This window comes from Telmatherina bonti (genome assembly GCF_933228915.1).
Source record: "Telmatherina bonti genome assembly, chromosome: 12".
NCBI lineage: Eukaryota > Metazoa > Chordata > Actinopteri > Atheriniformes > Telmatherinidae > Telmatherina > Telmatherina bonti.
The window spans coordinates 21145745-21434102 of record NC_136610.1 but is presented as its reverse complement, the minus strand read 5'-3'; the positions used below and the strand labels follow the sequence as shown (position 1 = coordinate 21434102).

Sequence of the window (288358 nt, the reverse complement as noted above, 5' to 3'; positions counted from 1 at the left end):
GGTAAAAGCAAAGAGAAAAGCATTGGAGAGCGTATGTGTCCTGCTTCTTAGCCTGTCGTTATCATAAATCATACATTAACAGCAAAGTGCAATGACTAATTTGATCTAGTTCTTTTCCTTCATTAAAGTATGCACAAGCATGCGACTTCCCACTTTACCGTGTTGCAAAAATATGTATCAAGATGTGCTTAAAGCAGGCTGTTAGCAGAGAAAGTAGGAGTTCCCCACCTGTGCATGATGTAGGCCAATCTGTCCACGCTGGTGGGGTCGGTGGCAAACAGGGCTGGGTAAAACACTCCTGGTGGAGGCATCACCATAAGGGGAAGGGCAAACTTCACGAATGTGTCACACACCTGAGTGTAGGAGGATTATAAAGTCACCTGCTGGTAGTGAACATTGAAAAACGTAACACTCCAACGATATATGACGTGTAATTGCATCCCGATCTCTTAAGACTGTTATGCTTGGTCAAATAAAGCTGAGGAATATCGTTTATGCTCCCAAAGTCGTCTTTTTGTTCTCATAGTGAGCACTAGGCGAGGGAAAAGGAGCCTACCCACTTATTCAAGCTTGTCTTCGCAAAATGTTACGAGACGTTGCCAAGCAACCAGCATAAACTAAAAAAAAGTCACTTGTTTAACAATATTTCATCATTTTATCACATTTAGAAAACCTCAAAAAGGTTTAAAGTCTTTTTGATATGATTTATTCGTCTATGAAACGCACACACATCATGCTGCACAGGGAGGCTGAAACATCCTGATCAATCAAAACTAATGAAAAAGCACTTTTGTCGGAAGAAAATCTTCAGTTTCTCTCTTGACTTACAAAATCACAGACTATGATCGCAGCTGCAGCTCACTTACAGTCTCATAGAACTCCAGGATGAAGCTGAGGAGGAGAGAGTGGCAGCCTTCAAGCTGTAGTCCCACCGAGGCCAAACGACCCGCAAAGTGAACCAGCTCCATCACTGAATCCTTGAACCCCGACAGAGTTATGTTTCTGGGACAGAGAGAGCAGAGTCACACACACACACACACACATACACAACACTTGCACATAGAAATTGATGCCAAGTTATACACCAGCTTACAGTGTTCGAACTATGATAGTTTGAAGGATCGGAGAGTTATCCTTTTAATACTAGCTGACTGATTTCATTTGAGGCATTATTCTAGTTTCAGGTAAGTTGAAGGAAAACTCCCACATCAGCCACAGTTAATATTCATTACAGCATAAAAGGACAAATACAGCCTGGACACAAACAATCTATAATTAGTGATTTTTTTCAGAGCTGGAAAAAAATAAAGGAATTTCATTAAACAAGAATGAATAAGAATAGATCTATGTCCTTTCTGAAGCTATTTCTGTGGATTTGTGATGAAGCCTTGATATTCAACATGACCGACACCAACTTCACCCTTTAAGTTGGGAGCTTTAAAATCCTTCAACAGACTGCAAGGCCTCATTTCATCTTCAATAAAGTTTGAGTTAGAGTGTTTAATAAACCAAAAACACAGAAAAGAAAGTTTATTGGGATGCTGGTCAAAATAAGATCACTCGAATCAGTTGGAACCACAATGCGGAGATGCCACTCCATCCCTCCTCTCCGCTAACTGAAAGCGTTTCAGATCTGCATCCACCCTTTCAACATAAACAAGAGACTTACATAGAGGTGTGGCTGTTGAGACTGATGTCCAGGTCATCCTCCAGCGCGTAAACCGAGTGCCAGGTCAGCCACTTCAACAGCATACTGTTTAAACACTCCATCAGGCCACACTGCAGACACACAGTAGAAAAGCACTGAGCACACAGTGGTTCAGATGCAGCATTTGTACAGGACTTACAGTATAATGAGCGCTTTATGAACATAAAACAAACACTACCACAGATTTTATATCAAACTTAAAAGCCAGAGGAGCCATAGCAGCTCTGCTTGCACCTCAGAAAGAAAAATCCTACCTTGAAAAATAGTGAGGATGTGAAGAAAAGCTGTGTGAGGGGTTCAAACAAAAGCCTTCCGATTTCTGAACACAGAAGACAAAAAGGTCACAGTTGTATCGGCTTTATGATTTCCGAACATCCGGCTCATTATGAAAGGCCTCATCAGTGTGTTTGACATATAAGGAAGGAAAAATATTTGTGAGGAGAAGGTCATCAACATGGTGATCTGCGGAGGCAAAACTCACGTGAACTTGGGATGACAGGGATGTTGCTCAGAAGGCCGAGGATCTGCGGACGGAGAAGAGAGCCGTCCCAGACGTTGAGGAACTTGTAGAGGAATGCATCAGAACTGGAAAAACCCTCCTGGTTGGGAAAATATGACAAATTGATAAAATGAAATCAGTCCTCGAGTGTGTTTTTACTAGTTACTGCAAAGCATGGAGGAGGCAACGAACAAATGAGCAGTGCAGAAAATACATCTGGTGATAGAGATAATAAAACTCACCTGGAGGAAGTGCTGCGCAGACAACAACTTGTTCAAAAACTGCATCGCTTCCTCTGAATTCTGCGCGTCGCCTCCATCGCTGCAGAACAGCAACTCTAAAGAAAAACATGAGAAAAACTGATTAAGTAAAAAAAAGTTGAAGAAATGCAAAGATATCAGAAGATTTTAGTAGCACACAGCAAGGTCTCTTTAGTCTCTTGTCTAGAAGCGTCTCTTTAATTTGCCAGTTTAAGTAACACATGGTTCATCTCAAGGTCAGCTTTGCTTGTGAACTCTGTTGTATGAATAGCAGATAATACAGCCGTTTTGTACCACATCCTCCCCCCTTCTCCTCACCTTCATGGAGAGTGCAGCCTAGCCAGAAATTGAGGCGTAGGATGGCCGACTCATCCTGCACACAATCCAGGTACTGCAGAGCCAGACTGGAACCCAACAGAGAGCCCATCTGAGCAGGCAGCTGGTGGAGGTAAAGTGTTGAAAAAGTTGACTTTAAGACTTGAATAATAACATATTAGTTGGTAAAAACAAGAACAGAGATCCAATAAAAGTAAAAAACATGCTGAGTAACTACATGAGTCAACTTTACAATACAAAGAAAAGTCGTAGTAACCCTCATAATAACAGCACTGGGACATTTCTTCCACCACATGGATAATTTATATTGTCTCCTACTGTTCACAAGCAGCTGCCTCTCAATATGGAAACTTTGTCAGTAATATAAATAAATTAGAATAAAAAGAAGACAGACTGTGAAAAGACACAACTCAGCTCTTCAATAATTATAGAGCAACTGTCTCATTAAACTGAGAAAGCACCATTCTGCTTCTGACAGCGAGCGCAGGCAGTTAGGGGAGTATCAATAATCTTTTGTCAATGACTCAAACGAATAGTTTTATGACAGTGACAGATTGCTCCCATCCATTTTTTTCTCCGACACGTGGCAGACTACAGCTTACTGCCTTTAAACACATTTGGTGCCACTGGCCTCCAAAGCCTCCTTGTTCCCGTTGGCTTTGTGAGCAGTGAAAGAGGTGAATTTATGTTGCATGACACATAAAACTGTAAAAGCTATTTAAAATTATGTATATTAGTTTATCAGGTCACTGAATCTGCAGAGCAAATAGGCATTTATAGAAAATCCCCTTTAAATGACTATTTGCTTTACAACTTTGTTCGCTGCTTTATTGAGATAGATCACATCTTTGGTCTTTTGATTTCATTCCTCACACAGGACACATAAAAAGCCTGATGAAATCTGTAAAAGAGTAATAATGAAACAAATGACAAGCAGTCTGTGCATGAATTAGATTCATGCTCTTATCTAATTAAACCATTACAACTATAGCCCAGCTCTGCTGTGGTTTCTCTGGAAGTTAAGTGCAGATGTCCAGACAGAATTAGAACAGTCACACAGCGCCACTCAGTGGCCGTAAAATGGTATATTTTTCAAAGTTGAGAGCAAAGTTACTTTTTTTCCAATTTAAGCACATTAATAAGTTCTTCTAGGCCATTTGTTTTACTCCTATTTATGCATTTTGACAATTAGTTTTTATCAGAGGAAAAGATTTATCTTAAACTGGTCAACAGCTGTGATTATTGTGCCGAATCAGCAGATGTGTTATTTTCAGGTTGTCCTGGTCAGTCTGAGTCTTTTATCAAATGCAAGTAAGCAAGAATGATTCTTAACACACTAGAAAGCGACAACTTAGGTTTTTATTCATTTTAATGCAGCCAATAATGCCATTTCAGGGTCTTCGGTAGATTAATTTGATAGACGTGGTTTTTCAAGACTGCATGAAATGTCAAACTGATGATTAGAATAATGATAAAACCAACGAGAAGAAGATAATAGGGAGGAGGTGGAAGAGGAGAGGGTCTGAAGTAAAAAGTTCTAATAGTCTCTTTCTTTACTTAACCAGCGGGACTCTGCACCGGGCTGCTTTTTTGTGTTTTTAATATAAAATCTTGTACAATCTCTCAGATGTTTCATATTTCCATACTACTGCGCATGACGGACCTGACAGTGAGGAGTTCATTAAATTGATTAGAATCATGTACATTAAAGACAAGCTTTTAAAGACGACTTCCAAATTTGTAAAATCAGTTTTAACAGCAGTACAACTTTCTTTGCAAGTTCTGGCATGTTTAGGCCAGCAAGTGATGGATGTAAAAGCAAGTACGCATCTATAAAGTGACTGGCAGAATTTTTCAGCAGCATTATGAAACTTTTAAAGCATCTCACCCCCCTACATTAAGAGCTTTTTTTTTATTTAATTCTTTTTAAAATATCAACATACAAAAAGCAGCAATTAAGTCATCATCAAGTCCGAGAAACTTATTTATTCCTGCCCCCCTTTGTAATCATAGCATTATTTTCCCTGCAGTTCTCACATTCTTGACTTAATTGTCATTCAGTTTGCCAAAAAGTTTAGAGAAACCCGGAAATGTATAATAGTAATGGTATAGTATAATAGTATACACAATTGCTGTAAGTTCATGGTCAATAATAATAATGATGATAATAATAATAATAATAATAATCACAACCTTATTGATAAATTGCTTTCTGCAACAACATAATCTAAAGTGAACCCCCTTTTTGACTGTACAAACAAAAACAAAAAGCATTTCATGCTACAAGCATGACAGATACTGAACTCACCTCAATACGATGCATATTTTCCAACAATTGGGCAAAGGAGTGTATATGCACTAGGGGGACCACCTTCCTTCCAAAGGTCTGCTCAGTCTGAGGCTCTTTGTTGGTGATCATACTCAGTGTCGGCAGTTCCAGACAGCAGCGTTTCTATGAAAGCAAATAAAAAAATCTATTAATTCAGACAATTTAAAGTTTTAAACATTTGAAATGTATTACTTCATCATTGTCTATTTTTTGGCACCAAAACTGAAATTGAATCTAATTTAAAAGGAAGATAAAAGAAAAACGAATAACTAAACATGCAGATAAAACAGTGATGTAAATACTGAAGACATCTGGGAGTGTACTTGGGTTAACAGTCCTACCACGTCGCTTTGTGCACTGATGCTGAAGTGTTTTACTCAACAGAGCAGAAGTGAATAGCTGTGGAGAAAACCTACAGTACCTCCAGCCTGAAGGTGAACTCTATATGGATAAAGCATGTTGATCAAATGCTGCAATGACAATGGCAGCAATTATAGGATTTCTATGGAAACCCAGTTAGACCATTGTCAGACAACGTACCCTTTTCCTATCGCTGGTTTTATCTTTGATTATGAAGGCCAGACTTATGCTTGATGCTGCCGGCACGCCGTTCCTCTTCTGGACACCAATCAGCGCTGATTTCCAGGGAGAAATGTGGTTCTTAAACCCACTCTGTAAGAAAATTCATAATATCTCATTTCAGTTTTATTTTATACACTTTGATCATATGATGTTACAGCTGCATTAACTTGCATGTACAAACCCTCATCCGGGATGGAATGGAGAGCGTCACCAGTTCAGGGCAAAACACTTTATAAAGTGACAGTAGGTGCAGGAGGAAAGGCTGTCTTCCCTGAGGAAAGAATGGGACAGATATTTGCATTTCTGGCCTCAGCTTTTGTAAACTTGACAATAAGTCTGAGATCGTTTTATGTGTTTTACACATTAAAACTGTGTAAACTGTTATGAATTGCAGTCTTATATTTGATGCCAATTCTGTTTACCAAAGTAATCATGATTTTCCGTTCGATCTACAAAACTAAAAAGGAAGAATGGAATTTTATTTATTCTTTTGTGGACTACTGTAATCCCCCTTACACAGGTATCAGGGATCTTTTGTCTGCTGCTGACACTTGATTCATTACCAGGACAAAGAGGTATGATCGCATCGCCTCAGTGTCCTCCATTTTGCACTGGCTCCTCTGTTAAATTTCATATTGATTTTAAATCAAACAGCTCGCTTTCAAAGCCATAAATGGCTTTGCTCTCAAATAAATCTTAGACCTATTGACCTGGTGTGTGCCCTCATGGCCACTGAGAACTGTGGATAAAGGTCTGGTGATTACACTCAAGTTGCTGCTGATGAGAAAGATGGATTAGGCTTTTTGATGTTCAGGAACTCTCTACCCTCTGGACATGCAAGTCTCTTCTTTTTTGTAAATGATTTCATTCATTCTTCATAGTTCACTTTTTAGCACGCCATTTGGCCACATCATCTTTTAGACTCTTTGTTACACTGTGAAGGAAAGTGCTATTTATAAATAAAGTTTAATATTATTTTCTTACAGGATGACTATGGGATTTCCCATGCAGTGGTAAACGATGGGATATCCCATGTTAAATCATTTTGCTGATGACTGTAATACAGTCTAAGTGTCTGACATAGATTATTCCTTTTTATTGTGATTTTGTGATTGAGGGTTTAAACATATTGACAAGCTGGTCTGAAAACTGATAAACATGGATAAGGTACAAATAAACAAGACCAACAAATAAAATCCCACTCCACAAGTTGCGAGATGTCTTTTCCAATAAAAAAAAAAAAAGGGGTTCAAATGCATTCAAATCAGTTGATGTTTACCAGTTTAGATTGCAGCTCCAGTAGCTTCCTGACTCTGAAGACACGAACTGCAATAAACACAAAAGGCTGCAGTTAAATCCTCAGAAGTGATGACAAAAGTAAAAAAAAAAAAAAAAGGGGAATAATAAAGTGGAAAATACAGCAAGTAGAACAAGGAATACACTTAAAGAAAAAAAAAATAAGAGGAACAGCATGTACAGCACATAGTGTACGGCTCATATTCAAGGCATAAAAATAAAAAAAAATGACTTACCACTTTCTTTTCTGGTCAAAAGGTACAAGAGATGGCAAATGAAAGGACACTGAAAATATGGCAAAATATGATTTGATTAACTTGCATGCCATTTATGCCAGTAGCATCCAACATACAAAAAAAAAAAAAAAAAAAGGTATATCAATACAAAGCTTTCATTTATCCTTACACTCTTCATTTCATGCATTCTGTCTGCATCAATTTAGCATTTTCTGTTTTTATTTGTTATGTCTTTTTCAAGTTTGTTTTAATGTATTTTTAATGCTTTATTAAGTCACTAAAATGACAAATTTGCCTTTCCTAATTATGTGGTAGGCTTCAATGATAGTTAGCATAAAACACGTAAATCCTAATTTCATATAGGACTGATATGACTGTACAGTAGACTTGTTTCTTGCAAAGCCCCCAGCTATGAGGCATTTTGTTCTTAACTAGATTCAAAATATGCATTTATTTAACTTTTGAGTCTGATCTAATCTGAACATCCGCATTTGAGGGTTTTATTTTCTCTCCTTACAATGTGTTCAACTTAAGCATAGAACTATAACGTTAGGTGAGTGGCTAACCAAAACCAACGCAGTTTGGGTGGAAACCCCTCAACCATAGTGTTCATATACATGCCTGACTCTTACATCAGGGTCATAAGACCCAGGTCAGTATGTGTGAGAACTGTACTGATAAGTATGTGCTTATCTTAAGAACTACCGAAGTAGTTGTAGTATTCTATGTGCAACAGATGTGTCTGTGTGTGTGAGAGAGAGAAGATTCTCCCAGTTAGTATTTACAGACAGCAATATGAAAGACTCATTGATCAGACTGATAAAACACAGAAAGACAACTTGTTTGGTTTTAGGCTAGTCTATCACACCTTGTTCTCTTTTTTGCAATGAGGTTTTATCATTTCATCAATACAAATTCTTTCTTTTTTTTTTAAATCAACTATTATCAAGTATTAAATTCTCAGTTTTTTACTTTCCTTTCCAGTGGCTGAAAAAAACTGTGGACAGTCTGTAGTCCAGAATGCCTGAGGTTTTACAAAGCTTCTTAAAACAACATATAATGTCTGAATCTGAGTGTACCCAATGAACCAAACATGTTGGAATGAATAATATACAAGTTGTTACATCATAGCAATGCAAGGACTACCAGTCACGTACCAGATTTTCCTCTGTGATGAGGCTGAAGATGAAGCCATAAATAGCTCGAAGTTGATCTTTTCCATCAATCATGTCAAATACAGTCAACGTCCACTTTATGAAAAGAACCTGAAAATTATGTATCAAGTAAAGACAAAATATACACAAAGCGAGTCATTTATGTAAACTTTCACTCAGAACATTGTAAAAAAAAAAAAAATAAATAAATAAAATGTAAAGGGATGTTAATCCAACCAAACTATATTTTTCATGTAATCAAAGTATCAAATTTTCATTCTAAATGTTTGATATTCTCAAGTGTACATTTCCACCTACCTGAGTGCTAATGGGTAAATTTCCAACAGTTAGCCAAACCACTGCTCGAACAACAGCCTCCTCTGGCACCACAGAGGCAGGAATTAGACACTTCAACACCCGCACACATATACTAGTGCCTGCACAGATAATACCAAAAGTTTAGGAAAAAAGTGAGCAAATGTAAAGACTGGATGTAGGAACCTATGCTTTGGTACACACAGACAGAATTGCAACATTGGACAAAGTTGAATAAAATGTGGAATTTGTTCTTGTGTGGATGTAATTTGTTTTCTGCAGAAGTTTAAAAGCATTTCGCAATGTCAAAGCCAAATGAAGAAGAAAATCTATATGAGTTTATTGTATTTTGACCACTGCAGGGTTCCATAGGTGTGACATCATCTGCACTGAATGACTCAGTCCTCTCCATGAAGTGCAGCAGTGGCTTAGAGGCTGGAGAAACCCCTTAGTTCTCAAAATCATTTTTAAAAAAAAAATCAAACATGTAGTTCCAAAAAACATTAAAAAGCTGCATCCATCAATATCTGGCAGCAGGATTATAGCATATATATATATATATATATATATATATATATATATACACACATACATGTGTATTCTTAAAAGTATCAAGACTTTTCCGCTGAGGTTTAAAATTATTGATGAGACATGTGATAATATCATCCGTAACTAGTCTGGTGACTATTAGCTGTGATAAATGGGTAGTCTGTCTAAAGAGCACCACAACATAGCTGTGATGTAGATATCTATCCCAAACATTACATCCTATTACATCTTAAGATCATAATTGTTTTCTCTACATTTACAAGCAGTTTATTTATTTATTTCTTTTTAGAAAAACTGTTTAACATAAAATCCACATTCTGTACTAAGTGACAGTCTTACCCATACGGAGGCTCATAGCAAATTCCAGCATGACAGAAATGGCCTCTGGGGAAAGGCCATTGCTGAAGGCCACTTTCTCCACAAACACCAGGTTCCTGTCCACCTCATCATTCCCAATTACAGGAGTACCAGCTTCAACTAGATGGAAAAATGAGATCACATCACTTTGATGCACACACAACTCTGAGACTGGGTACCATTGCATAACTTAAAAGTAAAAAGTGCAAAATGTCCTGTTTTTCCATGTAAAAATATCATTCAGACTATGCTAAACACATACGTGGAAATTATTACACACACACCCCCTTTACCATGTTTATTAGCCAGCATCGATAGGTAAACACCCACACACACAATGACCATAAAATCACCATCTCAAAATTGCTGAGGATTGGTGTGATCCTCGAGCTTATGAGTTGATATAGTTGAGCACTTCCAGTTTCATCCAAACACATGTGATCATCTTAGTGTCAGCCGTAATGTTCTTCCTGTGTTTTTTGTTTTTGTTTCGTATGTTTATGTGGAATACGGGAAGCCAGGCAGTAACTACGGAAGCCCAAGGAAAGCGCTGGGGACTGATATGTAAAAAATAAAATAAATAAAACGTAAAACAAAACTGAAGGTGTTAGTAATCCCAATTTTCATCAGCAACAATAAACTAACACCAATTTTAACTATTTATATAGATTTATCCCTCAGCCCTGGTTGTTAAAATTAAGGACTGCCAACTACTACATACCCGACTATCTTACCTTCAGAAAAGTACTTCAGGGCCAGAACAAACGGGTCCTCTGCCTCGTTTTTCCTCTTCTCCTTTTCAGCGAGTCTCAGACTTCTGTTAATGCTCCGACTGGACAAAGATGAATCGCTTTGAGACGACTGATCTGATTCTGACAATATCAGCGCTGTTGCCATCTCTACATTGTTGGCTTACAACGTTCTCCCCTCTACGTCGTCCATTCGAACAAAACTCAAATCATCCGCGCGACCGTTTGCTCTGCGCTTGCGCACTGTTGATTTCCGCTCAGTTGATTTGTGTGAATTGTAGTCTTTTAGTGAGTACGTTATCCGGTTGTTCTCCGCTCTTTCTTTCTTTCTTTCTTTCTTTTTTCTTTTTCTTTCTTTCTTTCTTTATTTCTTTTTTCTTTCTTTCTTTCTTTCTTTCTTTCTTTCTTCTCATTGTCAAGCATCATACATGAGTTGGACAGTGGAACAATTTTGAACGGAATATGGTCCAAATTATCACAGGTGCCAGGGTTTTTTTTTTTTTTTTGCCAAAACTCATTCACAAATCCATCAGCCAAAACCATAGACTGTATAAGTCCAAAACCCATATCTGTTTTTTTGGGGGGTTTTTTTGTCTGTTTATTTTTGATCAATTGTTTTTCTTGATTTGCTTTTCACCCAGTGAGCCACATCGGCCTCTCACAAGAACTTGCTGGAACTCGTGCCTAATAGACCTCTGAACTATATCTGCAGTACATGACTTTGAGGCAGTCTGATCCAAGCTGATCCACAAGTAGCCGAGATTAAGCCCAAATTAATCTAATTATTAGAATCTGTCAACCCTATCAAAAAAAAAAAAACATCCAGGAACTTGTGAGGAATGATTGATATATTCCCTAAGCATGGATATAAAAAATCTATTGTTTAAAGAAAATTAAAAACATTACACTGTGAAGTCCTACTACACAATTTGGTGAGAAAAATAATAAAAATGCAGAGTTTTTTTTCTTATTTATTTTTTAACAATGCCATGTTTGTAAAGCTGTAACCTTTTTTGAAATGTTCAAAATGCAATTTTATTACGCTTACTGCTGCCTTCCTAACGTTGAAACTGCAACTGATACCCTGTCCAGTTTAATTTGGAAGGGGTGCACAAAATACCTCAGCTTCTATTGAGGGCAAAACACTGAACAGACCCTTGTGCATAAATTATATTTAAATCTTTGACCAGGGGACCAGTTATTTTTTTTTCGTTAGGGATGGATAATGCACTTTTTCTGGGAAAAAAAAAGCCTCTTGTGGAGTACCTCAACAAGAATTCTTGCGTAAATTAAGCGTTAGTTAACCGAAAAATTTTGCTAATAAATCACAATTAATAGTCCATCTCACTTTAAAGTCTTTATTTTAGGTATCGGTACATCGTTTACAGAAATATTGACAGCTTTTGACCTGCAGTAGGAATTGTTTCAATATTCTTAGAGAAAAAAATAAGTCCAAAATTATGAGTAGAATTTATGCTTAAGACTTCAGTTGTGAAAAATTGTAAAATTTTATTTCCATCAGGCAAGAATTTATTCTTGTGACATTATGTTGTTCAAGCAAACAGCTGACTTATGAAACAGCAGCTGCTGTCTTCACCTTAACTTCACTGTGATCACAGAGCCGAAAGGAGAAAGAGGATATTCTGCTTATTTCAGGAAGGATGTAACGTGAATGTTCACAAAATTTTACTTAAATGTTAAATGAATGAGGATCTATATGTATTGTTTTCCTTTGAAGTAACCATTTTATTAACACTGCACCAAAATAACAACTAGATATGTAATACTAGCCGATGTATAATTGGTACAGTTATTTCTACAGTGTTTTTTTGGTTTATGTATTGTAATTAACCAAATTAAACATGCTTAAAATTCCTTAACATTTCTCTTACAGTATAAAAACAAATTACAAAGACTCATGAAAACAGCATTCTCAAATAAACTCAGAACCAATGAAATTCATATGTGTAAAAAACATTTAACACAGTGTCAAACTGAAATAAATGGGACACTGGATCAACTAGTGTGACAATGAGCTGGGTTTATCAGTTTCCACAGATATGATTGTCCACAGTTATGTAGAGGACCTATGGGTCAGGAGTTCATAGTTTCACAGTTAAAGAGTGCAGAGGAGTAGGTGAGCTTTATCAGTCATCCAGCCGGACAGGACAATGTGTGTGAGGGAAATTATTACTAGGAGTGTGTTTCCTTCAAATTTTGAATTACTACAATCCAAAGGAGCTCACTAGGTTCCCTTCAGTGTTGCATGGATCAAGGTGATATAGGATCTTAAGATTGCTTGACTTTGTTCTTTTCCTGATCATTGATGTGCTGCTCTTCTCTGCTGTCCTCACGTTCCGGCCGGTCATCACTCTGGCGGGCAATAAGCAGTCGACATGTGAGCAGAATACCAAAAACTAGAGCGTGGGCGTACCGTTTCAGGGGATCTCCTACTAGCTGATGGAAAAACAGAACAGCCAGCATGACCAGCAAGAGCAAGAAGTTGGCCACATCCTTCGGCCGGCCTGGAACTAGGGTTAGCACCACTCCACAGCCCACTTCCAGGGAGCCGATGATCTTACGAAGCAGCACTGAGCTGATCCCAATCTTCTTCAAGCCTGGCAATGCCTTGGCATAGCTCTTATATGCCCTTTTCTGAAACAACAAAAAAGAATGAAAAAATACAAATCCATTAGTGAGGTCCAAGTGTTCAACTTCCGCAAGACTTTGTCAGGATGGGTAATTTGTTAGGCATACAGCAGCATCCATAGTTAATTATCATTGTTCACAAGGAGTATTTAGCTCATTAGTCTTTATTGTGTAGACAAATGAATTAATATAAATAACCATTGAGCTCATGAGCATACGTTTAGGGATACAGGCATCCCATCATGCTCCACACAGGAAGTTTCAACATCAGCACCCGCAGGTTCATCTCACAGAAATTGCTCGAATGCGCCGCCATTGCTCTTTCTTCAGCTGCCAAGTTATTAGTATGAAACAAAAATCTTAGCAGCTCCAACACATTTAACAGCAACGAATAAACAGCATGCACTTCCACTCCCGCAGAATATCCTGCACGTTTCTGTGCATCTTTTTACACAAGTGGACAAGCCGCATCCACCCCTCTGCTTTAGCGTTAACTGGCTAACAGACCCGTTTCTTAAGGTTTATGCATTCACAACGATATATGGATGCACCTTTGTTATTACTGATTCATTATTCACTTTAATTTACAGTATATCGGCCGCGCTTATGTGTTAACATGGTGACTGCAGCAGGTCTAATATATCATATAGTCTTTCAGCACCGGAAAACAGATGCTTCAATGTTGATTTGCAGAAGTAGTGACAATCGAGACATGGTATGTTTTACTATTTAGGTCAACGCTCCACACTTTGTTCGTGTCTGTGGCGCCTACAGCCAGCCCAGAACAATGGCCTTTACCCCGCCAGCTGCGACCCCATCACAGTCAACATCCCATGCTACTTACCATTTCACTGTACGCATCCTTGCTTAGTCTGGGGGTGAGCTTAATGGTCCCCATGAACACGAAAAATAAACCCAGAGCAAAAGAGAGGGCCACAATGGTTATTGTCCTTGGTGAGGCCATCTTTCACCACCGAGAACACAGCCTGCCGCTTCCCGACTGAAGTGAATGAAAATCGGACTGTTTCCCGGTGAGGATGCACCAGGGGGATGGACTACTGGATCAACCACAAAAATGGCGTCACGGTATCAGTTTGAACCGCCGCATCCTGGAGGAGGGACAGAGCCGTGTTGAAGTCTGCTGCTACTGCTGCCACCCTGTAAATTCAACAAATTGGCAAATTATCTCATTAGCGTTTACTATAGATAAGACATAATCATAAAACAAGGGACTTGTTTTTGGCTAATTCAGAATTTAAACAAATTTCAAGTAATTTTCACTCGTTCCGCTGGCAGAGTTATATTCTCATTGCAAAAAATTCGCACAGGAATAAGAGTTTTCATATTTTTAAAGTATAATAACACATCAAACATTACTTTTTTTATTTATTTATTGCAGTTTAGTCAAGTTAATCTCCATGATCTGTGGAGCACAGCGTCTCGCCCCCATTACTGTGCTTTCTGTCTCCCTGGCATCTGCTGGAACAGCTGATGTACCTGGTAAGTAACCAGCCTCACAGCTTTTGTGATTTTTATGTGTAATATGACATTTAACCTGGATGGCTTTGTTGTTTTTGTTTGGGTCTTTCATCCCCATGTGACTGCTGATGTACATGTTAAGTTAAAAACAAAAAGATACTTCAATAAAAAGAAATAGAAATACACTTGCTGATCAAAGGATAACATATACAACACATATGGTCAGTAGAGTGAATTGCTGACTTTACCAAATATAAATCTCACATCTGTTGGGTTTTTTTTTTCTTAGTTTGTGTCCTGTCTTTTTGGTTTTCATTTTCCTGTCTGGTGTCCTGATTTATTTTGTAGGTTTAGCCCTTCTGTGTTCTGTTCACTTCCCGCTTATCATCACAACTGGTTTTGTTTTCTAATTTGCTTCACCTGCTCCTTGTTAGTTCATTTCAGCGTATCCATATTCACTTGTTTCACCTATTCACCTATTCACTATCAGGTCGTTAGTTTTTTTGCCAGAGACATGTTTGTATTGTTTATATTAGTCAGTTGTCATGCGTTGGGTTTGGGTTGGATCAAGTCTATATACTCATACTCTAATATGAGTCTTGGAGGTCTGTCTCTCTCAGTCTTGGACAGATATGACATGCACAGAGCAAATGAGGGCTATGGATCCAATCACTGACAACCAGCAGTTATCACAATACATGTACAAAATGATCCCACAACTTTTCATTTAAAAAGAAACATTACATTTATCAATATAAAGCACAATGAATACCATATAAACCTTTTTGTGGATAAGTTTGGGTACTTGCAAATACATGTTCAAATGCACAGATAAATTACACACACACACACACACACACACACACACACATTTACACAAGCACAAATTCCAAAAATGCACAAACATTGATATGTAAAAACAAATCTTTTACCTTCATCCTATAAATCTCACAACTCTAACAGTTCCATGTTCAAAAAGGCCTTTTGCAAACCATACAGGTAGACTATCACACACACATACACATACAGAATAATATTGAGTCAGTTTTCTTTCCATATCTACCACACTATAAACCAATATAGGCAGGGGTGGCCCAGGTGGTTGATGGTTGACCATTGATCGAAGGTTGACTGTTCGAATTCTACTCCTGCCAGCAATCTGTTGTTGTATCCTTTGGCTGCTACCAAATTTAACCTTCTGTCCCTCAAGTGTCTTTGCTTTGCTGGTGGATCACTGTGTGGTGGTGGTTGGAGAGGGTGTGGCATGGATTGGCTGCCATGTTTCCGTTGGTCTACCCCAGGGTAACTATGGCAACACATGTAGCTTACCATCACCAAGTATTAATCAAGAGTGAATGAATAATGGACACAATATAAAGTGATATATAAATCTAATCCATCATTATTATATTCAAACGCTACTAACTATACAGTAGAGATGAACAATCACCTGTGTTAGTGTGTTGTGTGCCGTTAGCACTGTGATTGGTCAGTCGAGTAAAGGAATGGCTGCAAATTCACAGATCACATCATTAAATGCAGCACTGCAGCCAAATGTGATATACATGTCTATGCACTGCAGTGCAGGACAAGAATGGCACAATGCTGATGTAATAAACAGTGGCACCTTAAAAGGACAGTACTAATTAGAGTTTTCGCAAACTACTGAACATATTCTGAACATAAAGTGAAGATTTTCTACTTTAATAAGGTTTGGTGGAATTTCAAACATAAAATCAAGGCCATATATCAATATGCTACATCTGGAAGAACTTTGGCTTCAAAGGACGAGCATCCTTTGGCAACCAAACACAGCTGACCTTGCAATTTGAAGTAATTTCTATGCAAATTATATAACTGCCATCCTTGGCATCCGTTTAACTCCACTTCAAAATACTTAACAGATCTTTTTGTTTTTGTCTTCATTGTTCCATTTCTGCCACCAGGCAAATTACCTGCTTCTATCTGCTGAAATCACATAATCTAGATGGATGTTTCCCTGACAAGAGAGCTGGATAAACACACACACACACACACACACACACACACACACACACACACACACACACACACACACACACACACACACCCATTCACCTGGTGCCTTTTAACCAGGAAATGTATATACTATATTTACTCCAGAAGTAATTAATCATGAATAGGACAACTGTTTATAGAGACAAAATGTTTATTATTTACACACAAATCTGACAATCATCTCAGCAATGTTTCATACTTTTCATAGATCTCTATTCACTGCAGGAAAAGGATCATAAAAAAGGATCAAGTTCAGAAATAATGTTTCCCTTACATTTACCGTGGCATTTTTTTCCACAAACAAAATCCCCTTTTAACTTCTTTGGCCAAGTACACCTGTCCATGTTCAACTCAGATGTTGTTATTTCTGTTACGTTTATTACTACAGGATTTATTAAGACTGTCCCTTCACTGCACATTGGAATCTGCAGCTTCTCTCCAAAGGCTCAGGGATCAGATAGACAGTCTACACCGTAAATAATAAAACAGGAATAGCATAGTTTTTCCTTAGATGATGCCGTGTGTTGTGTTCTACTGCTGTGGATCACATCCTCACACAGGTGGCAGGACACAAGCAAGGTTCACTCTCCCTGTCTCTGATCCTGACGTTCCTTCAGAGCCAGTATGGCTTTTCGGTAAAGATCTATTAGGAGACAGGGTGATCTTTTTAAATTAAAACTGAGATTTCATAATTTCAGAGTCCAAACTGTTATTGTATTGGACTGGTGGATGGAAGAAGTGGATTAGGCTCACCAAAGGTTGCTGAAAGATCCACAGGTTGTGAGTAAGCTTCTGGCATTCCTTCTGTGTTGATCTTGTTTTTTCTCTTTACTTTCACAATCTTCTTCTTCTTCCTCTTTTCTCCTTTAGCTAGACAGAACAATAAAACATGGGTTAGATTTTTTTTTAATCTACAAACACTAAAAGTTGCAGCCTGTAATTAAGTGATGACAACCTTTCAGCGGTGTCTCATCATTTTCAAGGGATCCTGGCATTCCCAGCGTCTCTTCCTTCACCTTTCTCTTGGGTTTGAGTTTGCCTTTCTTTGGAGGAATCAGGGCACTGTTGGCTTTGTCTCTGTGACCAGAGTTGTCTTGCTCTCCTTCATTACCTTCCTCTTCCTCTTCCTGTTCAGGGACTTCTTCTTCACCTTCTTCTTCACCTCCCTTGACCTTAACTTGCTTCTTCTTCTGTTTTGTCCTAAGCTTCTTTTTGAGTGTGGCCTCCTACAAACAGATTTGTAAGCAATTATTGATATACCAGTGGTTTGTATTTGTAATCAGTTAGTTATTATTAACTCGGATAACTGATTAATTGCTCTGTAGTTTGTTTTTTTTAAGAACATAGGGCTGGAGTTATCTACTGCCCGCCTCTCAAATGCTATATGTGGCCTGTTTTATGGCTCTTCTGTGTTTGAAAGCTGTATTTATTTTTAGCTTTACACAATATTTTTTAACACAAAAAAAGACATTTGAAGTTATGAATCGTGCAATAAAGTAGGCTCTTCTTGACTGGATATGTTTCCCATTTAAGCAGACAGTTGATGGAAGGAAGAAGGATATGTATTACAAAATTTAAGCTGAAACATGAACACATAGAAATTTGATATCAGACAGCATAAAATATCAACACATCATAGCAGTTTTATACATTTATACAATTTGTAACAAATTTGACATAAATCAAGAAAATGTGTTTGTATTTTTGTTTTTGCGCTGTCAGATGGTGCATCTGACATACATGTGACATATATGTGAGGTTTTTGGCTTCTGGTGACTGGTTCCAGTTTAGATCCTTTGCCAGCTACAACCTCAACAATAACACAGTAATAAACTGTAATATCTGTTCAAGAGAAAATCTGTATAGGTGTAAAACCCAAGTAAATTTTGTTTTTATTTGCAGTGGTCAATTTGTTTTTCCAATTAAAAAAACGGTGGTTTCCCTGACCTTTTGCAGAATGTTCCGAATGGGTTGCAGCTTTCCTTCACTCCTGGCCTTCTTCTCCTTCTCTCGAGGCCGATGAACCTGGCGAAGATCCGATTTGCTGGATCTTATTCTGAGGTGAGAGGATATGTGACACAGTCATTCGGTGCCAAGTTAAAATGAGGTCATCTGGGTTTTTTTTGCAGTTGATGCTGTCTTGTGCATCTGAAGAATGTGAAAGTCTTTCTCACCGTTCCACTTTGGTTTTTCTGCGTCCTTTCTCGGTTTTGCCATTCCTCTCCCTTTCTCTCGGCTCCAAGGGCCTCCTGCTGTCCTGGGCAACACGAGCACAAAGCTCTGGATAATCCAAACAAACAGCACGCAGCAACCATCGAACGCCTCGCAGTGTCTTTCTGTCTGACCAGCGTCGCAGGTCCATTAAGGCTGAACAAGGCTCCTGATCAAAAAAAGAAAACACAGTGTATTTACATTTTTGGTTCTTGTTTTTAACCGTTGTGGAATATTTTGTTGCAGCATCTACGTGCACCTGATCAGGCGTCAGTGAGGAATTTGAACCAGTACTCACAATATGGCACAGAGAGCGGCTCTGGTTGACCAGCTTCTCCAGAGACAGAATCTCAATCAACTCATTTCCCACCAAAGCGTTCATTTTATCCTGTTTGTTTGCCAATCTGAAAGCAAATCCCAGTTTTGATATTAGAAATATTTTTGCTTATTGACCACTAGGGAGCAGTATTTCTCATAATGTTAAACATAATGAAAGATTCATGTTTAAAAAAAAAAAAAAGATGGACGTCATTACACTAATATGGGTTTTCCTGCCACCCTCGGTTGTTTCAGCAGGTCTGCAAGAACCTCCCTGACTTCCTTCATCCTCGGCCGGTCACTGGAGTCCACCACAAAGATGATGCCGTGGGCCTCCCTGCAGAGCTCCCTCCAGGATCCCCGAGACTCTGCTGATCCTCCAACATCCATCAACGTGACCAAGTAGTTTTCAATTCTCAGCTCATGTCTAATGCAGCCGTAGGTGGGACCTGCATCGACACAGTGAGGGGCTGGAGCGGGAAATCACAGGTGGATTACTTGTTGGATTTCTGATCAGACTTTTCAACTCATTGATGTGATTAATGTTTTACCTCTTAACATCCCTCTGATGGAGGAGGTTTTTCCTGCTTTGTCAAGACCAACTACAAGAATGGTCACTTTCCTGCAGACAAACACATATTTCATTATGTTTGAAGAAGGGATACAAAGCATTGTTTGAACTTTCTGTTGTAGTTTTTATCAATAAGTGCAGAATTTGTGTCACCCAAAACAACTTGTTCTGTTCTTTTGTGCACACTGGAGCATTTTGATTTCAGGGAATAAGTTTGTCAGCAGCGTCATCAGTATTTAGACAAATGTTTTGCATTTAAGACACGGTTGTTTTGCAGTCATGAGAAGTGTGGCTTAATATTTAATTTGTGTTACATGGCAACTGTGTGCGTGAATGTGTAAATGAGAAGCACTGATTTAAATAAAAGTGCTCTGAAAGTGAGGAACATTTAACAAATATTGGGAATTTGTCAGACACAAGTTAACTCAGCCTTTAGCACACCCTCCTTTGATGTTTATTTAGCCATAAATGGGGTCAATAAATTAAATGCTTTTTAATCTTGTAAAGTCATTAGGAAAACAGTCAAAACATTTAGAAAAAAGTCTTTTTCACAGAGACTGCGATCTGCCTTTTTGTGCAACCAGAGCTGTCACCAGAGAGCTGTTGCATAATAGAGAAGTAACATCCGACCTTTCTTGGCAGGTAATGGTTTTTTAATGGTGGTTGCAGACGACAGAGTTGGAAGGTGGTTTTACATCACTGACATTTTGACATTTGGGTTCAATGTAACACAAAAATGTACAAAAAAAAAACAAAAGTAAACAAAAAACTTGAATGCTCAACTTCATGAATTTTTTTTTCTTATTTATATTTACAAAAAGGTAGCACAACTTAATGCACTGTAGCATTGGTCAGCTCATTTCTTCCTTGTGCAGGTATGTTTATGCTTTTTGGTGTTGTTCATTGTTTTGATATTGCAGTTTTAATAAAATACTGAATTTATTTTGTGGGGATATATGAACATCTCGTTGATCAAGTTTTCAGTCACATTACAGCATGTGTGGTCAGAATCTAACACATTTAGCCTATTTCTTTTGATAAACATCAAATTTGGAATTTTACAAAAAAAAAAAAAATTGTGTATTAATCCTGTTAAGGCAGGGGTGTCAGAACCCAGTCCTTGAGGGCCAGAATCCGGCAGGTTTTTGTTGTTTCCCTACACTAACACGGCTGATTCAAATCAATGGATCCAGCAGCTTCTTGTCAACCTTTTTGAGTGTCGGTCAGGCGTGTGTTGGAGCATGGAGACAAAAAAAACCTTCAGGATATCAGCCCTCCAGGACTGCAGTTTGACACCCCTGTGTTAAGGTTTTTGTTGTGGTCGCTGTAGAAAGAGACTGATCATGAAGTTCACTCTGATTAAAGCAAAACATCATAATTTGTACCTTATTGGCTCCTGTATTTTGGAGACCCAGGTGCAGCAGTTGCTCATTAGGTTGAACATGTTGACTTGTGGTGAATAAGGTGTGCACAGTGGCCACCATCTTCTCTGGAACTGATACCTGCAGACAGATGGTAATGACTCAAACACACTGATACAGCTGGCTGGTTGAGTAACTGGGGAGGTCATAGTTGGGTTCAATGTAAAGATGCTTTGTGTCTGTCTCATGTCCGGCTTTCCACCATGTCATAGGAACTGTGTGTACTGTACCTGAGCCATTGAATACACAAGGAGCAGAAGGTGTGTCTGAGTAAGTCGGGTCTGCAGTGTACTAAAAACACCCTGGCAGATCTAACAGTCTATTGAGCGGTGCATCTGTTCAGGCGGCATAATCTGCTAAAGCCAGTTTAGAACGGCCCACTTCTAGAGTTGTTAACAAGCTGACCCATATTTGTTTTGCTTGTAGTAATTTTTAATGAACTATTTGAATATAAACTAATTACATAATGTCTGCAGTACCTTATGTAAAGTTTATTTGACACCATGAATATTGTGCGCGAGTATTCATAATGTCAGTGTGGAAAAACTTATAGTCCAATGTTGTGAAGCCATTTTTAAAAATCCTATATATTTTGGGTTTTCTTTTTCTATATATAATATGCTTCAAAGTATATTGAAAGATCAAGAATCAACATGGAAATACATATTTGCTGATATAAAAAAGAGCAAAAGTATGAATACAAAAGTAAACATTACAATCAAGCCCAATGTTGACAGGTAAAATAGTAAAACTATTTTCTTTTTTTTCCCACGTCCTTCTCATTTATCATTTATAGAATGATCAATAAAAGCTTTAAAACATCCTTACCTAAACTGTAAACCCACATTACACCAGCAGACAACTAATTTATGGTTATCAAGAAAGGAAATCAATCATTTTGTAACTATCTTTGTTATAAATACCGTGGATGTACAACATGACAGAGCAAAGTCACACTGACAACAAGTAAGGGATAAATATGTGAAATACAGTGAATCTGTGGATCAAAACAAAATGTTTTCATTGTTGTTTTGATTTACTAAACAACAACGACCAGTTGCAACCACTGCAAATTACAAAACTGTAAAACATGTTAAAAGTGCAAAATGCAAATATTCAGCAATATTTTCAGAAAATACTCACAGAAGCAGGTCTATATCCATGCATTTGTTTGGGTGCTCGCCTCTTCTAACATCTTGCGCCCACCTGCTGCAAAGCTAATCAGGATCAAACTAAGTCTTTAGTCACCCCATGTGGGAGGTGCAACCTGGGAAATGTTGTATTACCATGCCCACCAATCCTAGAGCTCTCAGAACCAGCTGCTAATGTCATTGGACAGCACAAGCCCTTCTTTTAACGGGACCGAATTAAGGTGCATAAATCCGTCTTGGAGAACTAAATGTGTCATTCGGTGTGGTGTGATGTGTGACGTGGTGTGATCTCCTTTTCTCTGTGAAGTCAGAAAGTATGAGTTTATCTGCAGATTTATGCTGGGAAGCTTTGGTCTTTACTGGATTGGGAGATGATTCTGGGCATGTTAAACTAATATACTTAGCAAGTCTACAGAATACATTTGTAATTTATCTGTATTTTCTTGTTGTTAACAAAGTGTGATCAGATAAATCAGAATGATGAAAACAGAGCTGGGTGTGTAATTACTAATTACTGCTATGCATGATAGTTATAGCATATGTCTATGATGGGTCCATCCAGGGTCTACCCTGCCTCTCACCTGCTAATTGCTGGGATAACTGAATTGGACTAAGTGGTATGCAAAATGAATGATTTAATAGAGATGTTTTTTTTCATCATTATGGAGCTTTTTTCATTTCTGATCCAGCAAAATAGATAATAACTCCCTTTTTGGTTCAGTTCTTTTGTATAAATATAGCAAAATTGCTGTTTCTATTTGCTTGGTTTTGATCTTGATTATCACTAAGTAATTAACCATCTTTTTTGCTCAAAGAAGTTCATTCTTACTTTAGATAAGATCAGTTCTGACGAAAAGTTTTCAAACATTCAACCTGACAAAAAATGGGCTTTCAGGGTTTTTTTTAACTGGTATTCTGTTGAAGCAAAATATTTTACATCATACACCATTCGTTTTCAAAACAAAATAGAAACAGAGTTTGATGCACAGGTTTGATATCATCTTTGGTTATCTGTAATGTCAGTGAGCAGTCTCAAAGATGTCCACATCACCAACTCAGACTATTAATTCAGTGTTGCTGAAAGTTCCAAAATATCCTTCTAACTTGCCAAAGCCTATTAGTGATCGCAACTCGCTGCAGCCGGCAGCTTCTCTCTGCAAGGAAACAGTTTAACCAGCACTCATCAGACTGACCAAAGCACAGTGAAATGAAGAGAGTAAAAAGGCTCAGCGCAAATTTGAAAATATGAATCAATGATTTGCACAAGTTTGGAGTCATTTTTAGATTTTTAGCAGATTTAATTGCTTTGAACATGTATGAATAAAGACCCAAACTTTCACTCTGAACAGAGAGGAAACTGGTTCAGATAGTCATAATATATAGGCGGGTGCAAATAAGGAGTCATCAAGGCAAAAACATCTACAAAGAAATGGAAATTGTTGCAACACAAATGTGACTGTCTATTACGAAGTGAATTTTCCCTCATACATGAAGTATTGATTGCAACGACCCACATGGACAAAGAAAAAGGCTTCTGAAGCAATGTTTTATGGTCAGATGAGTTTTTTTTTAAAAGAAAAAAAAGGACAATGGAAACCAGACAAAAATGGGACACTGAGTTCTAAAAGCACTGCTAGCTGTTAAACGTTATCATGCTCTGAGGAGGTTTTGTTCTCAGCAGAACTAGTAAATTGATCAAAGTGGGTGGAATAATGAAGGACATAGGTGTTTCAGCAGGACAGGAAACCAAAACACCCCTCAAAGTTGGACTGGATGATGCTTTTAGCCACGATCCATGGTTCATACCAAGAAAAGCAACAAATCAAACAAAAAAAAAGAAATCAAATATCAAACCAAAAATGAACCAAAAACTTGCCTGTGGAATGAGTCGGTCAACCAAATATTACATGTGTTGTATTTATTTTTTTTACACCCTTTGCAGAAAGAGTCAGAAATTAAGATGTTCACGTTTGTGTAGAATGGGAAGAGGGTGCTCTGTGCCTGTGTGAGGATGACTGCTCTGAGAAAAACAATCATGAGTGTATGTTTTATAGCTATTATTTTACTCTAATATGTATGAATTGTTTTTATCACATAAATAACTTTGGGTTGTCTGTGGCAGGAAAAGCGCTTTACAAATAAAGTTTTGTTTGATTTGATCATTTTGATAGTGCATTAATTTCAAGAAGAAAACTCACTAATAATTTAAAAATCGTTCTGGTTTTTCCCTCATTTTGCTGTTAATCATTCTTCCCTAAAAGTAACTGGTTCAAATAAACCCTTTAAAGCCTTACACTGTATTCCTCCATCTGAGCTGTCATTCATGTCAGCATTTACAAAGGATGAACTGTGTTACATAACACTATTAATACAATAACTAAGACTGTCCAGGGCATTTTGTTTTTGACATCAGCCACCAGATGGCCTCATATTCACAGCGTGTACTTCATCTGTCGGCGTCTGTTGTGCATCTTGTGGTCTCTGGCAAAAAAAGCTGTGTGTTATGTTTTTGCTTATAATGTGTAAATATCATATCTGTGTTGTATTCATATTCAAATTTCACAATAATGGATAAAAATTACACATAATTCCATTTCCAAACACGAAGCTTTGCTTAATAAACCTTCCACTGAAGAAGCAGAGCTTCCGCAGCCTTAATGCAGTTTGGCAAATCAATGACTAGCGAAATCTTTCAGGGATTTGGAGCAGTGGTCTCAGTGCAGCCTTTATCTCATTATGTCATTAAACCCGCATCCAATCAGGCACTGCCTTCCTCTTCTGAGTAAACTCATCCCAGACACTGACCACAACCCATTGTCAGCTGAGAGTGACACACACACACACACACATAGGAAAAAACAGCAGCAGTTGAGGAACTGATTACCACCCCTCAACAACGTCTGCTCACCACATTGCCAACACATTTCACAACATCCAACTGCTGATATTGCAGTCTCTGTTACGGTTAAAGGCGTATGACTTGACACCACCTGAATTATTATCATACACAATATACTTGGAAAATATGAATTCTATTTTCTAGGGAGATGAGAAAATAAAAACAGTTTGTGTCTGCATGATAAGATCAAGAGCTTTGCCATGCAGACGGTTAACTTAGCCTGAACACTCAAAATCTCATGTCACACTTTATGTTAAGTTCAACAAACCAACTGAATCTTGCACTCCATATGTCTTACACCATCTTTGCAAGAAGTCACATAAACAAAGGGAGACGGTATGGTTTATTTCAGTTCCCTGTAAAGAAACAGACCAGCAGTGTACTGTTTCACTGGCCTGATTGGCTGGTAACACAGTGAGTAGCACAGGGCATAGCTGGGGCTGTGTAATGAGGTTTCTGTCTTGAACTTCCCCCTGGTTCCACAAACACACAGCCTACAGTCTGCAATCACTGACCCACACCACTCTTTCCCCCAGCACATGCATTAGTAATAACCAGCGTTCATACAACCTGCTGAAACCCTGCACGAAGCCAGTGACTGACTTTAGAGGAGATCTGATAAGGCAGGATGATGCCTCCATGTTTATAGTAAGCTTTCTTGAAACTGCTAATAGTAAAATGTACACAAAACAACTCCCTTTGTTGTATTATGATTCAAGAGGAAGTTCAACCAAGTTTAAACTACCATTGTAGAAGAGGTCAGTTTTAATTCATGTGAGCTTAATAATGTTGAGGAAGTGTTTGCTGAGGAAACTTATTAATATTTTGTCCACATTTGGAAACAACTCACTTATATTTGCATAAGAAGTTGAGTTGACGTGATCTGTTCATTTTCACAAAAGTTCTAATTAACGGATACTATTTACAAGTGAAGAGGAGGACAGAGTGGAGTTTTAATAAACTGTCGTCTGTTTGCTGTCTGCACCTGTTCACGCGCAACTCAGCCGTAGGGGTCACTATAACAAGCCAGGCCCACTCTGCTGGTTGAAACTAAAAATGGAAGTGCAGAGAAACTGATCTCTTTGTGCTTGCTCTCCACAGTGCTTTCTTTAGAAAGGACAGATATGGTGTGTAATAAAGCTGTGTGGTGTAGTATTTTCTAAAATTAGAAGCATTTAGTTTGAGTCCAGAAAGTATGAAATTTTTTTATGTTATTGTTGATGAACTCAGAAGATCATTTGATTTTGCAGCTGTGACCTTCACTTCCACTCATAGCAACTGTAGTATTATTTCTAGTAGCCTTAGTTACAGTGACTTATGCAGCATGACGCATGTAGAAGTGTTGAAAAGCCTCACAGTATTAATATACTAGATTAAGATTCCTCAGTTCACTTTTTATTCTCATATGTACGTTCAATTTTAATTTTCTTCCTCTAGAGTTGTACAATATTGTGCAATAATCTTGAGCCAAAGACAATTCATCCCTCTATAGGATGAATGTTTGATTCAGTCTAGTTTGTGTGTTACTTGTAATAACAGCCTTTTCCATTCTGTTTATTTTTCTTATGAAGGCCTGATGCTGATAACCTTGTGAAGATAAGCTAATAGTTCCTTGGTAATAACCTTACTGGTTCAAAAGTACTACTTCACACCAGTATAACTGTGTTATCTTTAGTAACTGTCATAGAAACAACAGTAGAAATTGCAGCAAATTCAGTGAGTCAATGTTTAGTTTGATCAAATTTTCTTTTCTTTGAAAACTCTGTCAGTAGGTTAAAGTTTGACATGTGTTTTCATCAGGTTTGCATACATAACTTTCAGCCATAAGTCAATAAATAAATAACATTAAAAAGCATGGTTTACCTTTTTCATACTGAACTTCACTTAAATATGGAAGATGATCTTTAGACCAGGGTTTTATAGGCTACATGAAAGCAGTACTACATAACTAATACAGATTTCCTCAGCGAGGCGCCCTCATAATGATGGTTAATTTAGCTTCCATCTTGCATCCTACCACTACCCTAAGATCCCTTCAACCAGTAATATTTAGTCCAGTTCTTAACTCTTGTCTTATCTCCTGCCCATAATTTAACTTTTGGCTAGAAATGAATGCTGTGCCATTGCATAAGCTCATCAAAATAACAATTGTTATTGTAGCTGATTGATATCAAGATGATCCAAAAAAAAAATCAGCATTTGAATTTTTATGTATTTAGACAAACAGTGTCATTTTATAAATAAAAGGGTTGTGTGCACTTATTTGGCACCTAGATAGATAAGACTTTACTTTTACAAACATCCCTTTCTTTGTGCACTGTGCTAGATCACCTGAGACATTGAGCCTGACTGAAGCCAATGCAGTTATGTAAAGCTGAAGTCATTTCATTTTTCACAAATTTCGTTAAATATCTAAGAATCAATAACTGAATATGATTAGGTTATGATGAGGCAATCCAAGGGGGAGGACAGGAGGCAAGGAGCTGGACAGGTGCTGTCAGGGTGAGACGGACGTCACTGTTGAGTAATTTGGTGTGGCAAGTTGCAGCACTGTTATAAAGCTATAATTACAAATAGACCACTTGTTATATAGATTTTGCAAACACATTAAGCTTTTGTACAACAGCATTGGAATCATCTATACCACCCTGAATTTTACCTGGTCTGGATTGAAAGGGATATTAGTGGCATCAATAGTAGGCAGAATGCTGCAACTTGCACTTTCCCTTTTTGTGCATAAGATTATGGCAGACAAAAGAAGAAATCATTCCTACCAAATGAGTATCAATAAGACAAGACCGTGATAGTAGTCTTGTAGTCACTAGTTACAATCCATTGTGTTCCTGTCAATGATAAACCACATAAATTACTAAAGTAGAAGTATTATAAAATATTAATCAATTCTAGATGATAAAATGCTAAATTGCAAATAGTAGTATTTCAGTATTGATCCTACAAGATATCATATTAATCCAATGCCAAATACGAGACCAGTATTGTTGATGCTGATAGTTGTTAATTAGGTGGGATACATCCACAAATTGTTCAATTTGAATCATTTTAATGGCTTTTAGTGATTAACTATAAAGGATTATTAATTAGCTACAACTCAGGATAGAATATTAGCAAAGTTTCTAAGTAAATAGAAACAACAGAACAACAAAACCAAATGTATTTAATATATTTGCTTAATAATATAATATAATATAATATAATATAATATAATATAATATAATATAATATAATATAATATAATATAAAAATGAACTATAATATCATAAAATTAACTATTAATTTATTATATTAATTTAATAAATTTATTTAATTTTATTTAATTTATCACCATTAAATTATCACTATTACTACCATCAAAACTATCACTGGGGGGGAATCACCAAAGAAAATACGCACAAACACACACAAAAAAAACTTTGCATCAGCTGTAACTGATCAAGTTTCTATGGTAACATTTTTCTTTTTCACGTTCACCCATCGGACTTCCGAGTCAAATTGAACGCACCACGTCTGCTGGTATTATGGCATCTGCTTACCTCTTTTGTTTACCTTCTTTGTTATTATTGTGTGTAAGCTTTGTTTCTAATCTCTAAGTAGATAGCATCTAAAACAACATTGCTCGTGCTATTAAGTGAGTGTATTTGAACACGCGCGTTCATGTGCACATGCGTACACACTGAGGCTAAACTGCTTACTATTTAAAATAGTTCATTTGTATCAAGCCTGTTATATTTAATTGTGTCATTTTGAAAACGAGTCGTCATTTCCGGTGCAGCCCTGCTTTTCTTTTCTACTTGACGCGGCTGTTGAATCAACAAGACGACCCAGCTGACAGCAGAGCAAGTATGCTGACTGTGGAGGTCCCAGACACCGGCGGCCCACTGCTTTGCTTCTAGTCCAGAACAAGGAGCTTATTGATACCGCTGGTCACCTCCAAGTGTGGACGATGGCCGCCTGCGTGGAGTATATGTGTTGATTGTGTTACAAGGCTGAACTTTCCTGATCCTGACCAACACGCTGACAGCGCAGAGATCAGAGCCAGCACTTCTGCAGGGAATTGGCCTCGCAGGACGGTAACGCCACGTTTAACCACATTAAATCAACTCTCTTCTATTGTGTGTGTACGGAGGAGCAGTGGCTCACACGAGGCGTGGGGTTGACTACAATGGGCAACTAGTTGAAAGTTGGGAAAGACGGCACAATGAGGGAAAATGCGTTAAAAAAAAAAGTTGGGGTTTTTTTTAGATGAGAATTGTCTTCCATAGCACTGCGCTTTCTAGTCGCGTGGCTTCAACACATACATTAGCAATAACACTATATGCGAAATGGCTGTGGAGGAAGAACAGGACAGGGAAATCACAGACATGGAGCAGCCCTCCACGCTGGCGGAGCGCGAGGTCATGCTGGTGGTGAACCGTCGCCGAGTCCATCCTCCCCTCAGTGTTGTGATGGCCACCCTGCTGTACTGCGCAGAGTTTGTCACCGCCGCCGTGCTCAGCAGCATGTACCGCAAGACCGACGATGTGATCTGGATGGGCTTCACCATCGTCTTCATGCTGCTGCCTGCTGTGCTCATTCAGTTAACTCTGACGTTCATCCATAGAGATGTGGGTCGGGACCGGCCTCTGGTTCTACTTCTGCACCTGCTGCTTCTCGGTCCCGTCATCCGGTAAGTGAATGTCCAATGGTTAAACAATTTTTTTTAATATATAAATTTTTACATTTTTCATTACTGCTGGTAATTTAATAGATTGACGTATTTGTGGAAATGGTTACTATGCAGCCCTGGATGGGGTCCAGAAAGTCATTGGCTAAGCCACTAAATGTCTGAACACACCTACTAACTGACAGAGAAAGATCAAGCACCATAGGCTTTGTGACACAAGATAACTAATCAGCATTAGAGAAATGGAAAAACTGTGAGAGTTTATCATAAAATATGATGTGCAATAAGCAGATGTAGTAAAAAACTAAGAATTTGTGCTCTAAAACAACGACATGGAACCATAAAACTTTGAAATTGGTGTCTGCAATTAGAAAAATATTGAAGACATAAAGATATGACACAAAGTACGCAGCAAGAAGTACAAATTGATTCCAACAACATGCAATATTACCATGATGAGGAAAATTATAAATAACAACAAATGTAAAATTATACAAATGAGAATAAAAGTAACCAAAATGTGAAACTGAATAAATATTTAGTGATATAAAAAGACCCTAAGTGATTCAAAACATCTGCATGATGTAAAGATGGAGACAGACACCACAAATTGCATCTGTATGGATTGCGGTTGCTTGGTTTGCCCATCTTTCAGTTCTGATGGCTTCATAATGGATTGAACAAGTATTTGGTGTACTTGTACCTGCAGAGGCCCTCTTTGTTTTTATTAGCTATTTTTACTACTAATTTAACACATTTCAGAGAATTAATCAATTAAAAATTTTAAATCATCCCTGTAAATGTTCACTGTTTGTATTATTGGTCAATTTGAACTGCTCTGTTAATCTTAATTGTTCGAAGTTTCCATTTTGCATTCAGCAGCACAGTTCTTTGGACACAAACTGGCAGCCATTTGTTGTCATAAAAATGCTGTGATGACACTGCAGCCATTTGTTAATGATATGAATGAAGCTTCCAACATGAATAATTTATCTTCTCAGCAGAAAAGTTTTAAACATAAATAAATCCTCCTTTCTAATAAAAAATAATTATAGATTAAACTTGAGGTGCCAAATGTTTCCATCCCATTCTAATGTTGGATGTCGAAGACGCAATTAACTCCATTTGAACGTTCAGCTTCCATTTTCCATTAACAGCTGGTCTGTGGACAGAAGACAAACGTCTGCAGAGTGCATTAAAGCCCTGCAGTGATCTTTTAGAGCCAACAGGATGATGTAGTTTAATGATGATTGATTCATCATTATCAATTTTTTTGTTTTGACCAGTTCTTGTCTTCTGGATCACAGTCCAGATGGTCGGCTTACCAGTATGACGAGCAGGATGCATGACTAAGAATAACAAACTCCCACATTATCAAACATGCTCAGCAATGGTGGAACTGAGATCAAAAAGCCTTTCTTGTCTTTGTTTGATTTAAAGTCTCCTTGACAAGGTGGACGCGAACCACTGCTGTCTAGATTCTGAAGCCACTCTGCAGTGCTGGTAATTGACCCAGTAACATATCCATCATGCTTATGACTTATACGGCCTTATTTCGGGACAACAGCACCCAGAGGCCTCTGTACTGCAAAGCAGCCAGACAGTTAACTGGATCAGTGGGAGGGATTGTGGATCTTCCCATTAAGGATTTTTGGAAATGGAAAGGCAACTTAACAGTATATCAAGAAAGATCAACAACCTTTTACAAACCCGGAAGCAGAGGGATGAAATGTTACAAGTTGATCGCAGCTGAAATACTTGTTTTGAAGACGGTGACTCATGTTGGAAGACAGGTGGAGACTTGTGCTTCTTTAAAAATTGTCCCATTTTGCCTCCTGAACTTTGATTCATAAACAGTGAATTTATAGCGCTGTAAGACTTATTTGGAGGGTGTGTTTTTCTTTTCTTTCACAAGGCAAATACCTCCCTGGTCTTGTCTTCAGGTGCAGGTTTGCTGCCATAAAGTTTGGGTTTAGCTTTCAGAGTTTGCACCTAAATGTTATCTTAAAGACGCTGATGTATGATATCTGCTGATTCTAATATAAATAGCTACAGATCAAACAAAATCAATGCTTTGTAATGTCATATAAAAGAGAGGAAATTACCATGTTTTCTGCATGAACAAGCTTGATATAAGCCTGTTAGTTCTGCAACGCAGATCATGAAAAGATGACAAGAGAAAAATAAGCTTTACTCATTGTACTGACTGTTTATTAGAACCATGTAAATCAGGTCAAAAGGTAATGCATGTAGTATTTACTTGCTACTATTAGCGCTCCCAGTGTAACTGGACCAAGGTTGTTTTAGAATTATTCATTAACTCATTAGAGATAAAACTGCATGAAGCCTGCTAACATACTGGCAGCTCCCCCCAAAACAAGTTGACACCAAGAAGAAGGTCACATGCTAATATTTTGTTGGACTTGTTAAGCTTTGGTAATGGCAGCATTCGCTGTGGCGTTGCTGTAACAACCTTCAACAGTGTCATATTTGTGTTATCTAGTGTTTTCACAAAGATCTTGTATTGATGATGCGAGATTCCAACCACTTTGCAAAGCCTCCTCCAGCAGGTCTCCAAAGATTCATGTCCTGGACTCTGGGGGTCAATCTATGTGTAAAAAAAAAAATAGATCTGATGCTTCCTGAATAACTGTTTCAAAATTTGTGTCTAATGAATCCTGGCATTGTCATCTTGGAATTATGCCTGTGCCATCAGACATGATGGAATAACCTGGTCTTTCAGTATGTTCGGATAGTCTGCAAACCTCATTCTTCTGTACACATGTTGTTGCTGAGCATAGACCTGAACAACAGCAGCAATGCCGGATTATCACACCGCTCCTGCAGGCTTCTATAGTCAGTACCGGACATAATAGCTCCATTACTTCATCTGCCTAATTCATACCCTGATGCAGCCATCACTCTGGAACAGGGTAAATCTGGACTTATCAAACCACATGGCCTTGTTTCATTACTCCAGAGTCCAATCTATATGCTCCCTAGCTAACAGAAGCCTTTTTCTCTTGTTAGCTTCACTGAGAATTGGTTTTCTAATGGCTACACAGCTGTTCAGCCCAATCCCTTGAGCTCCACTTACATTGTGCGTGTGGAGATGACCTTACTTTCACTATTAGACATGGCTTAAGTTCTACCAATGGTTTTTCTTCGATTCGATTTAAACAACTGTTTAAGCGATTGCCGATTACAATCATTCAAGTTTTTTTTTTTTTTCTGGCCACATTTCCTCCCAGACTGTTCCCAACTGTCTTTCCTGTTTTTGATGATGCATTGGACAGTTCAGGACTCAATTTTAGCAGTTCTGCAATCTCCTTAGATGCTTTGTCTGCTTGATGCCAATGATTTGACCCTTTTTAAACAGGCTAACATCTTTTCAACAACCAAAAGACTGTCTTCGTCATGGTTGTTTAAGAAATAGGAATCAACTTATTGTTTCCCGTGTAGTAATTATTCCACAGGAGGCTTCACCTATTTGTTTAATTAAATCCAGGTGATGGCTTAATTTATTTATTTGGCGAGGCGTAAATGGGGAAGTATTGATGGTTGTGACATACCTGAAACTTGCAGGGTGGAAGCCTTATTCATGACAGTCTGCTGTGTGAAAAGGAGGCGGAAGTTGCAGTGACTGGAGGTCAGGTCTTTAGAAATGGCCTGAAATGTCTTTAGTGCTGATGGGAACAAAAATTATGTGAATTGATGTGAAAGGTGGACTCTGCCCTTTTATGGTCAACAGATCTCCACCCAGCTGAGCTTATTTCGGAGTTATATATTACACAGCACTTTCAACTCACCTTCATCAAAACATGAAATGTTTTGACAGATTTTCTACAGGGTTTTAGAATTAGCCCTAATGAGCATTGGTGTTGCTCTGGAGGAAAACAGGAACGCAGGTTGGGTTAGTAGGTTTTTCCTGTTGTGTGTCTCCAAACATGAAAAGTGAATTTAAAGCAATTGCAAATTAGATAAGTGCTTGCTTTTTTGTGCTAATCCAAATAAATCTTGCCAGTTTCAGGGCAAAATCACTGGGAAGGACACAAGCAGGTTTATATAGAAAAGATTTTAACACAGCTGAAGCAGCTTGAGCACTTTAAAAAGAAGCATATATATGTAAAATGGTCCTGCAAATTAAAGTGAGTACCTTAAACCAAAAGTAGGTACATCTCTCAACTGTACGCCTATTTTCACTGCATGCATTTTTATTTTTTATGCCACCGTTTTAAAACAACATTAACTGTGTGATATCTTTTGGTCTGTGCAACAATGAGTGGCTGCATTAGTAATATGAACTCTGTTTAAATACAGAATTACACCACATTTTGAAGGTTTCAGATTTATCGTTGTAACAAGCGGTGGGAGGGTTGTTGTTGCAGTATAGCACACTCGGCCTGTAATGTTCTCATTCTCTGCTGATCTGCTTTAAACAAATCACCTCTGCTGCTTCTTGGCTCAAATGGGAGGCTTCCTGTGTGACTGGGGGATGGCGTAACTGCTGATCTTGTGGTTATACAGACAAACACACCATATCTGCTATCAAATAAGGAATTTCAGCTCATGATGTTGACAGATTACATAAAGGGTTTCTATGTAGCGCCCTGCTTGAATCTATCAAGACAATGCATCTGCATCCTCACACATAAAATTTTTTTTAAATACGAGTTAGATGGTGGAATGTAGCCTGACTCATCTCTTTGGGTATAAGGCTGTCTTCCAAAGTATGGACATAAGCTGTTTAATTACCCTGCCAGCTTAAACCAGTCTCAGCATGCAGAACCTTTCCTTCTTGTCTGCTGTAAACCTCACAGTGTGATGAGTCCGTGACTGTGATCTCCAGACTGAGCTCGAGAGACTAGCACAGGATGATCTTGGTAAAGAGCTGCTGAAAGAATTTCCTGAATGCTCTGCTGCACTACAGTCAGAGAAAATTTGTATTTTTTGTGTATCTTCTTTTTGTGGAATCTATTACATTATGCAGCAGTATTCATTCACACAGGGAGCCAAACATGTTTCCGTCTGCAGGCTTGTACAATCCTGCCCTGAGAGTCAGTATATATATATATATATATTTTTTTTTTTTTTTTTACTAATGCATTCATCTGTTGTGCTGTTATTTTGATTCCCCAAGTGAAATCCTGTCTGCGTCTCAGTTATTCTATAGACCTATAAGTGTATGTTGGCTGGAGTTCAGTACCATCGTGCTGCATACTAAGCCTATTGTCCTGCAAGACTTCCAGGCAAAGGATGACAGTAAATCAGGTTTTTGTGCCTTCTTTGTGATTCTGCTGTGAACATTGTGCAGTAACACTAAAAAGTCTGCCCGTGGCTATTAGGGTAAAGAACACAAGTATGTGTGTGATAAAGCCCTGCTAGCTAATAACAAAAAGAACTGTCCTGCCAGCTTGTTAAGATGGGGTCAAACCCAGTTCAGGACCCAGCATAGAAGCCTTCCTGCTACAAGCAGCCGTAGCAACAGTGTCCTAACTTTGCATTCCTGCACAGTGATGTGAGATTTAGTGCTGTGTTGTGAATCCCCCAGGAGCTGTGGTTGTCTTCCGGCATGCATGTATGTGCAGTGCATTGAGTTTCAGGTATTTGCTTGATTATAAGTGTGAGGTGCCATCTTGCTGATGATAGGTGGAAACTTGCTCTTTCAGTTAAAGTAAGTTTACTGTCACAGACTGAGCATTTGACATTGAAATGGTGTTAATAAGGTTTGCAGTATTTTTCCCCTTTCAGTATTTGTTTTACTTCATTTAAAGTAAACAATTTGTCTTTCTGGCACAGAAACCCGTTTAATAGAAAAACCTGTTTGTTTCCTTTTGAGTTGTGTTTTTATGTCCTGAGATAATACAGAGGGAGCATTTACCTTGCAAACCTTAAAGGAACCACACCCAGAGAGTTTCAGCTAATCCGTCAGGCCTCCATGTTCCGAGTTCCCTCTTTCCTGACTGCCCTCTGCTGGAGTCTGGTTGCTGAGCTGGTGTATGTTTGGCTGTGATTTACAATGAAGGAACTAAACTGGATCATTAGACTGCATTTCAGAGATTAATGTTTTAAGCTCAAAGAGGGAGGCAGAGGACTACTGACTGTCAGGGCCACTATCCAAGATGAAACATCCAAGCTCCATGAATACATTAGGAAGATGACCCCAAGGGCTGAAGCACTTTGTGAATGTCTCAGACAGTGGAACCTAGAGGAGAACAACATGGAGGAACCATCATGGGGCGACAAGCCCTTGCATGGGGTGTATCACTGACAAATAGCTGAAGTGCCAGATATGGACAAGTCCTACCACTGATTAGAGAGGGCTGGAGTGAAGGTCCACACAGAGGCACTACCAGAGTGCTGGGAGCAACAGAGTCTGGATCATTAGACTGCATTTCAGAGATTAATGTTTTGTCAGTGGTCAATGCATAAATGCCACAATCAACATCCCTAAACTAGCAATGTTTTCTCAAATAACTTCTAATGTTTGTAATTCTACTCTTTTATTTCTGTTGCTCTTCTGTTATCAGAATGGCATTAATGTCTCCCACAGTGGTCTGTAACTTGAACACAACACGGCACTGCCCTCTGTTGGTGATTGAAATCTGATGTCATGCTCACTTCCTCTATTTCCATTTTTCCTCTCAGGTGTTTTGAGGCTCTGGTGGTCTACTTCAAGGCAGGGGAGAAGGAGGAGCCATATGTCACCATCTCTAGAAAAATCTGTTTAAAGAAGGGGATCTCCATGGAGCTGGAGATTGGCCAGACGGAGCGCACGTTGGCCACACACAGGAACGCCTTCAAGCGCACAGCAGTCATTCAAGCTTTCTTGGGGTCCACTCCTCAGCTGACCCTCCAGCTCTACGCCACCATTCAGGAGAAATACATTATACCTATAAGACGTAAGAAACACTCGGGGTGGGGTTCCAGATTATGCTTCAAAAATACGGCTATTTTATTAAAGAAATTATTTCATTTTTTATCCAATTTGGTGTTCTTCGTGCGGTTGAAATGTTTCTGTAGATGATCACATTCTTTAAAGTCAGCAGCATTAATGTGCAAACTGTTAAAACCATACATGATAGACTTCCAAGAACAATTTCAGCTTTTGTTCTGACACATTTGGACATGTAAATATCAGATCCTCTATGAAACAATGATGAAAATAAATGCAACCACAAATTGGCATTTACAGTTTTTTCACCACAGTGCATCTGCAAATGATATTTATTTGTGGAAAAAGTTAGTCGCAAATCCTGACTTGTAATTTTTTACTTCTTTTGAAACTTAAATCCTTTGCAAACCTTCGGCCAATTTGCTGCAAGTTCAAATCTGTGCAAATAGTTTTACAATTTAAGTATTTAGTTCAGATTCTTCTTCTTTTTTTTAAATCAGCAACTAGGTTTGTGGTCATTAAAATTTGAAGAGCTTTTTGCCCGATGACATCAACATCCCGGCTTACTTTTTCCAAGTGATTAACGGTTTTCACTTCATTTGTATTTTACTTAAATTATATTTTACCAAAAACAATTCAAATACATTTTAAAAAGGGCGACCACTGCTCCAGTCTACTAATCCAGGGGAACCACCTACGATGTTCATGCAACTTTGCAGAGGCATATCAACGAGGATAGCCCCTCGACATCCACAACCATTAGCCAGCAACCTTTAGCAGTGTCTGCTTCTTCAGTGGAAAACATGGCAGTCAGTGTATATTTTGGTCAATGATTTTTGTGTTCAGGGGTGATTATTTAAAACAAGTGTTTATTTCATTTTAATCTTTGTTTTCAACATTTTTTTATCATCTACAATTTATTTTCCATGGTAAAAAAAAAACAAAAAAACAAAAAACAATCCTGGTTGTCTGCATGGTTTGCATTTCTACCACACCACAGAGTCCTTGTACATTTCAGCTGAATGCTGACTTTGACTCTCAAAAAGCCCAGAACTGATCATTCTCATATCTCCATTTTTCAACAACCAAAACACCAAGTTATGTTTGTAGAAGCAAGATGAGGCTGTTTGTAGCCACACATTGGCAAATGTGTGTTCCACCAATCAGACTTCTTAGGCTCACAGTACCGCCCATCTAGTTTGTGGTGGAGGGGCATTTTTTTAAAACTTGTAATGCCAGTTGAAATGTGCAAAGGTTTTTCGAAATCCTGAGTAGAAGGAAAAAAAACTTTCAGTGGAAAAGACTCCTTAGAGAATTGGTTTGGGTCCGCTGGAGTGCCGAATGTTAACTAATCTGTTTATGATCATTTTACATAGCAGAATGTCGCCCCAGTCTTACTCAGAAGTGAATTTTGACATTGCCAAGCAGAACTACTCATCTGCAGAAACTTTAACATGGCTAGCATACGAAAGTGATAAGAGGTAAAATCATCTAGTAATATACAATAAAAACAGATTGTTTCTTTACGTTTGTATTTTAGAGATTTTCAAGAAAGTTAAAATTTTTTTAATTTCACTTCAACAGTTAATAAGAATAAATGCCCATTTTCCTTTCCATGTTTTTGTTTTTCAATATTTGCATCTGAATGGAAAATTCAAGGACCAAAACATTCACTGACCCATGTTGGTAGGTTATATGAGGTCTTTGAAGTTTTCTTCTAACCAGCCCACAGTGTCAAGGTCAGCAGCACCTTCATCCTGAGCCGCTGGATGGTAGACCAGAACCTGCTCAAAGTTGTCCAAATGTCATTCTCGGTGGCATCACCAACACTCTCCCATGCCTAATAATTTTTTACTTTGTTTGTTGAGTTTTTTGTTCTGAGCAACCATAAAAGCATCATTCTGCTTAGCTGCCTCAGTAGCCCTGCAGGAAAAAAAACGTCATTTTAGATTCTTTTTTTCAGCCATCCCTCACTGCCGATGTCCACAAACAGGATTCAGAGAATAATGGCATGGCCACCTTGCAGCCACAGCACCTGTCCACTGCCTCAACACTTAAGGCATGGAACAAAACATTCAGGTTTAATTGCCAAAGCCAACCTCAACATTGAAGTCCCCCAGCACAAGGAGAAAGTGCCCCCATTTAAGAAAATGACCCCTCACATTTGTCCTGAAACACTTATCAGTGTGTGATTGCAGAGGAAACAACACTGCACACGAAATATAGAACTGTATGATTATCTGTGTGTGAATAACAAATACATTGTAAGTCTTCGTGTTCAGTCTGAACAGGCCTAAATCTGACTGTATGTTGTTTTGCTGTGTGTTTAATCTGTGCTTCTCACAAGCCTCTGGCATCACCCCACCCCACAGTGACTGTATCTTTATTTTATTGTTTTAACACTAAAGGTTTTACCAAATGCAACCAAGCAAAGATATGTGTGAAATTTACAGTACAGGTTTCAAAGTAGAATTACAACAGAACATATGTGAATACATATATAACTGCTGACAAATAAGTTAGAAAGCGTGTTATCTCTAGAGTCAAACCTTTGATTTCCAGTTAGCCAACATGTGAACCTCAGAGAGGGGGCATTTAAAAAAAAAAAAACAAAAAAAAAAAACTACAGACATAATGTGTCTTTGACATAAAAATTTCACTTACCGGTAATACAGGAAGATTGGTGAGTAAATTAAAAAAGACAGTTTAGTATTAATTATGAGAGCATGATCCATTTCATTTCATTTATTAAAATGCCCTTTCACAACTAAAACATCAGTTGCTGTTCTTCCTGGGGTCTCCTCTACATTACATTACAAGTTTTATTATTTATATAATCTTTTACCCCATTCATGCCCCCCCCCCCCCCCCCCACACACACACACACACACACACACAAAAACAGGACATATAATACAACAGCCCAAAGCAATTACAACAAAAGAAGCAAACAAAACATGACTATTAACTTAGAAAGATTCACAAAACAATAGCCGTCTTGTACAAATCAGGGTATTGTTTAATATGATCTCTACTCTTATCATATCTTTTGTGTAAACAGAAAAAGTTAGTCATTGCCAAAGTTGCTCTACAGCCAGCTCAGAGACTTGCACAAACTCACTCTGACCAGACATGTCAGAGGCAGATAGTTTATTTATTAAAGCCAAGTCTGTGACAGCACAAATTGTCTGGAGGACACAGTATTATTTTAGCCTTTCATAAGGGGTGACCACAAAAAGCTGCCTCTTTCTCTTTGGTACAAAACTGCAGATGAAAGCTTATTAAAGCACATGGAAAAAGCTAGATTAATGTAGGAAGTGGAGACTATGATCATTAAGGTGGAAGCCAGGATATATGTTTTGAATATGATTGATAGAATAAATAAAAAGTCCCAAACAGTGAAGCATGGATGTGGGAATGTAATGATAGTCATCTACAGGCTTTCACTCCTGGTCTCCAAAACCTTGATATGATTTAAACCCTGTTGTCAAAATTTCAGAAGAATTTATGAAAGAGGAGAGTTGAAACTAAAACTTCATCAAGTAAACTGACTGAATCAGGCAGATGTGAAGTGTTTGAGAGGCAAAAGTAGGGTGGGACAGTCCAAAGGTTACTCACTTCTATTGCCCATTTTATTAAGCCTCTGTAAAAGGTCAACTTCTGACATTGATTGAGTTCAGTTGTTTCACGTGTCACAAAGGGTTTTAGTGAGTAATGTTCTGGGAAATTTCAGACACACACCCATATTTATAACAGATGGTTGCATTGTTATTTAGCTAAACGTGCTGCAACTCAAATTAACCAGGGAATCATATGAATGTTACCTGGTGGAAAGATGAGACTCAAGGAAATGTGAACTATTCTAGAAGAGAAAAGATTCTGAAAAGGGAGAAAATCTCAAGGTTTTTCACATTACATGAGAAAATGATCTGGACCTTTCCACATCCTCTGAACAGTGGACAGATTACGTTGTGTCACTAAGAAACTAAGGTTTTTTATGACTTTGTAAAACTTTTTAATATTTTGGCTGTAGTTGTCTAATAGAGATAACTTCTGTCTGTCTTTACAGTGGCCCTGATGATTATCACCCTCATCTCCATCACATATGGGGCTCTCGTGTGCACCGTCCTGTCCATCCAGATTAAATACGATGACTACAAGGTGCGACTGCGGCCTACGGCTTACCTGTGCATGATTATCTGGAGAGGTTTAGAGATTGCAACCCGGGTCACCGCTCTGGTCCTCTTCAGCACGGCTCTGACTCACTGGGTGATCCTGGTTGGCATGGTCAACCTTCTGTTCTTCTTCTTCCTCCCCTGGGTTGAATTCTGGGCCAAAAAAGGCTCACTGGCTGAAGGTGTGGAAAAAAACTTCTCCAAACTGGGTACCACTATCGTGCTATGCATGTTTACGTTGCTGTACGCCTGCATCAATATCTTCTGCTGGTCAGCGGTACAACTTGACCTCACCCATAAAGAGCTTATCGAGAGGAGGCAGGTCTGGGGCCGCCTGGCTATGTACTACTCTGGACGCTTCGTTGAAAACTTCCTCCTCATCACGCTCTGGTATTTCTTCAAGTCAGACTTCTATGAGTACGTGTGCGCGCCCCTGCTGGTCGTCCAACTGTTGATCTGTTACAGCTTGGCCGTGCTCTTCATGCTGCTGTTCTACCAGTTCTGCCATCCTTGCAGGCAGCTCTTCAAATACAACGTCCACGACTGCCTGCGCTGCGTTTGTTGCTATAAAGCCAGGCGTGGACAGAGGGGAAGGAAGGCAAAAATGCCACCTTCATACTCCACAGCTGCCACCATGGTGCTGATGCCAGAGGAGCCCCTTGAGTTGCTGGACTCCCAAAACTCGCATCCCCCTGACGTCACCAGTCAGTTGGGAGAGCAAGAGACAGCTATTCTTGATGACATGATGGCGGCAGCTTGACAAAGATCCCTTAACAGTCAAACTAAAACTAGAATTATTTAGTGTTTTTATGAGAGAGAGAGGATGTGTTGGAGATCAATCGTTATGCCTTATTCTCTCAAGTGCACAAAAACAAACTACTCATTAATAATCAAGAGAGGAATGGAGGTTAACTCCTGTTAATAAGGAGGGTTATTACATGCGAGGGCACCAGAAAAACCATGTTGAGATATGCAGCAATGCACAAAGGCTGCTGTTGAGAGAGCAGCACTGAGCCAGGTGTAAGGGAGCTGTGCCAAGTGTGTCTGAAGTTGTCCTGGAACACTGACCATGACACTCCCAGTTTACTTCCTCTCAGGGTTTCCATGTTGTCCATGAAAGCCCGTTTACACGCATCTGCACTGATCAGAAAGTAGCGCAGAAAGAAGGCAGACATGGTCAAAAGATGGATTTCTCCGTCATATGCAACTGCTGTTCAGTATATATTTGCCTGGAGTAAAGAAAACAGGATTGTAGTGTTGCAAAAGAAGAAAAGGAAACATGAAAACATGATCGCTGTTGTTGAGAATCTTCTGTTTTATATTAAAAAAAGCTCTTTATAACTGTTTTCTGTTGCAAAGAGGGTGTATAAAATTAATCAAAATATTTTTGCATTAACAAGACTGACACTGAATGAGCTTCTACTTTACTGAAGTGCTTTGTCTTTTTTTTTTTATGTTTTCTCCTTTTTGTTATACAGTGCCTTGACTACCATTGTACCACTTGAACCTTAAATAAAATTGTGAAACTCTGCCCAAGTCTGTCATTTAAACATTATTGCCACATGTGCAATAAAAACTTTATTCTTTTTCTCTGAGATATTATTTACATCACTGACCAGGAGGTAAAAAAAAAAAAACTAAAAAAAAAAAACTTCCTGGATGTTGAAATAGTTACTTCCTCATTCCTGACCATGAAGTTTGTCCAGCCTTTTTTATTTTCCAGCTGGAAAGAATGTGGTCATGCAGCTCTCATCTGAACTTCCTGAACAGAGCAATTTCACCAGCTTCAGATTTTTTGTGTCCTTATGTCTCCCCACGTATGCACCTGTGGAGGAGGAGGAGCAGGAGGAGGAGGGAGGAGTCTGGACAGGGATGTATAAAACCAAAGGTATGGGCAAGGCTGAGGATGCAAGGAGGCTGTGGCACAAAGTGTTCATCATGGGGAACTGGATTATCAACAATGGATTTACAGCTGTTATGCTGGTTAGTTTGTCTTAACACTTTAGGATGAGAGTTTTTCCATTTCTGGAGTGTTTGTATGTGCATAAAAGATTGGAAAACTGCACAAATTTTGTGCATAACTGGCATATAAACAATGATCATGTGGTATGGAAAAGTAAAGCTGACTGTGTTTTCTAGGTGGTTTGGATGGGCATCAACATCTTTCTTTTTGTCTGGTTTTACCTCTTCTATGACCAAGGACCTCAGTTTTACTACACACGTCATCTGTTAGGGGTGAGTAAAGAGACCTGGAACACCTGGACAGAAAGGAGATGTCAGCTGTCATGCTTCATTTATTACTTTTGTTGAGTGGTTATAGACACGTCAGGAAACGTTGTGTTGTGACTTCAGTGAAGACTTCACCACAGCTACAAGTCCTTGTTTCAATTGAGTAGAAATTGATGTTAAGAAGAAAATTTTTTTTTTTTTTTTTTTTAATACTATATTTGTATTGGAGTTATATATTTTACAAAAGAAAAAATACAGAAAGAACAGAAATAAACAAACTGGAATTTAAGAAAGGTACATAAATCAAATAAAAAGCACAGACAAAAACAGAAAATCATTGTTGTAGTTTTAATTAAAAGTCTTTGTCAAATAGTTAAGGTCGACGTAGGAGGCCAGTAGTGCAATAATGATGTTAGAGCTAGATTTGATTAACTAAGAGCTAGTCAATATTCAACAAATGAATTGATAAACTCACGCAGCAAAGAGAAAATAAGTATACGTGAATTAATACAGCTACAAAAACATGTTGTATTTATCTGCATAATTTTTTCTCGTTTTTAGTTATATTTTGATAGACAAAACCTAGAATTTCCCTAATGTATTGCATTTATAGCATATTTGATATGCCTTAACATGAATAGTAAAAAAAAAAACAAAAAACAAACAGAAATGTATCATAGCAGTGTAGATGCTGATCATTTTCATTTTCAATCATAAGAATAGCTAAACCATAAAAGAGTCATTGCCATTAATATTTTAAAATGTGGTATTCTGGTTAAAAAAAAAAAAAAAAAAAAGTTTAGTTCCTGCTTTCCAGTAAAGGGATTGATCTCATTTCCTTATGTGAATCTGTGTTTATTGCATCCTTCAGTCTGCCCTGGCGTGGGCCAGAGCTCCTGCAGCCGTCCTGAATTTCAACTGTCTGCTGATCCTCCTCCCGGTCTGCAGAAACTTGCTTTCTCTGATTCGAGGCTCCTTTGTGGTAAGTTGATGTTTACATGTGTTGCACACTTGAACACAAAGGACTCCCAAGCGTGCATGAGTGAAGAAACGTGACATCCACTTTATTTCTGTAACACAAAAACATGCATTTCAACCGGTGGCTGTACGTAATGAACGTAGCTTACAGAGCACTTCATTGTTTCAATCGCAAGGACCCCCCTAAGCCACCTGAGATGCCTGTGTAAATTGCTCATATTAACCGTGACCTCCCAGAACATCTGTAGTAATTATAAGTGTATCTTCTGTATATCTGAAACTACTGAACACAGAGTTAAACACATATTAGAAAGAAAAATAACAATTAAGCATACTTTCTGCAAAAAAAGGAATGGGGGGGTGGAGGGGTTTAATGTTCTTAGTCTGTCCAGTATCCCTGTGGGTCTCCACACCCTCCCCTACAAAAATAAATGTCGTCCCGACATAGATGACATCCAGAGCAAGGCATGTCTTCAACTGGTTTTGTGGCAGGTTATCTGGGGGTCAGTCACTCAAGACACTCCGTGCGTATTCACGGTCACTGACAGGGCATTCATCCCCCTTTTTATGCCACTTGTCACTGTTAGACATTACTGGCCAGGTAACATCTGAAAGGTAACTCTGCGATAATGCAGGTTGTGTCTCAGCCTGAAAGGTTTTTCACCTTATTCCTACTACCTTATCTATTACTCAGACCCACGTGTTATGGTATGCATTACATACTAGTATAACTTCATGTGGATGTTTTAGCTCTAGTTAGTCATTTTTAATAGAAATCTATTTTCTGCAGTGCCTAATTGTTCCTTATCCAATTCTTGAATTAACACTTAATGAACGGTCACTTCTATAACCAACAATCACTATGAACTCATGCAATCTACCTCTAACTGTGAACATTATTTGTGTCTACACCTGATTGATGGTTGGCCTAATGTGTCATAGGTAAGTGTCTTAGGCGGGTTTCTCATTCTAAAAGGATACTGTCTTCTGAAAGATGATGGTGGTTCTGGGTCTGCTCCGTCTGCTTCATCAGATGACATCTCCCGCTCCTCTGCTGCCTCCTCCTCAGTTTGCACCTCAGGCTCCATCTCTCCATCCTGCACTGGTTGTCCCCCAGCTGCTTGTGATCCGACCTCATCCTCCCCTATTCTCAGCTGATCTCCGTCGTCGTCAGCTGCATTTCCTGGTTGTGTGCGGATGGCTCTCCAGCTCTGCTCATCTTCTGAGCTACTGTCGTTGCTTCTCCTCAGGTGTTCAGTCCTTTTCTTCCTTTTGTCCGCTGTCTGTTTCCTCTTTTCCACTGTTACCTCTTCTTCTACTTCCTCCACAGGTAGGAAGTCACACGGCAGAAGCAGATTTCTGTGCAAAACTCGGGTTTTACCCGGACCCCGTTCAGGACGTACTGTGTACACAGGACTCTCCTTGTGTCTTCTCTCTGTCACCACATACACATCCTCCTCCCAGTATGACCTGAGCTTCCCAGGTCCCCCTCGGTCTTTGAAGTTCCGCACTAACACTCTGCTTCCTGGCTCTAATTCTACTCCATAAGCTCTCTGATCATATCTTGCCTTTGCTCTGTTTTGTTCCTTCCGAACTGTCTCTGATGCCAACTTGTAAGCTTCTTGCATCCGTTTTCTCCACTTGCTGGCATAGTCACTTTGGGAAGCTGTCTGTTCACTAGGAGTCACTCCAAACATGATGTCCACAGGTAAGCGGGGACTTCTGCCATAAAGAAGGTAATATGGCGCATACCCTGTTGCTTCACTCATGTACAATTGTACGCGTGTACTACTTTGGCTAGGGAACTTTTCCAATCTGATTTGGCATCCTCTGTCAGGTTTCTGAGCATAGAGAGCAGTGTCCGATTAAATCTCTCGACCTGACCGTTTCCAGCAGGGTGATAGGGTGTGGTGTGTGAACCCTTGATGCCACAATACTTTTCCAGTTTCAAGAACAGCTTATTTTCAAATTCCTTGCCCTGATCATGATGTAATTTGGCCGGAAATCCAAACTTTAGGGCAAAATCTCCAAAGATCTTTTCAGCTGCAGTTTTTGCTGACTTGTTTGTGCATACATACGCCTGGGCAAAGCGTGTGAAGTGATCTATGATTACTAAAATGTACTCATATCCTCCTTTACAGCTTTCCAGATGTAGATAATCAACTGAGACTAGCTCAAATGGATATGTGGTGACTATGTTGACCAGCGGTGCTCTGGTTTGCGTATTTGGCCGCTTGCGTTTCAGACAGCTGCAAACTTTGGTCACATAATGGTCCACGTCCCTCCTCATATGTGGCCAGTAAAACCGGTCACGAACCAAGCTTAGTGTTCTCTCCACTCCAAGGTGTCCCATTTCCTCATGCAACTCTCTGAAGACTAGCTGATGGAATGTTGTGGGTAACACTAGCTGAGTTCTGGTAGCCGATTTCCTATACAAGATGCCATCTTCATTGACATACAGCTTCTTTCTTTCTCTAGCCAGAACAGAAGTGCCATCCCGCCAGCTCATTCCACTCCAGTGTGGCCACTGTTTTTCCATCACAAACTTCCGCACTTTTCCTATTATTGGATCATTTTCTTGGGCTTTTCTGAGCTTTTCCCTCGGAATTTCTGCTATGGGGGAAGTTATCTGCTTAGCATCACCCTCAGTGCAGATTGCATTTATAGTGGCAGGACACATCCAGGGCTCTGCTTCATGGACCGTTAGTTGAATTGCCTGTGTGACAGATGTGATGACCTCCGGTTCCATCTCCTGTGAGCATGTGTGCATGTACTGCTCCATATCAAGCGGCATCCGTGACAGGCCATCCGCATCTCCATTGGCTTTCCCTGGTCGGTACTTGATTGAGAAGTTGAAGTCTGCTAACTCCGCAATCCACCGGTGTCGTGGCATTCAGCTTAGCTGTGGTCAGAACGTAGGTTAAGGGGTTATTGTCGGTGTAAACCATGAAGGAGGGTGCATAGAACAGGTACTCCCTGAACCTCTCACAGATAGCCCACTTCATTGCCAAAAATTCTAACTTTCCAGAGTGCAGATGGTAATTTTTCTCTGGGGCAGTTAGCGTTCTTGACCCATAACCAATGACCACCAGCTTACCCTGTTGCCTCTGGTATAGGACTGCTCCCAGCCCCTCTTGGGAGGCATCACAATGTAACACAAATGGCTTCTCAAAGTCCGGGTAGCCTAACAGGGGGGGGGCATAACAGGTAGTCTATCAGTTGGCAGAGTACATCCTGGTGTTGCTGTGTCCAAGTGATTTGCCGACTTGAAGAGAGATGCTCTGATTTCTTCTTTTTCCCCTTGGTACAACTGGAACCTGATTTTTGTGTACTGTTATCTGGCGCTTTGTCTGTAGAAAAAAGACTGTATAGTGGTTTAGCGATCCTGGAGAAATTTGGAATGAACGGACGGTAGTAGGATAGAAATCCCAACATTTTTCTCAGGTCTCCCACAGTTTTTGGTGTACGATCTTTAAGAGCTTGCACTGGTGCTATCTCAGCCGGGTCCATACTATAGCCATCTTTGGATACAATCTTTCCCAAAAACTTCACCTTATCTTTGAAGACTTCACATTTCTTTGGTGTCAATTTTACACCATGGGCTTGATAGCGCTGCAGCACCACCCTTAGATCATGCAGATGTTCCTCAAAAGATCGACTGTGGACCAGATTGTCGTCCAAATATGGCTGGCATGTTTCATCTCTTAATCCTGCAAGGCACTCCTCCATACTGCGTTGGAACTCTGCTGGAGCTGAAGACGGTCCAAAGGGGATCCTAACCCACTCATACAAGCCCCAAGGTGTTATGAAGGCGGTAAGTTGTCTGGTACTCTCTTCGAGGAACCCTTGATGGTACGCTTTGCCCTGGTCCAGCACAGAAATTCAGGCGCTCCCACTCAAGCTATTCAGCATGTCTTGTACTCGGGGGATGGGGTGGCGGTCCGGTATAGATTTACGATTTAGCTCCCTGTAATCCACACACAGACGTAGGCTTCCATCCTTCTTACGTACACAGACTATTGGTGATGAATATGGGGACCGTGATTTCTGGACCCATCCCCTATTCAGCAGGTCCTCCAAATATTCCTTCACCTCCTTCAGAAGTGGTTTTGGCACAGATATGTAGGTGCGCCTTACAGGAGTAGTGTCACTCAGCCTGATTTTCAACTGCAAGGAGGGAATGCTCCCCACATCGTCCTCATCCTTAGAGAATGCATTACACTCCTCTCGAAGGATTAACTTCACCTTTTCTTGCTGGTCTGGAGTGAGATGTTCCACTGACACTGGGGGGTCCCACAATCCTGTACTGTCTGTGTGGGGTTGTCTATGTTCCCCTTGTTGTTTCTCAGGGACATTACCCACGTCGTTTCCCTCGCCACTATCACCTTCACCCTTTTTAATTTTCCCACTTCCACTGACTGGTCGCACATCTACTGGATAGATAGCCTTGAATTGCTGCAGCTGACCCAGGACTGTGCGAGGTGTAAGGCTAATATCATGGTGACTGTCATTAGTGACTGGAATGGTCACTGTAGACCTGGTTCCCTTCTGCAGGCAGACCACAGTTTCATGGATTATCAGTCCTTCTATCTGTTTTGGAAACTCCTCTGGCTCAAAGATGACTTCCTGTTTTGATGCAAGGGGACCTGTTCTCACACTACATTTAATTTCTCTGGTCTGACCTGCTGGAACAACAGTCTTTAAACGGGCCACTTTCACTAGACCGTCTTGGCTACTGAGATTACCATTATTTACAATGTGGATCAGCACATCAGCTTTCTTACAATCAATAGAGAAGGCATCTTTTACCACTGTTTGTGTGATCTCTGGGTAATGTTCCATCCCATTCTTCACTAAGTGCTCAATGACATTGTAGCCAATAATTGGAGGTTCTGCTACTCCAGGTTCATTGGTAACAAGCACTGGCACAAGCAGTTCAGTGTGTGGACCCTGGTTTGATCCAAGTCTAAATTTTAGCTCAACCCAGCCTACAAAAGGTATTGGGGTCTGGTTTGCAGCCTTACCCACCAAGGACTCACCCTCACCCAGGAGTTCACTTGTGCATCTTAGTTTGATATGTGGAAGCCAGGACTTCCTCCAGTTGTCATTGATAATTGTCACTTGGGACCCTGTGTCCCACAATGCTTGAGTTGCTACTCCTTCAAAGCTACAGTCAACCAGGCACTTTTTCCCAACAAGAGCCTTCAGTTTAGCATGATGACGCAATGAGAGATGGCTGGCATATGTTGCCCCCACTGTTTCCGTAGTTCTCTGTTTTTGCTCTAACTGTGCTTCGAGCTGTCTAATACGGTCACAGAGCCGCTTGTGCGTTTCATCATCCCTTTCCGTTTGGCTTGGGGTGAGAGATCGTGAGGGTGTGACAGTCTGAATTGCTGCTTTCCTTCCGTCAGAGCTACCTTCCAGTCCCCAGTTTCCTCTGCAGCCCCTGGATAAGTGTCCTGCCAGCCCGCACTTAAAGCAATGTTCACACCGATCACCCATACCCTGTTCATGGCATGCTTTGCATCCTCTCCTTGCAGTTCTCCTTATGTGGTGACTGGACTGAGGGCTAGACATGCTTTTCCTGATTTCAGCAATTTCCTCCCTGAGTAATTTCACAGTCTCATAGAGTTCACTCTCTCTCGAACTGACAACTGGAGGTGTTTTGCGGCTTTTGGGTTTTACCACTTCTGCGGTTTGCTCCAGCACCCTCACTCTTGCTTCAGCTCCACCCTGGCTTGGCTGACATGGCTGCATTTCTGTATGTAGCTCGCCAACTTTAGGGGTTCTTGTTGTGTTCTTTCTCTGCTTGGTTTGTCTTTCTGGCTCAACACTAGCAGCTTCATTCATCCTATCTATAAGTATCTCATCTGTTACAGCTAGATCATCAAGATAAGGCTTAAGTTGGAACTTGATATGGTCACTCAATAACCCAGTACTAACTGACCTCAGGAATTTCCTCTGGATGAACTCAGAACTGTACCGCTCATCGGACCCCACTTCTCGAGATGAAAGTAAAAGTCTCTCTTTGAGCTCGATTGCTCTGAATAAAAAGTTTTGAGGAGACTCGACTGTCTTGTGTGATGTTGACAAGCTTGTGATAAATGTCTTCAGAACTATCTTCTTTGAAATGCCCCTTTAAAATGGTTTTCAACTGGGAAAGTATTTCAAGCATATCACGGATACTTAGACCAGGACTGATTGCTTTAATCACTGCTTCCACCACTTCAGTTTCACTGTGTCCCTTATTTAAGCCTCGCTCAATCTGATGCATCAAATTGGTGTAGGACAGCCTGTCCTTCTGTCCCTTTTCCCCTATCTGGCCACAGATCTTAAAATTTCTCCTGATTGTAACTTCTGGAAGCCTGTTCACTGATGTAGGTATGTAGTTTTGGGACACTGGTTCTGGTGTCACTGATGTAGTGATTACTCTCTCACTTGACCTAACATCTTCCTGCAGAGCATGGCCGGTAAAATGGGGTTGTGTGTTCTCTGCATTTTCCACAGTTTCTGTGACTTGTTCCACTGATTTAATCATAGTTCGAAGATATGACTTTGCTACATCTTCCTCTTCATCATTAATTACAATGTCCATCGATTCTGTTATTTGTTTGATTAACGCTCGCCTTGTTGTGACATTTCCACTTGGGATTTTGGCTTGTTCACACACTTCTCTGAGCTGAGCAAGCTGTAGACGCCACAGTTTTTGGGAGAGCGTCTCTGCAAGTTCCTCCAGATCCATGGCGTTCGATGCAGGCGCGCTCCCGTAGCTGCGCGCCCCCGATGCCGCGCACTCCCCGTGCCGTGAATCAGAGTGAAATCCCAGCCGCGACGTTAATCATCCCAGCGGTGCCTCCAATATTTGTTGCACACTTGAACACAAAGGACTCCCAAGCGTGCATGAGTGAAGAAACGTGACATCCACTTTATTTCTGTAACACAAAAACACGCATTTCAACCGGTGGCTGTACGTAATGAACGTAGCTTACAGAGCACTTCCTTGTTTCAATCGCAAGGACCCCCCTAAGCCACCTGAGATGCCTGTGTAAATTGCTCATATTAACCGTGACCTCCCAGAACATCTGTAGTAATTATAAGTGTATCTTCTGTATATCTGAAACTACTGAACACAGAGTTAAACACATATTAGAAAGAAAAATAACAATTAAGCATGCTTTCTGCAAAAAAAGGAATGGGGGGGTGGAGGGGTTTAATGTTCTTAGTCTGTCCAGTATCCCTGTGGGTCTCCACACATGTCGCAGCAAGGCGAGGCTCTCTGAAGCATTGTTCAACATGTTAGACTTATTTACAGATGTCTTCAGACCAATCCCCTTATACTTTATGGTGGCATTCATGAAATTCCTTTTAATATGTTTATATTGCACATTAGAATATTAGTTTTGATGCAGTAAATATTTAATTGGTGGTTGTTTGTCTCTGCTATCGTTTTCTGAAGCTGTACAATGAATTTACTGTTTTTAGACTTATCGAAAATTTTCTTAAATTGATGAATTGGACACATCCTGATTTTTAGCCCACCACTTCCTAATCTGCTGGCCTGCTGCTAAAACACAGAACACGTATGTTTCTGTTTTGGGAATGTGTTTCTGATTTACTCCCTACTGTCCTCCTTTCTGAATCTTCTCAGTGTTGCATCAGAACAATGAGGAAACAGCTGGACAAAAATCTGAGCTTCCATAAGCTGGTGGCATACATGATCGCTCTGATGACAGGTGAATTGGTGCATGAATTTCTCATTCTCAGGCTCACTTTTCATTCAAGTGCTTCACACTAAAATGTTCAGCTTTACATGTGCTGAACATTCATCAGTACAAACAGCATTAGTTTTATCTGTTAGAAACATTACGATGCCTTTTTACTGAGCTGAGGAGACATAAAGTTGGGCTGTATGTCACCAATAGTGTTTGTGAGCTTAATGTGAAAGATTGGGAAGTAATTTGTTCAATATTTGGCACAAATACCTGCTTTGATGAATGTGATTTGGTGAAGCAGCATTTTGTTGAGCTGCAGATTTGAAGACGAGTGAAGCATTCAGATTTCAGGTTTTGCCACTTTTTTTTCCAGTGACATTCATGTTGGAGTTTTCATCTGTTAACATATTTGTACATTTAATATCTAATATCAAATTAAGCAGTTAAGTTTTTAATGTTAGCTGAAACTTCAGTTGTCGGTGAAGGAAAACCATGGGGCAGCTATTCTTTATTCACAAGCGCCTAAACAATTCACATGAACACAATGTGTTCTTTCTGCACAGCGCAGTCTACACTGTGCAAACATGTCCAACTTGAATCTTATCAGTGTTACGATAAACTGCAAGTTACCAGGCAATTTCCCGAAGGGTGACATAAACCTATTTCACTCATGATTGTGTGCTGAGACTGAAATACATCAAATAAAATACTGTCTACAAGAAGATGAAAGAAATAGCAATAAAATTCTACATTTCTTCCAGATTGTCCATATTTTTGCTGCCTAACAGAGTTTAGGGCAGATTTTAAAAAAAAAAATTCAACCAGCATCATGAAGTATCTGTGTGTTCTGACAGCTGTTCACGTGATCGCCCATTTGCTGAATGTGGAGTGGTACAACAACAGCAGACAAGGTGTTTATGATGAACTCAGCACAGCTCTATCCAGCCTGGAGGACGCAGAGAACACCACTTATTTGAACCCCATCCGCAAGACCGATATCGTAAGTCATCAAATGCATCCATCACAATGTAAAAAGCACATTTTCAATTCTTTTAGATAGAGTTTAAAGTGGTGTGAGGTCCATCCTAACTCTATATTAAAAGGCAATATATGTATAAGTAAATGGGAGTCACCCAGTCTCCAAAAGTGGTTGAAGTGATGTGAGTATTGTGTGGCTGGTTAGGGGTATATTTGTTAATGGATTGACAAATTGAAAGTGATAGATACATAACAAAATTCAAAATTGCCTACATTATATTAATGGTTGCATACTTAGCCTTTACAGCAGTAAGAAGTTGAGGCCCAAATATTCTCTTAGCAGCAATCTGCCGCTTTACTACCGTCACTAAATTCACCAGCGCTGAGCTATTTTTACGATGTCAGCTCGATATTCATAATCCTAACTCAGAGTTTTAGCATTTATACAAAGTAAATTTGAAACATTTAGACTTGTTACAGGCTTGTAAAATTGTCAGGAGAGTAATATAAATTTAACCATCAAATGTGGCACAGACAATGCAGATACTCTGTCTCTGCTGCAAGACTGACTGTGGCTACCAGCTGGCGTTGCTGTAACAACCTTCAACAGTGTCATATTTGTGTTATCTAGTGTTTTCACAAAGATCTTGTATTGATGATGCGAGATTCCAACCACTTTGCAAAGCCTCCTCCAGCAGGTCTCCAAAGATTCATGTCCTGGACTCTGGGGGTCAATCTATGTGTAAAAAAAAAAAAAAGATCTGATGCTTCCTGAATAACTGTTTCAAAATTTGTGTCTAATGAATCCTGGCATTGTCATCTTGGAATTATGCCTGTGCCATCAGACATGATGGAATAACCTGGTCTTTCAGTATGTTCGGATAGTCTGCAAACCTCATTCTTCTGTACACATGTTGTTGCTGAGCATAGACCTGAACAACAGCAGCAATGCCGGATTATCACACCGCTCCTGCAGGCTTCTATAGTCAGTACCGGACATAATAGCTCCATTACTTCATCTGCCTAATTCATACCCTGATGCAGCCATCACTCTGGAACAGGGTAAATCTGGACTTATCAAACCACATGGCCTTGTTTCATTACTCCAGAGTCCAATCTATATGCTCCCTAGCTAACAGAAGCCTTTTTCTCTTGTTAGCTTCACTGAGAATTGGTTTTCTAATGGCTACACAGCTGTTCAGCCCAATCCCTTGAGCTCCACTTACATTGTGCGTGTGGAGATGACCTTACTTTCACTATTAGACATGGCTTAAGTTCTACCAATGGTTTTTCTTCGATTCGATTTAAACAACTGTTTAAGCGATTGCCGATTACAATCATTCAAGTTTTTTTTTTTTTTTCTGGCCACATTTCCTCCCAGACTGTTCCCAACTGTCTTTCCTGATTTTGATGATGCATTGGACAGTTCAGAACTCAATTTTAGCAGTTCTGCTAAAGCAGTTCTCCTTAGATGCTTTGTCTGCTTGATGCCAATGATTTGACCCTTTTTAAACAGGCTAACATCTTTTCAACAACCAAAAGACGTGTCTTCGTCATGGTTGTTTAAGAAATAGGAATCAACTTATTGTTTCCCGTGTAGTAATTATTCCACAGGAGGCTTCACCTATTTGTTTAATTAAATCCAGGTGATGGCTTAATTTATTTATTTGGCGAGGCGTAAATGGGGAAGTATTGATGGTTGTGACATACCTGAAACTTGCAGGGTGGAAGCCTTATTCATGACAGTCTGCTGTGTGAAAAGGAGGCGGAAGTTGCAGTGACTGGAGGTCAGGTCTTTAGAAATGGCCTGAAATGTCTTTAGTGCTGATGGGAACAAAAATTATGTGAATTGATGTGAAAGGTGGACTCTGCCCTTTTATGGTCAACAGATCTCCACCCAGCTGAGCTTATTTCGGAGTTATATATTACACAGCACTTTCAACTCACCTTCATCAAAACATGAAATGTTTTGACAGATTTTCTACAGGGTTTTAGAATTAGCCCTAATGAGCATTGGTGTTGCTCTGGAGGAAAACAGGAACGCAGGTTGGGTTAGTAGGTTTTTCCTGTTGTGTGTCTCCAAACATGAAAAGTGAATTTAAAGCAATTGCAAATTAGATAAGTGCTTGCTTTTTTGTGCTAATCCAAATAAATCTTGCCAGTTTCAGGGCAAAATCACTGGGAAGGACACAAGCAGGTTTATATAGAAAAGATTTTAACACAGCTGAAGCAGCTTGAGCACTTTAAAAAGAAGCATATATATGTAAAATGGTCCTGCAAATTAAAGTGAGTACCTTAAACCAAAAGTAGGTACATCTCTCAACTGTACGCCTATTTTCACTGCATGCATTTTTATTTTTTATGCCACCGTTTTAAAACAACATTAACTGTGTGATATCTTTTGGTCTGTGCAACAATGAGTGGCTGCATTAGTAATATGAACTCTGTTTAAATACAGAATTACACCACATTTTGAAGGTTTCAGATTTATCGTTGTAACAAGCGGTGGGAGGGTTGTTGTTGCAGTATAGCACACTCAGCCTGTAATGTTCTCATTCTCTGCTGATCTGCTTTAAACAAATCACCTCTGCTGCTTCTTGGCTCAAATGGGAGGCTTCCTGTGTGACTGGGGGATGGCGTAACTGCTGATCTTGTGGTTATACAGACAAACACACCATATCTGCTATCAAATAAGGAATTTCAGCTCATGATGTTGACAGATTACATAAAGGGTTTCTATGTAGCGCCCTGCTTGAATCTATCAAGACAATGCATCTGCATCCTCACACATAAAATTTTTTTTAAATACGAGTTAGATGGTGGAATGTAGCCTGACTCATCTCTTTGGGTATAAGGCTGTCTTCCAAAGTATGGACATAAGCTGTTTAATTACCCTGCCAGCTTGAACCAGTCTCAGCATGCAGAACCTTTCCTTCTTGTCTGCTGTAAACCTCACAGTGTGATGAGTCCGTGACTGTGATCTCCAGACTGAGCTCGAGAGACTAGCACAGGATGATCTTGGTAAAGAGCTGCTGAAAGAATTTCCTGAATGCTCTGCTGCACTACAGTCAGAGAAAATTTGTATTTTTTGTGTATCTTCTTTTTGTGGAATCTATTACATTATGCAGCAGTATTCATTCACACAGGGAGCCAAACATGTTTCCGTCTGCAGGCTTGTACAATCCTGCCCTGAGAGTCAGTATATATATATATATATTTTTTTTTTTTTTTTTTACTAATGCATTCATCTGTTGTGCTGTTATTTTGATTCCCCAAGTGAAATCCTGTCTGCGTCTCAGTTATTCTATAGACCTATAAGTGTATGTTGGCTGGAGTTCAGTACCATCGTGCTGCATACTAAGCCTATTGTCCTGCAAGACTTCCAGGCAAAGGATGACAGTAAATCAGGTTTTTGTGCCTTCTTTGTGATTCTGCTGTGAACATTGTGCAGTAACACTAAAAAGTCTGCCCGTGGCTATTAGGGTAAAGAACACAAGTATGTGTGTGATAAAGCCCTGCTAGCTAATAACAAAAAGAACTGTCCTGCCAGCTTGTTAAGATGGGGTCAAACCCAGTTCAGGACCCAGCATAGAAGCCTTCCTGCTACAAGCAGCCGTAGCAACAGTGTCCTAACTTTGCATTCCTGCACAGTGATGTGAGATTTAGTGCTGTGTTGTGAATCCCCCAGGAGCTGTGGTTGTCTTCCGGCATGCATGTATGTGCAGTGCATTGAGTTTCAGGTATTTGCTTGATTATAAGTGTGAGGTGCCATCTTGCTGATGATAGGTGGAAACTTGCTCTTTCAGTTAAAGTAAGTTTACTGTCACAGACTGAGCATTTGACATTGAAATGGTGTTAATAAGGTTTGCAGTATTTTTCCCCTTTCAGTATTTGTTTTACTTAATTTAAAGTAAACAATTTGTCTTTCTGGCACAGAAACCCGTTTAATAGAAAAACCTGTTTGTTTCCTTTTGAGTTGTGTTTTTATGTCCTGAGATAATACAGAGGGAGCATTTACCTTGCAAACCTTAAAGGAACCACACCCAGAGAGTTTCAGCTAATCCGTCAGGCCTCCATGTTCCGAGTTCCCTCTTTCCTGACTGCCCTCTGCTGGAGTCTGGTTGCTGAGCTGGTGTATGTTTGGCTGTGATTTACAATGAAGGAACTAAACTGGATCATTAGACTGCATTTCAGAGATTAATGTTTTAAGCTCAAAGAGGGAGGCAGAGGACTACTGACTGTCAGGGCCACTATCCAAGATGAAACATCCAAGCTCCATGAATACATTAGGAAGATGACCCCAAGGGCTGAAGCACTTTGTGAATGTCTCAGACAGTGGAACCTAGAGGAGAACAACATGGAGGAACCATCATGGGGCGACAAGCCCTTGCATGGGGTGTATCACTGACAAATAGCTGAAGTGCCAGATATGGACAAGTCCTACCACTGATTAGAGAGGGCTGGAGTGAAGGTCCACACAGAGGCACTACCAGAGTGCTGGGAGCAACAGAGTCCTACACAAATAGACAATCAACAATGGTGCTTGTTTTGGTCTTTTGTGAATATCAGAGTATGCCCAGTCCAAAAGAGAAAAGAGATGCAGCGTAGCCAACTCAACATGGCATCATCTACTTTTCTTCTGCTCTGCCTCAGGATCCTCAGCAGATTCCCACCTACTTCGTCTTCACCACCATTGCTGGCCTCACAGGTGTCATCATCACTCTGGCACTCATCCTCATCATCACCTCCTCCATGGAGGTCATCAGACGGAGCTACTTTGAAGTGTTCTGGTACACGCATCACCTCTTCATCATCTTCTTCGCCGGTCTTGTCTTTCACGGAGCCGGGTAGGACAGCTCTCTGCTTTCTTTTTTCTTCTATCAGAACACTTTTGTTGTTTTTGCAAACAGGTTTTACTTGTGTCTCGTCTGCAGGCGCATTGTGAGGAGTCAAAACATAACAGCAGTTCCCTCACACAACACCAGCTTTTGTAAAGACCGTGTCGATGACTGGGGAAAGATTCCTGAATGCCCCAACCCCCAGTTTTATGGAGGATTTCCAGCGGTTTGTCTTGTTTTCATTTCGTTTTTATTCATTTTTACATATGGCTCCATCTTACATAATGAGATCTTCACCAGTAAAATATGAATATATGAATCTGTTTTCCATTGCCTTTTTCAGACCTGGTATTGGGTCATCGGCCCAATGATTATTTACCTCTGTGAGCGTCTGCTGCGTTTCATCCGATACATGCAGCATGTCCGATACAGGAAGGTTTGTGTCATTTGTATTCCTCCTGCTACCTGCTATATGTTTTTGTAGTTCATCTCACTCTGATCTCTCTGTTTTTTTTAGATTGTGATGCGACCATCCAAAGTGCTTGAGCTGCAGCTGGCGAAGAATGGCTTCAAAATGGAAGTGGGTCAGTATGTCTTTCTCAACTGCCCGTCCATCTCACAACTGGAGTGGCACCCGTTCACCATGACCTCTGCCCCCGAGGAGGACTTCTTCAGCGTCCACATCCGCTCGGCAGGAGATTGGACAGACAAACTCATTGATATAATGCAGAAGCTACCCGAAGGAGCACAAGGACCCAAGTGAGTACTTTTAAATGAAATAAAAATCACACTTTTCCGGGCCACAGTGATTGTGTAAAGGTCCATTTTACAAGCAAGGAAGGTGTTGAAGAAAGATTGGACCTTCTGATTCTGATCATGTTTAGTAGTCACCATATCAAAATAATTGTTTGAAGGGACATTTGCCTAAATAAAATATGCTCACCAGGGATTTAATTATTTGATCATGAAGGGCTTGAAATGTTATACAATGACCCATTCATTTCAGTCCATGCAGGAATAAGTAGAAAAAGAGTGCAAATCTTTCTGCAAGATGTCACCAACTAGAATATAAACCAGTCTTACAACTACTGACCATTGTGGGATTAATTCCCTTTACAGCTAAATGTGCTTAAAGCTTCAGCCTTTTTGTTTTTCATTTGTGTGTTGATCACTTACTTGCAGAAATAGTCCCAAAATTGTAGTTCTGGTTATCAAAGGACTGATACGGTATGTTGCACTGCTCCATGGTACATATTTTTCTGTACAAAAATAAACTGAATGGTTTTGTTTTTTTGCTTTTTTTTGTTTTTTTTAGAATGGAGTTAACCTTTGAACATGCACCCAGGAGATATTAACGGTGTTTTTAAAAAAAATTAGTCAGCAGACTTTATTTGAACAGCTCTTTTCATAGAGGTAGAATGTGGTATTGACGTGCTTCACACAGCGCGCGTCACATATCCTGTACTAAATACAGCACTTCATATTAGAGATTGAAGAACTAAAGAAAATCTGTCACAAGTAAATTAATCGCTGTGTGTCAGAAAATGTGTAAAAGCAGTAAAAACAGGTTAGATATGAACAGGAACAGATGTGCTTGTAATCCAACCGTGCTTTGTGTCTGTGAAGTGCTCAGTTAAATGGGTGTGGATTCTCTGTTGCTTCATGTTTGTCTGCTGTCAGAAATATGTCACATCTGAGTCCCTCATATGAGTCAAGTTCACAAACCCATGATGTATTAAAAGCCCTTGTAAGAGCAGGTAGAGTTTGTTTTATCTCCTGTTTTCCGTCACAAATTTGATAACAGAATTAAAAGCCAAAATTCAACACACAAATGGATGCCAAGAGTTGACAATATCAGTATAGAAATTTTGGATGAACTGCTGATTTAATTTTTTTTTTCTTTTCTGTCCATTTTGCTGGTTCCCTACATCCCTACATGGTTTGGGTTTTAGTTCAGCCCATTCATTGGGTTTTAGAAAGTTGCTACCACTTTCAAAATAAACAACCCTCTTGTTTGGCATCATTATTAGTTATAACAAGTGATACTTTAACAAAAACCTGCCAGCCTCAGGTTTCTTGGCAAGTTTATATTTTGTTACTCAGTTTATTTATTTTTATTTATTTTAATTTCCTGTGTGTCCTCAGAATGGGTGTTGATGGACCTTTTGGCACAGCCAGCGAGGACGTGTTCAACTACGAGGTCAGCATGCTGGTTGGAGCTGGCATTGGTGTCACTCCCTTCGCTTCCATCCTCAAGTCCATCTGGTACAAGTTCAAAGACTCAAACCCCACACTTCGCACCAGAAAGGTAAAAGCTCTCACATATGGAATTTGACATTTAAACCTGAATGTCTGGTTCATATTTTTGGATTTATGTAAGAAAACATGAAGTTTCATAAAGACTATTGTGTGTTTCACTAGTAGGATCATGTAAGAGGGTGAATCATTCGCCACTTAGCAGGCCTTTGGTGAGAGGATGATTGTTTATGCCCATTACATCTGCTTCCTGCTTTCAGATCTATTTCTATTGGCTCTGCAGAGAAACACATGCCTTTGAGTGGTTTGCCGACCTCCTACAGGTGCTGGAGAAAGAGATGGAGGAGAGAGGGATGGGGGATTTCCTCACCTACAAACTCTTTCTGACTGGATGGGATCAAAGCCATGTAAGAGTGTGAATCAGCCGTCCAAAGGTTGGGAAAACAATGAGGTCACTTCTGATTGAACGCACCCATGTTATTTCTGTGTTCCCACAGGCTGATCACGTGGTGGTTCACTTTGATAAAGATACAGATGTGATCACAGGACTCAAACAGAAAACTCATTATGGTCGACCCAACTGGGACAAGGAGTTTGAGCAAGTTCGCAAAGAGAACCCCACGTAAGAGTTTTTTTTCCCCCTCTGTTTTTGAAAAAGAAAATCTTTAAAATTCCTTTTGAAAATAATAGCTACAATCAGCTTTGTCACAAGTTTCAAAATCCAGGTTAATGTGCATATGGGGTCTGGATGTACAGCTTTTTTTGTTGTTATATATTAAAGTAAATTTTTGAATTTTGAACATGTAAGTCAGCAACCAAATCCTTTTTTTTTTTTCTCCTCTGTACCAGGGCTGTGGTTGGAACTTTCTTATGTGGCCCTGTAGCTCTGGCAAAAGTTTTGGAGAAGAAGTGTGTGAAGTTTTCAGATGTGGATCCTCGCAAGACCAAATTCTACTTCAACAAGGAGAATTTCTGAGAAAAAAAAACCACTTTCAGGAAAGCAGAGAGGTTTTCAAGGTGAACAATAGTGGGAAGTTTTACACTGAAGATTATCTGAAGATAATGGATTGCAGTAATGCTGTAAGACCAACTGTGTAAATATTCAAGTGTGTTTTACACTTTAGTCTACAGTGCACCCACTCTGATAAAGTATATATATATATATATATATATATATATATATACACATATATAAATATATATAAATCATGTGTATTTTCTTATATCAGCATGTCTCGGGGTTTGGATTTTCTGTTCCTAAAAATTGTTGTAGAAATAGTTAAGGTAATCAGCCATCGTGATTGTAATTTTTTTATGTATATTTTTTTAAACGTGAGGTGTTGGCACATGTGGAAGAGGACATTTGTGTACATGTACATTTTAAACATTGTGTATTTTTAAGAAAAAGGGAAAAATAAAGGACAAATCACTTACAGAAGTACTAGCTCTTCAGTATCATTCTTTTATGTTTACTTACATTTTTCACTAAAGCCAGGAATCTGTAGCATAAATAAATAATAGGACTGTATTACAGGAAACAACAGGGTCAATAAAGTCTAAGGTTTACATATTAAGGAAACTAGTTTCTTGGAATCATAAAATGAAATAACTTTTTCCTGTACTTCCTCATGACTTGTCATTTTCTCTCGTATTTCCTTATAAAGAAAGAAACATGAGAAGCTACATTAACCAGGAGACAGGGTGTCAATTAAGCTTAGAGGCTACATTCTTGTTCACAAGTCTAAATGAAAGCAGTCAGTGTGTTCATTTTTTATTGACAAAAGTTTCCAGCGCTAGAACATGAAAAAGATTAAACAACATGTTTTTGTTGGAGCATTTGTCTATCCGACATTCACTGGTACCTTCTTAAAAGTTCACTCAGTTTACTCACTTGGATTAACAACAAATTTTAATACAAAACAAGACAAAAATAAATCCAAAAACCTACAACAAATCGAGTAAAGATGAGACACATTTGGGTCCATTCAAGCGCCTGGAAGGCAGGTCAGGGAGGGGCAGACTGCAGGTCCTGACATAATGGAAAGGCAAACAGCGAAAGCACAAGAATGTCAAAACTTCCCCGATGACTAGAAAACAATGCTATGAACAAGAAACTCCACCTCTGCCTCTTTCAGTTTTTCATCATGGTGCACCGCTGGCTGTCTTCTGAATCTGCTCTTTGAGTATGAGGATGCTCTGTCGCTGCTCCGGCGGCAACATGGCGATCTGTTCAGGGGTCAGCTGCAGGACTTGCATGATTAATGCAGCCTAAAACAAGGGACAGAAAGATTATTATTCAAGAGGTAAATGTGACTCTTTACCCACAGAAAACGGAAAAAATTGGTGCATTAAACTGGTTGTAGCCAGGAGAATCAGAATATGTGGTAAGAAGAAAGAAAGCTGTTTAAACTTCACCTGCTACCTACTGCAGCTCAGCTGATTAAACAACCACATGATCAGTTAGCAGCTTAAAACCCACCTTTTCCTGGTCCTGTGTGGAGACCTGGCTCTGTCCTGGACTGAAACCTCCTCCAGATGGGGCAACACCAGAAATACCAGGACCCTGCACAAGAAAACCCACTGAACTCATACTGAAAATAATGTAGACTGTGTAACAGTATATACATTCACCAAATCAAGCCAAGCTAACACATCTTTATTTTTGTGTGAAAAGTTGAAAACCTTGAGATGTTATAGGAAAAAAATGACAACAATAAAAACCAAAACAACACGAGAAGTAAGGGTTACCGGTCTTGCAGGTGGAGGAGCATTTGGACCCATGCTATGAGGAACAGGACCTTGCATCCCTGTTGCCATGGGTACCCTTTGACCTGTCACTGGTCCGCGAGCATCCATTGCCCTCGGGTCGCGGCCTGTGGAAAGAGAGAGGAGGAAAAAAAAAATCATGGCTCGCCAAAGAGTAAGTGAATGATTGTAGCATTCAGGGAATAACGATAAAAACATACAGATAGAAAAAAAAATTACATGTGGTCCACAAGATTTATTTTACGCAACAAGAGAATGACGAGGTTCTCATTAGATGAGATGGGGAGGCGAGGTGGTGTGCGCGTGTAGCTCAGACAGAAGTGTTTCTGCACTACACTGCCGTCAGAGTTGTCAGGGAAATCAGAGGGTGGTGGAATATGCTTCTACAAACACTCAGGTTGGTGTATTGATGTCACAGCAGTACACAAACATTGCAACTAGAACCTACAGTCCCATGTTCTGAACTGTAATTAGAAGTAATTAAAACTGTACATCCCACCCTAGGCTTCTGTGTGTGAAACTGTCCAGCCGCTGGCTAAAGAGATCACACAGAGTCCGCGGTTATAATTTTAGGGGACTTTAACAGAGCAACAGTCAGCCATAAAATGCCTTGCAGACACGGTGCATGTAGGATGCATGTGTGCCAATCAAGTTATTTTGCATCTACAGTAACAATAAATCTTGGTTCACTCCAAAACTTAAACCATCAAGCCAAGAAGGCTCTGTCCCTACTCCTGTAGGCCTGTACAGGCAGGCCATGAACACACTATGAAGGGGGACCACAGCGGCCAAGAGGTTCTACTGGGAAAAGCTGAGAAACCAGTTTTTAAGCCAATGACCAAACAACACTGTGGTGAGACCTGCAGGAGATCATCAGCTACAGTAGGCACCCTACCCCCACTGCTGAAGTCAAGAAACCCCTGGCTAATGATCTCCACAGCTCCTACTGCATATTTGAGAAGGAGCACTTCACACAGATTCCTCTCCTCACTGCAGCTCCCCCTTCTGCTCCCCCTCCATCCACATACATTGACACCCCGAGGGATGTGTCCTTTGTCCCCAGCTCTACTCTATCTCCAATAACTGAGACGGCAGTTATTAGATATAAAGTCATCCTCTCCTAAGAGGAGGACATTTACTCCTCCAGGATACAAAGGAGGACTCGCAAACAGCACACATGTGCACTACTTTAACAGATCAGAACTTCAAACACAGGGCAAACAAGGCTAGGATAATGAATGAAAAGTGTGTGTTTTATTTATTACCTCCTGCTTATTTAGTTCCTTTACTGATCCTAATATTCCCACTAGACAACATCTGCCGAAAAAACATTCCTTGGTTGTGTTCCTACTTTACAAACTAGCCTGATTCTGATAAGAACCTCAGGACAGAAACAATTTATTGTTCGTGTTTGTCAACAGAGGCTGAAAGTGAGTCTGTTACAGATCTGAATCCACATGGTAGCTTCTGCTGCTGGGCCAAATGCAGGCAGACAGCTAGGTGCCATGAGCAATAGTGTCTCCACAGTCATGTTGGAGGTTGATCTGGACCCTGACACCAGATTCAGGTTCAGCCAATGAGACGTTTGCCACCAACTTATTCAGCTGGGAAAGCAGAGGGATGATTCGACTGGAAGTCAGAGCATGGAGCAACAAATCTTGACCACGATTAGCAGTTGCCGATTTCCTCTGATAGGATACCCTTGATGGATCTCTGTGAGGGTAACCTCCATGCAGATCTATTTTGAGCTAATGTCCTGACAAGTTCATTAGGATTTGTGTCCTGTATTTGTATCCAGCAGCTTTTCCTCAGACTCATGTAGTGGTGGACTGACTGCAGGACATGTTTACATCTACCTGAAAGGATTTGCTCTTAACAGCTTTAAAGACGTGTTCATTTTTATTTGGGCAGACTGAGTACTCTGTGATTGATACTCTAAGTACTTTGACAACAGCTGATTGACACATTTGTTGCCTTTTAAGGGCATCATGTATTCACATCACTGAGATCTGCTGTGGACGAGTCACATCTACCAAATTACAAATAAGCATAGAAAAACAATCCATCTGTAAATTTCAGATTTCCAAAGAAATTTCGATGACTGTAAATGCAGATACTGCCTGTACAAGAGAGTGGGGTATTTGTTTTATAAAGACGGAGCACCAGTAGTGACAGCAAAGTTCCTAAAGAATGTGAAGGAAGAGTTGTATACAGTCTATGATACAGACATTACTATTTAGATCCACTTATGTGTGTACATGACAATGTGTGTCTATATGTAGAAACTAAATGACAGCACTGAATCACTGACATTCATTAAAACTTCTTCTAAGACCCTTTTCGAACTTAAGAAGGTTGTTTTGTTTGTTGTAATGACTATTTATTCTGTTTTAAAGTTTGTTTCTTTAGCTCTTATTCTAAAAAACAAAAAAAAAGAAAAAAGAAAAACTGGATTGTTCCTTAAATGCATCCCATTCCTCTGAACTAATATATTGCTATATTTGGGAAGATGTGTGTGTGATTCCAGTCTTACACACACAACTGTCCCTGACACACTCGTTAGCATTGCAAAGACGACAGGGCATTTTGTGACTGCTGAGTCAGTCTGAAACAGACTCGCACTGCTTCCTAACCCCTCGTTCACTACATACTATTCATACATTCACTGCACTATATGACACGCTGTACGGTGCACTCATTCTGTCGGCGATTAGGACACAAAGTGGGCTACTTTCCATTTGTTGCAGATCACATGACTACCAGTTGTCATCATGGCAACCACACACGTGTAACGATGTTTTTCCAGATACTTATATTGTGATTTATTCTCTCTTTGTAGCATATCTTTTAAAAGATTAAGAAAAATTGAATTTAAAAAAAAAAAAAAAACCTGCTTTGATGTTTGTCACAAAATTTTGAGCTCCTGTCTGCAATGCATTGTGGTCTATATTGATCCATCTAGTGACTATCGATGCTCACTACTTTTCAAGATGCATTGTGGATCATTTTGAGTGCACAACTTTTTTCTCCCTGGCCAGACAGGGAATAGTGTAGATATTCGGACACAGCCAGAGTACAGCCTTGAGATGAGTAAGGTCTGAGAGAGCCTCTCAACAACCAATAGCTGTTCACAAACAAAAAGCTGTTGATCCAAGTTTCTGCTGGATGGAGGCTAATGGGAGGAAGAGGTCAAAGAAGTAACTCTAAATCTGCCCCAGCTCTTTTGCAACCGTGGTTCATTTCAAGCAACTTGATTTCCTCCGTTTTGATACATAATTGGCATATGTAGAGGAAAATGTCTGGGCAAGTGAGACACTATTGTTTGGGAAGAATTTTTGGGTCTGACTAAAGTTAAAGCTGGAGTAGAGGATTTTAGACCTGTGGTTGCGTCAAAACTGTAAAATATATAAAATATCTTTTTAGGCAGTCTAAATATATCTTTTCTGACCAAACAAAACAGAATGATGTTTCTGGATGAAAATAGGCCTGAGCTGTAAATTCAGTAGTAGGCTGCTGGGTTTTTGACTCATGTCTGCCAAACCCTGTTCATTCCTATCGGGGGGAAAAGTTTCACTTTCTTTTGCATTAGGTAAAAACTGTGAGACTATGTTAAAGCAAAACTCATGTTTGAAATAGTACTTTGAGTAAGATAATGTTCTAGGTTGCCATCTTGACCAGGACACAAACATCTTGTATCTTAACTACACTTTGTTGGCTCAATCATGAAAAAGTAAAATAAATGAAAATTTAGGGTAATAAATCACAACCAGCAGCTCCACAACTAAAATACATGACAGGTTTTTGGCTCGATCCCCTTCTTTTAAGACAAGTCGAGCTTGCAGGGGCCCTTATGGTGTAACAGTGGCATATCTGAGATTAATTTAACCTTTAAACAATTCTTGGTCTTAAATTATTAATCTTCACCGGAGAAGCTACCTCTGGTTTCCATCGGTGGTCCCCGTGGTTCCATCATTGGGGGCCCTCGTGGATCAACCATCATGGTTCGTGGTTCAGTCATAGGTGGGCCTCTCATGTCCAATGGAGGCCCTCTCATATCTGGGGGTGGACCACCTCCCATCTGTGGGATGTGTACAGGTGGGGCTTGGTGAGGTGGTGGAGCTCCCATATAGGCCCGGCTTAACGCAAACACAGAACATTTGTGAGATTAATTTGGCAAATGCTGACTTGCAGATTTTTTGTTACAAAGTGGTTGAAGAAACTAAAATCTTAAGGTTAATCCAATAAATACTTTTATTTAAGCAGCTATAATTGCTCATGGATTCATTGGTTCAGGACTTGTGTTACAACAGAGATGGCCTTTCTCACAGGTAAACTTTAAAAATGTGCAACTGGTCAAACAGGGTGCCTTTCATGTAAATGTTATCGATTCATAAAAAAAAATACATTACAGTCTGAAAAGAAACACAGCTCATAAATTCTTATTTTGAAGGAAGAAATGGAGCAGAAAGAAGCAGCTTTAGTCAGTTTGGTTTTTTTCACCGTGTCCAGCTACTGGAAAAAAAAAAAAAAATTCTTGTGCAGTCGTAACTATACTCCATTTTGCTTTTTATAAAGCAAAAATGCTGAAGTATCGGCCATCCCTGACAAAGGGCTATGCTTGTTTGATTATCAAACTTTGCATAGATTGAAGTGTGCAGATTTTTCCATTTTCATTCACTGACCTGCACCTCCATAACCGGATGAGCGCTGTTCTTTTTCAACTTTGCATTAGAAATATAAACATTAGGTGCTCCAACCCTGGAATCAGGCTGCTGTATTGTTAAACCACACCAAGTATCACCATGTTAATTTTCACCACATCATCCAGACTGAAGTCTTGCGGATTACAGGGATAATGGCATATAGTGACAATTCTAAAATCTGCACCTGTTAATAGTGATGATACAGGAGAATGTCTTACTTCGGGTCTATGACCTCCCCAGTAACAGACAGCAGAGTTCCTCCTCTTGGGTCATTGGGACCATCTCCCAGCAGCCCTCTCGGGGGAATACCACCTGCTCCTGCAAGGAGGAAATCACATGTTCAGCTGCGCAATCAGAGCAAACATTCACACACAACATGTAACTTATCTGTCGAATGCAAGTGGCAACTCTGAAAGGGCTGAAATTCCCAAACAACACACATTTTAAAAGGCAAGGGTTTGCTCAAGCTTAATATCTCAGCAAACAGAGTTATTTTGGGGATTGGCGAAACACATCACAACAGACAGACGTCAACACACAGAGCAACATGCATGTAAAACACAAATCTGCTTCAGCAAACACAGAAACAAGACCTATAAGATGTTATTTAGCCATGAGAGCGTCACACACAAGAGCAGGAGTTTGATATTGTTACAAATCAAATCTCATATTTAGTACATCTGTCAAGTCAGCTTTTCTTTAATAGGAAAACAGGAGATATGTGCAGCCGTTTCTGAAACACTACATAAGATTTGTTGCCACAGTCAACTTAAGGTGTTATTTGGCAAACCTCCATATTTGTTCCTGTTCTCTCTCTTGAAGCAGCATTACTGAACTTGGGCAGATTTTCTCTCTTTTGTGCATCCAAATGGAGGCTAATTCAGCATCCAATCTCTTGTCTTATATCATGCTCTGTCATTTTCTCTCCTTCTTTTCTTCTTGCGTTTCTTTGCTAAATCAGTCATGGTGCTTGTCAAATGGCCAGTTTATTGATATCCAGTAGTCGGTGTGTGGCGTGACATTGTAAAAGAAAATGCAGCCACCATGCATATTCTCCAGTCTGAAACAAAAAGTTGCTCAGTGCAGCTTCTCAGTTATTGAAACAAGAAAGTTATTAAAACAAATCAGAAAAAACAATATTTTAAGGTCAGAAACTTGTGGTGTTGCTTTATGAATGATTGTTGATAGCCAGCCTTTTGTAAAGACCACTTCTGGTGAAGTTTCAGTGAACATTAGATGGATAAACTGAGGAGCAGGACGCATTTCTCTGTTCTACATCTCGATTTTTTTCCCCTGTAGATAACAGAATTTCCAGATACTGCTTTATCTATTGATCTATTTAGGTTTCAGCTAAGAAATCTTTGGAAAATCACCCAAATTAAGTGTATGCAACAGGCTGTCAGTAGCAGTGTCTAAAGATTATATTTAAAGCAGATTCTAAGTTTTTATTAGTCCAAAAAATTTAAAAGATTCTTCCTTTAAATCTGTTTTTTTTTTTTTTTTTTTTTAAACATTTAAATTATTTAACAAACAAACATACATATAAAGCAATATATAGTCAAGCATCAATTTACACCAGGGAACTTCTGCAGCCATATGTCTCCAGCAGGTCCCCAAAGTCATGTGATCGAGGTCTGCCTGGTCATGCAGCAGAAACAGATCACATGACCAGCAATAATCAAATATAATATCAGTATGATATCTCGTCTTATCTACATGCTAAGCAGGAGATCTTGTTTGATTATGGGAGTAGAAACTAAAGTTTAGAAGCACACATATTTACAGAGAACAACCGCCACTCCCTCAGACTTGCTGACCCAAATTTTCCACAGTGCCATGGCAACAACACCATGGCTAAAAACAGAACATCTGGCCTCAACATCCAAGATGCCAGTGAGTGTTAAGCAGATTTCCTATGGTCAACTTCCAGTCTGGAGAGTCTCCATCTTATCCAAACTTTGCAAAGAGCACAAGGCTCACTCTGCAAACTAATTTAGAGTATTGACCCTTCGACTCCTGTTATATATGAAGATAATTCCATACACAGATGAACTACACACGCCGCCAGAAACGAGAATTTCTTTCTTGTTATCAAAGCCCCAAGAAGAAAGTTACATCATTTTGTTCTTGCGGATGCAGTTGAAGATCGTTCTCGACATATCAGACAGGTAAAACTTTCTTCTCATGGGCTCCAAGAAGTACTGTGTAACTGGTCGGGCATTTGAGGTGGGCTTGGCATGAAGCTGCCCATTGCTGCTTCCACATTTTTGCTGATGGCGGTTAAGCAGACTGTTTTTCATAAAACAGCTGATCAAGGTGAGAAAACACAAAAATTTTTCAGCATGTGGCATTTAGACAAGGACCCAGCAGCATACACAACCCACCCTGCTGCGGACCAAGTTTTTTGTTAAATATGAGATAACTCTGTTCATTGTACATAAAAGCACAGACATCGACTCCCTCAGTGATCTCTGTATGCGGCAGACGAAGCTTGAACTGATCAGACAAAAAAGACATTTTTTTCTTGTTCTTGCAGCCTCAAGAGAAAGAACAAAGTTCTCGCATCTTGTGGAGTATGTCACAAGCTTGAGAAGAACAACTGGCATCCTTTAATAAAGTCTTAGCCCTGAATTCATATTTTAAAGTAGGGACGTCCAGCTCCAGTCCTTAAAGGACATTTTCCTGCAGGTTTTTGACGTTATCCCTGCACCAACACACCCGATTTAAATTAATGAGTCATTGTGGAGAACCCCGTAGGCTGCTGGATCCACATGATTTAAGTCAGGTGTGTTAGAGCAGGGATACACTGAAAACCTGCAGGACTGTACCATTAAGAACCGACTTTGGACACCCCAGTTTTAAAAAGAACAATCTTCAACAAAAAAAAACAGCAATGGTTACACTCTTCTTAAGTTTCATGACTTTCAGCTGGGTAGTGTTGCCTTGTAGACCAGCTTTAGCTTTACTCTAATAACCAGACTCTGATAGGCTGTTTCAAAACATTGTCTCAGATACACCTGTACGTGTAAAGCAGCTCACAAACAAGCTTGTCTTCATGTGATGACTTCGGGTCCATGAGTGACAAATCCTTCCCAAAATGCAAAATGATTTTGGGTTTTTTTTTTTTTGCATAAATTTTAGCATATTTAACACCATGCATTTTTCATTTGAAAGCTATTTTAACTATTATCCATTATTTATTGCCATTTGTTCAGATTCAGACTGGAGCTAACACACTATTTATGAGAAGAATCTTCTGGTCTATGACCTTTAGCTTTAGGTCTGCAGCATATAAACAGGCTGAATAAACACTAAGAACTGAACAAGTGAAGGTAAACAGTGCAGATATTCAGTCTAAACGCCTTGATAGATTTGACACAATCCAAGGTGTGTTGTAAATTTGGACAGTACCCAGTCTTCAACACTGCAATGGGCTGATTGGTGGACATAGGGAGTACAGGGAATGCAGTGATACCTTGAGGCCGCTCGATAGCAGCTTGACCAGACGATCCTGTTGGAGAAAGCTGAAGGTTCCCTGAGCCAGCATTAAAGTGAAAGAACAGGAGACAAGACTCAAGAAAGCAAAGCAGCATTGTGGTGCTAATTAAGTCACTGCATGCATAAACAAGGACACACAGGGCTTTTGGGGTTAGATAAAGTACTAAAATCCTAAAAACATGCTGTTAAACATTTTGGAACAATATAAAGACTTAAAATGTCACTCTGCAATAAGATCTTCAACAGCCAAGATGACATTCTTTATGCATGGTCTCTGCTAAAAAAAACAATTCTGGTGACATCTAGTGATCCCTGTGAGCCATGACACACAAAAAGGGTTCAAAAAGTTTTCAGGCAACTTCATTTTTCTAACACTTTACTGTTTTCGGGGTGTGATTTTATGCTATTCAGTACATTTAAACAACTGTCAGAATAAAGGAAGGTCTGAAGTTCAATAAAACACAAAATGACTGATTTTCACTTCAATGTTCTTGTTTAGACTTAAATGTCCACACTTCCAGACAGACTTTTTGCTCTGTTTGGTTGCCTGGAAAATAATGCTTCTTCATTCATCTTATAGACTTGGAAAACTATCTAATTCAGTTTTCACTAGTTGGGACAGACAACATATTGTGTTAAGCCTACCTGGAGGTCCGACGGGTCCTTGCCCCGGTCCTGGTACAGGTACTGGACCAGGCACAACACCCATGTTGGGCGGCTGCATCAGCTGAGGTGCTCCATTGACATGCATGCCAGGCTGATAAGATGACACGGTGATTTACATTATTACCACATAACACAAACTAATAAACTTAACGTAACACTTTCTATCCTTCATCAGGAACATTTAAAACATTTATAATTCTCTATTCTATGTCTTGACTTTTGGGTGTACAAAATATTAAGACATTCACATAACATGATGTCAGCTGTATCCTTTTGAAGAGGAATCAGTGCAAAGTTGTTCTGTTTTTATTTCTACTGGGATTAAAAGTTGAGCTGGTGTGCGCCAGGTTGCACTACTACGAGAAAAATTAAAATGATATCAGTCCTATATCCTGACCTCAGCGGTCACAAAGATGTTCAAGGTTCTTAAGGAGGCTGGGATGCGTGCTGACACAGGGTGGTGGCTGGTTGTTTGGCATGGTTACAGCCTCCATCAATTTTTCAGAACATTCCCAATGCTACAATATCTTTTTATCTATGTGTTAGGTAGGTTTGCAGAATAAATGCTAAGGAGAAGCTCTTCTGGCAGCACATTATTGCCCAACACCTTAGTAAAAACTCCTTTCAAATGTGAACACAGGAGAATTTTTTTGGAGAATGGAGAGCTGATTTGATCAACATTTGTTGGTTTGCATGCACTGTGCAGTACGAAATTCTCTGTGTGAGAAGATCGTTTTTCAAACAGGAAACACTCCCGGGACCTCATTTATCAGCGGGCTGGCAGGCGAGGGGACGGTCGATGCTGGAGGCTCTAAATTTCATGCTATGAATAAAATTTGGGATTTGCACAAGTATGAACAACATGAGTTCTTCATAGACCCCACGTGTTCTCAAGTACACGCTCATGCACAGGTTCATGGTCATTTGTAATCAAGAACGTCCTTATTTAACAATTTATAGGAGCAAAACACCTTTTTAGATATAAAGACTAATTACAGCTGAGTTTGAAGCTGACCAAACATGGCTGTTTTGTTCACCCTGTTCATACATTCAAGCTTATGTAACAGCTGGAGCTAATATTAATTAACAATCCTCAAAAACAGAAAATTGATTTAAAAAAATCTGAACACAAAATATATACTAAAAACAAAACTTCTATTTTTCAATCTTAATTTTTCATTTTATAAAGTTATTTGGATAACCGTGGCTTGTTTTTTGAAAGTTTTGGGTGCAAATAAAAGCGGCTTGGTTTGATCTGTCCTGTGTTTCATCTTTATGTTAAATTGTTTAGGAGAAAATCAATGTATTTTTAACTCAGAGAGGGAAAAACACATTCATGTTAGCCCAGCGATGGTTAAGAAATGCTTGACCCGAAACTCACTTGTCAATTTAACTCTGCAACACAGCAGATTCTAGCAGGATTTGAGAAGAGACATTTAACTGAAATTATAGTTGTTTTAAAACCAATCAAGCTACATATCTGCTTTAACTAATCATTATTAATAATTTTTTTAAAAAAAATCATTAAACTCACATAGAATTCTGCCACCTCTAACATTCTCTGTGGACTATGACCCCACATCAAATTCAAGCTGCATTTAAAGCACACATGTCTTTAAGTTACTTAAAGCTGGGGTAGGTAATGTTGGGAGGCTAGCAAGATTTGAAAGTTGCCCCTTGCGTAATCCAAGGCTTTTTGATTCACACCAACGATTTTCTCTTTCTCTGCCATTTAGCGGGAGGAGGCAAATAAACCGAGCTAGGTTGGGGAAATCCTTCCTGCATTTTCTCAGCCATATTTGCCTTCTGACTTTTTTTATTCACTACTTTGTATTTTCATCCTAACACGCTATTTATATGCAGGGTGTGCAATGCAGGAGGGGGAGGAGGGGAGCCAGGAGAAGAAGCTTACAAAATGTAAGACATGAGCAACTCCATTTTAGTCCAAACGTTTGGATTGATCAGAGTTTTTACAGATTTACAGTAAACTGAGAGGTCTTACTATATTTCTTATTGTTCATGATTATAAAATGTATAGAATATATCAGGATGACGAGCCACTTCAACCAGCGTAAAAAAAAAATGTCTGAGCAAGATTACCAACCCCAACTTTAAACAGTATTCGAGTGATAACAAAAATCAGAACTAAATTGGAGCAGAGTGACAGTCTGGGAATGTTTTACATGACTGCAACTTAACACACAGTCTCGGTCAGGCGCTTTTCAGTAACAATTCCTAACCCTAATTTGACTGTCTGACAAAAGCAGGAGAATAATAATATGGAAAGGAAGCTTTATTGCTAATTTGGATGGATGTCTAAACCCACTGGAGTCTAGTTCAGAAAGACTTTTTCAGTCCAAGCTACACAATTATCACATTATCAGGTGTGTGTTAGTGCAGCTTTGGGAGCCTATATTTTGTATATTTTAGTCATTATAACACTTTCAATTGTATTCTAAAATTCTGGTTGTGGCGGAATTAACTAAATAATTAATTTATAATCAACTGCCATTTAAACATGCTCTCCATTTAAAAATACTAAAGAGCTCTTCTTACCACAGGCTGAGGCTGAGATACCGGCACGCTGGGTTGTACAGGAGGAGGATTGCCTGGCGGAGCTCCTCCACTCTGCCCACTTGGAATCAAAGGCTGGACAGTAGTTTGACGGTGAAGCATTTTCTGTACACAATATTAAAACAAGAAATCAGCTAATAAAAATTCAATTTTGCAGCACAGGATCTATTTATGTCCACTGACCAAAGTTTTGGTCAAAACAATCTTATTCTTTGCCGTGTGCATCAGATAAGTTTGGAGATTTCACTAATCTCTTCCTTCTTACCAAAGCTATCTCAGGGTCAACAATCCGCATGACAACCTGGGCCTGCAGCAGAGCGTAAGCCAGCTGAGGGTTCTGCAGCAGCATGTTTCTTGCCTCCTGAGGACTGTTTTGTACGCACAACTGGAGAAAAACACCAAATGTCCACAAATCTGAATCTTGATTAGGAAATGGGAAATATTTCATCTCTGACAGACTAACAGTGTTTCACATTCAATAAACAGGAAATACCAACAGCTTTTTACTAGTTAAATATTAATTGGAAACAAGCTCATAACCAGCCACACCTGCAACATCCACATCAAACTGTACATAAATATATGTACAATAATACCTGCACAACACCTGCAAATGTAAGATAATGAAAATCTGTGCCCAGTTTTTAGACCAAGAGGAATATTTGTCCCCCTTTTTCCCAAAACACTAAGGTCTACTTAAAACATTTCCAGACATTATCTCTAAGCCAATATAAATAAGAAGCAAAGAGCTGGTTTGCTTAGGAGTGATGGACTTATGATACAACACACAGCGACCAACAAGGCGCAATTAGTGTCCAACTCAGCCTTTTAGTGTTCTTGTTGCCAGAAGTCTAACGTTTTCCACACGAGAAAGCAACAAAATAATAATAATAATCTGTTGTCTGAAGAAAACATAATCTCAAAATCTGCAATAGCTTTTCTTACATTTAAAGACCTGCATTTAAAGAAAAGGTAACACTGAGACAATCTATATACAAACAAAAATTTGGTTGTATTTAAATTGGGCTGAATTTACAGCAGCAGTGAAAGCAAACTCACACAATGCCATGAATTTATCTGATCTAAATATTGATTTGCAATACAGAAGATTCAGCAGCACAACCCATTTAGCTTTAATTTGAATGGCTCTTTGATTCTAGATGCGACTATAAGATAAATCATATCTAAATATGAGCTAATCAATAAAAACTGTCTGCCAGAAATATATAAGAACCTGTTTTTACATATGCAATAAAGCAGCCCACCTTCATCTGTTTCATTAATTCAAACATCTGCTCAGGTGGCAGACTGGCCACAGCTCTGCTGATGGACTCTGGAGCCTCTTCGGGCTGAACGCTGTCTCCATAAGGAGACTCAATAATAGGCGCTCCTGTTCCCAAACCTGGTTGGATACACAGATATGTTGCTCTGCATTAAGACCTTCCAATCAAATAAATACATCAAATAAAAAACACAAACAAACAACAAAGAAAGCATAAACATTAATTGAGATTATTCTTAGAATGCAGACTTACTTTTGAGCTCTTCTTTGTTTTTCTCACTAGCTGCGTTGTCAACTCTGAGAGCCCGACCACTGAACTCCCTCCCATTCAGGTTCCGCATGGCACTAAGGGCTGTCTCCTGGTCTTGATATTCACAGAATCCATATCCCTTTGGCTTCCCAGTCTCCCTATCATACACTAACCTGAAAAGGAGTGCACATGGGACCGTGATAATAACATCATGAAAAATGTGTAGAGAAAACACAAACAGCAGCCAAAGGGAAAAAAAAAAAAACATCCTTGACTTACCTGAAGCTAACAACAAGACCGACCTCAGAGAATATGTCTTTTAGCTGTTCCTCTGTGGCTTCATACGGGATGTTTCCCACTGTAAAAAATATTACGCATGAATAATTAACATTATAAGGTAGAAATAAAAACGCACATGTTCATTAAGAGCTGTTTAGCTCGTTTCCCAAGTTAACTTAGTTGTTAGGTTTTGTTGCCTCGTTCCCTAGCTAACACCAACACCAACACTAGCCGGGCATGCTCCCGAGCTTTCGCTGATAGTTTTGTATCTGTACGTATAATATGCTTAGCGATTTAAACAACCATCCCCTGGCAAGTAAAGAAAACAGTCTTACCAAACACTGATCGTAATGACCGATCAACAGCTGGGTCTCTGTTAGCGGCAGCTGCAGCAGCAGCAGCCGCGGCAGCAGCAGCTACATTCGCCATATTGGGGACAGAAATAAATGTGACACCAGGATATTAGCGGACAGAACATCCGTTCTAGAAAGAAACATTGTCAAATAGCAATAAGGCGACTCCCTCCTAACGTCTTAAAAAATTACATTGTACGCATTTGATTTGTAATTTAATAAACAAGCAAAGAACGGCACTTTTGGAAAAGCGAAGAATGTTGCAAAGAAACGGTCATCACAGTGTGATAGAGAACAGGTGGCGCTGTTGCTACAGTAACGTCGTGCGGTGTTTCCCCACTGTCCTTTCAGACCAAATTGACTACAAAGTCTTTTGTCCGCAGATAAATGTAAGTCAAGTGAATAGACTCCCAGAGATCGCGTTTTCTCCAGCGAAAGATTTGGTGAGTAAAGATAAAAGCATGTTCAAATTAAAATAAATTATTAGCTTAATGTTCATGAAAATGCTGTTCAAGAGACTGTTGTCAGTTTCCCGTTAACACTTGTAGATTGCGATTTATTCAAACCAGAAACACATAAAACAGGTTTATTTATTCATTACAGGAAAATATTTAACCCACTCGTGCTGCAAACTTGTAGTACATGCAAACATGAGTCAATGCACCTGGATGATCAGTCACCTGCTCCCATTAGTAATTGTAATATGCAGATAATTGTAATATGATTAGATTTCTACAATGCAAAGAAAAAAGTGAAAAGGGTCTTTAATTTCTTTTATAAAACTGTTTCCACAAATCTCTACTCGTAAAGGGATGAGCGACCCACAGGCACTATATATAACGTTGACCAAGACGTTCCTCTTTATCTTCGTCATGTTGGCATTTAAAGCAGGTAAATAACTGGTTGCAATGTTTTGTAAAATCACTCAGGTAGGGCAGTCATCTTTTTTAACAAGGAAAGAGAGACAAAAAACAATGCATACCGGGCAAGTCAGTAATGCCTGCCACAGTAGGTTAGAAACATGTAGGTAAGAGTTACTTAAAAATGCAGGTAGAGAAAAAGCACTACAGAATAGTTTAAGTTTTGAAATGCAAAAAGGGCTTAACAATGCACAAAGTGAGAGAGTTGAGAAGAAGGGAGTCATGGGAAATACCGTAGCAACCTGGGTCTACAGTAGCACAACTCGGGATGGCACAGGTCATCTAAGCCATCCCTGTCTTTATCAAAATATAAAGTTTCCAAACTAATCTTAATAGTAGAGGGTGTGCACTCTAAATACAGCTTGGAATTAGACAATTACACAGAGGCAACTGAACTATGCCCACACAAATATCTAATAATAGTGTGTTTTGTTATGAGTTATGCAGCTGATTTCAGGTTTTTAGTTTATTTCTGAGTTTGTTTAGATATTAAAAAACTTATTGGTTTAGTTTGTTAGCAGCATTTTACTCATTGCTGGCTGCGCATGACTATAGATACTTATTTAGTATAATATAATACTAATAATATTTAGTATAATCAGATATCAGGTAGATGTGGAAACTGAGTTTTTATCAACATGTATAATCAAGACTTTGGTCATTATTTGTTTCAGTCTGAAAATTAATATTTACTTTGAATGTGTGAATGTGAAACCCTTCAGTGGGGATAAAACACAGGCAGTGGGTACTTGAATACTTGGGCTATTTTGGCTGATTTAATATATTTTACTCGTTTATATGATTTATTTGTTAATGTGTTGTATATGTTTTGTTGTCATCGTACAATCATTTCATCTTTAGGTTTGTCTTTATAAAAGAAATCTGCTAAGTTATCATAAACACACAATATGTAAGGTTCACATCCAGTGTTAATTCAAACCAAAGAAACAGCTGGTAAATGTGGAGAGCACAGCAGTGAAAACCTGTGCAATGTAATTAGGCAAATGAGTGGGGTTGCTATAAACCAGTTTTGATTATCTGCAGATTTCTTCTGAGATAATTAAGGAACATTATGATCTGTAGCATTTAATAAATGTTTGTTTTAATTTACTAACAGCCAAAGAAGTTGCATCCACATGAATTCCTTTATTTGACCAGCTGTCAGCATCCCAGACAATAACAACACAAATACAGAGACATTCAATTATTTTGAGAAGCCAGAATGATTAAATCTGTTATACTTTTCTTTTTTTGAAAAACAAAGAAAAGTGCATGTTTAACTTGTTCGAGTCTTATTCCTTGACTTATTCATTATGGTGATCATTCTGACATACCCTTAATTAATTTTTCCTTTGTTAAACTATTCATGTGTTGTATTCAATAATCAAATGCTATCATAATCTTTCTATAATTCACCATTTCCTTGCTTGTTTACAAAAACAGCAGCAAAAACATGACCAATATAGCTAAATATTTCACTTTTAAAATTAATTTTATCAATATACTTGGTATTGGATTTGCTTCTTTATTATGGCAAAGAATTAGAAACTAAAGGACTGTATTTATATTGTCCAATTTAACTAAAATCAATAACTTGTAATATAAGTACTGATCAGTGGGGAAGTTGTCCCCCAAGAAGTGTGTATAATCTTAGTATTTCACACTTTTGATAAAAACAGAAAAAAAGTAGCCCAGAAAACACTCTTTCAGAAAAAGTGACATGTAAGACTACTCCATTTAGTTTACCCCAAAATCCATCAGTATATTTGGTCTTCATCACATAATTTCTGATCTTCATTTTCAGAGAGGAAGAGTTATAAAATGACAACCAATACTGGCACACAGACCAGTGAGAGACAGGCTCATAGACATATATAAATACATATATCTATGTCTATGTTCAGGCTAAAGTTAATGCAGCTGATGGCTAGCTGCACCAGTGTAGCATAGCTTCTGGGCGACGTGGGTACATGTGTAGGGACGTTTAAAATTGTACAGGTAGAATCACAGGAGGTTTAGAAGTGGGTATAGTCAATGCTGGCTGGAAGAGAGGAGTATGTACTTCGTACACCTGTGTATACCCTGGACTACACCACTGGCACAGCTAGGTAAATTAAAGCTGCGAGTACTTTTTTGAATGGGTTGCGACCATTGACCGTGACGAATCAATCATCATTTAAAGTAGTAAGCAGGCAGAAAATAACCAACTTGGTTCCACTGGGGCTCGAACCCAGGACCTTCTGCGTGTAAAGCAGACGTGATAACCGCTACACTATGGAACCTGCCATCCGTCCGGTTGAAGAAAGTGTTGATAAACCTCTCCACAGAAACTGGTTTGACGTATAGTTTCTTGCTTTGTTTTTTTTTTTTTCTTTCTATTTTGCGCGGTTATTCCTGTAATACGAAGATACAAGGGCAGCGCTAATGCTCCACAAACATTAGCTGTTCTGCTCTGGAACTTCGTCCTCTGCTTCCTGTAAGCATTGCGGCGCTGCAGTCCGACGCCGCGTTCGACAATAACCCAGCGCTGAGATTTAAGCTGCTAATGTTTGTATTCAGCAGAGTGGGGCAATTTTTGGGACGTGTTTCTTTTGTGACTTATAGGACGTTATTGTATATGTCACAGGAAAACCTAGCTGACAGACACATTAAAAACTGTTTAGTAAATCTCTACTTTTCTCTTTCTCGGCAACTTGGAACTAACGACATAGCAAGGCAGGGTTAGTTTGCGCAGCAGAAAGGTGATTTTGGGAGACCGGCTAGCATTAATTAAGTGTGCATTTGTTCAAACTTGTGTTTTAAAATAAAAAACGGTCTCTGTGGGGTGTATTTTACCAGCTTATTGTACTGTCAAAAATGACTGTTATGAGCAAGATCAAAGCTGTCAGACAGTGACAATTCAGATATGTAACATAAAAGTTTATAATGACTGTCTTTCTCGGAGAAAAATACTATTTATGGACATGTCTACCTGTGATTCATAACAAATAGGGAGTGTGCATACTGGTATAGTTATTCAACCAAACCATGCCATGTTTATTTACAATATCTCGCAACAGACAGCACACTTAACATGTTTTTTTTCCATTACACAAAACGTAAGACCCAAGATAACATTGCCTGATTGTGTGACTAAATCATTCAGTCTCTTAAATGTGTTAATAAAGCTTCAATGATACTGCATCATCCTTGTCACACCTCTTTAAATGCCAGGTCATCAGACATGCTCAGCATAAATGCTTTGACACAGAACATTAACACAGCTGCTTTATGATAGCTCTTTGTCTTAAACACTGCTTACTTGTGACTGCATGTTGTGTTTGTGGATGTAAGTGCATACACTCATTGATCTAAAAAGAAGTAATTTTTTTTCTTTTGTATTTTGCAGTGCCCTGACTGACAAGTTATATCTGTAAAAACTGATTTTCTAAGCAGTCAGAGTCTTGCTACACTCGGTGCACTTAACGCAAATGTGCAGACATTTTAGGATTTGAGAGGGTCTGTAACTGATTGATGCTCACATTAAGTAAGTCAGTCAAGTAACTGTCCAGATTCAATCAGAATATCTGTCAAGATAGCTGTCCCTGAAATCAGTGATTACCCTTCGAGCCTTTGAATTGACTTAGTCTTTTGGAAATGGAATCACACACCTTTACAAAGCATTTATCACACTCTTCTTTCTGAAATGCCATTTATATGATTTTAGCCATTTTGATGTCATATCTTGCAGGTACCGGTGAGGCCTGTAGGTAATGTATTGTTAAAAATGTAGGGATGAAAGCTGCATGAGTCATTTAGGCTACAGTAGATACCTTGAAAGTCAGTAAAGCTTGTCTTTTCGCCAATCCAAGTTTCAACATACGGGCCATCATTAATAGATAAATCCATGTGAGGGCAAGATAAAATTCAGATATAAAACACGTATGAAACTAGAAGCAAACCCGCTATCACATGTATAATGTAAGCATGTAAACTTTGAAATGATGTTCACATGTAAATGTTTATGGTTATAATTTCTCTTACCACAAATGGCAAAATGAGTAAAAGATTATCTCAAAAAATGAAAAAATAATCCATACAGAGCTTACAGATGGAATTTGACAAACTTTTACTTCTTTCTTTATGTATCAGCCCAGTTTTCTTGTGCATTTGCAAAGACCTGATGCAAAATTTAGGGATGATTGTCGCGGTGTCAGTCCATCATAGTTTAAGTTTGTACACTTGTGGCTGCACACTAGAGCCATGCACTAACTCTGTATGAGTCTGGTTTATCTTTTCAATACTTTTTTGCAGTCATATAGAATATTGATAAGTTTCTCTCTTTTTCCTTCCTTTGAAAGAAGTGGGCAGAAAAACAGAATAAGTATTCTTTGTCATCCAGATTTCAGCTGAACCTTTTCTATTACAAACTGAGAAAAGAGCTGTCTGAAAACTCTGCTGTTTTTCTCACACTTTTCTTCTGTATTTATTGAAAGCTATAGCTTGTAATCTTGCTCAGACATTTTTTTTTTACTCTGGGTGAAGTGGTTCCTCATCCTGATTGTCTGTACATTTTGTAATCATAAACTATAAGAAATATAGTTATACCCCTCAGTTTACTGTAAATCTATAAAAACTCTGACCAATCAAAATGTTCGGGCCGAATTGAAGTTGTTAATTTCTTATATGTTGTAAGCTTCTTCTCCCGGTTCTCCTCCTCCCACTAGCGCAGCACATACCTGATTCCACACCCTGCATATAAATATGGTGTTTAGGATGAAAACAGAGTAGTGAAGAAGAAACTCAGAAGGCAAACATGGCTGAGAAAATGCAGGAAGGATTTCCCCGACCCAGCTCAGTTTATTTGCCTCTTCCCACCAAACAGCCGAAGAAGAGAAAATTGTTGGTGGAAAAAGCTGCGAATTAGAAAAGCACTCAGAGAGCGCAAACCTCCGCCACGGCCTTTAAAAAGTTCCTAGATCCAAACGGTGACTCGGATCATCACCAAAATCAAATCACTTCTTCCTTTTTACATTTCCAGCAAATCTTAAAAATTAAATTAAAATCTGTCCATAACTTGTTGAGTTATCCTGAACACAAATAGATAAACGGCAGTAAAAACACAACATCCATGGCGGAGGTAAGAAAAAAGCTTCGGATGACACAAGGAGCAGAACCAAAGGAGAAGGAGCCAATACAGGGTGCCACTCAAATCTTGCTAGCTCCCCAGCATTACCTACCCCAGCTTTATATGTTGAGTGCTAAACTAGACTATGAAACATCTTGCTTTCTACCAACTGTGCAATGTCTTTGCTGTTTAATAGCACCTGCCTTTAGCTTGTAGACAGCTGTAGCTTGTAGCCATTTTGACATCCATTTTCATGGTCACATTGGTGACTGTAGACCAAACAAAGAGCCTATTGGTGACTCTCTTACTCAAAATGGATAGTCCCTTTAATGTCCTTTAGTGGAATGTGAGCATCAAGTGAGCATCTTACTCAGACTCTACAGCCTCATTTGACATCATCTACCTGTTTCAGACTGTTTTATAAGTGATATAATAATGTTATCAAAATCAAAATTTTACAGGAACATTTTATTCTTCAGTTCAAGGTGTCTGAATACCGTACACACATAATTTCAGGTCTATATGCAGCGTTTTCAGTTTACCCTTTTGAAATCCCTTTCTAATTAAAAATTGATGCATGCAGTTTTATTTGTGCTGATAAATGTTTTTAGGAAAATGCATTTTAAACATTCTGCTACAGGTTCCCAGTCACTCAGGAGTCACTGTCATCGGTTTCCATTTGGGTCTGTTTTGTCAGTACAAAGTACAATATTTCAGTTGCTCACAGCAAGGTCAGTGGATGATACAGAGTAACCAGAGTATTTTTTTTTCGAGAAAGTTGTGTTGCTTTGACATTTATAAAGATAAATTTGCATTAACTGAATGTACCCTGCAAATACCATTAGAAAAATCAGAGGCACGTCTCTTAAAGCTTCGCATTTTGACATTATACAATGGCATCAATTAATTGTGCCACTTCAGGTACATGTTTTCTGCGTTGTTTTAGCTTTTCTTTCGTATTTTTTTCTATTACATGCCACATAGAATGGTCTGAGTTACGACAAGTTGTTTTTCATTCATTTCATCATACCTGTGTGGTATGAAATGACAGACAAAAAAAGCAAAGTCACTTGTATAATAGTAATAACATTCAATATGACTTGCAAGGTTCAAGATGGGAACTATAAATAGCATTTAATTACAGAGAAATGGAGTGTTGAAAACATTCCCCAAAGATTCTGGTTCATAGTGATGTAATATTGTCATGCATTTGTCAGTATCACACGCACAATGAGTCTCCCGCTCCACTGTATCTCCAAAGTGCCCCGCTGGATTGAGAACTGGTGACTAGTGGTCATTGGAGTACAGTGAACTCATTGTCATGTTCATGAAACCAATTAAAAATAATTTGAGCTTTGAAAAATGGTACATTATCCTGCCGAGCAAAGTCTTTAGAAGATACACTGTGGCCATACAGGAACGGACATGTTCAGCGGTAATTCTCAGGTAGACTGTGGCCTTTAATATGCTCATCTGGTACTAAGGCGCCCAAAGTCAAAATTGCCGAAATCCCCTTTCTTCCCTATTCTAACACTTGGTTCAAACTTTAAGAAGTTGTCTTGGCCATGTATGCATTCAGATTGGCTGATTTTTTATTTTTAATTGGCAGTTTATAAGGTGTGCCAAATAAAATGGGTAAGTAAGTGTATATATTTGTAGAATTTGGGATACTTAAGCGTAAATATTTAGTTTCTGTGATTGAGCTAAAATAAAAAATAGCTCAAATGACATTTTAATGGGGAAAATAGAGTAGAGTTCATTTTAATAAAATTGCTGTGGTGTAAAATTCCAAAAACACACACTACAGATGCTACATAATTGGATCAACTTCAAATTGTGGACTTCGCTACCAGTATTGCTTGGTGAACATTGCTAAATGACAAACATATGTTCTCATTCTAGGTATGTCCTGCAAGTATTTAGTTGATGTAGTTGAGTGAGCTAACCAGAGGGCGAGTCTCAATTTTATTGGTGTATCCATTAATCCTAGCTGTCTCCAGTAAAAGATTATAAACGTACCAGGTGAATAATGAAATGGGTGTTTGCAGTAATTCTGAACTCTCAATGCAGCTTTGTACAAAACTAAACCCCACAGCATTTGCTGTCCATATACTCCTGAAATTTCCCTTCTCAGAGCTGGTGTGCTGCCTTCATTACGCTGTGATGCACCGCTGGCCATTCTGGTGTGTTTCCAGATCTACAGTGGTGCTGTATTTCAGCTTAACTTTTAATTCAATTTTTTTTCAGTTTTCCATAAATGTCCATTTTTCTCTGTAATTCAAGTAGACACTTTAAGTTTTGTCATTAGCTTGGCATATAAAGCAGACTATAAAGATCACTTAAATGTACTTGTCTTAAAAATACAAGCATTAAAATTTACAGATATGATTCGGTATAAAACAGGACAAAACATTAGGAGCAAGAAAAAGATTATTTCCAAATAAAATAGTTTGTTTTCAAAAAGAGACAGTATGATTTTGTGCAATTTCATTGTAACTTGTGTACAATGACAATAAAGTGAAGGAAAAAGAGGTACATTTTCGATTGTTAAGTAGAAGATTTGATTTGTGTAGTAGAGATGGAGTGTATCGTACTTTTTTTTTTTTTTTACAAATGGGGTATGACTATGCAAATTTGAACATGTAAAAATTGTAAATGACACATGATTGAAATAATCTATCTATCTATCTATCTATCTATCTATCTATCTATCTATCTTTCAGTGTTAGGGGTGCAGGTGATTTGTCCTGTCTTTTATAAATCCCTGTATCGTGTGTCTTTGTGATTTTAGACCTATCAAAAAAATCTGAGTATGACAATGAAAAAACTGGTCAACTATCTAAATTCACAATTAAAAAACGGATTTTTGGTGCCATTTCATTTTTTTTACTGATCACTGACTAACATAACTTGGTGCATGCAAATCTCTGAACTTCCATTAGATTTTAATTCCATAATAAAAAAAACTTGATGTCTTTTTTCAAGTGTTTGAGCATACATTTATGTAAACCTTTATTTTAATTTGATAGTCACTGAGGTTTCCCTCATGTAAAGGGGCGATGACTTTAGCACTCCAAAGAGTCATGCAGATTTTGTCATTGAATCAAACCTTTTTTACAGTGTTTATAGGTCATGTCTAACACTCTTTATGGGTTTCAGCCATGTTGGGTGGTTATATACAAGGATGGATTAAAAGATGTCTGAGACAAAGGCATCCATGCTGCTTTTATCAGTTTGTTGTTTTACCAGTTGACAATGTAGAGAAGTGCAGGAAGCAGGCCAAGAGACAGCTTGGAATCAAATCACTATGTTTATTTGGTTTGCCACTAGATGCCTGAACGTACTGTAGATTGAATATACAGTAGTAGACAAAGTCTGTAGTTTGAAAATGGCCCCTCTGCTTCCATATTTCTTTCTCGTAATACAGTGGCTGTCAGGCTCATATCCACAGCCTCCTTAACAGTAAATCTACAAAAGCGTCATTATTGATACAAAACACCGACAGAGCATACATACCCATTTTTCTAATGACAGAGTTTTAAAGCTGTTTAAGGACACATGACATTTTCTGTGTACCTGCTTTACCCTGTTTTGGTTTGCACGGTATTGGAGTCCATCTAAGCTACTTTGGCAGGTATGTGCAACTCCGGTCCTTCAAGGCAATGTTTTAGGTGTTTCCCTGCTCCAGCCTCTGCAACCTTGATTCAAATCAAAGGGCCAACACAGGGAGAAAAACAACCAATGTTGTTCAGACTCACTCTTAGGGAGAATTTAGAGTGGCCAATAAACTCAGATTTTCTCAATTCCAGTCCTCAGGCCCCCCTGCCCTGCATGTTTTATAGGTAACCCTACCTTAACACACCTGAATGAAAGAAAGGGCTTGTTAACAGGCTGCAAAGAACTTGATGAGGAAGTTCAATAATCTGACTCAGGTGATTTGGAGGAGGATCATGTCTAAAACAGGCAGGGCAGGGGGGCCTGAGGACTGGAATTGAGAAACACTGAATTAACCTAACATGCATGTCTTTGGACTGTGTGAGAAAGCCAGAGTACCAGTGAGAACCCACACATACATGGGGAGAACATGCAAACTCCACATAAATCTCAGCCTTTTTTATTTTAGCATTATTTCGCCTGGATGTCCAGAGCTGTCATTCCTAATGTCTTCTGAATCTTCCTAGCTCTCAGAACAAAATTAATGACAAAATTAATTTGTTCCAATTATACATAAAAAAAATATAATCAAAATAATGATACTACCAAGGTAGTGCATGTTTGCTCTAAATGGAAACAAGCTATATTTCAATTTCTCAGTTTTCAGAAAAGCTGCATCTGCTTCACACTAACAGCCAAATAGATTATCGTTGGCTGGCGTATGCATTTTCAATGTACTCAAAGAGAGAGCAAGCACAGCGTGATTGTTACCATTGAGAGGTAGCTCGGTTATCAATAATAGAAGTGTATTATATACAAAGGTGGCGCTGAAGATGAGGTTGGAAGAGCCAGAAAAGTCGTGTAGGACAAGTTGCTCGTTCTTTAAGATGAATTTAGTGAAGTGGACTTACTCAAAGTATTTTCAATGCACAGCTTTGAGACAGACTTAATCTGAAATTGACATTCTGATGTTAAAGCAGATTATTTAAAAAAAACAAAACAAAAACAGCTAATTAATAATAAAGAACTAAAAATGGGTTTGAAATTTCACAAATTAAAAGATAAGAATGAACTAGTTCAAGATATAAAGAACACTGAGCTAGAGAAAAAAAGCTACAAAATCTGTTGTCTTCAAATATTTGGTTTATCTGAACAAAAAATTAGTAAATGTAATATATTTTTCAAGATATCACCGTTTAATCAGGTCATAAATTTATGAACTTCTATTTAATTTAGGTTATCTTTGGACTGAAAAAAGTAAATGACAGGAGAACATATGAGATAAATTCTGCAACCTATGTCATAAGAGCTGGACAACTGAACGTCAGGAGAGTACAAGACAGATGACAGGATTCCAGTCTAACTTTTACTACTCAGAGTACCGTAGTTCCTAACTCACCTTTTAAGAAACAGCAGTGCAAAACTGAATCAACTTTGTTGTAATATTCCTATTTTCAAATGCATTTCTGAAGAAATCTTGGTTACAAACAGATAACCCAAAAAATACCAGACTGCCCCTTTTCTATATATGGAAAATCTCACAGGAGCACTTTATTTATTCATAAATAAAGTAATAAAAAAGAATGTATTATTAAATGTTAGCTCTTGCTTTAACACAGAAGTAAACTTTAATTCCTCTGCAAAATGATAAACCAATTGGTCTGGCGATGGACTGGCGACCTGTCCAGGATGCACCCTGCCTCTCACCTAATGATTGCTGGGACGGGCTCCAGCATCCCTGCGACCCTGAATCGGACTAAGCGGTTCGGAAAATGAATGAATGAATTAATGGATTAATGAATGAATGAATGCAAATTGTTAGTCATACAGTTGATATGAAATGCATGTGCATGTGTTGCATTACTGTTGATTCAGGCTGATTGATGCACATCAGTGCCTCAAAGAGTGATTTTCTGTAAACTTGACCCAAATGTGACCCATGAAGTAGGAGAATGGGAGATCCTCCTTTACAATAAACTATCATATATTGACTTTTATTGCCATTTCAATGCTTTCTGCAAACCTTGATTGGAACATTCTTCTTTTGCAAATGCTGCAGAGGGACAGTGCATTCACTGCATCTGTCTCGGGATAGTTTATGTCATTCAAAAGTGTTTGTGTTTAAATGTTGTGGTTGATTTTACAAACTGCCTTTCTTGGTTACACAGATAGTGAAGCATACAATAAGCGACATTACTAACTTTCTGATATATTTATCTGATGAACTTTTGAATTTTTTATGTTTGAAGGATATGTGGGTTTTTGCCTTTTTCAGCACATCTTTTTCTGACTGCATCAAATTTGGGGCTGCAGCAGGAACTGCTGTTACTTTAGTTTGGAAAATGCACTGATAATGGCAAGAGTTAGGCGAAAGTGACGTTTAGATACAAGTGATACACATGCCATCCTGCACTGAACCTATAAATATGTTCTCCATGACTTCAAGAGACATATAAAACATAAATTAAACTTACTTTGTCTTACCGGTACTGTTTTTGTGGACATGTGATACTAACTTTTTTTTTAAATAGGAGACAAATTTCCAAATAGCACTGGTACACCTGGTCTGAACTTTTTTCACAAAATGTTTGCAAATTGCAACAAAATTGTCCTGAATAATCCTGGATGAGACAGTGTTCAAAAGCAATGATCTACAGTTTATATAGAAAGACAATCTGCATATATGAACAGAAATGCTCATGGAAAAAGCTGCAAGTACAGATGAGTGCGGCAAATACAGAAATGTAATGCAAAAAAGTTTCACAAATACAGAGTGCTGCATGAATAAAAATAGCAAGAAAACTGCATCTTCACTCGCACAGTGGAAGTGTTCTGACGTTATCAAAATTTCTACTACTCTTATACATTAATAATTTATATCAGTTGATCTTTTGATAAATTTGTGCAAGATTAAGGCCAAATGAAAAAAAAAAAAAAAAAAAAAAAAAAAAGAGTACCTTGATGTAGATTCCCTCCCTACACATTGCACACACTTCCAACCAGTGATACTACTTCTCACCATTGACTCTTGGCTGAAAACTCACAGCTGCCCGAAGCACTTCGTTGTGTGAGCAACTACAATATACAGCCTTTTCTTCTTGTAGTTGTTTTCGTTTATGCAGCACTCCTCTGTATTTGCAGCACTTCTCTGTTTTTGCAGCTCATTTCTGTATTCGCTGCACTCCTCTGTACCTGAAGCTTTCCACACTAGCATTTCTATTCCTATATGCACTGTGTTTTTGTATGTGAAGCGTGTTTGCACCTGCTGGCCACTGTAACAATCCTCACATAAGTAAAGAAATGAACACATTGTGATTTTAAAAAATCTAGCTGTCAAAAAGCCCTGCAATGGACTGGCAACCTGTCCAGGGTGTACCCTGCCTCTCGCCCACAGATTGCTAGGACAGGGTCTAGCTCCCCCATGACCCTTAATCGGACTAAGCGGCTTGGATCATGAATGAATGAATGAATGAATGAATAGGTGTCAACAAAATACAATTAAGAATTAAGTTGTAGATCGCAGCTTATTTATGAGTAAAACATTATCATTTTATATTTAAATAACTGAAAAATAATGCAACTATTACGTGAAACTTAAAACATTTCTCTAGAAGGCTAAGCCTCCCGTGTAACAAGGTCCTAATAGCGTCACTGAGTCATTGTGTTGTGACAGTAATGCTTGGTCAGTGTATTTACACTTGGAAACAGTCTTATTGCAAAATAAATCTCTAACATGCTTTCAGTGTGGGTAGTAGTAAAACAGCTTGACAGCTGCGATAAAGAGGCGATTGCTGTTTGTGTTTTTTCCCCCCAGCCATTTAAGAGTGAAGCCCACCGAGCCCTCTATCTGTTTGTTATTCACCTGTAGGGCTTTACCCGGCGCTAGGACCCAGGGTGCGCGATTTTCATCTCCAGCTGCTGCAGACCGAAAACTGGCAATAAGGGAAGATCGCGAGGACAAGCCAAAATTGCTTACCATATTCATTCTGCTTCGAAATCACACCCGTGCTCCCTCACTGAAGCCTCCGTGCAGACAACAATAGCTTGTTGCGCTGCTTGCAGGCTTTGAGGCTGTCGACAGCTCGGAGCGCAAGGTAAGACGGTGCAGTTCCATGCGATTACTAATAACAAAGGCGTTACGGGCGAGCAGGGGGCATTAAAGGGGGCATTGCACAACGCTATTGAGGGCGAGTGAAACTCTGCCAAACTTTGACCTGGATATTTGCATTTTTTACTGTAGTTTTGTGTCTTGCTGGAGCAGTTGCGGCGATGTTCCTCCTGGTATCCTGGCATATATGTAGGATCGTGTCACATGTATGGACAGCCAAGTTGTGTGTCGAGATGACATCCATTTAACTGCTGTCCGTGCATGGCGTTTCTCTGTGACATCAGCTATCTAATCCCTGAGACGATTCCACGTATTAATTACAGAATTAGATGTTTCAGAGAGATATTACACGCCTTTTTAACACCGGGCCATCCATTAACCTGGAGAACAAGAACATCACTCTGGACTGTTCCCGTGATCGGCTGCCATCCTCCCTTCGTTTACTGGGGAATAATTCATTACTTATACCAAGATGGGAGAATGTTGCGTTTGATTCGTAGCAGACTTCGACCCCGCCGTCCTCCCAACCTCGACATTATTGACCAGGTGAAGCTCGAACTTAGACGGGACATCCGCGTCGCTGGAAAGCATGGCGGCCTAAATAGGGTCGATAATCTCCGATATGACTCACAGTTTGATGACCATGTGTGCCCACTTTTGAAGACGACACACTTAGGGGGGGAGGCCTTCCAAACAACGTGTCTTCATCTGTGCTATCGCAGTTGTCATAGTGCATGTGCGGAATACCACATCCCTGCTCGACAGATTTTTCATAGCACGCATAACAAGTTTTTTTTTTCCTTTTTTTTGTTCTTTTACACCCCATATCCCCAGACATCCATTGTGGAGCTGTAGTAGGTGAAGCCCCGAGCAGCCGGTCACTCCTGGGATGGCTCCTGCGCGGTCGTTGAGGTCCCCGGGTTGCCCCGGCTCAGACACAATGCGATGTGTCAGCTGCCGACTTTCTGATACTGTTTGTGCCGACACGGTCCTCTACAGCGTTCCCCTTTTTTTTCTTCACTGGTCGACTGTTTTTTTCTATCTTTTTTTTTCTAAACGAGTTTCCCAATTTCACATTCAGCCAACGATTTGGCCGTTTGCACGCGCAGCCATTACTGAGCGAATGGCGAAGGGCTTGTTGGAGGCTCTCGCGCAGCGACCCACTCCGCGACAGCAAAGCCTCCAAGTTGTTTCTGCCGGATGGACAAACAGGATGGCTTGCTTACACAGAACGGCACCGATCACGCATGGCAGTGTTTAAACTATGTCAGTCACACAACGAGGTGAGCCTCGCTGTATGCTTGGTTATTTCCTCACCAAGCAAGTGTTGAGAAAAGTAGGAAATTTGTTGACCTTAAGCAACGGATACCCATGTAAACAGCAGGCCTGCTCTGCTTTTAGGATTCAGGTAAGACAAGTGGCCTAATTACAGCACAGCAACCTGCACTGCTTAACTAGTGTGCCAAAATGTGATTATGGAGTAAGAGAGCTAAATGTCCCGTGGCTGTTTATCTTTGTGGAGAATCAGGCAAGACTAAGAGCAAATACTCTCTTCTATCGACTGATTTCAACCCCCTGTGCATCTGTGTGTTAATTGTAGCTTCAGATGTGTTGTCATTCACATCTTAAAATACAGGCTGCTGTTCCTTTTTTTAAATCAACTCTGCTGTGTTATCTGGCTGCATCTCAGTTGCAGTGTGAACTTTTTTAAAAGTAAAAGATGTTTTTTAAAAAAAGATATGTTCTTATTGCAAATGATTTCCTTTTACCAATAGGGCAGATATCCTACTCTCACAAGACGATAATTAGAACTGCTCAATCACAATGGCTGTAAATGTCTTGAATTTTAGTTACCCGTCTCCTGAGTTTCACTGTGGAGTCGCTGTATTAGATATGTCTGGATTGCTGTCAGTAGGTGGATGTCTCTTGTCCTTATTTTGAACTGGCACAGCTGTCTTGATTTGTGTAAAGAATACATGAAAGGAAAATGACAGCTAAATTAATATATCTTAAATCCAACTCCCAAACAGAAGTGTTTTGCATTAATCTGGTTAATACTGACCTGATAGTAAAAGGAAATAGGATTTTGACACACAGCACTACAATGTATGGATGGCAATATTCTAAAGACACACTGCAGAAAGAATGGCACTGCCTTTGTTCATATATTCATGATAAATTATTACTAGCCTCTGTTTTTGTTTTAGGCTGCTATTGCCACATATTTCCCATATCCACTGAGTTCTGATTTGCAAGGTTCCAAACTTTTTTGATGCAGTTTGGGATGTTTGAGTTGTTGGAACAAACAGAGAAGAACCCAATATTTCTGTTGCCATGTGAGCATTTCAGATAAGACATAGTTTAAATGTATAATAGCTTTTACATATATTGATATTGGATCATAACACTGAGTATTTATTTGAATCAGAAAATCATTTTATTACCCAAATCCAATATTGACAATGAGATTCATACACTACGAGACTGGCCTGGTGCAAAACTTTAGGAAAATGTGAACAGCCTTTTTCAGTTCAGATCTTGTCAGGTTATTTCATTTTTAGACTAAATAATGAGTGGAACTTTCACAGAATGATGAAAGAATGCAAAGCATTAGCTTTCTATTTTTAATGATGATGTTTTAGTGTTTTGCAGTGTGAAAGGATCAAAATGATAGGCCAGTTCTAGCTCTGCAGTTTCATAATCTCACCTTGCTGAAAGGGTTGAGACTCATTTTCTAGCCACCTGTGAGCACAGGAGACTGGATTTTTTGTGAAGAGCCTTTTGTCACCTCTTAAACAAAGGTTGTTTCCAAAATATGTTTTATACAGTTAAGCTGAAGGAGGTTGACCCTGTATGTGAAGTTTAATCTCACTGGACTAGTCTAGTTAGATCCATGGCATCATATAAAAGACCAACGTTTCTTTGAAGATAATATGCTTCAAAATCGGTAGAAAATCCCCCCATCTTCTCTAAGATAGTTCCTCAGTCTGCAGCCTGCAGCTGGAGAGCCTCCAGCACCCACAGCCTTGTTTCCCTTGTGTTCATTTTCAAGCAACAGACCCAAACCTCTCCCACTTTCTCTTTTAGTTTAATTTTTCAAGCCCCTGCAGCAGCTTATTACCCATAGCTGGCTATTAATTGACCTGGCTGACACTGCCTCTCTTTCAAGTCTTCTATACTTCCACTTCTTTTTTTTTTTTTTTTTTTCAAATGCAGTTTATTACTTCTTTGCCCCGATAAGCCCTTTCAGTTAAGCGCACCGTTACACTCTTTGGTCGCGATCCCCCATTCCCCTTGAGCGGCTGGAACTCGCGTTGCATGCTGGTACCTGCAGTCCCCATCCCTCCCAGCTTCCCCGGCGTTCAATGCTGGGCGTGGGTAGCCGAGCACTACATCTCCCATGCTGTCCCCGTGCACCCTTCTGCCCCTCTCCCTCCGCTCTCTCTCTAACCAGACTGGAGGCTGGAGATACGGAACGGACTGTCTTAACGACCCACCACCCCCCCATCTACCCCCACCCTTCTCCTCCCTTCCTCCCGCCCCCCCGGACTTTTAGAACCGAAAACCGTCGAGATTAGTGAGCAGCCAGGGACGGCAGAGGCGAAAGGCTGGACACGGCCGTACCACAGTCGTGCTTGTACGTCGTTACCTTGCCATCTGGACGAGCGGGTTCGTAACTGTTTGTGTCATTAGACATCTTTCACCTCGCCTGCTGGTTAGCATGGGAATGATTCAATATTTCACACATAGTGTGGAGGGGGCCGGGGAGGAGAGGCTTGGTGGGTCGGGGGCTCGCTGAATGCCTTTCAACGCCGAAGTGGCTCAGTCAGTCCGCTGAAGGGCCGATAAGAGAGACGAGAGCACTTCACTTTAAGGCGGCCGGAGATAAATAACAGTAGCCTGCCTCAACATGTAAACCACCGGCAGTAGTGTGAGACTCCGCTGCGCAGGAGCTGGACCCGTGCTGGAGGAGGTGGTGTTGGTCAGCGGAGTTAATATTGTTTGCTCCCTTTTCTTCCCATGGTCACTCCAGCGACACGAGCCCGTGTAATAAGTTGTATCACCCACCCCTCTGGTCCTTCTTCAGACGGATACTTTTCCCATATAAGTGCCAGTAAAGCCCATGCCTTCACTTTGTGACATTATTGGGTTGAAGGGATTATTTGTTTGCGAAACCGTCCGGCGACAGTCACTCTGTTGTGTTTTGTTGGGAGACGAAACAGCCTGATGGTGGTCAGGAGTTTAGTGTGGTTCTCCTTTCGGTCTTTGTGTGGCTTTATCCTGATGTTGACTTACCCTATCAGGAGATGTGACACATTACCACATTGTGTCCCTACGTCGCAGCCCAGGCATCCACTCAGTGGGGGAAATCGCTCCTGTCACTTGCTGTTTTCCACCCAAACATCTGTCTTTCATCTCGAAGCATCCCAGCTTCTGTGATATTTAGACAAGGTTTAGTAGTGAAGGCAGCCTGTCTGCTCAGTTAGAGTCTGTGTTTGTCTGCAGATGGACCGATCACCTGGGAGCCAGTTGCCGTTCTGTCGTTGTGCTCACCATCTCCAGTCACAGGCGCTGCGACCCGGAGCTCTCCGGAGTTTTTTCACGCTTATATTTATAACTGAGGCACACGCGATGTTTTAGGACGAGTATTTTGTTTTTTTTTGGACTTTCAGATGCGACACTGGATCGTGTGTCTTTAATGCCGTGGGCAGGACAGCGATCTGACCGGGTGGAAGTGGGCTACAGCAGGATAATGTGGTGTCTCGCATGCTGTTGTTCCTCAAAGGTATTTCCAGGCTCGACTTTGTTTCGTCTGGGCTGAGCTGCCCACAGCGTGTGCGCGCGGACCACTGCGTGAATTTGCTGGCCTACATCAGAACGGCTGAAATGAAATGTTGCGGAGCAGACCGCGATCGGAGCACAAAGACAAACTAGCTGTGAGCAACTGTTGTACGGTAATGTATGCAGACCCTCCTTTCACGGAGCGCTATCTGCATCGCTGGATTCCCCCTCAGCGCTCGCAGATTACAGCACAGATCAGTGTGTCTGTCATTGTGTGCACAATTTTCCTAATGTTTCAATGACTCTGGGTGAAACATTTCCAGTCCATCAAAGCTTTAATAGAGATTTTCTTTCTTACGTACTCCCTTTTGTAGTCGTCTCATTTACTTGCAGATGCGCTCGTCTGTGCTCGTCTCCCACATACGAGGATCTGTATAGCGTGGGTCCCGGTGTACACGGAAGTATTTCACATGTTGGTCTTCAGATGAAAGTGCTTTATGATTGACCCTGTGTGTTTTAATCATAATTGTATATATGTGTTTTATGTATATTTTTATTTGTATTCTGCTGTTCAAAAGCAAATCAAACACCTAGACCTTCATAAATCACAGTTTAATTTCCATTTGCTTGTAATCCTTAAATCTATAAACATGTGAAAACTTTGACTGATTTCAAGTCACTCACTGGTGTGTATGACTTAATCAACATAACACGTTCTTATAATAGATCATATGAGCAGTCTCAGTTGATTGCCTTATGAAGGATCACTGAATGAGCATACAGGGAGGACCCTGGGGTCTGAGAGAGGGCAGGGGCCACCTTAGCACAAGCTTCTGTTTGTTTCAAGTGACTGATAAGTCACAGAGAACTCGTAGAGCACCTGTGGCTTACATATATATATATATATATATATATATATATATATATATATATATATATATATATATATATATATATATATATATACAATTAACCATTCAAATTAGTAACATAATTTAAATTCTCTCTCCTATAAAATGTGCTTTTCCCTTGACTTGAGTGTTTGACCTTTGATAATGCATGATTACAAGGGACCATTTTCACATTTATCTGCAGAACAAAAAAAAGTTTCCATGTTTCTCTGTTTTGTATATTTTACTTACGCTCGAAGCTCTGAGCAGGTTTCATAAGTTATATATATTAGTAATGTTTCCAAAACGGCAGGCAAGTAAGATGCAAAAGACACAATTCTATAATCTGCAAATCATTTACAGATCATATTTAATTGAATGTAGTTAAAAATCTCTGTAAAATGATAAATTGGATGATTTCTTAAATGAAGTGTTCAAGTAAAATTTAACACCTAAAATATAGATAGAAGAGTTGGTATAGAGGCCTGTTTATCACAGCGTTTCATTGCCTTTTAACAACATGTTTTGTAATGAAACTTAACTGAGTTCTGTTGTTTTAAAAGTGAAATTTTAGCTCAGATTCACTTACAGTTTTTCCCTTCTCACAACAGAATTAACATGTGCACAAAAGTTAGTGCATTTCTAAAAACAATTAATACTAAGTGCAGAACCTTGTGGATGACCAGCAAAAGCATGTCACTGGCTAAAAATAGTTAATTCATTCCTCAAAAGCATGTATTTATGTTAATGAAACTGTCAAAGCCAGCAAAATGAAAAGTACTGTCACCACTGAGTATTAACAAGGTACTCAAGTGGCTTAGCCGTGTTTTTATTGTGACCGTCTGAACTGTAAATCCTTTTGAATACAAAACAGTCAGATCTCGGAGACAGGACCTGGAAATGCCCTAGACATCACTACACCTGATTTACAGCCATTTGAAAACTTCAGTAAAATTACATGTTACTGGTATTGGTAAAGTAACAAAATAAATGACACAGAAATATGATTTACATTTTACTTAATACACTCTTTGCCGTCTTGCTGACTCCTGTGCATCAAGACATTCTTGTGTGTCTGGTCACATACATCTACATCACATCTGATATCATCCCTTGTGACACGGTGAGAAAATTATCTCCATGAGTGATGAATCCCACCTCTGCAAGATATTTTGATAACTAGTTTAACTCTTTTGTCTATAATGACTCAAGCAGTGCAATGAAGACCATTAGTTTTATGGGGATTGACTATTTTGCAGTTTTAAGGATAGTTCATTTTGACTAATTTGACCAAAACAAATGACATGATATGAAAACACAGAGAACTGTATCAAATCAAACGCTACTTGCCCAAAAGCATTTGTAATTGGATCACTGCAATGAGAAATGCTACTCTGATGTGCTGAAAGGACTAATTGTTGTAGAGTTTGAACTAATAGTTATCAGAATGTTAATTCTGTTGTGAGAAATGCACCAAAGTGACTGAGAAATGCTGTAATATGATTTTTCTAGTAATGTATGCAGAATTTGGTTAGGCATTGTGTTGCTGAAGCAGACAAGCCTTCAGAGGGCTGTACTGCAAAGCAAGTTTAACACATTTCAACTTTCTTTATGCTCAACAAAATCAGAAGATTCCCTCAGAAATAACAGGCAGTCCAATAATTATGAGCTTTCTTTGTCAACTTGGGCTTTTCTTATCACATTGTCTGCATGCTGTCATAAAAAAGTTTTTTTTAATTTTTATTTGATATGACATTTAATTTATAATAAAGCAGGTTTCATAAATGGCCATATGTGAATAATATTAAAATTATTATGGCAAAAGTAAAAATTTTGCCACAATTTAAGACAACAGGGATCAGATCAGAAAACCAATAGTGTGTAAAGTAATTACTAAATACATTACTCACTTGCTGTGTATGTGCAGCTGCACAATAGTTTATAAACCTTCAACTTTATATTCACATGGGGGACTAGTTTTGACACTGTTGTAGACCACATGGAAAGCCCCTCAATTTCAGACCAAACACAAGTTAAATAACTTTGAGTGAATATTCTTAATAAACAGACTAATTAATTGACCTCTGTAGCCACTTTTAGATCCAATACCTGTTAGATCTATTATTGTCTTTAAAAATCAGCAAATAAGGAAACATATGTAGCCCACTCTGACTTTGCAGCTGACTGCATGGTTCCCATGGTAACATGACACAGGGTCTACGGTTTTCTTTTCCTGAATCTGCAAGCTTTTTTGGTGGGTTAACTTAAAGTTCAACAGGTTTCATATGTGACCGGTACTCTTAGCTGAGAATCACCATAAGTTTTTAGTGTTATTATTAAATTAAGATTCTAAGATTGACTGACTGTTAAATTGATTGTTAAATAATTGATTTCTCTCGGTCATTTGACTGTTTAACTTTAGTTTTTAACATCGGTCAAGCACTTTAACTTTGTTTATAATGTCAGGCATCAGCATAGATTCAGAATTTCTGTGTGAGGACATTTCAACCTCTCATTGGGAACTTGCTGTCTGGGGCATCATCAGTCAAAGAATCAGCAAAAATATAACACATTTTAGAGACAATTTATGTGAAACTGAACAGTAACTGGAGTAGGATATGAGTCCAGTCTAAGCTCCCTTTGTTATGTACCTGGTCTGAAGAGGGTCACCTTCATGGCACTGAAAGCTCCTCAATATTGAGTCCAACATACCTTCCTAAGTCATTTATTCATAGTACACCCCTCTGATGACATATTACTCCAAAACCTTAATATATACATCATCAACTGTGGTGCCTTCACAGGTGTGCAAGTTGCTCATGTCATGTGCATTAATGCCCCAGGAGCGTCATGGATGTGCACACAGATAATCTGCATATTTAGTTCCATTTGTTGATTCAGTCAGGAACCATTATTCAGTGAAGTAATCCTGAGTCTAAACGTCCAAATGCATTTAAAAGTCGTATCTGTATTTTCTATTTTATGGCATAATGTTAAGAAGATCATAGCTTTTCAATATTATGTTTTTTTTAGGTCCTTTTTGTATGGGCGCTTCTCCAGAACCTCTAGCGTTTCTTTTATTTTGAAGTTCAAGTATTTTGTGTGTCATTTAAAAGGGAATCCATGTGGATCTGCTGCAAATTGCCCATGGTTTATTTAAATTTTGCTTTCCATTTTCAACACAAACAGTGCCCTTTCAGCAGGACTTTAGAGTTAACTTGCAAGGTTACAGAAAAAATAAAGTGTGTTATGGTTGGTTAAGTTATTAAAAGATTCTGAAACTATGCATGAGGTGTGAATATATAGAAATAATCCAGTTTCTGTTCTGAACAGCTCTATCAGTTTATATAAGACAGTTCTAGTTCTGGATTAATGAGCACTCACATAAAGACAAAATGAACAACACACAATTAGTTTACAACACATCTCTTTGCTGCCCTGAAACGCTTTAGGAAATTGTTAAACATCAATTTCTTTTGTAAGCATCTCTGATAAAAACAAAGTTTTTAATTACCCATTAAACTAATTGTTTTATAAAATATTCTTTCACTAAAAATTTAAAAATAGTATTGTCCTTCAAATAAGAAAAGTACACACCTCATATTTTTTTCTTTTCTTATGTATTCCACAGCAAATCAGTGCATTTCAAAGAAAACTGCCCTGACTGGCTCGGCTGCCATCTGAGGCATGTTGTGCTAAAGAAACACCTATGCAGGTATATGTTTTTTTCTGTTGATGTTTGCTTACCTGATTAGCAAATTCTGACATTTTAGGAAATTAACACTGGCCTAATGAGCTTTTATTATTACTCAGGTGGAATCTACACTAATGAATGTAGGGGATGGAGGCACGGTGAGCAGAGAGATCAGTGCTCTAAATAAAACGTCCTCTAGTATGGTGGGAAATCCCCCCCAAACACTACCCCCCGAGTTTAGAGGAGATGTAAACTTCAGTCAACAAAACAAGACCACTCCAACAAGAGACTGTAAGACAGTAAAAGCGTGTTTGGACACTAGCAATTGCAATCACAGCCCTGAACCTCCTCCGCCTCAACAGCCTAATAATGCACCAATGTCCAGCTCAGTCCTCACCACCTCAGACAAGAGAACAGACAAAAGGACAGAAGCCCCTAAAGTCAGAGCCGATAGTGCTGGGGTCTTCCCCACCCCTCAGTGGCCAAGCAGTGTAAAAGCCAGCCAAGACTCTCTCAACCCTTGTCACAGCAATGTGATATCCAGTAAGAAATCACATTCACAAACGCAAGCCTTGCAAAGTGTTCCTCCAGGGTTTCAGTGCTCTGCCATGTTTAAACCAGCCCAGCCCGTTGCCTTTCTTCCTACTAATTTTTCTTCTCCACTTTGTAAAATCACTCTTCCACCAGCATTAGGTCAGATTGCAGCTTTGAGAGAAGGCACAGCTAGTCAGTTTCCAAAAGAAATCCACCCTCAAAGCTCAGGTGTTGGAGGGACCCCTCTCGTGCGGACCTATCCCTGCTCACTGTCTGTGGGCCGGAATCCAGACAAAAAGGCAGGCGGATCAATGTTAAAGCTCAAATCTAACCACTCATCAAGTAAGAATTCAAAATCTCTCGAACATAAATCGTTAGCCTCCGTGGTAGCCTCACCAGCTATTGCGCTACCGTTGCAACACCCGTCATTAACTTCCGCTGCACCCACCCACTACACCTTGTCTCCCACTGCTGCTATTTGCTGTGGCTCTGCACTGGCCAGCATCACCTCTCAGAGCAGACTGCTAAACCATGTGGAGAAAGGCAACAGCATGGATAAGACAACTACGGGTTGTCTTAACACAGCACCCCCTACTCCTATAGGGGACCACACAGCTAGCTCAATTGAACAAAGAGATGTACCTCTTGATTTGTCTGCAAAATCAAAACGTCCAAAATGCATAACGGATGCGCCAGTTTCTGTTATGGAGACTCTTATTAATGAGCCTAATCAGAGAGATTTTATGAATGCAAAAATTACTCATTCTACATCTTATAGCTCTGCTGTGCATTACCCGATCTTACCAAATACCCACAGGAACGGATCTCATCAGAAGCAAATAATTAGGACTCAGAATCACCAGGTCCCAGAAGCTAAACCAACATGGGGTAATGGATCTTCACAGGACTCAATAAAAACCATCCCTGGTACATATGTAGGCGTTGCTAGCCCCATATTGGCGTCTACCCTGAGAGGTAAAGATGGAAAAGGGACATTTGCTGATGAATTTCAGAGTTTTGCAAAGCAAGAGTTTATATCTATAATTGACCAAGGAGAGCATCTCGCCTCAGGGGAAAAGAAGCCATCTTGTCTGATGAAGGGTAACCAACATGCTCACAGTGTCAAGCATGTTAAAAACACCAGCACAGCCATAACTAAGACCTGTGCCCCTAAAGGAGCCCTCACAACTGCACTGTCAAGTCCTGCCAACACTCAGAGTCATCAGAAATCTGGATCTGGGAAGACACTGGTGCCATATTCTACTGCTGCTGTCAATCCTGTTTGGCAGCAGCCGTCTCTTCTTCCACACCAACCCTCACCTGTTCAGAGAAAAAATTCACAAGGATCTCTAAAGACAAAGGGCACTACAGTTACAGAGGGATGTAAAATTCAGACCACCCATCACAGCCCGTCCAAACCAGAGGATGATAAGTGGGAGAGAATGAAGTCTCCTTTGTCCAACCTTGCTTCTATAGTAAAGCAACAGACTCTTGAAACGACAGCACTGGCAGGTGAGGGTAATACCCAAGTCTCACCTTGTGCTACAAGAAAAGTTGATGTTCTGAATTCACTCGCTGGGTGCCAAGATGGCCAGCCCAAACAACCTTCTGGATTTGAATACCCACCTTACTGGTCTGTGGACAAATGGCCTGGTGTACAAGGGGAACTGACTCAAGCCATGAAAAGACCTGAGAAGGTGAACACTGCTGAGCCCCTGGAGAATGATACTGTTATGCACACCAGTCAGGAAGAGTACATGGGACAGCAAGCAAAGCAAGGCTCTACCAAGCATCCCGGCCAGTCTCAGCTCTTTGGAAGCAATGCATCAACAAATGGGAACATGACTGAAAGCAAGCTTGCGCAGGTGTTAGAGGGGGAGATATCAAAGAAAGAAAGCGAAAGAACCAACAGTCCCCAGAGTGAAAAATTGGAGGGTATGATTGCGTCCATTCTTACAGGCACTGGTGGAGGGGACAAGTTTGAGAAGAAGGCTAACAGAACCAAAGAGGAATTGGCAACCAAAGCAAAAAATGTTGCCACGAAACAGAAGAAGACCACCCCGAAGAAGCCAGAGAAGGTGAAGTCACCAGCAGACCTATTAAAAAAGGCAGGAAGGCAGAAAAAGCAGGACACAGAAAATACCCCTGTCAAAGTATCTCCAAACAAAAAGGTAAATCTAGAAAATAACATTTTCTATTTGCTGTTATATGTTGAATTATGTCAAAACAATTTTAAAATGGCAAATTTAACCATTTCTACTATCGAGTTTGACATTGAGTTTACTGTCACTGTTTTAATTTACGACTGATGATATAATATTGAAGGTCTCCTTGTGAGGTCCTTTCACAGTTACCCTGTAAGGTTTGTGATCAGTGACATCCAATACCATGTGCTCAGTTCTGTTCCTTCTGTATTTCAGCATAAGAATCAATGTGTAAATGTGCTGGAGCAGAATCTGTTAGCAGGGAAACCTTCCCCACAGTGTAAAAGAGCGATTCCAAAGGACAAAATCAGCCCCAATGAGGCAGAGCAACCAACCCGCAACAAAGCAGGTACAGGCTTTCTTTCTCATAATCCTGTGACATTTACTGTTTTTAATAGTTCTCCCAGCATATATGATCACAAGTGTTTTGTCGCTTTTATCTGTGTTAAACATGTATGCACAGTTGGATTAATCTTGGTATTCATTTTAGTGTGAGGGATAAATATCCTGCAGTAACTTGGAGTGGCATGTGTGCAGAACATGTCTCAAATTTCCTGTTATTGTTTTATTTTTTGTTTTTTGTCTGTTACAATTTCACAATTTATTTTTATTAATTTCGAACAAAAACAAAAGGACTTTGAAAAGAACAAATATTGGTTACAACAAATAAAATAAGTTTCTTAAGTTTGAAAAAGGGTTTCGGAAGAAGTTGGGCACTTGCAATCTAGCCCAAAACCCCCTTGTCAATGACACTATAAAATTTTTACAGCATGAAAAATACAGTATTACATTGTATACTGTTACATTTACACCAGCTTCTGTGTCTAGAATATAACTACCAAATGTGATTAATTCTGCTACAGATAAGAGGAGCCGTCCCCAGAGTGAAGAGACTTCAGTTTCTCTCAGTAAATCTGCCGTAACCAGGAAAGAGGTAGATGCAAGAGAGCCCTCCATCCCAAGACTGAGGAGAGGACGACGGCGAGCTGACGATGCTCGACTTGACCTCTGGGGCTTTGCAACACCTTCTCCTCCACCCCCACCAATGCCTCCTCCTGCTGCTTCTCCCCCAGTGTTATCCTCTCTAACTCCCACCCAGCCCGTCCGCCGACCAAGGGGGAGGCCTCGATCGAACACCCTGCCAGAACGCATGTTTCAGGGCAAGGCCAAGACTGCTGGTACAGAGGGGGATGCCCCTCCTCATAAGAAACGGCGGCGATATTCCAGTAAGAAGTATGAGACTGGTGACTATATCACAGAGAGAGACAAGCTGGAAGATGGAGAGCACCATGAAGACTCCATGAGAAAGGATACTGGAATTCCATCAGGTACACAACTCTGTTTTTATCTCACTGTTTTCAGACAGTTACAGTCATGACAACAATTACTCTAGTTATTAAAGAATAGATCTTTCAGAGTTGAATACACCTGCAGTGCTCTAAAATTTCCATTTACTTCTAGCAAGAAATGAAAAGTTGATTGACAGTAAGTTAGATCTGAGACTCAGTTATTGGTGATTAAAGAATTGGTTTATTGACAAGCAATGCATTAACTATATTTATTATTTCTAGGTTAATTAAAATAATTTCTTTGCATGAATTTTTAATTGAAATAATTAGTTACTTGAATCATTGTAGCTATAATTCAAAGTTATTTTTATTAATTATTTCAGTTCATTTAAACAGTGAAACATCAGTTGATAAAAGCCAGATTAGTAAGGCTGAATCATTCTTTTTTTAAGAACTTATCATACTTCATTCCATTTTTGGAAGCTGGACTTAGCAGTGACAAAAATTTGGGCACGTTTGCTTTTGATGGTATTTATCATCATTTGACATTTTACAGATTGAGTGATTATTCATTCTCTTTGGGGGAAAAAATGATCAATGAATCAGTGCTGACAACATCTGAAGCAAGTAATTGTAGAAGAAAATAGTACAATAACTTTGCATTATTCTCCACAGTTTTTTATCATAAATAAATGTAGAGCAACTACAGTAATGTGATATTTGCATTTACATACTTTCACTGAACACTTTATTAGGTACACTTTGCTAGGGTCCCTGTTCCCCTTCAGAACTGCCTTAATTCTTCATAGCAAACTGTAGGCTCAGTAAGGTGTGACAACATTCCTGAGATTTTAGTCTATCTTTACATGATGACATCACATAGTTGCTGCATCATGAGACTTTCCCATTACACCATATCCTAAAAGTGCTCCATTGGATTGATGTTTGGTGACTGTGGAAGCCATTGGAATACAGTAAACTCATCATGTTCATTATCTTGTTGGAAGTAGCTATCAGAGATGGTACACTGGTCATAAAGGATTGGACATGGTCAGCAGCAATACTCTGATTGGCTTTGGTCTTTAACCATGGCCATTTGGTACTAAAAGGCCAAAAGCAGTCCTCAAGGGCCACAATCCCGCAGGTTTTCCATGTATCCCTTCAGAACACATCTTACCTAAATTAATGAGTCATTGTGTAGAACTTCATTGGCTGTCGGATCTATTTAGTTTGAGTCAGGTGTGTTGGAACAGGGACACATGGGAAAACCTGCCGGACAGCAGCCTTTAAGGATTGACTTTGGACATCTCAGGCCTAAAGTATGCCAAGAAAATAAACCCTACACCATTACACCAGTACCACAAGGCTGAAATAATAACATAAGGCAGGATGGATTCATGCTTTCATGTTGTTGTTTTTTTCCAAATTCTGACTTTCACTGAAATTGAGATACATCAGACCAGGCAACACTGTCAATCTTCTGTTGTCCAATCATGGCGAGTCTGTGTGAATTTAAACCCCAGTTTCTCTTTTTTTGAGCTGACAAGAGTGTCACAAAGTGTGGTCTTCAACTGCTGTATCTCATCACCTTCAAAGTTTGGTGGGTCATGCTTTCAAAGATGTTATTTTGCATACTTTGTTGTACCAGCGGTTATTTCAGTTCTTGTTGCTATTTTATCATCTCCAACCAGTCTGCCCACTCTGCTCTGACATCAGTCATTTTGTTCCAGACAACTACTGCTCACTGGATAGAGATAGTTCTGCTCAAACATACCTGTAATTCAACTGTTGTATACTCAGACCAGTCTGTCTGGCACCAACAGCCATGTCACATTCAAAGTCATGTAAATCCTCTTTCTTCCCCATCCTGACTCTTGGTTTGAAGTCGTCTTGATCTTATTTACATGTCCAAATGTATAGAGCTGCTTTTATGTGGTTGGCTGATTAGTTATATCTGTTAACAAGTAGTTAAATTTCACTCATTTTCTGAACTACTTTGTCCGATTAAGGGTTTCAGGGAAGCTGGAGTCATTGGGTAAGAGGTGGGGTAAACCCTGGACAGGTTGCCAGTCCATCACAGGGCCTCACAGAGAGACACACAACCATTCATGCTCACACTCACTCCTAGGGACAATTTAGAGTAACTAGTTAACCTGACATGCATGTCTTTGTATGATGGGAGAAAGCCGGAGTACCAGGAGAAAACCCACACACATACACGGCGAGAACACGCTAACTCCACATGAAAGGCCACCATCACATGTAAACAAAGATCTCATTTCTATTAGGGGTGGGGAAATCAAAATTTTTTTTAAAAAAGAATCGAATATCTAGATTTTTGGCTTCACAAATTTAAAATAGATTTTAAAAAAAAAATAATTTTTTTCAAATGAATAAAAATAATTCATTATAAATTTTTTTTCATTTTTATTGTTTTTATTGGTCTTTTTCCTTGTCTTCTTGGGCATTATAGCAGCAGAATGATGATCTGGCTACTTTTTCCTAATTGAATCAAGAAAGATGACGAGCAAAAACAAGTTTGGTACTTTTTTTTCTTTTTCTTTGCTTTTAATCTACAAAAATCAGCAATATCGAAGAATTGTGAGAATCGCAATTTAAATTGAATCTGCACCCAAAAAATTGGAATCGAATCAAATCAGGACAAATGCATATTGTCACAGCCCTAATTTCTATCTTTATTTCCTGTTTCATTTTCTCTTCTTTAATGAGAAGCTGAGTAGCTTGTCAAGCCAGAAATGTAAATTTGTACTGAAATTGGTGTCAGGATAATTCTCATAATCACAGAGCTGCGATTCTTGAACAATATGTATTATTTCCTCCATCAAGGCAGAGGTCACGTATTGGGTGGCGTTGGTTGGTCTGTCTGGCTGTTGGCAACATAGCTCAAAGTTCTGGACAGATTTTCCTCAGGCCTGACTAATCTGTTGCTGAGACTACTTGGGTCCAGAGAGAGGCAGGGCAACTTCCTCCAAGTTTTTCTAAGCACACATCTGCTCAGAGATCAATAAGTGTTGTGACTTCTTTTGAGAAACTGGTGAAATCTCCTTGATCATTTATTTTCAGTTCACCTACATCAGAATGTAGTAGCTCCAATTGTTCATAAAATGTGTGTTTACTGTCAAAGCAATGCTTGAACTAATCACTAGTGCCCCCACACTGGCCAAGGCCAGGCTGGATTATAATCTGTATTTTGCCTTCTGCCGACATTTCCTTTTTAGAGCCAATAATGTCAATATTCTTTGATTCAGTTATGATATTGTTTTCTTCGACTTGGGTGCCTTTTCCTGTCCTTTGGCTGGCTTATGTATTTGCAGAGGCAGAGCAGACACTTTGCAGACTGGTTAATGAGGAGTCCTACTTCTAACTAAAGTTATATTCACACCCTTACATCTGGCATGAATGTGGGAAAAGCATCCACAGGTTGAAATTTAAATCCTTCATAACTATTTAGCTAGTGTGGTCTTGGTCCAGACAAGACTGTATTTGATCAGAAGGTTGTCCACCTGTTGGTGACTGTTTTTGCTTGGTATGAATTCTGTTATGACTGTTCATTCCTGCTTCTATATCCACTCGTTTATTATGTTAAATCTCATGCTTGATGGAAGGAAAGGTTAGCAAATTTTCCAATCTGGTTAACAGGGAAAAAGACTTGTGTGGAAGTGTAACTGCTATGAATCAGTTAGAATCTAAGATCTAATTTCTTTCATTTATAACTTTATACTGCAACTGGAGTCATGCAGCTCGTGGTGTGACACTTAAATACATGACACCTTAACACATCTGGGAAATTCAGGCAGGATGGAGTGTTGCATTTACATGCTAATTGAGAAAAATCAGGTCTTTGGATACCTTGTAAAACTGCTAAAGTCTTTAAATATATATCACTGGAGATCTACTAAGTTAAATGTTCCGTGATGAAATAGCATATGTGTCTGAGCGGAGTCTGACTGAAACTCACAGTTTTAGCTAACATTCCTGAAATATGTCAGATCTCCCTCTGGAGGTTTGTGTGATGTACCTGTAACAGCAGACTCAGGGTTTCCAGTAGAAAAGCAGAGTAGTTCATAGAGGAAAGTTGTCCTGTTCCAACAGAAAATAGCAAACCAGAGAAACACTGCCTGCTTAATGTACAGCATGTAAAGTATTCCATTCTACATGTCAGGCATGATGATATTAATGATAAATTGATTTAATTAACAATCAAATGAGAGGGTTTGGCAATTTAAACCAAGATTAACATTTCTAGTTTGTCTGTTTGGTACCAGTGAATATATTTAATGTTATTTGTCAATGCAGATGCACAGGCAGATCAGTGTCCAAGTCAAGCTGCCTCCAGTCCAGAGTCTCCCCCAAGGAGACCTTCATTCACTCGCTCAGGATCGGTCCGCTACCAGGAAAGTGAGGAGTCTTTGGGGTGCAATGACAAACCTTCAGGAAAAAGGAAGTTCAAAAGCAAACATTTATGTGATGGTGAAGAGCAGAAAGTAAGAATCGGATGATGCCTGTTACATTACGCTACAGTTTAAGTCATGCAACAATAAATTAGATTCCAGTGCCCCCTTGTGGCCTGATAAAATGCTGTTTGTTTGTGCTTTTTTAGAGTAAGACCAAACCTCGAAGCTTGGGGAGGCGTGGTGCCTCCCTCCCCCTTGGCCATGATGGTACAGGATTGAAAAGAGCAGTTACCCCACCACCCATTCCAAAAAAATTGTCATCTTCTCCATCCCCTAAGAAAAGTTTGTCGGGAAAAACCAGTGATCCAGAATCACCACCAAAAAGGCCCGTCCCCCCAGAGGTCCGTCGGCTGATTGTCAATAAAAATGCAGGCGAGACTCTGCTGCAACGGGCCGCTCGTCTCGGCTATCAGGTAAACTCCCACCTGTTGGCTTCTGTCATCCCTAACAATATGACTCTGTAAAGCACGGCAGTCTGACTCTTTCTCCTTCCTCTGCTCTGCTTGGCAGGACGTGGTCCAGTATTGTCTTGAAAAGGACATCAGGGAGGTCAATCGGCGTGATAATGCAGGTTACACTGCCCTTCATGAGGCGTCCTCACGAGGATGGACTCAGATTGTCCAGATGCTTCTGAAACATGGTGCAGATGTCAACTGCAGTGCTCAGGATGGAACTCGGTGAGTTCATGGTGGATGATGGCATTTGTAGTTAAGGATACCTTAGTGTTGCCATGCATGTACAATAATCTAAGAAATTTAAGCATGAATATTATCTCTTGCCCTTTTAAAAATGTTTTTTTAAAGCAATATAATGTTATATAAATGTATATAACATTATATTGCGTTTTTTAAAAGCAATATAATATTATATAAATGTAGGGTAAGCACTTTCTAGATTTTTGCTACCACCTGTCCAGCATCTCACATTCCTCAATGAACAATACAAACATGCTCTGATATTTTTTGTGTGTGTGTACTGTTTGTTTGCCATATTGCTGCATTATTTTTTTCTCAACTTTCACTGCCCCTAAATCATTTCTCCCCCCCCCCCCCCCCCCTCAGACCCCTTCATGATGCAGTAGCAAGTGATAACCTTCCGATAGTTTGGCTGCTCCTGAACCACGGTGCAGATCCGACTCTGGCAACCTATTCTGGACACACACCGGTCAAACTGGCACATAGTCAGAGCATGAAGACCTTCCTCACAGGTATTAAGACTTTTTAATACTTGTGAGTTTTTGAAAAACTAACTTTGACTAAATGATCAAAGAGCTGAAATATTTTACGAGAGCTGAGAATATTTTTACATCATCAACGTTTCAGATGCAATACCCATCACAGCATAAAGACTTTCATCAAGAAAACTGAAAGCAGAGAGAGAAATAGATATATACAAACTTATCTTTAACTTAAATACAACTGCTTGATTATTAAACTCTTTCTACATCTATTTAGCACAGTGAGTTAAATTTAAGTGGTCTGCTTAAAGAACAAGGGAGAAGTTTGGAGCTAAATCTTAATCTGGTTTCTCAGTTTGACAGCAGCTGTTCTCAGACATTACACCATCAAGCTCTAATTTATGATACACAAGTAAATGAAATGAACATGAGTTTGCCAGGTACAGATGTTATTGATAAAAGAATGATTGATTAAATGGTCCTTAACAATGTAATCAATCAAACCAATATAAACTGACAAGATTGAGTTGACTTAATTCTTTGTGTTCCTCTCTGGGATGACTTTCCATTCCAGTAAGATTTGGAGGTTATTTACTGCAGATTAACTTTATGTCATACATAGTTCATCTTAGTGCTTTTCTTTCGGGGGTGGGGTCCAGGGAGTGTTCTTATAAACATTAGGCCTGTGACAATATGCTTTTGTCCCAATTCGATTCGATTCTGATTTTTTGGCTGCCGATTCGATTTAAATTGCGATTCTTGCAATTCTTTGACATTGCTGATTTTTGTAAATTAACAAAAAAAAAACAAAAAAACTTTTTTTGCTTGTCATTTTTCTTGATTTCAATTAGGAAAAAACAACAGAGTAGCCAGATCATCATTCTGCTGCTATAATGCCCAAGAAGACAAGTAAAAAGATAAATAAAAACAATAACAATGAAAACATTTATAACGAATTATTTCTATTTGTTTAAAAAAAAAAGATTTTTTGACAAAAAAAAAAATCTATTTTGAAATTGTGAAGCAAAAAATCTCAATTTTCTATTTTCGGTTAGATTTTCCCACCCCTAATAAACATATTTCAGTTAGTTGGCTGAACACAAGACTTACTGTGGAATAAAAATGAGAAAGATTCAAGCCTTCTCAGGAGATAGTTGCTTTGCAAAGATAGGCAATAGTTTTCATCATAAAATGCATCTTAAGCTTTAACAGTTTGTTGTAACTTTGGAGTTGATGATTATGTGCATTACTACAATTCACAGTTTATTTCTCGTGGTTAATGAATCAGCTGATCTGATTACTTCCACCTCTGCCTTCCTGTGAAATCTGTGACATGCATGATCCACTCTTGTCATACCAGAGCAACAAAAAAAAATCCCAATCCCATCTCATTGCTGCCATGGCCTATTTGCTTTGACGGTTCAAGTTTATTGTGATTATGTTGATTATTTGAAGCTATTGCCAGGTATTTACCTTTAATGATCTCATCACTTGTACACTGACCAAAGAAAAAGTTTTACTTTTAACCATTCAGTCCTATGTCAAATGACTCCAAAGTAATCATGGTTGGATATTGGCTTCACATACAATTACCATTGATGAGAATTTATAATCTGCATGTATATGCTTATTTTTACTTGGGCTTGGGGCCTCTCTAGTGGGCACAGACCAGTTCTTCCTCACAGAAAGACACATTTGTTGCCTTTCAAAGCCTCTGACATTGAGGCTGTAAAATGAACAGCAACAACCTAGCCAAAAATAGGTGAGAGTGATCAATTTCTATCTCACCAAGACAGCTGGTTGCTTACTTTGAGTCCTGCTGTTTGGGTCTGAAGGCTGCAGTCCAGTCCAAATGATAAACCACACTAATCATTACAGAAAATTATTGTAAAACCAAGTGACAACACAGCCTGTAGGATACAGTGTAATACCGTCACTTCATGTTGTCATAGTTACATTCTTGTCCTCTGGGAGTTCGCGGTAGCCTAGATTCTGGACTGGTTCTGAATAGATTAGGGCTTTCAGGTGTACCCAGACTAAATAAACACATACAAGCTAGTTTTGGTGTAGAAATAACATATATTTCTAATACAAGCCTGCTGTTCTCAGCTGTTATCCATTTATCATCTGTAAATTGACCATATCACAAAAACCAGTTACTTGAACTGTGAAGAAGCTCTCATTTCTCCCAATCCCATCATTTACTTATTCCTGACAAGATAATTATTATCAGACCACATTCTTATGTTTAATACAAATAGTTGTTACTATTTGTTACTAAAATAATCTAACCCTTTTATCTCTTTCAGAATATTTTACAGATCTGGAAGGTCGCAATGAGCAGGATCACAGTTTACCATGGGACTTCTACAGCAGCTCCCTGTTTGGTAAGAAACCTACAGTTAATGAAACGTCAGGAAATTTTTCATCTAAACATTTTGCTATCATTTCTAAGAAAAACAAAAGGAGTTGAAATCACATTCCTCTGCTGTTCTTGAGCCAAACATATTGATGCTTGTGAGACTAATGAGCAGGTTGATACACGTTAAGAGGTCCAAATAATGCTCAACCACAGACGGTCAATTATCCATCAGACAGAGACCAGGGTTATGGTTGCAAGGAAGAATGCTGGAATGCCTCAGAGAATGTGGACCCAGTCCCAGTCCTCACTCTATTGGCTATATCTCTTAGTTTTTATTTTGGGGATCATAGTGTAGTGATCATTTTGCAATCCAAATGGACCCAAAGCCTTGATTGCAAACCTCAATAACTACTAAACTTTGATCTCTAAGAGAAAAGGGGCACCTACCCTCCAGCAAGAATGAAAACTGAGGGAGCAAAGGCTGTGAGGAAGAATTGGTATTGGCCTTCAAGCTGCAGCCTAAATAATGCAGTTAAATATAGAATTACTTTTAGTTAATGGTGAAAGTATTTTTAAACAAGTATAAAAACTAAGTTATTGTGGTGAATTAAGTAGTCTCGCTGCCTGAGGAAAAAAAAGCACTTTTCCATCAATTAGTGAAGTTCAACAGGTTGTTCACCTGTTTACCTGCTTATCTGTACCACTAAAACAGATCAATTGCTGATGTCATCAATGATCAGTCTGCTGATCTGCAGGTTTCAATGCAGCTGTTTATCTTAGCGTTGTCATTAGTTTGTGCAGTTTGAACTGTGTGTTTTCACAGTAAACTTAACAAGGCAGTTTTGTCAGGTGGATCATGCTCACTGCCAGTAATACCTCAGGCTGCCCATGCTGCTGGTGATAGAATAGTCACTCTTCTGAGATACCTGTGAACAGTGACTTGAGATACTGATGATATTTTAATTGGCTGTGGAAGACATTAGTGCTCAGAATAGAAAAAAGTCAAGAAAACTAAGAAAATGTTGAAACTTTTATTGTGTTAATCAGAGGCTATATTAGGATTGAAATGGCAAGTTTACAAAAGAGCCGTGTATTGTTTGGTTTGAAGAGACCGGCCACTAGAGGGCATTCAGAGATTGTGTACTGCAGCAGCGAGTCATCTGCTCTTCTTGCACTAACATCAGCAAACTTCACTCTGCAGAGACTGAACAGGAGCCGTGCTGGGACTTCCTGTTATCGGAGCAAAACCAGGAGGAGGAGGATGAGAACAGACCTGAGAAGACTGAGCGGGATTTGGACAAAGATTGTCTTCTGTTCGAATTCTCCTCTGAACCTCTCCTACCCTGCTATCATGTTCAGGTGTCATTAACACAGGGGTGAGTGCACAAAGATGAGAAATCAACATGTGGACATCTGTACGCATAATGAGGGCTCATGTTAGCTTAATCACAAAACTGTTTGAATTAGTCATATGTTTGACTGCTTCGAAGGAAGTTAGCTCCACTTATAGCTGTCACAGTCCTCTACTGCCACACAGGGATGGATGTCAAGTTTAACTTTTTTTTTAAAATAAATTATTGCAGTCTAGAGAAGATTGTTTAAGATTGGAGCATAAAACCATCCTGCAGCTCTGACTCATGACTATATGGCAGCTGTCTTGACTTAAAATCTTAGTTTTCTCTATTTAATAGATATGTATCTTTTCTATCTTCATTTTTACTGTTTGTCTGTAATAACTTTGTAATAACAGGAACTAATAAAACAGTCATTCCTTTTCTATATTGCTTAGTCCAAATAAGGATCACAGGGAAGCCTATCTTGGCAATCGTCAGCTGAGAGGCAGGGTACACCCTGGACAGATCGCCAGTTAATAACCAGAGCTAAATAAATGTTATTTCAATTCAAAATAGTACCACTAGGGTCACATTTACCACTGCATTGCATCAGTTGCATATTTAGCAACACTTACCTGTGGTTTTAAAAGGGAAATGCACCCATACTTGTTTGATACTGTTGGACTGCCAGTAGGTCATTTTGACACTCTGACCTTTGGTAAATGGCCTGTATTAACATAACGCTTTTCCAGTCATGTTGCTAACAGACAGACAAACCAACATCACCACAATAAGCACAAATGTCACCTTAAAAAAAAAAAAAGAAAAGCTTATTAGCAAATTATTTATTTTACTTAATATTTTAGACATAATCTAAATGTTTCTGTGAACATCGTTGTTTTAGGTAGAATCCTAAGATAGACTGAAGTGATGGTTTTAAGGGAAACACCACATTTTTCAGGCAACAAAGCACACTAAGGCGCAGCTTCAATTACAGAGTTTATTTCTGTGCTTAAGTCATATATAAAGCGCCCCACGTTATTGGGCACATGCTAAAACAAATGTAAAAAAGTGAGTTTGGTTGATCTTCTTTCGAGTACGGTACATATTTGAAAATACACACATTTTATGATCAATCTGTTGTCACAAATCCATCAGAGTCCTCATCTTCTCTATCTGAATTGAACAGCTGGGCAATTTCACCATCAAGCGTAGCAGGTTCTCTCTCATCTTTATTGGAGTCAGTCTCTTTGCTGGCTGGCTGCTCAGCAATGACACCAGCTTTTGCAAAAGCTCAGACAACAGTTGAAGGAGATACCTTAGCCCAGACATCCACAATCTATTCACATATGGTGGCGTAACTCGCCCAGCGCTGCCTCCCCGTCTTTGTAAAGGTGTGTCCGCTGTCTCTCATCCATCGCTCCCACGACGCTCACTTCACTTTAAACGGTCTGTTCACACAACGTCCAGAGGTTGGAGTTCTTTTGTTAATCTTCCCAGAATGAAGCCAAGGTCTGAATTCGTTTGCTTCACTTGATTTTTCACAGTAGATTTTGGAACTCGGTACACACACAAGGCTCACCAGGTTTAAAGGCGCACCGTCAATTTTTGAGAAACTGAAAGGCTTTTAAGTGTTCCTTATGGGGATGAAAATACGGTACATGAACAAATTCTATTCCTTTAGGATGATATCTATAAGGAAAGAAGATATTAATATGATAAGACTTAATAACAGCCTGATGATGGATGTTTTCTCACCAGCTGAAAATATTTGGCGCTAAATGTGCTAATTCATATCTAAACAGTGATGCACATGCACGGGTATGAATTACACATTGATAAGCACATTTATAAAATAGTACACTTTATTCTCTGCTTACTGGAGACAAGCTCAATTACTCAAAGCTGTTGTGTTAGTTCTGAAAAGATGTAAATTATTAAACTAATACTGTGTCCTAAATGACAATCACACACTCACACTGTGACTTTACAACACAGTTGAAAAACAGCTGATTCTGCTCCTGTCAGAGATTTTTTCTGCACTTTCAAAGAAAGTACAGAAAGTTGTTTTATTGCTTTGTGCCTAAAAAACTGCTAAACATTTATCTCTTTTGCTGAATAAATGTAACATTATCTGTCAGATTCCCAGCTGCTTTTTCATGTCTTAAAGGTTGCAGTTCGCAGTGAGTTCAGGTGAATATGTCATGTCTGACAGCAGAAGCCTAAAATGGCATATGTAAAGTTTTACATCTTCTAATGTCAGAATTTTCTCCTCTCACAGCTTTTGTAACTGGTTCCTCCTGGCAGACGTGCTGAAGCGTCTGAAGATGTCAGCGCGGATCTTCCGGGCCCGGTACCCACAATTTGAGGTAGTGAGTTTGTCGCAAGCTGAATTCTGGAGGCAGGTTTCTGTCAGCCAGGTGAGCTCTGCTTTAGCTTCTCACCACAAGGGCAAATATAAGCAGGAAGACAAGGAAGAAGAGGAAGAGGGACTTGTAGATCTGGTGTGTTGTGTACCAGAGCTCCAGAGACTACTAGGTTCCTCCATTCACATCCTGCCAGAGGATGAAGAGGAAGAAGAGATCCTGAAAAACGCAGCGAAGCCTCGAAGCTGATAGCCTCTTCTCCACCATCCTCCTCCACCATGCAGACAGACTGCTTTCGTCTGGTCAGACCAGGTCCTTCCATGCAAGCAGCAGCTCATACGAAGCTTCTCCGTCCGATGTAATGAGGGTCATAGGTTTAACTTAACTCCAGTAAAGACTTGACACTCCACCTTTGACCTCATGCACAGGAGTGGTCAGTGCTGGAAAGCAGCTTTCAGGTTCCTATCTATAGGTATATTTGAATACACAAGAAACTTTTTTTTATTGATTATGTATGTATATGGTAGTGTATATGTATATCTTGCCATCAGGGTTACCATGTTTGGTTATATAAATGACTTCTTGTGGCAAGGGACGGATCAATTTTGGACTTCTTGATTGAGTTTGTTCCTGAGGGAAAGCGATATTTTTCAGCAGGAGGTAATCCAAGGCTTTTTAACTTGGTGAACTCTTGTGTAAAGCTAAGACGCTTAAGTCAGGGAGGCCACTGGCCCAGATGGTTTCTCTGTAAACCCCAGAGATCTGGAGACCTGCAAAGAAAGGTGACCATGGCACATAATCACCCTCCCAGCTCAGAGCTACATTTCTACACGCTCCTCTGTTTCACTTCATCATCCTCAAGAGATCATGACTGGACACATCTGCGAGCTTATCTTCCCTCAGCAGTTCCCAAAGTAAACCTAGGCAACACTAAGCAGCTCCTGTCCCTTCCTGCAGTGTGATATAATGTCATTTTGGAGCTTGACATTGATAGTTTGTTTACAGAGTGGGACAGACGGTAGTTTTCCAATCCTCATAAAGTGAAACAGAATCCTGTGGATATTTCTCAGAGGAAGAACTGTACCATCTCTGGAGTCCAGAGGAACTGAAATGCCCTCTTAACTGCAGCCACGATTGTCCCCTACGTCCCGATATAGTGTTTTCAGATCCCAGAGTGCTTTTGTGTTGCAGTGTTTCATTTACACTGTTTGTTGTGCTTAATTTAATAGTTATTAATATATTTGACCTCTTGTGTATTTGACAACTTTATCTATGAAAAATGCGTTCTATGGTTGGTGCTTCATTCTAAAATGTACTTACTAGGATCCCTTTATTATGAGATTTTCTTCCCGTATTCAAAAACAGTATTTCAAAAAGCAAAAGTACAGTTTTATTGTACTGGTGCTAAGATAGATTTTGTGTTGACAATCAATGAAGTTTTGGTTTGAAGTCACAAACTAAAAAAAAAAATTAAAAAAAAGTTATTTAAGAGACTTAAGGTGTAAATTATAGTTTAGCTGATGTAAAATGGGATACAACAAGACTGGACGACTAAGAAGTGTGTGAGATCCTGAAAAAGTCTTTTATTTGATTCTTTTATAAGAAATCAAGCAAAATAAAGCATGATTGTTAATCAGTTTGTTTTGTCTAATTATTACATTAAATTACACAGTATGTTTAGGGTGTGGTTCTTCCTCAGGCTTTATTTAAAAGGCCTTTTGTGCTTTTTGGCACAAAGTCATGTTTGCAGCAGCTTTTTTCACTCGCTTCATAAAAATGAGCCTGACCTGAAATGAAAGCGGGATTGTTGTTGTTGGTACTGATGCTTTTTCTCTCAGTCACTTCTCAGTTGGCCTTGAGCTTTTTTATCCTTGACTTTTTTTTTTTTTTAAATGTATTTCTACCAAATGTATTTACACGAGGGAAAGTTGAATTCATAAACTTAGTAATGTTCAGCTTACAACCTTTTTTTTTTCTGAAATGACCCAGTCATCTGTCCATCGCAGAAAAACAATTATTCACACTCATTCCTAGAGAGAATTTAGGAACTCCGGTCTCCAGTAGCCTTTACTTAGACTGTGGGGGAAGCCAGAAAACCAGTGCATGCAGGTGAAAATACAGAAAAGCCCAGAAGTTTGAACCAGGAACCTTGCAGTGAGACAGCGGTTCAATCCCTACACCACCGTGCAGCCAACAAGTTGCAATACCGATTTGTGACTTTTTATTTGGCTTTAGCTTTTTAGCCTTGAGTTTAGCTTTATCTCTGCAACACTTCAGCAAAAACGTCGAATTCCATTATCAGTGAAGTATAAGTGTTAACGCAGCAGTGATGCCATGCAGGATCATCCTGTAAGTTAACAGCCATAGATACAACTAAAAACAGCATTTCTTACAATAAATTACCACTGTAAACCTTAAATTGTCTGATTTACAGGTGCCACAATGTTGTTGGAAAATTCAAATAGCCTCTTCCTGTCAGCAGATTGTGAAGTTTGACATTATTTGATCCACTAGAGGGAACCAATGACAGAAACTCTGTTCATATCACAGTTGGCAGGAACAATCCTCTGCCTGCTGCTTTCTCGGTCTCATCTCAGCCGTCACAAATTTGGAGATTAGTTCTGACTTCAGTAACGTTACAGCTTCATATGTCTTTTGTAATAAACCTGAGGTATCACAGTAATCAGATAAGATATCACAAAGCTACTCTGCCACCTTAGTTCTGCTGTCTCCTTCAAGGAACATCTGAGAACAAGCTGAATATGAATTTTAGATATGACAGCTAATCACTGACCTGACCATGCTGTTCAAGCACACAGCGCAGCCTCATTCTGTTAGACCAGCAGACGGCTGATAACTCGTAGGAGTCTTCGTTCAGGGACACAAAACATACAGAAATGTGATATCCAAGTTGAATCGAGGACAGTTTAACAAAACTCTTACCATGATGGAGCTGCAGCTTTGATTACCATTCAGGTTCAGCATTTTTCTGCTAGTACACAGGCCCTGTTTGAAGCCCCAGTGTGAAGTTGAAGTGGGGACACGTTTCATTGTGCTGAGATTTGACATACCAGTCGCAGCCCCTGGCAGGGCCTCCTGGTACAGATGGTTCTGAGTGCAGTGTAACCTGTGCAGTCCCCATAGGGTTACTACAGTACACTGAGTGCTGCCAACAGCCCCTATCTGCCAGCGCTTCCACAGTTCCCTGTGGGCTCAGGGAACTGTGGTTTTAACATGGTATTATCTACAACTGAGGAGCAGATTATATATACATAGTAAAGAGTAAAAACTTTATGGCTTGCTGTTTTTATCATGGTTTTTCTAATTAGAAAAAAAAAAAAAAGCTCTTGTCTGTTAACATAATTTGGTTGACTCACTCTGTTCTAAGGGAAGTCATCATGTTTCATAAGGGTGTTGGGAGTGTCGGGGAAATTTAGACTCCTGTAAATCATGCACCATCCCACATGGACCTGGGCCCCTCAGGTCCGCCCTATTCACCAAGCCCCCGCTTTGCCTTGCTGATCATTAGCCTGCCATTATGGGACAACAGATGCCGATTGGATAAAATCGGGGGCAAGTCTGTGCAAGGCCCACTGGCAGACTGTAATGGAATGAGGAAAGAAGGCTAACCTGTAGGTTTGTTTTGTTCTTGATGATATGAAGGGAAAAAACTGCATCATACAAGTTCAGTACACGTTGACAAAAGAGATGTCTGGTCTTTTTTAAAAAAGATTTTTTTCCACAATCTTCTAACAAAAGTGGCTTCTGCCTTGAACCTCCAGCTGTAAGAAAACCTGCCTTTAAAAAGCCTTTTTGGTTGCGAGTATACCAGTCTTTATGTTTAATGTTACAGAGGTGAGTTCTTCTAAAAGTGTCATGGATCTCTTTTGGTTAACCTAAAGTGGAGCTCCTCGTCTGTGCTTGACCTGGCTGTATTTAAACCCCACTCACAGACCTCCATATTGAGGCAGTTACCAGCAGAGCCATAGCCATTACACAGGACCCCATTCACCCCCTGTACCCATCCTCCCAACTTCTATCATCAGGTCACTGCTACAAAACCCCACTTTCCCAGAAAATAATATATTAAAAAAACCATTTTATTCCCACTGCTATCTGCATTCTGAACAGTTTAAAATAAATCTCTTTCTTCTTCTCGTGTTGATGTTTTTGTGTGTTTTTACGCTGAGCCTGCTGCCAAAGAGAGATATCTGTCACCTGTGACAGACAATAAAGCTTCTATCTTATTTGTTTGAAAAATACAACAAAAAGAATGTCTCAAAGGCTTTGGACCTATCCCAGTTCTTCATTTTATCCCTAGTTCTGTTTTCATTCTTGCAGGAGGGGTGGGTTCTCTTTTCTTTCCTGAAATTGCACAGTAGCAACCATTCAGTCTCCTCAGTGCCCCACATGAAGGACTACATGATCACTCTTCCTTGATCTCTGGGAGGAAAAGAGCAGCTTCAGCTGCAAAATGAAATGATAAAGAGAAATAGTAAAATCAAAGGTTGCTAAAATCTTCTGCAAACACTGGTTCAGTAATACTTTCATCGACCCACATATAACAGGCTGTTATTTACTTTACAATTCATACCTTTGATTTGGCAGTAGGGCCTTGTGATGGACTGGCGACCTGTTCAGGACGTACGCTGCGTCTCTCGCCCAATGACCGCTGGGATAGGCTCCAGCTTCCCCGCAACCCCTGATTGATCTAAGAAGTTAAGAAAATGAATGTACAGTTGGATTTGGCAACAGTAAAAGAAAAAAAATCAATTTGGACATTATTCTGGCCTGCTGTCTTTTATCATCGGGGCCTTGGGTTGTTCAGTGTGACCCGGTATTTGTTGAGCTATTATTTACTTGATGTGTGGGTATTTTTCATGTTGGAGTTTCAATAGTTGCCCAAGGCTGCAGAAGTTCACTGAGGACATTTCCTGCCTTCGTTAACAGATTCTGGATCAGGTTATGTAAGAGGACTCTTTGAAAAGACCATAAAAAAAAGAGAGAGAGAGAAAAGACCCAAACAGAAGTGGGAAGTCCTGCTCTCAGCCTGTATGAAAAGCTGAGTCTAGATGCTTCCCTATTGAAATCAGCCTCTCCCTTTTGCTTAGACAACCGCTCACCAGAATCTTAAGGATCTGAGAATGAATGTTTAAATCTGTCTAAGTTGTCCTTTGAATGTTTCAGGTGTGTTTCCGTGTTGGAGACGCGTGAGACCTGCTTTTCCAACCTGATCAGTCGTTATAATTTAGCATTTTGATTGATGTGTTCACTCTGCAGCCAGGAGTGTCCGTTGTGTGACTCTATGTGACTGCTGAACAACCTGATTAGTCACACAAGTCATATCCCAGCTTTAAAAAACCCTCCCAGCAACGGTGCTGAATGTCCTTTGTCTAAGCTGATATGAAGAAATCTAATGAAGTTTACACGTGTGCCTTCCTGACTTCCAGCCCTGCAGCTCTAAATATAACACCAGGGGAATATAACACTGTCATGCGTTGCCTCCCCACTATGCTGCAAAGAGACTGACCTTGTCCAGGCATCTGGGTTTTCTTCTCTTTGTGGCCAACTCTTCAGTCAGGGTTCACGTCCTAGAGGTCACATCATGTAAATGTGAATAAAATGAAGATGCACTTTTAGAAATACTAAAACTCCCCCCACAATAAATGTTGTGTAAATGATTTAAATGCTCAGAGTATCACAACAAAACAAAGGCACATTTCTGCTCTTTGTTCTGCATTGTATCTGAGGTCATGTTGTCTCTCTCTAGTGAACAAACACACTCATTAACCTCTGAAGCTTCACATCTAAAGACAAAGCAAGAGCCACACTCAGCAAACACCAGTGTCGGAAATCTGATAGTGGTGTTTTCTGCAGGACTGCAGGAGTTTCCAGTGGCTCTGTTGACAATAGAAACCTTCATGTGGGTGAACTCTCTCACAGGAACAGCCTTGCTGCCTGCCCGTCTTTGTCTGTTGCAGATTAAATGCAGCAGCTGAGCAGAGATGGACAGACACACTGACCTGCAGAAACCTCTTTTATCTGACTGGATGGATGACCCTCATTGTATCACCTACCTACCTGATAATTAGACTGTACTTACAAACAGTGGCTTGTACACATGAGGTTGGTACTGCAGAATTTGATATTATAAAACATACAACAAACATCTACAGTATTATATGTTACTATATAATAAAATATGTGCCTTTACTTCTAAAATTTGATTGTTTTTTTCCAAACAAGCAAAAGCTTCAAGTTGCATTTTGTATCTTATAAGACACTTATCACAGAGGTGAGATAAAAAAGCATCTTCAAATCCACCATTGCTGCACTGACCTATATAAGTTGCACATACAGCGATAGGGTTATAAGCATCTGCAAGCTGCATACAAGGCTGAGCTGAGAGGATTGTTCGCTCTCAGAGATGCGCTGTGTCAGGCTGTAAGCAGCTCCAGCTGGACTCCCCACCCTCCCACTCGCCTCTTACATAATCTCGTACGTTCCTCCCTGACATGCTCTCTCTGCACGTAGCGGGCACAAACTGATTGTGGTGTGGCATTAGACAACATGGCAGAGGGATCTGTACTCTTTGGTGCTCAAGTCTAACTTCCAGGAAAGTTTATAGTATTTTGTGCAAAAGTTTAAAAAAAAAGAAGAAAAGTTATGTTCTATTAGGAAGTCTGCATTTTCTCCTCTCAAGTTAGTTTGACTTTGTGGATTGTTATGCTAAGACATGTGGTGGTTCTTTCTCTAAAAGCTGTAGTGGTTTAATAGGAAGTTCTCCCCATAAAAAGGAACATAGTGTTCCCGACTTCACAATTGTCTGTCCTCGCTAACACGACAAAAGCTGGAACTGAAAGGCCCGGAGAGCAGCTTTAATCTGTAACCTGATGCATAGAATTGATACTCAGGATTTGCAGTCTTTAAATTAGAATAATAATGAAAGAATGACAGTTCCCCTGAAAACATCCAGTGTACTGTTCATCTACTGGAGTATTTCACTTTAATAAAGCCACAGTCCATGCATCATTGATAAAGCATGAAATGTATGAACTATTTAACAAACACTTTGCATAAAGTCCTATAAGAAAAAAAACAAAACTAACAGCAGAGACACACGGTGCAGCCAGCAAATAAATGTATGTATAGTGAACAGAAAGTGACTAAGCCACCTCACAGAAACAAAACAATCCAAAACAGATGAATCATGAACTGTAAAAATATTAAATGACAAATAAAATCAAGAGACACAAAGTCTGCAAACGGACATGCTACAACGACAAGGTAACAGTAAAAAAGCATAAAGAGAGGCAAAAGATTCCCAAGAGATTCAGAATGACTCCACAGTGGAGGGGAAAACACTTTGAAAAAGATCTAAAATGCATTGAGGAATTTGAGTGATGAGACCCCAAAAACATTAAAAGAAAAAAACTCACGGAGCAAAGAAAACAGTTTCTAGTTAGATAGAAAGTGACAATACATAAATGAAAAGGAGATACTCAACAACCACAGACACATAACCGCTATAAACAGAAGAAGCACCCTGTTTTTATTCATTCATTTATGACATTGGCTAAACAATATCAGTATTATTAACTTTGGGTGCCTGAGGACTGGATTTTGATACCATACACAGCTGAAAGTATTTTATTAAAGCTCCTCAGACCTGACTGAAAACAACATTAGTTATTGATTGCTTCTAAATATATTCAGACATCAGTAACACTGATTCAAAGTCCAACATGGAGGTAAACAATAATACAGCTGGTTCTTTTTTTCACTTGCCTGAGCATGTTCATCTCTTCAGCAGTTACCGGCTGAAGCACACACACTTTCTGAAACTGCATTGTTTGCATATTCTGTAATCTTTAATGAGGTTTTTTTGCTGACTGTTTGGGTGGTGTGCCATGACTTATTTGTGTAATTGTCACAGACATAACTTTTTAAAGAAGAGTTTTGTCTTCAGGAATACTCCCTGCAACCATGCTGCTGTTTTGCAGCCTGAAAGAAGTCAAAGACACAAATGTTAATGACATCAGTGTGCACGCTGGTTCACATTATGTCTGCAGCACAAGGCAGCGCGTTGTCTGAGAGCAGTGCAGAGCGATGTGAGCCTCACATGGGATGATTTTACGTCACTTGCTATGCCTGGCAACGTTAACTCTACTGCACACAAGCAACATACATCCTATTACACAACAAAAAAACTTTTTTGTTTTACAGATAATTGTTATCTCAAGAACAAGTTAAACCTGCAGGAAGGCCCCTCAGGTTTCCCTTCCTGAATGATTAAAAGACAGAACTGTGAAGGTACAAAATACAGTGAAGAAGCACTTTGCCTGAACCTAAGACGTGGTTGTGCCACCTGCAGCAGCAATAACTTCAACCAAGCCAGGACTGTGACCTCCTACATGAGTCGTCAATATGCTCTTGGAGTAACTTTAGAAGGCTGACAAGTTTTTTCCTATTTGGTGATAATGTCTCTGGTTGTGCTTCACAGGAGTCCTAAAGCCTTAGAAATAACTTTGTAACCCCCTGCAGACTGATACATATCCTACTTCACTTTGTCAGAAAGCTTCTGTGTAAGTGATTTCATTAATTGACCAGCGGTAATCCGGCCTGGGTGTGGTCAGTGAAAACTCAGCTTTCCAAAAAATGTTGTTAATCACAGTTTAACTCAATGCTTTACAAGTGGGGGGAGGGAGGATTACTTTTTCATATATGGTCACGTAGGTTTGGGAAGTTTTTTTAACTTAAAAAACTGCTGTGAAAATTTTTGAAAGCATTAATGAAATTATCATTGTGCCATGCTTTTTATTCAAATCTCACTGTAATTTTTGTTTGGCTTCACAAGTAACTCTGAGGCCTGTAGGAAGTTTTTTTTCTTATTTTTTAAATATTTTTTTTCTAAATGCACCTAAATATCCACAATTCACTAATCCAGGGTGTGAAGATGAAGACAACCTAAAGATTGTTCCATGGAGCATAAATATAATCTTTAAAATCACCTTCAAATGCAAGATGGCCCAATAATTTCTGGTATCGGCCTGCATGGACCAACATTACTGCTTCATATTATTCTCTTGTTTTTGTTTTTGGCTTTTTTTCATCATGAGGATTTAAAAGATGTAAATAAAAATGATCCTGGTGAAAATAAATCTGTCATATCTAATTAATCCAACTCTTAAAGCTTCCAAGAAAACATAAATTGTCAAACCTTTAGGTGCTAATGTAAAATATGATAGTGGTTATACTACAGACTGAAGAGTCAGTCTTATAAAGTAACAAGTTCCAAAAAAAAAACAAAAAAACAAAAAACCTCTGCTTTTATCTCAAAGAGTGCCAATTGTAATTATATCATTAGAAATAATTTTATATTTAGATTTTGAACTCAGGAAAGCTTCAATGCCACTTCCATACAACAAAACATTAGAATCTTTAATCTTATACTAAAATCTTGGATGAAATCATCAAGATTTAAATGACATTTTTTACACAATGTAAAAGGTTAATGTTTAATATTTTTCAACGTCCTGCAACTTAACTTTATGACTTTATACCCTTTCCTGTCTTCGTCTTTGTCTCAGCTTCAGAGAAGAAAACTTATTGATATACCAAAGAGCAGTGAAAATGGGAAATTTTCATATTTCTTGACCTTAAGTTAAAGTTTGCACAAGACTTCCAGATAAGCAAGCATATTTTATAGTTCTACCAAATGCATTTACAGTGTCAATGTTTGTGTCTTTTGTTTAGTTTACTGAAAGGTGGCTGCATATTAAAGCAAACAGCACAGTGAATGCACTCGGCTGTTTGCTTAGGGAGCAATGCTGTTGCCATAGAAAATGACTCCATAAGCGATAAGAGCATAATGTTGGCATGACAGCCAGGTAAATGCTGGTGCTGTAATTGCAGATACATGGCTTTATTTAGTAGCATTGACCTTTAGACATCACTCTCCATCACCTGTACATGGTTGACATGACCTGGCTCATAAAATGATCATTTCTGCTCTGTCTGGCTTTTTAGTTTTACAGCCGTTGAGTAACACAGGGGCATTGCCAAAGAAGGGACACCAGACGCTGCCTCTGCCTGCCAGGTCTGCTGTCACGTAGCCTCCTCATGCCAGGCTGGGTGGGGCAAAGACCTCCTGTCTACACCAGTCTTTCAGCACAGACATGTCCCAAGATCTGTCTGTCACATTGCACTGAACCCAGAGCACGTTGCAACACTAGAGGAGTGCCAAATTTACACCACATCTGAACATTTTAAGCTACAACCTGACCATGATGAATACAATTAAGACATAGGCTTACTGAATTACACAAAAAACCCAGTGAACTTTGAAACGTTGCAGCTTCATGAAATAGCATTGCCTCCTCCTCACTGCTTTAAAGCCATATCAAATCTAGAATGTACTAAGTGGTTGCTCTCAGATTTCTTAAGCCATAAATGTGACTTGGGATTCAGCCGGCAGTGAGTCTGTATTACAGAATATTACCGTTCATGTCCTTTGATTTGTTGATTTGATTTGATTTGATGAGAATGGGATGAAAAATATGATTTTTAAGAAATCTTCCTGTTTGGCTGTGACAGTATGTGGCTAAACAAATAAATCAGATCCTATTTGTAGTTAAAGGAAAGGTTTTAACTTTAAATTTTCTTTGATTTTTTTTTTTATTTTATTTTTTTTATCATCTCTCGGTATTCCCCCTTCCTCTCCTTCTTTACTTCCATGGGAACCCTTACTATGTGTGGTGAAAAGCTTTTGCACTGACTGTCCATTATCCCCTGAATCTTCTCACCAAGTTTCACATTTGAACTTACACAAAACATTTGCCAGACTTTTCTCAGGAATTAATGAGACTGCTACTGTGTCAAAGACCCTGACATGTCTGAGATAATTACAAGTGTCTCTTCTTTTGATACAAACTGCAAGTCACTAGTGTCTAACAGTTCAGACAGACATTTAATTTTAAGGCACCATCAAATTGTTGCTTCCAAACAAGTAAAATTCATAAACTATAATAATAATAATAATAATAATAATAATAATAATAATAATAATAAACATAAACAAAAAGGCCCAAATATTATGACTGCAGGATTGGTAGAGGAAAGTTACAGGACCCGCAAACATAAGATTTGAACTCAAGGTCATCATTGGAAAATATTCACAATTTTAAAGTTTTTCTTTTAATTTAGGTAATGTCCAGTACACATCATGACTTGGTAAGGTGTATAAGTTGTAATGCAAGGGTACTAGGTTGGGTTTTGAAAACAAAACTACTTGTATAGGTTTGATTTCAGAAACAAACCCACTTAGTTGGTAAAATAAAACAACTTGGTCAGGTTTGGCAACCAAAGTTATTTGGTTAGGTTTAGTGGGAAAGTTAGTTAGATAGGTTTAGAATGTCATATTTGGTTAGGTTTAGGACCCAGAATAGCTTAGTTAGGCTTAGGATAAGAACTACTTTTTTAAGTTGGGGAAGGAAAAAATACTTAAATAGACTTAAATCCAACTACTTAGGTCAAGGGACCAAAAAAACATAGTTATGTTTAGGAAAAACTAATTGACTAAGTTTAGGCAACTCAAATATCTGGTTAAGAAAAAACTATGTGTTCTGGGCCAAAATTTGTCTTCATAAACATTAGATAATGATAAAGAAATACACTGCTGTACTTCATTTCACTGCTTGTATAATTTAATTTTTGTCATTTTATTAAAATTTATTAGTGATTAAATTTTCAATTGCCATTCTTCCTGGGGTCTCCCTTATATTACATAAGTTCAGAGGACAGACAGGTATAAATACCTATAAGGTATTTCCCTTTTTTTCATGTGCTGAAACATTCAATAATGTGTTTATCACTTCTTAGTTTTAAGAAAACAATTTTGTATTCTGTTGAAGCTTTTGGAATCCATTTGATGTTACAACCACCTAATAAAACCATAATTTAAAGGTTTAAATCACAGTAATGCACAATATTTTTTTAGCTTAATTTGTTTCATAAATAGGTTTTTAGTCTCTTTAGCTCTAAAATGATTTAAATGAGTGTCAATTTAAGGTATTTTGATTTCAAATACTTCTGTAGACAAAAAAAACACCCATTTAAATTTCCTATTGGGCCAGCTGTCAGTGTAGTTGACCCAGTTTATCTGAGTGGGCAGAGGCACACTGACCGCTACAGCCATTTTGATTTGCATCCTTTTGTGTGGTCCATTGTGAGTCGAAACAGAGGAGGGCTGCAGCCTCCCATCTAGTTTTTGTGTGCGTTAATACAAAACACACTGATCCCAGCATGTTGGCTGCCAGTGAGGCACCAGTTTGTTCGGTTGTGTTGCTTCCTGGATGCCCTTCATCACACTGCAACCTCTTAAAACCATTGCAGTGCCTGTGGGAGAAGCGGGGGGGAGGGGGTGGGGGGTGGGTGCAGCGTTGCACGAGGATTGGTGGAGCTGTTGCTAAGGGGAGGGCTTCACCCGCTGAGGGACAGATGTGGCTGAATGCAAGTTCATGTTTAGGCTATTCTCCAGTGTTTGTTTTAAACATACAGAAATGAGCAGTCACTTAAATATCTACCCCCCCCCCCGCCCCGCTTTTAGCCACACTAAAAATTTCCAAAAGATTTCTCTTCATTAGGAGAAGAAACTAGAAATTTATAGGTTACAGGCTTGTCTTTATATGCACCCGAGTCAACCAGCTGCATTGCAGTAAGAAACTTTAGTTGCATGAAGAGAAAACATGTAGGATGTTGAATTTGCAGGAAAAGCCATGAGCCCCTTTTGTAATACTTACCATTAAATCCTTAATGTCACTTGGTAAGAAGGTGCAAGACTTACTCCACACACCTGGCTTATAGGAAGAGGTCCAAAACAATTTTCTATTAAAGTAACCAGACATCAGCATCAGTTTTTTTTTAAAAAAATTTATTTTTCAGTTTTACTGCATTTTATATTAATATAAAACTGGTTTTGAAATACCCCCTCCCCCTTCTCAAAAAAAAAAAAAATAAAATTATTCAATGAACTGAACAGGGCAGGAAGGTAGAAAAGTCAAGGCACATAACCAAAAGGGAAGTCTGCTGCAGGTAAGAGCCAGTCAGCTTAGCATTGTAATTTAAAAAAAAAAAAAAAAAAAAAAAAAAAAAAAAAAAAAAAGACAATCACCAGCATTCCACATTTCCTACAGGCAAAAGCCTTTATTAATGTACACAACTCCCCTGAAGTGTTTAAGTTTCCAAGAACAAAGTGAGGGTGGAGTCTGTATGAAATCAGAACTGTGCTTCATCTGGCTTCACGTCAGAACCTCCGCCAAGAACAGTGCGTCAGTCTGCACACAAGCAGGTCTACACATGCTGGCATCACCGGTTTCAGGAAGGAAAGGGTGGGCAGAGACAGAGTGGAGTGTCATTCAGAAGTGAAAGAATGGGTGCCCTGATCAGTTCACTGACATTTCACAAAACATCCATTATTCTACATAAAAAGCAGTCCAGGGTAAGAGAGCGAGCAGATTCTATCTCATGAAGTTTCCTCCTCCAATTTCTCTCTTGTATCTGTTGGTAAGGTGGTCTGCTTGCATTGTGAGCTTGGACAGAACTCCAAACAGTCCTCTGAGGTGATAATGAAACTGATTTTCCAGGTCAGCGTTGTCATCTAAAGCTAGATCCCCAGTCACCCGCTGCTGCTGCTCTTCCTGCTTCACCGCCATCTCCAGGAAGCTGGCTCCACTGCTCATCTCCTTCTTCAGCAGACCCCACTCCATGTCGTTCTTTATGGACTTGAGGAGCAGGTAGTGCTCGTACATGTCCCTCTGCTTGTTGGTACACGGTGGCTCGTTATTGTTGGCCTCAGCCTGGGTGTCAGCCTGCTCCTCCAGAGGCACGTCTCGCAGCAGACTGGGCACCATGATGGTCTCGTCCATATTGTTGGCAGCTGCTATGAAGCGGTGCATGACATTGATGAGAGAGTGCTTGTTGCTGGTAGAGTCGCTGCTGATTTGCATCATGTTGAAGACTTAAAGTTGGCTTGGTCACAGTGGGGAAAAAGGCTTTAAAGGCTAAACTGCTGAGGTAGTTGATCTGCAAGAGAAAAACCCAGAAAATGATTAAGATAGAGATTAAATTTCACAGAGTCACAGAACCTGCTTCATAAAGGCGACATAATCCTGTATTTTGCTGCAACCAAATCACTGCAATATGACCTTGAATTTCTGCTACGGAAATAATTGCATATCAGAGTGTGAGTGAAATAAAACGAAGACTGACCTGAAATATGAGAAAACCGGAGGAGAGTCTTTAGGCGTTTTAGTTGGAATAAACCGAGTCTCAACGGCAACCGGACAAACACCCGCCGGGAAGGAAAGTAATGATTTCCTCAGAGGTCCGGTAGCTTAACCCGGTTTTTATACCCTACAAGCCGGTAGAAAAAAAAAAAAAAAAAAAATGTCCATCCTCTTTCTATGCTCCTATTAAATAACTGGTCTGAGCCAGAGATGTGGGTGGATCTGTACAGCATCTGATCCACAACTGACCAATGACACTCGACCTCGGAGCTGTCAGTCAAATCTATTTGTTCAGCCTGTTATCTCCACCATGATTACAGATTTCTCCAAGGCCGTTTGTTGTCTTGAGGTAGTTCAGATACAAAGCGGTTTTTTCGTCATTAGGTTTGATAAAATAAAAACATTACCAAGTAATTTTGCTCCATATATGCAGTTACTGGTTCAAATCAGATCAGAAATAGTCCCCCCCCCCCAATTTCCTCGCACAATGCTGCCCCCTGCTGGCCGAGCGGTGTGCTCAACTTAAACTGACTGAACTGCACAGTTTGTCACTGTGGAGTCCCATTTCTAAATCATTAATCCATCACTTTTAGTCATGATGAAAGTTCAACCCTCGTGCAGTATTCAAGCAACCATTATGAATTATTCTGGAGAAAATGAAAAGCCTTACCAGTCACTTCAGTGGGAAAGTTTTCCTGAAAACAACCTTGGCAGAGACAGTCATAAATCCTGTAGATTTACCTGCTTTTATGAAGCAGACAGAAGCAGTAAGGTGAGTAGCAAGAAGAGCTCAGGTGTGTCTAATGAAGTTAATCAATAAGCAGGTGTACTGGGATCACCAGGCGTGATTATTCTAAAGGAGATCTGTGTTTACATCAGCACATTTCTATTTCAAAAGCTTTACATTCATTCACATATAAAATTACATTTATTTGCTGATGAAATTTCATGTGTACTTGTGGTGAGCTCTGAAAATCAATGAAAAGTTGGCAAATATTTTTATATTTTGAACAGAAATGCTACAAAAAGAAAAGAATCTGTTCTGAAAGTTGTAGGTCAGCTGTTTCACAAAACTGATTAATGGACTCACCAAAACATGTTTGTGGAGACAAGCAGCATGGTTTTTATGTTATATTTTGCAGAAGTGGATATGTACTTGTATATTTGAAGAACTGACAGATCTCAGGAGCAGGTTCATATATTGTTAAATCAGGTGGTTCTTTTTTTTCCATTTTCGATGAGGTACAGTACCAGTCCAGTTTGGAAAACTTTCCCACTGAATCCATTGCAAAAGTATGTCCAAGCTTTTGATTGGTTGTGTATTCCAGGAAATTGCTGATATAGAATTACATGATTTTATTAATAGAAATCAAAATTGTTTAGGCTACACAGTGAAAACACCCTCAGTCTTTTGGTGCATGAAAAAGTCTAAGTTTCAGTCATTAACATCTGCAGGGGATCATCAATGCATGCACACACAGTGCAGGAAGTCCACTGATTAATTACTATTGCTTTATTGCTCAATGTGGGTTATCAAGAGACCTAATTTAACACACTGCCAATGAAAAACTCTGAAGCCATTTTTTAAAAATTTAGCCAGACGTCTATTTCAAAGTTTACTTTGTCGTGCACGCACACACACACACAGTTCATATCTCCAAATAACTGAGGTATGTTAAGTACTTTGAGCTGGACATAAACAGGCCATGTGTGACTTTGTCAGAACCGCAAACACAACTATGTAACATCTGTGTCATCACAACCAAACAGCTGTTTGTTCATCTTAAGACTCTTCAATGATGAATAAATATAATTACATTTTGGTTCTGGTTATCTAAACCCTCCCAGTTATCTTGCATTACTGGAAAAAATCTAAAAATTCCTCTTCAATAGCAAAACAGACCTTTTATTGATATTTTGCCATCTCTATGCTATGTTTGTTTAATTTGTAACCATCATACTGTAAAATACTGTGCTGATTTAATCAACGGTGGAAAGAAAAAGCCTCTCACAGCTTGCATTTTACTCCGCGAGGCTTGTAATGAATGAGGAATGTTTATCTTCTCTTGCTGGTGTAAGCATGCTGCAGTAAACAGCTGTAGAAACATGTATCCCGACAACACACATTGTGAAAGATACACAATTTCATCTTTATTTTTTTCATATTTCACATGCATCCACAAAAGAAAAACACTGAAAACTGCTGGCTTGGTTGCTGAAATTGGCACATGTGCTTTGGACAGTACTGAATAACATAATTGGTAAGGCTTGTTATCTACTCAGTTTAGATTTCATGGTCCAGCCCTCAGGCGGTTTGGAGTTTCACACAGACACAAGTGGTTGAAGCAGAAGTTTTGCCAGGTAATTGCTGTACTATAAGAAAATAAGACAACTACAAACAAAAAAACAAGTTTACAAATGAACTCAAGACAAAGTGACAACTATAGAGAACTATGCTTAAATAAATCTGAGGAGTAACAGAACTCTGAAATGCCTGCGGGTTCCTTTTCTTTTGGTCAAAAGCATCACATTTTCTTTTTACCTTCCCTTCAGCATCTTCCCTTTTGCTTGCTTGTCATTTGTGAGGATGAATAAAGACTAAGTAGTGAGTTTTCCTCTCTAAAATGATATCAGCTAACACATTAAAATCCCAAATCTGTTTGCAACAGGAGCTTCATCTGCAACCTGCAGACACAGAAAACACACAGGTTGGGGAAAAACAGCTGAAATTTGGAATTAAAGCTAGAGTTTATTGAACTGGAAGGGGTAAAAGCAATAAAAGCCCTACCTGTGACAATTAGACCATCTCATACTGGTTGTTGGTGATGTATCGAGACAAGCAGCAGGCCAGGAATATCCCGATGAGCTGAAACACAGTTTAAAATAGAAACATCCAAAATTTTTATATAAAAATACAATAAAATTTTATCTTTGTAAGAATAAATATATTGAGCATTTCACTGAGTCAGATTAAGTAAAAACAAATGAACAAACTTCATACAGATAGAAATAACATAAAAAGTGAAAAATAAAAAGGCCAAAGTTGATGTTATTACCTTGTTTAAGTCTTATCAGGCTGCACAACAACATCAGGGTTCAACTTTAACCTCCTGTTATTTTACAAGGTTTTAACTGATAATCAGTATCAGTGGTCACGCTTACATTTCATCTGATAAAAAGTACAGTTTCCGCCCAAATAATCCAACCAACAGAACATCACCAACTAAACAAGTTTTTTTCTTTTTTTTTAAATCTCTTTTGGATCTAAGTGGTCAAGCCAAGTCAAGTTTATCTGTATTGCACATTTAATGTACAAGACAATACAAACTACTTTACATAAAACATTACTGATGCTGTAAAGAAAGAATAAAGGCAACAAAAATACCCCAAAATAATTTTTAAAAATTTAATTATTATTCATTAATTATTTGCAGTGCAGATTTCATTCATGAGAATGGAAATGTTTTTAACCTGGATTTAAAAGTATTGACACTTGGAGTTTAATCTCCACTGCAGTTTGTTCCACTTGTTTGCAGCATAACAGCTAAATGCTGCTTCTCCATGTTTGGTCTGGACTCTGGTCTGGACTCTGGTCTGGACTCTGGTCTGGACTCTGGTCTGGACTCTGGTCTGGACTCTGGTCTGGACTCGCTGACAAGAACTCTTGGGTTTTAAAGCTCTACTAGGTTCAAGTTCTCTGAACATATTACACAGATGCATACTGGGACTAAACTGTTCTGGGATTTGTAAACCACCAGTAGGGTTTTAATATCTATCCTGTGACTGACTGGAAGCCAGTGTAAAGATTTTAAAATTGGTGTGACTTTCTCAGATTTCCTAGTCCTGGCTAACGCTCGAGCTCAGTCTTTGATGTGGCTGCTGAAAGTCAGATCTGACTCTATCAACCCACGAGTCTAAGTCTCCAGGTGTTTACTAATACCGACCCTCTTTACTTTGCTACCAAACAGAATAATCTCAGTTTTGTCCTAAATTGTAGGAAATTTTCTCTGATCCAGCTGATTATTTGTGCCAAACACCAATAGAGTAAGTCTAGAGGTTCTGCAATTTCACCCAAAGGGAGCATATATGAACTGAACAGAAGAGGTTGAAGGACTGAACCCTGAGGGACTCCATGAGTCACGGTCACTCGCTCAGACTCATAGATGCTCATCCTAACAAAATATCAGCTAAGTAAAGCTCAAATTAATTCAGGACATCACAGAACTGTGCCAAACCCAAACCTGTTTATTTCCCATGCGTTTTAAGTGAATAACTTTGTTTATTTGTCCTTAAGAGTGATCCAAGAGTGTAACTGCACTCTAAAATCCTGAGATAAAAAGCCAAGGAAGGATATTTTATTCAGCTATGAATACAGATTAAAAGTAGACTCGGACTGCATTTACTGCCACTGAAAAGCTGCAAGTGATAAAGGTGTTCTTGTTGCTACCAGCTAATGCGCTTACATGCTTGTATAGAGTAACTTTGAGTTGTATATGTGACACACCTGAAAGAATGCAATCCCAAAGGAGATCCCAGCAATGATTCCCAGGTTGGCTTCCATCACACCGGTCACCAGTGCAAAGCAGCCCTGCACAGCATTGCAGACAAAGTCTTAATGCAGCTTGAACGTTTATACGATCACGGTAGTGATCAGCGTTCTTTTAGTTACGGTGATCGCTACAGCTGTTCCGAACTTACCGTCGTGTACACTATGTCCCCAACTTTGTCGAGGTCTTGCAGGCTCTCCTCGGTGCATTTATCTTTACAGCAGCTGGCAGGGATTCCCTTGTTTTGAAAGTAAGCCGTGTTGTTCCAGTCAGTGTAATTTTTCACTCCACAGCAATGCAACTACAAAAAGCAGAACAATTTTCTTTATGCAACAGAAAAAGTGTATTTCTAAGATAAAGAAAAAGCAGTAGGATGAAGGGTTTTCTTGCCAAAACACAGATGAGTGATATCTGCAAAAACTATGAATGCTCTGCTTGTCTGCAGCAACAAGAGCTGCATGAGTGGACGAGTGATGCTGCACCAGCTCTGCTCTCTGTGGTGAAACACCGAGTTGGACTTTTATATGTCAGTCTCCTCTGGTTGCTACAAACTTAGACAGGAAATATGATATATGATTGATGACCTCCCACTTACAGTTCTCTGAATAGAGTCAACCACATCACTGATGCGGTCGGTGCCATTGTAGTACTTCACTGCATCCTGAAATGCGGTGCCCATTTTAGCCTTGATCTGGCGAAGTCAAAACAAAGCAGGTTATATATTCTGCTGAACAGAGGTGACTACTTTCATAAAACAGGTTTCATGTTTGATTGCCTCACCTCGTGCCTGAAGATGAAGCCTGAGACTCCAGCCACGAGCTCAGCCAAGAACACCAGGGTCAAAAACATAGCATACTGCGAGAACAGAAAGGAGCAAGTTATTCCAGGTCACATCTGAGGGAGATTTTCTTTTATATGATATGTATTTATCTACCAGTTTGAGCATCCATGGGCTGCCGCGGCATGTAGCAAAGCAGCCAAACAGCCCGAAAATAACGATGATGGCTCCGGTCCCAATGAGGACATATGGTGCATTGGTACTCTCCTTAGAAGCCAGTGAGAGATAGGCCTCCAGGCTGACCTTCCCCCACACCCCGACGGCCAACAGGATCACGCCTGTGAACTGAAGTCCACAAGTCAGCATAAAGAGCCACACAGAGAGAAGGGGATTGTTTTCAGGGGAGTAAAGGCTCAAAAACAGCTGGTCAGTCTCACACTACTTTGGTTAATATAATAGTATAATTAGCTGTGTATGATGTAAAGACATTACCTTGTCCAACTTGTTTTATGCTGATTTAGCTGTAAAACATTGTGCTTTGCTGTGCATGCGTCTTGTTCCTTTAGAGAAACTAATGATCTACATCCACTCTGGCTGATATCAAGGACAGTTTTACTTAACCATGAAGTGCTGAATCCAGGAAAACCAGTCCCCCCCCCCCCCCCATTGATTTCCTTTATCAAACCCCCACTGTTCTAAGGGGAGCTAATGCAAATGAGTTTAAGGGAGAGACTGTGCAGGAGGCAGATGTGTTGTGAGACAAACAGGATGAGGCCTCCTTCACTTGCACCAGTCCCAAGATATCCTATTAATATTCCAAGCTTTATCTACCTCCCTGTCAGTTTTTAGCAGAAATACATCTGAAAAAAAACCCCAAACATCTCCACATCTTCTTTACTGCTCTCTGTATGAGTCATTACAATGGAGGGGGAGGGGGGGAGGGAGCTCAAACAGCCAGAAGCAATAAAGATAAAAGCATTGACCTGAACTTTGTGTTAGCAGCAGCATTAACCTCAGCTGGCTGTCTGATTGGTCCAAAAATTAACACTGAGAACAACGAAAAGCGCTCATTTTCTATTCAAAACAAAGCTACATTTATTACCTGTAAACAAACAGAAGAGTGAAACAAGCTGCAGCTAGTAAACATATCTATCATAAGTCTTCAAATGGTAATACTTTGTTATTTGTTGTGATTTCTTGCTGTCAAAGAACATCACTTCACATCATTAGTTTCACCTGGCCCACAGTGCAGACCTGAAGGATGATCTGGAGGAAATTTCTGAAACAAGGCAGCCCAACAGAGAAGTCAGCTGGAAAAACAACTAAGCTGTGAATGTCTGAAGACACTGCTGTCAAAGATTCCTCTTCTTGTGTATTTCTCTCTTTCTCCTGGGTGAAAGTAAAACTGAGCAGAGCCCTTAATGTCGTTCATCAGCTCATTTAAAACCTTTTCCACATTGATGGGATAAGTAGTCAGAAGCCTCTTTTGTGTACATCATGATACACCTTCACAAACATGTCCAGAAACCCAGCAAACACTCACACCTGATTCTGATCTCACCTGCAAATAAAACTCTAATCTCAGAGTTTCACACAAACATACGCAATACTGGATCAATTTCCCCAATAAACCAGAATACAAGTATAGTTTTTGTCTCACTTATGCAAGTGGATCTTTTTAAAGACTTTTAGGAATATTTTTATGCTTTTTAAAGCATTTTTCTAAAAGAAAATTTAAAAGATACAAATCTAAAACAAGGGGATGGATGCAGATTGTGTGTTGGGATGAGGATAACTACACAGATGAATAACTTTATATTCATCAACAATCTCAAAACGGTCATAGATGCTGTCCAGGACTTCTCTTGAACTGTCATGATAAAAATCCGAGAGTTTTTCAACCTCGATAAGGTCAGATTCACTGCAGCGCTGTTGCTTTCTGATGCCACTTTTAGCAAGGCCGGACTTACAAAGAGCCAACTGTGCATCTGGAAAATGGTTTCCTTGCAAATGTCTAAAAATACACATTGGGCTGTTTCTTGTAAAATACATAATTTAATGGCATAATTGATTGGCTGAATAGTTATGGATATTTTAAATGATAAATTAATGTATACAACCAAGGGAGAGAGAGAAATGGAAAAAAAGACTAATTCAACAGGTTACATGTACTTTTTCTACAGACTACATGTTTACTTTTAAGCAATGCTTAGATATTCTAAAGTTTATTTACTTAAATGTGATTTCTCAAACTCAAGATGTAACAAGTGTTTTCTTATGAACTCCATTGCCCTGATTTAAAGTGTGATAAGAAAATACATCCAAGAATATTTTTTATTTTAAAATGTCACAAAAAATGACCAAAATATAGAAAATCTGGTCATATCAGATTTGAAATCATGGAAATGAGTATATTGTTGACTGGATTTGCCTTTATATCCAGACTTGAACATAAAGTTTAATAGAACTCATAATAAACAAAATTAAAACTAAATTCGTTTGAACCTTTTTTAAACAACACGATTATACACACACACACACACACACACACACACACATTTATATATTTATATATATATATATATATATATATATATATATATATATTCCAATAATTTAAATAAATTTGAGTTTTCGGCGCTGGTTGTGCAATTAAAAAAACTAATTATGGGAATAAAATGACAAAGTTGGCAGTTGCAGATTTGACATGTGGATGTGAAAAACAATACTAATTGCTTACTGTGACCTCATCTCCAGTAGTTAATCGATTATTCGGGTTCGTGTAACTCTGATATTTAAAAGAGCATTTCATTGAGGATCAGATGAGAAGTGGTATAATAATAATAATAATAATAATAATAATAATAATAATAATAATAATAATAATAATAATAATAAGCCACGGTTCACGGAGACATCTAAGCTAATGGTCGCCTAGAGAAACGTCGCTAAATCTGAACAATCAGCGTCAACCAGTGGACGCTGGATTTCCAACCAGCGAGACCGACAGAAAACCAGTTGAGTGCATTTATTCAACATTGGCAGGGAATTCGTGGTTATGTTAGCCCTGCTGCCATAGTCGCCTCTTCGAGGCCATTGTTGACCTTTTTAAGCTCGCTGCCCCCCATTCACACATCAAGCGACTCACCCAGAAAATGAGGCTGTAAGAGATGAGGAAAGTCTTCAGGCAGGTAATCACCGGCTTCGTCTGAAGCCGTCGAGATGGTGGCGACATGTTGGGAGTTTTAGTTTAAAACTGGAAACTAAAGAAAAGTTTCCTGCTTGGTGTCTCGACGCGGAGATGGGAAAAAAAAACTTCAGGGAGAAGCCAAGGGAAAGGGGGAAGTGTCGTCACCGACAGAATCACTTTCCAGAAGGGATACACATCTTCTCAGGGGGAAAAAAAGGAAAGAAACAGGAATGTGGGCGACTCCGTGGCAATAACCACGTTCAGGACTCTGCCAAAGTAAAGCAAAACACCTGCTGCTTTACACGCTATTTAATGACAGCAATGAATGTTTTGACGTGGCATATAAAAAAAAAAAAAATTTCTTTCATCTTGTTCAACACGACCACTATCGACTATAGTTCAAAAGAAGACATTCAATAAGTTAATAAACTTTTTTAAACTTAATAATTAATCCTTTTTTTTTATCATTATTATGAGAAAAATTGTTTAAAGTGTACCCCTATTAAAACGAATGAAGGTTTCAATGAGGGCATTTTTTTCATTTAATTTAATATGCTTTTAAAAAAAAAAATAAATACATTTTTTATCTGTTTACTAAATTATGTTGTCTATATTTTGTATGTTATCTTGTTTGATTTTGTTAAATTAAGACATTATTTTCTACGTATCCATCAGTGTATTGAATATGAATCTGCATCCTCGTAAAAAGTCAAATCCGAAAATCGTTCTGCTCGAGGCAAATATCAAATAATGGAAATAAAGCTTTTTAAAGTTGAACTGTTGAACATTTATGTCTTGATAAAAGTTTTTTTTTTTTTTTTTTTGTTAAACTGAATATATTCATATTCAAGCAAGTCTGGGTGAGAGACACCCTCTGAAAGAAAGAATGCTTTTATATTGAAAACAGCAGCGCTATTTCCGGTCTCGCACACCGCGTCGTCATGGCTCCGCTGTCTTTGGACCAGACAGTTCATATCTAAGTTCTGCATCAAAAACCATTGCAACGTGGCACTAGTGAAATACAAACACAACGATGATTTTTCTTTTATCAATTTTTTTTTGTTTCGTATACTTTAAGACATTTTTAATAGTGAAATAATTGTCTTGTGAGACATTTCTAACAAAATCGTCCCCCCCTCCCCGTCTTTTCTGTATCTTTCAAGTTTTTTTTTTTGTTGTTGTTGTTGTTGTTGTTGTTGTTGTTGTTTTTTACAAGCGACCTATGGTTCTCGGTAATAGCCTATTTCTTTTTGTTCAAGACCAAAGAAAACAAGTAGGCTAATAATAATAATAATAATAATAATAATAATAATAATAATAATAATAATAATGACATTAACAACATCAACAAAGTCGGCCTGTTCTTAGAGTGAGGTTATTGAAACTGACGAGTTATTTTAATTTGTGGGGTTGTGAAAAGTTTTCAGCTATCATGCTTCATGCAGCAGTGGGAGGAAACACGCAGAAGTCCCCTAGTGCCACCGAGCGGTGGACTATTGCCTTTCATGATCAACCAGGAGGATCCTCACTCTGCTTCACCCAAAGCTGCGGAGTTGTGGTGCAGCTGGAGTGTATATCCTCAGCGGGGATTACAAAATTACTCAAGTTGGACTCAAGTTGCCGCACAAAGAATTTTCTTCTACAAAGAGTGTGATCGTTGTGTCTTCAATATGACTCTCAGCCGCTCTATCGCTGCTCTCGTCTTACTTTTCTTCAAAGGTAAGTTCATGGGTTTACACTAAAGGAGGCAAAACAATTTCAAATTATTATGAATTATTATGGATTATGTATCTGTATGTTACTCTGACATTGATTTAATGCATAAAAACGACTTTAAGGCCACATGTGCAGGAAAAATCTCAATGGAAAAATGCAGTCTGGAGGTGTACATCACTTATTTGGTTAAAGTGAGACCAAAGTTTCACATAATGATAGTTTTTAGGTTTTAATAATTAATACAACAATTCGTTTTGATGCAAAAAAATATGATAATAGTGAAAGACAACTCTATGTATCTCGATAGTCTCATATTTATATTAATTTTATATGTTCCTGTATAGGGAAATTAAAATCGAACAGTAAATGAAACTTTGTAACTTTTTTTTTCTTTTTACAAAGTCAGTCTGTAAAGCAGCTGTAAGACAAGGCATAAAAAGAGTAGCATATATCTAGCAAAGTAACAAATAAATGATTAATATGCGAGTTGTAGTTGTGGTTGCAGAAGTGGGACTGGTTCTAGAGAACCTGGGTTTAAGTCTCAGGAGGCAACAGAGGTGAACCACTCAGCAAGCTGCTTAACCCCCACCAAAAAATTGCATCCCACTGCTCATACAGTAAATAGTGATAGGTTTAAAGCAGAGGACTAATTCCAGTGTCTTTTGCTAGATATAGTCTCAAACATATAGATTTTGTCAACAAAAATCATTTAAATGTTCCCATGCGTTTGATGTAGCTTCCTTAATAAATGATGTTCTCTTGCTGGAGAAAGTAGAAATCACTCAAACATCCATGGAGCTGCCCTGCAGCTGGAAAAAGCTCCGTCTCAGCAGCAACAGCATTTGTATTAGACACAGATGTGCTGATTGCAAATGGAGCTCTATCCTCCTCTCAGGAATGAAGAGCTTCTCTTTAACATCTCCCAACATGCAACTGGCCAAACTCCAGTCAAGATGTATTTCACATTTACTGCAGCCCAGCTGTCGCCCCCTCCTCCACTCAGACCCACACACACACACACACACACACACACACACACGCACACACACACACACACACACACACACACACACACACTGTTTGCTTGCCAAGCAGTTTAATTACAGCTCAGCTCCAATCACTGCCAGTTAATTACTGAAGAACCCCCCTTTTCCTCCTCTGGGAGGACTGAGCGAGCCAAAACCTTTATTTAATCCTGCAAGATAACAGAATGACCTGAGAGCCCCCCCACCCAGCGGTACACATGATCCCACATGGTGATGTATGGAAGGGTGTTGGTTGTTTTCCCAGCGTTGGATGAAGCTTCAAACAGGCAGCACCTTTTCTTTTTATGGTGAGTCATTTTTGCTGCACAGACTAAAACCTGCCTGCAGCATGCATGTCTCTGCAGTAAAGTCTGCGGAGGGCTGTGAGTGACATGCAGTGTGTCAGTGTCTGGGTTCCTGCACCATAAGTAGTTTCACAAGAACATCTGTAACCTGATTAAATAATATAGTAAATTTACACCACAGCCTCACTAGCACTCACTTTTTCAATTATTTTATCTGCAGATAACGACAGATGCATTGTTTTAATGTCTTTATGTATGATGGTACATGCTGCTTTAAGTCTGCTGCTGCAGGACTCTGGGAAAACATCGAAGTGATGAGCTGAGATTGTTTATTTCCACTGTGACTAATGCTCTGCAAGGAGGGGATATTAAACTGAGGAAGTGATACTGAGAAGAACACTGCACCCATAAAATGCTGATGATAGGCTTAAATGCCACATCTTCACCATCTGTTTCCAAAATAAGGAAGTCAAATGTGTCAGATTATTGATAACAGAAAGTGTGCCAAAGTGAACCTAAATGACCATGTGTGAAAGTAAACACAGTAAAGCGAGCTCATGTGAAGGAAAGCAAAGCAAGAATTGTGCTGAGATGGGGGTGGGGGAAGACAGACTGGAAAGTTTTGGCTTCCAATTTTAAACATGGAGTCTTTTGAGATTTCAGAAAGGGTAATGAGCATGAACCACAACTGCATAGAAAGGATACTGTAACAGTAAAGACTGATTCATTGTGCAGACGGTACAGTACAGGACCCATGCTGTCTTTACATGGAAAGTCATGAGTAAGAGCGAGTAATGAAAACATACCATTTGTCTGAATGTGTACTTAATTTATTGACAATACCATTATTAAAGAAACTGTAATAGTTTTTCTTCCTCTGTACCACCATCTACAATTATTCATACAGATGCAAATGTTTGATTAATAGTTATTTTAGTTTACCCAGATTATTTTATTGAAATTGAAATGGTAAATAAATGACACAAATGAACTTAAAACATTCTTTAAATTGTTCCTTATTTGTTCTACATAGAATTATAATAGTTTTAAAGGGGTTTTGGAACATTTTCTCCTCTGCAGCCATCTCCAGATATCTGAGTTTTCAAGACATTCTTGTGAACTCTCTCCTCTTTGGTTGGTTTGTATGCGTGTTTGATTTGGAGAAACTTATTAACCATTTCTGCACCACACTGACTGTATAATAAGTCCTTGAAAACTGACTAATAAAAAGAAAAGTTTTTGGACTACAAGAAAATTGAGATGTTTTGGACACAGGATTGTTGTTTGATAAAAAAAAGGAATGTTCCTCACAGATCCTCCTTGAAGTTAAGCTGGATGATAGCAATCTAATGCTTTTCTGGCAGCAACTGTCAAACTCTGGTCCTTAAGGGCCACAATCCTGCAGGTTGATGCAGAAATAAGGTTGTGGTTCTGCAACAGAAATGGACACAGGATGGATCTTTTACATGGACAGTTTCGCTGTAAAGCTCTGAAAGTTCCTTCTCTGGACATATACAAGGTCAGTTTTTTAATTATGAGACATTATATGATTAATCCCGATTAAAAGCCATCAACTGACAGCACTAATTTATAATTTTGAGAAACAAGGTTATTTGACCTGAATCCCATCTAAAATCTTTGAGGAGGACCAGAGTAATGGAAAGGAACTTTTTTAAACCTCAAAAATCTGGAAATCAACACAGAAGAATGATCCAAAGTCTAGATGTGAAGATGTGATATCAGGTTTGCTTTTCACCACTTATGAATGAACAATGTAAAAATAGAACATGTATTTAAAAGTGCAGTCGACTATAATTAGTTTATTAGAAAAACAAATCACTGTAAACACACATTTGATGTACGTATGGATACTACTACTGCTACTACTACTACTACTACTAATAACAATAATAGTAGTACACGTTTCTTTAAGAAAAGCTGGTCTTAAGACTACTTGAACAGGTTACAAACCATCTGAGGTTTCCATTAGATCCACTGATTGCAAATTCAGGTGTCTACGCTGTGGAATGCAATTTGACTTCTGTTAAAACAGGCCAGAAAGGATGTCATGGAAATGGAAATGTTTTGGGAGAACAATCACATATCATGAGCTTCAGTCAAATTATTTCAGCTACCAGTGCAGCAGTGTCTGGCAAATCTGTCGCATTAAACTTGTGGATGTTTGCTGTTCCAACATGTCTGTTTTTTGTTGTTTCAGCTGGAGAGGGGACCACAGTCTACGACAGCTATAATGACTTTGCACAGGAAGAGGTTGTTCCTCAACTTGACTATAGTAGTGTGTATCTACAATTCACTTATATATTTATAATCATACAAAAACATGCATTTAAACTTATATTTATCTATAATATATATAAAAAATCACTCAATCACTCAAATACCCAGTCTAAAAAAAAAAAAAAAACCCAGTCTGTATGAAGGTTAAATCTTTTTCTGATATCTTATCATTTGGACGTCTTTGCTGAGCTCTGCTGCATTTATGCTTCACACTGATAGAATCAATCTTTTAAAATAGATCCATACTGGTGTCACCCAACAAGTCTGACCAATGGCGAGGTGACCTGTCGCTCCCCTCGAGGTAGGGCCTCCAGAAGTACTCTGGGGACCCGCTGTGAGATGACCTGCGACCGAGGCTACCGGCTGCTGGGAAGAAACTCTATTCAGTGCCTCCCCACTCGCCGCTGGTCTGGGACTGCTTACTGCCGCAGTATGTGGAGATTATTATTGAAACCCATCCAGTGGTATTTGGTGCTTTTCTTATTATAAACACATTGAAGTAGAATACGAGTAAGCAGTGTGTACCTAAAGCTGAATGTAACTTCTGGTGGTGCTGCTTGGTGTTTTCCTTTCAGCTCAGTTTGTAAAGCATTAATGCATTACAAAGTAATTGGAAGGCAATTTAAAACATACCATCCAATTCATTATAGTCTAGTTATAATCCGGTTAATAGGATTATAACTGTCAAGCAGCATTGTGTGGATATACGTCACTATAAGGTATACATATATAAGGTATATGTCTCTGTAAAAAACATTTACATGGTCCCCATCTGGTGAATAGTTTGACACATGTCAAAGAAGAAGCAGCTGCCTTGTAATCTTTCATTTCACATGTCAGCCCACCAGCTGGAGCAGACTGAGCTTTATGGAGGGAAGCATAAAAGATATGGGAGATATGGGAGCTAAAAGAAATCATTACAGAGTTAAGGTCACAAAAGGTGCTGCAGTACCAAAAATACAAGTATTTTGAACTTTAAAGCATGAAAACCTCCTGTACCAAAAATGTTATGAGATACCTGTAGAGTATGCCATGTATAAAGCAGTTTAGTGTCATTCATTATTGCTATCAACGTGTGACTGTATAGACCTTTAACCCTACAAAGTGTTTTGATATTCCTTCAGAAATCCGCTGCCATGTGTTGCCCCTCATCCCACACGGTAGATACACCTGCACTCAAGGTTTTGTTGTGGACTCCAGGTGTGACTTCACCTGTGCCCCTGGCTATCGCATTGAAGGGGAACACTCCCGCACCTGTCTGAACATGGGGTCCTGGAGTGGAGGCCAGCCGGTCTGTTCAGGTAGTTTCAGGAAAACTGGTCTAATGTTCAAACATTAATAGTAGTAGGTTTAAGTTTGATTCATTCCATCTTTATTTCATATTATTTCACAAACCCAACCTCCTATGAGGACATTCTTGCACTCTTACACAAACAAGCTTATTTCCTGTTTCTTTGCTCCCTGGACTGGATCCAGACTGAAGTCTGCGGCCTTCCAGGGTTTTTGTAACCGCAGCAGATAGACTATCCTAACATACGGCATCATTCAAACCAGTTGCTTTCCTCTAATGTTTCCAGTGTTTTAAGTTTCCAGCTGTTTTTTTTTTTTCAGATACCGATCCTCCAAAGATCAAGTGTCCTCCTTCCAGACTGAAGGTTGCAGAGCCGGGAAAGCTGACTGCCAGGGTGACATGGGACCCCCCCACTGCTACGGATACTGCTGACAAATATCTCCGGTCTGTTCCTTCTCTCCTTTCCTTCCCTTTCTTCCTTTTCATTTACTTCACATTTAAGTTAAGTGCATGGCCTTCTCTTGTCTTTCTGCAGTGTGGTGTTGGTGGGTGAGGAGCCAGACACTGACTTTAAAGAGGGTGCAAGTGTTATTCGATACAAGGTCTACGACCAAGCCAATAACAGAGCCGCCTGCAAATTTATTGTTCGTGTTGAAGGTAAGCTACCAAAACCTTTTTTTTTTTTTTTTGTTGATTTATTTACAAAGTGGGCTTAAAGACTGTACCAAAGGCCAACAGTATTTGCACTGGTCTGTGTCCAGTGAGGAGATGCCCTGAACTGCCTTCACCTCTACATGGTTATGTCAGCTGCAACTCTGATGGGAATAACTACGGTGCAACGTGTGAATACCACTGTGAAGGAGGATATGAGCGCAGAGGGTTGTCTAGTCGCGTGTGCCAGTTTAACCGTAGCTGGAGCGGCAGTCCTGCTGAGTGTGTCCGTAAGTACTGGTCACATACAGGAGGTAAAGGCTTGTGTGTCAGTGCAGTAATATAAAAAGACCCACAATGGAAGCGCATTAACAGTTTTTCTTAAATGACTAAAGTTAGTTGAAAAAGTGAAGAAAATTGTTATTTTTATGATTATTTCTTCATTGTAACAATGTTTTTGGCTAGAAGTCTTTTATAGTCAGAAGCCTGCGTATTTCCCTTTTGATGCCACATTTGTAAATACAAGGTATTTGTGAGACAAGCAGCAGAGTGGAAGTTTGTGGCTCTTGTTTGGTGCCGTTTCTTGGATTGGTTGATTGAAGTCTGAAGAAACATATGTTGGGAATTTAACAACTTATTATAAAAAAAGAGATATAGGTTTACCAAACAGGGGCCTTGGTAGCATGTGGAAGACCCATACAAAGCTGCAAGCAACCCACCATCTTCTCCTTTTGCGTTACTCCAGCCTGGATGCACACTACTGTGAGGGCATCCTGTTTGTCTCATGTCACCCTGGCATGAACAGCATGCCCAAGCTGCTCAAGGGTTCATCAGGGTTGAGGTCAGGACTGTAGACAGACCATTTCTTCTCCACTCCCAAATTCTGGATGTAGTCTCTGTGAGGGTGATTGTGTGTCTGTATTGGACTGGTGATCTTTCCAGGGTGTGCCGTGCCTCTTGCCTGATGATTGCTGGGATTGTCAAGCTTCCCTGTGATCCTGATTGGATAAAGCGGTATAGAAAATGATTGAATGGATGGTTTGAAGTTGCCCTGTGACTATTTACTATAGATCAGCCAAATGATGCATGCTTGGAGCAGACAGCATCTGACAGGGGACCAGAAGTTCAAAATAAGAGTCAGTAGCAGAATAGGCTTTTTGGCATTAGTAAACATATTTAACACACTCCACATTCCACTCTGCTGCTCATCCATCACATGTGTTTTCTGTATAAATGTGGCTCCACTTAAAAGGGAAATACACAGGTTTTCCAACTGTATATGACTTATTACCAATATATATTTATATATTCCATTGAAGGCTAACCCTATCTTAAAGTGCCCCATAAAAGCTACAAAAATAAAGAACATGCATACTTTTAAACTTCAAAGAAAATTTTAGATTGATCCTAGTGAGAAATTGAATCAACATTTCTACATTGTTCTGAGGCTACTGACATGATCACGTATGACTTTTAAACTTTTTGTTATTAAATACAAACACTCTTGATAGATAAAGTGCTGCAGATCAACAGGAAACAGACTGGAAATTATTGCGTTTATCTCAAGCAGTTAATCATAATTCATACCTAAATGTTTTTTATAAAGACATTTTTCACAACTTCTATCAGTATGGCCATTCTGTACTGTGCAAAAGTCTTGCTTCACATCTAATTCTTTACATTTTGCCTCCAACCTGTCAAACTTTCTTGAAAACTTTTAAGTGGTGATGAAATTCAATTTTCTCTGCACATTGTCTGCTTTCAGTTTTAAAAAGTCCTTGTAGTGGAACATTTTTAGAGGAATACATTAAAATAAAATATTTCCCTTTATGTCTGCGCACTACAATACATTGCCAAAATAAAGAAATAAGTGATTTGAGACTTTTGGACAGTACTACAGAATAGATGTGCATGAAATAATTGTGATAGTGTGTTTATAGCAATGGAGATAAAATCTGATGTGAAGACAGCCTCTGCTCTCCTGGATCAGTTCTATGAAAAGAGGCGGCTGCTGATTATATCTACACCCAACATATCAGACCCAGACTACCAGCTGCAGAATATCATGATACAGGTGAGAAGACATCTCAACACTTCATCTCCCCAAATACTTTTCATAAAGGTTTAACAAACAACACTAACAAAAAAAAAACCCCCAAAACGTTTTCCTGTGATTTCACCAGAAATCTGACTGTGGCTTAGAACTCCGACATGTAACAGTGATTGAGCTTCTGGGCTCTCCACCTGTAGAGACGGGCCGTATTAAGGAAAGTCTGCTTCACTCTGAAGTCATAGAAGGTTTGAGGTAAGAGAAGTACTTCATCACTTAGTAATTCTGCTGTTTTATGGCTCACTCTGAGAGAAGGGCTTCACAGAGGGGAAAAATTCCATCTTGAAATGATTTTATAAGACTCTGACTCATTAAAAGCAGAGAGGAGTTTCACCTCACTCTTTAAATGTCAGGAGTCTACCAATAAAAAAGGACCGTCTGTTAGTGAGACTTCAAGAGGAAAGTTTAACCCTGTTGAAATAGCAGCATGATCGTTGCAGGTATTTTAACAGGCAATAAGCATAAACATATAGGAGCTAATTTACATCTGCATAGACACACACAGCAGAATTTTTTCCTAATAACTATTTGGTTTGGGGGGTGCTACAGTTTTCCAGACTGGAAAAATCTAACGTTCAACCTCTCCAGAGACACACAAGTCCCATAATTTACAGAGAGGGAAATTACTGCAGACAAGGTACGCTAACATCCAATTAAGGCTTATCAGCAGGGTTTCCATGCAGTTAAATTGCAATATTAACAATGGATTGGTATGCATAACTAAGTAGGTTATTTATAGCAACAAACATATTTTATGTTTGCATGTCTGGATTTGTTTCCACAAGGGGAGACTCCCCTATTTTTGTTCCTCATAATGTTGCATTTCTTCAATTCAGGAAAAATGTTTGAAAACACTGCACACTAACAACTTTCAGTTATTATTATTCTATGTTTTTCATTGAAATTAGCTATTTTGAGAATTTTCAGATGGCAAGTTGTCATGAATAAAAGTCCGCTCACAATGCAGGCCTTAATGCTCAGTCCAGATATTTTGCATGGTTGTTCACTTGAGCATTTCTGCCTTCAGACTCCGGCATGTATGAGTGTCTACAGAGCTGAACTGACATCACACTCTGCACGTTGTGTTTATACATTACACTTTCTTCTGGTTTCCCATTAATGTAGTAAAAATGAGATGAAATGTGACATGACTGTTCAGATTAAGGTCATTTTAACTTTAAAACTTTTTTGCAACAAAATGTTTTCAAATCATGATACAACCACTACTGTGTTTCACGTATGGCAAAATATTCTTTTTTATTTCTTACCTTTCTACCTTGCCAAGAGGTCCCCGTAGATATACTGCCGAGTGAAGAGAAGAACAGGCGGAATATAAAAATGGAGCATCCCTGTAAAGAAGGATCCTTGAACTGCCAAAAGCTTTGGCTATATCAATATAATTTAAAACAATGTTGGGCCCAGGACAGAACCCTGAGGCACACTTTTGGAAATGATCAGTGGTTCTCGTAAGAGGTTTCCAGTCTTTAGCTGCTTGACACAGTTACCAAGATAGCAGGTGAACCAGTGACAGCAGATAATAGACGAATGTCATTTTCATGCTAGAATGCTTTTTTTCCCCCCTTTTCATTCTACGTTGGACTCATCTGTCCATTAAACAATTTTCAAACATCTTTATTGTTTTTTACATGTGCTCTGTGGCATATTTATATTTTATTTTATGCTTTTATGCAAAGCAACCTACATGTAATAAGTGATCAATTAACCATAGCAGCGAACTAAACATGCATGTCTTGTGGGTGAGAGGAAGCCGGCGTATCCACGTTTTTTTCCCCCCCAGTGTTCTCCTGACAAGGCATGAGAAAGGTTGATTAGAGGTTAGTGGGTTCCTCTGTGATATCACAGACTATACTTTATGTACTGCTCTTTAATGAGACAACAGCAGTCTTGATTTCCTCCTTTTGTACTCAGTCTATCAGACTGTATGCTGGAGTAGTCCAAACTGTTTAGAAATGGATTTGTAACCCCATCCCACCTGACAAAAAACATCTACTTTCAGAAAATCGTGCCCGGATACATTTCCAACAAACATGTGTTGGAAAGGTCGGGTTTTAATAGATCCATGTACAAACCACCCACTCACACCTGATTATCATCAAAATCTGGCCCTTAATCAGCTGAATGTTCTGCCATGTGGAGCAGATGGTTGCTTACCACGTCTCTCTTCTGTTTGGCACAGTGGGATGTCTCTCAGCTTCCCTTTTCCACTGTCCACTCAGACGTTTTATAAACTGTTTCTCTAAAAAATATTGTTGTATTGTTCATACCCATTAATGTACGATAGACTAGCCGTTTAAAAAAATAACTGTTTGTACTGCTTTTCTCTACAGGCAAGCGTTCAGAATCTCCCGTTCCTACTTCACCATGGTGCTGCTAGACAAGCTTGGGCTGGACCGAGAACGCTTCATTATGCCGATATCTGCAGATGAGCTGTTCTCCTACATCGACAGCTTCCTGATGGAAGAGGAGGAGCGGGAAAGACTGGAGCTCCACAGAGATTTCTGCGATTAATTTGATAAAGATCTCTGGTTACCACAGCAATAAAGTAATCAGTATTACTAAGACAAGATAAGGAAGGACAAACAACCAGGACACCTGTCTAGATGAACACTAGAAGACAGCATTTCCTGGTACACCGAAGAGCTGTTTATCTTTTTGCTCAAGGTCAGATAAGTTAAGGGGGAAATGACTTCCATGAAAATAATTTTGGTAGAAGATGCAGATCACACAGCAAAACCATAATATTCAGCTTTTGTTTCATGATACGGCCGATTGATTTTATTCCTCTGTTTTCTGTCCAAGGAAATGTACAAAGTCCCTAAACGGTATATCTAGATAATCTACTGGAACAGAAACTGGGTTTATAATTCATGTGATGAATATAGAGATGAGCATGTGCTGGGTTTAATTAACTTTTATTCAGTGAACAAAATATTCAGGTAACCTTTAAGTAAACATGACTTTGATCCCACTTCGAGGAGTTTAAAATTAACATCTATTTAAAAGGGAACTATTTAATTTCAACTAAGTTGTATAAATAGAATGTTAATGATAACATGCGAGTATCATTACATAGATTGAACTGGTATAATTGATTGGCGCCAACACCAGTATAGCGGTACATATTTTCCCAGTGTTATCCTGTAGACAATCATAAAAGACCAGGTGACACATTGAGACATCTCTGCGCAAAGTGCTGTGCATGATTTTAAATAGCAAGAATGAGAACATCCTTCATTTCTAAACAAACTGACCTGTTCATAATCTTCAAAATAAACTTAGTGTTGTGATGCTTCAGCATATTTTCAGCAGTGAGCTGTCAGTGAGATAAACAACAGCTCCAAACAGTGATGGAGTGATGACTTATATTGACTTAATATTTAGTAGGTCCAAGAACTACATGACTGCTCACTTCAGTGAACAAGTCTGTTCTGATTACAAGATTAAATTTACCCAGTCTCATGTTCATCTTAGAGGCCATTGCCTCACATCACTTCAGTCTTTGGATCATTTGAAGAATCAGACTTCTGCAGTCCTCATTTAGCCGTTCCCTTTCCCATTGTAGAACGTAGTGGAAGAGTGCCCTCCGCCCATGAGTCAGGGTACTGCATCATTTTCTCCCAAAGACTGACCTCCTCTCCAACAGAGTCCAGTCCCACTTCCTCTTTTCCAACTTTTACAGTGCCTGCAAAGATCAAGAAAAAGCAGAAGGATTACAATGATAAATATAACTGGAGAAATACTCATTTGATAAATCTTTTGTATATTTGAGAAGGAGAAATGTTTACAATAAACAGACTAAAGAAATTCTCTGTTAAATTGATGAACATCAGGATTTGACCTTGTCCAGAGCTGAGGCGGACTCCTCCCAGGAAGTCATTGCTCAGCTTGGCCTCGTCCCACACGGTGAGCTCCAGACACATTCCCCTCAACTGCTCCAGAGTCACCTCCTTATACACAAATGTGGCATCATAATGAGGGTTCAAATTCTTCTTCACAACTGCAGTTTTCCTCTTTGCTGCCTTTTCCTTAGTTGGGAACAAGAACCTGTATAGCCACAAAACAGCTTTTGTTTTAAAAACAAAATTGCGTGTTTAAAAATGCAAAGTATCATTTTAAGAGTTGCTGGTTTCTCACTTACCCTTTCACAAAGCTGTCTGAACTACCCTTTGCTTTCACAGCCATCAGATTCTTTGCTTCCTTAATGAAGACATGCAACTCTCCTACCACTGGTGCTGCTTTTTTGCCTGAGGAGAGGACAAATACTTATATTTAAGTAAATTAAACAGAACAAAAAACAGTTGTATCTTTTTTTTTTTTTTTTTCTTACCTTTGGCTTTCTCATTTGTCATCGTTTTAGGAGTGACATATTTCAATGAGACGATCAACTCTCCTTTGTACTGCACAAAAGCTGAAGGTGGTACAACAGAGCCCGCCTATTGAAGAAATGTTGATTATAATCAGGACATTGATCCACACAACCAGTAAAACGTGTCATCTCATTTTGGCTTGATTGACACTTGAGATCTTTGCTTTGATTACATTTTTTTGTTTTCTTTGCTTCTTGGTTCTTTAAACACTTAACAGAGGTCTGACTTCAGCATAATGTTGATTGGATTTCTTTTTTCTGCTTTGGGCTTTACTATGTAAACCCAATGTTCTCACTGTATGTGAAAGTATCACAAGTAGGTCACAATTTTATTGAAAACACCTGCATAAGAGCACAAGTTTTTGTCTAAACTCAACATGACTTTCACCGCTAGCTGAGGGCACAAGAATAAATAATACTGTAATTTCCTAATCAGGTCTGTTTCTCTGAGTTACCTTGGCCTTGAGCTGCATTTGCTCCTCATATGGAGTGCTAAGGTCTCTGGAATCCAGACTGACTTCCACCTCTCCCAGAAAAGCATTGCGGCTGAGACGACCATGATGCCAGACTGATATCAACATGGAGCGGGTGACCAGCTGAGAGTGGTTGATGGAGTACTGCTTGAAAAAAAAGTGATTATCAAAGGCTTGTCTCACTGCTAATGGACCATCCTTATATAATTTCAATGGTCTGGCGATGAAGGGTTTTTACTTTATTTACTGATAACAGATGAAAGCAGACAAAGCAATATAGATTTTATCTTTATTTTAATGTTAAAAACAACCATTTTACAGAACAATTATCTGCTGCTTGGACTCATCTAACTCATTTCCCCATTAGCAGTTTATTTGTCACTGAATCTAAGCAGAGTCTTCATCGGGCCTAAAATCAATATTTGACAATAGTTGAACTAATCTGCAGTGTCAATATCCTTCTTGAGGTTTCCGTAGGTGTGGTCATTAATTACAGCAGGTACAGCTCAAGGGAGTGCAACAAGACAACAGAATGAAGTCAAGAGGAAGGAGAGTTACAAGCCATTACCTTTAATGTTTCATTGTAGACAGGGTTGACGGTGTTGTTCTTGATTCTGGTCTTCCTCTTACTTTGGCGAGACTTATCTGGGAGCAGGTAACATTTAACATAACTGAAAAATAAAAAGGACCAAAGTCTGTTAAACAGTTTCTCACCACAACTATTAGTCTTCAGTTGAATTTCCTGTTTAACGCAGAGAAAAAAAAAACTTGTTGACATTCAATTTCCTGTGAAACTCTTCTAATGACCTCTGGGGTTTAAGTATTGAGACTCTATAAACACAGCAGCCTATTATCTTCACTGATCAAAGTTGTGTTAACATTGCTGAGGTATGTGCATGCTCTAGAACTATGTGTGTGACATGCAACCAGCCCTGGTACACAAGAAAGGTCAATGTGTGCAAGTTTTTCCTTCAAACTGTATATTTTTCATCACATTACAGTCGTGTTAAAAGCTGAATATTTACGGGTTGGAAAGCTGCCGTGAGGCATTGCCGAAAGCCAGATTGTGGCACTCCTTGATGAAGACTTGGAGACTCTTGGTGTGTTCATTATAAGTGATAGAGAAGACGACATCTCCAGTCACGTCCACGCTCTCAAAGTCTCCTGCTTCACTGTAAATACTCGTCAGGCTCCCCAGTGTGCTCTAAACAGACAGGCATGGAGATCTATTTACAGTGCTTCCCTTTATCTAATAATTTACACCAAACACATAATTTTACATCAGAAATTAGCAGACTTTAAAAACATTATTAGACATAAGTAGTCAGAACTAATTAAGATGTTTTCTTAACATCTAAAATCCAGAATAAAGATAGCAGTTATGTTAGCCTCTGATTTTCTTTCCTCTCAGGCTCTAATTCCAAACTATTTGGCAGATTGCACATCAGTTCTGAACTTCCTAACTTGAGAGAGGATATCCTGAGGTAAAGATGCTTGATGAGATTACTTGACATTAGTTCAGTAATGAGACAGTTGGCTACTTTGTCAGCTGAGAGAAATGTGGTGTGTTGTTACTTTTGAGCTTTGCAGGCTGGTGGAACTTGAACCCATCGTTCTTTTATGGAGGTTTACCAAGCTGTCAATATCCTCCTCTTCGTCTTCTTCATCCTCCTGCAACACCATTAAAAATGAATATGATTTTTGCTGGCTCACACATATACATATTTGTTTCCTGTAGCAAAGGGTGTATCATAAAAAAATAAAAAAAAACACCAAAAGATAAAGATGGAACAAGAATATATTTATTATTTACAACTAGAATTGGTATCTGACTCCAAAACAAAGTTAAATGAAAAATGCCCCTTTAAATCAAACTGTTTAAATAAAGCCAATGAGGAAGTAATTTGGACCTTTGTACCCACAAGCAGTCAAATATATCAATCCAAAATCACTTCACAGTTAAAAACCAGAAAAAGGATCAAATCTTTGAATCAACAACCAGATTTATTATCAGCATCTAAAACTTCTTTTTTTTATTTTTATTTTTTTAAGTATTTGTGTCCAACTATTGCTATAACATTTCAAACATATGGCTGGACGTTCCAGTCCATGTGTAGCAGGCACTAAGCAGTTGTATGAGGCAAGAGCAGAGAGGCATTGTTCATTTTACACTTCTCCATTTATTAAAAAATGTATTCACAGAAAGACTGCTTAGGGTCATTAAAACTTTATTTCTGTTTTCAAACCTATCACACCTCTACAACTGCATCTCAGCTGGATTTGTATTTTATACCTTCAAGTCACCATTCACCAATTATCCGCCTTAGGCAGCAAAACCGCAAAAGGAATAAAACAATTTGAATTACGGTTTGTTTTCCATCCATCCATCCATTCTCCGCAGCTTATCTGGGGTCGGGTCGCGGGGGCAGCAGCCTAAGCAGGGAAGCCCAGACTTCCCTCTCCCCAGCCACATTTGCCAACTCTGTGGAGGGGGGTCACAAGGCGTTCCCAGGCCAGCCGAGAGATATAATCTCTCCAGCGTGTCCTGGATCTTCCCCGGGGCATCCATCCATGCATCCATCTTCTACCACTTATGCGGGGGCAGCAGCCTAAGCAGGGAAGCCCAGATTTCTCTCTTCCCAGCCACATTTGCCAACTCTGCGGGAGGGATCCCAGGCCAGCCGAGAGATATAATCCTTCCAGCGTGTCCTGGGTCTCCCCTGGGCTCTCCTCCCAGAGGGACGTGTCCTGAACACCTCACCAGGGAGGCATCCTGACCAGATGCCTGAGCCACCTCAACTGGTTCCTCTCGATGCGGAGGAGCAGCGGCTCTACTCTGAGTCCCTCCTGGATGACCGAGCTCCTCACCCTATCTCTAAGGGTGAGCCCGCCCACCCTGTTGAGGAAACTCGTGTCAGCCGCCTGTATACGAGATCTCGTTCTTCGGTCACGACCCACAGCTCATGACCATAGGTGAGGGTAGGAACGTAGATCAACTGGTAAATCGAGAGCTTTGCCTTCTGGCTCAGCTCCTTCTTCACCTGACAGATCGGTGCAGAGTCCACATTACGGCATACGCCGCACCGATCCGCCTGTCAATCTCAAGCTCTGTACTTCCCTCACTCATGAACAAGACCCCGTGATATTTAAATTCCTCCACTTGAGGCGGGACCTCACTCTCGACCCAGAGAGGGCAATCCACCCTATTCCAGCTGAGGACCATGATCTCAGATTTGGAGGTGCTGATTCCCATCCCAAACGCTTCACACTCAGCTGCGAATCGCTCAGGTGAGAGCTGGAGATCACGACCAGATGAAGCCAACAGGACCACGTCATCTGCAAAAAGTAGAGACCCAATCCTGAGGCCACCAAGCCGGATCTCCTCAACACCTCAGCTGCGCCTAGAAATTCTGTCCATATAAGTTATGAACAAAATCGGTGATAAAGTGCAGCCTTATTGGAGAATAATGGAAATGAATCAGACTTACTACCGGCAATGCGAATCAAGCTTTGACACTTGTCGTACAGGAACCAAACAGCTCATACAAGGGGGTCCGGTACCCCATACCCCTGGAGTACACTCCACAGGAGTCCCCGGGGGACACGGTCGAATGTTTTCTCCAGGTCTATAAAGCACAAGTAGACTGGTTGGGCTAACTCCCATGCCCCCTCCAGGACCCCAAAGAGGGTATAGAGCTGGTCCACTGTTCCGCGACCAGGACGAAAACCACACTGCTCCTCCTCAATCTGACCCTCCTCTCCAGGACCCCTGAATAGACCTTACCGGGGAGGCTGAGGAGTGTGATCCCCTGTAATTTGAACACACCCTCCGGTCCCCCTTCTTAAAAAGGGGGACCACCACCCAAGTCTACAGACCAGAGGCACTGTCCCCGATGTCCACGCAATGCTGCAGAGGCGTGTCAGCCAGGACAGCCCCACAGCATCCAGAGCCTTGAGGAACTTTGGCCGGATGTCATCCACCTCCATGGCCTTGCAACCAAGGAGCTTTTTAACCACCTCAGCAACTTCAGCCCCAGAGATAGGACAGTCCACCCCCGAGTCCCCTAGCTCTGCTTCCTTGTTGGAAGTCGTGCTGGTAGGATTGAGGAGGTTGTCAAAGTATTCCCTCCACTGAAACCACAACGTTCCGAGTTGAGGCCAGCAGCTGCCCATCTCCAGTGTACACAGCGTTGACAGAGCACTGCTTCCCCCTCCTGAGTTGCCTGATGGTGGACCAGAATCGCCTTGAAGCCGTCCAGAAGTCTTTCTCCACTTCAATGCTCACATGGGCATTGATAGTGAGACTGGTTTGTTTTCCTTCCATGTTTAACACACATGAAGATAAGATTAAGATTTGTCTCTTCCCATAGTTAATTTCCCTTCTTGCCTGGAAGTCACATGTCTGAAGTCATAACTATAAAACTTTTTGGAGTAATTTAATCAAGACAACATCAACAGTATGTAAACTAACACTTGCATATATGAGTGGATATATGCAATATACTCATTAACTGTACTAATAAAAAGGAAGGATACATTTTTCTGAAGTGAAGTTACATAAATAAACATTAAAGACATATGTAAATAAAGTAATAAAATAGCAGCAGTGGATTTCTTCTGGGCACTGCTTACCTGAACATCTAAGCCTGGTACAGACTTGCTCCTGTGGCCCATTGAGGCTTCTGGTGCATCACAACTAGCACGCACGTCCAGAGTTGAGACACACTCTGTCATGAATATTCACACTATTAGTTAAACACAAAATCTTTCTTCAAAGCATGTTTATGTTAAAGATACAGACCTGCAGGTTTATGCATTCTTTTGCTCTTCTTAAAGAGTCTATCAACTTCAGTGTCTGGGCTCACACTGGCTGGTTTTACTTCCACAGCCTACAGTTACAGAAAAACAGTTGTGTGATCAGTGAACAAAAAAAAGAAAACAACCCTCCAACAACTTTAACAACAACTATGTGAGACCAAAAGAAATGACCTTACAGTGTTAACGATGGAGTTGCTGTCATTATTTACATTTTCATCTACTCTGATTGGGACAGTCAGACTGGAAACACTTGATCCTGATGGGCTGGGGGGAACTGAGCAATGCTCTGGCCTGTTTGACATCAACAGTTAGTTGAGTTAAAATTTGCAACTTTTCAGTATTCACATGTAAAAAAAAAAAAAAAATCTTCAGTTAAGTGTGCAATCCAATTTATGGCTTGTGTCTATTCAGGACACTCATCTTCATTTAATTTTGTGATTTCTTTATGGCAATACCACAAACAGGACTAAAAAAAAAAAACTTCAAAAACAGGCTTTTTATGTCTACTTACTGAGACCTGGTGCACATGCAATGTGTAGTGTTTAATTAAAATATATTTTCATAGTGAAGATTATGTCCAATTATAGATTTGAATTTTTTTTGCTCAAGTCTTGAATTTCTAGAAAATATTTCCTGTATAGGAAGTTATTTAATAAACTCTCAAATAATGAAACAGTGATCAACAACTTTTGAAGAATCATTTGCCAAGTTGCAGTGTGGTGTGTGTGCTCATCAACATTCCCAGATCAAACAGGATCTATCTCAGCCGTGTTCAGTCAAGTGTTATAGACAAACAGTTTTCAATAGTTACTTTAATTGGACACAGTGAACCAGAAGTTGGTAAGTGGGAATTAATGTTGTGCATCCCGATTAAAATGTTACTCAAACGTTTATGTAGTACTTGTTAGAGTACTGAACCATGAGTTTACCTTGGTTGCTCAGGAGTAACACGGCCAGATTCAGTCTCAGCTTTACTGCTAGATATACTGCCGTTCTCAGCAGACTTTGTGTCACTGTAGGATGGCTTTGATGAAACATCGTTCTTTGTTTCAAGGGAATCCCTTGAAGCAATGCATTCTGATTTCGCATCTGAATGACTGTCAAAGAAAACCCAAGAAAAATGTCAGGGTATTTTCCAGGGTGTGCTTTAATATTATCAATGTTTCAAAAACAGGTAAAACTGATATGAGGATGTAAGATGCACCTTTTGTTATCAGGTGGATTTTTCAGTCGGGGCAATGGCACGGGTTTAGTAACATTTGGCATTTTTCCAGCTTTTTCCAAGAGGAGTTGACCTGTTGTCTCACGCTTTGTCACTAAAACAGACAAAAAGCTGCTACACCGTGCTTCACTCCATCAAGGTACTGCAGTTTTTAACATTTCTCTGGGTTTCTATTGAACTGAGACCACACTGCTGTAGCTGCAGGCATGGGGGGTGATGTTTACATTCCTAGCTGAACCTCTTTCTGTTTCTGTACTCACATGGCACCCTTTTTTTCAGGGAGGCTCTCACTAGGTCATGTCCAGGAGCTTCAGAGTAACGGTTGATCCTTTGACTGTAGAACCAGTCGCCTGTCTTCTTCTTCATATCCCTACAATCCAATATTAAAGCTTTAATAAAACAAACAGAATTTATCTCAAACTCAACATTATTATTGCATTATTAAAATACTGCACAGGGTGATAATGCTTACAATAACAAGACTTTTATCTAGTTGTGTCAGAAAATGATAGGGTTGGTACATGTCTGGTTAGATAAGAAGCCCAATGTACTGTTGATTCAAGCCTTTTCACTTACCTGCAACAGCCTGTAACAGTCTGAAATTGACACATTTAAATATTTGTGGACTGTGCAGAGGTTACAATATTCAAGTCAGTTTTATATCAATGATATAAAGACAAGCCTAAAATTTTTTACTTTAGTCAAAATAATTTGTGCTCTGCATCTTTTCCATATACCTTAGAATGAGGATAGAATGCTTCACAGATATAAACATGTCCACGTCAGATAATTTTGATTTAATCTCTTGCACATCAGCCCAAAGTTGGAAATATTCATGTGTAGATAATATGTGCTAATTTAGAAAGTTGTTCATACAAATTCCCATAAGTGAAGGTTGCTGAAAAATAAATATGTTTTTTTAAAGAAGCCACAAAAAGACTAATAATAATGGGAATTATTTACTAAGGTCTTCTTATAAATCTTCTTAAATTTTTTTTAAGTTGTAGGTTACTCAAGTTTTTTTTGTTTTACAATACCCTCCATCAAATCCATGAATGTGTTCCTAAATGTCCCTTAAAGGTAGAGATTTATAGGCCCTGTGCAAATAGACAAAGAGAGGTCAGACAGAGCCAGAAAAATACCAAAAATAATGACAAAGGAATGAATAAATAAAAAGAATTTGTAAAGATTGAATCCTGGTTTTATTATCATATCCTATATTATAAATAAATACATAGTGAGCTTCAAATAAAACAAAAATGGCATTATTTAGAAGCCAGATCATTCATTGCTCCTGAACTTTGACCCAGGACTGCAGTCAGGTCCAAAGGTTCTTCATGTGTTGTGGCTGAAGGGGGAAGTGGTACACTAAAGAATACATTTTCATTGCATAGCCTTTTGTGTCTTCTACAGTTTGTAAAGCAAACCTGCTGGGGTATCATTTTAAGATTTCCTTTGCCAATGGAGTAAGAAGTGCATCTGATGAATCCTCCAGTTGAGTCTGAGAGGTGTTATGCATGTGCCCAGGAAATGACCTTGATTTAAAATTCCAGGACCTGGTTAATAATCACACACCACAGATTATGTTTAAAGCAAGTAGGAACCTATTAACATACCATTTACAAAACTTTTTCAGTCAGCAAGATGGGGGATAGAATTTACAAGGGAACACAGTATTCAAAATGCACTTTGTGAGAACCGCCAGGAAAAGTTTGCGTGTGTTTGTTTGTTGGTTTGAACTGTAGAACTGTGGGAAGAACACTGGTGGTGTCCAAATATTTACATCAATATATAAAAGAAATGGTAACTGAGCAGTACAAAAATTGAATAGAAAGAAGAAGCAGGCTATTATATAGACTGAGTATTTCTGTTATAATTATTGGTACAATAGTTGCTATTATTAGGGTCCGAGCCATACGAAGTATGGCAGGGCCCTATTGTTATTGTAATGTTTATTAGGGTCCGAGCCATACGAAGTATGGCAAGGCCCTATTGTTATTGTAATGTTTATTATTATTTTTGTCAGCACAACTCGGCCATTTTTGACCCCCTTAGGCCCCGTGAAAAGTTGCGAAACTTGGCACACACCTCAGTCCCGGCGAAAATAGCGATATTCTGGGGTCCGCGTGCACGCCAATGTAAAAATGGCTCGACGGCGCCCCCTAGAAACGCCAAAAATGGCCTCTAGACTGGGGTAAAAAAAATTTAGTTTGACGTAGGACGACGAAATCCAGTACACATGTCTATCACATCAAGACAAGTAAAAAAGTCATTGAAACGCCTGTTGTCATGGCAACGGGCTGTCCGCCATCTTGGCGTTTGTGGCCATTTTTTTGCCCATTTTTGTCAATTTGGGCGCATCGCATTTGAACGAACTAGTCTGAGGGGATTCATGCTATTGGCTCCACATTCGCCATGGAGCTTCGTGACAAGATGGGGACCAAAAGTTACTCAAATCTTTTTGATAGGAGAAAGCGTGTTACCGTGGCAACCCATGGAAAAAAGCTTTCTCGCCATGAAACACGGTTCACTCATATCTTCGCAGAAATACATCCGATCGGAACCGAAATTAAAATAATTCATGTTTGGTAGGTCCTTCACGCATTGTAATATGTATTGGGGGGGGGGGGGGGGGGGGGGGCATTTTGGGGGGGGCCCCTAGGGGCCCGATAGTCTACTTTGACCTACGGCTACGAAATTCGGTACACATGTATAAGTAACCAAGACGAGCAAAAAACTCTATTGAGAACCTGTTACCATGGCAACGGGGTGTCCGCCATCTTGGCGTTTATGCCCTTTTTATCACTTTAAGCACATCGTATTTGAACGAACTAGTCTGAGGGGATTCAGGCTATTGGCTCCACATTCACCATGGAGCTTCGTGACAAGATGGGGACCAAAAGTTATTCAAATCTTTCTGATAGGAGAAAGCGTGTTACCATGGCAACCCATGGAAAAAAGCGTTCTCGCCATGAAACACGGTTCACTCATATCTTCGCAGAAATACAGCCGATCGGAACCAAAATTCAAATAAGTCATATTTAGAGGGTTCTTAACGCATTGTAATATGTATTGTGGGGGGGGCACATATTGGGGGGGGGGGCCCTAGGGGCCCGATTTTCTACTTTGAGCTAGGGCTACTAAATTCAGCACACATGTGTATCAACCCTAGACAAGCAAAAAAACTATATTAAGCACCTGTTACCATGGCACCAGAGTGTCCGCCATCTTGAAAAAATTACTCCTCGCCATTAAACACGGTTTGCTTATATCTTCGCACAAATTCATGCGATGTGCACCAAAACTGTAAATATTAATATTTGGTAGGTCCTTAACACATTATAGAATGTAATGTGGGGGGGCACTTTATGGGGGGGGGGCCCTAGGGGCCCGATCTTTTACTTTGACGTAGGGCTACGAAATTCGGTACACATGTGTAACAACCCAAGGCGAGTAAAAAAGTGCATTGACCACCTGTTACCATGGCAACGGGGTGTCCGCCATCTTGCCGTTTACGCCCATTTAGCACTGTATGTGCATTGTTTTTAAACAAACTAGTTTTGGATTCGTGCCTTTTACTTCACATTCACCCGGAAGCTTTGTGGCGAGTTCGGGTGGAGGGTTCGGCATGAGGCGAGGACCCGATGGATGCCGCTTGCGGCTTTAATTATTATTGTTATTATCTGACACACAGACTTAACTGCACTAGTCTGCTAGTGTGTTGCAGCAGGAAAACTCCTAACACTTGTCCTCCAAAGAATTTTGGATTCAATTTAAGTCATAATACAACTTGAATTTCTACAGTATTAGTAGATTTGCCTTGTTCAGCCTTCTGTGATGGGCATGAAGTTCTTAACATAAAAAGAAAGTTTCATCTCCACCACTCTAGGAGAGTTTTTAAAAAAATCTCTGCTGGTTGGAGTTTGTGCATCTGCAAAGATAAAGAAGTCATGCAAAGCAGGCCTATTCAACTCTGTCCTGCAGGTTTTCAATGACTCCCTGCTTCAACACATGACTTGACCCGACTCAAAAGAATGACTCATTGTGCAGAACTTCATACACTGTTAGATCTGATTAATTTGAGCCAAGTGAAGCCAGAATACATTGAAAACACACGGAACTGCAGCCCCGATGGGACTGAGCTAAATAGTCCTAATGTAAATCAGATAAATAACATCAGACTTATTAGATTTTACAAGGACAAAGCAGGAACCTGTTCTAGAGAAAACTTCTGTGTTTTGACCACAGGTTTTGTCTTGTAGTTGTCAAAGTGAAGCCATGCACAGCTTAACTTTTTGCCCTGATTATAACATAAGGTAATTCATAATCCTGCATCACACATAGAAAACATATTTTTACATGAAAAGTAAACAGAGGCTGGACTTTAAAGGTTAAACTACAAACCAAATTCCAATAAAAACTAGTGTTGTCATTTGTCCTTTAAAAATAAAAAAAGCCTTCCTATTTAATGAAACTGTTGTTAAAAGAAATGTATTGTAGCCTTTAAAACAGACATGCACTTAGACAAGTCTGGTGTCTTGTTGTCTGGCCCAGGTATGTGTATTTGTTCTTATTAGTGACAACATGGTTGGTCAGACTACAGTAGATAGTATTTGAAGACAGCCCAGGGGTACACAAACTTGTCATTTTCTGACAGTAGTTGGAGCCCCTTTTGTCAACCGTTTTCACTAAATCGGCCCATAAGTGCCGGTACTGGATGATGATTGGTTATGGATTATGATCACCTTTTTGAGTGTGGTCTGAAACTATCTGGTTTGACACAACTCAATATATAGTTTAAAGCTTGATTGGGCAAAATCCATCAAACCACAAGAGAATACAGGACCCAATGTTTTATCCAGATTTAATTTATGTACCAACACAAATTCTGGTAGGTTAAGGGAGACTATTAATAAAACATGTCTTACGTTTCTTTGACACACACGCCGCACAGCCAGGATCCATTGGGCAGCACTGCTTGGCAGTTGTGGCAGACATAGTGATTACACATTTTACACTGGCTGGAGAACACTTTCAGACGACTCAGCGGCTGCTGGCATCGGCCACAGCTGTGTTGACTGTATCTCCCACTGCCACGTTTGGCTCCTTTCCTCTTAACTTCCAGTAACTCTGCTTTCAATTTCCTGAGATAGAAAGAGAGAGACAATAAATAAATAAATAAAACCATCACCACAATTGAACATAAAGAACTGCATTCATAAATGTGAGAAGCACTGGGAAAGAAAAATGTTTTACTTTGTTTCCTAAAATAACAAAACAAAATAATTAAAAGTACTTGGGATTATAAACTTAAACTTTACTGCCAAAAGAAAAATTAAAGAGCAACATAAGAATTGGAAAATTACTAATATTTCTTTTAATAATGAAACTGGGATCTAAACTAAAGAATAAACTATATAAATGATCTTGACATCCAGGTATAATACTCAAGTCTTTATTTTTGGGAAGCGCCGAAGAGATATAGAAAAGCCCACCAGCATCAGAATGAGAAAGCAATCCATTATTTTCTATTTAAATTATGTTTACATCTATATTTCATAGCTGTAAAAGGAGCTTGTTGGTGCGGTAACGTGGAGAAATTTGGCATAACCAGTCTCATGACTAAACTAGCAAAAAAAAAAAAAAAAAAAAAAAAAATTGTTGAAAAGACGGTCTGTATTTATCAAAGTAATAAAGATTGTTGTTCACCAGTCCAGCTGTGTGGATTTGATCAGATCTGTTGGTTTCCTAGCAAGCCACACTTTCTACAGATACTTTTCGTAAATGAGCTAAGCTGGACTGTATTTAATTTTACTTGAAATAAATTAGTTTAATTATTTTGTAGTGTCTTCAGATGACTCCATTTATAAACTAATGTTATAAAATATGTTGTACTGAACTGAATATGTCAGCATAACATCAGATACATAGGCCAAACAAATTTATATGCCTTTAACAGTCAAAATAAAAACATCTAAAACATCTAAAAACCCTTCTTGCAGACACTGACTAAATTTGTGAGATCTTACAAATTTTGGTATTTGGGAAGCAATCTCTCCTCACCGTACACGCTGCTCCTCAACCTGCCTCAGCTCCTGGTCTCGTCGGAGCACCTCCAGTATCATTTCCTGCTCAGAATCGTTCAAGAAGCTGAGGTTTATCGGGTCAAGAGCTCCCATCATCGTGCCTTTAAACAACAAAGGCACGATGAACTGGCTCAACCTGGTCACTGTGGCATTGAGATGTGGTCCCTGAAAACAGAGGAAAATATCATAAAATGATCTGTTTCGACTCTTTTTAAGTCTCTTATTATCATTATTATTATTATTAATAATAATAATAAAGCTACTCAGGAGACACGACGCCAGTGAAAACTCTAAAAGTGCTTTACTACTGCATTAAATCTCATTGCTGACAATCTAGAGTGGTTTTTATAATGCACAGCTCAACAGCAAAACAAAAACTGAAGTTAAAAGTAATGTGAGCAGATAGTAAAAACAACAGACAGCTTTCCCATGACACAACACCATTGGAATTAGTCTGCAACTTCAGATTAATATTCTAGCTCAAACAAGCTAATGAAAAATGATAAATGAGAAGGAAGAACCAGGATACTAGAGGATTTAAGAATCCCACAGAAAGCCTCTGTCCGGGTGAAAGGTTGTTTAAAGTGGGGCAGGCAAAAACAACATGAACTTGGCTGTGCTGCAGGGTTCCCACCCTCTAAGGATACAGAGAGCCGGGTGGAGCTCAGGAGCTTAACCATTTGCTTAAGCTCAACATCAAGCTTGACATCTGTCACGGTTCCATCTGAAACTTATAATGCTTCATATTAAAATCACATGAGAGGACGCTAAAGTCAAGGCAAATATGCATTTTCCCAGCCAAACAATGACAAAGCTCCTATTCTAAGCTGCATGCCACCACAAATATTTTTCCTCATTGTTTAAATTCTTTGACCAACTAACCCATGTAAAAGTTAAAACAATACCAGCAGGGTAACTTTGACTTACTTAAAAGATAAAACTTTACAGGAAATGTCGCTTGTCTAAGAAAAAGAACGGCACTATACTTACCTATTCTTAGTTGACATGACAACTAAAACTTTAACAACTTCATTATTATTAAAATTACATTTTAATCATTTCTAAATCCCACTACGAACAGTTAAAGGCGTCAACGGTCGTTACGTTACTGCTTAAAATGAATTCAATGTTGCTCCAAATTGCTGACCGAACAATATGCTTACAAACAGCGAAAGGTTATACTGGGAGCATGATAATCATTTAACTATGCAGCCTAGTTAAAAGCAAAATGCTTTGGTCCAACTGGAGAAAATCACACGCACCTGTCTGTAAAAGTCGACAACACTCCGGTACACGGTGTTGGCTGGTCGGGGTTTCTCCGGAGACAGAGACTTATTCCTGGTAAAGCCAATAATAACAATAACAGTTAACAGCCACAGACAAGTTAACCGAACTTTAAACTGTCAAGTAGCTTTAAGGAATTGTTCATTTTCATTTTTGGTCATAGCGAAACATTAAAAGTACCTCTTTGTTTGTTTTTGTCTCCCGTTTCCACATGTGCAATTATTTTTGTCCGTTACGGGAGTCCCAACAAGTTCCGGGAGAAAGAAAAAAGTTTGCAATAGTCAGACAGGACCTCCTCTCCACATTTTCCATGACAGGTGCATTTCCTCTGCGCCGTTTGCCACATGAAGACTTAATGTGGAAAATTGGAACCACGGAGACGAGCCAGTCATAATGAACTCCGTTTCCTTATCCTCCCATACTTTTTTTTTTTTTTTTCTGTGCTCACAAAACTTGGAATGGAGAAGTGCATGTTTTACTTTGTAGAAATGACTGCCCACGTACTAAAAATATAGTTAAAAGTATTTTTTGAGAGTAAATTTTTGACTTAATAAAATAACTTTAGGTATCCTGGTTACACTTATTTTTTACAATGTGAGAGACATCAGTAGTATGTGGAAGATCCATACACAGTCACAAGAGCTTGGTACCGCCTCCTTACTGGTCATCAGTCTGATCCCATTCTTCAACCAGGACTTCACTTCAGTTTAGCTATTTATTTTTCCCAAAGGGGAAACTTGACTCACAGACAGGCCTTTCCAAACATCACAAGCAGTTGAAGTTATTGAATATCACGAGTGTGATTGTGCCATTCACTCAAGCATGTAGCTTACAGCATGCCCAAGCTGACCCTCGTGTTCAGATGGGATCAGGTAGTGTGATCGAACAGGAAAAATTTAAAACCTGCAGCACTGTGACCCTTGTGGAACCAAATTGAGTAGCAATGTCCTACAGGATGAGGTTAGATCCCAGATTCTGGAGATATGCCATTGCCACTGCCACTATAATCTCATTCTGTCTATCAGCCATGTGCCGGTCATACATCTGTGACTGACAAACACAGTATAACTTGGATTGCAAAACAAAAGCAAATCAGGATACTGGACAGGACTTAAGCATATTTAATATAATACAACAAATACACATGTAATTTATATATATACTGCAATATCACTTCCTTGTTTGTGTAATTTTTGGATGAGAAGTCCTAATCTTGGTGCAAAACAGGAGAGGAAATTATGAATATAAACTAAAAACACCATAGCTGTACAAACTTCTGATTGATTACGCAGTGTTTCTAAAGTCATCCAGCTTCATTAAAACATAAAATTAAATAATAGCAATGATCAGAGAAAACTCATCATTCTGTCACTTGGTAAAATCCAAGCAGTTTTTTTGTCCTTCTTTTTGAGTATTTCATAAACATGTATATATCTCCTAAACAGATATTGATGGGCAAAAAGGCAAATGGAGCATGGAAAGCAGCAGCTTCATCACTCCTTGACATCAATTCTGTCTGGACGGATGAACCACACTCACCCTGAAGATATTCCCTTATTTGGGTATTAATCTTTTGATCTATTCAGCGAAGTGAAGCTCTGATGCCTGTCAAAGTCTTATCATGTGATTCCCATTACATCCAGTCTAATGAATTCCTCTGCATGGAAGCCTCAGTACACTTTCTCCACCAAGAAATTTCCAGTCAATCTTGATACACTTCACTGAACTCAGCACTTCCTCCACTTAAAATTCTGATTACATACTGAGAAGAAAACAAAATGTCTTCCTAGTATCAACGTCTCATTAGAATTTCTTGTGAATGTGAACTTTTAGCTCTGCCTAAACTGTGGCTGCACTGGAATTAAAGAACTTTGTGTGTTCCTAGTCAGAATCCAGTCTGCAGACTGGTGACACTGATATGTCGCTGAGCAAAGCAGCTGTTTGGTGGATAGCAGATAAGGCTCTGTCTGCATGGGTCTGAAACAATGTTCCTGCTCAATCAGCTAACCTTGCATAAATAAAGGTTTATAAAAGATTGCAGCAGTTGACTTCACAACCTGACCTACTTACAGGTGTTTGCATAGGAAGAGTTTACGTCTTGTCTGGAAAAAGGCCACTGGAGCATTTCAGCTGCTTGGTACCACAGAATCTGCTCAGTATACACGTTACTTCAGGACGGTCTGCACTCCAAGTCCAACACAACATGGTGGACATGAGGTGCATATGACTTCACATGCTCTATATGTTGGATATTTGTCAACCACTGTGCACCAGTGAGGTCCCTTAAAAGAGAAGCTATGTGGTTTGCTGTTTCATTAGCCCAGGCCTGCCACACCTCCCTGTCAGCTTTCTTCCCAGAAAATCCCTGTTTGGTATCATTAGCTGCTGTGCGCTCTAATGGTGAGGTGACATTCTGGTGGATGTGTAAAATTCCTCCAGTTGATCTCTTCAGCAGTCGGCAGGCGACAGGCCAACCGTCTTCAGAGCTAGGGATGAGCCCTAAATTCACACGGTCTGCAATATCGCACAGCTGGAGCTGGGGGGGGGGGGGGGGGCAAACAACAACAAAAAAAAACAAATTATGTGGTGCACCATACCTTGAAGGCTCTTAAAACAAAAGTTTAATTTTTTGCTGCTCTTGAAGATGGATGGATGGATGGATGGATGGATAAATAGATAATGTTAAATCAATTTACTTGACGATTGTCTCCTTGATAAATCGTACAGCGGTTGGACACTCGGTTTGTCTCGAGGTTTTTCTGTAAAGCTTCAACAGCATCAGGGTTCCACTCACAGGCATGGACATGACTGGCCTTTGCATGTACCAGATAAGGAAGAGTGAAGTATCCAATTCCTGATTCAAGAAATAAACATGATCATTACAGAGCAATAACATTCATTATTTCGACTGTGGCAAAAAAAAAAAAACCAAAAACAAAAAAACATTCTAGCTGCAATCAGATTTAAATGCATGTAAGGTAAAACCAAAAAACGGACTTGCTAAAATTATAAAAGGTGAGGTGTAGTAAATCTATATTAATATTCATTTTTCCATCCATTTTCTATAGACATTTATTCAGAGCAGGATCTGTAAAGGGGCTGGGGTGTATCCCTGCAACTACTGTCCAAGGTACACTCTGGACAGGTTGTGAGTCCGTCACAGGGGCAACACAGAGACAAAAGCCACTCATAGTCACTCCTTGACAGAATTGTGGCCAATTAATCTAACATGCATGTCTTTGAATTAACATATTTAGTTTACAATATGATAGGTATTAATACAACATTAGTATTTTAATTTTTACCAGAAAATAACTGCAATATTGAACAGAAGCTTTCACAATATGAAGTTTAAATTATGACCATGACAAAACAGAAACAATCCCCCACTTTACATATGTAAATATATGAATATTTAAAGATGGGTTAGCAGCAGCAACTCATTGTAGTTTGATTCCAAGAGAAAAATGTTGCAAACTGTCCAAAAATGTGTCAGACAAACAAACAAAAAAGTGTTTTTAATTTCAGGGAAGGAACTGAAATTGGGGGACACACACATTTAAACAATTATTTTCTTCCCAGCTCATGGATTTGGATATTGTGAATAGAGTAAAGAGGAGGGAATGCCTCATCATAATGCTCCACTATAGCTGGGATGATTTTCAATGATTTTTAGGGCAAATAATCTGCAGTTGCAGAAAACACTATTAGACCATTGTTTCTCAACAAATGTGCCTTCACTTGTACTGGGCATTAAAAAAAAAAAAACTTTCCTACCTGCATATAAATCCACTACTGTCTCTCCTCTGCAGTTAAACCCAGCTACCCGGAGCTTCTCTGTTATGTTTCCAGCTGAGAACATGCACTTGGTAACATCAAACTCATAGCTGAAAAAAAGTTAAAGTTTCAAATGTTTTTTAAGCATTACAGATTTGTTTCGAGTGTCTTCATAAACTATTTAGAAAGCAAACAAAGAGACACTTACCTGATACCATTGTCCACATGTCTGACCCAGCTGCTTTCACCAAACAGCATTGTCACCACAGGGGATCTAAATCCATCCCTGGATATTCGGCTTATCTTTGCCAGACGCTGTGCCCCCAGTCCTTTTGACACAACACTCCATAACTGATCACCTAATTTTGTGAAAAGCAAAACACTGACTAACCTACTTAAACATTTTTCACAGATTATAATAAAAAAATCAAAGCTTTTTTGAGTTATACCCATTTTCTTCCATAATGGCAGGGTGAAACAGTTGTCCCCTAGCAGGACGAGATCCCCATGTCGCTGGAAGTTTTGAGGGAGGTCTCCTCTTAGCTCCTCCATCCATATTTCACCATGAGACTCCAACAGCTGGTGGAGGACTTTCTCCAGTTTATTCCCATTGTTATTACCATGTCTTCGTTTCTTTGACTCCAGTGGAGACTTGGGTACAAGAAAACAGGCAGCAGGGGAAAAAAAACAAAACAAACAAACAAACAAAAAAAACAAAAAAAACAAAACAAAACAAAAAAAAACAAAAAACCAATTCAGTATAATGCAGTATGTTGTTGACATTATTTAATTAAGATGCTAATACCTGACTCCAAACCATTTCGTAAACATTTGGAGCGACAGTGTTTCTGAGAGACTGAAGATCAGACAGTGACAGACAGGAAGGTAACAACGGAAGGAGGACTGTTTCATCCGAGTCTTTAACTAAAGACAAGTTCGTGTCAAGAGCTCCCTTTGACTGTAGACATCGCCTATAAAATAAATAAAACGTCTCAGGTATTCCCGAAACACAGAGCACAAAGCATCCAGAGAAGCTTTCTAATTGTTGCCATTTACATAGCAGTCTGACGGTCTTATGCCTGCTAGCTAAACTAGCCTGTATGCAGAGATGATTACCTGAAATGCTGGGCATGACAACAAGACACCCGAAGACAAGGCACACCGTCCATGTATGAGTAAACAAACAAATCTGTTCTATGTACGTTTAAAGAAAGCTCAATTAATCACAAAAGAAAATTGTAGAAAATTTCCGACAGTCGTCTCCACTTTACAGCACGTGTTTCTAGTCGGATTGTTATGGTGAACGGACGTAGGATAACAGCTTGTTTTATTCCTCTCCAAAATGAAACATTATTGCCCTAAAGTTGATGACTGTGGCATTAGTTATGCTCCATATGTTTTGCACAACTAAAGTCATACTAAGTTACAGAAGGATAATAAAACTAGAATTATAACTAATTTTTGTATAATATTCCCTGCTGCCGACAGATGGAGACAAACAGCTAGGTTGGTAAATGATGACAATAAAAACAGATTGACTATAACTTTTTGGTGAAGCCACAGCAACATGAACATATTGTCTTGTGTTATTGCTAATTTCATATTAAACTGGGCTGTGAGTTATTGGGGTTTACATCTGATGAACAAGGTGGCCAACATGGACAGTTTATAAAGGAAGTTGGTAAAGGCTCGGGGGACATTTATTTATATTATATTATATTACATTACATTATATTATATTATATTACATTTAATTATATTATATTTATTTATATATATTATACATTTATTTACATATATTTACTTCTGGTCACAAACCAGAATTAAAACACATAATGAGTGCAAATCAATGCAAACAAGCAAAGATGTAGCAGTAGTCCACCACAAAAGAGTTTAAACCGGTTCAAACTGACAAAAAAAAAAAAAAAAGAAAAAGAAAAGAAGGGCAGAATGATATAAAACTGACATAGTTGACAACCTAAGGTTGGATCTATTACTCCTTGATTTTGCAGCTCACCAAGCAGTGGAGTTAGTGCACCATCAATGCAACAAATTAATTATTTATTGGATGCATTTACGCACTGTCCTGGTGAAATATTATAGCCTTTTTTTTTTTTTTTTTTAAAGTTATTTCGAGTTATTCCTTTTCTATAACTTGGAAAAAAAGACTTTATCATTGTCAGACAGCGCATTGAGTCAGACATTAGATTTACTGATGAGTGATATACACACAGAATAACACTTCAAGTCAGGCAGATGCTTGACTGTGTTTTATATTGATAGTTTTCTACCCTTATTTGCACAAGTAGTCCCATTGAGACAAGCTGTTTCATTTACAAGCAAAATATGTTTCAGACAGACAAAAGAAAACCTTTAAACATGGACATTTGACCTTTTTTTTTCTAAGTTAATGCTTCAGCCTTATGTTTCCTTCTTCTCTACCTCATCCATGTCTCAAGACCTTTACAGCTTCTAAGCAGTAGGTTTTGGGGTCAGAAAAATTGACAAAAAAAACCAAACAAACAAAAAACCAAAACAAACAATGATGACAGAATATTTATTAATATGACTCTATTAAAATAACATAAACTTATAATGAACAATTCGGTTATAAAGGCACATCACAGTGTGTGTTTTATTGGTTCTATAGGCACAGCAGCTTAAGATTCTATTATGCCAAAAAATAATTTAATTTAATTTCATTTCATTTAATTTAGTTTCATTTCATTTAATTTCATTTCATGTCATTTTTCCAACTAGTGGAAAACCTTTTCAAAAATAATTTTGAGTCATGAAATTTAGAAATGCTGTTGTGTGTATCAGAAAGGCAGTATTGATCTGTTTTTACCTTTGTAAAGAAGTTATCTATCAGTTTTAACAGCTATGCGATAAGTCATCACACATTTACTTTCAGAGACATCAACGTACCAGAGCCTCCTTGATCTTTCTTGGTGTATTTAAAAGTCTGTACTGAATTTAAACTCAGATTTTGAGCTGCTGCTGTCATGAGTACATTTAAACTCAATTTGGCAAGTTGGTCAAAGCAACATCTGATGGTTCATGCATTAGTAATGCCCTTGTCTAGGATGAATATCAATACACATGTATTTTAACTAAGAAGACATACTCTAGAGTTGATTTTCTGTCTGTCATGAGTCAGGGGATGTTTTCTTGACTGTCTGGGCTGTTTAAGGTTCATCTGTCCTTTGTGTTTCTGAAGGAGTGTCATATTCTTGCCTCTATAGCAAACACGAGGTGATATAGCTCTGTGACTGAGGGGAATCAATATTGACCCACTGTTATGTTACTTTTTATGCTTTTACATAAACAGCCTACAGGCACTTTAAATTACAAAGCTATGAAAGATATTAAAGGAAAAAAAGATGAAGGCAGACAACACATTGATGATGATACAATTTTTAAGAAATAATTTAGTGCAAGAAGCATGATGGCATTCTCATAAAAGAATGCAAATTAAAAATCCTGTTCCTTCAGATAGAAGAAGATTTTTGATCATGTTTTGATGCCAGTCCCTGAATAATAAAATAGACTGAAGGTATTAGAAGTTAAAGATTATTGATGACATGGTTGAGTATTAGAGCTCTAAGCAGCTATTTGCTTTACTAGCTGTGTTTTAAGATTAGTAGTCATTTATTAAAATCCAGAATGAAAGAAAATCATAAAAAAAAGTTTGTTTTAACATGCTGATATTTAATAATGTTATTGTCAGTAATACTCTAGAGTTTATTTGGGAAATGGCACTCCAGATGCTCACATTTAATTTATTAGTCTCTTAGGACTAGTCTCATTTTCAAGGGGGACTTGACTCAGGAGGCATGCTTCAGCAGTCAACACATATTAAACAGCACACAATAAAACAATCCCAACGTTAAAACAGATGTAAAACATATCAAATTGATCTAAAGCATGGACCTACAAACTGCAGTAAAATCTTAACAAATTTTTAAGTTAATGAAAATACACCAAGTTACAGAGCATTAAGACATCCTTGAGAACAGTCAAGGACCCAGGCACACATGAAAATGCAGTTGCACCCAGATCAGCAGAAAATTGTGGCACGTTAAAAGCAGCAGTCTAATTAAATGGCCTTCAAAAGTTATTTATTTATGTTAAGAAGCTTGTTACAACTGGAGTTTAGTTTTTTAGACTAAAATTTATAAGAGATGATTTTACCTTAGCTTCAGTGGGAGGCACGGAGACCAGACTATAAAAAACACAATGCTGTCTTGGTAAGGAAACATGGGGAGCAATTATAAACAGAATCAAGGGGATGGTACACAGTTGATGAAGTATTCATAAAAATGTTATTGAAACACTTTAAAATGTCACCTGCACAAGACTTGTGGTTGCAGGAAAGTAAAGGCAAAACATGTTTTGATAATAGAATCCCAGTCGAATTTGTTGTTTCTTTGTTAGGTGCTTAATATTTTCTCTGAAATAGAACTTATTTTCTATACAGATACCCATATGTTTATGGCACTTGACTCTTTTAATATTAAATACAGATGTAGTAACAAAAGAAGAGTTGAGGAGAGAGGGAGCTCTAGAAGAGAGTATGCATGAGCCAAACATTCATGACTGTAGATCACTTTGTTCCTGTAAGGGGGGGTATGGGGAGGGCAGTGTTGTTACCTAGAAGGTAATGTGTAAAAACGGAGAACATTGCTGGGGTCATTGGATGTTTGGCCCGGAAAGGCAAAGGGATTTTTACCACAACGAGGCTACAGTTGATTGATTATACACAAAGTTACTTCTATGTATCAAAGAAATAAACCTACATCGAGGCAGGTCAACCTACTTCTGGGTCAAGCACTCTCATTAGCTCAGTAATACACTCAGTTCCTTTAATGTTGTGAATGGTTGTCTTTGCACTGAAAACCAGATTCAGGTTACTTGCCGCTAATTTAATGCAATCTGTAAATTATTATATATATTTGGCCATATATCGTGAGAGAGAGCGAGAGAGCAGCTGAATGGTGGCACCTGTCTACAAGTGCACTTTAGCTTAATGTACGTATATCAATTGCAAGTATTAATAAAAATGAAAAATAATTCTAGGGCTAATACAGAAGCTTCTGTGGTTCCCTTAAAATATTTAAAACATTTTATTTCACTCCATCACCATCAACACTCACAACTTTCAGTTTATAACCCCAATTTCAATGAAGTTGAGACATTGTGTAAAACGTGAATAAAAACAGAATACAATGATTTTCTAATTTATTCAACATTCAATTGAATAAACATATTTAATATTCAAGCTGATAAACTGTTTTTTTTTTGTTTTTTTTTTGTTGGTATTGGCAAGTATTCATTCAGTTTAAATGTGATACCTGTAACACATTCCATAAAGGGACAGGGGCGTGTTTGTTGTCTCATATGTTATGTTACTTCAGATGTTGCTTCATCTTTCCTTTTAACATCACTCAATAAGCATTTGGGAACGGAGGACAACAGTTATTGAAGCTTTGTAGGTGAAATTCTTTCTCATTCTTGCTTGATATACAACTTCAGGTGCTCAACAGTGCGGTGTCTCCCTTGTCATATTCTGGGCTTTGTAATGCACCACACATTTACATTGGGAGACTGGACTGCAGGCAGACCAGTCTTGTACCCAAATTTCAGTCTTTTACAACAAAACCTCACTGTTGTGGCTTGGCATTGTCTTGCTAAAATAAGCAGGGACATCCCTGAAAAAGACATCGCTTGGAAGTAGTATTTTTTGCTCCAAAACCTGTATGTACCTTTCAGCGTTAATTGTGCTTTCACAGATGTGCTCATGCCATAGGGTCTAACACACCAGAAGACACAACATTCATTATTTTCAAAGGTAATTTGAAATGTGAAATCATTAGACTACAACACTTTGCATCAGTCCATCTCAGAGGAGCTTGGGACAAGAGAAACTGGCTGCGTTGCATTGTTGATAGCTTTGGCTTTCCATCTTGGAGTTTTAACTTGGACTTGTAGATGTAGCAACAAACTGTTAACTGACAATGGCTTTCTAATGTGTTCCTGTGCCCACATGATAATATTCTTTATGCAATGTTGTATGTTTTTAATGCAGTCCTGCATGAGGGATCATTCATTATTGGGTTTTGGTCTTGCTGCTTATGTACAGAGATTCTTTCAGATTCTCAGAATCTTTTGATGATGTTATGGACTGCAGATGATAAAATCCCTAAATTACCAGCAATTGTACATTGACCCCCTCCTTGAACTGCCACCTATTGTGGTGGAAGGGTTTGTGTGTCCTGAAGATCTGAGCAGCTATGTTGTTGGGGGCTCCATGACCTTACTTGGGCCCCACCTCCTATGGGCTCACCATCTACGGGAGGAGCCATAGGGGTCGGGTGCAATGTGAATGGGCAGCAGCAAGAGGCAGGGACCCTGGCGGTTCGATCCTCAGCTGCAGAAACTGGCTCTAGGGACGTGGAATGTCACCTCTCTGGTGGGGAAGGAGCCTGAGCTTGTGCGCAAGGTTGAGCAGTTCTGGCTGGATATAGTTAGAATGGCTTGGGCTCTGGAACCAGTACCCTCGAGAAAGGTTGGACCTTCTTCCACTCTGGCGTTGCTCATGGTGAGAGGTGCCGAGCAGGTGTGGGCATTCTCATTAGCCCCCGACTTGGTGCCTGTACATTGGGGTTTACCCTGGCGGACGAAAGAGTAGTTTCCCTCCGCCTTCGGGGGGGGGGGTTCCTGACTGTTGTCTGTGGTTATGCATCAAGCAGCAGTACAGAGAACCCACCCTTTCTGGAGTCCTTGGAGGGAGTGTTGGAGGGTGCTCCTTCTGTGGACTCCCTGCTGGGGGACTTCAATTCTCACGTGGGCAATGACAGTGAGACCTGGAGGGGAGTGATTGGGAGGCATTATTGCGGATGACGTGGTCCTGTTGGCTTCATCTGGCTGTGATCCTTAGCTCTCACTTGAACTATTCACAGCCAAGTGTGAAGCGGCTGGGATGGGAATCAGCACCTCCAAATATGAGACCATGGTCCTCAGCCGGAGTAGGGTGGATTGCCCTCTCCGGGTCGAGAGTGAGGTCCTGCCTCAAGTGGAGGACTTTAAATATCTTGGGGTCTTGTTCATGAGTGAGGGAAGGATGGAGCGTGAGATTGACAGGCAGATCGGTCTGCATTAATGCGGACTCTGCGGCGGTCTGTTGTGGTGAAGAAGGAGCTGAGCCAGAAGGCAAAGCTCTCGATTTACCAGTTGATCTACGTTCCTATCCTCACCTATGGTCATGAGCTGTAGGTTTTGACCGAAAACGAGATCTCGTATACAGGCAGCTAAAATGAGTTCCCACTGCAGGGTGGCCGGGCTCTCCCTTAGAGATATGGTGAGGAGCTCGGTTATCCAGGAGGGGCTCAGAGTAGAGTCGCTGCTCCTCTGCATTGAGAAGAGCCAGTTGAGGTGGCTCGGGCATCTGGTCAGGACACCTCCCTGATGAGGGAGGTGTCCTGAGGTGTCCTGTCAATTTTCCCAGTCTTTTCTTGCCCCTGTCCCAACTTTTTTTGCAATGTGTTAAAGGCATCAAATAAAAAAATGAGTGAAAATATAAAAGCAAAAAACAAATACAATAAAGTTTATCAGCTTGAAACCTAAATATCTTCCCTTTGTAGTTTATTTAGTTGAATATAGGTTATGAAGAATTTCCAAATCATTGAATTCTGTTTTTGTTTTACACACCCCAACGTAATTGGAGTTGGGGTTGTAGCTGACTGCAAATTCACATAAACAAACTCAAATTACAGACATCGGACAGACCTAAACAACACTACACATGTGGCATCAACATGTATCACTCTATTTTAGGTCAGAATCACCCCTTGTATTAATTGTTTTGCACGAGGAATAGATATTATACTGGGATATTTTCCTCTTCTATTAATTAAATATTTTATATATTTGTTGTTTTATTTTTATCCAAAAATTAAGATTTCCCTTGCATAAAAAACATTTCCATACTACTGAAGAGGAATTGTGATTCAGAATAACTACATTGATAATACTACTACTACTACTACTACTACTACTACTACTACTACTACTACTAATAATAATAATAATAATAATAAGACTCCCACGGTCTTTACCATCAATTTCAGAGATCATGTTCCTGTATAATCATTGAATCCATTAATGTATTTCTACAATCTTCTGGCTTTGGCAGCTGTTAGGCTTCTAAATCTGCGTCCTTTGTTCCCGGAATCACCTGTTCTGCCCCTTTAAGATCAGACATTTCAATCTAGGCGTGTTTCCTGCTGCCATTGACTGAAACCGTGCACTGGCATCCTGCGGGGGGGAAGAAAGCAGCACATCCACTTCCACATGCGATTATTTCTATTTCATTATTATTATTATTATTTTCTTTAAAGTCGCAGTGTGGTTAGAATCCTATTTCTGTGAACAGAAGCAGCCGCTTCATTTAGGATTTATCAAAATTATATGAATGTCAAGCGGTCAAGGTCCACTCTGGTGATGCCACAGCCACGGTTGGATTTTCTTGCTTCTGGGTAGGAAACATCTGTCGCAGTGGTTTGGATGGATTTCTGGTGATCCGCAGCTCTGACTGGACCGTGGAGGGATTAAGACTGCTGGAGCAGGAGGGAAGCTTCACCGTGGGAATGACACGCTGCAGTAAACAAGGGAAAGAATGGATTTAAAAACATTAATGATGTGACTGCGACACTTTAACCGATAGAAAATGCTTCCCAGCGGTCTCTTTGTGCAAACCTCTTTGATATAACTGTCTGTTTCTTGACTGACCATTATAGTCCGAGGCATATTATATTGTGACAGTTTACATTAAGCCAAAGAAGGAAAGAGGGGACCATGTCGGCGGTGATGATAACGCGAAAAGTGCGAAAATGGGAGAAGCTCCCGGGGAAGAACACTTTCTGCTGCGACGGGAGGGTGATGATGGCCCGGCAAAAAGGGGTCTTCTACCTGACTCTGTTCCTCATCGTCGGGACCTGCTCTCTCTTCTTCGCCTTCGAGTAAGTCGTTTGAGTCCTAGACCATCTAAAGACCATCTAATCACCTGCCTCAAAAAGTGCTTATCAGGCTCCCCAAGCCCAGCCCGTTTCCATTGTGTCCAGTGTGCAACCTTATCCAGCTTTTACCAGGTTTAGACCCGCATCAATTGATCGATTAATCGATAGAAACGAAAACTGCAGCATTATTTCCTAAATAATTTATTTAGTTTCAGTCAGTATTTAAACATTTCATTGAAAACCATTTTAGGACGTTATTTTAGATCATGGGAATAATTATCCATAAAGTATTAGGAGACTGGGCAAAAGTCAGTCTACAAAATGTTATAAAATGATAGTAACAGTTCACTGAGCAAGGCCACAGTTTTACTGATCCATCAAGAAATTCTTGCTTGAAGTGACAGCTGCCACAAGCAGCTGTTAAATCTTTCCAGCCTTCATGTGTGGTGTTGAATTTGCCCCATTTATTTAGCTGAAAATCTGGAACCCAAACTTATTTTGCTTAATATTTCAACATTACAATATGAGGTCCTTGCGCATACACACATGATGCAGTGATTAAGGTCCACCGTTTTATCTTATGTTATTGCCATTGTATGTACTTTATCTGCCTGATGCAGCATTTGTAAATGTGTATTGATGCTTTTGTTGTAGCTCATCTGTAACCTCCTGCATAGCTTTCGTTAGTAACAACAAAGAATTTTTCTTTAAAATTTCTGAACCCATGTTTTTTGAGTGTCAATATTCACAATTTGGCAGAGAAAGGTTTTAAAGGGGTAAAAGCTGTCCAGCTTTACCTGATTTCAGACAGAAAAGCTGCATTTTCTTTTGTGGTCTCAGCATTTCTGACTATATATCTCAGTAAGTTCTTTATATTTGCAAACATTTGCACTTACTCAGATTTTTCATGTCCTGACAGTTATAAGCTATACTGATATGTGTTTATAACAACACCATACATAAACCCATGCTACTTCTACTTTCAGTCTTACTAACTCTTTTTTTTTTATTTCCTCTTTGTTCTTTATATCCTTGTCTGCACAAGACTTGAATATGTAGCACAGAATCCTGCAGTACTACATGGGTTTCTTTTTCTTGACCACAGGATTTTATGCAGCTTTTATGTCAAATCCATTTAGAACAAATAAGAAAAGTACACTCTCAAAAATAGAGGTGCAAGATAAGGACATTTCTGTACCTATAGGTACATTTTAAAGAAATGTTCTCTCAAAAGTACAAGACTGGTCTTTAAGAGACCAGAAACACACCTTCAGAGTACGAAAAAGGGTTCAAAGTGACATAAAGTACAAATTTGTACCATTTTAACCATAAGGGTACCTGCAGCATTGAAAAATGTTTGTCGTGACAAAAACTATTGTTAGCAACAGTGCTTTAAGTGGGCCGGTATGCAGCGGTACGCAGTACCGGCACTTTTAAATTCTATCCTTTTGCGTACCGGGACTATTTTTTACAACGTATAGTGCACACTGGGACTTTTAACAGCTTTTCTTCAGCAACCAGTCAATCCCTACGACTTCACCACATTACATTACAACTGATATTTGATGAGTTTATTTAAAAAAGTTTTAAAAAGTCGCCTCAAAAGAAATGTATTGTTAAGACCGGTTTAGATGCACAACTCTTGCTGTAGCCCACAATGTCAGTGTTTTGAGTTTTTGAAGATTATTTCTAGATTAAAAATAATATTGCTAAGTGGCATGGACCAGGCCTAATGCAGTGTAAAACATAAAAAACATAACTTGATAAGGTGAGGTTGAACTTGATAAGGTACAAAAATAGACCAGAACTGAAGGGTACAGAAATGTCTCTCAAAAGAGTACACCCCCAGCGACAAGCATTTGTACCTTTTTAGGTACAAGCTGGTACCTCTATTTTTGAGTGTGTAGTTGCTCTCGCGTAGTGCTGGGCCTTCTCATCTATCTGTGTTGGATATTAATGGTCTCCTGCTTTCCTTTGAGCCTGGACATAAGGAGCTGTTGTCTGGCTAGGAGCTTAGAGAAAGAGAAAGAGAGAGACGATACTGATTAACGTGAGCGTCAAGAGCTCAGAGGAAGCATTTTGATAATGGCTTGAGGGTCGTCAGCCTGCTATGTTCATAATACAGTGGAAGGTAATTGCCTTGCGTGGGTGGAGGGATATTGAAATCGAGATTAGACTCAGACAACATGGGGGTTATTGTCAGATATGGCATTACATGACTACAAGACATGAATGTGATTGTAGCCTCTGTCTGAGCAAAAGGCTTCTGCAGAAAAACTGCATGATCTGAAGCATTAAAACGATGAAGCACTGGTTTTTTTGTGGTATCGTAGACTGGCATAGCTTTTGCTATTTCGAATGCAACTGAATGGCTCTTGTTTGATCATTTAATTGTTCTTGTTCTTTAACAATCATACATTCTCAGAGCTGAAAAGTAGTTTAGATAAGTTGTTTAATTTAATCAATATACTCTTAAACAGCCCCCCACCCCAGGAAAAAAAAACTGGAAAAACCTGATGAGCAACATTTTATTCACAGCAAAACATACAAAACATCAAATGTAAACGGAAATATTAGTTCATCTTGAATTTTGTGGCAGCAAAGCACTTCCAAACAAGTTGGGGCAAGAACATGTTGAAAGACCATCTCTTTATTTTACCAAGTCTGTAAATGGGAACTGATGAGACCAGTTGATCGACTTTTGGATGTATGAAATGCGATTCTAGCTCCTGAATTTTCTGTTGTTTCAAGACGCACTTTCAAGACATGCTTTCAGGTGGTGAAAGATCTGAACTCCAGGCAGGTTGGTGCTGTACCTGGACTGAACTAAGAAGCCATGCCTCTTTTCTGCTGTATTCGATGTGCGAGGTCTTCGTCGAGAAAGCTGTTTTCTGGATCGTGAATATTCAAAATGTTTGCAAGCTCATAATAAGGAACAATATTCTCAAATTGCTCCAGAGTATGTGGAAGCAGATTATTTAACATCTGCTACTCTTTACGTTTGAGAGACTCTGCCTCTCTAAAGTATTCTTTTATACCTAATCTTGTGATCTTGTTTGTCCAGCTGTTTCTTTCTTTCCTTTCCTTTTTTTTTTTTTTTTTCACTTCCAGTTACTTTTCCAGTGTTTAGTTGCCCCTTCTCAACTTTTTCAAGGAGGTATCAAATTTAAACTGCACTAATCTTGTTCAGAAATGAATGAACTGTCTTATTTTAGGGGTGGCAGTGGCTCAGGAGGTAAAGATGGTTGTTCACTGACCTGAAGGTCAGCAGTTTAAACCCTCCACTGATGCGACTGCTAGGAGGACACGTTAAACATGTCGATGAAAATGTGCAAATACGGCTTCTGTGCCACACTGGTAGATTTGAGCAGGGGATTTGCTGTGGCGACCCCTTGAGAAAGGGACAAAGCTGAAAGGGAAGATGGAGGAGTGAAATGTCTCATTTTCAACTATTTTTCTTTTCCTATATGAGTTCTGAAAAGGATTACTTTACTTTGGAAAACTGGGGGTGTTTGTTCAGTTTACCTCAAAGAGAAACAGCAAATGCTGGTAGGTAAATAGTGTGTTTTGTGTTTTCAGCTAAAAGCACTTCTAAACCTGAAACCTGCAACATAGTGTCTGCCGAGTCTTAATTATCACAATAGCAGTGAACCTTTTAAAACCACTGATGCTATGTTAGCTGCTGTGAGTTGCATGCACTCAGCCACCCAGACCTGGAAGGAATGAGGTGGAGAATATGGTGTTTGAGCCTTTTTTGTTGTTGCTGTTATTAATTTATTTGCATTTATTTATTTTATTTAATGTTGGTAAATGGTATTATAGAAAATATTACATTTATGTAACCGGGTCCCTGATTTAAACTGAAGCAGCACAACCTCTGCATTATTATTTATTAATAAGCTATAATCAGCTTATTATTCAAAATATTGTCACTGTTCCCAGGCATCGGGCTGCAGCAGCCATGGTTTATCATTTTGTTGCTGATGATTTAAAACAGAATTTTTCCACACACACAAAATCCAATTTATCCCGTGAAGTGGGTTTGAGGTTGAGCTGCATGCTGTACTGTGGTATCGAAGGGACAACATGGAGGACAGTGTCCTGCCTTCTCTGGCTCAAATCCAGCACCAGTCCAGCATACATCTCACTGTTTTCTCCAGAGTGTGTTGAATGATTTTTCCAAGCTTTAAATTGAACTAAATTGCGGAAAAGATCAGAATACACAAATAGAGTCATTAGGAACATGTAAACAGATTAGTCACTGAAGAGGTGGGCCCAGCTTCGCTGTTGTTGATTTTTCAACTGTCCAGGATGGACTTATCCTTTATCCTCCTATTAAACCAGGTATTATATGCTATGAAACATGTTATCTGTGGTGTACACAGGGCTTTGAACTGTGTATATATGGAAATGCTTGCTCACTAGATTGGTTGTGCATTTTGTGTGTGCGTATGCTTACATGCATGCGGATAGCCACCCATGGAGCTCAGTTGAACAAACATGAAATGGGAACACAAGGACACTGTGTCAGCTGTCCACCACGGGATACTTAGCTACTTGGCTGGGGAAGCATATGTGCATATAATGGGTCTGGTGTTTGTATCTGTGCCGTGTCTACTTCCATACACACAGTGATAGTGTTCACTTTGGCAGACAAACATCCTCTGGTGTGAAGATCTTACAAAGAAGTGGTGGAGGTGCAGGGCAGTGCCTGCAGAGTGAGCGGTTGCAGTCAGGGGAGATCTTGTAACCGACCCATGAGCTTCTCTCAGCATCTGACCCCACCCTGTCTCCCTGCTAGCCAATGAGGAAACAGCATCCAGCTGAGGCTAAATGAGCAATAACATGATTTATGCTCTATTCAGAGTACATGCTCCATTTACAGTAACAGTGATCTGCAGGCTTTGTTCTCTGGAAACTTCTCTGCCAGGAGGAGAGTGCTGCTCATGGAGGATGAAGTGATATATTTTGGCCCACATCCTGTTACTGAGATAGACTTTGATTATTCCCCTCTATTGGCCTGGTTTGTGAAAGATGCTGCACTTGAGGGAAATGCATACTGAGGATACGTCTGATCATGCAGTTAAATCACTAGTCATGTTTTGTGTAGTTTTTTCCCCATAATGTCAGATTAGTCATTAGTTTTGATTTCTTTTGCTGGATGTGTTATTATGCAACAGCTGTGATCACAACTTTAATCCTGGTAAACGATCCATGATGCTGGCTCTGATATTTTGTCCCTTTCGTATAGTATTTAAATGTTACATAAGAAGAACGGCCGCTTTAATCTGGACAACAGATTATAAACTCCAGAGCTTCAGATCTAGAGGTCAAAATCCGAATCAAACATGAACGATTTCTGACTATTTTTGAGACATGTAGACAAACCTCTTCTTAAGCAGCATAAGTGAAATTTTTCATTCAGACTGTATAATGTACATTTATTAAATTTAGATATCTACATATATTAAATGTTGGTGCTATTTATGGATGTTTTAATCAAGAAGCATTTTTTGGAGAAAAAAGGGCTCCCCCCCCCTTTTTTTAATGTAATTGTTAAACATAAGATCACAAACTGGCGAAAAGTGATTACACTACTCAACAGTTTGTACTGTGGAAGGAAACATTGAGGCTCCTAAAGTTGTGTAATCTCTGTATCTGTTAAAAGAAAGAAAGACGGGCTCACAGTCCAGCCCTGACATTTGCACAACTGAAGGCTGTTACCGTGGCCCTTCTGGTCTACCTGCACAGTAAGTACAGAAGTCAGTTGTAGTATCAGCCACGCAGGATGACTTCAGCTTACAACCTTTCAGTATTAATATAGGAAAGGCTCTACATGTTTAACAAAAGTGAGATGTCACGTGAGGTGTCATGAGTCACCATTCTTCATGTGATAACATTTTAAATTTGGGTTTCAGGGTTCCATAACAGACCTTTGAAGTGATTTTAGTGAAGCGTTATTCATTCTTTAAAAGCTTAGTATGTCAGAGTCATCCTGAGTGAAGAGTGGGGGGATCCTCTAGATCAAAGTCTGCAAGAGAGCAGACACACCCTAAAGCAGCGAATGCCTCCCACCATTCTCATATACACACACGTAAAATTAGCTGAAAGTAGCTTGTCTCTTTTTCATGTTTAATAAGACATCATTATTTCACAAGTGATCTAATATGACCACCATGTTTTCCTTTGTTAAGTAACAAACTGGATCTTGTATGGAAATAGCTCAGGTCTGATGTCTTCTCAATAATATGCTGTCTACTGAATTTGTGTCGCAACCCACTGATTTAGCATAGCTGTGCAACAGAATTTATCATGTAATGTAATGTAATAATGTATGTAATGTAAAAGCAGAATGGAATTTTTTGCATATTTAAACCCTGCATTTAACTAAAAATTAAAAACAAGTTTACAGTTGTGATGGGTCAGGCAGAAAGTGAGTACAGTGTCGCAGGATGCCTCTTTGGCTGATAAGTATGTACTGACCAAAAGAGGTGGCATAGATTTGCACACCTGGAAGTTCGCCACAATGAGTCGGCAGGCAGTGGGTAAATTTTAGGATGTCCAGCAGTGTTTTCAGAGCACTGGGGTAGTCAGGGTTCGGCTAGAATTTGTCATTTTTTGTCATAAAGAGCCATTGGAAGTCTTAGCAAAGGCAAGTATGCCTTTTCCTAAAGGAAAGTATGCTTGATGCAAAATATAATCATAACACTTTTAATATTCTTTTCATATTTACATCAATATAAAAAGTTAAAGTGCTTAGGATTCTTCATGTAAACATTAACCAACAAACGAGTTAAAGTGCAATACAAAAATGAACCACCACTGTTAATGTTTATATATAAACAGTAAATTACTTTTAAAATATCAACACAGTGATTTTGAATATTGATGTAAGATTGTCCTATTTCAGTACATCAATATTTTCTTCCACCCCATTCATCAATCCTATCTTCTGTCTTGCTGTTCCCTGTTGAGTGACACTAGCTTGTGGTAGCATGGGCATGTCTGTGTTTCACACGCCGGTGGACAAGCTTGTTCTGCATTCTGAGCTGTTTGTTGGGCAGGCGTAAACGAGCGCCCATCCTGCTCTGCCCGTGGATGGTGTAGCTGTGATTTTGGAGACTGGCGTGGTGGGAAGCTGAGTTTGGCCTGAGCAGCTACGGTGTCCGCTGGTGGCTCCAGTGCCGCCGCTGAGCAGAGCCCTGATGAAACGGAGAAGGTGTATCCTGATGTTTTCCATGCTTATGTGGTGACACGTTCTGCAGCCCGTGCTGCACTGTCACATCCTGCGCTTTCGGAAGACGAGTTAGGGTGGCCTGTCTTTTGCCTCTTCAACATTCCTACTTTATCTCTCAGTGTGACCAGGTGAGATAAGAGTGCTGACTCTACATGATTATCATTTTTTCAGTCCGCTCTCCCTGTGAATGAGGTGAAGAACATGGAAAGCTAGTTAGGGATGGAGTGTTGTGGCGAAGATGTGATCCGCGGTAATGAAAGCTTCGTAAGGGAGCTAGTTTATCAGGTCCTTCCATCAGTTGATCATAAGGGTCTCCCATAATGACTCGTTGCATATGGCGTCAGGGAGAAAAATGATTACATGTAGAGGCATGTTTTTGGCCCCAGATGAAAAAATAAATGGCACCACATATTACAATATGCCATACTTGTCAGATGAACCTAATCAGAAGCTTAAAGTGGCTCTGTGGTGCCCCATTCCAGCTGTGGTCCAGCCATTTAAGTCTTTGCTTATTGATTGTGTAAGACCCCTAACCCTTTTGAGTTCAGGTGCCCTGTTGTATCTCTTGAGCGCTATTTGTCAGAGTACCAGGTATCCTGCTACTTACTCATTGTACTCGCTCACGGAGAAGTCTGCAGTGTGGGCTCTGACTCAGTCAGATATGTCACATTTTCACAAAGTCATCGTGATTGGGGTTGTGACTTTTCCTCTCACCTGTTTGCCCAGGTTTTAAGACTGTTGTGCAACCAATCCACAGTGTATCGTGTGCAGTCAGGGTATACTGGAATGGTTCCATCAGATGCTTAAATCTTTGTTGTAGGCTTTTTGTGTTCAGAAGGCTGACGAGGTGGATGGTTTGCCCTGGTTGCTGTTGGTGACGAGGCAAGCGGCGCAGGAGAGTCCCAACTTTAGCCCCAATGAGTTGGTTTTTAGACACGGGTAGCCGACCATAACAGTAAATATAGCTTTGTGTAAAACAGTGTAAGCCAAGATCCTTGTCTTTATGTTTTGATATCAAGGGATGGACTAGTGTTGACTCTACACATAACAGACAATTTAGCAAAAAGTCAATTTGAATACTTTAATTAGCAGCATATTCACATTTGTTTAGTTGCACAGATAAAAGAAAAAAATTGTTGCACCAAAAAAGTGTTTGCTGAAAATGTGACATATCTAATCATGATGTCCAGTATAAAGTCCTTCTAAAAATTGTAGAGAAACTGGACAAGTGGAGGACAAAAGAAGAATGGGCGTGTCTAATAAAAAACCCCACACACATTGACAGCATATGAAAGCTATGTGAGCGTCATGTCCTGAAGAAACTGAACACCTGAAAGACCTGACAGAGGATCTGAGACACACTTCTGGACCTTCAGGTGATCGATTTAAATTTCACTGCAGCCTTATCAAGAACGGTTTCCATGGAACGGTCATTATCAAGAAGCCATTTGTTTATGTTTGCTCATGTTTTGCTCGTATTTGTACTCACCCTATAATTCCTGTTTTCCTGGTTTTAATGCTGACCTATGAACAGCACAGTAATTATTAAACAAGATTTATAACAGCGACTATGAATTGAATAATTGACTCCAAACAGTCATACAAGTTTTTATTATCATTTAGTACATTTACAGACACAGCACTTTCAATCTGGCCAAAGTACTGTATAATGTCAAAGTCTCATTAAGCAGAAGTTTAGCTTATCATTTTTAATGCCTGGTACAACTGAAGGAACATTTATTTGGAAAACAAGGATGGTTTAATAAAAAGCTCAAAGCTCATGAAATAACAACCTGAGTTTGCTGTAAGTTAACAACCACTGATAGTTTTCTTTATACATTTACTTTTCAATTCACATGAATAGATTTGAACATTATATGGGTGCTACTTGGCAGAAAATATATTTAAAAAAATGATAGAAAGTTCACTTAAGAAAAGCAATAGATTAAAAGTGTTGTGTGAGTGTAATCTGACTTATTGTTCCTGGGAAGCATTTTCCCTCATGGACAAACAACCTGTTTAAATAGAGTTTTACTGCTGCAGCTGATGAGCACCCAACATCACTCCACCAGCACACTCCAGCACCTCAACAACTGAGGGAACGGGCACACCTAGATAGGATTTGACCATCGGGGGTGTTTGATGGGAAGTGATGATAGAGTGTGACTTGAAAAGCTACCAGTCATCATTACAGGAATTACACAGATCGACGGGCTGCGTCCCCCCTCAGCCTGAATCTGTGTCTCTGATGTTTCTGCACAAAGATCAGGCGTAAACACACTTAACAGGGGAAATATCTATTGATCGGAGCCACTCTCATTGTTTCCGTTAGTGCAAGTAAGACACAACAGAAAAACTGCTCAGACTGGTTCAGCTGGTGTATCCCGTTGTATGTCATAACTACTCAGGTATGCTGACACACCAGGTTGATCTGTACAGTAGGAAAGGAAAAGGTGGACTTTGTTATCTCTTCATGTTTTTACTGGCACTTCTTTACTCAGCGTCATTGCTGTGCTTTTTAACTTTTTATTTTTTTCAAGGTTAGAAAAGAAATGCTTCCCTGACAGAGCAGAGCAGGTCTGATAGAGGCTAAAGTAGCTTGATAAGTTGTCAACCTCTCACTTTTGTGTTTGTGTGACCTACAACTCTCCTGCTACTGTAAGCGTGTGCTTTTGTTATGAACAGTGGGCAGTGATGGAGTGACAATGTCATGTTTTTGCCACCCTGATCTCCTGGCGCTCATCACTGATTACTCGATCCACCTGCTGGCTTCCTAATTGCCTCTGCTACCTCATTCAGTTCACCTGGTTTCCTTTTCTTTCACTGCCTACTTAAGCTCCCTCCAATCCCTCATTTTCTGCCAGATAATAGTCAGACCTATGTCTAGTTTTGTTCCAGCGTTCTACAGATTGTTCCTCAGTTGCCGACCCTCTGCTTCATGCCCCTGGATTACCCTCCTTGCCTTGCCCTCGACGGATACCGCTACCTTTCGGATCTTCTGATTACTGACCCTGCCTGTCTTTGGATCTCTGAGCCTTGTCTTTGCCTGGATGAGTATTTTGCCATCCTGTTTACCTCCCAGCTGTTGCCTGGTTTCTTCTGCAGACCATTCCCCTGGACTGATCTTCTGTTCATACTCCTCCACCAATAAACTGGTCATTTGTCCAGAACTCCCTGTGTGTGGCTGAATTACGGATCCTCAGGGTAACTCATTACAGACAAGATAAATAGTATTTACCCCATCAAAAAACACTTGTATTCATGAAGGGGGTATGGAAACTGCCATTGCAAATTGCATCTCACCTTTTAAGGGCTACAATGTTGAAACCAACCACTCAGATTTGCTTTGCTAAGAACCAGATGGACTTGTCCAGGGTGTACCCTGCCTTTTGCCCAGTGATTGCTGGGATAGGCTCCAGCTTCCCCCGACCCTGAATTGAACCAAGCAGTTAAGTGAATGAATGAAAACAATCAGAAACATTGCCATAGGTTTTAATCTTTAGCCTGATCGATTTACAGCTTGTAATCGTACAAACTTACAAATGTAAAGTTTTATTCAAATTATAGAAGATCCAATCTTTGGTTTTTTGTTTTAATACCACCTAGTCTAGTGTGTAGTTGCAGATTCATCTTATGATGATCCACCAGCTGAATTATATATAAAATGCTCACTTATCCTGAACCCATGTAATAATTAACCTGACAAAAAAAGAGAATAATGTATGAAAAAACTACATCCTGATAGTTGTGTGGGGGTAATTATTAGCATAACATGCAATGCAGAAGTTGTTCTGTTTTTCCATCCTATGCTGCAATAACAGCATTGTCTTTTGAATATATGATCATGGGCTCATGGCAGGGAGTTAAGGTCACATGGTTTAACTATTAATAACTGCATGCTGAAGGCTTTGTTGTCGCTGCTGCTCCGCTTTGTTGCAGCACTTTGCGCTGCAGCTCACATCTGTTACCGAGCAGCAGGCGGTTTGGAGGAGCCCTACTGGCTCTAAGCCCAAAGGCCTGGCACACTGAGCTATGCTAATGTTTCTATACTCCTCCAGAAGGCGGGGGGAGTGAAGGATGGCATGGAGTTGTTTATTCACAGCACCGACTTCCACAGAAAGGGCCGCTCTCACAGTTCATGACCTCATGCTCTGAGCACCAGCTCAGAATGTGTATGGTTTTGTCATTTCTTGTCTTTTGTATGAAGGCTCACATTCAGAAGGTTCATACATTTGTCTGCAGTCATCAAGTCTTGTCATGATGAATCACATTTTTCCTGATTCAAGGAAGTCAAATGTCTTGCTTAGACTATTCAAAAGTTCAAAATGTTGTTTATTTTATGACGCAAATAAAAAAAAAGGAGCAAGTACTTGGACAGTATTATCTTATCGTAAAACATGTTTGGCATTTCACAAAAGCTGTGACAACAAATCAGAAATAACCTTAACAATCCTGTTTTACAGATGCCCGTACCTGGCTGTCCATCTGTCTCCTGCCATCCCTGTTTTTGCTGCCGTGCTCTTCCTGTTTGTCATGGCCATGTTGCTGAGGACCAGCTTCAGTGACCCTGGGGTTCTGCCGCGGGCCCTTCCAGAGGAGGCCACATTCATTGAGATGGAAATTGGTGAGTTGCAGGAATAGTTCCCTGAAATTTGTCATTTTCACTTTTTTTTGTCACCACCTAAACTCTTTCCTTCAGACCCCTTATAATAGATAGATAGATAGATATATAGAGAGATAGATAGAAGTACGTCATTGGTCCCAAGTTGGGAAATTTAGTTGTTGCAGCATCCATGTACATCAGTACTTTTATAAGTAATGTTTAACTAATAAAGTACAGCCAAATGGCAGAGAATCACATGAAAGCTACATGGCTGCGATGACATTATATAGCATTTATTTTCTGTCTGACCTGCAGATTTAAAGCATTGCTTCACTGTGACCAGACTCACAGGATAGTGTTTGGCTGCAGAGAGAAGTTCCCACACAGTCACCACTGCAGTGCTTATCTCTGCATGTTTGCAGGAAAGATGAGGGAGGATGTCCATCTCTTAAAACAGCCTTGCCTGTTCTGATTGGTCAGCTGCTATTTCTGCTTTAGTTCTGTTGAAACTGGAATTCAGTAAATTTGTTTCATTAAATGCAATACAACAATTTTTATTTCACTTTATGACAAGCATTAAATACCATAAAGAATACCCCCAAAAGATCTGTTTGTCCTGACTGTGCCCCATGTTGGTGACATGCAAAAAAGGAGATAAAATGACGATGTGAATCTAAAGTATGACCGTCCATTTCCAATGATTCTCAGTATTGGCTCTTATAAATAACACAAAGGAGTAAAACCTCGAAGTGATATGCTCAATGAGCGACAGCAGACTCTGGCACTTTGAGGAGCACATGACCTCACTTGTTCCTCAGTTCTTCATGTGTGCTGAACTACTCCTCACTATCACTGCTGATAACGCATCAGCCACCTTCCTTGACTTACATTCATTCGAAGTTATGTCATTGACATGAATGATGACAGTTTATGGGCTGTTACATCATCTTCATCTGGGGAGCAGCTTGCATGAAGTGACATCCTGAGATACAGGTTGGAAACAAGGTGAAAACAGCTCAACTGGAAGTATTTAGGAGAAATAAATATTTTAGTGTTATGGCTTGCTAAACAGCAAGCAGGCAGCAGCAGTTCTGTTGCTTTTTTGATATTTGTTTTGCATCATGTTGTGATGCTTGGTTATGTTTCAACTATATTTGCTTATTTTGCTAAAAATGCTCACCAACTGTTTGTTTGCAGCCTAAAAGATAAAGACCTTTTTTCTTTTTCACCCTGTCTCTTTGCCTCCTGCTGCGTGCCTGCATCAGTCTTATGTGTTCTTTGTTATTTGTACCATCCATCACAAGAGACATGGGTGGAGACTGGTCACTGCTCATGACAAAGGTTTAGGCCCCTCTGTGGATGAAATAGCTTACAGTCAGAGCTATTCTCATTACTACATATTCTGCATGCAGATTGACACTGCTTCAGAAAGTAAACCATGGCACTTTGGCTGCCATGACCGTGATAAATGATGAACCATGTTGTGGTTTATCATTTATCAAACGAAAAATTGACTGATCACTGAATGGTTTGATGAGTATTAAATACAAATGCCATGTTTTGGCCTTTTAATTTGAACCCAGCTGAGAAACTATAAAAGGTTTTAGACTGTCGAGTTTGCCTTCTTCTAAAACCATCACAGCACCATATCTTCCGTTGGAAGCAAACGCTTTCAGACAGTTGCAGAATCCGTGCCAGCTTGTCTGAAGCTGCTCTGGTGCCATATGGTGACCCAAAGCTTTGCTGACTAACTCCATGTTGGCTTTTATTTTAATGAGTCACCTTTCTATAGTTCTGACTTTCATCCGGCGTACCTAAATATTATGCAGTATGTTTTTTTTTCAAGTATTGGAGTTGCTCTTTCCTGTTGGAAATGAGGGTTGACTGAAAGCAGGCATGCTGATGAAGCTGCCGCAGCCTTAGTGCTCTGTCCCTTCTGCCTTTTAGCACTAGTCCCAGAGGGAGAATGCTAATACGATGAGATGCATCCTCTTGGAATATATAATGCTACTAGCAAATCGAGTCGTGCCGCCCGAAGGAGTAGGATCATTCCCCATGAGTGATGACTCACGAATTTATTCTTCATTGGTTTATCCTGAGGGCTTCTAATCCTACATTCTGTATAAAGCGTGGTATTTTAACCTGTTAGAAAATAATATTTTCCCTACTTTGCAGACTGCTTCGATAGAAGCTTGTAAATCTAAATCTTTGGAAAAACGTGCATGTTTTACATGGCAGAGAATATTTATTGAGCACTTTGTATAAGCTGTTAAATCCCCCTTTGCTCATTTGTAAACATTTTGTTTTTGAAATTTTTTAGTCTAGATCTCGAAACCCCATTTCCTTTTTATTTATTTTTATCTTAATGTATCTCCAGAAAATCAAATGAGCATGCTGACCTACTTCCATTAAGTCCACATTCATGTCTGCTTACTGCAGCATCTTAATAGTAGATTTTTACACAGCAGTTGTTCTCAAAAACTCCTGCCAGCAATACTGTGATCATTCTGTCTTCCCAGCTCCTACAGTATAAGATAATTAGATACATCTTCATTTTCACATATAATAAAAGTATAATAATCTGATTTGGTTAATAGCTGCTGTGCTGAAACAGATCTTTTGTAGTAAACGTTTTCAGGACGGTTAGTTTAAATCCAAGTACAGCTGTTTCCTTTTAAGGTTGGAAATGAATAACAGTAGCAGCTCAGCAGTGATCAGACATCTACCGTTGCCAGTACTGTATTGACCCAATCTTGAGATTCCCAGACATTTTCAATGTTCAGCTATTTAGATTTATGTTCTATATTGTCACTAAATCTCACATAGCTTGCAGCCTTTTTAAGAAGGATACAGCAGGTGAACTGTGAGTTTTTGTCCTCCACAACAAGGTGCAGTACAATTAGCAGATAAAATCTCCTCCTCAGTGAAGTTTTATCTTCTCTTCTGTTTTTTTTTTTTTTTCCACAGAGGCTGCCAATGGGAATGTCCCCGCAGGCCAGCGACCGCCACCTCGAATCCGTAACGTCCAGATCAACAATCAGATCGTCAAACTCAAGTACTGCTACACCTGCAAGATCTTCCGACCACCGCGAGCGTCTCACTGCAGCATCTGTGACAACTGTGTTGGTAAGAAATGTCTTATCTGCCATCAGGAGTCCTGCTCAAATAAAAGGCTTCCCAAGGTGAGGTGGGTTCACTGAGGTTAGGCAGAGTGAAGTTTTGTGGGGTAAAATAGCTTGCAGACAGGATTTTTGGTGAAGGCACTACCCTTATGACCTCTGCATTCATTTCTCTGTAGTGAAATGATTGAAAAATAAGCAGCAAGGCTGCAGAGGTTTGCAGAAATGTAAATGAATGTATAAATGCGCTAAAAATCTCACAGGGAGACGTGTTTTTGACCTTCCTAATTTTTAGAAATGACTTGATTTTCAGAGGCACTTTGGTGTGTGTGTGTGTGTGTGTGTGTGTGTGTGTGTGTGTGTGTGTGTGTGTGTGTGTGTGTGTCTATGGCTGTTTCATCTTTAAGCTTCACAGTGATTTGGCTGCTGATGATTGAGGAATGTGTTTGAAGCGTAGCATCGTAGCTAATATGAAAGGAGACAGTGAAGCCTTAGTGCTGGAATAAATGCCCAGTCATTGTGAACACTGGTTTGTCTGTGTCCACCTGCTACAAATACATGTACAAAACAGACACACACACGCACCCCTACACAAGTCTGGCATTTCAGATCAGTGGGCCATGTCCCTGTGTAATTACAGGTACCAGGTTTACTTTGTCCATAACTGTGAACGTGTTATTTGGAATCTAATATATATTTATATATTTGAAAAAAAAAAAACAGCCAGAAAGTGTTGCTGTGGTGGATGCTTGTTTATGGGTTGTTCGGTTCTGTTGTTCATCTTCAAACTCCTGAATCACTGCATGTTAAAAAGTGAAACTTTAGCTTATTTATTAAGCCAGAGAAATGCCCACAGCTTTAATATTGACTGAGAGGTGTGAAGAATGGTTGTACTGCTATTCTGGCTGTTGCCCTGTACAGCTATGTACTTAGGAGAGTGGTCAGAGACATTGTTTTAAGTTAATGTAAATGAATCATGCAACAAACATAAACATGAAGTTATTAATAAGTCAATGGTTTTGGTAAAATGTTATAACTATAAAACTATATACAATTATGGAAAAAAAAATATTATACCAAGCATGTTTAGCAAAATTATGTTTGTACTGAAGGTACAAAAAAAGTTGGTTTAATTGTTTTTTATGCAGCTGTAAACAACATTATGCCAGCAGGGAACTTCTGGGCACTGAAATGACAGATGTTGTATCCACTCACATAATCAGGTTGGACTTACAGCTCCAATGTGAACTTGACCAAAGGTGTAAAAGAAGAAAGAGTTAATAAATTACAAAAGCCACTAGAGAGTAATTACCTGTGTTTATGTCATGTCATATAGAAAAACAGCCCACAGTTTAAAGCCAAGTTTGCGATCGACAGTTATGTCCTCGGATCATTAGATTGTTCACACAACATGTTTGTGGTGTGTTTGGGAGTTTTAATGTCTGATGTCACCGATTTTCCAGGTAGTAAATATTTGCTCTTCTTCCTAAGCTACATCTTAGATGTAAAGTAGAAGACATATACCATAAATTTTGAGGCCTTGTTTGCCACTCCAACATCGGTGGTGAATATGAGACTGAAAGCAACTGCGTATGTGTAAATACCTGCGTGCTGTTCAGCAAAAATAAAAAAGATCTGTTCATTTTGTCGGTATGTTTACAAACTTGCAGCTCGTGTTTCTTATCTCGATGTTTGCTGTATGTTATTGTGAAACCCCATCTGGGGAGTGTATGCTGCAGAGAAAAGTGTACAGTAATGTTTACCTCTTGTGTGTGTTCAGCCCTGCCCTGCTTTCCTTTGGCTCGCCTCCAAATGTTAGAGAAGGAGAAGAAAAGAGGAAGCATTCACTATATTTAGCCTCTGATTTCACAGAAGCTGATGCACAAAGCTGTCTTTGGCTAAAACTTGTGTATTTTTAACACTTTTGATTCTAAAATTGTATCTGTTAGATAACCATAAATGACTATTTTTTCTTATTTTTAGACCGTTTTGATCACCATTGTCCATGGGTCGGCAACTGTGTGGGAAAAAGGAACTACAGATACTTCTACCTGTTCACGCTGTCCCTCTCTCTGCTGACCATCTACATCTTCACCTTTGACATTGTGCACGTGGTCATGCGTGAGTATCCTGCTGCTTGTGACACATTTAACTAGAAAATGTGGCGAAACAGGAAGGATGACATGCGTCACATGTTAATAACATCTAGTCAGCTCATCATGTAAAATCATGCACATGGGCTGAAACTGTGACCAGGCTTGAACGACTGCCTGATTTGATTCTGTTTCATACACACCCACTGACTTCCTGGTTTTACTGGACACAGACAGCAGGAAGGCTGAAAGGATAATTAGCTTTTGGACTTGTTACTGTACTTCTTTTTATCAAAATCAGCAAGTATAATTTCTTGTGAATCTGTCCTTTTAAACACATGTGTTTCCCTCTTTAGGTTCAGTGGATAAAGGCTTTTTGAACACTTTGAAGGAAACTCCTGGAACATATCCTTTAAAGTTTTTATGTGCTGCTGCGTGTGCTTTGTTTGACGGACATGATTGAATCGAGGAGTCAACATGTCTCCACTGATCTCTTATCTTATCAGAGCCTAGCCGATAATCATGAAACAATAGTGGTTTTTATGCTCCTGGGTCTTCTGGTTCCCAGATATACTTAATGGAAAAAGGAATGACATCCTTTTGACCTGAGTTTTTAAATGACTATATTTAAGGGTTAGCATAGGATTAAATAACCGCCTTTTTCTCATTTAACCTTTTACTATGATTATAAATTTGCTATTGACATTTTTTTTTTTAACTAAAACGTAATAGAATAATTTTAGGTAATTTTTTTTTATTGTTGTGAATTAAACCAGCCTTTCACTGAATTTGTTAACATACTGAAGTTTTTCTAGCTGGTCAGTGTTATTTTTTTATTTTGTTTTTAGCCTTTTAAAATGAAACGTGACCGGGAATTTGAAAGGAATTGATTAAATTTAATGTTTAAGCAGCAATCAATACCTGACCAACTAGCCGACTACTAATTAATCTAACAGAGTGTAGCGTTTTAGCTCCCCTGTCCACTTATCATACTTGCCAAAAACCATTATGCGCTGCTAAACCAGAAGATGCTGATACAAAAGAAGAAAGTAATTTTACATTTTTTCCACATTGGACTACAGCTTCAGGACACTGTAGCTGTATTATGAAGAACGTCAAACAGCTCCAAGCGCTGATAGTTCAATTTTGTTTAGACTTTAGAGGTCACTTTTGGCTGTTGTTGTATACATTTCCACTGCCATTTACAGGAAGTGCTAACATACAAACAATGCCCTTTCTGGGCTCTGTAAGACACAGGTCTGTCAGAGAAGCTGTGTGGATTGACTGCAAACCAGTTTTGTTATGTAATTTCCTGTTGTTTTTCCATCACCTGTCATCCACTGTTTAATCAATGTCCATGAGTCAGGCTGAAAAACATCTCTTGCTGTTTTCTTAACTGGAGCTCACTGTTCTGGAGGTACTGGTGTGTTTCTTCACCCTGTGGTCCGTGGTGGGACTGACCGGCTTCCACACCTACCTGATCTCTCTCAACCAGACCACCAATGAGGATGTAAGTGCTCCTGAACAAGTTTGTCACTAGTGTTGCGTGTTTGCTCAGATGTTGATCATTTTAGTAGAAAGTGGAAATAACGTGTTGAAAGGCACCTCAGACAGATACACTTTTTGTTCACCAATCCTTTAGTCAGGCAGAACACAATCTAACAACCACCTACAGTGGACTTTTCTTTTGGTTGGTGGTTATGTTTCCAAAGCAGAGAATCGAGTCACTAAGACCTAAACGATAATTCACTGCCTGGAAAAACACAAGGAACTTTGTATTCCTGTGTTATGTCTACAGTGTCCATGTTTATCTGTGGAGCAAATTCTTTGAGTGCATCCTGCTGGACACTATTAGCTCTGACTCTCGCCACATGCAAATCTGGGTTCTGCAAACGACAGCATGAAAATGATCTTCCACAAGCAGTTTTGTGAATACATAAATGTCAGATGATAAAATTCCTAATTAGCTTTGCTGAGTTGCTAACAACTATATTTTTGTATATACAGATGGAACAGATGAAATCCTTTTTGGCTGCATTCACATTGACCTTCTGTAGTTTTTCTTTTTAACCATACAACTGAGTGCTAGTTTTGGATGATTTAAGACACCAGGATTACTCCAGATTAAACTAAATAGACAAATAAAATTCTGGCTTTATAAAATCACAGACCTCAGACAATGAGGAAAAATCCAACCTCGCAGGTTAGTGACAGGAATAAAAGGGTTAAAGAAATTATGTACACATTATTTTATTCCTCACATATTTAAATTTGGATGACGACTTTGACATCTGTTTAACTGAAGGCTGCTGTTACATTTATCAGGGGGTATAGTCAAATAATGAAGATAACATTTTTTAATGTATGTCTGTAAATACTGTGATCAGAAGGCTGGTTTCATGTGGCGTGAAAGACAAATATTCATCTTTGAGGTGTTAACACTGCAATTTCTGAGAGCGGAGAGTTGTTACCTTGACAACTACACCGCCTCGCTCAGCACTGAAGGACAGAGAGCTGGTAAAATGTAGCTTGTTAAACACGGCTGTTATATTGCAAACCAAAGGGAAAGCAAACATAAAAAGCAAGACGTTAACTCAGGCTGGAATAGCAGCAGCTATTGAAAACATACCCCTTTTATAAGAATAGCCGTATTTTGTGTGTTTTCTTGTTTGCTTAAAAACATATGTTGAATTTTCTGTGAAATCTGCTGAAAGCTAAAACAAGCAGTTGGACTCCTCTGTGCTCAGCAGCAGGTTGATGTTATCTAATCATCTAAATATATGTATGAATTTCTGCTATTCTTGTTACAAGTGTTGACACATCCACTGGTTTCCGTCTCTTAACTTGTTGGCTATGTTTAGAAAATGCCTCTGAGGTCAAAAGCAGAGAAAAGCAAAAAGATGTGATCGTTTTCAGCTGTACAGGGCCGTTATTTAGTCGCCACACAGAAACAAACACACAGATCAGAGCTGATGTGATGCAGATGATGAGTGATGCAGGTGGATGAACCCATGGAAGGGTTGATGTGTCTGTTTATTTATTCATATGTATACATCATTTAGACTTGTGTTTTCCAGATCCGACTGCGTAATGTTTGATGAAAAACAGCAGCGATGATGATGGTGGCTGTTGGAACTTCTAGATGCCTGAAAGCGAAGAGTGCACTTGTACTTTGTTGCAATGATTAATTTATAATTTCCCTTTTTCTTACCAGTGGGATGGCTGGCCTATTTTTTCGTTCATTTAATCAGTAATGAAGCCTTGCAGCGTGCACATACAGTGTAATGCTGCTCCAGGTGTTGAAACAATGGCTGTCAGCCCTGCAGTTTCGATGTCTGTGATCGGCCTAATAATAGATGCATCAATACCTGCAGCAGCTGGGAACAGAGCCAGAGCTACTGCTGTGGCATGGAGCAGAAAGAGGAGGGTATACACATAGGAGAAAAGATGAACAAAGGGAAGGCACCCTAAGTGTTATAGCTGCTGTAGTCTCCTGTAGATGGCACATGCTCAGTCATCTGTGTCTTGCACACTCAGACCTTCAGATGCACACAGAGGCATGCAGCAGTGCGGCTCCTTATGCTGGCTGGTGACCTACATATACAAGACCCAAAGCTTTTTTCTGGACTGCATGAGGGTCAGTCAATTCGTAGTACTTTGCTGGGAACAACCTGGGAGTCATAATAGTGACTACAGATGGACTTTAACCTTAACTTTCAGTCAGCCTCTTGGGTGTTGTTACGTAAATAGAAATTTGACCTAAGTTGCCTGTTTAGCCTCATATTTCTGTATTACAGCAAATTTTCTGAAAGTATTTCGACTTAAATCTTTAAGTACCTTGATCAAAATGACAAGATCTGCGTGAATCCGGCGTTGCATTTTAGTGTGCTCGAACATGGATTTCAAATCATTTTTAACCTAAAAGACATTGTGGCCCTGCAGGCATTAAATCAGCTTCCACCTCCTGTTTAACTGCAGCAGTTATACAACATATATATATATATATATATATATATATATATATATATATATATATATATATATATATATATATATATATATATATACATATACATACATACATTTATATTTATATGTATAGCTCCCTCCTCATCCAACTATTTCTGAATACACAATGTTGCAATCCAGATTGTTTATCAATGTTGAATAGGAAAGTATTGGAGAACTAACTAAAGGTTTTGTGTTTATAATGTGCCCGATGTCATGTCCTAAAGAATCCTTTTATTATGGGGGAAACTCTTATCCCCTGTTGGCACACAGAGTTTCTATTAAACCAGGAACCATTAAATCCTGACAAGTTTTAGTAGGTCAAACCAACGCCAGTGGGAGTAACGTCTAAAAATGGAAGTATGCTTTTGAATAAGGTATAAGGATGGGGAGAAAGTTTATGAGTGAACCGAGTGACTGTAGTGTAGGCTGCTCCACTGATGAGTGCTGTGATCTGTTGTGTTTGCCCAGATTAAAGGATCCTGGTCAGGAAAGAACAGAGTCCAGAACCCTTACAGCCACAAGAACATCTTTAAAAACTGCTGTGAGGTTCTTTGTGGGCCCACATACCCAAGGTAGGTTCTGCTACTACAGTCTCATACAAGGCAGGTTATTTTTTGTTTTAATGTTTAACTTTAGTCAGTGAGTCATGTGTCAGTGCCTGTGACCGATGAGGCTTCTGTCCTTGTTTTGGTAAGTAACGCCTTTACTGACTAACCCCTCTGTCTCTGTCTCTAGTGTTTTGGACAGAAGAGGAGTGATGCAGGCGGATTCACCTGTTTCTGCAACCAGTGCAGTTCCCTCCTCCTTTAACAACCCAATGACACAAACTACAGTAAGCTCATGCGCACAACTCACACTGAAGCTCCTCATTTACATTCCTTCCCCCACACGCAGGAGTTACCTTTAACAACCTTTAGTTAACTAGGAAAAATAGTCTGACTGCAGACGTTGCCTAGGCATAAAAATACCAAAAACTTGCAAGATTAAATGTGAAATTAAAATGGCATAATAAATAATAAAACCAAAAGACAAAAATCAAAAGTTTCTTCTCAAATTCACATAAATTCTGAATGTGAAGATTATAAAGAACTGAATAATGTAAGTTTGAGAAAGCCGATCAAGAACAGCCTTACAAACGACAATGTGCCAGTGCCCGAAAACCAGGCAACACAAAGTTACAGCAAGCAGTGATTAAAAAGTTATCTCAGAATTAGACTGTATATAATGCATGTACACATTATTGTCATAATAAAGCAAACACATGAAGGCAACTGTTACAAGCAACTTTTCAGTCTTGAAGAAGACAAAAAAGTGCAAGACTCAATAATGAAAACGGCAGACATTAACTTTTAGAGAGGAGAACAGCTAACTGTGAAAGAATTAATACCAATGGAATAACATTTGAAGAAACTCTGGTTTTCATTAATCAGTTTGAATAAAAGTGTGTTCTTGGAATGAACAAAAACATTTACCAGCTTAACTTTTACTTCAAGGCACTGAGGAAATACAGTATCTTGTTTATCACGTTGATCAGTTAAATGAAAAACACATTTCAGCGTTTCTTTACAAGAAAAGATCAATAGAACAAAACAACAGAAAGCTTTATGCTTTTGAATCCCAGGCGAGGTATGTTTGGAGTCTTAATCTCCCAATAAATAAACCTCTCTTAAACATGGATTGTGAAAACATGATGCTAAGAGAGCAATTTTCTGAAATTCTAACTCATGTCTATTGATGATATCCAGTCAAATGCTTTGTAGTCCTCTTTGCTCCACACTTAAAAAAAACATTGTCCTATCAAAAAGGGACTGTACTCAGTTTTCTAGTTGAGCTCCTTGGCCTCTTGACGCAGCTGCTTTATACACACACTATTACAACTGTCTATGGTGTGATATCAGCAGGGTTAGCACACTTCATCACTGCTTGTCAGAAAGCACATTTCAGAGTTAGCCTGAACTTTGAACTTTTTTCTTAATACTATAGTTACTGTGTTGCAACCAGGTTTCTACTGTTTGGGGTATCAAACTCATTTTAGTCCAGGAACTAGATATAGCACATTTGATGTCAAGTGGATGAGACCAGTAAAGTAATGACCTATAACAAAAACTCAAACATATTACATATGTTAAAGTAGAAGTACATTCTCAAGATGTTTGTTGTTACTAAATTATAATTTTAAAGAAAAAAAGAATGAGAACAGGGCAGAATTGCAGCCACACCCACAAGCTGTCATTTCCACACTCTCCAACACACACACACACACCCGTCACCCTGTGACATATACATACTATGGAGCTACAACATCACAAAATATTTTTTCACAGACATTTTGAGATGAAAAATGTAGTATTTCACATCATGATTAAAGTAACTTTTCAAGTGTTATAAAATATTTTAAACATTCATTCTTGTACATTTCCATTTCTTTTTAATCACCTTGGCCACCTGAACTGACTCACATCACAGTAGAAACTGAAGTAAGACATTGTTAAGTAAGACATAAAAGATATAACACATTCTGCCCATGCCTTGTAAATCTTTTACATAAAACATGTAACTTCACATTTTCTAATAAGGGATTTTAGTTACTTTTATTTATATTTACAATACACGTTTCAAATATTTTGTATGTATAAAATATCCCAAACATTTCTATTTATTATCAGTCACTCTTATTATGTCTTTCCTGCAGAAAACGACAGCTCCACTCATCACCAATGAGCACACACCTGACGACACCAAGCCGAGCATTGCTGCCTCAGTAACCGAGAGCCCCTCCCCCAAAGAGAAGAGCTCCTCTGGTAAAGTAGAGCATCCTCCGGCTCAAAAGCTGCCGCCCCTCGCTTCGCCTGAGACCGATGCAGAGACATCCATTGCCAAGGACAATACCCATTAGCTGCATGAGGTGGGCGGCTCAAAGCCTCTCCTCCAGCATCCTGCCTGATCATGAACTGAAACATTATTAATCAATGTCTGAATACTATGCGGGTCACTCACTCATTTTGACTCTTACACTTGATTCCCCAAGAGGAGTGGAGCTTCTTCTGCAGCTCATCCTCCTCCCCCCTCTACCCAGCAGTCGCTGCAGAGCTGTTGGATTGACACTTGACTCCTGGAGGAGGAGGAGGGATTAAATGGAAAATCAGCAGCTTCCTGTCTTCTGAACACTGCATGGAAAAGACACGATGGGGAGAAAGTGGATAAAACAAAACAAAACAAAAAAATAATGGGCTTGCTCTGATTGTCAGTCATTCTTTATTTAAAATTGTATAAAGACATTAATGTGGAGGGTAATTCAAATATACTCCTCTGGCAGAAACAGAAGGTATGATTTCTGGATGTGTGTAAAACTATACAGTCATCTATGTTGTGCATATATTACATGCCCTATGCAAACCAAGCATCTTTATGAACAGAGTGGATGAAGTTTCAACTTTTGTGAGAACACATGATGTCCAGACAGAAAGAAAATCCTTTGCTGAAAAATCCTGCAGGCTCCTTCCAGGCAACATCTACCTTGTTTTCTGATATTGCTGCATTCAATACTGTTGCCATTTATGTGTATCTTTTTTTAAATTTATTTTAAACCTATTTCAGACCAACAGCTGTCCTTACATTTTTATATAATCAAAGATGTAAAACCAGGTTGGCATTTTAAGCTGAGGAAACTTACGTTCACATAGATAAAATCCGGGTGATGTTGAACCTCTGAGCCCTAGTGAGACAGACTAAAGGCCTGATGAGCGTAGACACTCATACTGACAGTGCCTTATTGAAACAGTTGCACCACCTTCTGCAACTGAGGTCAACCGAGAGAGAAGCCCCCCTTATAGTGTTAACATTTAGCTGAAATGATGATGTGAATCTTTTTAGTCACAAGATGGTTAAAGAAGGGATTTGATATTGTGATGAAAAGGTATATCCATCTTTCTTGCTTTAAGTCTGATAAGTAGACCAATACCACTCACGTGCCTCTGCATTAAATTTGAAGATACAGCCAGTAGCTTCTTAGCTTAGCTTAGCTTAGCTTAGCTTAGCTTAGCTTAGCTTAGCTTAGCTTAGCTTAGCTTAATTTAATTTAGCTTAGCTTAGCTTAGCTTAGGTTAGCATAGCTTAGTTTAACTTAGCTTAGCTTGACTTATCTTTCCAAAAAAAAAACAAAAAAACAAAACATTTCTAATGGTGTTAAATGGAAAATCCTGCAACTCCTTACCTTAGCTTAGTATTGCCTACCAAGAGAGAAACATTTTAGATCTTACTAATCCTTATTAGAGTTTAAATATAGAAGTAGTTTGGCTTTCTGGATAGGAGATTTATTCACTTTCTTGCTGAGTTGAATGAGTATGATAATACTAATTCCTTGTTTGCTCATGAAATCATATTATGGCAAGCAGTGGCTTAGCATAGGATAAATACTGGAAATAAGGGGAAACTGCAAGCATAAGCAAAATTTAGGTTATCTGAATATTAAAAAAGAAAAAGAAAATAGCTCCAGACGTGCTGGCAGATGTGTTTGCCAAATTTTGAACCTGGAAAGCTTCTCTCTTAGTTTTCTGCCCACTTTGCTAAGCTAAGCTAATGAGCTGCTACATATTGATGATGCATTTTGTAGAGCGGTATTGATCTCTTTATTTAACTCAAAGTAAGAAAAGTAGTAGTAGCCTAACAAATACATGTAATATATGTTCTAAAGCAGGGATCCTCAATCCTGGACCTTGAGGACTGGTGTCCTGCAGATTTTCAAAGTGGTCCAGCTGCAACACACCTAATTCTAATCAAACGTGTATTTAGTGGACATGTGCAGAGTTTCACTGAGTCAGGTTTGTCACAGGGTCAGGGATCCCTGTTCTAAAGTATTTAAATGTATCCCTGAACAGGAAACAGAAGCAGAAAACACACATTTATGATATTACACAAAAAATCTGTGCTCCTCCTATATTTAAAAATTGAATGAAGTACCACAAATAATGAAAAAAAAAATCTTATTTGAGATAATCATTTTTTGACTAAAGTGGTCACTACAGATTGTGGGGAGAAGATTTTGCAGTGTCACAAGGATAAACAAGAAAAGGGGCTTGAAAAGCTGATACTGGTTATTCAGCAAAAATATTATTAAACTAAATTATATGTCGTTTTAGCAGTATTACTTGTACTGAAACTTATTAAACTGACGAGTGTAGATGGAAGTACAGTAGGCAGTCAGGGTTAGTTTTTTTAGAATCTCCTAAGTTACAGAGGACCGGATCTTCCTCAGAGTACCGCTGTCTTCTGTCTCTAAATTAAACTCTTCCTCTCCTGTCACTTCTGTTTTTTGCTGACAGTTGTTCCTGCAGTACGGCCATGGTTGAGGTAGTTTCTCCTGCTGCTGATCGTGGCAGGCGCATCATTGCAGAAAAGAAAGGATGTTCAGTCTTTTCTTTTTACACGTTTTAAATTTTTTGGTCACAGAGATTGTTAAAGGGAAGAATGTCCTCACAGAAAGGAAAAGAAGAAAAAGGCCAGCTAATTCTTAGTATTTAGATGGTGTTAGCTGATAGTGAGAGTTTGTGCTAGTGATTGTGTTGTATGCAAGACAAAGTTTTGTGAATCTTACTTGTGTAATATTGTATCAGGTTCATCTGCCCGGTTTCAGTTATTAAATGAGTCAAAGCAGACACAGTTGTTCTTTAATTTCCTTGAAGTACATTTTTGGCTGCAATCAAGAGAAGAAAACAGATTTTTGTGCAACAGTTTAAAGGCTAAAACCAATATCACATACTTTCTGACACTAAAAATAATCACATTGGACCACATTTACAGATTTTCATAAACTACCGATTCATTTTTTAATCATCTGAAATGTGTCATCATTTTAAGCATCAGTTCTGGAAAAAATGTTTAGCGGCCTAATAATAGTGATATGCTGCCAAACTCCCTCAAATATTCTTTTTACTTCCATACATCCAGCAAATGTTTGCTTTGACAAACAACATCTAAAATGCTAAACAACTAACAGACACATCTCTGTTGAGAGATGTAAAATGTGTGGCAGTATTATTTTTGTGTAATTTGTTTTGTAAAAACTCTCTAAGACAATTTAAATAGTCATAACAAGCATTAAAGCCAAGAGCAGTTTTAAAGCTAAATTTTCTCTGTGGAAGGTGTTTAAAATGTGCATAAGATTGTTGTTGACACCGAGAAGCAAGAATGTATGTTGCTGATATTTGATAAGAGGGATGTTTGTGTTTTTATAGCACATTTTAAAGGGACACATAAACTTCTTAAGTTTTTGCCGACCCAGCTGAGCTCTTGTATTTATGAGTCGTCATTAAAATTGTGATCAGATCTGAAGGCTCTGATCAATCTATGACATTGCATCATGTATACAGACAAAGTCATATGATGGAACACTTATTTATGTTCACTTTTTTCAGTATGAGCACTGTGATTATATGTATATTAATTTACTCCACTTCTTTTTACATGACCAGTGTGTCTGGTAAATAAACAATTGTCTTGTTATTATTATGTGTCTTTTTAAAGACAGAGAAACAGCTTGTGTCCAGGATTATTACAAGCTGCCTAAAAGCAATTTTCTCATGAAGTCATCTTTCAAAGTAGATGAAAGAAATGTTACAATCTCAAGTCTTGTCTGCTGCTTTTTGGTTGATCAAAACATTACTTGTTGTGTATTTTTCAGTGTGTTAACGCTATGTGATGCATAACTTTTTTCCAGACTAAAATATCTCAAAAAGTTTGTAAACTCTGCAACAAACATTTGTATCTTACCCTGAGAAAAGTAAAGTTCAAAAACGTAATCCTGCAATTTAAATTGTCATGAGGAAAAAAAGTCATGTATCCCTGCTGCACATTTGCCTTTCCCTCAATACTTTGGGAGTGAAATACATGTCCTGATGACACAGGCCCATTGATCTTCTTTACAGGTCAAGCAACAGTATTTAATATCTACATTCTAAGTCCTGTAATGAAGAAATAAAAACTCAACCCAAATCAGCAACAGCAGCGGTAAGCGGTAGATCTAGCCTAATACACCAGCAGGCTCATGAAGAAAGTAATCTTAACAAACAGTCCTCTGACTCGTTCTTGCTATTGTCTTTGCCTTCATCTTCATTTGGAGGCTATGTTGTCATGGAGATATCTCATTTAGTGAAGCTGGTCATGATACTAGCTGAACCATCTTCACAGCTAGACAACTAGCTATAATTTCTCAAAGTAGTGGGTCAGTTGACCTGAAGACAAGATGTTAAAACGAAGCCACCAGAACATATGGCTGAACAATGCATACCTCATACTTTATTTAACTTTTATTTACAGCATCAACTAATGATAAGTGGCAGACATCAGTGTAATATGACAGTGTGACTTAAAAGACAAACGTGAAAATATTTTACATTCTTATGCTCAGCATCAGTATATGTCATGAAATATAGACACACTGAGGAAAAAAAACTCTTTTCAAAGGGCTTGCAGTCACACAGTTTACATGACACATTAAAGAAAATGACACTGTCATATTGACGACAATACAGAAACTTACTTCAGAGGAATGTTTCCAGCTTGTGCTGCAAACCGTTGAAAGGCGACATGGGAGTATGTTCCTTCAATAATCAAGTTTAAACTGTCCATTGTCCCACAAAAACTGATCTCAGTAACACTAAACAGTCTTCCTTAAAAACAAAGGAAGAAGAAGTTTGCATATTTTTCCATCAACTCTTATGGTCCTATGTCCACTGTCAGCTCCTGCAGCTGCTCCTGTACAGCCTCCAGCTGCTCTGACTGTGTCTCCTCTGACTCCTGCTCATGTTTCTCACTTTCCTGGTTCATCTTGTCTTCCAGCTTCAGCTCTTCCCGTCCATTCTCCAAGTTATCTGAACTTTCAAAACAGCCAGAGTCTCTTGGCTCCTTGGGATCCTTCACAGATTTCTCCTTTTCCTCTTCCTCTGCCTCCTCTGCCTCTTCTTCAGCTGCATGAGGCAAAGCAGCAAGATTTTGAAACAAAGAATTAAAAAAAACAAGCTGTTTCACATATACTAGTATTTTTTTCTTTAGCTTGTGTTTTGTTCCTTTGGGAGCACACATTCCCAACCTGGTTAGGGTTTGGTGTTTTTCTTTACCAGTGACTCTTTTCACAGGCTTTTTTTTTTTTTTTAGTTTTCACCCCAGTATGGATCAGGGCTGCATTAAACTCGGCTTTTTAAAATAGAAACAATACTTTGAAAACCTTTTTGTGTTGCAAAGAATTTCTTGTGCAGTGAACACTGTTTGTAATAATAAATATGTTTATTTTTATTTTCACATTAGACAAAAGGCTATAATATCATTGTTATCAAATGTGATCTACTGATAAGAGTTTAATTTTGAATGTAAGCTGCAGAGGAGCAGTAGATGGAAAAGTTCTGGGCGTGTCATCATCGCAGTGTTTAACTTACAGTCTCTGAGGAGCTCGGTGGCATTCAGGATCTTGAAGCGTTGCTCCGGATCTGTGATGTTCAGCTCATTTAGGTGAGACTCCTTTAGCCCTGCAAAGTCCTCCAGGTTCTGGAAACCATGCATGGACAGCAATGAACTCAGCTCCTGAAACACAAAAGAGTGCATGTGCCACCAGTCTGACATTAGTTTCTGGACAGTAGTGATCACTGTTGGAAGCACTCGGCGATATTTATCTCACCGTCAGGCCTATGCTGTCCAGAACTTCCTCCAAGGTTTTGGGCTTGGATTTGTCTCGGTGGTTCTTGCTGTTGCAGCGTCTCCTCCTGATTGGAGGACTCTCATCAGGGAGAAGGTTGACGTAGATGAATTTGAAGGAGCCCACCTTGTTGTTGAGTTTGCCTGTCCAGGTGCCCACGGGGGGCTTGTCGATTATGTGGATGACGTCTCCTTTCTGTAAAACAGACAAGAATGAAAACTAAAGTTGAGGACATTATTGGTAGTGAGAGGGGAGATGAAAAAGCTAATCAAAGACACTGGAACAAAAAGTCTTCACCATCAGTGTGGCATCATGCTATCGAAGACAGGAAATGATGTGTGTATGGATGTGCGTTAGGCCAGAAAGGGAAACAGTTTTTGACTTCTTTACCAGGAGCATGTTGTTAGGATGGAGTTTGTCGTTTGTTTCATTTACTAAATGGAAAATGAACCCATCGTGCTAATTCCATCTGGCAGCTTCCATACATTTATTTTCACAAGGTTAAGGCATGTCAGCCAAACTTCCAGATCTAAGCAATTCAGTGGTTTTAAGTATTGGCTTAGACCCTTTTAGTCAGTTTAAGCCATCCCAGTGATAATCAATGAATCTATACAGGTCCTCTAAATGATCACTTATATAGAAGCTTTGAAAATATGGATTTATTTGCATTTTAATTCCCTTTTACAGAATTTTTTTTTTGCAGATCACTATAATTTGCAGTGAATAATGGTTCTTGCAGAAGAAGGTCTGTCTGCAAAGATGATAATCAGACGATGCTGTCTTGCTTCACACAGTTAACAAGCTCCCTGGAGGACAAAACAACGAGACAGCAGATCAGGCCAAAGGGCCAAATCACAGCCAGTAAGGAAGACCTCCCCTGAGACTCACTTGCAGTTTAAGCGACTCCACATCATAGGGGCTTGGAGTGAAGTCAGTGTGGACCAAAGCTCGGCCACAGAATGGCCCACTGTAAGAAACGCCGTTGTCCTCAAGCCTCATGCTGTCCCTCTGGCAGTATCCGCTGTCCAAGCTCTGCCTGTCGCTGCCTGAGGAGGACAGATAAGAGAGAGGGTCAGATCTAAACTGAGACAAATCAAACTACACACACAACAGGCTTACTACAATAAATACCTCAATATGGATTATGTCAGTGGAATTATCTGTGCTTTAACGCCATTTTGATGCTGCACACCAAAATTGGTTTCTTAAGTCACCTCTGTTTTGGGTTTGTTTTGAGGATTCACTTCCATCCACTCTTTGTTGGTTTTAACTGGACCTCATCAACTAGGTGAAGCTTCTTTTGTAGCTTTTTTTTTTGCTTTGGTAAATTGTGTTAATAATTACCCTATTTTTCAAAGATAGACTTAGATTCATTAACAGACAAAGGAGATGTTAAAGCTTGTTCAATTTTTTTTCTTCATTTGCACAAAGCTATTAGCTAAGAAGTACAAAGATGCGAAGATATTTTGGGATAATTAAATGTACAAATGCATTAAACAACTCTGCTTCCTTTAAAAGTAAGAAGGACATTCTGGTTGTTGTTCTGTACTTATTTCAGCACGCTTCAAACTGCAAGTCCTGTTCTTTGCCATCTGTCAGCTGGGGCTGATAAGTGACATCATGGAAAATGTCTTGAATTGATTTAGTCTAAAGACAGGGAGGGGTTTCTGCTCATTTCTATCAATTGTAACATGGAACATGTTAAAATTCATGGGCCCACATCTGTGATAACATTAATCAGACATACATTTTTGGGTTTGTTTTACAGATGCAGACTTACTGCCAGAGAGCTGGCGACTAATGGGACTGGGGGTGGTATCCTCCGAACCTGTGGAGCACACGGATGTCCTCTGTCCTGCACACAGGTCTGGAAGAAAGTCAGGGGAGACTGGGGACAGCTCCTCACCACTCTCCCCCTGGAGACACAGAAGACAGTAGTGAAGGAGGAGGTGAAATTACTTTTAAGTCAATGATAAATATGTTAGACTGAAGCTAAGGGTCATTTAATAATCAACTAAACTTCTATTTGTAATCAGACAAGTCAAATATTAGATAAGTTTAGTATTTCCTATGTAACAGTTATAATAAAGTGCCATCACATTTTAACTCTGAAAAGAACAAATGTTCAGAGTCTGCAGTGCAAAGTTTGTCCACTAGGTGGAGACAAACACAAACTTTTATAAAGACCTGCAGAATTACTTATCAGACGATTTATAACAGTAAAAATAATGTTGGTTAAAAAGTGAACTATTAATTACATTTCAAACACCTTTGTGTATTATTTCGTATTAAATACTGTGAAACGTTTTTACCCCTTCCTCAGCAAGCGCTTTCTGGACCATCTTGGATGTTTTGCGGGTCATAGTTCGGGAGATGACGTTTCGCCATTTCTTCCCCAGTTTGCTGCCACTTTTCACCACTTCTTCTGCTGCCACACCATCTGCCTCCTGACATGAGATCGAAAGACACCAGCTATCTCGTAAGTTTGTTCAAACACGCCAGGATATGGGGTGACAAGAAAGTGACACTTGAACGAATGTCTTTTTTCATGTAAAAATATGATAAATAGTTGCCATAAAAACTTCACAGTCAAGTCACAAAAGTGTTCAAACTAAAGCACAAACAAAAGCATGTGCTTCGTGGTTATGCGGTTTACATACCGTACTATAGTATAATTACAAAGTCACACACCCACACCTGCACTCTTATGTGGCCTGCTGCTTGAAAGCAGTTACCAAACTCCCTCTGCAGCCACAATGAGCTGATGTGCAGTTTGACTTTCAACCTTTTATGATTAAACTCTGGAGTGAACAAAAGGCTGTTTATCAGCAGCAAAACCACATTTGCAAGCTGCTACACAGACAGATGTGAAGTAAAATGAATCCTCATCATTTAAAAGCTAATCTACAGAATTAAAAATGGATAAACTTGAATCTAAAATACATATAATGTCCTGGGGAGGTCTGTCAGACTTGGTTAAATACATAGGCTCTCTGCTTGACTAGCTCTCACCATAGGACATCCTGTCTGCATGCTGCTGTCATTTTCTTTGTGCACTGCTTCTCATTCTTACTTCCTCTCTTTTGTTTTTGTGCTTCTACACTCGCTTGTTCTCCAACTTCCAGTCAGATTGCTGAACGTTTGTGGGAAGTGATCAGCATGCTCTATGAATTCTGAAATGTTAACATATGCTAACACACACATCTGTACGTTAAATCAGGAAGCATGAGTAGGGCACTTCTGTAACAGCTACAACTTTTTAGTTTGTCTTTGGCCTCTTTCTGGATGTAACATCATTTCAGAGGCTGGATGAAAGGCTTACTGCTTGATGAATGAGGAACATGTTGGTAAAATATCAGGAGTAACCATCATGTAGGAACTTCAGAGACAAAGACTACATAAAGCATCTATTTCCACTTCTCCAAATTGTTGCTTTGCTCGACCAAAGTTTTGTGTTTGACTTCTAAGACTAAGAGGATGAACTTACATTCTCCTCTAATGGAAACTCCTTTTCTGACACAACAGGAGAGGTGGGTTTTGGCTTCATGAAATCCTTGAAGCTGCTGGACCTCTGCAAGGTGAGCTGCAAACACACAAACTTGATGAAAAAAAAAAAAAGCCAAGCAGAGCAGTGTGAACAAACAGGCATAACCTAAGTAAGAAACATATCAGTCGGTTGCTTGGTGGTTTTTGCCGCAACAATGATAACGCTGATATCACAGTTGTGCACAATGTTTCCCTATCTCTTTAAATGTTAACATGGTGAATCTGCCGGAGGATTTCTCAGAAGAAACAACTGACCATGTTTTCTTTTACTTTTTCAGTCTGGGCCCTCAAGCGTCTGCATGCTGCGAATAACCAGAAATGTTCGTGTAAATGCAGCAGATAAGCAGGAAGCACAAAGTTGTCGTGTGCTGACTTATGACAGTCCCCGAAGTAAACAACCTGCTCTCATAAGAACGACTTTTAAACTTATAATTACAACAGAAACAGATAAAACAACTCAAATTCAGCCTTCATGCTGAATTCGGTTGCAGAATTAAGATGGATGGACGAGTGTGGTCTAAAGATGGAAATGAACCGATATAAATAACCTTTTTTTTGGGTCATTTTAAAAATATTTTCTCATCATTGACAAAACACAAAATTGTTGTCTTAGTGATTCCAAAACATGTCTGAAATGTGAAGATATAGATGAACATACAAACCCCATAAATAGGTTAAAAAACAAAAACTTGATATATTTTTTATCAGTTATTGATTTAATAGACTTTATTTTAGCTTTAGATCAGCAAAAAAATGCATCCTTAATTTCTTTGCATATTTTTCACATGTACAGTTTTGTCTCGCTCTGATGGAAATTCTGTCTAATTTTCCATTTAACCACGTCACGCTGCAAAAGCATATCACACTCATCCTTCTCTCTTTGTTGAAACCACAGGGCACTGCTTGCAGGCGATCATTACTGACATCCAATTTAGTGCCTGTGGCTGTTTGTGTGCTTTAAACCTGAGAAAATAAACCACCAGTGCACTCAGATAAACAAGTAGCCATTAATATGACACGTTTTGTAGCTAAACATCAAAATCAGTTCAGCAGAATAAATTTTCCAGTAATACTTATAACTGCTGCGGCGACACCTGAGCTTCTCTAGCCTCTTATTTCTGCCTCTTAAACGCCAGTGTTTGGAGGTGTTTGCAGGCAACAAAGGCCACTGAGATGTGTAATGACAAAGCTAGAATTAGACCACAGGAGAGACCTAGATGGAAAATATGGGCACAAGTGTTGAGTGTAGGAGGCTTGCTCGAGTGAAGCTGGAGACAAAGGCAGCAGAAGCCACAGAGTTTGATGTGACTCAAAATGCATCCAGAGCGATGAATCACCCGGCCAAATAGAGGAACTTACAAAGCACAAGTTGCAGCAAGGTTAGTTAGACAACTTCGAAATGTTCTTTTTTAGATAAAAAAAATGTTTTTGTTTTAAGTTTATTTGTGTGAATGTGTTTGTGTGTGTGTGTGTGCCTGTGTGTGGGTAGGTTCGGCTTCACCGCAGAGCTCTGCGCTAACTTAAACTGACATCCTGTGTTGAAAATATATGCAAAGAAAGACAAATGAGTGTTTTTCCACAACAGTGTCATCGCAATGTTAAACATAAGCTCAGATAAATGCTTAGTTTGAAAATAATAAGTGCTTCTTCTCTCCACGTTCTAAAGCAGAATAAGAACAAAAAAACAACAAGCTCACCTTCTTTTTCTGCACCTGCTCTTTCTCCGAAGCGTTGGAAGGCCTTCGCCTCAGCATTTTTGCAAATGCTGTGATCTCTCTTCTCGAAAAGGAGTGAGAAAGTTGTACTGTTTTTGAATCAGTGAGGATATCTGTCACCCTGCTGTCACGGCAAGTAACAGATGAAGAGAAAGAAGAGGGCTGAGGTGCACTCTGCTGCTGCCGAATGAAGTGCAACAGCCAGGAAGTCACATGACTCCACTGAAACTGATGAGGCAAACCTTGTTTCTGGTGCTCAGGACCACAGTGAGGCTGCTGTGCTTCTTACATATAGTAAATAGCTCATTATTGCGTCAAAATGAAACAGTTTATTAAGACATCACTAAAGCTCAGTTTTGACTTTTACTATAGATAAATAGAAGGTGTTAATAGTGAGTCCTGCTCATCACAGGTACATTTTCAGTCTCCATTTGTCTAAAATGTTCAGTTGGCTAAAGGATCGCTGGAGGATTATCATGGTGCTTTGGCATCATGGTGGCATCTGTAATGGAAGAGGGTAAAGCAAATGTTGCATGGTCATCCAGCTCTGTGAGTTTGTGACATCAAGGTATAATAACAGCTTTAGTTTTTCAGCAGTAATCTTAGTGAGCACAGAAGAAGTGTGGAAGTGAAAGACATCCAAAGATGACATATTTAGAAACTCATTAACAGCCTTGCAACTGCAGCCTGCCACGGCTATAAATGACAAAAACCTAAAGGTGATTCTTACTGAGTCCAGAAGAGGTCTTTAAACAAAGTGATTTATCTGACAATTAGCCAAACACAAGCTGATGGTGTCCAAACATTCATGAAACTCCATCAAGACTAAACAACTTGAATGACTCATAAAATATCTGCGTGTGATTTTGAATGTACGCTCAGCCTCCAGGACAAAAAGACGAACACGTGGACAGTAAGTGCAGAGAGAGAAGTATAATGCAAGCAAGTTTAGCTGGTTATTTTGGTGGGGGTAAAAACCACATGACAGAGACAATGCCCTATTTTAGTTTCCTGTCACTCAGCTAAAGGTTGGCAAGCAGCAGATCTGTTTGTAGATCTTAAAGGGACAAAACTAACAAGCAACAGCTGATCACAAAAACAAAAAGCCCATAAAAATTATTGTTCTTCATAAGATGTTTATGTATCGCATTATGATTAGGCTTAAACTGTAAGAGTGACATTATATAAACAGACAGTTAATTGCAATTGTTTATTGGATAAATCAACTTCTTTAGCTGTAATAACTATGACAGTCCTCTATATCATACTCAACAGATCACAGCAAATATATTCAGTTACGGTGGATCTAATATTTCTTCTTTGTACTTTGTGTGGATTCAGAACAATTATTATTTATTCAGTATTCCTGCCTCCCAACCCCATCGTTCTCTAGTACATCTAGAGATGGGTAAATATACTATATTAGAATATACTTGTACTAAAGTACACAGCGCAAGTCCATGATGAGTTACTGCAGATTAACCTTCATATGGTTCCTAATTCTCACTGTCTGTCACAACAGCATTAAGCTAAATTAATGTAACTTTGGGATTGTGATTTCTTTTTCCAATGCATTTCTAAAACATGAATTAATGTAAATCAATCAGGTTTTTATATTTAATATGGGTTTAGAACTTTCTTAGCCTTTTTTGTGATTTCAGGGGAAAAATATTGGATTTCCCACAATCACGTTTGAGAACACATGTATCATTTTGACTTTGCAGGCATTGAAGACTCATTAAACTGATTTTATTGCCAATCAAAGTCAAACAGGATAACATGAATAAAAAAATCTGCATATAAATGAAGAATGTTCCTATGTGAAAACAGCCTCATGTACACTCTTTGCCAATCAACACTACTACCAACACAATACTTGTGTGCGCTTTTAAATGAAACAAAATAAACAGTCTTCTTACTATTGAACAGTTGCAGCATTTTATGTGACAATTTAAAGATGTCAAAACTTGTAAGTGTTTAAAAATACTGCAACATAGCCAACAAAAGCAGGAAAGAGGGAGGCTGTGAGTTAATATACCTAACCAAAATATAAAAATGACAGGAACTTTTCTAACAAAAGCAGTGTTAACTTGTGAGAAAACTCCATGGACAAGTGACTTGTTACTTTGCACCTCTGTGTGGAGATGAGGAGCATCTTGCTTGGCTGTGCAGTGGAGAAATATGCGTCACACCTCGCAGATATTATGACTTCAGAATTAAGATGATGGGAGAAGGTCCTTTGGTCTGAGCCTCATCTCTCTGCCTGAGAGCTCAGTTATTAATAGTTTGTGCTTTATAATATAATTTCAGCTACAGCTGCATGTCGGTTAGCAGTACTACATTAAAAAAGTGGAAGAGATCTCTGCTCACAGAAAACAATGATCTCATCCTTAGAGTTCCTCTTTTCTTTAGTTTACCATGAAAAGCAGAGAGCACGCCTTTTCTTCGAGCTGTGTGGTTCTTCTTCGTGTGTTTAGTAACCCACGTAGCTGAACAGTGCATATACATGCAGTGTGGTGCGCTGGCTGCATATTCACACCTTTAAGATGCACTACCGGGATAGTTGCCAGGCAACCAGTTATGTACAGAGATCGGTGCTTTATACTGGTGGAAGAGGATTTTGGTTTTCTGACATGACAGGTTGAGTTTCAACAAACTGATGCAGTCTTGTTAGAGGCAGAGAGCTGATTAATACAGAGTCAATGTTACCAATATGTCAGTTCATTTTTTATTTTGCATACAATTAATTGGAAATGTGTTTGACGTGTTTTAAAAAAAATCACTTTCCTTAATTACCAAAATCTAGTGGTGGATTTTGTAAAGAACTTTATTTAACAAAAAACAAACAAACAAAAAAATTTGCTACAAAGGTTTTTAAACAAAAAACGAATATATATATATATATATATATATATATATATATATATATATATATATATATATATATATATGTATATATATATATATATATATATATATGTATATATATATATATATATATATATATATATATGTGTATATATATATATATATATATATATATGTATATATATATATATATATATATATATATATATATATATATATATATATATATGTATATATATATATATATATATATATATATATATATATATATATATATATATATATATATATATATATATGTATATATATATATATATATATATATATATATATATATATGTATATATATATATAAAACTGTTAAATGATTTATTCTGACTACAGCAGTGTTTTTTTTTTTGGCAGGGCAGTTTTAGATGCTTCAGCCTGTGAAACATAAGATCTGGCTATCCATCCTTTCTAATATCTGTTAGTGCAATCAAGGGTCTTTGGGGAATCTTTGGGCGATAGGCATGGTACACCCTGGACAGGTCGCCAGTCCATCGCAGGGCATCAGATCCTCCAACCCTAAATCCAAATGAGCTGGAGTACTTTCATGTGTAATTCTTTTATGTCATTTGCAGAAAAACAATTTGTATTACAAGCACTTCAGAAATCAATTTTATTCATAAGTGCATCTATCACACAATGACCTTATGTAGCTCAGGTTTTCAAGTTTTGTTTTTAGAGTGATTGAAGTTTTCACAGACACATTGGCAAAGTACAAATTATATAGAAACACAATACTGGATTAGAAATGCAACTAAATTATGACAAGCATTTAAGAAAATCACTCTATGATGTTCAGAGAAAGGTTGTGTTTTTGCCTATATTTGTGTGTTGATTCCTTTGCAAAACTTACTGAGTGGATTTTTGGGATTTTCTTTAAGAATGGTCACATTTATATTCCATTAAATTTGGGGAGTGATCTGGAAGGAAGTGTGGACACAGGGATTTTTAATAGGATTCTTTTTCCACAGTGAGATCAAGAATGAACTGTGACAAGATTGCTATGTTGCCGTTCTTTTAAACAAATATTTTACCTTTAAAAGTATTATTTTAAATGCTAAACAAATGTTTTGATCATCACTAAATCTAAGTGTTTATAAAATGAATGAAAATGAATGTAGGACAATAATATGTGTGGAAATAAGCTGCTTGGCAAAGGTCTGTGCATTGTGGATGCTCATTTAGTTTTAATCATATATATATATATTTTTTTTGCTTAATGCTGGATGATCCAGACTCTGTTTGTTGAAGTGTAAATTTATCACTTTATTTTAGACATTTTACAATGTATAAGTTTTGGTACCAACTGTAAAAGCAGAAAGGTGACATATTTTTTGTGAAGGCACATAACCTACGGTGTGATGGTGCAACTGCCGTAGCTCTCTTACAGCTCCATCACTAACGGTAAACACCAAATATCAGGTTTACTCCTCAACCTATGAAACATCTTTTATGTTTTTAATTACTCAAAGGAAAATAGAAGAAAAAAACCATACAAAACTGAGCATAGCCACTCCCACATTCCCAAGAATCCAACTTATCCACCAAGGGGGTGATGTTTTTACCCGGCGTTTATCTGTTTGTCTGTTTGTGTTAAGATAATTCAAAAAGTTATAAATGGATTTTCATGAAATTTTCAGGAGTTGTTGGAAATGTAAAAAGGAAAAGTTGATTAAGTTTTGGTGGTGATCTGGATCACCGTCTGGATCAGGAATTCTTTTAAAGGATTCTTTAACATTGAGATTTTCGCTCTCTGCGTCCTTTTCTAGTTTAATTAGAAAACTAACCTCCATATAAACAATGTTATTAACACAGTGCCAGCATACAAATACTTTATATATATTTCATACGAAATGTCACGAAATTGATTCTGTTTTTGTTTACAATTATAATATATAGTTCATTAAAATAATACTAGCATTCTAACAAAGATAGAGAATTAGGAGAATCAAGTCATTTGAATCTATTTTATTTGTAAAGCTCATGCAAAATTTGTATAAATTACTACATTGATTATTATTTCACAGAAATGATGTAACATGAGCTAAACATGTTTGCTCCATGTTTTCAGGTAATTATTTTGGTGATTACTGTGATTACAAAATTACGATGGAATATTAAAAAGAATTATTTCTGAAACATACTATCATACTGCTCCTCCGCATTCAGAGGAAAGTTGAGGTGGCTCGGGCATCTGGTCAGGATGTCTCCTGGACGCCTCCCTAGTGAGGTGATCCGGGCATGTCCCTCTGGAAGGAGACCTCGGGGAAGACCCGGGACACGCTGGAGGGATTATATCTCTCGAGTGGCCTGGGAACGCCTCGGGATCCCCCCCGCAGAGTTGGCCAATGTGGCTGGGGAGAGGGAAGTCTGGGCTTCCCTGCTTAGGCTGCTGCCCCTGCGACCCGACTCCGGATAAGCGGCAGAAGATGGATGGATGGACCATCTTAGTGTTTTATATTCTGAGGCTGAGTAGAGAAGACGTACAGAAGGCTTTTCTTTTTTCTTGTTTTACTTTTTGTTTAGATAATGGATAATTAAATGCAGGGTAATGATGCTGAGCATGTTAAAATAAAGAAACCGGTAAGAACAGATTATATAAAGAGAAGGTAAACTGCAACCATCCAAAGACATGCATGTTAGGTTATTTGGTTACTCTAAAATTGCCCTTAGGAGTGAGTGTGAGCATGAATGGTTGTTTGTCTCTGTGTGGCCCTGCGATGGACTTGCGAGCTGCAGGGTGTGTGCAGGGAGCTCTGCCTTTTGCCCAAAGACTGCTGGGATAGGCTCCAGCTTCCCCGCGACCCTTCATCGGACCAAGCGGTTAGGATAATAAATGTATAAATATATAGAAATATATATAAATAGTAAACTGTGAGATTTCCTCAACAATCCACACGTTTTCCCCCCAAAAACCTACTTCTTGTTAATATACAAGAATTAGGTTGGTTTCTTAATTATTATTATAAGTGACCGCTCATTTATTGATTTAATTTGCATACTGCTGAAGTGATAGACGTGCATATCTTTCCATCCGTTGGTCTCGGCGGCAGAAAGTCTTCATCTACTTTCCATGATAGTGAGTTAATCAGAAATAGTTACAATCTGATCGTACATGCACGTTGAAACTGTAAGGTCAAATTAAGTCGTTCCTTAATCTGCTGTTGTTTTCATTTGTTTCAAAGCTGTCTACCTTCCATTATATCCGACGTGTGTATGTGCTAAGCACGTTAGCAGCGCCTTGTGTGAAGGTGGGCTAAAGCAAACGGCTATGAGTCGCAACTTGCGCCCCTTGGCAAGCGGAGCGAGGTATGCTGTTAATGTGTATGTAATGTAAATTGTGTATTGAAGTATTAAGCCTGTTAATATAATTTTCCTGAAATATTTCGTGTAAGTTTGGATGTTGCACATGAAGGCACCAGATTACTGATTTATGATTTAACTTGTAATACTGAAGGGAAGTTCAATTTTCTGTGTCAGGAACTGAGTTTCATATCTCAGTTTTGTTTATTATTTTAATTTACAACGATAAGCAAATGTATTCTCCCTTGTTTTATTTTGCTTTATAGTTTTCACGGTGCTTGTGATGCAATGCTTGCGGTGTCCGGAAAGTTCCAGCATCCTCAGATGTGAACAATAAAATGCTGCACCCGTCAGAAACTCTCTTCTTCTTTTATTGATGTCAAGGGCTGCAACAATTATTGTAATAAATTATATTGGATTCTTCTGATATGTGATTGTGGTCTATTGGGAGCAGTGCTCGTTTCAAGGCAAGCTGCTGCAGAACTTTAGGACCTGCTCCGTCATGGTTTGGGTGCAGCAGCCTGTCTCTGAAGGAGCTATGCAGGCTGTTAGTGCTTATGAGCGGTGTGGGCTGCTGGGTGGGGGAATATCCTTTCCAAATGGATGACAGCTTAGCTTTTTTCTTCTTCCCTCCCAACACCTAAACTGGTCGGTCCAAGCTGCAAGCTAGCACAGAGCTATTCTGTACTGGGATGCTCTAGTACAGTCAACCACCACTGGACACAAGATGACTTTAGATGGAGAAACATTCATCAATGCATCTGACTTTACAACATGATTGGCTGACTGTGCACATCTGTTGGAGGTGGTCTCAATGATGAGACCAGCAGTAATGTTACATTTAGCCTTGTTATTACTAGTTACTGCTTTTTTCTTTCTTTCTCTTTCTAATGTCCACCACATAGAAAATCAGTCCACTTCACTGTTTTAAAGTGACTTTAATAAAATAGAAATTATATTAGCTGTTCATACAAATGTCCAGTTTAAAAGCTCAACCTACATAAAAATTACACAAAAAATTGAAACTTTGAACAGCACGAGACTATACATTTAACGAAGTATTTAAATTATTACACATATTTTACAACTGACAAACAAACAAAAGAACATCTGTCGACCTGGAATAGCTGCTCCGTAGAGACTGCATAGGGGTAACTTTAGTGTCAAGTCTACAGTGAAGTGCAACTGGAGATGTAGATGCTCAGATGATATTATGGAGCAGTGCAATGGCCAGAAAGATGAGAGTCAGGGGAGAGGAACAGACAGTGGCAGAGGATCCAGATTCAGCAAAGGGTTCTGTGTTTTTGAGCATCCAGTCCTTCTCCTCACGAAGTCCCTGTCTGTCTAGCTCTGGACCCACTAGCTGCCGTATTGTGTTGTAGTATTTATTCAACCACTGAAGCTGGAGAGAGAAAAACAGTTGTTGGAATCCAATAAGACACCCTAAAAGTTCTCTGATGTACAAAACTTGTGTTTGTCCAAGATACATCAACATATAAATCTGCAACTAAGTGCTTTAGGCATGTTCATGTGGTCAAGATGGCTTTTTCAAGTTTAAACTTTGTATCAGAATAGGGAAGAAAATAAACTTTGTATCAGAATAGGGAAGAAAAGGTATTTAACCCTTTGAAGCCAAGCGCATCATATTTGACACATACGTTTTGTGTCACTTTATGGTAGAATCTGTGCTCAAAACCCTGTTGTACACAAACTGATACTTGTCTCCTGCATCCTAATAAATACCAGGAAGTAGAAGATTACATTATAGTAATTTTGACAAATGGAAATAAATGGTAAAACAAAGAAACAAAGAAGCAAAAAAAAAAAAAAATTTCTTTCACAATTTGTTAAAAAACCAAATGAAGACTTCAGATAAAAAGAAAGAAAAAACACTTCTCTTCCCAGTTTTTCTTAGGTCAACCTTAAGTGATTATGATTGTTGCACGGATTGACTGATCTGCATATTTCCAAAAACATGTGATCTACTTGGGATTCTCATGGACAACCATCTTAAGAGTTTACAGGGAATGGTTGAAAAAAGACTAAATATCCAGTGAGCAGCAGTTGTCTGGAGCAAAATGTTTTTCGAATGTCAGAGATCTAAGCTGTCAGCTTAGAACAGACAACTTAGTATACACATCATATTATTATTATCATTATTAGTATTATTATTTATTCATTTATTCAGATATTATATTTTGTAAAAAAAAAAAAAAAAAAAGTTAAAATATTTATTTTTTCTAGCAAAACTTGTTTGTCATGACAATAAAGTTTGAAAAATATCTTACTGTTTCCCTTCACAGAAAATGAACCAAAACAGAAGTGAAGATAACACGTGGTTTTGTTTTTCTCTTTTTCCGTTTTAACCTGCAACGCCAAATGTAAAAAGGGGATTTTAAGAGGAAACCAGTGCTCATATTGCAGGAAGAAGAAAGACTTAACACTCGTGTATACCCAGAGGTATTTACGAATTGAAACAGGAAACTGATTACAGCTTTAGGGAAGTAAACTCTCATCACAGCAGGTGGGTCTTTTCTCTTATATCAGGTCACAAATTTTAGTACCTTCTTTTCAAGAAAATCCTGAATTCTTGTAAATGAGCTAATTTGACAATGACAGATTCTCACCTGTTCCGAGGTAAGAAGCGAGGTGTCAATAAGCTTCCTGTCATATGGAACCAGTGACACAGTGTCAAATGTCAGGTAGTTATGTCCATACTAAAATACAGGAGAGCACATTTATACAGAGAATAACTTCCTAATAACTCAGCATGCTTTATCATACCTGAAAAATTCAAGATAATAAATAAAGCTTTTTTTTTTTTTTTTTTTTTTTTTTTTTTTTTTTTACCTTCGTATGAGCTGGTACAGTTACAGCAATATCTTCAATCCTAATTCCAAAATCATTCTCTTTATAATATCCAGGTTCTGAGACAGAAACATGATTAGTGTGACATTTGTACACATTTATACATTTGCTTTTTCTATTGTACTACTGTAATACTTCCATATATGAAACAATCTGTTCTTTTAATACAAGCAAATAACCAACATGTTTCACGTGGAGAGTTTATATATTTATATGCAGCTTATGAAGAGGGTAAATATATTGTAAATTAACTTGGCATAATCACAAAAGCTACCCAGGTATGTTTAGTTTTACTCAGATCTGAAAAGTTGCAAAGATAAGTGTTAAAATAGATTATTTGACATCATTGCTGCATGAATCTGAGAGGGTTAAAAACTTCACTGTGCTTTCAAAGAATAAAATGGGTTGGAGTTCACTCATTTTATGCAGCTTGTAATGAAAATCATTTAACATGATAAAAAGCAAGATAGCAATTAGTGAGCTCCAGCCCTGCACTATTCAGTTATATCATAGCAGAAGGTGTGCAGAGATTTCTTCTAAAGTGGATTAGGATTTAGTCTAAAAAGAAATAGTCTTACCAATCGATGTGAACATGCCCGCTTTGAAGGGAATATTGTTGCTCTGAAAACCAACTGGCCCTAAACAAAAATTACACAACTAATCACACAACTAAAAAAAAACCCCAAAACATAACAGTTAAATGTTTACGGATTCAATCTAAACAAACAAACAAACAAACAAACAAACAAAAAACCCAAACCAAAACACGTGGAAACTGTCTGCTACAAAGCTGCTAACCTTCTTGTTAACAAACTCAACAGGCTTTCTGGCACTGATGTCACTTCCACCTCCTTCCTCACTTGGTGAGCAGTGGCACGGTCCGATCAAATTTTAACCAAATGGCAGTGACTTTTTGGTTATTTGTACTTTATGTAGTTATATTTATAACTATCACATAGATCATCAAAAAGGACTTTTGTTTATAAAACATGGCAAAAAATGTCAAAATCGTAGCATGAGCACTTCAACATTTTTTTAAAAACCTTGAATCTTGATTAATATTTTTTGTAGCTTCTATGACCCTTCAGAAATATCAATAATGAATTAACGTGGATATTTTATGTTTCTATAAATACATACAGTATCTTAGCATGATTGATAATTTTTTATTTATTTATTTTAATCCCCATTAGCTTCCACAAAGTGCTCACAGGTCTTCCTGGGGTTGTCAAAAATACACAGTACAAAAAGCTAATAATGTTTGTTTAAGATCACTATTTCCACATTCAACCCCCTTTAATCATCATGTGGCTTATTCTCTTCTGCTTTTCTGGGTTTTAGTGAACTAACTACATCCCAATTGGTCTTATTGCAAAATGACATGTGCATCCTCTTCTCATGCTTACAATTAGTCTAACTGTGTAATAGTCAGTAATGTAAAGTTTGCATTGTGATGATTACATTGAAAATGCTAATAAATACCACAGATTGCTGAAATCTGCTTGTAAAGAATCTATGTTCATTAAAGGTAAATAAAAGAATGATTGGCCATACATTCATGAACTCCGAAGTAGTTTCCAACACCATGACCTGTGCCATGCCCATAGTTAAGACCAACTTGCCACAGCGCCCGGCGGCCAAGCATCTCCATGTTTACACCTGTTGATACAGGCCACAAACATCAACTCAAACATCCTGATACAGAAACATATAGATACAGGTCAGAATAGGTTGTGGAAGAAGAGGGCTCTCTAGTGGTGAAACAAGGAGATAATCAAAACACAGGAATGTTTTCTATTTACCTCTTGTCCCAGAGGGAAAAATGGTTTGAGATATCTCAATATTTCCCATTAGCACTCGAGTGAAGGCCTCCTGTAAAGCATTACACATCATAAGGAAATTATGTTTCAAATGCAGCATGATTTTTTAAAAATTGTTTTTAAAGCATCTTAATTCAGTAATGGTAAATTTCTCCTTTGTTGTTACTTTTTGCATTTCTGTTGGTGTCCCCCAGTGAACTGTCCGTGTTATGTCAGTGGTCCCGTCCCTGACAGCAATGAGAAACAATAAGTCATTTCAAATGTACAAAAGATGAAGTGAAACTGGCAGAGCACAAGGTGTTTTTACTCACAAATACTGACCACCGGAGTCAACCAGGTACATCTCATCAACTGTCAACCTCCTGTTGGTTTCTTCTGTTGGGCTGCAACCCAGAATAACAGGAAATGATAGCAACACTGCACATCTGAATGAAAGTAGTTGTAGTTTTTATAACATTGCAAATGGATGAATACAATCAGTTAGCTACTGATTATAGCCTTTTTGTTAATTTTAGGGGTGTTGATGGGGAAGCATCACACAACAGAAGATACAGACAAATACGAAACTTAATGTTTTTCTTACTGTCAGCAAAGGAGGTAAATGCAATAAGTAGTTAACAGTTCTTGACTCTTACTCTTGGCAAAGCATAAAGGATGGTACAAGTAATTAATTAATTATTACATTAATTAGTTATCCTGTCTTCCTTTATCCTTTTGGGTTTGTATTCTGCACCTGCAGATCTGGCTATCTCCTATTTTCCCCAATGATATATATCTACATATATATATATATATACACATACACATGTATGTATGTATGTATGTATGTATGTATGTATGTATGTATGTATGTATGTATGTATGTATGTATGTATGTATGTATGTATGTATGTATGTATGTATGTATGTATGTATGTATGTATGTATGTATGTATGTATGCATGCATACACAATACTTTGTGTTGAAGTACGTTGAATGATGTATTTGACAACTGTCAAACTGTTTGAAAATACTGAATAATTTGTAACTTCACATGTTCTGCCTGTCAAAACTTCCAAACTAGCCCTTTACTAGTGTTAGAAAGAAAGAGATATTATTTTATAATGTACCGTATGATCTGACTTAAAACTGGTATCATTAAGTGGATGAAGAACAAGGAATTAATCTTACCTGTAATGAGCAAGAGCAGCATTGGGTCCACTTGCAGAGATTGTTTCAAAACTTGGGCCTCTGCTGTCTTTCTGTTTGCTGAAATAATGTATACACATTTTCTGTAACACCTGAATATGAAGTCCTGCATGGGCCAACCTCATGTATGTACAGCACATTCTGCTCACCTTCGACACTTATTGACGTATTCTGCAGCGCTCAGCTCAGTCTCCTTCCCCTCTGGAACAAACTTTTCCAGCCACATCAACAGCTGGATCACAGCAACTGCATCTCTCACCTGTAAAGAACCGCAGTGACACACTGAGCAGAAGAGTCTCAGCCGTAATCACAATTATGTTCAGGCTGTCAGTAGATTCAGTCTTCTTCTGTGCAACTTGTATGTGTGTGACTTGTGTGTGGAGGACATACATGAGCATCCCTCAGAATTTTCTGCTCTGTCTCATCTTTTACAGCTTTAGTTGTCAACACAGGAGAGTAAGAGCTGGTCATTAGTTTGTCCTACAAGAGAGAAAAGGTATCATAAAGCATTCAAAATAATAACACTAATATTCATATCATATTCTACTATTTTCTTGATTATTGTTATCAAAATGTATAAAGTAGTTATTGATTCTAGATGCAAATGATTGTGATTTTGTTAATTATTTATTCCTCAAAGCAAATGAGCTAAAATACCTACATACCTGTGGTGTGATGATCTCATAAAGTGCATAGTTTGTGTACTCTGTACCAATCCACACTTTAACCCCATGCTGGTCCACATATGTTTTCAGATGTTCAAGGACAGAGTCATAATTTTTCAGCTGCACACACATTGGCCCATTACAGGAGGTGTTTAGGTATAGCTTCAAATCCTCAGTCACTCGGTCATGGTGGACAAAAAACCTTTATGTCATATAAAGTGGAAAGTACAAGAAATATGATTGTGCATTTATGATAGATACTATGATTGAGATATTTGAAATTAATCCATGGTAAATTCATTAAGAAAAAAGCATTAGGAAGACTGACCAAATCTCATCCATTGTGAGAAGAGTATAGGAGTAGAAGAAGGGATTGTAAGGAATGTCGTTCCCACGCAGATTAAAGAGCCCTAAAAAAAACAGTAACACACACCATCTTACTGTGATCAGCAGTTTTACTTCATTTTCCACCATCTCCTTGAACGGGACCTTACATCAATAGTGTGTGACTGATGTACGTCACTTTCTCTCTGCTTTTAATATTGCAAACAGATTCACTATAACTGAAACAAGGAGTTAGCAAAGCAAAGCATAGCAGGATGTTTTCATTCTGTTTAGTTTGATGGATGCTTTTGAATAAATGATTGTTCATTTGCAAGATACAAAGCTGATAGTTAATCTGCTAAAATCCTCCCTCATGCTGTCCTCAAGTTGTCAGACTGCCTCTTACATTGATGTGACCATCGGTTTAGACCAGTATAAATCTGGACTCATCAGACCACAAGATTATTTTCCATTACCCCAGAGTCCAATCTTCATGCTCCCTCACAAATTCAATTCTTTTTAAAATTAGTTTCAGTGATATATGGTTTATTGACAGCTGTACAGCCAAGAGTTACTGCTGCAGTTGATAAACCATGTTGAGTGTGTAAGCCATAATTGATTTTAGCGCACATTTGTGATTTTCTTTATACAACGTGTGTTCTTTGAAAGTGATAGTTCACTTCTATCCTTAAAGATTTTAATCATGTTTTGGAAAGTTACAGTTCTGTTTTTGTTATCTTCTTGGTTTGTCTGCATTTTTGGACCAATTATTTGACTCTTATGAAACAAAATACTTTAATAACCAAGGGATGTGTTCATTCATTCATTTATTTATTACTTCATTTTTTAACCACTTAGTCCAGTTAAGAGTAGCGGGGAAGCTGGAGCCTATCCAAGCATACATTGGGTGAGAGGCAGGTACACCCTGGATAGGACGCCAGTCCATCACAGTAAAAGTGATAATGTAACTCTTTAAAAAAATAAAATAAAATAAAATTATACTTGATCAATTTACTCACAGGCTGTTTCATCCAGAGCAGAAAGCAGGAGGGCTGTTGGCTCATATGGATCATCCTTCATCACACTCCGTATGTGCTCCACTTTCATCTGCCAGGACCTTTCTGCAAACAGACACATTTTACAGTTGTATGCATCCAGTAGCAACTGCACCAGATGTGGCTTGTGTTTGGCATTGAGGTAATTATTTAATCGGTTCAGTAGTTATTAACACTCTGCTGTATTGTATAACATTTTCAGTGAGTATAAAGAGTCATAAAAAAAAAGACTAGAAAATCCCTCAGAGATCAGAGACCTCCGCCAAACAGCAAATTTCCACCTGTATTGAGAAAAGTTCTTTTAAAAATTCCCAGGTCAGCAATTTCTTCCAGATCACTCCCAAAAAGCAACGCAATCTAAATTAGACCAAGACCCTTTCTCAGAAAAATATCACAAAAATCAGTGCCGTAGTTTTTGCGTAAAGTTGCTAACAGACAGACAGTCATATAAATACAGGCAAAAAATCAGCTCCTTGGAGGTAATTAGCTGAAGTAAACCAGCCTGAGATATATATACTACTTGGTTTGGGTATGTAACATTATCCCATCCTTCAGCTCTTTTTTTGTATCCACCAACTTCTCAGGAATCCATTTTGCTGTTAAATCATTAAATAACTGACTTAAATTAATGAAACAAAATAACTACCAAAATGTATTTTGTTACCATAAGGAGCAAGACCTACTTTATAAATGGAGTGGAGCATCATGGAGCATCCTGCAGCATGGAGAACTATCAATTAAAAATGTAATTAATAGTTATCTTTTTTCCTGCTAATTTCACAAATACATCAGTGCTCTTCCCGTTGGTCCTTTCTCTGTAATGTTCTGATCAAATCTTTTCCACGTCATTTACAATCTGTTCATTACTTTCTGGACTCCATTCACACAGTCTGTCAAGAATAAGATCCAGCATTTATATCTTAACTATTAAAAAGCATTTATGTATGCAAGACTCACTTAAAGCCTCATGCAGAATGATTTTTCCAGACTGTAGTCAAATGTACACACATGGACCATTAGGTTTATGGCGCTCTCCATTTGTTCCATTTTCCTATTCTCCAGCCATAAAGACTAATAAGACCCAGGGGCATCCAGACAGCCTCCTCATCTGCAGGCCACTCCAGTCCTTCTAAGTTAGTCTTTAATCTGCCCACAAGCAATGAAAACATGAACAGGTTGTTTATGGCTGTTTGCAAAGCTGCTTATTGCTCTCTGTCCAGTTTGCAGGTATTTATCAGCACACAGATAAACGGCACCAGGTAGACAAGCAGATTGCTGTGTGTGTGCGGCACACACCCACACAAACACAGACGTAATTAAGGAACATACGTATGACTCTATCAGGCAGGCGGATGAGGCTGTCAGGAGGGAGCTGGGGTCGGTCCTTCCACACTTGGTCGACCAGGTTAACAGTGATGGACTTAAGGGTGCGATTGCTCGACTCCAGATTTAAGGCGTAGTTTTCCTGTGTGTCTAATGGAGGAAAATGCAGAAGATTACGCACACTGAACTGAATCAATTGCAAGTAAACAGTCTGCATGGCATCTGATGGCTCCATCAATAATATTCCAACTGCTTGGGCAAGCACTTTATTGATGTTACGCTGGAATGTGTGTGGGGCAAAAAACTGAGACTCACTGAGGGAGAAGAGGAATGGATCAAAGCCGATCTTGCCACCTTGTGGCACCTCAGAGATGAGCCACTCTGCAATGCTTCTGATGGACACTAAAACACACCATACAAGACAGTTATCCCTGACTTAAGAAAATATTTTCATTTAAATGTTTGTAAATTAGATTTGCATTAAATAAAAGACAAACTGCAAACATCTGAGTTTTAATAATATAATTACCTGTGATATTTTAATAAACTACATTGTTTAAAACTGAAAAGAAAACCAACAGATTTTAGATTTAAAAAACTTATCAATCAGTATGAGGTGTGCAGGAGACGAAGACACCAGATATATGACATTACAGTAATCACCAACAGAGAAAAACTTTCTTTTTTTTGCAGATGTGAGTTTAAAGATTGATAAGTTTGCAGAAATAAACGCAATGCATTTAATGTTTCATTTAAAATACAGAAGCATATAAATGTATTTATTTTGTTCCCACCAACAAGAGCTTTCCAGGTGTGAGCAGAATTTTAAAACTGAGATTATTGTGATAATGAGCACGTGCAACTACTTAGTCACACTGAAATCTGAATGTCCTCTCCACTGCGGCAGCATAAGACTTTGGTGTTCCAGTTAAGTTGATTTTTGCAGGTCAGCAGGCTAAAATACATGCCTTTTATCTCATGATCTGATGTTTGTTTTTCACAGTTTTAAAATTACTCTTTTTCCACCCTGAAAAAAATGTGGGCTGAATGCAATCTTTACTGTCTTTTTCCATTAAGAGTAATTTTCAGAATAAGGCTCGAAGCCATCCATGACTTTCCACTTGTTCATGTCTCTCAGCTCTAAAACATTTTGTGGGAGAATGATTTCCTAACACAATGTGTCTTTTTGCTTTTAGGAAATTTGGTTTATTTCAGATATAATCCTGTGGCAAGTATTTAGAGCCTGTGGCTGATTAATGTGTGACTAAAGTAGAGATGACAGATATTTCACTGGATGCATGGATTTAGCTTTTGTCAATTTAATCTTTAAATACAACTACTGCTACTACTACTACTACTACTACTACTACAACTGCTACCACTGCTACTGCTACTACTAACAACCTTGCTGTTATTACTATCATTAATCCTATTTTAGCATTCTGGTGACAGCATGTGAAAATCAGCACATATGCTGTTGTTGTTGCTACACAACAAATCAAGCTGTGATTTGGTTTGTGAGTTGTTTCTGTTGTTGTTGTTTTTCAACACAAGTACATGTGCAGCATTTGACAGGCTATTGTTAAAAGTAGAAAAACAAGCAAAATCAAACAAAAAACCAAAACACAATTATTTTTTTGGACTCCATGTGTGTTGTGTTGCCATAACAAGTAAACACAATATAATGACCCCTACCATCTTTTTCTAGCTCCCAGTTGCAGTCCAGCTGTCTCTCGGCTTGAACCCAGTAGCGGCTGTCTGTCCACAGAGTGGCCTTGGACTGAGTAACTACGGCAGTGCCTGGGGAGAGGAAGGGCAACAGCTGTGCTACAAACTGGGCAACGATGACAGTGAATTACAAATTACTTTAAATGTCAGAGGGTACTTAGAACAATGCGTGATGAGACAGCTAATGCAGAAAATGTAAGTAAGGGTAAGAAAAACAGGAAGGTGACTGAAAAGACAGCAACCTAGTGATGTTTGGTGGCTGAATGATGGGGTTTTACATCATCATGCTGATACTGCTCCAGCACAGTGAATAGATTTCCCAGAGTAGCAACAGCTGAGTGGACCCCTGAATTCAATTGTTTTTGCAGCAAAGAAAATGTGACATATTACAAAGTCTTGCATAGGATTGTCATGGAGTAAACCTCAATTTACTGATCTATCATATTTTCTCATTCTATTCTGAATTAGTTGAACACAGAAATACAAAAGATTTTTTATTCTCTTCATGATTTTGGACCACTTCATCTGTTGGTCCGACCCACCCGAAGGGGAGGTTGTAATGATGCAGTGAGTGAAAGCGATGAAAACAAATGAACAAGGAACTGGTGAGGATGTGGGATGAAAGTAGAGAAGCTTTGTGGCTGCAGTACTCAGATGTGCAGAATTGAGTCATGAGGAGGAGGAGGAAGAAGAAGAGGAGGCGAAGACTGTACCTGCGGAGCCTGTAAAACCAGTCATGAAGGCCATCCTGGCATCACGTGGTGCGATGTACTCGCTCTGTCAGGGAAACACAGTGACTTACAACCACACTCATAAGCTATAAACCCAGATGGATTAATTATGATGGATGACAGATGTACCAGGTGAGCATCAGTGCCTGGGATAATGTAGGCAGAGATATTCATAGGAAGCATTTGCGCTCGTAGCTCCTGCAGCTGCAGCGTGGTATTTACAGCTGTGCTTGGGAGGTACTGAACACAAACAGAAAAAGAAAAAAAAAAAAAAGAAAGCCTTAACATTTAATGAAAACCAGAGAAGCTGCTGATTCATGTCCTTCTCTATCTCTCTCTTTAATCATTAACTACATAACACTGTGTTTCGTAACAGCACAACACGAGATGATTGCTTTGAGGTCAATGTTACTACTTAATTGTTGTGATTTCATGAATAAAGCCAGTTGTGAGACCATAAACAATGCTTAAATCACAACTAGAGTTTACCGGCGGAGTTGCAGAGCAGTTCCTCTCAGTTCGCTCATATCCCACAGCACCAAAATTCCCTAGGAGCAAATGGACGGTTAGGGTTACAGGCATGGTTAGAGAATGAACGGCATGTAAAACACATTTATGGATCAGTCCGACCTCATGCTGTTTCTTAGCTAACTTATTGTATTTATGCTCTGCTAGTATCAGATCAGTCTATGCAGTCAATGTGATTCAAAGTTCAGGTTTATGAGGACAAAAGACACCATTCCATTTACAATCATTCAGCTGGTGTTCATGGCTCAGTTGGTGGGGAAAAATAATCCAATGTAGGATATGAAAAGATCTGTTAAGTTCACCCAAGAAAAAAATCATGAAAAAAAAATACTGAAGACATGGAAAAGCAAACAGTCTTTTTACAGGATGAACAGTCAGATATATTTAGCTATAAACCCAAACATACTAGACATTGAGTAGCGCTATTATAAACAGTATCTTTACCCTTTACAGTTTCTGTAATCATGTCCAATCAAAAATATTGATCCTCAGAGTGATTCAAAAAGGATACCAGAGAGAGATAAGTAACAACACAGACAAACTCTTTACCTGTAAGGGCTGCCATAGACAGAGCCAACAGCCATGCACAGGAAGGCATCTTCAGCCTGCTGCTACTAGATCTGCTCTCAGTCTGGCTGCGGATTTGATGTGTATGCAGGCAATGTGATAAAGTGTGTGTTGGTGTCTTGTGTGAAAGTGTGTGTGGGTGCTCATAGGACTGTCCTCTATCTCTCCTCCTCTTTCTGCTCCTCCTCTGCCACCATTCTCTATCTCATTTCCCTTCAGCCTTTGTGGGAATCATGTGCAGCAGTTCTGTGAGTGGATTTTAAGACTCAGCAACAATTCTGTACTTCCTAACCTAAAAATTAGGAGTACATGCTTATCCATGTGTACGTTGCCATTCTCTCTCTCTCTCTCTCTCTCTCTCTCTCTCTCTCTCTCTCTCTCTCTCTATATATATATATATATATATATATGTCTATATATGTATGTATAATTGGTGTTGGAGAGTTTTACATTACTTGGGAGCTCACAGTCACTTTTACAAGAAAGTAGAACATGTGTGAGGGTTGACCGTCTGTGGAGTGAGAAACACAGCTAAACATCTGGGCAGTCCTACATGTTCCAGATGCCACTTAATGCCATTAGTAGCTAGTATATTACTGAATTTATTTTGAAATAGAAATTTATCAGAAAACAATACATCCTAAATGATTTCAATAATTTTTCTTTGTAGATGAACATGTGAATAGAAAATGTCAGTTTTACAGTGTCACTCTTTAAGTAGCCATGTTGCCTCTTACAATAGTAAGTAATCTGTACAGTTTTTTTTTTTAGAGCAAATTAGACATGACTCAATTTCTATTGGATTCAAAAATCTCAAAGGACTGCTTGTTTGAATTTAACAGGATAAAAAAATGCTAGAAATGCAAAAGTGGGAGAAGCTCAGTAGACTCTAACAAGACCCTTAGGTTTTTGCAGAGGAGGACTCACTGTCCAGCTGCAACCTTGTTAATAATTCCTAGAAGCACATGTGCAGCAGTTTTCATATGAAAGTAGTTTGTATTAATGCTGGTGTTTCCTGGTTGGTGTGCAATGACCTTAGTCCAGAATGAAACATTAATGACATGCATCTTGTCTTTTCTTGCCTTCATGTCAGCTAGAAGACATCAAAGCTGTATATCATTTGATTTGTGTTAAAGAGTGAGAGATAACAAAGCGCCACATCACTGGCATTCAGTAAATGGCGATCAATAAAAACAGCTAACTGATAGCCTGAAATTTAGATTACGGAGCAAAACTGTAAAAGCAATTTTCCACTAGCCCCAAATATGTGCAGAATCAATACTGCGTAAATACACCAACACTAGAGGATTAAAAGAAAAGGTGAAAGATTTCCTTATTTTGTTCCACCATAAACATTTAGCAAAACTTGTGAATAAACAGCACAAAAAGAGGTCTCGTCCCAGTATTGCTACTGAGAGCTGAACACTGCAACCTTTGTTCAGATTTTAACCTCAAATCTCTCACAAAAAAAAAAGTCCCACAAGAGCTGAAATAGGATCCGTAAGAACAGCTGAGGAAATAACTGCATTGCCAAACAGAACATTGTGATGTGACCAAGGCCCAGAGCTTTATAAGTAACTTTACGTTAGCAACCGTAGTCGACGACATGAATGTCTGAGTCTTAGTCAAGAATTTACAAACAATATCTGTCATTTTTTTTAGAATTAGAGTTTCTCTGGTTGTGCGGTTGACTGTGATCTTGGGGGAGGACCAACCAGCAATGCTAAAAGAAACCTGAGAGTGACTGCAGGTGGAGGGGATGTCAAAAGCAGATTTTCATGAGCTAAAAATGTCCATTAATCTGTAGTCTGTTGTTCTACCCAGCTGCAGTATTGTAAATAATTTCCAAAAACATCCCATGGGCAGCGGTGTGGTGCAGGCATTTATCATCCCCACAAAGTGAACCACAGCACCAAAACACATTAGGGTGCACTTTGTAATCCTAATGGGAACACCTCCAAAAGCTGGTACAGTGATGAAGTGACTCTCAGGACTTGCATAACAAAACAGCAAAATAAAATTAACTTTGGAAATGAATGAAGACAGTTGAAATAAAAAATAGCAGCAAGTATGCAATTAAATGCAAAAATCCCTATTGTTACGCATGTGTGTTTCTGGCCTGTTTTATAACAGTGAGATTTATTATGAACATTTCCGGAGCCGTCGCTGTCTCGCAGTATCCTGACAGTGAGCAAACCCACTTCACAACTTTGTCTTCTGGGATGCTCTGTGAGATTTGTATTACACACCATGCCAAATACTAGCAATCTGATAGCAACACATCGGCTGTTTTAAGTGTGTATCCTCGCTGATTCAGCAAAATAACACAAAAAGTTATGTAATACACAAAAAGTCCTTTAGTACCTCTTTAAGTGGCATTATCTAACCTTCTGACCTTATAATTATGTGTTTTTGACTCATTTTGATGGTATGGTGGCATTTATAGTGTACATTCCTGAAACTTCACTTCTTTACCTGGAACATCAAGTTCCAGCTGTTTTGCTTTATGCTCCATGTCACACACTAAGAACAGGATATTAACACACTGGCCATTTTGAACACACACTGTGGCTGATTCATCAAAGAAACACAAGAAGACATTATCAAAAGATGAAAAAGAAGGTGACAGAACAATCAATAAAAAAGGAAAATATAATGTAGAAGTCTACTAGCAACGATAGAAATGTTGACTTTTCATCAACGCTCAACAAAGATGGAAACAGATGAACAGATTCCTGAAAATTTTATGCAACAATAAAAAAAGGGAAAGGAATGACCAAAGGCAAAGGCACTTTGTGATAACTCACAACTAGCAATTCTGAGCACCAATGTGCCATTGCAACAACCATTATTAAAAGCCATGAAAATAACCATAACGTCACAGGTATGCTTATCACAACATCGAAATGATTAAGGCTCTTCTAACATTTAGAGCTTGGATCAAAGTCACCTTCTTTACAGCTATTAATGTTTGGCCACCATCTGTCACTGTGCACTGAGACTGAAACCTGCAAATATTAGTAAAACCCCGGATTCATTCATTAAGGGCCATAAAGCTTGTCAGGTTTGCATAAATCCTGCATGACACAAAACAATGAAAAAGAATATGACAAGATCATGCAACTTGTAAATAAAGATTGTACTGACCTATTATTTTGATTGAAGGCTGGTTTCTGGGGGCTCTAAAAGCCCCACAGAAAGTTTTTTTTTTCTTTTTTAGATGGAATCAAGATGGTGACTTTACAGGCAGAGTTTTGACGTTTATTTAGACATAAATGTTGCAGCTTTTATGGTTTTTCTAAGTTCTATTAATATTTTTTCCAATGGATTACAAGTAAGTTAAAAATTGATGATGTCAACAGTATGGAAAACATACAAACAACTGTTGTTCCTTAAAGTCAAATATGTTAAACAACACATATCTTTTATTTATACATCTTCAGCACATTTAAATATTTACCAAACTTTGTCCTAAAACAGAATGATTAAATGCTGAGGTTTTGGGTTAATGTTTTTACAAATAAAAGTACATCTAATGTGAATCTAGTCCATTTTCATTAGGGATGACTGCTTTACTTTGCTTTGATAAACATTTCTAAATTTTGTCAAATGTTTGTACATTTTTTCTTTTTTTTAGTTGCTCACTCACTGACTACAGATCTGTATTTGTTCCAGCTTATGCCACATGCCATTTTACCTCAGCAGTGTTTGCAAAGACCAGAATCAGTACAAACATTGCACAGGTAACTTAGCAATTAGCAAAGACTAAAGGTCTGGTCAAATAGATTACATTAGATTCAACTTTATTGTCATCACACATGTACAAGTATACAGGGGAACAAAATACACTTTAACGTCTATCCAGATGTGCAAAAATGCAGATAATAAATAAATGTTCCTTAAATACAGCAAGGAAGAACTAGACTGAAGGAAGAACTAGACAGTTTACAAGAGGAAATATACAGATCTGTTTATGAACCTTCTTAGCTGGGTGAAATTATCTGGAAGTATTTTAATGGAAGCCATGATAAGAGCTGGGCAAATTCTCTGAACCATAAGGGAAGAAGCTTTAGTGCTACATCATTATGTCGATAGATAACCCCATAAAAAACTTCATGAAACTGGAAATAATTCCATTCCATAATTTTCCAAATTCAATGTGATGCAAAATAATAATGAAGTTGGGGAGATGAAAGAGTAAGAGCAACTGGTGACCACAATGTGTTCTTCCTACTTTATTTGGTTAAGTACTTTGTGTCTTTAGTGGTGTATTCCTGAAAAGCTAGTTTCTGTACTTTAGAATCACAGCTCACTGGGTGTGTACTTTTCCTCTGGCACTCATTTCCTGACCTCATTTTCATAACATTTTCTAAATTAGTGGAAAAGTATTGGTAGAAAAAGATACCATGATGATGATTTGATGGTATGTTGAGACACATAAGCGACCCAGTCCAACCTTGAATAAGTCGCTAAAAGGAGTCATAACCTGGGCTTTTCATGTCTCCACTGTCCTCTAAGTGTTTTTAAACAATTGTTTAAAAACTCATTAAACCAAAAGTGAAAGTGCTTTTTCTGACCCTTTATTCATAATAACACTTTTGTCGTTACATTTCATGCGAGATTGTGATAAACATAGATGCTAGTTTAAACAATGTTAATGAGGTGCACACTGATTGATTGCTGGAAGTCCAGCACTGGAAGGGGGTAGGCCCAGTATGTCCGATGCTAAAAACAGCTAGTGATAGCAGCTAACTGACAGCAGCAGCTTTCTGATACCATTTAAATTTGAGCCCAACTCTGAGTCTGAGAGAGAAGATACCAAGATGATGGAAGGAGCCCGTTTCCAACAAACGGTCTCTGAATGGTAAAGTCGTCATTTTAATGTCTGCTCACGTTGTCTGTAAATGAAGTTATAGGATGTTGACAATGAGGCATGTCGTTCATGTTAGTCCTCTCAATTTTATTCTGCATTGGACCATTTTTTAAACTATGAATGTACTTTTTAAAAAAAATCCGAAGTTAGAGATGTAAAAAATAAAGTAATGTTGACCATTGCATCATATTTCCCTACCAAACTTACACTACACGCCACACCAAACTTACCGGCAGCCAGACAAGCACACACACATTTTAATGACACGGAACTGCACAAAGCACCATGTTAACTTTAATTTTTATTTACTGTCAGTGTTTATCTTAATTAATTCACCTATTTAGATGTGCTGTTTTAGCCAGGAGTCTGGAAAATGTTGTGATTACCACATGACAGATCTCTGGTTTATTTAGCCACCGTGCGGCCGTGTGACTGTACAGTTAAATAACATGACTTTGACACCCTTATGAGGCTTCCTGCTGACCTATATAGACCCATGTTTTTTATATGCAGCATTACCTACCATCTTTTATGTTCAAATTATTGTCTATGTTAAGCTGCACTTGTAAAAATTCTGCCACAATGCTAATGGAAAGAGAACAGGGACACAGCAAGATATTTTTTATTACTGTGCTTAGAAAATAAAATCTCTCTTTTTCATTTCTCAGGTGCTCAGACGGAAGAATGAAGCTCCAAACTCCCCCATGTCTGATCCAACATGCTGGCGTGGAACCTGTCAGTTTAAATGCTTTTTCATTACAAAATGCAAGGAAAATAAGCAGGATGATGAAAGAAATGAAGGGGAAGTTTCTCTTCTATACCCAAAAAATTCAGAAATGAAGCTAATCAAATGGCAAATAACTGTAAAAGATGATTACATATGTTGTTGCCATTTTATATAACAAATAGTAACTTTGCTGCAGTCACTTACGTCAAAAGTAATTAAATTAAAGTAAATACACAACTTTAACATGTACACATTTCTGCCACTGACTTTGGAATATAAAATGTAAAGCTGAAGTAAAAAAAAAAAAAAACCCAAAAAACAGCTCATTAAAACACAATGTCTTAATTAGTGCACAGAAATAAAATCATTGTTCATTTTTAATGTAAAAATGAAAATGATATTTTTCACTCTTAGTTATTGATTCTGTTAACACAGTAGCTAGCTTTTCTGGGTTAAATGTGGTTAATAGCTTGTAGGTGTAAATAGCTGCAGTTTATGAGTCATCAAAATATTGTAATATCAATAGATGAACTCAGACTTTATAAAGAACTTTCATGCCGAAGTCAACACAGTGTTCTTTTTTGTTTGTTGTATGAAATAAAACATGTTTTCACGCACCAAACTAAACAACATAGAATATTAAAAACACACTCATTTTAATTCACACACTGCTATACACAGACAACGTTGCCCCCCACCCCATATATAAATATATAAAGATAAAAGTGATAAATATATGACTTGATGTGAATGTTTAAATCCTGATACTGCACCATGTAAATGATAGCGTTTCTTCTCCAAATGGTTACACTTCTGCTCAGAAAATCATGGTTTCAAGCTTCTACATCTGTTGTGCTACTTCCCCATTCAAATATTAAACTCTCCAGCTCATTTTGATATATGTGCTTTTGCACTATTTATAGCTATTTTCAGCTTTATCACAGCAGTTTAGTTCAACCTTTCTCTTTTTTGTGATTGGCCTTTTTGGTGTGTAGTGCAACCAGCAAAGTCTATTTGTTACTAACTAAATCAGCATCAAAAGTCATAGCACATATCTCCTGAATGAGCTGAACAGTTTGATATTTGAATGGTTGAAGTGAGGCAAAAGGTGTAGGAGGAGTAGCCCGCCAAACATTTTGCAGGAAAGACAATGGGGACAGGAACTTGATGAACCATACACTGCAAACTGGTGCAGAGCTCCGAAACCCAGTTGAAGCAGTTTTCAGCTCATTATGCAAAAACTGACCAATTGCAGAGCTGAATTTTTGCAACGTCCATTGCACAGTGGGTTTGAAAGACTTTCATCCAATCACAAGGCTGAATTAATTTGTGCAAAATGCTAAATATCTCAAAAACTACAAAGATTTGAAATGACAGAAGTTATAGCACACTGAAGGAGCTGCAGGGTTTAAGATGTGAATGGCTGAAGTGACTTGAACAGTGTAGGAGGAGTAGCACGGCAAAATTTGGCGGAATAATAAAAATGGCCGAACAGGATCTCAATAACGTGAATGTCCCCATGGGGGACATTTAAGATTTGAATTTGAGCAGGACGAGATTTTACGAGAACTGAGGCTTATGCGCTAAACAATGTTCAATGGAAACTGCAATTGTTGTTTGTTGAAACTTAAAAATATTACTTTTATTTAGCAAAAAGTTGTAATAGAAATGCAGCTGTTGTTTGACTACCTCCTTAATGTGAGAATGTGGTTACTCACCAAAGCCTCTCACATCTGCAGGTTTCAGGAAAGTCTATATTAAAGCAGGTTTTTTGGTTCCCCTTGGCTTTTAGTGTTTCTGGTCAAGTAGTGCTCTGAACCCTTAAGATTTTTTTTTAATAAAATCATTTTGATAATTTTTCTTCTGTTTTTTTGCAGTAGGATTTTTGTTAATGTTTATCACCAGAACTGTTCTGCAATAATACATACTTTTCATCTTCAGTACTTCCTTCCTCATCATGCTTTATCAAAATGACATTTAATTAAGTTTGCCTTAAACCAGTTGTAACGGGTGAGTAACCAATGGACTTAAATAAGCTAAATAACAGAATAAAAACAGGAAAGGTGCTGTGATTGATTCAGAAACAGGTGTAATGGTACACAGAGCTGATGAGCTGTAACTGGGATGGAGTTTGCTGGTAATGTCAGCAGGAAGGTAAGTCTTACCAGAGTTTATAATAAATAGTAAGAACCGGGCATGTGATACTGGACACCACAGAAATGGGGTTGTGATGTTTGCATGTCAGGGTTTATATTATTTCAGAGGACTGAAATGATTGATTATGTCCAAATTCTCACTTCCCAGTTGTAGCACCTCACTGGTTTGGAAAGCAGCTCAGATCTCGGGAGCCTCATCTGTGTGTTTTTCAAAGGCGGGGGAAGTTGTTCCTCCCCTTCAAAAAAAAGGAATTTGACAAAACTTAAGTAAAAATAACTGTTTTATGAAAAAAAAAATCTCCCCTGAGCTGATTTTTGTGCTGGTTTAAATGAGCATGTTTATTATCATCTGGCTGACCAATCCTATTTTCCAGAAGTGCCACAGAACAACAACAACGGCATTGATTATTATTTTTATGAAGTTTGTGAACAGTTTAACATATTTCTCAAGCATGAATACATAGTCTACAAATACAACTTTGTTGAAGTTGATTTCCATACTAGGACTAATATAATGATATTTTGATCAGCACAGTTTAATTTAATCTTATTTCACAATATTTAATCATGGGATTCTGACATAATACAGCCATTATTACGTTTTCAGACCCACAAGTGTGTAGCCCACATGCAACATAATCATAGGACTGCTGTACATCAAATAACCAGCCAATGTTAATACTGTCACATGAACTACTAAATGGGGCTTTGAGTAATAAAACTTTTAACAAAGCAACTGCCCAGAAAGCCTTGACAAATTCCCAGGCTTCATAACACCGTCACTAACTTTGGCCAGTAGGCAGCGTCACGTGCACACAAAACTCCAAAAAATGAACCATTTTCTAAACCAATTTGCAAGAAAGTTTCCATGCTTTATGAAGCATAATCATCTGATCATCACTACTACAAATGAACTCAAGATACAAGTGGGGTTCAGAGGCAGAGATCACAGTCAGGTCCAGAAGAGGCCAGGCATCAGCATGCTGCAGAGTTGCTCGAGAAATCACACTTGCATACAAACTGGCAAGTGACCGGAGCTGGTACCCTCTCTTTAGATGAAAGATGGGCAGGTGAAACTTACATAGTTTATTAGTGGCTGATGGCTGTGGGCAGAGGCGGTAAAGAAATGACAGGAAACATGATCAAATAAGGCATGGGAGGGGGTAATATGTGCACAATTCAAACCTCTACTCAATTAATTCAATCAACTGCTGCAACGTTTGTGTGCTTAAACAACACAACAGCAAAACTTAAATGCCCAAGAGATTTAGACTGTAAAACTTTTCCTTTTGTGAAGCTGCCCAAATAAAAGAATATTTGTTTGTGCATCCTAGTACTTGAACAAAAATTAGTAAACCCAAATGCCCACTTGGGGGCAGAAGTGCAACATGAAGCTTCATGCATCTCCAGATGAAAAAACAAATTATCATTCATGAAAGCTGAATTATATGTAATTACAAATGTCACAGGTTTTTTTTTTTTTTATATATAAAAAACAAGATAATTCATTCATTCATTCATTCATTCATTCATTCATTTTCCGAACCGCTTATTCCAATTCAGGGTCGCGGGGAAGCTGGAGCCTATCCCAGCCGGCTTTGGGCGACAGGCTGGGTACACCCTGGACAGCTCGCCAGTCCATCGCAGGGCACAAGATAATTCATACTTATCATATATCTAAAAATAAAATTGTGAAAGCAAGAGTGTGCTGGATCTTTAATTTGACAACAAGGTTTAAATGAAGACTGACTACCCTGCCAAGACTCAGTCTAAACTCAAGAAACTAATTCATTCATCAATTTTCCTGATAAACCTCTGCATAAAAGGCCAGAACTGATCAATTTAAATACATCTGCATCTTAGAAGAACAAAAGACTTTGTCAAAGCATGCAACAAAAAATATCAAATACAAAAACTAAAAAGCAAACAACAAAGAAAAGTTATATAATTAACCATACTAAAGTGTATTATTTTGTGTAGGTCAGTCAGGAGCAGTCCTTATAAATTTTTTTTGACGCAGCAGAGCAAGACATGCCATATTAATTTTGATGTAGATGAGGTTTGCTTTAGTCTTAAAAAGAAAGATAACTTCATCCTCTAATCATTTGTGACAGAATAAATTAGACTTTAAATTCCTAAAAATTCAGTACTTGTTTGTTGTGAGTTTTCATGTTTTACTGCACTTGAAAAGGAAAGCTGAAAATACAGTAAGTAACATTAGCAATAATCGGCAACTTATTGGTTTAAAACACAACAAACTTGATTATATTATTTAAATTAACTTTTTTTTTTAAACCAACGTGTATAGTCACTGAATAACCCATATTCTCCACAAGTCTGTTCTCTAGTGTCTCCCTATTCAGCAGATATTTGATTCAGATGTAGTTAAGAGCTGAGAATACAAATGCACATATATCATAAAGTAATTCTTCAATCATTCCTCTGAAATTGTAAGTCACAAAACTGACCACAAGGGGGCACAAGTGTCCAAATGAATCCCACATCTTTCTCAGTCTCAGTGAACACCCTGTTCTTCACAAAGCTTGTTGTATTATCAGCGCTCTCATTCATAATCTACATCAGTCAGACTCAAAGTCATTCCTGTGAGTGTTGGCATGAATGTGCATCTGTGTTTGAGTCAGGAGGATTCACTGACAGTGTCAGCCATCGGCCATGCTGCAGCCTGGAAATGAAGCAGAAAGTTATGGACCAATATTAATAAATGGTAGCCCTGGCAACAGTGTTGAGTGTATGAGTCAGAGGAGCTGAGGCAAAGGGGAAGGCAGGGGACTATGGCCGAACATGGATGCTCTCTGAAACCCACTGTCAGGTCTGGCTGTGAACCAGTATCACATCTGTGCTGAACTAAAGTTCAGACTGAATTATAACCAAATCAACATGAGATATTTATATGGCTGAGATCTTTCAACAGAGAGGTTTATTTGCTTTAAGCCACCATAAATCATAGCAATCACTTGAAATGACTTGTGCAGCAGGGTTTGAATGGTTTCAACAACGTGAAGGATTAAAATGGAGTAAACAATCGAGGGAACACAACATGGGTGTTCCTCTTGCTGCTATGGGATTGTTGGGATGTTGTGTGGTTGTGTTGCACATCCTCTCAGATCTCTGAGGGATAGATGATATTTTTAAAGTGACCATAATGGCTGTTGTGGAGTTCAGGTTTATGAACAGGATATAAATCAGTTCAAACTGCTGCAGACAGTAGACACCCGCCTCCAAAACCATACAGGCTACAAGAGACAATAGATTGCAATACAGTGACAGTAAATGAAGAAACTTTTGGAAATGTGAGCATGAATTAATCAGAAGCAGCCCAGTCATGTTATGCAGTTGCATGGTAGGTTTCATGACTTCTGTCACGTTTACAGAGAGCAGTTCTGTATGCAGCCATCAGTCTCTGTATAAAGTAAACAGCAACTCTCTGAGTAAGGGTCACTCACTTTCAATCTTTGAGCTGCCTTTGTTTGCTGTACCACGGCAGAGGCCTGAGGAAACAGATTACGAATCATGCCACTTCCCCAAGATTACAGAAACATAACAGTTACATGTTAGTGAAGATTCTCCCACTTCATATTTGCTTATAAAACCTGGAACAAAGTAAAAAGTGAACATATTTTTCATGATATTCGGTTATCATGAAGCAAATATAAATGATTTATCATCAGTTTTAAAGAAAAGGTCATTTATTTATTCCCACAATATGCTTGGTTGTTGTCATTGGCAAGTAAGTTGAAGTTTAAAACTGCTTGGATCCATCTACTTGTTTACTTTAACATGTAACAAATTCTTTTAACCACTGTACAATTAGTAGGGGAAAAATAATAAAACAAACTTTATGTTTGATATACTATCAGATAGGATGGAAAAAGAGTCCAGTGGATAGTAGTAGGGGTGTGGAAATTTATCTGAGCCATTCTACACTAAGCTGCCAATCAGACACATTTGCAGCTTAGTGGTGAATGTCTGCCTCCTTTATTTTGTTGTATGACATGCTGTCTCTGATTCTCTTTTTTCCCAGCTATATTCTGTTTCTCGTCATTTGTCGATATAATAGCAATACTTTTCACAATGAATGTGACAATGTGCAAAAGCTTTAGACCCATTGATAACAGCAAATGGCATTAAAGGAAAACAGCAAACACATACAGCCTTCTTTTAATCCACACATTAGTGTTTCCCTATTTGTATATTAAATGCACTACAGCGCCATTTGGCTTTGGGGAACATGTCTTTTGCCCAAATACAGATTATACAGTCCAGCCCACAGATGAAAACCATATTTAGGGTGTGTTGTGTTGAGGTGTTGTATTTGTTCAGATGATGTGACAAAATACAGCAAAGCAATTCTTGTCACTGTTGTTTATCCACATAAGTTTGTTAAAAAAATCTGAAATGAACAACCTTACAATGGGGGAATGAAAAAAAGATTATTTGCAACACAAAAAAAAACAAAACAAAACAAAGCGCCTGTTTGTGAAACGGAGGATTTTACAGGTCTTAGTGGGGCAATAACATGCAGATCCATTATGGTATATGCAAAAGCACTTAACTGCAAAGCAGAAGAAAAAGTGTACATTATTTAGCCTTTAACTATGTAATGAAATATATATATTTTTAAGGTATCCAATACATTATTTGAATTCACTCAGACAAGCAGAAGCATACATGCAAACAGGCATGTACACAAATGCAAACAAAACAGTTATTTAAAATAACAAGCAAACATAACAAAACCAGACAGGAAAAGGTTTTGCAAGTTCAGAGTTATGAATGGTAGGCTTGTGAAAGCAGGACTGTTTTGTATGTAGACAGGTGTAATGGATTACAGGTCAGCAGGTAGTTTATTCCAGAAATTTGGAGCGCAGTAACTCATGTCACTGTCAGCAAACTTGGATTTTATCCCGGGTACCATACAACTAACAGGCCTGCTTCTGGAGACCTGAGTGACCTGGTTGGGTTATACACAGTGAGTAAGTCAACAGTTGTACTGTTGTGAGAAGTGCTGTAGATTATTATTAGATTTTATTATTTCTTTGCGTAGTCAGAATATATATACTTCTTCTTTCTCCTTTTCTGTGGAGATAAGTGTATTTGCAGTGATCACAAACATGCTGTGTTTGAAAAATGTTACTTCTCTTTATCTGTGTCCACCAACATCTTGAAGATGTTAGGATTTTTCTACACCAGCTGTATCTAATAGGTATGTGCCTTCTTTTTCTTTTGGACACAATACATAATTTCAGATGCCTTGGTTTGAGTACCTCCTCCTCTCATTGTGTTGACAAAGTTCTCTTAAATAGAGCTGAGAGCCCAAGTGAAACCAGATTGGCCAGAGAGATAGAGAAAGCAGAAGATAAAATTCCATAAATCAGACGCTGCTGAAACAAACGTGCATCGGAGAGGCTGTATCAAATGAAAGTTTAACACCTTTCTGTGGTGGCAGCAACTGATAGAGTTATAACTTCTGTAAAAAAAAAATCTCTGTAATATTGTAGTGACATTTTCATTGCATTACAGAAAAAAAAAACATTTTCAGGTCTGAATGGAAGCTGTGGTGAGAGTGACAATGCTCCCACTTCACCGCCATGCTAGCAGCTCTGTTAGGCTGATTTCAGAGATGAATGCTAACATCAGTTTATAACAAGCAATGCTAAACTTGCCTGGTTTTTCTGCTTGTCCTTATAATACATTTATAAATACCCATTTTAACTGAAGAACATCTTTTCTTTCACACAATGTGAAGATTTGTGTGATGGGACAAGGTTGCATTTGCTGACACCAATAAAACATTGGTTAATCTCTATTTCATCAAATATAGTACATTTGTAGTTATCAATTTGCAGCAATATCAGTGACTCTTGGTATAAGGCTGTTATTTCTTACTTAATGCATTGTTTTTATTGGGTAAAATAAAGTAAAATGTCGACTCTTATAATTGTTTCTGTGGTCCGATGAGAAGGAAGTGAAGACTACAGACACAGTTTTAGTTGTTTTCTAGGTGTTTGGTCACACACCAAACAACTGAACAAATCATATATTTGGTGTAAAGTAATGGGAAAAGCTCTGTCTGTCCTGAAGGGGACATGAGTGTCTGCCATATTTCATGACGATTTGTTATTATTACTATTATCATTGTTATTACTGTTACTTAAAAAAATTCAAAGAAAATTTAACAAAAGTGTTTAGAGGTTAAAATTTTGGTGATCTATCTAAAATGCACTAATGTTGTCTTCATGAAGTTAATGTGGTTTTATGGACAAAAATCCTAATTTCTGTTCAGAAGCTGTGCAAGTGTGGAGCTTTTAGTCTATTTTTTCTTTTATTAATTTGCTTTCTTTTACATGGCCTTTTCCATAGGTGTTCCCTTCTCTCTTGGAAAGATTGGAAAGCTTCTAAAGAAACCATATTTATAAAACATATAACAGTATACCTGCAAGTTGTACTGTTCTAAACAACTGAATGGGAATGTGATTATAGACTTTATATGGTAGCATTAAAAAAAAAATCCTTTAAGTTGGATTTATGATTTTACAGAAACACGGCAAAAGTCACACAGGCTTTGCTGGTGAGAATTTGTATAAAAACTACATAGCTGAGTCTCACGGTGGCAGTAAAGGAAAGGTCACGAAATTAAAAAAGAGTAGAATTTATTCTCTTAGGACAATAAAAGTCTATAAATCATTGGGACGTATCTGTTGAAATACATCAGTTTTAAGTGCTGGAAAAACGGACATGCTGATGCACCAACATTGGTACCAAGCAGCAGAGCAGCAAGCACTCGTAGAAAAGAAACCGATGCAGAAATTCTTTCTCCCAAAAATCTCTGACTGTGGAGTCCTTCTGCTTTTCTCAAGCAAATCAAGACGAACGACAACCCTCCTCTACATCAGACTTGATGAGATGATATAGCAGGACTTGAAACTTTAAAGCAAGAATGTAGATAGAATGACAGCAAACTTTAGCCAGTAGCGGAGTCAGAGTCAGAGTGTGATTGCCTGTCAATTCAGCAGCAGATCAATGAGCTGGCAGGCTTTGATGCTGCAGCAGGTCACATGCTTGTTGTCCATGTGTATGCATGTGTGAGGTAACAGGGGGTGAGATAGTGAGAAATACTGGGATTACTGGAAGGTCGAGAGCTGTCAAATGAGATGGATGAAAGACTTCTTCTTTGGTGCTCAAATCACGCACACACACGCTATGAAGTGGAAGGGTTTTAGTCCCCAGGCGCCAATGTTTCATTTGAATTGCACAGGAACACATGTTTAGATGTAAATGCACATGGATACATGTACTCACAACAAAACAGATGTGTGTGTGTGTGTGTGTGTGTGTGTGTGCGCAGAGCTCTGCAGTCACCTCTCAAACTACATACATCCTACTGGGCTGCACTCCAATCAGCAGGATTAATGAAGAGGTATCACATTTTACAGTACAGCAGCATGTGGAGCTCTGGGGAGCAAATGCCTACAGTCTGCAATTCGTCAAGTCGACTTTTAGGTTAGGAGATAGCATAGTTAAGGGATTTCGCAGCATTTTGTGGGATGGTCAAATTATGTTTCTTAACAAGATCCTCACATGCAACATGTTTTTTTTTCATTAACCACAGATCCTCATGACTATCTTCTATGAAAATACTGTACTGCCTAAAAGAAGCATAGTGTCAGAAAGTATTTGGTGAACGAATTTACAAACTTTTAACTTGTTTTGAAAAACGGTTCCACTTGGTGAACCCAGCTCTTATCAGCAAGGCCTGATGTTATGTTGAAAAGCTAAAACAAACCTGGAATATCTCTAAGCTAATGCTTAGTAACAGCTTTGTCTCAGGATTGAAACTTCAAAAGAATACTTTCATACTGACTGTTTCAGCTCCAGACTGCTTCTGTGGCCCGCTTCTTGGTTAGATGACATTAAAGACACAATACTTGAGATTCGTTTAACAATAATCCACAATTAAGGACTAGTTTTTGGGGAGTGATTGTCACTTCTATTTGGCACAGACTAAGATCAGTATTCATTTGCAAGAGACCCTTAAGAATAAATAGAAAACCTCTAGCTGTTCCTCTCAGAGATTTTTTTTTACGAGACTTCACTACCAGGATAGATCTGCTGTTTCTGTGAAGGGCACAGACTGCTGCTGTGTGGGAAAAAGAAAAAAAAAAGAAAAAAGAAAAGCGATAGCTTCTCCAAGTGCAGCTGGTAGGTGGTGGCATGTTTGCCAGAAAGCAGAATGATATCAGTGTGTGATGATGGACTAAAGTGACAGAGTCTTGTTCTAATACTCCAGGGCCTCTGGACACACACCAGGAAGACTTGCGGAAACTTCCATTTGTCTTTCAGAGTGTCAAATTCCAAACTGCTGAGGGAATAACCCAACTTGATGCAGGCGAGAGGGAAAACTTATCAGCTACTTACAGTAGATGAGTGCAAGAGTAGCAAGTTTGAAACGATAAAGGCCTGATAAAGCCTGGGGAGAATATGAGATACAGTAAGTGTCAGCAGAGAAATTCTACGAAAGTAAACTAATCCTTTGCTATCACATTATGTGTCTTGAGTTTGCATAAAGGCATCAAAGTTTTGGGCTCTGTAAGCAGATGCAGAGAGAACTGTGTGTATTTGTATAGCTGGCACATGAAACCTTAAAGCCAAGGCCACAATGGAACAGAGCAAAGAGTGACCCACATACTGAGCGTTAAACTACCAAATCTCAGCAATATCACAACCTGAGGTCAAAAGGCCATGAGCTATCAGTCTGAAAAATGTCAGTGGATATGTGGAGGATTTAGTGTAATCCTAAATCTGATAGCAAAGTGTGGAGACAAGAGAACACGGTTTAGTTGCATTTAGACTGAAAACAGACCTACACTGATGCAGCAGTGGATGAGCTTAAATACATTCAGTCACGCTGAGTCCTATGTTAACTTCTTTCACAGTCTCTCCTGTAAACAAACTCAGCATTACAGACATGTAGGGAAAAAAATAAATAAAAGCAGCCATTTGCAATGATGGTAGCTGTCTCGGATGCTGTAGCGCTAACATGCATTTACATACAGTGTCTGGCATAAGGCGGCAAGCATTGGGACTGAAAAGTGAGGCAATGCAGAAGTGCCAAAACCATTTTGTTACATGACCACTCGGGTCCTGTTCCAAAAGAGTTTTTTTCTCATACTTCTTTGTCACAATCCTAAATTTGCAGCTATATGTTTACGGGCTAGCCTCCCACTATATGGGTTTTTACAACTCTTCCCTTTAACTGCATTAAGAATTAGAGTGAGCAAAAAGGACCATGGGAGTCATCCAGTACATGTGTATAGTGTACCTGACTTCTCAGTTACATAAGGTCATTGCTCTGAAACCCTAGGTGGTGATGGACAGATGTAAACCTTTAAAACCAATGGAGAATATCTGGACAGCTTCATAGGTGTTTTTTACAGTCTTTGTGAGATATTTATCAGCGGACACAGTCTTCAGGGCTCCTCAAATGCTAAGAAACTGCACAGCAATTTGTCATACTTTTCAGTACTAAATTATTTCAAAGATTTCCTTTTGTGAAATAAAAAGATGTCTAAAGAATATCCTAAGTTTTTTCAACAAATAGATCTGAAGACCAATACGGAAAACTTGCATGGATGAGCAAACTTGTCACAAGTCACCTTCAATGAGGCTGTAAAAACTTAAATTTAATGATGATTTGTTAGTTAAACACAAGTTCACTATTGATACCATTTATTTGTCACTCTTGAATTTTACAAGTAAGTTACAATAACAGTTCAAAGAAATTCTCACTCCATTGGCAGGAAACAATCTTATACTCAAAGGAAATCCTTGAAAAAGACATTGTTTCATTTGGCAATGAAAGCATTAGAGGAAAATAGCTACTGCTTACAGTTGAGTGTAGCTGATGTGCAGGAGGAGGCTCCGTGGCTCCAGAAATAGTAAAAGCTCAAACCGGCATGATCTCAAAACAATGCAGCGCACATGGGACTCCATTAGACTTCCCTTTGCTGATATTTTAAGCATTTTTAATGATGTCCGGTGGCCAGAAAAGGGGAGCGAGAGCTGCTTAGTCCACAGGAAGGTATTGACTTCAGGGACCCAAAAGAAAGCACCCAAACAAACAAGCAGTCAAGTCAGTAAACAGGAAAATACACAGAGGAAGGCACCTGGCTCAAGTGCATGGTGCCTTCAGGGACAAGGGACACACTCCGGCTCACGCTGTGTTGTTTCCTATTGACACACAGTTTCCTTACTTCTGGACATCCTGTACGTGTGTTTATGTGTGTGAGGCAGTGAGTCTGTCATTGTGTCATGTTGTTTGTTTAACAATATCTATAACTGGTGCAATTAATTATACATTGGAATTTGTTCCAATTTAATTACATATAGGATGTTACTGTTTCTAGAAGAATGACTCTGTGCTAATCGGTGCAGACGGACAAGTGCCCAGACAGACATTACATGGCTCAATTCCTGCAGCTTGATTACAGCTGGATAAGGCCCAAAAAATCCTAATCATGTAAAAGTTAAAAGTAAATTAGACACAGCATGCTGGCAGTAAATGAGGAAAAATCTGGTGAGAAATTACTGGAAACAGTCAGTGTCTGAGCTAATGAGCCACAAGTCTGCACTAATCAATATTTTTGTAATAACAGTGGATTAAATTTCAGTGCGTAATGTACTGATGAATCCATACAGATCATCCAATTTTGCTCTTATATCCAGACCACTAGGTTAGCTGAGTTGTAGATTGGTATTTTCTGACCCTCTGCACTGCTGGTTTAATTTATTCCCACTGCTCCCACTGGCATAATCTTCCCCTGCAGCTGGGAGCTGTTTGTAGGGGATAAAAACTAGCCCTTAAACTCAATTTTATGCATCATCACCTAATGATAGAGCGACTGAACACGAAGGAATTAAATAAACTGAATATGCTGACATGGGTAGAGAATGACCAAAAAAGATTTACAAGGATAACAAATGTGTATAACTCTGTAAAAAACATGATCAACATTGCTAACAGCTCTGCGACTAAACACAACAGGAAAGTAACTCACGTCGTCACATAACAAACTAAAGATGTTTGGCAAGAATGTTGACTATCTTAGTTTAGCTTGGGCGGAAATGTAGGATTGATGATCAAAGCTGCAAGAGGTCCTTCTGAGAAGAGCTAAGACATCTATATCGCACCAGATCTGGCAATTCATTCAGTAGTTATTGAAAAATGCTGATAATGTGAGTGAAATGTGGCCATGTGGGAAAAGTAATGAGCTCATTAGAGTCAATAATGAGATTGTTCAAGATATGTATCCACACACGTAAAACTTTGATCTGCTGGTGCTGACGACTAATAAATATCTTTTGGGGACCATGGCCATCTTAGAGTAAGTGTGAATACTGCAGCACAGCATATCTAGAGCTGTATCCGGGACTTAAAGTATTGCACAGCTCGTGTCCACATATTCAAGAGCTCATAATAGGCTTGTGTTGGGATTAGTGTGGTGCCTAACTTGACCACTTGACCCTTCAGAAAAAGGCTTTTTGCTCAACTGAGAACTAGACAGCAGCTGAAAAAAGGCATAAAGCTCTCAGTTGCAGGGGGCTTTTGCCATGTCTCCACAAATTCCTCTTCGCCTCTGACACTTGTAAACCGTTCCACCATGGCAGACTCTGACCTCCATTACAACAGGAGTGCTACATGTCAAAGCCGGCCAGTCAACTTGGCCCATTATAAGCACTGGTGGGGGTTAAGCTGTGCCCTTGCAAATGGCAAAACCCTTCGCAAACTAAGGCTGCTGTCTCAGGGAGTTTTAAGTCGATGAACTGCTCTTTTGTATATATAAATTTTGGTAAGAATGGGGAGACAGAAATAAAAAACCCAAATCTATCATTTTTTCTTGTTTGAAAAAATGACTAACCCAAAGATGCCATGTCAAGAATATAGCATGAAGACAAACTTTGAGTTGAAACACCTCTAAGAATCACCTCTAAGAATGAAATCTTATTAGCGACAAGTCATTATCCTTAGTTTTATTTATTCATTGAAAACTTAAGTGGAAACAGATAAAAGCAATAAATTCATCTATTTGATGTTTATTGTGAATATAAAACTTCACATCATTCCAAAAATTCCCCCAAATTGATAGGAGCTGACAAATATGATACATTATTAAAAGCTACAGTCAAACTGAACACTATTATTTGGTCTAACTTGTCATATAAATCTGGGAGAACAATAGCATTTATGTCATATGCAGCCCATGTAATGTCTGCACAGACAGATTTTAAAGCCTCTTTTGGAGGGAGAATAAAAACTAAAAGTCTGTGCAATGAGACACTGTGCCTGCACCTCTGTCATGTGCAAGACTTTTATGGATGTCAGCAGTGACCAATGAAAAACTGGAGCCGCTGCAGTGGCACGCAAGAGCTGACCTCAGTCGACATATCATCCAGACTGTCTGTTCGCTTAAACACCTTCTCCCAGCTCTGATGACATGTGCTATTTATAGCTGTGGTATTACCAAGCTTTACCCTGTTATTGTAGCCTTATCTAACATTTCAAAGTGATTAAACTGTGCCTCATGACATATCTCACTGATGCTACTCTTATGGAATCTTGAAATAAAAAATATGTAAAATAATGGAGTTGTAGATAGTAAAGAATCTACACCAATAGACACCAGTGTCCAGCAGGGACACTTGCAAAACCTGCAGGGACACTGGCCATTGAGGACCACGATTGAGGACCCCTGATCTACACAATGCCTCCTTTCTTTTTTCTTAAATGTTGCTGGACATTAATTTGAGAAAACCTTTTTCATGAAGTCCATACAAGTGAGATCGTATTATTCAAGTTGTAAACAATTATTGGGAAATTTGTCAGTTGAGGCTTATGAAGGTTGTCTGGACTCCATCCAATTCGTTGGTAAATTCATGAAAAGATGTCTGGAGCTCAGAGAGAAAGACTGATCTGTTGTCAGTTAGGAGAGCTCGAATGTTGTATTTACTAACGTGGGCATCAGTGTCTGACTTTTTACCTGGTTTAGCAGTTTTCAGAGGCATTAAGCATTTTGCCAAAGTGATAATGGCTTAAACAATTAAACCAAACAAGTAATAAAAAAGACAAACTGTCAGGATGAAAGACCCAAGTGGAGTAGAGAAGTAGTAGTGGAGATTGACCCCATGTACTCCACAGATGCATGGCAAGTCAACACAAAGTTGCTGTTCATTTGTTTGCATTAAAAATGCATTAAAAATTATATGTTCATTCATTCATTCATTGGCTGAAAAACGAGCTTATGCAATCCATTGTCAGGCCAGGGGTGTGGTACACCCTGGACAGGTTGCCAGTCCATCACAGTATGTGTTAATTCCACAGATTAAATAATTTGCAGTAGCTTTGTTGGCCTTAGTATGGATTCTGTACCGGTTCTGTAGTATCACAACACATGAATACAGAGCACAAATATAAATAGTATCAGCCAGATACTGATACCGGTATTGGTGCGGTTTGGAAAGTAGTGGTATTACTAGTGCTAGTATCTGAAGAACTTGGTTTGGTTCTGAAGAAAATGGTGTGCTTAATGAGCCGCAGACACAGAACTGGTGTGTGTTGTTGTGATGTCAAAAATACTTACATTATATACAGTCCACAATGTAATTTGATTGAGAAGTGGTTCTGAATGACAACGCATTAAAGAAGGAAAAAGAAACACACTGGATTGGTCAAAACAGCAAGCCCATGAAAGACAGAGTCCCAAGTCTCTTAAAAAAAAGGTCTGTGTAAGTATGTGTGTGTGGGGCCACCCATTGCACTGACAGATGCTTACACTTCTTTTTGGCAATTTCTTCAGGATCTGGGCCTTCGCTCACCATCTAGAACCTGGCCTGTACAAAACAGGACTGTGCAATCATCAATACAGTTTCTATATTACTAAAGACAAACATTTCATAGCAAGTTACATAAATTGATCTTAATATGCATTTCTGAATTGTTAGCAACAAAAGTCATTACTGCTTCCATCAAAATGTCAAATCAAAATCAATCAACAACAGTACTCTTCAATAGATGTCAACATAAATATATAATTTTCTCTCCAAATAGTAGTCAACTTATTTATTATCAGTAAGCGCCATACTAGATTTACGAAACTGTCTTTAAACATAGGCAGTATTCAGATAAATTCACAACAACATCCACAGAATAAGTGTAACATATTTATCACCCATTCATTGAAATACAAACTACTCACAAACTGTTTAAAAATGTAAACATTTTTAAAAGAAAAAAAATTTGTAATACACAGAAAACTGAATATGGAGAGCCAAAGCATAGATTTAACATGTTTTATTTTTCAACAAGAAACTATCAGTCTATTCCAATCAGTGCCTTTACTCAAGTCTTTGCTTCAAATCTACCTGAAGATGGGCCTAATGTAAACGTCTGGGCGATTACATTGTTTATATACAGGTGACAATTGTTTTAATTATGAATTACGTGAGAACTTTATTACCATATCCACTCCAATAACATGGAGGTCAACAGAAAAATAATTAGAAAATCCTTCTTAGTATATTTAAAAGTCTAATGAGATGAAAATACATTCAACTGAACATAAAATATAAGGTCAAGTTTGTTGTGTAAACAAGGCCATAATATGTATATTCTCATGTGATTTTGCCAGTTGGTTTTTGATTTATTACATGATAAGGGAAATGTTCAAGTACACCTCTTTTATGTAATAGTTTAAATAAAGGTTACTTAAAAGATTACTTTACCTTTAAAAAAAAAACCATTGGACTGAAACTTTATGTAAATATTTCCCTAAAAATGTACATTAGTTATATACATAACTTTTATGTATAGTTTGCATTGACCTTAATTAAATCTAAATTGACTTTATGCAATTTATTCACATAAACTAAATGCAATTAAAAACATTGTGAGGAATGTGAATATTTTCATTGGGAGTATGTAATAAAATTGGATGGAAAATTTAAATGTAATTAAAATACATAAAGTTTACATTTTTACCAGGATTATTTTTCTTTGAGTGTATATTTGTTCAGCACAACAGGGCAGCCAGACCATCATCTTGTTTTCATGGCGCTGGACAGGACAGGTTTAAAAAGAAAAAAAGAAGTCAGTGTTGTTTTTAAATTTTCTCTGTGAATAAATTTGATTTGAACCACTATGTTTCACTTACACTTACTTTTTGCACAAAGTAACAAGTAACTTTAATGACTTTTTTAAAGTTACATGCCTAACACTGGTGAAAAGAAATACCTATAAATAAAATTAATAGAAAAAAGGTGCCAAATCACAAAATCTTCTTGTAGGAAGACTCTTGAAGCTTTTGGAGTTTATTTTCTTTGAGTCTGTTATGAACAAGCTGGCTTTTTCTAAAGGAACGTCACAATGAACAAAATGATGAAACCAGGTGACCACCATGGAGTGGTCCTCTGTGGATGTATAACTTCAGCCTGTCGGTCATTCATTAGCTCAAACTGGAGTCTCTAACAGGGAAGCAAAAATAAGCAGGACACCTTGAATAAACAAAAGCTTGGTGCTAATAAATCTACCAGGCCCCTCTGAGATCCTCCAGGTCATCACCGCAGCACGACTTGGTTGGCCTGGGGGTCATGGAGGAAAGGGAAGACATGACATACATTAACAGCAGGGCATCTGATTCCCTACAGAGCTGGTACAACCCATCATGGACAACATCCTGATTGTATGTCTAATCTTTCAACAATTTGGGAGACAACCTGCAGCGTGTAACATGCTTGTTGCAGTGCAGCTGCATGCCTTCTATGTTAAAACAGGCTGATTTAAAAAGATGAAAACACTGCATATCCTCAAAGTGCATCTTATTTATATAGTTGATTCATTACTGTCTATGTTAGCATACTTTCATCAGGTATTAGTTTTTATGAGGGAGCCTTATGAGTCTACTTGGACTTGCAACATAAACCAGGTCCAGATCACAGAACCAGGTGCTTGTGTCGCTGTTACTGCCATTTAAAGCTTCTTACGGTCTTTAAACAGTCGTGTAAACTGCGGAGGAAGGAAAGGATGGGGGCTTTGAAATAGCAATCTAGCATTTTGATGATGACTAAGTAATTGTGAAATAAAATAACAGATTGCTAAATACAATTTCAAATTCAACAATTATTCAGACGTGCACACACACACACACACACACACACACACACACACACACACACACGCACACGCACACGCACACACACACACACACACACACACACACACACACACACGTACACAACAGCTTTAAACTACAAAGAGTTTTGTTATTATATATTTTAAATGGAAGTGTTAAAGATGAACCGCATATTGAAATATTAATTCATTGTGACTTGTAAATGTATTTTCAAATACAATGTCTAATTTCCTTTTCCACATCTTATTTTGCTTTTCTCCCCTACAGTTTTACATCAATGTTATGACTGAATTTCCTTGATGGTTTACCCTCTCCCTTTAGCTTTTGCATGAACCAATCACAACAGCTCCTCAAATGTAATCAGCTCTCGCATTGATGAGACACACACACTTTCGCTTCTGGCTTGCATCTCTGATCAGCTCAACCTAATAAGTAACTTATTTTCTTTATGCTGAATCAATTCTTCAAAGTTTTACTTTATCTGCAACAGACACATTGTAGTATTTGCATATCAGGATCTGTACAGTCAATGTAGTTAGTTAGTTGTTAGTCCACTGCTATGTCAGATCAGAGAACTAAGAGAGCAGGTTACACTTAGGAAGAAGCTGTAATGGGTTTAACTTGGCTTAAACTGCTCAAGGCGTCAATGCGTCATGTAAAAACTGAATGGAGAAGGTAAAACATTGAGGAAATTTAACTGAAAAAATTACATAAAAGTGGAAGGGGAAAAACAAAATGAAAGAGAGATTTAGTTTTTCAAACGTATAAAAAAGGTATATATGGCCAAATTTATGAATTGTGTCATTTATTTCTCCTTTTACAAATAGTTTTTGAAAATACATTCCCAAATCACAGTATTTAATAATGCATAAATATTTCAAAGTGCAATTCCTCTTTAATATTCATTCATTCATCCATTCATTCATTAATTCATTATCCAAACTGCTTAATCTGATAAAGGGTCACGGAGAAGCTGGAGCCTATCCCAGCATTCCCATTGCAGGGTCACACAACCACTCACACCTATGGGCAATTTACCTAACATGCATGTCTTTGGATGGTGGGAGGAAGCTGGAGAACCTGGAGAGAACCCACACATACATGGGGAGAACATGCAAACTCCATACAGCAACACACAGAAAGGCCACTGTCCAAACCTCACCCCAGCTGAGGATCAAACCAGTGACCTTCTTGCTGTGATGCCACAGTGCTAACCACAATACCACAATGCAGCCCCTTTTTGATATTTTCATTTGAATTCTGTAATTACAAAACACTTGCACTTTGATTTGTATGAACTGAATTTGAAAGTACACTTAGCAATCTGTACTTTTATTTTTTATTTCTGAAATAACTATTCAACACCAACATGCTGTATTGTTATTGCTCCATAGCAAACACCAGCATATTTCTCACACAGAGTTACTTTTTTGACAGCTTTAGCTGCTGATAGTTTACAAATTTGATGCTCCGTGATTTGGGGACTTAAAGGTTTGACTGTCTTACTCTCACTGGGAAAAAAATCAATCAGTAACAGTGATTATCAGGTGTTCAGCAGCTGCTGTTTAAGCGCTGATAGAAAATTGCTGTAGGTGGTGGGGTTTGAAAAATACAGAGCACAGACAAACCTTTTTGCTATAATTTGATGCTCAAATGCATGTTTGTGGTGCTGAAGAAGGAAAATCAACTTTACCTGCATCACTGTGCAGTCCTTAAGCACAGTTGCATTTTTGTCACTTTTCTCCTGTCTTAAAGTATAATATGAATTATTTATGTTTTGTTTAGTCACTTGCATTTTATTTTCAGAATGTTATTTTTCACAGATGTAGAATGAATGTCTGTCTTGGCAAACTTTCTGAAAGCATAGTTTTTCATTGTTTGTATAAACAACAATAAATCATCAATCATTCACTGTCATCTTACAAGAACTGCCTGACCTTTGCCTCAACATCCCTGTCAAATCATGGACAACAACAACACAATGGAGCTTGAGAGTATATTAAGTCTACAGGTGCTCAATATCACTAATGAAGAGCCCATTTCCATGAAACAATGGCTACATTCTTGGCTGAGCTGGTGGATATGGAGGTGATGCTCAGGCTGACATTCCTTACTGCTTCCTCAACGCATGCTGTGTTACCTTCGTTGGGTGGCCCGCATTTTTTTCCAGGCTGCACATCCTCAGCAGTGGTGGAGCAGAGATTCCAGCAGGGTATAGGCAGCAGGTGTGAGGCTAAGACGGACTTTCCAAGGATGTTAAGTCAATGGAGGACTCATTAATGTCCTTCCCCTACCGCTACAAACAAAAGGAATGGAATGCAGGAGGATGCCTGTCGACATGCCGCAGATGGAGAAGATATAGCATTCTGAATGGGATCCTGATCACTAGTTGCAGGTAGTTTATACACTGGGGGCTTACTGGGACTTTTTCAGCTGGTCTTAATCAAAATAAAACTCCATACTGGAGGAATAACAGTCATCCAAAAGGCATTGGGGATTCAATGTTTGCTCTTGACAGAAAAACAACCTTGTAAAGGCATCCGGTCTAACTGTTTGCCAATCTGGTCATGCAATAAAGACAAAAAAATAAAATCAAATAAACTGAAATAAGATAAATAAATATATGTGTGTGTGTATATATATATATATATATATATATATATATATATATATATATATATATATATATATATATATACATATATATATATATATATATATATATATATATATATAGATAGATAGATAGATAGATAGATAGATAGATAGATAGATAGATAGATAGATAGATAGATAGATACAGATATAGATATATATGCAAGAAACAAAAAGGGTCTAAAAAATGATACACTTTTAAGATTAATGTATTTTTGTTCATAAGCTGGTTAGACATCCTGAGAATGTGGTCAGAAAGAAAAAAACACATCCTCAAATGCTGCATCTGTGTCGTTTGACTCTAACCACATTTTAAATATCACCATGGTGATTGCTGAAGATGGGCTTGAGAGCTGAAATTGCACATAATTGCTCTCTCAGCATGAATGAATCCTTCGAGGACTTAAAGTGCAGGGAACAAACAGCAAAGCTCTTAAACAGCAGTAGGGACATAAAAATTGCTCTTCTTTGTTATTATTTTGTTGGTTAATTCATTTTTGCCACTAAGAAAAGGAAGTTCCTGTTCTTAAATCTTAAATATAATTGCATATCTTTAATTAGCTGTGAGATGTAGTGGCAGAGGCACATCTTTGACATTTCACTTACCTATACTCGGATTGTGTTTATGGCAGAGATTCATATAAAACAAGAATGCTCAAATTCTGCTACTATTTGTTTACTGTTCACAACCTGACCAGAGCTACGTGAAAAAACATTACAATAAATTTAAAAGATTTAAGAGAAATACTAATTTATTTGTTTTTCAGAAGGTAGTTTTTTAAGCACATTTAATCATGTTCATGACACCTTAAAGAGCTTTCTATAAAGCATTAAAATGATTATAGGATGCAAAATAAATATTAAAAATGGGAAAATTAAAACTATGTCCAAGAATAAAAAGATGAAAAGGAGTTTAATAAAAATGTGGCATATTCATTTTCATAGTCAATCTCACTTAAGAGTTTACCTAGTCTCCTTCCATATTAACCATAAATCTCCAGAACTGCATATTTGTCATATCTGTTCTCCATCTGAATCATGTCAACAGAAACTTTATCTAACATTTTGCTAAAAGGCACTCACTGTGAACCTTGGATCCTTTTTGATGGCACTAAAAGAGCGAAAGCTGTAAGTACTAGACGTGTGAGGAGGGTTTGATTCTTCAGTTCAACTTCCAGCTTTAGAAGTTTGAAGACCAGCTAAAAAGTCCTCAAGAAATAAGTATGTTTATTTATAGTGTCTTTCTTAGACACTCATCACAAAGTGCTTCTTAGAAAAGTAAGCCAAAAAAAATTCACAACACCAAAATAGGATGTTTATGTCTCTCTTTGGCAGTTCCATAAACAGTATGATTAATATCATAGCCGGTGATGTAAATTAAAGTCTCTTTCATTCAAACAAGTTCTCAGTTAATGTTAAATGTAGGAAATACATCTTGGAGACAAAAAAAAAAGCCTTTTAGGTGCAGAATAACTTCAAAAAGTTTATATTCACAAGAAAAAAATTCACCAGAGTGGTAAAAGCTTACATCAGGCTACTGTATGTTTTAGGTTTTCTTGGGTGACTAAAGAGTGATGTTTGAGTCCATCTGTGTGACTTATGGTCATTTTTAACCACAGTGTTTTTCTAAGTTTAAACATAAACACAACCACATTAACCTCGACAAAGTAAATATCAGTGGGTCCAGATTCTTTTATTGTCAGACTAGGTGTTGGGGCCCCTTTAGAAAAAACTTATTTTATATGTGAACTCATTCCATCACACAGATGGAATGAGTTAATGTCCATCTTTAAAAGCATGCTTTTTCAGAATGTTCCATTAAGTACACTGAGAGGCAGATCAACATGAGCTTTTCCTTCTTGCGTAAGTTTACCTAAAAGAGGCTGACGATAGCTACGTTTACACTGAGCATTTGTAACCCATTCAAACATCCAATAATAAAAAAGGGTTCATCTAAACTTGTCAGCTGATCTGATCAGCCTCAATTGGAAATAATTTTCCGTCAGATTGAGAGGGGAGGATTAAACCTTTTCACAATCGTATCAGCAGGAGAAAATGACCATGTATACACTCAAAGCTGAAAGTATCAAGTATTGTTGATTATTTCAACAGTCAAAAGATTCATAATGAAAAAAAAAAGAAAAAACATTTTTCTGCAAGTTAATTGCAAGTTAAAAGTCTCATAATCATATTAAATCTGTCAATCATGTAAACACAACTGATTGGACCACTTTATGAAGCACTTTGTAAACTGAGATTATTGATAACAAGGATATCCTGAAATGTGGGGTAAAATATCACAAAAGTTTTATCCCAACAGAACTCTTTAGTAAGCAACATTTAATTCAGGTGGTATTAATAATCTGAAGCCATGACTTAATAATGTGCAGCCATGGAAGTTTTTTTTTGTGTGTTTGTCATCAGATATGATCAGGATGCCGGAACATTATTTGTAATTAACCAGAAGACATGAAAGTCAGCCTTCTACAAACAGAGTTTTGTAAGCATTCAGCACAAAAATTTTGTGCAGCTCTTTGTTTAGTCCTTTATTTGCTTTTTGCCTTTTAAAAAAATCTTTTAGCGCACATAGTTTTTTCCCCGTGTTGCACTTAAATGCAGAAATATATTTTCAAAATGGTAAGAAAGTCATGCCACACTATCAGTTTATTGACAGTCATGGAAGACTATGTACGCCCTGTTCAGTCTTTTTTTTTTGTTTTGTTTTAAGTCAAAGAGCACATCAGTAATATTTGAAAAGGGTTATACTTTTAATTTTTTTCATACATTTAACTACTGTGTGTCCCATTATGAAGTCCAGTGAAGTAGTGCCCCTAACGGTGCAAGTGGGATATACAATGTACAGCTGCGATCTGTGCACTTAACACCAACATCTGCTCCATCAGTGGATGCAACACTTTACTAAAACTCTCTTTTTGCTTCCTCTCTTGATGAAGAGAAAACATTTAATTATTATGGTATTTTTTTCTTACAACTTAACGATCATGTTTACATGTAAATACAACACTGTACAACTACACTAAAGTCATCCCTGTACTGTACATATCGCCATGAAAAGAATAATAAATAGATTTTTATGAAAAAGTGGTGATGGCCACTTCCTCTTTTTGCATGTAAGACTAGTCAAAGCACAACAGTAAATATGTTAACCACAGTAATAGTTTTATATTCATATGCCGTCTTTACTCTGCAGCTGCAATTTAAGAACAAACATCCACCTTTACAATGGTCACCATGACCACTGGAGAAGCCCCAGCTGGCTTGTCAAGGTGTTTTAATGGGGCTTGTTGATGGATGACTCCATTACTGTAGCACAGCATGCTGTGTCACCTCCAGCAGCACCGGCATACCCCCCCCACCGCTCCATCAGTGGATGTTGTTTTGTTGTTTGCACTGAAGGAAATAAATATGACTAAAAACAACAACAAAAAAGCAATTCTTGTGCAAAAACTTCCTGATGATAAGAAAAGAACTTGATTACAGAAAGCAGCCGGTGGACGAGGCAAGCAATGTTGACCGGTGATATGAGCACAACATCCTCTTGGAGATGGCCTCGACATAACAAATATCCAGACCACTGCAACCAGGCAGAAAAGAGGTCAGGCAGCTGTTCTTTCATTTGACTGAATCTCTGAAACAAAGATGTGAGTGGAAAAAAAGGAGCTGATTCTATTGAACTAAAGCCACCACAACAAAAAAAAGGTATGGCCCAGATCAAGGTGCTCCCCCATCGTCTTCCTGCACGCTATCTGAACCATATTAGTCAAGCTTGAAAAAACTCCCCGCTTCCCAAAAGACTTCTGAAGATGGACGAGCAGCAGGAAGGGAGATGAAATGCAGGTAAAAAAGAACAAAAGAATACAGGCAGGGAGTTACAACTTTTTTTTGGTTCAAGACAAAGTCCAAGACTTTTTGTCATCGTACAAAACCACATGGACTCAATCACTAATAAATCCCATGTGTTCATGTCTGTTAGGTGTTAAATCTGAAGGGTCTTGCCCTCCTTGGCCTCAGGGCAGCAGTGAGTTGTGCAGGGTGGAGGACCCAAGAGACCTGTCACACAAAATCACAAGTTGCATTTATTCTTTTGCTTGAAATTGTAAATATGTGGTTTGGTTCTACACAAGATGCTGGTTTGTGACAAAGTGTGAAAATTCAATACGAGTGCATGCTGAGATGCATACCCATGAAAATGCTAAAGGGCAATCGCTCTCGAATTGATACAGCTCCACATCTTACCATCAGGGGGTCTGCTGAAATAGGGTGATAAAAAATTTACCGCTCTACGATTAATTTTTCACTGACAAAAAAAATCTGTACTGTGCCAGATAGTGAAGTCTAGCAAAGAAGACAGCTGTGTTGAGAAGACTTTGAAATCTAAAAAAACCCAACAATTTTTCCTTTTTTTCATGCCTAATTTAACATTATCTGCTCCCTAAATCTTTCCAGTCATGTGTGCCCTTCATCATTTCTTGATTGAGTGATTGTATATGTTGCCAGTTGAATAAGAGAATAAAATAGGAAGACAAAAATGACCGCAGGGAGCAAATATCATTCAGCTTGCTGATTGCATCTTCACTGAACCAGGATATGAAGCTTGAAAGAATGTGGTAAGGAGAGTCCAAAATTACCTCTCCATTCAGCACTGAGGCTTAAAATAACACTTTTCTAATTCACTCCTTTAGGCAAATCAAACAACACAAACATGTAAATTAAGATGAGAAACCCATTTCCTTTTTCAATTATTCCTCTCATTCAACTTTACTTCATTTAGTCTGACTTGCCAAAAAACCGCCACTAGAACTCAAACAGAAATCAAACAGAAGTAAATCTGTTGGGGAGTAAATGAACATCTGCTACAGACTACAAACTGTTTAAATCACGGTGCAGGAATGTGTCACTTATATTTACAGTTTGTTGCAGACTGATGCAAAGTAAGGAAGTGGAAGTGTTGTAGTTTAGTTCATGTATGGGGTATTTGTTTCAGACAGAAACGTGAGAAACTACTAAATCCGGCCAAATCCTACTGAGCTGTTGGGGCACCTGTTTTCTGCAAATACCAGCAAGCTTTTGCACCTCACTACCCCCTCTTCAAATCTTATCCTCAAGAGGATTGTGACTCCTCTTATCACAATTCCATGGATCCTCTCTCTTGGATTATTCCCATCCTGTGCAATGACTAGTGGGTGCCAGCAGGCCACGACTGCCGACACAGATGGGAGTCCAGGCATGTGATGGTTTCCATATGTCACGTTGCTCTTTTTTTTTTTTTTTTTTTTAACTGTTTTCTTTTCATCTCTCATCTCTTTCTCTGTTTTGCTCTTTAAAATGTCCTGGGCTGGGAGGGAGAGGTAAGCGCCACCAAGGTTGGAGTGGGTCAAACGTGATTCCCATTAATACATTTCAATGCAGTGTGCATTGAGTTCCAGCTTAAAGTCTACATTGAGCTGAATGATTATTTCAAGTTAAAGACGCCAAGGCTAAAACGGCTACAATTTACTGCCAAAAAACCAACAGGAGATAATTTAAACACTTTGGAGTGCCCTCAGAGTCGATTGCACCCTTGGAATTGGACTCATGGTAGGATTTCCCACCATAAATCCTTTCCCTATTAACTGTCAGAGGCTGGAGATGTCTAAAAGCCACCCTGAGGAAGCTGTGACATGGCTTTGTGTTGTTGTATGGTAAATATGTACCAAATGGAAGCTTAAAATCTTACTGTGGCACTGCAGTACTGGGAGGTTTTCCCATCTTGACTGACACATGAGAACACTAATATTCCCTGCCTGATTATAATCCCTGTAGTCGACCTCATTAGCCAGGCATCCGCATTGAACCCTGGCTGAGTAGGGTCTTGGAGCTCAGCTGTCAGTCAACACCTTTTTCTTCAAACAAAGGGCATCAGGGAGAAATAATCCAGTGCTCTCCCTCTGGAGCCCATGAGCAGTCTGTTTTGGGATTTGTACACACTTATGCACACAAACATGCAGGCACTTAAGTCATGTTATATCTATGACTATGTTTGAGGATGAAACTGAAAAAGAATAAACAGAAAAAGAAAGTCAAGCTAGGTCTAAAAACTTTAAAATCCTGGGCTAGTCAAAGTGACATATCTTTATAATTCGACTTTGACAACCCGAAGGAGTGGTTCACACTTTTTTTCCCTCTAAAACCCTCCCATGAACACCGACACAAAGTAATTCTTTGTACAAAAATCTCATGTTAATGCATGTTAACTTGTACGTTCAGGTTCACATCCTCAAAGAATGCAATAAAGCCTCCACTTTCCATACTAAAAGACTTAGCTGAATTCCTTGAGGTTCAGACTGTGGACAAAGGTTGGACCGAGGTTTTCCGGTGAACTCTGGGCAGTGTCTTTGTGTATGTCTCTCCATGCATCCCTACTTCGGTTTGGCACTTCAAGTAAACATCAGCTTATAAAACTATATGATTTCAAAGGGCTTCCTTCTACAACACGGACTAAGATTACCAATAAACTGATGCTAGCTGCCGTCAGTGTGTCACTTTAAAACATAGAGCTGCCAACGTGATTTACTGCACACTCAATTTTCCTGAGGGTGACAGCAGAGACTGATTTGAGTCTTTATGGGGTCTTCTTATAAAAGGTTGAGGAGCGATGAGACCCCTACACTCTGACACGACATTCCTTTGTTGTTTGGTAACATACCAAACAGAAAAATGATATGCCATCAATGCTATTTGCAGTGTCACCAAACACTGATGCAGTTCACCATCCGGCTCGTCTCCATAAGAGCATTGAGATGTTTTCATGGGAAATGCACAAGGACTGACAGCTTTGAGACAAAATTTAGAAAGAAAACAGTTGTACTAATGAAATGATCTCCATCACCGGTATTCTCTGATGTTGTAACTTTATAGCCGAGCTATGTGAAACAAGTCGTGACAGTGCCAATTAATTTTCTTTGAGCTGAATACCATATACATGAAAAACTGACAGACAATAGACAGATAGCCATTTTTACTTCTCTGTGGAGCCAGAACAAATAATTTTGTCTCTATGAACGACATGGGAAGCCAGCACACACAACTATGTTAATGCAAAATGCTGCAGTGCCAATCGTGTGGCATGGTGGGCTGCTCCCTACTCCTTCATGCCTGTGCATTCAACATAGCACTGCTGGACTGACGCCTGGGAAACAGATGGCAGGGAATAACACTGTCACCCACCCTGAACACTGACATCCTGGGCCAGTCCTCTGCTGTGCACTTTGCTATCTGTCTGTTTGAATCGCTATGAAATCCCCCCCTCATCCTCACAGAGCCATCAGCAGATTAGGAGATACACATGAGTGAAACTGACTGGACAGCTGAGCCTCATTAGTCAAACATACGCTACCATTTTATAATGTCTTTGTGGTGCTGATGGGTCTGTTGGGTGGGTGTTGTTTGGGGTTTAGAACAATAGGACTAATGACCAGTTAGACAGTGCTTCAAGAGCTGGAGGAAGAAGATGGAAGTCTTCTTATTCTCTGTCTGAATTTAAACAATTAGACAATTAATTAGTTAAGAGGGATCAATTGGTCCAAGGATTAGGACTATTAGGAAATGCTGAAATTCTTAGATTAGAGTAAGATTAGAAAAAGGAACCCAATGTTCTAATACCGATTTGAAATAAGCCTCCTTCCACCAATACATGTCTAACATTTGTTAATGAAGCTTTTGCTCAACGTCAGGAAGCTCAAATCTCAACAAAATGTTGTTTATGCAGAACTTATATCGTTGCATTTCATTATGATTATTATACTTTTATTTTTATACCTTAAATTGATTTAATTTATGCTTGATTTTGAATGGTGCATTGACAACAAAAGCATATATATATATATATATATATATATATATATATATATATATATATATATATGTTCTCCATGGTGGTCAACCATAGCTATATCGATAGTGCCATGCCTTCAAATTGCCAAGAATTAAATAGGTTCACATGGACAAGCTCAGTATTTCTAAATGAACCTGCACTGCTGCCATCAGAAGTGCAGCAGTAGTAGACTATCTGCTATCAGACATCTGCTCTCCACATGAACACAGTATGCAGAGTGCAGTGAAGGGGAGAGAGGTAGGGCCTAACTTAACTTCATTAATTAACCCCACAGGCAAGATAAGCTTTGAGAGTATCTGATAAGATTCTTCGGGTCCAGAGAGAGGGTACAGTAGCTGCTGATTTGTTGCATTAGATTTTACAAGTTGAATAGCTATTTTGTTAAAAATATTGATGATGAACAGCAAACACGACTTACAAATTACCTAGTTAAAGAGCTTTTAACTTGCATTTTGTATTAAGGATCAACATGGCTATCATTCTTTATTCGGTTAAAACAGATATAGTAAATGCACAAACAAATTCAGACTTGGAATGAAAAAGCTCACTTGTTCTACCTTCAAACCCAGGTTTTGATTCCTTCAAATGAATTAAATAAACGAAACAGTGTCATGATGTGTGTTTTGTGAATTCTCTTTAGTTTTGGTTTCTTCTATTATTTTGGAGTGCTTTCCTGTTTTGCCTTTGTCTACGTTCATTAGTTCACCTGGGTTCATGTAGTTCATTTGTTTCACCTGTGTCTTGTTGTGTTCTATGTATTTATACCCTCAGTTTTTGTCTTGACTTCGCTGGTTCATTTAGTTAGTCTTGCTAGGTTTATGTGGTTTTGTCTTGCCACCTGCGTTTTCCCGCCTTCAGTTTTCTAAGAATTAAACACCCTTGTATCCCTCACCTGGCTCCCATCTCTGCTTTTGGGTCACCACCTCCACCCCCAATCGTGACAAACAAACTATAAAACAAAATGCATCAAGACATTGTGGGTAATACAACCAAAACACGCATGCATGTGGGGTGACAAGTGGCCCTGGACATGATCCTGGGAATAATCAACCCAAGACTGCTAGGATTTGATGCAGCTCCCTATTTAGCTGTTATGTGGTAGACCAAAGTTATTCAGCATTAATCAGTAGAAGAACCATTTTTCTTCTTCATTTTTATTACTTAATTAATTTTTTTAGTTGTTTTATTAACCAGCATTCAGTTAAAGAGACAATATTCAGGGAATGATGGTTTTTCGGGGAATGTGTGTGTGTGTGTGTGTGTGTGTGTGGGTGGGTGGGTGGGTGTGGGGGGGTTATTTGCTCTATGTCCTTGTGTGTGTGTGTGTGTGTGTGTGTGTGTGTGTGTGAGTGTGTGGAAAGAGCTTGTGTCTATTATTTTTAAATGCTTTTTTATCCACTGTTTGTTTTAATCCTTATGACTTGATTTTATCCTGTAAAACACTTTGTGTTGCCCGTGGCATGAAAAGTGCTCAAGAAATAAAGTTTGATTTGATTTGATTTCATTGTCTGACTTGCCTTCTCCTTCAGTAATTCTTAGTGCAGGGCCACCTCAGGCAGAGAGTTGAACAGATGTTTTAAAAGGTCTGATTCATTTGAATAGTTCAGTGTGAACGCCATGTCAGGCTGGAAAAATACTGCACCCCAAAGGGAATCGAGTCCCAAATTGGTTAGTCTATCCTGGTGTGAACGCACCTTTGGTCCACTTCAAGTGGAACAATTGCAGAAAGCAGACTACTATTTCAGTGGCCTGTCCTTTGTTTGGTATGGCATTGTAAGTAAGAATACATGGCAATGTGTATAAACGTGACCAAAACATACTCATGTGTAGGATATTGGCATTTAGAAATAGCTCGTGGTCAGATGTGGAATGACAACGATGTAAAAGCACTGATAAATACACTACCAGTCAGAATTTTGGACATGCTTTCTCATTGGTTTAGATGGGAAAGTGTGTCCAAACATTTGACTGATATTGTACATGGTTAGAGGAAATCATGTTCCAGTTGCTGGTAAGCTTCATCACTTGCACCACTTGTGGTGAGAATAGGAATAAATCCTTCATAAGCTTTGGTTTGTTGGCAAAGCAGGGATCCCTCAAGGCCCACTGTCCTGCAGACTTTCAATATTTCCCTGTTTCAACACACCTGACTCAAATTACTGGGTCAATAGCAGACTTGTGCAGAGTTTGCCAGAGACCCATTTAATTTGAATCAGGTGTGTTTCAACAAGGAAACATCTAATACCTGCAGGATAGTGAGCCTTGAGGACCAGGGCTGGGAGTCACTGGGTTAAAATGTAGTGCAAACATAATCATACTGCTTATCCAACTGAACCAATTCCCTAATCATACAGTCTAATGGACTATCCTGGTGTGAATGCACTCTTAATAATTATTACGCTAACTTAGCTTGTTGCAGTGTTTCCATACATGTAAATTGGAGCAGGAGATTATTATGACCTAAAACTACCTCAAAATTTCTATTACTGGACCATCCCATCATTGCAATGCTAATCAGGAATAAATGAAAAGTGACTGCAGAGTTATTTGACAAGAGACTGAAAGTCAATTTAATAGCCATTGACCTCAAAGGTTTTTTGAATGGGCGGGTTGAGGAAGAAGAAAAGGTCATCTATTAACTGGAAAATTAGTGTTTTCAAATATTGCTTTGCACCAGCCAGTCTGTTTTTATACCCTGTTTTATAACCACGGCGACAAATAAGTCCTAACATTGCTCCAAACCAATTGGAAGCAATATCTCGCAAATATAAAGGACCTACAAATTCCTACATCTCTGCTTATAAAATCAAACACCAAACAAAACACTAATAAAAATTAAGAAAACTTTTACTAAAAACTAAATAGTAGCCATTGTGACACTGAAATGGATTAAGCAGTTAGGAAAATGAATAAATGAATTAAAATAATAGCTTCTTTGTTAGATTTTCTTTACAACAAGTTTTGGGGAACACTATTTTTTAAGAGTAACTAGCTCTTGTTCAAAGACTTAACAGCAGGATGGGCTGTCTAAGAACCTGTTATGATATTGATAGGAAGTGATTTGGTCAAACTGAAAATCTGAGTATCTGAAAGCTTTGTAGACTGGGACGTGAAGTGTTGCTCTGGCTATGTAATGTTGTGAGCTTAAGCTATTTTTGACAATGGAGATTGATAACAGAAGGTGTTTTCTCTCCAAAGATTAAGTGATGGCAGGATTGTGAGATCCTAAGACTATTGTTGATTTGAGACTTTTATGTCAAAGTTTGGTTATTTTTCCAGATAAGACAGTAGCATTTTGACTGTGTATCCAATATATCCAAGTTACTTTGTAACATTTTGTTCTCCATTTCAGTCTGTCTAAAATCTGGATTTATTTAATCAGGACCTGTGATAATAATATTCTTTAGGGTGTTTGAGTCACTGGATCTTTTCCCTCTTTTTCTTGTTAAAACCAGGAAAAAGGTTTTGATTAGTGTAAACTAATCAACACACACACACACACACACACACACACACACACACACACACACACACATGTATATATATATATATATATATATATATATATATATATATATATATATATATATATATATATATATATGTATATATATATATATATATATATATATATATATATATATATATATATATATATATATATATATATATATGTATGTATATATCACCTAAACTTTGATCATTGGTCAAAAAAATGACATTCTATCAGTTTAAATAAATACAAATAAATAAACAAAACTACAACTAAAAGTTGTCAAATGCCAAATCTTTCATCTGTTAGTTTCAGCTGGTTTTAATGTATGTAAACATCAGCTCCGGTGAAAGGTTAAAACTAAGAGATATTTACACGCAGGTGACTCATATTCATCGCTGCCACTTTCACTTCATTGAGAGTTTTTGAGCCTTCTCAGAAATCCTCTTGGGACGAAGTGTCAGAAAACCTCAGTGACAGTCTCCACACTCCATTTTCTGCTGGACCTTGACTAGAAACCCTGCGGCATAAGCTGTCAAGCCATCAGTGAGGCCACCTTTACCTGAAAATCGCTGCAGTTCAGACCACCAAAGAGGCCCATGACTTAAAAAAAATTATGTTACCCACATATAAACCATCGGGGGAGATTCAAGTCAAGAGAAATTTTCCAAGAATCGTCTTTTCCTCTGTGGTAGAAAATCAGTGTCCCTTTTTCCACAGGTGGCTTCACATCTGGAAGCTCCAGCTGCAGAAGAAGACTGGATTGATGGATGCACTGTGGCTGGTGGAAGTCCTCATTATCCATTAACTTCCTCCTAGACAGGTTTTGTCTTTTGAGGCAATCAATCCTTGGCTGCTTCAGGGGTCATATGTCACTTCCAGTCAATCACGCCCTCATTTGCCATGCCATCTAACACATACACACAGACACTCACACACATAATGTCGGGCAGGAACAGAGATGGCCCTGTTGTGATGGAGTTGGCCATGCGTGAGGAGCCAATGGGATGTTTTCATCACTAAGTGAAGTACACTGACAACAGACAGACTGGTAGCCTCAACAGGTCAGCCCAACTCAATTCTTACACACAATGTCTCCTCAAATCACTCACTGAGCTGGTACAAATCCTGGAGAGATTATTTAAAGGCCTAAATTAAATTTTCAACAAGTACTTGGCAAACTACTGGCCCAATAATAACACAGAGAGACAAAGTATAGCATTGTGTTACTACGAGTTAAACTGTCAAATATGGCCGATATTGATACCAGCTACTGTAACATATTGTAAGCACAGTTATTAGTTGGTTGGGCATGTTGACAGCGTCACGAGAGCTGGTTGTGAGCTATGCATGTGTTACTTTGTTACTGCTACTTCGTTCAAACTTTGTATCACCATGACTGAGAGCCTTATAGGAAACATTCACATCAGGATAGTTGGCTAGACACAGTCTGATTGGGGACTCGGCTCAGTTGTAGGGGGATGTATGCGTACAGAGTGAGAGATCGTGTTCACGCTGCACTTTGGTCAAACGAGCCAAACTATTAGGGTAATATATTCCCATTCTAACCAAAGGTGGCGCTGCACTAGTATTTAGCAAAAGAGAGAACAAGACCTGCGTGAAGAAGAAAACTGTTGCAAATTAAACATAGAGCACAAAACTATCACTGTTTTTTTTTTTTTTTATTTTGTCTTATGCAAGTATACTGCAGAAATACATAATGCAACAATGGACACAGATGAGGCAGAAGACTCTTAACACAATCAATGTGCCCTTAATGTCTTAGTTTTTCTCTGCTTCTTAAAGCTATGAACTGCTGAGGCTGATCCTTTAAATTGTCCCATGGACATAATAAAGTCTGTCCTGCAGGTGTGTTAAAGCTTCAGCTCCTGGAATAAACAATTAAGTTCTCATCTCTTTTTTTTATAACAGGTTGTACCCAATGTGTTTTTTTTTTTTGTTTTTTTTTATTTGTCAGTATCAGATCAATATCATCATCACTTGATGTGAAACCCATCATACTAGTTTTTTTTTCCACCTCTCAAGGTTGTTTTAGATTGTAATTTAATTTCAGGCCACACTTGATGAGCATGGATAAAAGTTATAATATTTCACCTCTGAATAAGTTTCACGTTATTTGCATCGAATCCAATATATAAAGGCCTAAAGTATAACAGCCCATCCCCATTCTCAAAGATCTGGAAAGTATGTAAAACACACTTGACTTGTTGTATGTTACTACAGATAAGTTGTTTCCATGCAAATCTCAAAAATATTTTTTTTTTCTTCATGGCCATTGAAACATGCAAAATCCAACCAAATTTAATTTTTTCAGATGATTTACTTTTCTTTATCATACATTGTTCTACAGCATGATACAAATAGATTGCTGTTTCTCTGTTAACAAGTTTTATGTAAGGTAAATCCAATGAATGCAGCTAAAGTTAGCATAACTTGCTTGTTATGAACAGATAATGAAACTTACAAAAACTCTTTTTGTTCTGTGAGAGAAACACAAGGCATATTATTTAAGAAGTTACAGCTTCACAACTGAAATCCATGAAAACACTGTATTAATTAAGATCTTGTAACAGAAAGACGATTAACCATTTTTAACCATTTATTGTGCAGTCAAACATCAGTTCTCCAGCAGAAATAACCTATCACCAGGGATTTTAAAAGCCTAGGACACAGTGATGCAGATGCTGTCCCTTTGTCTCTTAAAGAGAAAAGCACTGTAATCCTATTTCAATGTCAAACACGACCCATCCACTTTTATCCACTTTCCCTCCTAAGTGCAGGCTCCTATCTTGGGGAAACACAATAACAAGCCAAAACAGTGGAAACACAGAAATAAGTTATGGACTAAAATAACCCTGAAATCAGTTGCAAATGCTCAGTGACTCCTGAGAAAAAGATGGGAGTCAGCGAGTGCTCTTAGCCAGTAAAACAAAAGGTAATTGGTTTTGTTTGCAGCTGAACCTCCAATGAAAATATCTAACTTCTCATCAATCCTGTGGTTGAATTATTCACCACAACATGTCGCAAACAGGAGGTTTTTTAGCACATGAGAAGTATTTCCAGATACTCTCTCTTGGCTCAGCCCCATACCATGAACTATTCTGCACGTAGTCAATAAATGAGATAACACACTCATCTCCTGCAGTAACTACAGCAGACTCAGCTGCACTCTAAAAGTGAAATTTTACTAATGTTTTGTCTCCAATTTGATTTTTTTTTTTTTTTTTTTTTTAGAAAGGGCAAAATAGTCTACATGTTTTTTGAAAACAGCAGCTAAAGTTTAAGCCGCCCAGTCTGAAACTATCATAGATTTCTAGGAGACATACAGCTATTGTTTGTTCCATCCTGTCCTAGCTGTGGTTATGTTACGCAGAGCTGAATAGCTGAAACCAGACCCACAATGCTGCCTTGGCAGAGGACATGCACTATTTTGCTTATGTATTGCGCAACAGTTATGCCAATTTGTTTCAGTTTTACTCCAAACCAGAAATCTAGTGAATCACACAAACTGGTTCCCTTCAAGTTCTGCTGCATGGCAGCTTCAGTGATAAGTCCACTCTTACAGCAGCTGGGGCACACAACAAAACTACTGTTTTGTGTAAATATGACTTAGACTTGGACTTATTCTTTGGTAAATGGATAGATAAATGTTAAATGAACTTGTACTTATATAGCGTTTTTCCAGTCATACTGACTGATTAAGAGCTGATAGAAAATAATGCAGAGTCAAAAAATTAAATAATCAAGAAAAAGTGGTTGTCTATATGTGGTGGTGAGCACACACGAGTGTCATGTGGCTCAGGTTGGCTCCTCCCCTAATTAGCAGGTAACTACAAAAGACCTGCTGACCTTTTACTGGTTCTGCTGCTGCTGGTGATGGTAATGGTGGTGGCTGCTGCCCTCTGTACTCCTCCTGGCTTGGTTTAGCTCTCAGAGTGGTGAGCAGAATGACAGGAACTTGAAATGAAAAACCAGATTAGTCTCTTTACTAATTGTGTTTTCTGTCTATAGGTCCACCTGCTGCTGTTTTGTTTGGCATACTTTCATTGTAGTGTTTCTTTTGTTAACGTCTTTGTTTTCCCTCTTTTGCTTTGGTTCAATTTACAAGTTGACTTAGTTCTCTTTATTTTGAACTGATTTCTTTTCTTTTAGGCAGCCAGGAACCATTAGGTGGACAGGCTATGCACTCATGGTTGGGGACCCCCATGTTTTTGGTTTGTTTTTTATGCACTGGGCACACGAGGGCTCCACATTTGAAGTTTGCAGGTTGTAGTGAAGTGTGTTTTGTTCACAAGGCAAGAGGTGGCAGCACAAATGGACACTCCTTCCCTGTAGGCTGCTCTCCACTGGTGGTCCCAGCTGACCAGGTTTCTTTATTTTCATATAGTCACTTGTTTTTTTTTTTGTTGTTTGTTTTTTTTTATTTAGTTTTACAGGTCTTAGAAGCTGTTTTATACTTAACCAATTTTGGCCCTTAAATTATGTATTAAATAAATAGTTTCAACTGCCTTACATGTCTCTTCTTATTCCACAGGAGCAACCCTGCATCTATTTCCTGGGGCCCTATGCCCCAGGTGGCGTTGTCACCTGGCGTTCTCATTTTATCATCTTGTTGTTCATACTATCTTTGAGAAGGCCGTACCACTCTGCCATATTCATTTACCCTTAAAATAATTATCCTTTTTTTGTGTGTGGTTGTTTAATAGTGTATACCACAGTAGTCAAGCTACCATTACCAAAAACGAGTTATTCATGATATGTGAAGAACACCAAAGGTGCATTTAAATCAACAGTACTTTTGAGTTTCATTCATTCATTCATTTTCCTAACTGCTTAATCCAATTCAGGGTCGCAGGGAAGCTGGAGCCTATCCCAGCAGGCTTTGGGCGAAAGGCCGGGTACACCCTGGACAGTTCACCAGTCCATCGCAGCTTTTGAGTTTCAGCTGAGGTTAAATGCTCATGTCTAGGATTTTGCAGATGTGTTCATTTGTGGTTTGGTTCACAGCTGCTGTGAAACAGTGAGAGTTTAATGTTGGATTGTGGTGATTTCACTGCTCACTTGTTCAGAGCTTACACTCCCTTCATTTTTTGGCTACCTTGTTTAACCAGCTTAACTCACAGTGAGTGCTGTCTCCCCTGCTGGTCAAAACAAGCTTGAATGTTGTATTAACAGTTTTAAATACTGTGATAGTATAATTAGGAGTAAACGAGCTTTTGTGGAGATTAAACTTGAAATAACTTTAACAGGAAGGCAGAAATAAAAAGCTCAGGAAACTTACTAATCAGAAAAAGCTGAAGCATAACTGAAGATTATAATACATTTAAAGAAAAGTGAAATGAAATCAAATTGCAGTTTGATATATTACCACCGATGTCTCATGTCATTTACATGCTCTCTAGTGAATGGCATTCATTTTTGTTACATGGTACTTGTTTTGCTTTTCATGTGCTTCAGTGGCAGCTTAACATTCAGGAAGTTCGGTCAGAGCATTAATGCAGGTCAAACATCAGCTGTTCACCGCTTGCTTATGAGAAACATTTTAAGAAGCATACGGATGGAGCGTGTCCAACACATGAACAAAGAGCAGTCTATCTCTCTAACACTCTAGTTAAACTGACTTCTTCGACTTTCTACAGACCTGCATAACAGAGCACCCCCAACACACACGAACACATACACGCACACACACCCCCAAAGAAACCTTCATCTTGGTTTTAAAACATTATTCCTCTTGCCTTCTTTTTCTAGATTCACTGGTCACAGTTAGAGGCAAGTCAAGTGGGAGTTGGTCAGTGATTGGAGTCTGTGCAGTGACAACCTGCAGCTACAATCAATGCACAGGGGAGGCTTCCAGGGGAAAACTCAATAGGCTTAAGTGTTGTCATTATAAGGAGTTTTTCCACTTCAGTAAGCAGTACACAACTTGTTGGCAGCCCCGTTGAATAGGAAAAATAAGAGGATTTGTTTGTTAGACATATTTTCATCTCACTTCTGTTTTAAATGATTCTTTAGTTGTTTCCCATGACACTGCTTTGTTATATAAAGCAGGTCAAGGTCTCTTCTATTTTGTCTGTTCCCAGTCCAGCAGTCACAGACATTTATATACATCAAAGAACAGAGCACAATCATTTTCAACTCAAAACAGAGTTTTCCTGCTGCTCTGTTTAATCCCTCTTCAGTGCCTGTGGCACTAACAAGGAAGTTATGAATGAAATCAATAGGCTGGATTTCCAAACTACAAAGTGGAGAAGACTGTCAAAGGTGAAATCAGTCTCTGAAATGTGAATGTGTTTCTGTAATAATTTTATATTTAATGCAATATTGTAAGACAACAAATGTGATTTCTGTGTTCTCACTTTTGAGCCAGTTTCCTCCTTGACTCAGTCTAGCATGAGAGGTACCAGATTCCAAAGCAGATGTTGAATACTAAAAGTATTTAGGTTAAACCATGACATCAGTGTACAATTTATGGTATTGGCTTGCCATATACATCATTTTTAGAGCATGAACAACATAATGTTACAAGCCATTATGCAACAATTAAACACTTTATAACGACAATTTTTATATATTTTCAAACCAAATATGAATATCAGTGTCTCATAAAATGACAAAGCATTTTCTAATGCTTTGATGTGTCTGTATGCCTTGAATCACCCTGTTGTTAAATTGTGCTATACAACTGTGCCAAACCAGTGAGTGAGAATGTGACTGGAAGTAGCCAGTAGTGGCATGGAAGCATTGAAAAGGGTTGACAGCAGAGACGAGTGAAAGCATGAGTCTCACAAACTAAACGTAAATTCAGGTTTTCAGAACCAGACCACCACCACTACCACTCCAACCTCCCAATAGGAGCAGGCACAAAGAGTATTTACTATCTGCATTAACTATGATTGGAGTAGGTGTGACAAATCACTGATATACTATCACTACACTTTAAGCACTACTAGTGCGTAAAGCTAACACCAGGGTTTCTGGTGTTTCAAAAGTTCCATTGTTGTTTAGAGACTAAATATAATGGCAATGCTTAGAAATATTGGGGTTAAATTTAAATATAGTTTGCATTCATGTAAAATTGTGGTTTTAAAAGATGCAACAATCTCAGAACATTTTATTTAAATATTTTCTTACAAGTGTGTTTTCTGTAAGTCATAGCATAGTAATATGCTACTATTATCAGGGTTTGCAGAATGTGAGGACCCAATTGCAGGACTGGGAAGCTGGAAGCAGAAGAAATGTGGGAACAGTTCAATCCAGAATGTCTCTCACAGTACAGAGACTGAACAGAAGCTTGGACAGAGGAACACAACAGGATGACATGACCAAAGAAACTGGGAACCAAAGAGTATAAATACTAATACTAATAATGAACAGGTGAAGTAAATGAGGAAATCAAACCAGGTGAGCTAATAGACAGGACGCTAAATAGGATACTATACACAAGGGAGCTAAACAAAGGAAAAACTACTACATAAAATAGGAAGAAAAAACAAAAAACAAAAAACAACAAACTCCAAACGATGACAACTATATCATATTCAACATTTTAGCATTACTGAAAACACTAGATTAGAAACTTTAACCAATGGCAGCTACTTTCCTCAAAAAAACCCTGAAGACTCAGTAAATGAGTAAGAAATCCTTGCTTTTATGTTTTTATGCTTTATTTGATCACGACAGAAAATTAATCCTCATATAATTAACTATATGGATCCTGTTAAGTAAAAGTCTTGTTAGTTTTAATGGTAATAGTGAAGTAAAGAGTAACTTACCTCTAAAGTGGATTTTAAAGACTAACATAAACTGCATATTTGTCTGACACCCCTCTGCTGTGACAGAGATAATGAGTGAGCTGCACTTGAGCAATAAAGGGCATTAAACTGTGATGCACCTCTCCCACTTTAAGGATTATGTTCTTACCTCACAGCCCACTGGGCACCAAAGTGAGAGCATAAACAAACTGTAAATTGAAAAAAATGGATCCACTGTCAAGTCAGCAGTATAGCAAGACTGCTGCTCCTCCACTATAGTCTAACCCCCTCTGGCTGACACAGAAAACACTCTGCATGTTTTGTGTGGAGGAAAAAAGATGAAAAGGATTTGAGTCCCAAATGCTTTTTAAACATTTATTTTGTTCGGCCTCTCTAGGCCTGTCAAAAGTCTGGAAAGTGAAACCAGGTTTCCATTCTGCTAAGGAAACAAATCCCACCGGAGCAGGTACAGCCCCCAGGAGTGGGAGTGTAAATTTCAGCCTTCAGATGCTGCTTCTGCAGTCTAACATATACGGAATGACAACCAGACCACATTATGAATCATGGTTGGTTATGATCATTTCCTGATTAAGAACCCCCAAAATTTAGACCCTCTCACACCTGATAGAGCGCACTGAAAGTCCCGACATCTAGGCCCTTAAGTGACATTGTGATAAATGCGAAAGTGATGAAACACAGAGCACATACTCTTTCTGAGCCTCAAGAATGGTTCTGCTCTCCCAGGAGTACAAAATGTATTATATGCTCAACCCTCAGCCTTGAAGTGATGTCAACATAATGTGACATAACTGGAGGGAGAGCTGCACATTGCTTAATTAAGACTTATTTGTTATACTAACCCTCACAGTTTTCTCTTTGTTACTAAGTATAGTATATTATTGGAAACTCCTGAGAGAAAATGCAACTGAGCAACTGTAATTCAGGCTGTTTTCCCTGCCTGAATTATCCAGCTGTCGGCTTGTAGTCAGGTTTCAAAAGAGCCCATATTGCCTGATTAAAACAGGAAGAGTGATGACTCAGCTAAACCCGAGCGAGTTATCATTTTATGGATGTTCCACTATGATATGACTCAGCTCTCTGTGTCTTCCTGGAGATGATGAGTTTGTGGCTGAGGCTTCCTGACAGAACACATCCTTGCATATTCAGAATGGCTTCATTTCTGAAATGCTCACACATCATCAAGACACTGTGGAGCACAACTTGTTAAAAAAAAAAAAACATAATGATGCAACCCAGGCAGCAATGCTGTTTAAGAGTATAAGCAAAACATTTGGCTGTGGAGTTGTCATTACTGTAACTTCCCTCAGCTGGAGATTTAATGCTCTGTGACTGAATCCTAGCCTTCGCAGGAAGTAGTGGGCGATTTCTGAGGTGTAAAAAGATTGCTGCCTGTCCAAAATGTCCATAATTCACAGACTATTTCAGGACTGCTCTTGGTCTTCCTAATGCTTAATGAACAGCGGTGTATTTAAACAAGATGGTCAACCCAGACCACAATAAGGCAAACCCCTGCTGTAGCATTAAACTGCAAAACCTGACATTAATCCTGATGGTAATGTGGCTCTTCCTGTAGCTAATGAAATCTGAAGCTTTTAAATGGCTGCACCTAATGACACTCCTTGACAGTTTTTGAATTAAGCAGCTATGACTGCTGGGACTGAAGTAAATGGCACACAGATGGCCCACACCCAGTTGTGTCCAGCAAACCCCCATCCCGTCTTTCCCTTTGGCTGTTGCATGTGATTCCATACCTGCATAAAGATTGAAGGAGCAGAGGATCTTGACTTAGACAGCAGCTTGGCCTTTATTACAGCCATTAATATTTATTCAAAGTCAAATGTATAATTTTAGGATGCTTGTAAGATCATCATTAGAATGTATCAGAACTGGCCGATACTGTAAACACAACCGACACTCAAAAACAAAGGTACTTCTAGTCTGAGGAACTTATTTCGGTAAATAGGTAATTGCTTTAAACCACAGTTATTTGTGTTTCCACTGTGATCTAAAGTACCGTACCAAGAGGATGAGGCAAATCAGTATGAATTGCTGCTGGACGTCAGTCTGTGGACCAGCGTACACAGTAATCACAAGTAGTAGTACAATGACAGGGAAAAAAGGGCAGTACTCTACTCTTGGAATCATACACAAACTCCTGTGTGGCACCTTCCCACTTGGTTGTGCAGAGTTGTGGGTGCTTAAATGTGTGCTTTTAAATGTAACTGTAGTTTAACGATTAAAAGAAATTATCACACGCCCTGTCAACATTTAATTATAAGCCTACTGTTCCTGTGGAGCTACTTGAAGTTACCAGTTTTTTTCAGCTATGGTGGGGATTAACCATAACACAACTGAGACAGAGGAGTGAAAATAAGTGGCTTTGAATACTGAACCAATCAGAAGTCACAGTCACATTTAAAAATACTACTTCCCAACTGTAGCTGTATAATGGGTAAATTATGAGAGTTTAGTTCTTGGTTACTGCAAAGTGGATATAAAAGATGGACAAAGTCTCCATGATGTCCCCTTTAGCTTTCTGAAAAGCTGAAGTTTAGCTCATTGGGCGGTTCCCACTGTTACCATCTTGGCAGTATTATGTGTGCCATTGCTTTCAAGAAATACAAAAATGGGCAAAAATGTAGAACTGAGAGGGGGGGGCTGTGGAAGTGGATTGACATCTATCAAACTTCAAGCTAAAAGCTAACTGGAGTGAACGGGAGCTAACCAGGTAAGAAAGGCAGGCGGGTTGCAGGTTAAAGCTCAGTCATGCTGCAAGCCAGCTAAAAACTGTAGTTGTGCTGTGGTCAGCCTTCTTGCAGTGGGATATTGGGTACCTGTCAGTCAAAGGACATACCCACAATTATGCAGAATTTTGAGACTGAATAACATCTAAGCGGATGAGTTGTAAACAATTTCACTTCCTTCACAGATGTCTTAAAGACCTGACCTATTAAAACCAAAAGGTTTCCTTTTTAACCAGGCTATAAACATGTTTATTTCTACTGTGAAGAAACTCTATGCCAGGGGTGTCAAACTCCAGTCCTCGATGGCCGGTATCCGGCAGGTTTTTGTTGTTTCCCTCTACCAACACAGCTGATTCTAATCAAATGGATCAAGCAACTTCTTGTCAACCTATGTATGAATTTTGATCAGGTGTGTTGCAGCATGGAGACAACAAAACCTGCAGGATACCGGCCTCGAGGACTGGAGTTTGACACCTGTGCTCTATGCTCTGTTTTGGAGGCAGACCCTAGTGGTTGACTTATGAACTGCAATTGTTGAAACTTGTGGAGAGGCCTCAGTTTGGTGCAGCGGACCTTGCTGCTTGGTTACTGAGCTGAAGATAAAAATGGTCAGAGAAAAGACCCTAAAAAGTTCCTAGTTACTGAGGAAATTGTGGCAGAAATACAGCCAACACATCTAAAAAGAGTTGAGTCATGATTCAAGACATTTTCTACATTTTCCAAACCTATTTGACAGTTGTTGCAAACCTGTTTGCATTTAAGTTTCTGCATTTTCTGGCACAGCATTGTTATGTATCCCCCTGTTTTAATGTGACATTTGTTATATTCCTCATGAGTTGTTTTGAACAAAATAAGTCCACTTTTGACATGGGAGACAGATATGTTTTAGTAACATCTACATAAACAATATGTGCCCTAACTGGCATTTTAAGTGAATGTTGTAACATGTGACCTCATACCTGCACAAACCTACCGGCCAAAAATAAGATCCGTACTTTGGGACAGATGCATTTCTAGAAAAAAAATGTCCACATTTCTTGCCCAAAAGAGAAAAAAGCTTTCTGTCAATCCATAATAAAATATTTGGATATAATCAGATCTATAAGTGTAAATCTAATTTTATTCAGAATAGTACAATATATGGAATATTTTGCTTACACAGATGACATCACTTCTGGAACAAGCTGATGTCAAAATCCAAAAGGCTGTCAGTGACCTTACTGCTAGTTAAAAAATCCACTTTAGGTAATAATAGCATGATGATAAGTTTTTAGTATAAACATATAAAGCAGGGGTGTCCAGCTCCGGTTGTCAGGGGCCACAATCCAGCAGGTTTTCTATGTCTCCCTGTTTCAACGCATCTAAATCAAATGAATGTGTCATTGTGTAAAATTTTATAGGCTGTTGGAACCATCTAGGGTCAGGATACATTGAAAACTTGCAGGACTGTGGCCCTTGAGGACAACCTTTGGACACCTCTGATATAAAGGGTCATGAAGAGGTATAGCTTAAGGAGTTTTTTTTTTTTTAAGTTGCAGATAAACATTGCTCACATCTTCGAGCAACAAATTTATATTAACCTAATTTGGATTAGCAAAAAGAATTGATTAATTTATTATTATATTAAGTTTTTTATTTTCATTCTAGAACTCATTTGATCTAAATGCTTTATTTTTATTCATGATGGTTGCCTTTTATAACTGACATTAAATCCAGCCTGATTTGTGAGGATATTTGAGATTGTCACAGCTAGATGCAAACATGAAATTTGAAACCACATAATTGCTGATTTGATTGCGCCAAATATGTGACGCATGCAATCTTTCCAAACCAAATAAATCAACAATTAATTTACAAACTGCAAACCACAGAGAAAGCTGTCTCTAAGTGTTCTAAAGCCGTTCCATGGTAAATAAACATCTGCAGAAAACAGCTCAGACCCCTTTCTTTTGATGTGCAACAAACAAACCATTCCAGAAACCCACAGAGGCACACTGTGGCTGCTGCCAAGGGAGACAGAGTGTGAAATTTACTTTATACGGGTTGAAAATGCAATACAAAACCAGAAAATAGAGCTTATTTCACACATTTGAACAGCATTGGACAAAGGCATTTTCCCAGAAACCTTTAAACCGTGTTTTTGTTCTGTAGTTTAGAAATCTGTTTCTCTTTTAGGTTGATCTCAGCTGTTCAGAAATAACTCAAAGCTGCAGAAATTTTCCCACTGGGGAAGAACCATTTATCTCCAAAATGTTGACTCTTCAAGCAGTTTCACAGACATCACTAAAACTCAAAAGGTTTTCAAGCAACAGCAGTATAATTTTCAAAGCACTGTATTCCTTAAAGTGATACCACAAATAGAACATACCAGGCTTATCTGAGCTGAAGAGACTCCCACAGAACAATGTTGGCTCAGTGACCAGATAATGAGTGTGCACCAAGGGGTCCGACCACTCAGTTGATCAAAAACACATCAGGAAAGCAGGGCAAACCACTTCACCTGCCTGTTCTCATTTAAACCAGCTGGAGAAGTGAGTAAAGAACCATGTTATAATTCTGCAATTATCATTTTCAGTCTGATATGTTTTGATTGGTTTGCCTTTTGCCAGTTATGTGTTGACAGGAAATGGACTGAAATAAGCAGATTTAAGTATTAGTGTTACAAGTTTCTACATACCAGTTTTTTAAAGAATTAATGTTCAAACTGATTTTGAAAAGTCGAGACCAAAAGGATTATTTATAATAGGGTGTATTGTAAGTTATACAACAGTGGGGGTGCCAAAGCAGTTCATGTAAAGTCGGTTTAATTTCCGAAAAAAAAAAAAAAAAGTGGAAAAGTCTGGGAATGGATAAGATTTTCATAATTACATTGGCCTTACTTGATTTTGATAGGGACCTCAAATTCAGTAAGATTTAATGAAAAACTCTTTAAAAAAAGAACATTTAAAAAAGGTATTTTTCATTAAAAATGTTTCCTTTGTAAACATAAAACCTGTTTATTTGTGTTATGCTTTTGCAAGAGTGCTGATTTAGACTCACAGCTGGATTTCCTCTTTTACTACGGCACTGGGACAAATTATATTTTATATATTTACATTTTATTATTGATAAAAAAAAAAGGATGATTACCCACAAATATATTTGTTTAACATGAAATTGTTGCTTGTTCATAATGAATGAAAGCATTTAAAATGTCCAAACCATGACACATCCACCGCCATGTTTGACAGACAGGAGAAATCACGATAGCATGCAGGGTTTCCCTTTCTTGAAATGTGACGTTCACATTTCAACCTTAGAGTTCTGTTTTGTTCTCATCCAAACAAAAATTTTAGTTCTTTAGTTCATCTTGGATTTCTTTGCCAACTGGTGGATTGTAATGGGATTTCAGTGAACTGGACTGAATTGATTGATAGTTGGATTAGATTAGACAATATCCTCAAAAGGGTCCTTGATGATTTTTGCCATCAAATGTCAATATACAAATAAACTTGAATAAACTAAACCTATTTCTTAAAACTACAAGATTAATTTAATCACAAAGAGAAAAGAAATCACTGATAAATATTCAAGAGAAGGGTATTACATTTATTAAATGTGTACAAAACTTAATCTCAGCTTGCACCTTTCTCTGGAAATGTCTTTTTTATAAATTAATGTTTGTGTATGTGAATGTCAGCATATGATGTGTACATGCATGCACTCATCTTCAGTCTTTGGTGTGCTGTAATGGTGTGACAGGAGTATAACATAGATCCAACAGCTGCAGACTGAGGCAGGAAAAACAACTGCCTACATACACAGCAGTCAGACCTATAACATACCGCCTTGGTCATCTCAGCCATTCTCATCAATTTACAGCATCAAAGAGCTGGATGTCGAAGAAGCATACAGGTTTTATTTATTACTATTAAATTACTATTCATAATCATTTCTTGTCATTGCAGCTCGTAATCACCAGGTATAAACATTTGTCAATCCAAATTACTTTAAATCAATTAATAATATTTTGAACTTTTTGTTTTTCAACTATTTTGACTGGAGAGTTTGACTACAAAACAGCTGTTTACAAAATTACAATAAATTTAAGATTTTTTCTTTTAGTTTGAGTGGACAATTTATTGTGTTGACACCACCTTGTAAAAAGTAGTCATAGGCACATGCAGTCTTCCTTTCAAAATAGGCCATAAACATTTATTTTAGAGATTCACAATGGAGAAAATGTGCTAATTGTATGTACTACAGTGCTAAAAGGCTTAGCTTCAGTGTGAAAGACTCCAGGTCTACACTGCGTACATGTGTTTTGTGTGCTGATGACATAAATTTACATTCAAGCATTAGCCATTTGTTTGGCTATGTCAGATCTAATGCCAAAAAACAATCTCTTCCACTTACTGAAATTAAAGAGGAGCTGTTCAACTGACCTCAAACATAAATTAGTTAATAAAGAAAAAAAAAAGGTATCTTCTTCTTTAATGGAAGAAATGTGTGCTTTAGATTTATAACTGTGTGCATTCATTGGTAATGATAATGTGAAATACGATCCCTTATACCAAAAGTTTAGTTGCTACGTAACTGAAAGAGGTCAAGTTTTCTCTGAGAAGAGATGCAGTTTCTTCAGAGACGTCCATTCATCAAGTGCTGCCAACATGCCAAAACTACAAAGGACAGCATACCCTTTGCTGGCTCCTTTTCCTTTTTTGTTTGTCTTTCCCATCTCTATTCTTCTTTTAAACTCTATTCACAGTTGTATTTAACGACTTTAAAATGGCCACAGGACAAAGCAAGTAGCATATTTCTCAGTTTTTGTAAATGGCCCAGTTGACTTTGCAAGCGGAAACGCTTCAGTAACCCCTTTACTTTTTCCAGTATAATCCTAGATGGCTCCCATAAATGTTGTGTCCTACTATTTGTGAGAAAAAGAAAGAAAAAATGGTGAAAAAAAACTGAAGGAATATGAGCTTCATTCAAGTGTCAGGTGCTGTCCATCTGCATTTCATTGAGATACATATAAAAGTCAATTTAATGGGTCTCTGAGCTCATGTCGAGAAGTGCCCCTTATTTACCCCATCATAGGCAGGTGGAGATTGGGGTGGTTAACATAAAACAGAAACAAATTCTGCTCAGGATACTTGAAGTTCCAAGTCAACCATAAAACATAATGTGTCATTAATGAAGTTTCATTTTCAAGCCCCTTTCCTTCTTTTTGTTCGTAACATTAGCAGCTGGGAAAATACTTACCAGATCTGCTTGAACTTTATAGTCTGTGTGACAATGAATAATTTACTTCAATTGTTCGTTTCAGTATATATAAAAAGGGGAACCTTTTAAATGAAAGATTGTGGTTTTTTTCTTCTTGAACAGAGCAAAGAGAATACATAATGGGGAAGGTGACAAGACATCAAAGAGAAATGTTACAGATAGATAAAACACAAAAGAACAGTGACTTCAAAACACTAAGTTTCTCTACTTTGCTCTTTATAACACTCATTTTTCTTTATGTGCACAGATTCACATGAAAGCGGTTTTTCTTGCATTTATTTGAGAGTCCATTTTAAAGTTTTCCAGCTTTAAGAAGCAGTTCACATCAACATCACTGGATTCCCAAACAGCAAAGAAAAATGTTATTTTACCCTCCATGATCACCTTCATATTGTCTCTGTTGGGCACAAACTCCATATGTCCATACTGGTAAGGAAATGAGAAAGAAACAAAAGAAAAAACACTGTGCGCTGTGCTTAATCTGAATGGAGGTGAATCAACAGACAACTCAATGTTCATCATGTTTTGTTGAATGGCTCCCTCCAATGCAAACAGATGTCATAAATACTTAGCTTCTTTTGGATATGTGGCTCTCCAGATGAATCCCCCCTCTTGCACGTCGTTTGTAAATACAAACAGCCTTTTTAAATACTGTGCTAACTTTTTTGATGACTTTGCTGAACTGCTGTCAATAACACATTTGAAATTGACTATGTCGTTTTTGTTGGTGATTTCAACATACGTGCTGATTACTACCAGGACAGAGGGGGTAAAGAATTGTGTTGCATTCTTAAAAAACTTTTATCGAAATCATTGTGTGAAAGTAAAAACACAACAGAGGACACTGTCTAGATCTGGTCATTTCTAAAGGGCAAAATATTTCCAGGGCAACATCCATCAGGATGTTGCTCTAGACTGCTGTGACGCTTTCCTTAAACGTCTCCCTAAAAAATCTATCTGACAGCTGCAGTTGGTCCAAAATACTGCTCGAGTCCTCACTAAGATAAAAAAAAGTGGATAATTAAAGTTTCAGTCCTCAGATCTTTACTCTGGCCTTCTGTCTGTCTAAGAAATCAATTGAAAACCCTGCTGTTAGTTTATAAGCACCGAACGTTTCAGGACCAAAATTTGTCAGGATCTTCTGGTTTGTTATGAACAAACCAGATCCATCAGGTCATCAGGGCTAAATCTACTTTCTGTTTCCAGAGTCAGAACCAAACATGGAGAGACAGCATTTAGTTTTTATGCTCAAAATTCCCAGAAAACTGCAGGTCAGCTGAAACTCTCAGCCTTTTTAAATCAAGCTTAAAAAATTTTATCAAAACAATCATGAATTCCTTTTAACTTTTATTTAATGCATTTTATCGACTTAGTTTTATTTTGAGCTCTTTTTATTTAATTTATTTTAATGTTTGTTTTTAATGCTTCCTGCAACCTACTGTAATGCTTTTAATGTTTAAATGTAAAGCACTTTAAAATGGTCTTGTACATGACATGTGCTGTACATATGATCTAACCTCTCCTTGCCTTGCCCAGCCTAGTATGTTTTTTCAAATATACTACACAAATTAATTTCAGAAACAAGATTTAGTATGATAATGACAATGTGTTGCGGCAGGTAGCCTTTACATCACATGAAGTGAATAATTTGATGATACAGCATAGTGATATACAGCAGTGCTGATTTATTTATATGACACTAGATTAGGTTTAAGATAATGTCATATTTTTTTTTAGTGAATGTACTTAGGGACTTCACATTAACTCAGTTAATCAAGATATTCACATTGGAGCTTGAAATAAACTATAAAGATGCAAAAAAAAGTACCTCAGTATCCACAGTACCTAATACCATCTAAAATGAAGCTGCATGATCTAGTTAAAGTTAAACAGGAAGGACGTAAAGCTGTTAGGTTTTTTTTTTTTTTTGTTTTATTTTTACAATAAATCAAGCCATAAGAATGTTGACAAATATTGCCTATAAATTTTTATTTTGTAATAAAAGATTATTATTACTTTTTTTTTTTATAAAAGGAAGGAGAGATCCTGCCAAGACAGACCCCAGATCCAGTATCGGCCCAGTAGCACCCAATGTATAACTAACCAGTGATTGTGAACAGATACAAGAGTCGGTTCTATAACCACCGCCTAAGG

General features: G+C 38.6%; 15 protein-coding genes across 17 annotated transcripts in view; 5 read left to right on the top strand and 10 right to left on the bottom strand.

The window, feature by feature from the left end:
* The window catches only part of cenpi (centromere protein I), a gene marked incomplete at both ends in the record, with an annotated part of 12011 nt that extends 1493 nt beyond the window's left edge, over positions 1 to 10518 (bottom strand). Inside the window, 16 exons of the mRNA XM_079249480.1 lie at positions 229 to 353; positions 867 to 1002; positions 1670 to 1779; positions 1963 to 2027; positions 2190 to 2307; positions 2450 to 2544; positions 2786 to 2906; positions 5112 to 5255; positions 5673 to 5804; positions 5896 to 5985; positions 6994 to 7040; positions 7247 to 7295; positions 8404 to 8511; positions 8719 to 8837; positions 9604 to 9741; positions 10356 to 10518. Coding sequence (XP_079105606.1) covers positions 229 to 353; positions 867 to 1002; positions 1670 to 1779; positions 1963 to 2027; positions 2190 to 2307; positions 2450 to 2544; positions 2786 to 2906; positions 5112 to 5255; positions 5673 to 5804; positions 5896 to 5985; positions 6994 to 7040; positions 7247 to 7295; positions 8404 to 8511; positions 8719 to 8837; positions 9604 to 9741; positions 10356 to 10518 — 1760 coding nt within the window. The remainder of the gene's footprint in view (positions 1 to 228; positions 354 to 866; positions 1003 to 1669; positions 1780 to 1962; positions 2028 to 2189; positions 2308 to 2449; positions 2545 to 2785; positions 2907 to 5111; positions 5256 to 5672; positions 5805 to 5895; positions 5986 to 6993; positions 7041 to 7246; positions 7296 to 8403; positions 8512 to 8718; positions 8838 to 9603; positions 9742 to 10355) is intronic.
* Positions 10519 to 12659: 2141 nt separating this feature from the next.
* tmem35 (transmembrane protein 35) lies at positions 12660 to 13983 on the bottom strand (the record flags this gene model as incomplete). The annotated part of the gene is made up of 2 exons (XM_079249542.1): positions 12660 to 13025; positions 13864 to 13983. The coding sequence occupies 2 exons, from the start codon at positions 13981 to 13983 to the stop codon at positions 12660 to 12662; spliced, it is 486 nt and encodes a 161-aa protein (XP_079105668.1).
* Positions 13984 to 17116: 3133 nt separating this feature from the next.
* On the bottom strand, positions 17117 to 22219 carry arl13a (ADP-ribosylation factor-like 13A; the record flags this gene model as incomplete). The annotated part of the gene is made up of 10 exons (XM_079250078.1): positions 17117 to 17178; positions 17289 to 17405; positions 17491 to 17761; positions 18483 to 18591; positions 18710 to 18915; positions 19045 to 19150; positions 19282 to 19534; positions 19616 to 19686; positions 21021 to 21137; positions 22200 to 22219. The coding sequence occupies 10 exons, from the start codon at positions 22217 to 22219 to the stop codon at positions 17117 to 17119; spliced, it is 1332 nt and encodes a 443-aa protein (XP_079106204.1).
* A 6762-nt stretch (positions 22220 to 28981) lies between these two features.
* On the top strand, positions 28982 to 42388 carry xkrx (XK related X-linked). Its single transcript, XM_079249543.1, has 3 exons — positions 28982 to 29790; positions 36436 to 36689; positions 40752 to 42388. Exons 1-3 carry the CDS (start codon positions 29447 to 29449, stop codon positions 41615 to 41617), a joined length of 1464 nt encoding a protein of 487 aa, XP_079105669.1. The 5' UTR covers positions 28982 to 29446; the 3' UTR covers positions 41618 to 42388.
* A 407-nt stretch (positions 42389 to 42795) lies between these two features.
* Positions 42796 to 60824, top strand: nox1 (NADPH oxidase 1; the record flags this gene model as incomplete). Its single annotated transcript, XM_079250534.1, has 13 exons — positions 42796 to 42840; positions 42997 to 43092; positions 43958 to 44068; positions 51713 to 51797; positions 52631 to 52776; positions 57408 to 57601; positions 57689 to 57818; positions 57936 to 58028; positions 58110 to 58351; positions 59738 to 59900; positions 60109 to 60255; positions 60346 to 60470; positions 60698 to 60824. 13 exons carry the CDS (start codon positions 42796 to 42798, stop codon positions 60822 to 60824), a joined length of 1704 nt encoding a protein of 567 aa, XP_079106660.1.
* Positions 60825 to 61581: 757 nt separating this feature from the next.
* cstf2 (cleavage stimulation factor, 3' pre-RNA, subunit 2) lies at positions 61582 to 76295 on the bottom strand (the record flags this gene model as incomplete). 2 transcript variants are annotated; one of them, XM_079249856.1, is made up of 13 exons in its annotated part: positions 61582 to 61877; positions 61969 to 62116; positions 62328 to 62411; positions 62597 to 62721; positions 66551 to 66750; positions 67536 to 67635; positions 71461 to 71572; positions 74038 to 74160; positions 74321 to 74440; positions 75321 to 75457; positions 75591 to 75760; positions 75867 to 75945; positions 76202 to 76295. In XM_079249856.1, 12 exons carry the CDS (start codon positions 76293 to 76295, stop codon positions 61991 to 61993), a joined length of 1470 nt encoding a protein of 489 aa, XP_079105982.1. In that variant the 3' UTR covers positions 61582 to 61877; positions 61969 to 61990. The 2 variants fall into 2 exon arrangements, with proteins under 2 accessions (XP_079105982.1, XP_079105981.1); XM_079249855.1 differs by having other exon boundaries at positions 61582 to 62116.
* Positions 76296 to 93591: 17296 nt separating this feature from the next.
* bcorl1 (BCL6 corepressor-like 1) lies at positions 93592 to 117897 on the top strand. Its single transcript, XM_079249919.1, has 12 exons — positions 93592 to 93677; positions 99312 to 99395; positions 99494 to 102079; positions 102329 to 102461; positions 102976 to 103440; positions 107719 to 107906; positions 108023 to 108289; positions 108387 to 108553; positions 108938 to 109083; positions 111363 to 111440; positions 112617 to 112791; positions 115031 to 117897. The coding sequence occupies exons 2-12, from the start codon at positions 99390 to 99392 to the stop codon at positions 115362 to 115364; spliced, it is 4545 nt and encodes a 1514-aa protein (XP_079106045.1). The 5' UTR covers positions 93592 to 93677; positions 99312 to 99389; the 3' UTR covers positions 115365 to 117897.
* A 10172-nt stretch (positions 117898 to 128069) lies between these two features.
* Positions 128070 to 129523, bottom strand: mid1ip1l (MID1 interacting protein 1, like). The gene is made up of 2 exons (XM_079249534.1): positions 129384 to 129523; positions 128070 to 129197 (listed from the first exon to the last, which is right to left on the bottom strand). The coding sequence occupies exon 2, from the start codon at positions 129122 to 129124 to the stop codon at positions 128633 to 128635; it is 492 nt and encodes a 163-aa protein (XP_079105660.1). The 5' UTR covers positions 129125 to 129197; positions 129384 to 129523; the 3' UTR covers positions 128070 to 128632.
* Positions 129524 to 131533: 2010 nt separating this feature from the next.
* On the bottom strand, positions 131534 to 138090 carry tspan6 (tetraspanin 6). Its single transcript, XM_079250535.1, has 8 exons — positions 137874 to 138090; positions 134882 to 135070; positions 134728 to 134802; positions 134543 to 134638; positions 134099 to 134248; positions 133905 to 133988; positions 132189 to 132266; positions 131534 to 132085 (listed from the first exon to the last, which is right to left on the bottom strand). The coding sequence occupies exons 1-7, from the start codon at positions 137958 to 137960 to the stop codon at positions 132198 to 132200; spliced, it is 750 nt and encodes a 249-aa protein (XP_079106661.1). The 5' UTR covers positions 137961 to 138090; the 3' UTR covers positions 131534 to 132085; positions 132189 to 132197.
* Positions 138091 to 139439: 1349 nt separating this feature from the next.
* On the top strand, positions 139440 to 149840 carry srpx2 (sushi-repeat containing protein X-linked 2; the record flags this gene model as incomplete). Of its 2 annotated transcripts, none has more annotated exons than XM_079249936.1 (10): positions 139440 to 139634; positions 143180 to 143257; positions 143498 to 143689; positions 144384 to 144560; positions 144871 to 144994; positions 145086 to 145207; positions 145312 to 145491; positions 147142 to 147275; positions 147385 to 147506; positions 149660 to 149840. In XM_079249936.1, exons 1-10 carry the CDS (start codon positions 139586 to 139588, stop codon positions 149838 to 149840), a joined length of 1359 nt encoding a protein of 452 aa, XP_079106062.1. In that variant the 5' UTR covers positions 139440 to 139585. The 2 variants fall into 2 exon arrangements, with proteins under 2 accessions (XP_079106062.1, XP_079106063.1); XM_079249937.1 differs by having other exon boundaries at positions 139568 to 139634; positions 143180 to 143232.
* Positions 149841 to 150865: 1025 nt separating this feature from the next.
* sytl4 (synaptotagmin-like 4) lies at positions 150866 to 165882 on the bottom strand (the record flags this gene model as incomplete). The annotated part of the gene is made up of 18 exons (XM_079250609.1): positions 165762 to 165882; positions 165560 to 165635; positions 164275 to 164462; positions 163140 to 163355; positions 158472 to 158581; positions 158194 to 158305; positions 157919 to 158086; positions 157166 to 157280; positions 156973 to 157060; positions 156804 to 156898; positions 153747 to 153842; positions 153197 to 153375; positions 152740 to 152842; positions 152154 to 152315; positions 151660 to 151765; positions 151471 to 151576; positions 151171 to 151376; positions 150866 to 151014 (listed from the first exon to the last, which is right to left on the bottom strand). Exons 3-18 carry the CDS (start codon positions 164391 to 164393, stop codon positions 150866 to 150868), a joined length of 2130 nt encoding a protein of 709 aa, XP_079106735.1. The 5' UTR covers positions 164394 to 164462; positions 165560 to 165635; positions 165762 to 165882.
* Positions 165883 to 166873: 991 nt separating this feature from the next.
* trmt12 (tRNA methyltransferase 12 homolog) lies at positions 166874 to 170621 on the bottom strand. Its single transcript, XM_079250022.1, has 7 exons — positions 170475 to 170621; positions 170164 to 170329; positions 169808 to 170009; positions 169567 to 169717; positions 169359 to 169468; positions 168278 to 168435; positions 166874 to 168117 (listed from the first exon to the last, which is right to left on the bottom strand). Exons 1-7 carry the CDS (start codon positions 170525 to 170527, stop codon positions 167752 to 167754), a joined length of 1206 nt encoding a protein of 401 aa, XP_079106148.1. The 5' UTR covers positions 170528 to 170621; the 3' UTR covers positions 166874 to 167751.
* A 7593-nt stretch (positions 170622 to 178214) lies between these two features.
* On the top strand, positions 178215 to 202334 carry zdhhc9 (zDHHC palmitoyltransferase 9; the record flags this gene model as incomplete). Its single annotated transcript, XM_079250547.1, has 9 exons — positions 178215 to 178378; positions 190076 to 190236; positions 193183 to 193341; positions 195318 to 195455; positions 195784 to 195862; positions 196835 to 196937; positions 199907 to 200010; positions 200174 to 200270; positions 202131 to 202334. 9 exons carry the CDS (start codon positions 178215 to 178217, stop codon positions 202332 to 202334), a joined length of 1209 nt encoding a protein of 402 aa, XP_079106673.1.
* A 4817-nt stretch (positions 202335 to 207151) lies between these two features.
* On the bottom strand, positions 207152 to 213424 carry sash3 (SAM and SH3 domain containing 3; the record flags this gene model as incomplete). The annotated part of the gene is made up of 8 exons (XM_079250077.1): positions 207152 to 207402; positions 207868 to 208012; positions 208107 to 208319; positions 209013 to 209170; positions 209905 to 210040; positions 210437 to 210571; positions 211612 to 211707; positions 213368 to 213424. 8 exons carry the CDS (start codon positions 213422 to 213424, stop codon positions 207152 to 207154), a joined length of 1191 nt encoding a protein of 396 aa, XP_079106203.1.
* Positions 213425 to 220591: 7167 nt separating this feature from the next.
* xpnpep2 (X-prolyl aminopeptidase (aminopeptidase P) 2, membrane-bound) lies at positions 220592 to 232507 on the bottom strand. The gene is made up of 21 exons (XM_079249513.1): positions 232385 to 232507; positions 231797 to 231855; positions 231437 to 231547; positions 231290 to 231353; positions 230544 to 230648; positions 229164 to 229250; positions 228855 to 228998; positions 227490 to 227591; positions 226475 to 226556; positions 226147 to 226348; positions 225872 to 225961; positions 225631 to 225740; positions 225464 to 225541; positions 224604 to 224675; positions 224459 to 224519; positions 224275 to 224344; positions 224027 to 224131; positions 223051 to 223110; positions 222455 to 222531; positions 222232 to 222321; positions 220592 to 221006 (listed from the first exon to the last, which is right to left on the bottom strand). The coding sequence occupies exons 1-21, from the start codon at positions 232431 to 232433 to the stop codon at positions 220806 to 220808; spliced, it is 2019 nt and encodes a 672-aa protein (XP_079105639.1). The 5' UTR covers positions 232434 to 232507; the 3' UTR covers positions 220592 to 220805.
* Between the last annotated feature and the right edge of the window lie 55851 nt (positions 232508 to 288358).

Coding starts and splice junctions, on each gene's coding strand:
- trmt12 (XM_079250022.1), bottom strand. CDS start 170,527: ATGGACGGTGTGCCTTGTCTTCGGGTGTCTTGTTGTCATGCCCAGCAT. Junction 168,436..169,358: donor AGTAGTGGATTTATATGCAG/GTAGGAAAGTTT, acceptor TTCTTGAATCAG/GAATTGGATACTTCACTCTT. Junction 168,118..168,277: donor ATCAAGGAGACAATCGTCAA/GTAAATTGATTT, acceptor CCCCCCCCCCAG/CTCCAGCTGTGCGATATTGC.
- xkrx (XM_079249543.1), top strand. CDS start 29,447: ATGGCTGTGGAGGAAGAACAGGACAGGGAAATCACAGACATGGAGCAG. Junction 29,791..36,435: donor CTTCTCGGTCCCGTCATCCG/GTAAGTGAATGT, acceptor TTTTCCTCTCAG/GTGTTTTGAGGCTCTGGTGG. Junction 36,690..40,751: donor ATACATTATACCTATAAGAC/GTAAGAAACACT, acceptor CTGTCTTTACAG/TGGCCCTGATGATTATCACC.
- mid1ip1l (XM_079249534.1), bottom strand. CDS start 129,124: ATGATGCAAATCAGCAGCGACTCTACCAGCAACAAGCACTCTCTCATC.
- bcorl1 (XM_079249919.1), top strand. Junction 102,080..102,328: donor AAGTATCTCCAAACAAAAAG/GTAAATCTAGAA, acceptor TCTGTATTTCAG/CATAAGAATCAATGTGTAAA. Junction 112,792..115,030: donor CAGGTGTCATTAACACAGGG/GTGAGTGCACAA, acceptor CTCCTCTCACAG/CTTTTGTAACTGGTTCCTCC.
- xpnpep2 (XM_079249513.1), bottom strand. CDS start 232,433: ATGCCTTCCTGTGCATGGCTGTTGGCTCTGTCTATGGCAGCCCTTACA. Junction 231,548..231,796: donor ACTGCTCTGCAACTCCGCCG/GTAAACTCTAGT, acceptor GTTTGTGTTCAG/TACCTCCCAAGCACAGCTGT. Junction 221,007..222,231: donor CGCTTCTTACCTCGGAACAG/GTGAGAATCTGT, acceptor TTCTCTCTCCAG/CTTCAGTGGTTGAATAAATA.
- tspan6 (XM_079250535.1), bottom strand. CDS start 137,960: ATGTCGCCACCATCTCGACGGCTTCAGACGAAGCCGGTGATTACCTGC. Junction 134,803..134,881: donor GCCCATGGATGCTCAAACTG/GTAGATAAATAC, acceptor CTGTTCTCGCAG/TATGCTATGTTTTTGACCCT. Junction 134,639..134,727: donor GCTTCATCTTCAGGCACGAG/GTGAGGCAATCA, acceptor TGACTTCGCCAG/ATCAAGGCTAAAATGGGCAC.